The sequence below is a fragment of the Harpia harpyja genome, chromosome 9, assembly GCF_026419915.1.
Source record: "Harpia harpyja isolate bHarHar1 chromosome 9, bHarHar1 primary haplotype, whole genome shotgun sequence".
Lineage (NCBI taxonomy): Eukaryota > Metazoa > Chordata > Aves > Accipitriformes > Accipitridae > Harpia > Harpia harpyja.
Genome location: NC_068948.1, coordinates 26771975 through 26988030, shown reverse-complemented (window position 1 = coordinate 26988030; position 216056 = coordinate 26771975). Strand labels below are relative to the sequence as shown.

The 216056-nt window shown below is 55.4% G+C and overlaps 10 protein-coding genes and 1 long non-coding RNA gene across 37 annotated transcripts; 6 read left to right on the top strand and 5 right to left on the bottom strand.

Moving 5' to 3' along the window:
* The first annotated feature begins 25328 nt into the window (after window positions 1-25328).
* On the top strand, window positions 25329-41781 carry MEX3A (mex-3 RNA binding family member A). Its single transcript, XM_052797891.1, has 2 exons — window positions 25329-26132; window positions 37771-41781. Exons 1-2 carry the CDS (start codon window positions 25661-25663, stop codon window positions 38874-38876), a joined length of 1578 nt encoding a protein of 525 aa, XP_052653851.1. The 5' UTR covers window positions 25329-25660; the 3' UTR covers window positions 38877-41781.
* Window positions 41782-52448: 10667 nt separating this feature from the next.
* Window positions 52449-58147, bottom strand: LOC128145786 (ras-related protein Rab-11A-like). Its single transcript, XM_052796476.1, has 5 exons — window positions 58003-58147; window positions 53969-54164; window positions 53700-53893; window positions 53534-53614; window positions 52449-53301 (listed from the first exon to the last, which is right to left on the bottom strand). Exons 1-5 carry the CDS (start codon window positions 58040-58042, stop codon window positions 53162-53164), a joined length of 651 nt encoding a protein of 216 aa, XP_052652436.1. The 5' UTR covers window positions 58043-58147; the 3' UTR covers window positions 52449-53161.
* Window positions 58148-58771: 624 nt separating this feature from the next.
* On the bottom strand, window positions 58772-62998 carry RAB25 (RAB25, member RAS oncogene family). Of its 3 annotated transcripts, XR_008236727.1 has the most exons (6): window positions 62304-62970; window positions 61010-61205; window positions 60683-60876; window positions 60446-60526; window positions 59380-59623; window positions 58772-59339 (listed from the first exon to the last, which is right to left on the bottom strand). XR_008236727.1 is itself a non-coding variant. In XM_052797578.1 (5 exons), exons 1-5 carry the CDS (start codon window positions 62341-62343, stop codon window positions 59493-59495), a joined length of 642 nt encoding a protein of 213 aa, XP_052653538.1. In that variant the 5' UTR covers window positions 62344-62969; the 3' UTR covers window positions 58772-59492. The 3 variants fall into 3 exon arrangements, 2 of the variants coding, with proteins under 2 accessions (XP_052653538.1, XP_052653536.1); XM_052797578.1 differs by having other exon boundaries at window positions 58772-59623; window positions 62304-62969; XM_052797576.1 differs by lacking the exons at window positions 58772-59339; window positions 59380-59623 and having other exon boundaries at window positions 59631-60526; window positions 62304-62998.
* Window positions 62999-63112: 114 nt separating this feature from the next.
* LAMTOR2 (late endosomal/lysosomal adaptor, MAPK and MTOR activator 2) lies at window positions 63113-65315 on the bottom strand. Its single transcript, XM_052797579.1, has 4 exons — window positions 65107-65315; window positions 63878-64040; window positions 63655-63744; window positions 63113-63363 (listed from the first exon to the last, which is right to left on the bottom strand). The coding sequence occupies exons 1-4, from the start codon at window positions 65298-65300 to the stop codon at window positions 63307-63309; spliced, it is 504 nt and encodes a 167-aa protein (XP_052653539.1). The 5' UTR covers window positions 65301-65315; the 3' UTR covers window positions 63113-63306.
* A 732-nt stretch (window positions 65316-66047) lies between these two features.
* On the top strand, window positions 66048-78437 carry UBQLN4 (ubiquilin 4). Of its 4 annotated transcripts, XM_052796854.1 has the most exons (12): window positions 66138-66246; window positions 68112-68162; window positions 68286-68437; window positions 70969-71174; window positions 71513-71775; window positions 73034-73192; window positions 73924-74149; window positions 74539-74678; window positions 75127-75210; window positions 75840-75955; window positions 76589-76766; window positions 77222-78437. In XM_052796854.1, exons 2-12 carry the CDS (start codon window positions 68148-68150, stop codon window positions 77372-77374), a joined length of 1692 nt encoding a protein of 563 aa, XP_052652814.1. In that variant the 5' UTR covers window positions 66138-66246; window positions 68112-68147; the 3' UTR covers window positions 77375-78437. The 4 variants fall into 4 exon arrangements, with proteins under 4 accessions (XP_052652813.1, XP_052652812.1, XP_052652815.1 ...); XM_052796852.1 differs by lacking the exon at window positions 68112-68162 and having other exon boundaries at window positions 66049-66246; XM_052796853.1 differs by lacking the exons at window positions 68112-68162; window positions 75127-75210 and having other exon boundaries at window positions 66048-66246.
* Window positions 78438-84833: 6396 nt separating this feature from the next.
* Window positions 84834-87257, top strand: GPATCH4 (G-patch domain containing 4). The gene is made up of 7 exons (XM_052797521.1): window positions 84834-84954; window positions 85247-85320; window positions 85410-85502; window positions 85731-85838; window positions 86014-86111; window positions 86226-86276; window positions 86405-87257. The coding sequence occupies exons 1-7, from the start codon at window positions 84879-84881 to the stop codon at window positions 86883-86885; spliced, it is 981 nt and encodes a 326-aa protein (XP_052653481.1). The 5' UTR covers window positions 84834-84878; the 3' UTR covers window positions 86886-87257.
* On the bottom strand, window positions 87216-89264 carry NAXE (NAD(P)HX epimerase). Its single transcript, XM_052797526.1, has 6 exons — window positions 89047-89264; window positions 88536-88644; window positions 88341-88451; window positions 88080-88193; window positions 87847-87994; window positions 87216-87764 (listed from the first exon to the last, which is right to left on the bottom strand). Exons 1-6 carry the CDS (start codon window positions 89217-89219, stop codon window positions 87562-87564), a joined length of 858 nt encoding a protein of 285 aa, XP_052653486.1. The 5' UTR covers window positions 89220-89264; the 3' UTR covers window positions 87216-87561.
* A 163-nt stretch (window positions 89265-89427) lies between these two features.
* On the bottom strand, window positions 89428-92643 carry TTC24 (tetratricopeptide repeat domain 24). 4 transcript variants are annotated; one of them, XM_052797524.1, is made up of 8 exons: window positions 92034-92643; window positions 91742-91954; window positions 91533-91661; window positions 90698-91432; window positions 90442-90574; window positions 90104-90162; window positions 89985-90027; window positions 89428-89665 (listed from the first exon to the last, which is right to left on the bottom strand). In XM_052797524.1, exons 1-4 carry the CDS (start codon window positions 92128-92130, stop codon window positions 90939-90941), a joined length of 933 nt encoding a protein of 310 aa, XP_052653484.1. In that variant the 5' UTR covers window positions 92131-92643; the 3' UTR covers window positions 89428-89665; window positions 89985-90027; window positions 90104-90162; window positions 90442-90574; window positions 90698-90938. The 4 variants fall into 4 exon arrangements, with proteins under 4 accessions (XP_052653484.1, XP_052653483.1, XP_052653485.1 ...); XM_052797523.1 differs by having other exon boundaries at window positions 90104-90574; XM_052797525.1 differs by having other exon boundaries at window positions 89985-90574; window positions 90698-91199; window positions 91311-91432.
* A 9666-nt stretch (window positions 92644-102309) lies between these two features.
* IQGAP3 (IQ motif containing GTPase activating protein 3) lies at window positions 102310-117733 on the top strand. Its single transcript, XM_052797790.1, has 38 exons — window positions 102310-102346; window positions 102932-103019; window positions 103435-103591; window positions 103886-103963; window positions 104195-104271; window positions 104453-104520; window positions 104791-104904; window positions 105284-105462; window positions 105785-105872; window positions 106162-106325; window positions 106538-106625; window positions 106777-106940; window positions 107101-107261; window positions 107475-107599; window positions 107785-107948; window positions 108122-108212; window positions 108326-108493; window positions 108612-108754; window positions 108829-108999; window positions 109315-109398; window positions 109621-109692; window positions 110258-110327; window positions 110709-110917; window positions 111161-111313; window positions 111429-111592; window positions 111732-111956; window positions 112042-112182; window positions 112698-112782; window positions 113057-113289; window positions 113380-113512; window positions 113841-113943; window positions 114102-114246; window positions 114408-114495; window positions 114748-114960; window positions 115092-115258; window positions 115418-115519; window positions 115818-115926; window positions 116236-117733. Exons 1-38 carry the CDS (start codon window positions 102322-102324, stop codon window positions 116347-116349), a joined length of 4923 nt encoding a protein of 1640 aa, XP_052653750.1. The 5' UTR covers window positions 102310-102321; the 3' UTR covers window positions 116350-117733.
* Window positions 117734-133698: 15965 nt separating this feature from the next.
* Window positions 133699-135969, top strand: LOC128146082 (uncharacterized). Its single transcript, XR_008236675.1, has 2 exons — window positions 133699-133864; window positions 135740-135969. It is a non-coding gene; the product is annotated as an uncharacterized LOC128146082 (long non-coding RNA).
* A 2781-nt stretch (window positions 135970-138750) lies between these two features.
* On the top strand, window positions 138751-214876 carry MEF2D (myocyte enhancer factor 2D). Of its 19 annotated transcripts, none has more exons than XM_052795482.1 (15): window positions 138752-138872; window positions 164800-164869; window positions 167858-168019; window positions 168273-168466; window positions 171843-171977; window positions 182531-182817; window positions 188377-188580; window positions 195547-195684; window positions 199523-199733; window positions 202496-202552; window positions 206175-206365; window positions 206772-206792; window positions 210154-210283; window positions 212751-212976; window positions 214481-214876. In XM_052795482.1, the coding sequence occupies exons 6-15, from the start codon at window positions 182764-182766 to the stop codon at window positions 214809-214811; spliced, it is 1563 nt and encodes a 520-aa protein (XP_052651442.1). In that variant the 5' UTR covers window positions 138752-138872; window positions 164800-164869; window positions 167858-168019; window positions 168273-168466; window positions 171843-171977; window positions 182531-182763; the 3' UTR covers window positions 214812-214876. The 19 variants fall into 19 exon arrangements, with proteins under 19 accessions (XP_052651455.1, XP_052651453.1, XP_052651442.1 ...); XM_052795498.1 differs by lacking the exons at window positions 138752-138872; window positions 206772-206792 and adding exons at window positions 163836-164301; window positions 195839-195973 and having other exon boundaries at window positions 210157-210283; XM_052795484.1 differs by lacking the exon at window positions 138752-138872 and adding an exon at window positions 163841-164301.
* Window positions 214877-216056: the final 1180 nt, after the last annotated feature.

Below are 216056 nucleotides of genomic sequence, written 5' to 3'. Positions count from 1 at the left end.
TTTCCCATTCTCCCACCTCCCAATGCCAGCCATTTCCAGTCCCACCAGCGCTCAGCCATTCTTCCAGTATCCCCAGTTCCCAGCATGGGTGATTCCCAGTCCTCCCAGCTGCTGGCTAGCTTGGAGCAGGGTGCTGGGTGCCCTGTCTCTCTCAAAGCACTGCCGAGACTTTGCAGCTCGTGACTTCCAGATATGCTACATGCTTCCTGGCACTCCCCAGTGCTACCATGGGGGGCGTTGTCCCCTCCTTGGATCTCGTCCCCCCGTGCTTTGCACTACAAAGCCAATCCCTCTTGCATAGAAGAGGGAGAACTGGGAACGGCAAGGGGAATGCAGAAGCAACCCCTCTGCACCCCAGAAATGAAGGGCTGAGCCAGGACCTCAGTGCGTGGTGGTCATGGGGGCTCCAGCTTCCTCCTTTGTGAGCTCCTGCTTGCAAAATTGGGCTCTGCAGCGAGGAAAGCTGGAAAGGGAGCTGCACCCCGCAGCTAGGGACGCTGTCGAGAGCCTGAGCAGCGGTGCCCACCCCAAAGCATGACCCACCCCAGCCATCCCCTGCGGATGGAGGGGTCCAGGGCTGGCGAGATGCAATGCCAAAGACAAGGCGAAAGTGTCGCTTCCCGAGCCGAAGCCGCAGCCAGCCCAGCTTGTCCTGCCCATGCTGCAATCAAGCTGGATTCTCTTCCCACCTAATTGAAGTGCAGCAAAGCGCCAGGCAGGGAATGACTCACACAGCAACCAGAGCAACACACGCAAACACATGCGCACACAGACACACACACACACGTGCATGTGCATGCGCGCTTTATGAATGATTAATCCCCACTCCTCTCCCAGCACAGATGAGTCACTGCTGCCAGCAAACACTAGTGGGGTGGGGAGAGGGACCGCAGCAAAAACCCAGGGTCCAACTTTCAAAAAGCAACAGCCTGATGCCCAAAGCCATCCCAGCACCGCGGCAGAGCTGGGGAGGCAGCTGGGGCAGCCGGGGCACAGCCCTCCTGGCACTGCAATGGGGAGAGGTTTGGGGGATATTTGGGGCACTCAGCTCCCCCGGCTTTGCTGCACCCCCTTCCCCATCCCTGCTCGCTGGGGGTCCCTCTCTGCACCCACAGGCACCCTTGGGTGCTGCATGCAGGGGGTGACTGTGCCACCACCCACCCAGTGCTGGTCTCCCTGCCAGCCCCGGAGGTGTCTACTCTTTTACCCCTCCTTTATTCAGTCCTTCTCCTCTGCATTTGCAGCTGAATTCCCCCTTTCCCACAGGGGCAACACTGCAGCTCTGGGGACCCCCATGCATGTCACATCCCCAAGGAAGGTGAGGGCGTGCAGGACACTGGGGCCTGGCAATGCAGGCAGGGGACACGGACAGGGATGGTGACAGTGGCCCTGGCACCACGGTGGGCCAGACTGGGGACTCACGGCCCCCCGGAACACCCGTGCTGCGCAGCCTCGCTGCCAAAGGCGGGGTCTGGCTGACGGCTCTGGCGCGGTGGCTGCCAAGCCGCGGGGCACTGTGGGAGGCAAACAGCCTCCTTCCACTCCGCAGCTTTGTTTTGTTTTAAAAAGTAATCCCAGGGCGGGCAGGAAAGCACTTTGTGTCCTTTGCTTTCGGGTGCTCCCCAAGCAGGTGCTGTTCGCCGGGGTCCTGAGCTTCCTCTGGGACAAGGACAGCAGGGTTAAAGCTTCCTTGCCTTAAAGCGGGAAACCGTGGCCAGGGCAAAGGCAGGAAGGGACCAGCTTGGGCAATAGCTAAAAATCACAGCTAAGGGTCATCGGCACAGCCTGTCTCTGCTCTGGCAGCCCCCCGGCACGTCCTGGCTCCTTGCGCTCCTCACAGAGCTCCTGCATTGCATGGGACTCTGGCACTTGGTCCTGTGCTTCGCTGCCCTGGGGGGCTGAGTTGGAGGGCTTCCCCTGGGCTGGGGGCAGCAGGACAACACAGGGGGGGCCTGGAGGGAGTCTGCTGGCTGGGGAGCCTGCAGGGCTCTTGCAATCCTCCTTGGCGACGTTGGCAGCCCAGAGTAAAGAGGCACCGGGGAGGGTCAGACTCTGGCTCCTGTGCACTAGTTGCTCCATGCAAAGCCCCTCTGGGATGGGATGGTGATGCCCTCCACGCTGCACCCATGCAAACCCCTTTCTCCTGGGTGCAGACAGCCCTGTGCTGCTGCGTCTTCCCCACCAGTCCCAAGCAAGGTTGCAGGGGTGATGCCGTCAGCCCTGCCTTGGACCAGGGCAGGAGGATCCTGACCCGGCATGCCTACGGTGAGACAGAGGAGCCTATTGGTGGCACAGCCGTGAACTGGTCACTGGGTCTGGCTGGCTCACAACTGTCAAAGAGGCGCTTGTCATTTGTGCAAGGCAGGAGGGGTTTAATTTAAACCAGATGAGCTGGGCTGCATCACAGGCGAGCCGCGAAGACAGGCTCTGCTCCGTACCTCCCTTCCCCACCACGGTCAGCCCCGCCGCGGCACGGCGCAGGCTGGGGTACGGCACAATGCTTCAGCCCACAAACGTGAATTCCTGCGGTTTCCCCGAGTGCTCAGGGAGCTGGAGCGGCGTGCACGACACCGCAGCAGAGCAAGGGGGACGGGTGAAGGGCGATGGATAGACAGGGAGGCTGCGTGGCTCGAGGAGAGGCTCTCAGCATGGGCTGTATCTTCCTTGGCATGACTCAGAAGGCAGAAAGCAATCACATCCCTGGAATTTCAAACCCCTTTCAGCCTCCAAAGCAGTTTGGCCTGCAAAGAAGCCCGGAAACATTGGGTGCCTGCAAATGCCACAATGCAAACTTACATGTGCACATGTAAGCAGCGATGAAGCACGGCTGCTCTGGGGGTCGGAGGTGGTGAAAGGAGCTGCAGCTCCGGGGACCCCCACACCATGCGGCTGCTCCAACACAGAGGGATGCAGGAAGGGGACTGTGCCATCGGGCCAGACAGTGCCCCAGGTGGGAGCCCTGTGGACTGCTTTTCAGATGGCTTTTCAGCTCTTTTTGGCTCTTTCCTGGGGACCCTGGGGTTCACTTCCCAGGCCGTGCACTGCTTTTGTCGGCACAGAGCAACGCAGGACTGAGCCACCCTGATCCCCCAGACGCCTTCCAAGTGCTCTCCCCAACTGACATGCTCCCCTCACTGCTGGCCCCAGCACTGGACCATTTCTCCAGCTATTTCCTTTCCAAAGCAGACACACCTCATCTCCAAGTGGGGATTTTCCCTTTCCAGCCCTCTTTTCTGGCCAACAAGACACAGCACTGTTAACCCTACATCCCCAACCACTCTATTACCAGGAGAAGATCCCAGCCTGCAAGTTTTTTCCCATCTGATCCCAGACAGCTGAAAATTGCTGGGTTGGGTATACGCAGCAGTTCTGTTCCCTTATAGCCCTGGCAGTAAGTGACATGCCCAAGGATGAAGAGAGACACGGTGGTAGAGGCAGGGATGGGACCTGGATCTCCCCATCCAGCATCTCAACCCATCACATCATGCCATGCACAGTGCTGACTTGCAAGGCCCTGACTGCAGTGGGCTTCCAGTTCCCCCCACCAACAATCTGTGCACATAAGGGGGTTGGTGTGTGTGTATAGAGGAGTTTTAATTAGCTAATAATCTTTAATAGGGTTTAATTGCCTTGTTATAAAAGGTAATTACAGCAATACATCAATTAGAGCTGTAAAATTAATAGATTTACCAGTTTTATTTATTGAGAGCTGAAACTTTCAGTGAGCAGCAGCCAGGGCAGCGCTGATGGGTGTGCTCTGATATGCCAACAGCAGGAATGAGAGCAGCCGCGGAGCCACTTTGGCACAAATTCTGTTCAAGCCCCTCTGCCCAAGACAGCCTGGGAACCACAAGCACCTGCAAACCACCCTGTGAACAGCAGCCAAGGTGTTAAAGCAGAGCAGGTGGACAGACAGACATGCCAAATACAAGGATGGGGCTCCACGGGTGCAGAATCAGGCTCACGGGGTCCCTGCTGTGTCCCTCTGGGATGCTGGAACAAGTCACCTCTCCTCTGCTTGAGCTCCTAAGATGGGAACAGCTCTGTTTGCTTGTGCTGGGGCAGATGTCTGCCCTGTAGCAATGACCGAGGGGATGCCTGTCCCCCCCTACAAGTCCCATGCTACACTGTCGGGAGCAAAAGCACCCCTAAAATGAAGCCTCTGAATCCCCCTTTAGCAAGACGGCAGGGACCCAAGGGTGCAGGAACCCATAGGTGCAGCACCAGGGACAGGAGCACACTCAAAGTGCTGGGGCAGAGGGGAGCGTGCCCTGGGGTTTGCAGCACGCTCTGCGCTCCCCCAAAGTCTCGCCAAACCCAGGAGCACTGGTGCTGCAGCCGGGCTGCCAAGCGGCAAGATGTGGCCATTCCAGGCAGCCCAATGGAAAGTGCATCTCATGGCTTACCCACGACAGGAGGGTTTTAAAGGAAAAGCTGTTTTGGTGTTGCGTTGCTTTGTGGCCCCGTTATCCAGCCGCATGTTAAGTACGTTGGGGATCAGGGATGGATGGGATGCTGAGCCCTCCTGCCCCTTTCCCAACTTTGCTGAGGGTTGTTCTTACAGAGCAGGATCAGCCTATTTTCCATAAAGTCAGTAGACCATGCATACATCCACCCAAAATATCCCATTTCACTGAAAGGAGCAAGTTTCTGAGTGTGAAATCCTGAGCAAGCCAGTTTTCTGCTCCCCACAACCCCCTGGTGCCTGCTGGGTTGGGGTCATGCTCACATTTTAATGACCATTTTTTCCCCAAACAGTGAGCTTGCTGCACGCAGGAAAAGCAAACACAATGGGCTGGCACCAGCCCAGGCCAGCGTGGGGTAGAGGATGGAGGCACGCACACACGAACCAGCTTGGGATGTGCCCAGTTAAATGCCACCTCAGGAATGACACCCATACCCACAGCTGACTGGTGGGAGTCTGGCTTACCGCCATCAAGCTGGAGTGGAGAGGCTTGAAGGAGTTAAAAATCCCTTTGTGCTTTGCTCAGACACCTGGGGTAAATTAGGGGAACCTCACCACTGCTGGAAATTAATCTCTGCTTCCCACACAGGCGGCAGCAGAATCATCTCTGCTGCGGTGGGGAGCTAGGGGATCTCCCGCAGCAGGTGCTCTCTGTAGACGTGTGGTGCCTCAAGGCAGGGCAGACTGGGGGGACCAGAGGCTTTGCAAATAAAAAAACCCAGCGCTGCTAGTGGTGATTCCTGGCCACTCCCACTATTTGTGCTATAAAAAGGTCTAAAGCAGCCATGTCCCTTACGATGGGTTGGACTCGATGATCTTAAAGGTCTTTTCCAACCTAAACGATTCTATGATTCTATACTCCCAGGCAGGGATGGGCTGGTTGCAACCAGGCTGTGGTGTCAATGCATGGAGTTGGGGGCTTCCTCCTGACCACCCCCAGCCACAACTCGAGCTTTGGTTTGGCTGATGATAGTCCTGTGGTGTTGCCTCTTGCCCAACCATGGGCAGCCTGTGGCATGGCTAGGGATGCATGGGCAGGGATGTGGTTTGCAGGGCTGTGGAGGTTTTCCTCCTGTGCAGTCTGCACCAGCTCACCCTGGCATGCAAAATGCCAGAGCCTCCGAGTCCTGGCAGGTCCAGCAGCCAACACCGCGGGCAGGATGCAGATCTGCCTGCCCTCATCCCAGGCCAGAGAAATCCCCGGCTGTGTCAATGGGGTGGCAGCTCACCAGCTTCCTCACAGGGCAGTGGAGGTGCCGAAGGGGATGTTTGTGCAGGATGGAGCTGGAGTAGATCCAGGACATTCGCAGTGCTCAGCTTTCCCTGGCTGCCATGCTGAAGGCCCACAGGAAAGGTGGATAAAAGCCATTCTTGCCTCCAGGGGCTCACCACAGCCCTGCTGAGCTTCCCCAGCATCCTCCATGACTCCAGCCCAGCTCCAAACCTGGCCTCAGGGCAAATGTCCCCAGGCTGGTGGTGCTCCCAGAACCTTTCCTTTATCCCTGGGGAAGCCCCAGGGTGGACGGCTGTGGGTGCAAGAAATTGCAGCCACGGGCTGTTACCACTCCTACCGTAAAACAGCCACGTGCTCAAAGGTCTCTATCGCTTGGGGCTTTTAGGATCTCCCACAAGACAAATATCTCCAGGGATGTTTTTGGGATGAACTAATCCTGCTTCTGAGGTGAGCTCTCCTACTTTTACATTTTGCCCATGTACACAACATCCAGCCCAGCACGTTTGCTCCTGGTCTGTGGGCACCTACAGGGATTGAAAAACACCTTTTATTGGAGGTTGTGCAGGGCCAGGCTGCCTGCAGGCATCACTCACTCACTCCTGCAGCCCTGGGGAAGGGATGGGGTCAGGGATGGGGACAGGGACAAGGTACATGAGCTGGGATGGTGCCAGGACAAACACCTGGAGCCCCATACCCGCTATGCAGATATTCACATCCCTTTTTGCTGCCTTTAAAAGGGAGAACCAGAGAGAGGCCAGGGATGGCCCGTGAGCATCAATGCACACTGGCCTCGGCATGTCCCTCCTGCCAGCCTCAGCGCAGATGGGATAGAGCGGATGCAGCCCATGTTTCCAAAGAGCATCCCCACCTCCCCGGCAGTCCCCATGCAGCTCCATTTCCTTGGGCAGGTGCCACTGTCTCACAGCCAGGGATGGCTCTTTCTGTCATTTCTTGGCAGCTCCCTGGAGAAGGGGTCATGTCTCCAGCTGCCAGCATCTGTGACCACACGGGAGCAGAACGGATGACCCATCTCACACACTGGCAGAAGGAAATTTAGCCCCAGCACATCCAGCTACCAGCAGCTCGAGGTCTTCTTATGCCAGAAATGTTTCATAAACTCACTAGTCAGCCAAAACCACCATCTCATCCCTTTCTTGAGTCCGTTTGTCCTTTTGACCGCCCTGGATCCTACAGCAATGAACTCCTCAGTTTTGTTGCATGCTGCGAAAAACGTCCCAGACATTTTCTCATACAAAATACCGTGTTTGCTTCTTTCAGCTCTGAATCACAGGGTACGGAAATCTCAATTCTTCCCTTCTTTCCTCCTAAATCCGCAACCCTTGCCGCTGCGCAGGCAGTTTAAAGTGTGACCAAGCAACGCTGAAAAGCTCAGAGATCAAGATCCAAAGGGAAAAACACAGCATTTATGGCGATTTATCTCCGGATCCCTGACTCACACTCCCCATGCACTTGGCATTTTGAGCATCCCCTAGGTTCCTCCTGCAGCGAAGAGCTGCTCAGGGCAGCAGAATTCTTAATGCTGGGGCTGTACCCTCCTGGGGAGGGAACCCACCTTCCCGCAGCACTGCTGGGCACCGGGAGGGGACATGAGCCGTGCCCAGGGCCTGGGCAGTGGGAGCTGCTCTGATGACAGCCAAGCACCTTCCCTCTTCTGCACCCCTCTGTATTTCCTGGAGATGTACCATCGCTCCCCATAACCCGTCAACGGGGGAAGCTGTGCTGGCCAAACACTGTGAGCCCAGATGGGTGCGTCAGCAGCTGCCGTTCATTCATTTCCCTTTACAGAGCTTTCTGCAACAGGGGTGTTTTCCTGCTATTTACTACCACCTCTCCCTCCCAGCCCTGCTCAGCTTTTCTGCTGTGGCGGGAGAGGAGAGGGATGTGGGCTGGCTGGCTTTACCACCCTTGAATGCTGCAAAAAGAAAAATAAAAAAAATTTGCACTCAAAATAGTGCAAAACAGAAGTGCTGTGGTAGTCCCCAAATTAAAGGAGAAAAAGAAACAGGCTCAGTTGCAGAAATGAGAGCAGGACGTTGCATGAAGCCACGGTCAGAGCATGGCGCAGACTGCCCGAGCGAGGGGGATGCAGGATTTACTACCTGCTTGCTCCAGCCCAGACCCTGCAGAGTTAGAGCAACCCTGAGGCTGTTCTCACCTACGTTATGGGTGAAAAAAAGTCTTTCCCCAAAGCAGGGCAAACAAATCTGCCCCATGGGGGGAAGCTCTGCCTATCGGCTCCAGTGAAGGGACTGAAGCCCCCAAAATGTCAGCGGGGAGTGCCCAGGCTATGATTTGCAAGGGGAGCCGTGGGCCAGCAATGCAGGGTAAGGTTGGAGCACCCACAACGGCAGAGGTTTGCTGGCGCTGCGAATCTGAGCTGATCCTGCAGCATGTCTGGGTACGTGGGCAGAGGAGCAATGGGAGTTTTTTTAATGGGGTTTGGACGTAAAAGGCAGCGGAGGCTGGAAATGAATAGATTAACATCAAAGGGAAAATGTGATGTAAAAGTGCCTCGTCTCGGTTTTGTCCCAGGCAGGAGAGGCCAAGCAGTCGAATGGGCCTTTCTGTCCTCACTATTAATTATGGGTTGCGGTGTGACGGAGCCCAGCGGCCGAGCTCAGCAACGGGCTGTTTGTTTGCCTGTTGCCAAGTGCCCTGTGGCTGTGGGTTGGGATTTGCAAGCCCTGTGGTTCAGCCACTGTTTCGAACTCACAGAGGGAGTTTGGGATGGGGGAAGCCAGGGAGATCCCTACCTTTGATCTCATGGTGGAGCTGAAACCAAATGGTTGGGTTAGACCAGGCAGGATGGAGCCTGTGATACCGGGAAAGGGGTCTGTGCTGGCTGTGCCGGCACTGGTGGAGACCCCAATTGCTGCAGAGAGCCATGAGGATGGGGGGTGTGGGGTGCAATGGCAGCTGTCAGTGCACCGAGTGTCAGCCACCCCAGCTCGCCCAGGAGGAGGGCAGGGTGCTGGTTACACACACAAGCCCGAAGAACCACTGCACAAGAGGGGCTGGAGGACAGACCCCACCGGGAATGACTCACAGACAGTCAGGAAACACCCTTGGCTCTGACAACAAAGACAGAGAGCACCCAACTGTCCTCCCGTTCCTGTGGCGGAGGTGAGTTTCCCCTTCCAGTTGCCTCCGCTTCTACCATTGCACTTCTGTGTGCAAAGCCTGCCCCCCCCCCCCCCCGGCCTTTCAGATCTGCCATGCCTGGTCTGCAGTGCTCAGTCCCCCCCATAAAAGATCCCCTCCACCCTCCAGTGAGCCATGGAGTCCTCAAAGCTCATCTATCCATGATGCACAGGTCCGTGCCTCAGTTTCTCCATTTGCCAGACTGGGGTAAGCACCTCCTTCCAGCCTTTTCCCATCTTAGCTCTTCACCTGGGAGTTTCTCTGGATAGAGATGGTCTCTTTAAGCATACAGAATCATAGAAACACAGAATAGTTTGGGTTGGAAGGGACTTTAAAGGTCACCTAGTCTGACACCCCCCCTGCCATGAGCGGGGACATCTCCCACTCGATCAGGTTGCTCAGAGCCCCGTCCAACCCGACCTCGAATGTCTCCAGTGATGGGGCATTGACCACCTCTCTGGGTACCCTGGGCCAGTGCCTCACCACTCGCAGCGTAAAACATTTCTTCCTGACATCTGGTTTGGATCTCCCCTCTTTTAGTTTAAAACCATTACCCCTTGTCCTATCGCTACAGGCCCTACTAAAAAGTCTGTCCCCATCTTTCTTATAAGTATCGAAAGGCCGCAGTGAGGTGTCCCTAGAGCCTTCTCTTCTCCATGCTGAACAATCCCAACTCTCTCAGCCTTTCCTCATAGCAGAGGTGTTCCAGCCCTCGGATCATTTTCCTGTCCCGCCTCTGGACCTGCTCCGACAGGTCCGTGCCTTTCCTGTGCTGAGGACCCCAGAGCTGGACACACAACTGCAGGTGGGGTCTCACCAGAGCGGAGCAGAGGGGCAGAATCCCCTCCCTCAACCTGCTGGCCACGCTGCTTTTGGTGCAGCGCAGGGTACGGTTGTCTTGCTGGGCTGCGAGCACACATTGCCGGCTCACATCCAGCTTTTCATCCACCAGCATCCCCAAGTTCTCTGCAGGGCTGCTCTCAATCCCTTCATCCCCCAGCCTGTATTGAAACCGGGGGTTGCCCTGACCCATGTGCAGGACCTTGCTCTGGGCCTTGTTGAGTCTCATGAGGTTCATATGGGCCCACTTCTCGAGCTTGTCCAGGTCCCTCTGGATGACATCCCGTCCCTCAGGCATGTCAACTCCCTGACTCAGCTTGGTGTCATCTGCAAATTTGCTGAGGGTGCACTCGATTCCACTGTCTGTGTCATTGATGAAGATACCTGAGGGCCACCACTCGTCACTGATCTCCATCTGGACACTGAGCTGTTGACCACTACTCTCCAGATGCGACCATCCAGCCAATTCCTTATCCACTGAATAGTCCATCCATCACATCCACAGCTCTCCAATTTATAGAGAAGGATATTGTGGGGGACCGTGTCAAAGGCCTTACAGAATTCCAGATAGATGCCATCTGTAGCTCCTCCCTTGTCCACTGATGTAGTCACTCCGTCATAGAAGGCCACTGGGTTGGTCAGGCAGGACTTGCCCTTGGTGAAGCCATGCTGGCTGTCTTGAACCACCTCCCTGTCCTCCATGTGCCTTGGCATAGCTTCTAGGAGGATCTGTTCCATGATCTGCCCAGACACAGAGGTGAGGCTGACAGGTCGGTAGTTCCCAGGGTCCTCCTTTCTACGCTTTTTAAAAATGGGTGCAATGTTTCCCTTTTTCCTGTCACCTTCACCTGACTGCCATGACTTTTCAAATATCATGGAGAGTGGCTTGGCAACTGCATCAGCTAATTCCCTCAGGAGTCTGGGATGCATCTCGTCTGGTCCCATAGACTTATGGATGTTCAGGTTCCTCAGGTGGTCACAAACCTGATCTTCTCTTACAGTGGGAGGAACTTTGCTCCCCCAGTCCCTATCTTGTGGTCCATCCACTCGAGAGATGTGGGAAGAGAGGCTGTCATTGAGGACTGAGGCAAAAAAGTTGTTGAGTACCTCAGCCTCCTCCTCCTCTGTTGTTACCAGTTTGCCAGTCGTGTTCATTGGGGTGGGGGGGGTCTACACCTTCTTTGACCTTCCTTTTCTGGCTGACATACCTGTAGAAGCCCTTCTTATTATTCTTTTTATTATTATTCCAGCCGTGCCTTGGCTTTCCTGACCCCATCCCTACACAACTGGGCAGCGTCCCTATACTCTTCCCAGGATACCTGTCCCTGCCTGTGCATTTCCTTCTTGCCCTCTAGTTTGACCAGCAGGTCTCTACTCAGCCATGCCGGTCTCTTGCCTTCCTCTCCTGATTTCTTACACGTGGGGATCGAGAGCTCTTGCACTCTACAGAAAGTGTCCTTAAAGACCTGCCAGCTCTGTTTTGCTCCCTGGTCCCTGAGGGCAGTTTCCCAGGGGGTCCTATTGACTAACTCCTCAAACAGCTGGAATTTTGCTTTCCTAAAATTCAGGCTCCTAACTCTTCACCTGTCCCATATCCCTCAGGACTGTGAACTCCACCAGTGCATGATCACTACAGCCCAGGCTGCCTCCAATCTTGACGTCTCTGATTAGCTTATTTGTACTGGTGACCAACAGGTCCAGTAACACATCCCCTCTGGTAGGGCATATATACGTGGTCACCTGCAAGGCCAAGCCCCGCTCTCATCCAAGGATGCTGGAAACTACCGTAATACAAATAAAGCCATATATTATTAATGATTATACAGCATCATCCTCACCACCGGCTCTGCACAGTCCTCAGCTCTGTCAAGCAAGTGCCAACACCCAGGGTCTAACCAGTCGCATGATTTTGCAGACACATGGCCGGGTCCATCCCAGTTCCCTTCTCCTTGGCAGCGAGAGGCCAGCACAGCCAGTCATCCCCGTGGTGCTCTGCATTGGCAAAGACACGGCACAAAACCGTCTCTTACCGCACAGACCCCACAATCCCCAGCCTCTCTGCACCCGCCTGCCCGCACCTCGCGGATGTGGCAGCCAAGGGGAGCTGCCAGCTCTCTGGGAAGCGATGGCAGGGTCACACACACCACAGGCGACGCTGGATCTGTCCCCCAGGAGAGGTTGCGTTTAGCAGCGGGGTGCTCTACCAACCGGACAAGGTCCAAGGCTCAGCTAAGCTCACCCTGGTTTTCCAGGCAGGGAACAGGAACGAACGGCAGCACCATCTCGTGTCTGACATGTGCAGTACAGAAGAGGCAAGTCCAGTCCTGAGACAACACTGTCCATGGCAGCTCCTCTCCCCATCTCCCAGGGACCCCGAGGCGGGTGGGCTCTGGGGGCTGCCAGCATCGCAGCCATCCTCACCCAGTGGCTTCTGGAGGAGGCTGGGACTTATGACAGAGATGTCACTCGTCTCTGAGAAGTCCCCAGCCTGGAGACCCAGGGTGGTGTGGGGATCATCCAGCTGCTGAGAGCTCCTCCAGAGCTTTCAGCAGTCTGGGGGTGCTCACCCATGGGGATGCCACCCCCTCGCTGCCCCATGCCACCCTGCTCCGCAGATCCCTCCTCTCACTGCAAAGCACATGGCACTGAAAGCACAGGCATGGATTCATTTTTATAGGCACAGTGCCAGGGCTGAGAAACTGCTTCTCATTAGAATGGCAGAGCCTGGTAATAAACGGTGCTGAGCTCCCATAACGGGCTGGCGTCCTACCAAGGGATGCAAAGGGGACGGGGAGAGGAGACATCCCTCACCGGGGTCTGCACTGCCTGCAGTGCTTGTCTGTGTGCACCCAATGCTGCTCTGGGTTGCGGGGAGCACCCTCTTGTTTCCACTTGATGCTGGTGTGGGGAGAGACAACCATGTCCTGACCCCGGCGGTGGCATGGCAGCATGGCAGCACAGCACTCGCATCCCTCTCCCTAAGCAGCAACCACCCTACTCTGACCCGTTTCTCCCTCCAGGCCATTTGCCAACAGCACGCTGCAGAGGGAGGAGAGAGGGCAAAAAGGCTCCTGGACAGCAGATAGTCCCTGTGAGCCAGCCAGGAGACAGGACATGCTGCCAACAAGGCTGCAGGGTGAAAGCAGGAATCAGAAACCAGCTACGGAGCAAGCTGGTGGTGTCACAGAGCAAGCTAACATGGTGTCACCAAGGACTGGGTGGGACGGAGATGGAGATGAATACAGTGCCCCGTGCAGGTGAAAACTCATAGCGTTGGACCAGAAAGACAGCACGGGCCATTGGAGACTCGTGATGCAAGTGACAGCTCCTGCATCCCAGCCTCTCTGCACGGAGCATGCCGGATGCAGAGCCGGGCTCCCTGCTTCTGGGATGGACGCATGGTCCTTCCTGCCTCCCACTGCCCTTCCAGCCCAGCTGCATGGCCCCAGCATCCTCCCCCGAGCACAAAACACTCATCTGCTCTTGCCGGCACATCGCTGGCGCCGGGATCTCATTGCTCCCAAGGCAGAGAGCCAAGAGATCTGGACGGGAATAGTTAGCAGGCTGACAGCCGGGCTGAGCTGCAGGTGTTGGGCTGACAGCAGCACCTCCCCGCTGCTCAGGGAGGTGGTGGGGGCAGCGCCAAGGCTTCTCCAGTTTCCAGAAACAGGATCCCCAGGGAAGCTGGCTGGCCCAGGCACCAACTGGCAGACGTGGCAAACACCGTGGTGGGGATGGCCCGACAGCGGGGTGCTGCTCTGCTGCACCGTGACCCTGCCTGCCACAGGAGTGTTGCCCGGTAAAAGACTTTTTGGTGCTGCCTGCAGCCAGCCTGGTCCCCAGCCCTGCACCTCAATGCTGCCCTGAGCATCTACTCCGCTGACACCAACCTTGCAGCTCCTCTAAGCAAGTTGAGGGGTCAGGCATGGCCCAAGGAGCCCACTGTATCTCCTGACACTGGGATCTAGGATGGGGCCCCAAGTGTCCTGTAAGGGCAGTAGGGGGGGCTCAGCCAGCTGGGTGGCTCTTTGCCGAAGTGCTGAATTGTGCCATAGGCAAGAAAGACACCTCCCTACAATCACCCACCAGGCAGGGAAGCCAAGCCTGGCCACCCACCCTCTCCAAGGCAAAGCCAGGGTGGATTTGAGGCAGGAGCAGGGTAAAACCTGGCATCAGGGTGCTACTCCCTTACCTGACCCCCTGCCTCCTCCTTTGCCATGTTGCAGGGATGGGGTGACACTGCCCTGAGCCACCTCTTTGCCTCCAAGATGCTGAATCCAAGGAGTGGGAGGCTTCAGCCGTCATGGGATGCGGTGGGGGTCTCTTGGGCTTTGCAAAAGCAGGGCCGAGGGCTGCCCCTTGCTCCTCTCACTGGCTACCCCATAAAGAGGTCTGACCCAAGGCAGCGCTGAGCCCTACCCGAGGTGAGACATCACAGCCATGGGCTGTGGGAACCTCAGGCATTGCCTCCCGCTCCCCTTCACCTTCTCCCTCCTGGCCACGTCCACGTCAGAAACCCACAGCCATTGTGCGTTTGGCGCAGCCCTGTGTCCTGTGGGTGGCCAGGACCCCAGGAGCTCCCAAGGAGCAGGAGGACGTTCCCACAGGCAAGGCAATCCCAGCATTTCAGGGAGCATCTGAGCTATCTGCAACTCAAGCTTGGATTTACACCGGGTGGCTCTTTGCTGCTTGCAGAGGATCCAGCCCCTTGGCAGGCTCTGAAATGATCCTGAGCCCCCCTGCTTTGTTATTAAATCAAATCCATCTGGCCTTGACCACGGACGTTTGTTATTCGAGATCCCTCTCAGAGCAGAGCTGGGATTAGCTGCTGGGCATGGGGGGATTCTCCCTCCCTCTCTCCCACCCGCTCCCAGCCCCTCCTGCCTCTCTCTTTTGTGTTTCTCCACTTCTCGGAGGAGCAGGGGGAGGCGCGGGCTCTTAAGGCAGCTTTTGTGCAGCGTGGAGCTGCACGGGTGTCCCCGTGGGACCATTATGCCACCACGCTCCCGGCGGGTCCCGTCTAGACATAATTGCCTGCACCTGACTTACCCATGCACGGGGCAGCCGGAGCCCCCCAAACCCCAGGGATGCCATGGGCCGGCAAGGGAGTGGGTGACACGGTGCTTTGTCCCAGCCACCTGCCGTTCCCATTTCTGACCCCAAGCAGCCAGAACCGAAGTGCTGCTGGGAGCTGCTTTCCCCAGAGGACAGGTAGGGCTGAGCAGGGTTATTCCCCACCCCAGCCTGGGGGAACCCACTGTCCCAGGAGAGTGGAAGCAGGTGCTGGGGTAAATTGGAGCGATGCAGGACATGTTGCCGCTGAACAAGTGCTTTTAAGCATTACAGCAAGTGCTTTTAAGCGTTGCTGCTTGCCTGGGCCGTCACTGCTGGTTTCCCTTAAAGCTGCAGCTTTCAGACCACTGTTTAGGAGTCACCGAGCAATTGCCTTTGGCTGTAAGCTCCATGAAGATGACCGATTTCCACCACTCCGACAACACAGAAAGTGGTGGGGAAATGCAACTCCTGATGACCTGCCAGCACGATGCGGAGGCCAGGGACCCAGTCGGCATGGGGAAGCACGTGTGCTCCCGGTGCCACCCTTGGGGCCAGCAGACGCCCATCTGCCGTAGCCACCTCCACCCGGCAGGGACGAGGCGACAGCATGTCTCGCTCCAGCCCCGCAGGGACCCCTCAAGGTTGGGCAGACAGGAGCCATGATCCCCACAGGCTCCCCAGCACCAGGCCCTGCATTCAGGCTGCCAGCAAAGGTGCCAATTAGTGCACCGGCTCATTTCGGAGCTATCACTGGGCATGGGTTTTCGCTGCGGGGTCTGGGCATGCCCCATCCCTACCGCTCCCAGCTGAGCCTCACCTTGGCCACTTGCATCTCCTCTGCTGCAAACTCATCTCCAGAAGACACAGCTTACAGCCCCGATGCGGTTATCTCCACCATCACCAGTGTACATGGTCCCCAGCAAACTACAGGTTGAGCCCATTCCTTGCCTGCTCACACCTCCAGCCCCTCGGCCCCCCAGAAGCTGTGGTGCAACGCACATCCTTGCTGGGATGGTCTCACTTCACAGGAGATGAATGATAGCAGCAAAGCGTTGAGCGAAGGCCAGCTGGGTACAGTGTAAGCAGGACCGGACAAGTCAGAGACTAACCTTAAACATGGATTTGGTGTTTAAACCTCATCTGCAAAGCTGGGAGGAAGCAGCATGCCTGGGTTCCCTTCCCAGCCTCAGCAAACGTGTAATGCCTTGAATACAACCTCGAAGAGCCTGCACTATCCCCCATGTTCCCCTTTCACCACAGGCTTACCTGTACCAGAGCCCATCCATCACCTGGGACCACGGAGGTGGCATCCAAGGAGCTGCTGCACGGATGGTCCTCCACCCCCAGCAACCCTTGCAGCAGACACAGCAGCTCAGAGCCTCCTCCACATGCTGGCGGCAGCTTCCTGTCTCACCGCAGACCTCTTCAGGACCAGCCTGGGGATTCGGCATCCCGCAGCCGGGTAATGCCAGATCTGCTGGATTTTTGCCTGACTTCCAAGTCCTGGTCCTCCTGCAGCTGACTGGAACATATAAAAGGAGACAAGGCACTTTCTCAGGGAGCCCTGGAGTCTGGGGCATTCAGCAATGCAATAATTAACAGTGGGTGCCTTCATTCCTGGGTCACACACACATCTATGAAAGTTACAACACCAAGTCTGCTCTCTTAGAGGATCCTCAACGTTTAGGCGCAAAGTCTGCATCCAGCAGGAACTTTTTAACGGCACAAGGGACCTTTCAGTGACAGAGACGGTGCTGTCACCTTCTCCGGATGGCCCTGCTGGTACCAGTCCCCACGGGGAGCTCAGCACAGCTACGATGGAGTTGCAGCTCTCTCCCAGGCCACCCTGCCCTGCAATGGGCTGTCAGCCCATTTTGGAGGAGGCTGGGAACGTGTCCACTTGACAAGCCTGAAAAGCAGCACACATCTCCCCGTTGCTATGGGAACACTTCTTTTAAAGCAAATGAATAATAATAATTAACACGATCTATTAAATAATAGTAATAAAGGCATTAGTAATGACTTGTAATTGGTAAAGCACTCTTAATAATACATGCTCACTCAGCAACCTGCTTCCAGCGCAGGAACTGGGGCTGGGGGCAGGATCTCCCACCCAAAGGGGAGTCCCGGGTTAGGGCGAGTGCCCTCTGCGTTCAGCGCTGTAAAGGCAGGAGCTTAGCGGGATTCAGTGAGGGATCAGACATTTATCTGGATAATGAGGATGTCTAGACTGATAAGAAGAAGGGTTAAATTGGCCCAGGGCCTGATTCTGCTTCATCGTGCGGTTCTCACAGCTTGGCACACTCCAGCGCTGTCGGGAGTAACTTGTGGGCAAACCCAAGATGGGTTGAGGCTGGACACAGCCCTTGTTCTTCCCATTTTTTAAACCTCGCGATCAGAGGTATTGTCAGGATCCTTAACCCCTGGAAGGCAGAGGCGAGGAGAACTCTAAGAAACCTTTAACGTGCTCAAATTAGCTTTTCAGAGCTCTTATTTTTCTGCCTTAGCTATGCCCTCACTGTGTCCCCGCTCTCCACAGAGAAAACCCCACAGACTGGGGCACAGCCACCCTCCAACACTATCCTACGACCTGTCCCTGTGCAAGGAAGGCAAAGCCTGTGGCAAGGGAGACGGTTTTGGACCGCACCATTGGATTGGAACCACGAAGGACTGAGCTGGACAAAGCGACCCTGGGTTTCACAGCAACTGGGCAGAAGGATGGCTCTTGCTAACTCGTGAGCCTTAAACAGCAATGACCAGAGAGGAGAAGGAATAGATGAAAAAGAGCATCTTCTCCCTCAGCCTCCCCTTTTCCTTCACCTGCTCCATCTGCTCCTAGTCCCAAGGCAAAGCCAAATTTTGAGGACTCGCAGCTCCCTGCAGCTCTCTCAGCCAGGCCAGCTGGGTTACTCGCTCTGCCCCGCACACGCCGGCCCTTCATGTCCCACTCCTGAACTTCCATCACCAAGAGCAGCATCCAGAGCGAAGAGGTACAAGGCTGAGCCTGGAGGCACTTTGCAGCAGTGAAGAATCAGTTGCACGTGCAGCAGTTACTGCTGGAGCTGGACGTGGAGCAGGAATCCCACGTGGATCCTCTATCTGGTGGAGCGGATGCTGCAGCCTGGCCTTACAGGGCTCTCTCCTCTACAGAGACATCACTTTGCACAAAACTCGAGGGATTTAATACCTCTGAGGCTTCTACCCCTCTGCCAAACTTGGGTGAGGCTGGTCAACAGGTTCAGACCAACATGCAAGCCCTGGGATCAGGTGTGACTTTGCCTCCCTTAGGAAGCCATGGTAAAATGCCCTCTCTTCAAGCTGTGAGATGCTTCCAAAAGGATTTGGAATTGCAGAGAGCAAATAAATGCGAAGACCTAACAGTGTCACCTGCTTGTTTGTTCCAAGAGTCCCTTTGCGGACTGCAGCCAGCTGACAAGGTCTTCTTTGCACAGCAGTAGCGAGGATCAGCTTGCTCAAAATTGCTCAGCATTCCGCAGGAGTCTGCTTAGACAGGCAGATCCAGGAGGCAAACGCTCTGGGAAAACCTGGCCCTGATTTGGGTGCCTGCATGAGAGCTGAGCTTTTTGGAAAAGCAGATCCCCACTGTCCCCTCTGGAGGGGCATCATCCATCCCTGGCCTTGCACAAGCAACTTCAAATCATCTAAAAAAGCTGCAAGATGTGCTCTTTGGGCTTTTCCCCAAACAGGCCTGATATCCAGGCCGATGTGCCATGCAGGATGCCGGAGCAGCAGTAAGAGCAATGAGGTGTGTTGCAGTGATCGCTACACACCTGCATGGCTTAGCCTCCACGCCACCCCGAAGCACCACGCTGCAACTTCCACTACGAGACTAAAATTAGTAGCAACAGGAAGAGCTCCGGAGTACGATGGAATGATTAAAGCATCCCTGGAAAGGAGGCATCATGTGCAACGTAATGACTTTCCTCATTTCTGGCACAACATGCAACAACCGTTGTGGAATATGATGGGGAAGGGTAAGGAAAGGAGAAAGAGAGAGGTGAACCTACACAAAATTGGAGTGAGAGTGCTTGTCTAGAGGAGAAAAACCAGGACCTTGGCTCTGCTGGACTGTGCCACGGACACACTGTATGACTTTGGTCAAATTGCTTATAAAGACACAAAAAACTTAAGGATCATGCATGCTATCACCGCCTGAGATTTATAAACTGCTTTGGTTACAAGTAAACACCTAGATTAAAGGGGGAAAAAATTCTCTTTTACATCTGTTCAACTTTGTGTGTTGAAAGTACTTCGTGAATAATCAGTGTCACCGTTTTCCAGCACAGTCAGTGGGGATGAGGCATTGATCTTTCACTCCGTGCAAGGATATCCAAATCCACACTTTTGAACATTTTGTTGGCCTTGTTTGGCCAAAAATATGACTCCAGCCAGCCCCATCACCCACATCCATGTTCCTGAAAGGCAATGGGATTTCATTAGACCTCACCCCTAGCTATAAACCTTCCCTGTTTTCATTTAAAATAACCCATAATTGGAAAAAGCATTAAACCGGTGGGCACACCAAGCCTCCAAGAAGGAAGATGTTACTGTGCTGAGAGAGCTTGCTTATAGTGCAGGAAAATAGATCTGCCCCTCTGGTTGCACCCTAACACAAGTTGGTTCGACTCCACAACTCAGATCTTCGTCTCAAAACTGGAAATACGGCACATCCCCCTCTCCCAGGTGGACCCATAAAGACAGTGCTCATTTGTTAGGGTAATAGGAGACAGGTAAGTCCCTTGGATGGGGCTGCCATATTTCCGTACAAGATTTCCTGGACAGAAATACGTGCACATGCGCTGCACAGCTTGACAACAAACGTGCAGTGAATCCAACACATCCTGGACGTGTTGGATTTGCTGGGCACACGCGGACCATCTGGCCAGCACATGGGCCTCGGGCTTGACATGTCCAGGAAGCATCTGACTTACTGCAGAGGCACCAGGCAGCTGATAGGAGCACATGTGGGAAATCTGCCCCACTGGCATCGCAGCAGAGAACGGTGCGATGCCCAAAGAGCTGATCTGCACGTGTGCTAGCACAGCTATGCCAGGATTTCTAGGCTGATGTAGATTCAGAAATACCAAACAAGTGGCCAAAACCCTAACATCCCTCCGGACAAAATTTAGAAGAGGACATGTCCAAGGAAACATACGGTAATCCTGACATTCTATAAATTGAAATCAGGAATTATATGCTTGCAGAAGATGGGATTCCAATGGGAGGAAAAAGTGTTCCTTGGAAAACAAACTACATGCATAAGCAGCAGGAATAAGGGGAGAGTGTGACTCTGAAACTGAAACCCCCTTTCGATCCCAGAGCTAAAATCATCCAGATTTCAAGTTGAAGGAATTTCTTCAACAACCTTAGGGCAGTTTTTCCAAAAAAATGCATGACCAAAGTCCAAAACCTCCACACTTAAAATCACGATCAAGTCTGCAAATCGCTCAGCACCAGCAGCCCCACTGCCAGATTGTCCCTGTAGCTTAGCACTCCATCTGCAGCCAATATGCTCAGCTCTTAACAAAATTGAGGGGTTTTAAAATCTGGTCTCCTGGGCCTGATCCCATGGACCTGGACTCACCAAAACCAATGGACTTCAAGGAGCTTTGGATCAAAGCTTTGCAGTAATTTACTTATCTCATAGAAGAGCTTAATTAACAAATGTTTGCAAAGCACTTTAGGATCCCTGCATGGAGAGCAAGATACCTCTTGCTATCGGTCCTGTCTGCAAAGCAAAGAGGTTTAAAATCAATGCACAGCAAATGAATTGTAAGGACAGGTGCAGCCACAGATGGGGCTGCAGTAACGTACCCTTGGGTGGATCGGCTGCCACGGAGGGCAGATTAATTTCTGAACCTCGTGCTGCAGGAAATGGCCAACACATGGGGCTGCCGGAGGAGACTGTGGGCTCAAAGCTCCACGTACCCACAGGGTGTAAGGGATCCCTTTCAGCTTTCGAGTGGTTGGGATACTCCTGCTTCGCATGCAGCTGAGCAGTTATTGAAATGAGCTGCCCAGGGATGGGGAGATGATGTCTCGGAGCTCTCGTGGCGCTGTTACACCAGCTCCAGTCTCATGTGAAATGAAAAGGAAGAAAAGCCTAAAAAAGGCATCCTGGTCACAAGCAGCATTTTTGCCTCCCTGCTGCCTATACCACCCTGGGCTTTTCACAGCAGCCTGTGGGAATGGGGATGCTCACCCAGCATTAAAGCTTTTCTAGCAGCTGCTGTCTTTCAAATACCTCTTTCTCCCAGACTGGGCTACTTTCAGGGGGAAGAGGGATGCAGCACTGGGAAGTGCCAAACTTTGCTTTGCATTGATGACACAAATTAACCTAGAAAGTTTCTTTCTTGTGTTTGCTCTTGATGATTAATGTAAGTTACTGTTTTGCCTAAGGACAGTCTGCTGGCACCACCTCAGTCAATGTCAGCTTTATTCTTGCCTTCAACAGGGCTTTCTATTACAAGCCGTGGTGCCCGGACTCCCCTCCCTGATGGCTCTGGCATCGACAGCAGTTGCAGTTTATAGTTTCTCCCTTTTCTTTGATCATTCTGCAACCTATTGCCTAGGAAAGGGGTGAGGAGCATGTGACGCTGCTATACGATTCCAACCTCTCTGCTTGGCGGAGTCTTCTGTCATCCCTGGTTTTAATTAATACTTTTTTTACCCTGACAGTAATTCAGGGATGTGGATTTTAAAACATTTGGAAATACCAACTTTCTAACTAGAAACACTGTGTTTCTGCCAAAACCTTGTTAGGGACATTTGCAGAGTGGATGTAGCTGTGCACAGTCTACACCCGCAGCAAACTATTCAACTCACAATCCAACACTACCTGGAACCAAAAAATAACCTTTTAGTCCCACGTCCAGGGAGCTGCAAACATTCAAGCCTCCGACAGTCCCGTGATATGAGCCCCAGTGATCTATTCTAGCTCATCAAGTCAATTCAAGCCACCTGGCAGTGCTAACTTTAACCTGAATTACTATTGAAATACAGCTTCCCCAGAGGGCAACAATGCCAGACGGTAGGTAAGATCATTCCTAAGCAGTTGCTATCACCCTGAGGAGGATCAAAGTCTTGGTTGGAGCCCAGCTATGCCCCCAAAATATTGTACAAACTGAGAAGCATTGCTATCAGGGACCCATCAGGATTAGTCATTGCCCGTGTTGCCAATTCTTGCAATTTTTCTATGAGCATTCATGTTTGCCTGAAATTCCCAGCTCCGTGAGTCATGTGAATATGTGCGAGTAGGAATTTTAATTTTTTAAAGTAAGTTTCTAGACCTTGTGGTTGTGCAGAAAAGTGAGATGATGTAACTCGAGTGAAATCTGAAAGCCCTAGGAGAAGGCAAATGAAAAGAAACCCCATATTCATTATTTTTGTGGAGTCACACAAACTCTTTAGTTAGTTTTATGATTTCTGGGCTTGGCTTGCACTGTCTGAAAGCTTGGAGCTGGAGCTCAGCAGGTCTGTCTTCTTTTTTTTTCCTTTCACTTTATGATTTCGAGGGGCACTTTCTTCTACTGAAAGCTCCAGGACAGAACTTAAAATGGAGGTCGGAAGCAAAACTGTGTCCCTAAAATCACATGATACCTACAGACCAGGCATCTTTATTGGCTTCATGAATGAGATCAAACTTTGACAAATGAAAACATTGCTCTATAATTTACAGGACAAAATACAACGGTTCCCAACAATACCAAAACATACTGCATGCACATGTGTTTATGCGCATGGATGCAGGCATGAATACACACCCACATTATGAACACACCTGTATATACACATATGTGCACACAAAACACTTCATATAAAAATACATTTGCCGTTTATGCACATATTTCAAGTAAACGCTCACCACCTGCATGCTCACTTTATGTGTTTGCAGTTTGCACGCACGCGCCTGTAACACACATACTCACACAGATACACACAATCTTTTTACACTGGTTTAAACGTGTGAGTGAGCCATATTCAGCAGGTGTGTGCAAGAGTAACAGGCAGCGTGTATGTGAACATCCAAATGTATTAAATGCACACATTTTTGTCTGTATAACCTCCATGTGGCACACGGGACTGAGCGTGTCCATATTAAACAAACGCTCCATGTGATGCGTGTGTATGTGCATATAGAGCCACTATCCATCATATCATAATACAAACAGACGCCACCTCTTAGACGAAGGAAAACGCCCCAGACTGCCAGACTTTCACAAGTCCCATCACCCTGCAAAGACTAAAAAAAAACCACCAGTAATTCAAGACACCGTTCTACAATCATGACCAAAATGCGCCACATGAAATACAACAGCGTGAGGTGGGTTATTCTGTTCTTAGCTATACTTTTTTCTTTTTTTTTTTTTTCATTTTGAACACTCGCAACACAAACACCAAAACCTCTAACCCCACAGCAGCTCAGCTCCAGGTCCTGCAGCAAAGGGAACCTGCCACCACCAGCCCTGCCAGCCGGTGTCCCAGCACCTCCCAGACTTTGCGCTACAGATCAGGAAACCTGGCTGCCAAAACAAAACGAAAGCAAAATTCCCATTCCCAAAGTGCCTGGGCAAACTTGCAGGGAAAGCTATAGCAACACCTTACCGTCTGAGTCAGTGGATGAGACATTTCCTTGTGCTGGGTGCCCCATCTGCTTAGTTCATCTGCAAGCTGAGATCTTCTGCTTGTAGACCCAGAAAGGGGGGGGGGAGAAACCTTGCTGCAAGGATCTGAGAGACAGAGAGAGGAAATCATACAAAATACAGTGGGGGGTAGAAAATTCCTGCCTCGGTGACAAGGCATCAGTGCCTCCATCCCCCCGCTCCGTCCCCAGCCAGAGCCGCAGACGTCGCCTCTGCCAGAGCTGCAGTGCAATGTGGCTCGATGGGAGCCTCGCATCTTTCTGCATTGTCTCTCTCCAGTGTAAGCTCATGCAATCTCATTTCATGGGAAAGACATCTGGTTTGATTCAAAGGGAAGAAAGGGGAAGAGAGGAGAAACGCACACTCACACACACACAGCCCAGCCTTGCTGGCGGGGAGCTGGAAAGCTATTTTCAATGCTTCCCTCTGCACTAAATCGCTCCTCATTTCAATGAGAAAAGCTAGCCGAGGGAGCAGGGCTGTCCCATGGCTCTCCCCCAGCCTCCCCCAGTTTGCAGAGGGGGCTTTGCTGGGGCAGGAAGCCAAGGACGGGGAGGCCGAGCCCCAGCAGCCCCGCCAAGCCTCGCTGCTCCTGTGCCTGGAGCCACCAAAAGGCGTTGGGGTGCCCGGGGGTTCCCCCTTCTCCTCTCTTTCCGTGATTCCTGGTGCTGCTGGATGCACGGTTTCTACCCTCAAATGCTTGTGATTTTGGTTGGGGGTCTTCCCATCCCAAGACCGAAACTCCCACGTTTTGGGGGGACCCAGCACCTCTTGGAAGGCCGTGTCCCCCTTCGCATGAGGATGAAGCCCGTGAGCTACCTGTTTGTGGGAGGTGGGCTCATCCCTTCAGGACCTGCCCTGTCACACCAGCCCCCTTCTCCCCACCGTTCACCCTGCCAGCTCTGGTGCTGCTGCCAGCCTATGGCCCAAGCAGTTCCACCTTGAGGTGTCCCTGCCCAGCCACTGCTTCTCCCGAGGGTCCCCGCTATCCCAGTGGCTCTCTAGGCTCCCAACCCTTGACCTGTCCACAGCACCCCTCAGGGGTGTGCAGCGGCAGGTCCCTACACAGACCCTCCTTGATGGGGTGCGCATTGACAGGTGCCCATGCAACCCCCCCTGCACCCGTGACCGCTCCATGCTCAGGTGCACATGGTGGGTCTCCACGTGGACCCCCTCCACCCATGGCTCCTCTGTGCCGGAGTGGATGCTGTTGGGTCCCCATGCACTCCTCCCCCACTTGTGGCTCCCCCATGCCCGGGGCATGCACAGTGAGTATCTCCACAGCCCCCTCCACCCTTGGCAAGGCAGGTCCCAATGTAGCCTCCTCCACCTGTGGAACAGCGTGTCCCCACACAGCCCCCTTCCCCCATGACACGGTGGGTCACCCCGCAGACCCCTTTCCCCATGACATGGTGGGTCCCCCCACAGCCCCCTCCACCCATGACACGGCGGGCCCCCCCCAGCCCCCTCCACCCTCGGCAAGGCAGGTCCCCACACAACTCCCTCCACCCATGACACAGTGGGTCCCCACACAGCCCCCTCCACCCGTGGCACGGCGTGTCCGCACACAGCCCTCTTCCCCCATGACACAGTGGGTCCCCACACAGCCCCCTCCACCCTCGGCAAGGCAGGTCCCCCCACGTAGCCCCCTCCCCCCATGACACGGTGGGTCCCCCCGCAGCCCCCTCCCCCCATTGTATGGTGGGTCCCCCCCACAGCCCCCTCCCCCCACGACACGGCGGGTCCCCCCCGCAGCCCCCTCCACCCGCCGTCCCCCCGCCGCCCGCCGCCGGCGCGCCGGAGGGGGTGTGCGCGGCGGCCGGGGACTACATCCCCCAGCAGGCCGCGGGCCGGGGCAGCCTCCCGCTGCGCCCAGCCGCCTTCAAACAAAAGAGTTTTCCCCCCGCGGGGCTCCGCGCCCCGCCGGCCCTCCGCACACCCCGCCGGCGGCTGGGAGCCGGGGGCGGAGGCGGCGGCGGGGGGACCCCGGCGGGCTGGAAGTGCCTGGGCGAGGGAGCTCGGGTTACAGAGAGAAAGGGGCTTGGCCAGGCAGAGGGGAGGTGGGCGGAGGGTCCTTTTCTCTGTCTGTTTCTCTCCCTCTGCCTTTTTTTTTTTCCCTTCTCCCTCCCGAGCTCTTTGTGTCCCCCCCCCACCCCCCCCACTCCCCTCCTCTCGCTCTCACACCCCCCCCCTCCCCAACCAACCACCACCACCCAACCCCCTCTCAAGTCTTTGTTAGCCATGCCTAGCCTGGTAGTACCAGGGATAATGGAAAGGAACGGGGGTTTCGGCGATTTAGGCTGTTTCGGTGGGAGCGGCAAAGACAGAGCGCTGCTGGAGGATGACCGGGCGCTGCAGCTCGCCCTGGACCAGCTCTGCCTGCTGGGGCTAGGCGAGCCTTCCTCCTCCTCCTCCTCCTCCGCCGTGGTGCTGGTGGAGGACAGCAACAACAACAACAATAACCCGCCGCCGCCGCCGCCGCAGCAGCAGCCCCCGCCGCCGCCGCCGCCGCCGCAGCAGCAGCCGCCGCCACCGCCGCCGCCGCCGCCGCCGGCCCCGAAGGGCTCGTCGGCGCCCAGCGCCGGGGCGGCGGAGCCCAAGTTGTGCGCCTTGTACAAGGAGGCCGAGCTGCGGCTCAAGAGCAGCTCCAACACCACCGAGTGCGTCCCGGTGCCCAGCTCCGAGCACGTGGCCGAGATCGTGGGCCGGCAAGGTGAGCGCCGGGGCGCGGGTAACCGCCCGGCCGCCGCTCCCGGTGTCCCCTGTCCCCCTCCCCTCCTCTTCCCCCGCCCGGTCGGGCCCCTTCCTCGGGAAACTTCCCCCGCCGCCCGCGGCATCCCCGCGGCCGGCAGGATTGGGGACCGCCCCGCCGGGGGGCCCCGCCAACTTCCCCCGCGGCTCGCCTCTCGCCGCTCCCTCCTTCCCATTGTTCGGGGCCGGGGCCGGGGCCGGGCGGGCACCCGCGCCCCGGCCGGCTCAGCCCCGCCGGGGACAAAGCGGCGGGGGCAGCCCGCCTTCCCCCCACCTCCTCCTCTCCAGGCGGAGTGGGACTCCCGGGGCTGCGGACGGGTCGCTGCTCTTGTGGCGGGGGGGGCTCTTTTGGGAGGGTGGGAAGTGTATAGGAATGCCTGCGTGGGCTGTCTGCACCGGAGCCCCGAGCCCGTCGCTCCTCCGGTTCTGCGAAAGAGCCGTTCCTGAACCGCGCTCTCCGCCCTCCTCCTTTTTAAAAATAAATAAATAAATAAATACATAATAGAAAAAAAAATAAAGCGGGGGGGGGGAAAGAAGGGAGTCGGGGCTAGTGGTCCGGCTGAGCCCGGCCCCAGCTCCCCGCACCCCGGCCGGGCTCGGCGCGGTGGGGGGAAAAATCCCCTTTGTTGGGTTCGGCGGAGCGAGGGGGGTGTGGTTGTGCCGGGGCTCGCCGGGGCCGGGCAGGCGAGCTACAGGCCTAGTACGGGTCCAAAGAACCGATTAATGGAAGTTGAACTCCTTCTGCAACCATGTGACTGGCAGGGACCCCGGAACGGGCACCCGGCCGTCCCGCGTGGGCCCCACGCACGCCTCTGCCGCCCGGTTCCGCCGCTGACCACGCTCCGCGACAGTGATGCTTTTGTTCTCCTTACGGCTCTGTTCGGAGCGAGGTGGAATGGAGGAGGGCTTTAAAAAAAAAAAAAATTATATATATATATACACCACACCCACTCTTAAGTCACCCCTCGCCCACCCCCACCGCTCCGGGCTCCCGAGTGTGCGTGTGGGGGCGAGGTGCGCTGCGGGGAGGGCAGCTCCGCCGAGCCGCCCGTTGGCATTGCGGGAGCCGGCGCAGGGTTAAAACATGGGGCTGGCGAGAGAGAAGTTTTGTGTCGCTTACAAAGGAAGAAAAAAAAAAAAATAGTGTGGCTAAGTGGGATTTTTTTTTTTTTTTTCTTTCTCTAAGCAAGTAACTTGACGCTCTGGAAGTGTGATGGGCAGAGACTGCGGCTCCAAATCCAGATGCTTCCTCTTGGGTTGGGAATTGAAATTGCCCGAGCAGGGGGTTTGCAGTTTTACATGGGGGGGGTGGCTCTTCGGGGCCAGTGCTCCCAGAAGGCAATGTACAGAGGCCGAGGTGGGCAAGGGGAAGCCACAGGGAGAGGGATACAAATGGCTAATGGCTGTGCATCGTTACGCTGGAGCATGTTGTGGGAACAATGGGGCCTCTGGTGGCTTCAGCTCTCTCCCACCAGTGAAGCCAGAGGCCGGTCCCCATGCTGGGATGGAGAGTAGGCAGGAGTGTGGGGGGGGAAATGCTGTCCTCCCCTGAAAGTCAGGGTGTCTGCAGTGGAGGGAACGGCTCTTGCTCCAGCTTCTTCTCTGCCACGCTGGGATCGTGGCCCCCGTGCCGGGGAGCTGGGGAGACAGGGGCTGAAGAGGGGGGTGAAGGTATGGCTGAGAAGAGCCTGCCTGGGCCTGATCCTCCCCATGACACTTTTCCACTGCTGTGAGCCGAGCATAGCCAGAAACAGCGGGGCTTTGCACCAACTCTGCGCTGGTGGGTGCAAGGCGGTGGAGAATCAGGCCCCCTTTGTTTAATAAAGTTAGAAAAGAGAGAGGATTCAGCAGGCAGAATCGAGGGGAAACGTTAGACGACGCAGGAGGTGCCCAGGCTATTTTCCTCCTGGATCTCACTGCTGCCCCAAACTCTGGAGAAGGGGGTGTGTTTCGATGTGTTCAGTACGCAGTGGCATGTCCATTGTGGCCAGAGTGATGGAGAGGAACGTAGAGACCTGGATTTTTTCCACCATTTTTAGTGTGTGTGTGAGGGCTTTCCCACATCTGGGAAAAAATGTCAGTGGACCAGAGCCCCAGCAAGGCGGACTCGGCAGCGCTCCATCAGTTAGTGGGTCAGACAGTGTAAGCTGTGCCCCTTTATAGAGGTGGGTGGACCAGATCCTGTGCTGGTAGAAACCAAGATTGCTTCAGCAGAGTCCCTGCAGCCACAGCTCTTTACTCCAGCAGAGATTGTGGCCCACACTTATTTTTAAAGGCCTATAGGAATGTCTCCTGGGTCTTGTTTTTGTGTGGAAGGCCAGATTACGGGGGTCTGCCCTCAGATGGAGCTGGGTGCAGGGTACCCTGGGGGGCCGAATCCTGCGCTCTCATGGATGCCTGACTAGGAGTCCTGGGGGGAACCCAGAATCTGCAGATTGTCACCCCCTTGGTAATACTACTCACGGGGCTGATGGTTTTCTAAGAAAATTAGTGTTTTATGGGTACTGTGAGCAGGGTGATGAACATCCTGGAAAAGAGAGGGGAAAAAAAAAAGTAATAGTGAAATAAAAATTATTTCAGGGCTTTAATTGGTAACAGGGTTGAGCTTTTTCTTTAACTTCATATTTTCTGATCTGACAAACTACACTGTTCCTTCATATTTTTTTAAAATAATACCTACCATCTTTGAAAGTGTACCTTACTGACACATCTATGTAAGAGGCCTGGATCTGGGCACAGAGGCCCTTCTACATGCATCTGGCAATGGGATTTCCACCTGCCATAAGACTGCCCTTCACTTTGCCAGAAGAATGTAAAGGCACTTGAGTACAAATAAGGCTCAAGCCCCATATATTTTTATTGGAATGCTTGTAAGTGTGATTTGCGAAGAGGTTTAATTGTGGCAGAGGGGGTGGTGCCACTTTGAACGAGAGATGCTGCAGGACCTAAACCTGTGCTTGGCAGCTCCCTGCTTTCCGCAGGAACTGTTAACATGCCCTCGCAGAGCCAATCGCGTGCTGGAAACCTCGCTCGAGTTTGCAGTGGTGCCGGTTTGTGCGCTGAATTCGAGCAGCACTTCTTCAGCGGCGTGACCGCTAGCCGGGTCGGATGGGGGACTCACTGGGACAAGATCGGGGAGTGCTGAAAGGGTGACTTTGCGGGAATTGGCTGGACAGATGCTGAGAGCTGCTCCTCCACCGTGATGCCCCAGGGTCTGCGATGGAGAGCTGGGTGGCTGGTGGGATGTGCGGGACTGCTTTGCAAATTGAAGGAGAGGAAACCGGAAAAGGAAGGATGAGGGGATGAAGTCATACCAATCCCTCTGACTGACGTTTATGACCTCTTCCACTCTGCCCCTGGCCATGGTTGGCAATGACTTCCCTTCCCTGGCTGGAAGTAGAGCCATGACCTCCACGCATGACCTCCTGTTGCTGCTAGGGTGAGGAGCAGGGATGTTTCTGCCTGTGTCGCAGCTGCTGCGGATCGTCCCCCCCTATCCTGGGTGCATGGCAAGCGTGTGAACTCCAGTCGTGCTGTGCTTGGGTGGCTAAACCTCCTGGCATGTGCTCCATTCTGGAGCTGGTCTGGGCCGGCGTGGTGCATTGGGGTGCTTAGTGGCTCTTGTATTTTGCCTGCCAGCTCCTGGTGTGGGCATCTTCCCTACAACACCCTTTCTAGGACTGCATGTGTTCTCAGAGATATGCAAATAAATTTGCTAGGATGTAAAGACAAAGCACTGAAGTGGTTTGCAGGTGATTTTTGAGGAAATGGTGGGGCTCCAAGGGAGCTGCAAAGGAGAAGGTTCTTGCAACCCAAGGGTGTGGGTTGAAATGGGAGAGATGCTGGGAAGACTGGAGAGTATCTAAAGGTGTCGCGCTTTGGCCATTCAGACTGTGAACGTAGAAAGGGGCAGAAATCCTCAGCCACCGAGATGTCCAGGTTCTTCCCTAGAAGTCACCCGAGGCAGGTGTAGATCAAACTGATGAAGATGTGTATCTGACTTTTCTGCCAGTGTTAAATCTGCTCCCACTGACAATCTGGGCTGCTGTCAGTGGAGCTAGGGAAGAAGCTGCTGGACTCTTAAGCGGGGCACATTTAAAGCTAGATCGGTAGTTAGGGAGACATGGTTATGGTTCTTTGTGTGCCTGGTGTGTGCGGGCACAGGGAGAAGGTAGTCGGTTAGTTTGGCTTCCTGCTGCGCAGAGCACAACAGTGCAAGCTGCCCGCTCCCAGCAGGTACCTTCCCTGTAAGAGTATTTTTGCTCTCATCTTCAATAGTAGCATCCATTGTCACCTGTACCCAGAGACACCCTTTGATGAAGCATCTCCCAGCCTGCTCTAACTAGCCTGTTGTCAACAGGAATGAGATATGTGAGAGAGGAGCTTAACATAAATTGCTCTTTCTTGGCAAGGTGAAGTCAAATAACAAGAGGCCCCACTAACCCCAGCTGATTGGGCCCTTTGTGTAGGTCCAAACATGCTCTAACGCTTTCAGCATTTAAAAATAGTCCAAGGAAGCCTTTTTCATTGAGGAGGTCTGATGATTGCAGCTCCCCCACCCACCATGTGGAGGTGGATGTACAGCATCCAAGTGAGAAGCAGCGAGGGGGTCAGATCCTGTTGTCTGCTTGCTTCGCGTAAATCTTGGAGCTAAAGCCACCCGGTCTGGTGCGGCCTGAAAAACCAACCTCCTTACGCTGCTCTAGCAGCTTGAGATGGGCCTTAAAGGGAGAGAGGAATTGCAGTCAGTGTCGGATTGTTATAAAGTGTTAATGAGAATCCATCTGAATTTACACCAGGGAAAAGTGCAGAACGGGATTGACTTTGTGCGGTTTGAACTAGAGGTGGGAGGAGAAAATGGGTCTGGGAGAGAGACAAAGGGAATTTTCTAGGGAGACACGCACGCTCCGCTCATCGGATCCGGCTGCTGGATGTCGCGCTGACCGAGTGAACCGCGCTGCAGCGCAGCCGGCCGGAATCTAGGGCAGTGGGAAAGCGTGCTGGCGTTGGGTGGGGGCCCCCGCCCCTGTTCTTGCCTTTGTCTGGCAGCCCCCTCCTCCTGCGTCCCCCCGTTGCCAGCTCGCCTTGCCCCGCTTTCCCCCTGCACACCGTCCGGCTCCGAGCGTGTGCCGCGAGGCCGCGGCAGGATTGTGCCATGCAGGGGGCCGTGGTCACACCCACCCCGATGTGATGCATTGCTGGCGGAGAGCGGCTGCTTGGGGCCAGGGGCTTCCAGCCCCAGTTTCCAACTTTCCTCCACTGCACAACAAGGCGGCGATTGTCTGTGGCATCTGGGTTGTTGCTTTTGGGTCGCATTGCTTTTTCTTTTTTTGTTTTTTTTTTTGCCACCCCCCCCCCCCCCCTTTAATAAACAACTTTCATCGCTACGTGAAAAAGCTTAAAATTGCTGCACTGAAATGAGGTGGTTGCTTATTTTTGTGGCATGGTGGTGTGTTGGGTTTTTTTTTCCCCTTCTTGTAAACACAACTTGCATCATCAGTACAATAAAACCTCAATGCAAAGAGATTTAGTTGTTTGTTTGTGGTCCTTTTGTGTGCATTTGTGTTTTTTAACACCACTTTCATCAGATTTTCAATGCAGCAAAATCTTACCCCACAGATATTCAGGAGGGTTTATTTGTGATGTTCTTTGTGTGCTTGTCTTTTAACATGGCTTTCATCTTAAATGGGAAAAGAATGCCCCACCTTACCAGAGATATTTGAGGGTTGTTTATTTTATGGTCCTCTTTAATTTTATTACTATAACAGAAAAAAGACTAAGTCCTAATTTGCCCTTAGGCTCTCTTATACCACACCGGCAATGTCAAAATGTCCAAAGTGGGGTATTTACAGGTGTAATTTATACCAGTGCAGTGTAAAGGTGCCTTAGTATAAATGAGAAGAGGGCTAAAAATCTTTTGTCTGTAGAAATAATTTTGTATCTGATGAAAACAAGAAATATAAGGACCTGGGGTGATTTGTGTGGTGTGGTTTTTTTGTTTTTTTGTTTTTTAATCACAAAAAAACAACCAAATAAAAAAACCCCACCTCAGGGCTGGATCCTTAACTGTTTGCTGTAAGCTGGTACAGCACCTCTGATACTTTCAGGTGAAGCCCACACTTCTGGGCATAAATTGGCACATGCTGGAGGCGTGCCAGTTTGTGTCAGCTAAGACTCTCCAGACTGCATCAGTAGCAGTACATACCTGTGGAGAATCTGGCCTTCTAGCAGCAGTAAGGAGAAGGTTGTCTCAGCAGTGGGTTTAACTCTGAATTTACACCAAAGTAAAATATCCAATGGAACTACTCCATAGGCATGGCTGCATTTTCCATTGCACTGTCCTTCTGCTGGCATTTACACAGTGCATGGTGCAGCAGGCACATGCAGTGCACATCCATCCCGGGCACTGCTCTGGCCTTTTCCTGCAGCCAGAGCAGTGCCCGAGAGCCTCAGTGCAAACCACAGTGAGGTCCCGTGGAAGCACGCTGGGTTTATGCCACTCTGAGAAAAGATTTGGGATGGGTTCGTGCAAAGTAAACGGCAGTCAGATCAGAGGCATCCTACACCCTTGTTGCCCTCGTGAGCAACTGCCTTAGCTGGACAGGTGGACCAAGCTCTTGAAGCCTTCTCTGTTAGTTTTGATGGAATTGTTTACTCCTAATGCAGGGGTAATCAGAAGAGAATGTGGCTGTGCATCCACATCTTCTCCTGATTCTCCCCCCACCCGTCCCCAGTTTGGCAATGTCTAGACTCGATTTATTTATTTGTTTTTAGCCAGAGCTAGCTGCTCTGCGGATTAATTCCAGTTAGATAACTGGTCTGGGTGCCAGAGGCTCGACAGTCTTCAAGGGTTTGTTCCTGTATGTTAACATTTGTGGCTTACTAGGGTAATTTGCAAACACATTTACTTTGAGTCAATTGGCAATCAGTTAACTGAAGTTAAAAAGGAAAAGGGGTGGGGGGAGGAAATAATCACGCAAGCCTCCTTTGCAAAATGCTTTGGGATCTGTGTTATTGACAAAAAACAGAATAATAGAAGCTAGGTAGTGGAAACACAACAAGTAAGGGCTTAATTCTCTCTCTAATATAAAAATCTAACTGGCAGGAGTCTGCCAGGGATCAATTAGCTGATGTCTGCACACTGCCTTAAAGAGTAGAACACTACAGCAAAGTTATATATTATTATAGTTTCTAGAGGTTCTTTTCTCCTCTTAGTTTTACATTTTAACACCACCTACTAAGCAGTTCTCTCCCCTTTTAATAATCCACTGAGTAAAGTGGTTTGTTGCATGTTGTTTTCAAATTTCAGTTACACATGAATAAAGCCTTTCATTAAAAAAAAAAAACCATACAGGACAAATTTCACTTGAAAAAAGCACATAGGACCGTGCTACTCATCCAGCCAGGGTATAAAAGGCCACATCCTGATCTGGCTGTGCTCGTGTCAGAAATGGAGCGATGTCAAAGAAGGCTCAGCCCCTATTTAGTTGTGGGAAGCAAGGTCAGGGTTGGGGTTGAGATGGACTGAGGGCCTTGGCACTGAGTGGGTAAGTCAGATTTAAGTCCGGCCTGATTTTAGCTGATGTAAATCAGTGCAGCTCTCTTGGAAGTTGGTGGAGTTATCTGGATTTATGCTGCTGATGGCTTGGCCTGTTGTCTGCACCAATTTAGAGCTGCTAGAGATCTGGGCCACTGAACCTGCTGGGCTGCTGGTCTTGATGGAGTTGATCTAATTTCCTGTGGGGTTATTTTCTCCAGTTTTTAAGCACAGGATCCCCCATCTGTCTGTCTCTGCAAAGCTGGCTTTCCTGTCTGCAGGCCTGCACGGAGACCCTCCCTCCTCCTCCCCCTGCTTCTCACACCATTGACTGCACCATGCGTCCTTTTGTCCATTTCTAGATCCTCCCTCCCCCTCTTACCATGCCCTCTCCTTGCCTGTCTCCCTTTTGCCGTTTTGGGGTGTCTCTCCTTTGCCTCCACACCCCTAATTCTCCTCCTGCCTCAGAGGGATCATAACGTGCCTCTCCCTCAACTTCCATCACCTTTCCTCCATCTCTAACTCCCTCCCACCCTCTCCAGCTCATGTAACTCGCTTACGTTTGCCCTCATTCATGTGTATTCCTTGCCACCGTTTCCTTCCATCTGTCCCCAGCATGGAGCCCCTGTCCTTTGTCACTGCTCTGCTTGCCTGACCCTCCGTGTCACCTCCTTGATTGTTTCCTGTTGTGCTGGGCTCAGATCCCTCTCCCCCCACACGCAGTCATTGTCCTGTAGCTTAGAAAAACGCCAAACCTAAGCCCAGCCCTGACAAATGCCCACCTGAGGTCCTTTTGCAAACGAGAGCAAGCCTTGCACTCCTGGGAAGCAGTACGTGGGTCACTGAGGAATTCAGCAAATGCTACTTTGGTCTGGGGTGATGCATGGGAGTCATTTTGAGCGCGGATGCTTGCCGCTAACACCCCCTTTCTTTCCATGCAACGCTCCGGTGATATCCCTGGGGAAATGGTGGCATCTCGGTTAATCTTCCTAAGATGGAATCTCCATCTTTGGAGCGAGCGGCATAGGAGCGGGGCAGGGAAATGTCTGCCAGAGATGGGTCAGAGAGAGCCGACCCTGCCCTGGGACTGCGGGAGGGCATAGGTGACCTCTTATGGTTTTATCCTGCCCTCCACGGGCTCCTTGGGATGAACCTTTATTCTGTGATTTTGTCTGCATGGTTTTATTCTACAGTTGTGTCATGCCTGGTGCCGTAAAGTCTTGCTCTTTGGGTTTCCTAAATACCAATAACACAACACTGTAGATGGCCATCGGTCCACATCAACTGTTTAGAAACTGTACTAAACAAAGCATTGCAAATATACTTCAGGGCGCACACTCAGTGGGGAGTAACATGTGAGCTACGTTGGACTTGGCAGGGGGTGGATTTGGTTTGGATTTTGGGGATTTGCCCAGCTCCTTCTCTGGGTCAGATCTAGCATTTCCATTCCCCAGGAATGTGAAATTAGTGGCTTAGGAATGGGTTTAATGCAGCAGCATTGCAATGCCAAGTATTAAAAGAAGTTTTGCAGTAACGGAGAGCAAGAGACAGCCATTCTTCCCATTCCACAAATGGGGGACTGAGGCTCAAAAGAGCTGAAGTAGCTCTGAGGAGTTAAAAGTCGCATTGGGAGTTGACAGTGAAGTCAGGATTTACCGACACGTGTCCTACACCAATGCCAAGACCCTCTGACAGGCGGTGGGGTTTCGAAGCTGTGCTGGGAGGTTTCGTGTTCGCGCAGTCTCCTGCAGTTTGACGAGGCTGCACCCCAGTGCCCATGCGATGTTGCGAGATGCGAGTGTGACCTGTCAGGCTGAGCGTGCTTTGTGCAGCTGAAACTATTGGTTGTACCATGTGTGGTGCCTGCCACCGCTGCGAGTGCGGGGAATTATTCTTGTCAGCTGTAGTGGCACGAGGCTCTGTTTTTATCACTAAAGGTGCGGGGTTCGATTCTTGCTAATGATACGTGGTGGCGGGATCGTTACGTTCCTGTAAATACCCCGATGTCACAAGTCTGTGTCTCATGAGATGAGCTGCAGATAAGTGGCAGCACTAAGTGAGTGGCAGCCCTGAACTCCCAGCTGGGAGAGATGTTGTTATTTATTAGGATCTGTATAAATAATAATGTTCCAGCCAAAGAGCTGAGAAATCTTAATTTCTTGGTAGCAGAAGCATCGTGTGCAGGTCATCTTGTATTAAAGTACGATGTCAGTGTAGTATGTTGAGGAAAACTTGCTGGTGTCAGATGGTCAGAGGAGAGGACAAGAGATGGGCTCCTTTTGGGGAGAGAAGATGGGGTGGGGGTGGGGAGGAGGTGAGGGATCTCACAGAGGTTTCAATGCCATATCCTGATCCTCTTGTTCCATGAGCCCTGAGTCGGACACCTAAATCCTTGGGAAACCAGGGCAAAATGCTTGCCTTACTCCATCTGCACTTGTAGAAATGCGGTGCCCTGGAGAATTGCATTTTTAAATTTTTCTTAGAGACCCGAGCTTAGAGCAAACCTCCCTGCAGAGGAAGCCCCAGTCTGCATGGGAACTTGGTGCCAGGCTTTGAAAATGCCTTCGGGCACAGAGTAAGGCTTTTGGAGAGAGGGGTCGGAGGGATGGCAGCAGGGAGGGTTTCCAGAAGTAGTTTAGAAAACTGTGCCACATCTGTAAAAATACTTGGTTGCTTGATGGCATCCTAGTGTCATCTAGGAACCTGGAGTCACACAGCTGGCTCTAAACCCCTCTAAAAAACGATTTGGAAGCCAAAACACACTGAAAAGTCTCTTGCCTTTTTTGGAGAAGCAGAAGGATGTTTTCTGAGCTCTAAGGAGCAAGGGGAATAGGCTTGGTGGGCTCCAGGAAGGTGGATACTGATATACAAAAGCACTGACATGGCAAGTGACCTCAGGAAAGGGTCTGAGTGCCTGGACCACTGTGCTGGGGAGGCCTGCAGCCATCAGTGTTTGATACAGCAGATGGAGAGTCAAGGGCAAAACACAGCCCTTGGCTGGATGGCCTCCCCTCCCCGGGCAGCCAGCGCCGTGCCTTCACTGCAGCTTCTGGTGAGCGCCAGGAGCAAGGGTCTGCGCACAGCCTGTGGTGGGGCTCTACGTGGACATGGGAAGGCAGCCCTGCCCCGTTTCTTGCTGTTTTGACCCTAAAGCAAATACTGGCATCCTGCTACCCCCTGGCCTTCTAGCAGTGCTGACGATTGGGGTCCCACTGTATCTGAGGTGGGGACCCCAAATTGCTGCATCTCTGCTACCCACCCCCCCCCCCAAACTTGGCCTCCCAAAAGTGACCCAGGTCACACCAGATTCACCCCAAAAGCTCCACAGTAGGACAAATGTCCCCGTGGAGGGCTCTGCAATCTTGAGTTATGGCAGACGGCTCTGCCCTCGTGCTCCCTGTGAGCTGGCATGGAGTGGCCAAGGGGCTCCACATCAGCCATGCCTGGCCATGGACTCAGCATCCCCCTGCTTTCTCCTGTCATCTCCAGCCTCTCCCGCAGCCCTGTGTGTCAGCCAAATCTTTCCTGTCCTGAGAGCCACTCTGACGAGAGGGGAGCCAGGGTGGCCATCTTCTCTGAGGGGCAACATGGCGGGGCCTGGGCCTCAGCAGGAGCAGGCTTCCTCACAGGGACCACCGGCCCTTGAGGAGGGCTTGAATCCCCCCCCTCCCCAACTCCCTCGTGCCTGGGGGTGTGTGAAAGGGAGATCTCTGAGGGGTGATTGCTGAGGAGTGGCTGATTTCTGAGGGGAGGTGGCTGTGGGGGATTGTGTGCTGGGGGGGCAGCACACAAAATGGCGACACCCACCTGAGGATGAGGGAGCTGGGAGCTCCTGAGGGATGAGCTCTCTGGGGATGGTGCAGGGAAGCCTTCCTCTGGCATTTCTCCTGTCAGGGTTAGTGAGTAAAGGGCCTTTCCCTCATTTTAGGTCCCCAGGCAGTGGCTGCTGTGGGTACAGGGCCTGCTGAAAACATGGCAGCTCAGCCTGGTTTCCTGAGGAGAGGGGAGGGTGGTGGGACAGCCTCTCTAACCTTCCTGCCTTCTTTTCTCTCTCTTCCCCAAGGCTGCAAGATCAAAGCCCTGCGGGCAAAGACCAACACCTACATCAAGACTCCAGTGCGGGGTGAGGAGCCAGTCTTCATGGTGACGGGACGGCGGGAGGACGTGGCCATGGCCCGGCGGGAGATCATCTCTGCCGCCGAGCACTTCTCCATGATCAGGGCCTCCCGCAACAAGGCTGGCACCACTTTTGGCAGTGCTCCCACTTTGCCGGGGCAAGTCACCATCCGGGTGCGTGTGCCCTACCGTGTGGTGGGCTTGGTGGTGGGCCCCAAAGGAGCCACCATCAAGCGGATCCAGCAGCAGACCAACACCTACATTATCACACCCAGCCGGGACCGGGACCCCGTCTTTGAAATCACCGGTGCACCGGGCAATGTTGAGCGTGCCCGGGAGGAGATTGAGACCCACATTGCAGTGAGGACGGGCAAGATCCTGGAGTACAACAATGAGAACGACTTCCTCTCCAGCAGCCCCGACTCCGGCATGGAGAACCGCTACTCGGAGGCCTGGCGGGTCCATACGCCGGCGCCGGGCTGCAAGCCCCTCTCCACCTTCCGGCAGAACAGCCTGGGGTGCATCGGCGACTGCTCCGTTGACCCCGTCTACGAGACCCCCCGGCTGAATGACCAAAACGACTTCAATTATGGTTACCTCTTCCCCAACTATGGCGTGAACAAGCAAGATCTGTATTATGGGGTGCCGGAGTCAGGTGCCCCAATGTGGGCTGGGCAGGAGAACACCAACCCCGTCTCAGTGCTCTTCTCGAAGCAGCAGCGGTCCAGCAGTACTGGCGCCATCCACCCAAATTCACATCGCTCCCCGTCCTCCTCTATCCAAGAGCCCAATCTCTCTGGTCTCCCCAGGCGGTCGCAGGGGGAACCGCTCCAAGGGTTTTCCAAGCTGGGGACGACTACTGCTGCCCGGACGTCTGTCTCCAGCAGCCGCGAGTGCATGGTGTGTTTCGAAAGCGAAGTTACGGCAGCTCTGGTGCCGTGCGGCCACAACCTCTTCTGCATGGAGTGTGCTGTGAGGATCTGTGAGAGGACTGATCCAGAGTGCCCGGTTTGCCACGCTGCAGCCACTCAGGCCATTAGAATATTTTCCTAAAGAGACAGAGCAGGGCATTGGGGTGGGGGGTGGGGGTAGGAAGGGAGCGTGGGGGGGTCCAGGAAAGAAAAATGATGATGATAATAATAATAATGATAATAATAATAATAATAATAATAATAATGACATCTGAAGAACAAACAAGTGAATGAAAGAATAAATTAATTTAAAGAAGAAGAAGAAGAAAAAAAAGAAATTATTTTACAAGCAATGTATGTTATTTTTTAAAAAAAAAAAGTGAATAATAAAATTAAAATGAATAGCAAAGCCAGAAATTTTGAAGGGCGAACGATGCTCCAGCCTGCAATGTCTTTTTTAAAACAAGTACTCTGAACGCACACTCGGATCTCGCAAGCAAAGCGGTTTAGTTCAGTTTTTTTTGGTGGTGAGATTGGGACTTCTCTGCATTGACCAAGCCAGGCCATCTTGATCAGACGGGGAAGGGAGCAGGGACGTGGGGAGGGCCCTGCCAGCCTTTCTTCTCCAGCTACTTTCAATCTTCATCTTGGTCTGAAGCCCCTACTCTCCTCCCCCCCAGGGATGTCAGCCCAACTGGGAGCTCAGAAAGAAACAAATAGAAAGAAAGGAAAACGGATGACGGGGATTTAGAAAAACAAAAAAGAAACCATCAACCTCTGGGAACCTGTTAGAACGAGGGCACAACTGTATTACCTCAAAGATTTAAACAAAAAAAAAACCACAGCAGCTAAAGAACTTTTATTGTTTTCCTTTTTTTCTAAAAAAAAACCAAACAAAAAACACAAAAAAAAGAAAATCAAAAAAGAAGAGGAAGAAATAAAAATGACGCCAGTGAAACTGAAGAAGGTTTGGAAGAACCTGTTGGAATCACACTGGGCGATTAGCATTTATTTTATTATTCTGAGCCACCGTGGAGTCTGGAACTTTGTTCTTTTTTCCTTATCCGAGCAGGGATTTGTTCATCAGACGAATCAGGAGTCACTAACAGGGTATTTCAAAAGCAGTCCTGAGTTCCCATCCATGGGGGGAGTGTATTGACTTCCGCGTTTCCGTAGTTCACTCTTCATCCTTTTTTCCAAGTGATGCCAGCTGCAGCTACACACAACACGCATGCGCACGCACACACACATGCACACACATAACATTGTGCTTTTCTTTTCTTAAAAAATATATATATCGCACCAAAACCTAAGAAAGACGATCATGCAATACAGGCAATGAGCCCATATGAAACCAACATGCATCCCAACAGAAAGCAAAAAAACCCCAAGTTTATATATATAATTTTGTTGTTGTTGTTTTTAAACTGGACCAAAACTTTTGTTACCCAAAACCGAGTGGGGGGAAAAAAAGAAGAAAAAGTTATTTCTTTATGGACCAAAACCTCTTCAGCTGTCCTTTACCTGGATCTTCCTGAGGTTGGCCACTTTTATATATTATATTTTTTTCAGAATGAAACAAAACAAAAAAAAATTGCCTTGTTGAACATCCTTTAATCATTTCAAGACTCCTGGTTTTGTTAAATCAGATACTTTTTAAACCATTGGGAAGTGGGAGAGGATGGGCTTTGAATCTGGCTTCTGTGCCAATGCACACAAGATGCAAGCCAGCATCTTAACATCATCAGGTTTGTTCAACCAGTTTCTGGATGCCAAAATGCTGTGATGGTAAAGATGTGTGTTGGATTAACCTATGAAGTACCAGTATACCTATCTATAAATATATGTGTGTATATATATATAGGCACTTAACTCATCAAGCACCTATATATATATATATGTGTATATAAAAGCATATATATATAATTTTTCTCCCACCACCACCGCTTCCCCATTTCCTACCCCTAGACTTCTGCTCACAGATCCTGGACCCTGATTTAGAACTGAACCAACAAGTTTCACAACTTGGCAGAGACAGTTCTACAGAAAAAAAAAAAAAAAAAAGCCTGAGATTTTTTTTTCCCTTCAGTTACAGGAGACTTTATTTTCATCGTAATAGTGTTCCTGGGAACATCCCCTCTTCTGCTCAGTTTGCCGCCGCTTGCTCCCGGTTGCTGCCTCCACTCCGGTATAGTCTGCTCAAGCCATCCTCGGTCACCAGAGGAAAGGCTGAGCTTGCCACTCTCGGGGCAGGCCGTTCCGGTGCTCTGTGTCGATAAAGATCCACTTTCGATCTTCAGATATCGGGTGGAGGGGCATAAAATGATATGCCTCCACCATTTTGCATCAACGGTAAAATATTACATAGGGGCAAGAGGTAGATGGAGGGGTGGATGACATTCCTAGGCTCCGTAGTGGATGCTGATGTTTTGGAAAAAGTAAAAAAAAAAAAAAAAAAGCTGTGCTAAAGGGACACTGTCAGGTCGAATTTGTACTCGCCTCCTCCCCAAAGCTTTAAGAAATCTCCAGCTGCTTGGTTCTCCCGGCCCTGTGGTGCGCACAGCCATTTGCACCAGGACCGGGTTGGGATGTGAGCGCTTCCCAGGGGAAAGCGCCGTGTTTTGGACCCGCCGGTGTGGGTGCCGTGTGGGAGCCATGGGGCAACGGAGGGCTGGGGGTGCTGGCCAGCCCTGCTCCGGCCAAACTCCCAAAGGCTCCACGGCCTGGTGCTGTCCCAGGGCACAGACGTGAAAGTCATCCTCCCATGGAAGCGTGGCCTCGGCAAAGGCTTCATTGCCCTGGCCAGCTCTGGCCACGTCCTTTCTAAAAGTGGCGCAGTTCTCGTTCAAAATCTGGCTTCGGTTTGGTCCCAGTAAAAGAAGGGGAAGGGAGAGGGGCAACATTTCTGTTCTCCGGGCAGTAACCTCTCCCCTCCCTATGTGCACCACCTCCTCCGTCATGTCCCGTCCCCCCACCCCAGGGTTGTATTTTAACCGTTCATTGTGCAAAATTCTCCCGCTGATGTCGAGAGAGTGGTTGGGGCAAGAGCTGGGTTGCAGGGGTGGGTGGGGGTGGGGGGTGGGGGGATCCAACCACCCTTCGAAGGGGCATTTGGAAATGTTTGTGTTGGTAATGGAGGGGATTTAGCTGGAAACTGCAACGGCAAATGCTTCCCTGGCCAAGTCCCCCGGGGCTGATATGTTATTTGAGTGACTAGTCGTTCTTGGCTGAGTGAAGTCTGTTCGTGGTAATGTGAGCAAGTTTTTGATCAATGTCTTTATTTGATGCCAGGTTGTGAAGAGGTGGGTGGGAGCGGGGAGGGGGGAAGGAGACACCCGTGTCGGGGACCTGGGGTGGGGGGGACCTATTCTAGCACTGACCCTAGGGAGTGGGGAGGGGGGAAGAGGAGGGGGGCTCTTGTCTGCTCCTTTTATCTCCTCCCTTACCTTTACGAGCGAAAACGATGTAAAAGCCTCCTGCATGCTGAAAAATGTTAGAGAAAAAAAAAAAACCTTTCTTTTTAAAAAAAAAAAAGGAAAAAAAAAAAAAAGGAATAATGACCCAAACAAACGTCCATGCTTGCTGATCGGAACCAGAGGGGGGCTGTCCGTCTGTCCAGGCAGCGGCATGTCTGCCCCTCTCTGCAGACGAGGTTCCTACTCAAGTCTCCAAGTTGGCCTTTAATAAAATCTTCAGTTCCAATAACCTTTATATATATATATATATACATATATATATACATATACATATATATTAAAAGAAAGCTTGATGTAGCAGTTCTAGCTTAAAATGAATAGAAGTATTTCGGCCCCTGTTTTATTTTGATTTCTCCTTTTCCCCTGCTTTCCCCCATACCCCCACCAACTCCATATTTTGATGTAGCAACTTTGGAAGAAAGAAAAACAGGCGCTGTAAAACGCACCGAGAGCTACCTCTGGCCCGAGAGGCGGCTGCAGGGGGGGCTCGGGCAGTGTGGGAGAGCTGCGGCCCCCACCGCTCCCCGACCTGTTGGGGATACCCAGAGAGGGGCAGTCCCAGGCCCTGCCTGTTAGCATCCTAGGGGAGCCTGGTTGCGGGGCTTAAACAACAAATTTGCGTAACTTTTTTTTTTTTCTCTCTTTTTAAATATATGTATATATATAAAAACCTTAAAAAAAAAATAAAAACAAAAAACAAGAAAAATGCCCATGACCTTAACTATTTGCTCTGACTTGTATCTTCCTTGATAGGTGACTAAAAATGGCTTGTTGGTCTAATTCACCAGCAATAACGTTAACTAAAGACAGACCCCTCCTCCCTGCACCCTGCCCTTCTCTGCAGCAAGGTCCGAGCAGGGTTCCCTGCACATGGGTGTCCTTTCCCCCTTCCCTCCTGCCCTGCAGGGATGCCTTCGGTGACCTACCTTGCAATAGGAGCAGCAGTGTAAACCAGCTGGGCTAAATCTTGCTAGCTTCAACCGCCCTAAACATCCCTCCCAAGACTCTGTGGGATAACCCATTTGGGGTGCTAAATTGATACGGGGCACCCTACTTACGCCCGGGGAGGAGGGAGGCACGTGGTGCTGGGACCCGGCACACAAAGCTGGGTCTCGCTGAGCTGCCCGGCTCTCCCTCCCAGTGGTTTAGGAGCAGCAAAAACCCTTGCAGGGAGCCTGGTCCTCAAGACCCCCATCCTGCAAATCACATGGGGGCTTAACTTTACAGCTAGCGAGCAGCCCACCAAAATTGGGCTGGCTCCTGGCAGTGGTAAAGCAAAGCACGTGCATCCGTGTTTGCAGGATGGGACCTTGCGGGTGGCCCAATACAAATGAACGCTGCTGGCTTCCCCTCCATGCTGCTGGCCAGGCAGGGGAGCAGGTTGTTGCCGAGTTTTTCCATCTGCCGGTGGGGATGGTGGAGCCAGGGTGGGGACTCGGCTGAGGACCCGACTGTGACTTGCCATGCCCAGATGAATGCTGGTGGCAGTCTCCCCTGGGCACTCACCCTGCTGCAGGGCTGAGCTGTGTCAGGGTGCTTTTGTGAGGCAGGCGACCTGGCCTCTGAGGGCGCGAGTGGTGGGATGGAGGGCAGGTCCCCAAAAACCTGGGGGGCTCAGAGCATAGCTGCGTTGGAAGGTTTCGAGCTGTTAGCAGGAGGCTTCCAGGTGCAGGCAGGATCAGACCTGTTGGAGGATGGAGTGGACCTAGCAAATGGGACTGACTTGGCGCCAGACGCCCCAGTTCAGCATGCTGCTGGGATTTACACGTGCTTTGCCGAACTGCAGCCGACTTTGGCACTTGCTGAAACCAAGGGGCCGGGGCTCTGGTGCTTTGCTGAATTTGGGACTCATCCTGCAACCTTTCCTTGTGGACGTGACCTCCCGGGCAGAGCCGAGGTGGTGTCAGGGCTGTGGGAGCTGGGGGTCCTCGGTCCTGGCACAGCAGGGAAATGTGACCAGGGAGTGGACGGGTGGCAGCAGGGTGCTCAGCAGAGGAGTTTCGGGGTGGTGCCTGCACTACTCTGCTGTGTTCCCCCAAAACCTGCTGCGTCTTCGGCTGGTGTTTGCAAGCCGCTGCAGTGGGGACAGGGACTCCTGGAAAAGGGACGATGCGGGGGAGAGGGTGACAAAACATAACAAAGGGAAACGGAGGGATAAAGTAATATCATGCTGTGATGTCATCCTCATCGACATAAATTATATAGAGAATAGTATGTATTATAATACATAACAAAAGAAAAAAAAGAACCAAAATTGGATTTATATTTAATGAGGAGATACTATAAAAATATCTTGTCCTAGCTCCCATTTGCAAAAGTATTTTTCAGCTGGAGGGATATCTATTATTTTTTTCTCTTTTCTTTCTTTCTTAAAAAAAATAATCTCCATACATACAAAGGCTCAGACTGTTAATATTGTGAACCTCTTAAATCAAAATGCTCCAACCTTTTTATTTGGTATTTGAAGGGTTTATTTTGATGCATTTACTGGTGTTTTTTAAAGAGAGAGAGAGGAGGGAAAAAAAGACTAAGATTTTAAAATTAGAACATTTCTTTATAATTTAATATTCTATTTTAATAAATGCATTTATTACATGTAAATGTAGCAAGGAACTGGGCTAATAAAAATACTTTTTATTAGGTAATTTATTATAAGAAAAAAGGATATTTTATTTTATGATAAAGTGATCCTTAAAAGTTTAGAAGGTTTAGAATATATGTAGGTTAAAAAATACATTTGTATCCAGAGTATTGCTTAAAAAGTGTTTTTAATATATGTTTCCTTTTTTGTGTGTGCGTGTGTGTATGTAAAAGGTGATAGTTATGGTGCAGATAGCCCTTTCCAGAAATAAGAAATTAACACAGTTGGATGTATTTAAAAAAAAAGAAAAGAAAAAAGGTAATTAAAAACCAGAGAGGTAGAAGAGAAAAACCACTATGAATCAAAGCCCGCGCGGTTGTTTCGAAGCCTCTGTCCTGTGGTTGCTCTGTCTAGCGAATCCCTTTGCAAGGGGTCGAGGTCTGAGCATGCCAAAACATCTTTGTGGGATCAGGCCCTGGCTGCAGAAACCCTCCAGGCTGGGGCTCGGGGGGTCTTTCGGCAGCATTGCCCAGCGCCGGCTCCTAGCAAGCCCTGGCCCCGCTGCAGCAAAGCACTTCAGTGAGTCCCTCACACCCATGGGCTCCCCAGGGGTCTGGCTCCCACCCGCCACCCAGGGCAGGTGCTGGGTGATGAAGGTTTGCTCTCGTAGTTTCTCTGGGGAGGGCAGGGGCTTGGGAGGAGGCTGGGCACTCTCAGAAAGCAAAGCTTGCTGTACTCACCTCTTCAGCCCTTCTCCTGCTTGTCTTCCTACCAGCACTACAATGAGCCCTATCCTGTTCCAGGGAGCCGGTGGAGAGTTTTGCCATTGATTCGGTTCGCAGCAGGGTTTCAGAGCGCCCTGCATAAAACTGCTTCTTGTCGGAGGCAAGAGCATTTATGGTCCTTCCCACGGCATTGATGGGAGGGACTGACAGCCAGTGCCAGCTTGGGCCTCCCCGGGATAGGATGTGCTCGCAGGGCTGCTCTGCAGACAAGGGTGGTGGTTGCTGTCTGTTGCCTCCCTTTAGGCTTTGGCTCCATTTCTTTCTGCAGCTGAGCGGGACAGAAAGTATAATACAAGGACAGGAGTATTTTGTCCCAGCATTCAGGCCAGGCCTGATCTTGCAAACATCTACTGTCGTCCTTTTGGACCTAAGGGCTTGTGCAGGACCGGTCCCCTACTGCAGCTGCTTTGGGCTTGTACTTGGTGCTCTGAGCAGCCAGGGGATGAGACAGCTTGTGCAGAGCTCCCGGCCAGCTTCGACCCATCCTAGATAGGTAAATGTTACCCCTTCTACTCCCCCCAAGACAGCACAGACACGTCCCATGCAAGACAACTAATGTAAGGACAGCCCGGAGCGAGTGGAGCTGGTGAGGCTCTGAGCTTGCAAAGCACATGCTTTAATCCAGGAAAGCACTTAAGCATGTGCTTAGTTTCAGCTACATCCCTGAGTGTTTTGCAGGATCTTGGCCCAAGGAGCTGCTTTGCAGAGGGGCTGAGCAGCCTCAACCTCCCCGTGGGCTGGGGAGCACGGGGTGTCCCGTACCTCTGCCACAAAGCCAGCCCTTGTCCTGCTCCCCTTCCCAAAGCAGCAGGAAGATGGTGGATGCTTCTGCTCTGTTGCCTTTCAAAGAAGCATTTTAAAATAAGATTTTTTTGTTTGTTTGTTTGTTTTTAACCAAAAAGGAGAAGAAAAAAAAAGTTTGAGTTGATGGGTATTAAAAAAAAGTTAATAATAATAAACATTCAAATTTATTTCATATAATCCTAGAGTAAAGATTAAAATAAAATTAACTAGTTCAAATAGTAGATGCTATCCATATTGTTTAATCTATAGTAGATCCAAGTGATCCCAGACAGAGCAGAATGTAAAATAAACTTGTAAACAAGATCAGCTATCATTTTTAACTTCCCCAGAAATTCCATCTTTTTTTGGTACTATTTTTCTGAAGCAAACAAATAAACGAACGAAAGCCTAACAAAATAACAGACCACCGACTGGTACCTTCTGTCAATCAAAGTCCTGAAGTTATTTTTATAGAGGGGGAAAAAAAAAAGGGATCTAATAATATGTATTTTTTTAAAAAGGTACATTTGGGTTTTTATGTTGCTTTTTTAAATACAAATATAAACATTTGGCTAGTCACTGAACAGAATAAGAAAGTTTTAGGCCATTATTTTTGCCTTATTCTGACCTCCAGCCTTGGGCTTGGAGCATGAAATTTCAGAAAAAGAAATGTTAAAAGTTGCTGTTACTTTTCTTTTGCTGTTCTTGTTTTTTGAACTTCTCCAAGCATCACAGGTGTTGGAAGGTCCTTGTGATGGGCGAGTGGGACTGTTCCTGGGTGGGAAGGCAAAGGAGAGGAAAATTGGATGAACTCCCCTCTGTAACGTGACAGACAGAGCTCGAAGGCAGCAAGGTGCTGGTGCGAAGGTGTGGGGCTCCTCTGGTGTGGCCACTGCGGGGCTGTGAATTAGGCTTTCTGCCCTTGGAGCTGGGCAGTAGATATAGGACTTTAGGGTTGGTTTGTGTCCCCCCCGCTTTTTTTTTTTCTTTTTTTGGTTATATCTTGACCCAGTGAGGAAGCATTGCACCAGGGAGATGATGTGCGCCTTGGGATGAGCTCGCTTGTTTAGCAACTAGCATCTTTCAGGATGCCAGTTTTGGCTCATTGGGTGTTTTTTTCTGTGCCGGATGCTCCTGTAAGGGAGCTATTGCTTAGTCTCAAATCTTTGGGTTTGAGTGCTGGAGCTGCGAGTGAGATGTTTGCAAAAGGCTTTGCTGGCCTGGGAGGTCCTTCCTGCGGCTGTGCCGGGCCACAGCATCCCTGCACCCGCAGCTTTGCTTCCCGACAGCCAGCCCCATGCCGTCCTGCTCTCGGGAGGGTGACATTTGTGGTGAGCGCCTGGTTTTTGGCTGCAAAAGCGAGGGAGGAGGCTGGAGGCTGTTCTCGGCTGGTGCCACATGTTGAGCTCTGCGGCCAGACACCTGAGTCCTTGCAGTGCCGAGAGCGGGAGTGAACGGCTCCCCGAGCTAGCGGACCAGCGTTCAGGTGCAACGGCTGGACGGCGGGTCTGTTCACACAGAGGGGAGCTTTTCTGCTGATGGCAGATCTGCTTTGGGCAGTTTGGGGCAGGGGCCCAAACCACACACCCGGCCAGCTGGTTAAACCCTGGTCCTTATGTTTCAGAGCCAGGCCAGCACTTTTCTCTGGAGCGTTGGTGACTGCTTTTCACTGCACCAAATCACCGTTTACATGGCATAACTAAAAAATAAATGACCTAGTGTCAACGCCATTACTATTAGAGAAGCAGAGCGTTGCAAAGAAAACATTCTTGGAAGGTGGTTACCTCTGGGTTTAGCTTTTGCTCCTATCCTCTGTGTCATGGCTCAGCCGTAGCAAACCCAGGGATGTCCTGCAGTTCAGGAGCATCCACAAGGATCCCAAAGCCTTTGAGAAATGCAGCGGCTGCCCCTTGCTCCCTTGCCCACAGATGGCGTGCCTGCTTCTGGGGTGGGACGAGGCAGCCGCTTACCAGCATTCATTCAGCAAAGCCATGCAATAGGTTAGGACAGGAAGCGAAGACAGTTCTCATTCGGTTTCTGCGTATAGCACTGTGAATCAGAGATCACTCCACGGGACCCTCCCCGGCAAGCCGGGGAGGTTTCAGAAAGCAGGGCACGATGTCTCCCGCGCTTTCGGAGGGGTTCGTGCTTGGTGGAATCAAGCGCCTGGTCCTTCCCTGCAGGGGTGACGAGGCGGCCTGTTTGCTCTTTCATTTTTGTTTTACCTCATTTTTTGGTTTTGATACTTGAAGAAGAGTCAGTGATTGACATTGTACAGTGATGCCCTGGACTGGAGAGTGGATGCACTTTATAGTAACTTGTATACTGATAGTGGGGTCCCATCCTGCCTCTGCTGAGCCCGCAGCAAGGTTTCCTTGGTGTCAGCACCGGCAGGAGCAGAGCCAGGATGGGCTGGTTCTTCCAAAAACCTTTCTAGGATGTTAGGGAGCAATCTCTGTATTTTATTGTGGTTTTTCACATACTGTAGAAACTTGGTAGTCACGTTCTGCTGTCAGTTGACCTGGTGGAAAATTCAGCTGTAACTACGTTGGGCTGACTTCAGTTTTGCCTGTGCTGTGATGGCTGGAGACAGTGGAGGTCAGGCAGCTCCTACCTTTACTCCCGTGTAACTCACCCGTTTCAATGGGGTTACTCTACTGGAATCTGAAGTTGCTTCAGCCCTGGCAGGCTGCAGTGTTACCGCTGGATCCACTCCAGCATCACTTTGGGGCTGCTAATGGAGCAAATTGAAAGTCACCCCCAGTAAAGTGACACTGATGTAAAATCTGGAGTTGTTCCACTGGTGTCTGTGCAGGGATAAAAAAATGAAGTCACCCTCCGATGGTGGCACCAGTTTACCAGGCAGCTGATGGCAGAATGTGTTTTCTGGTCTTGCGATGATGCTTTTCAGACAACTTACAGAGAAACGGAGCCATGAGACAGAGCAGCACTTCGTGGCCACGGAGATCTTCTCTCGGCTCCAAGGAGCTGGGAAGGAGAGACAGGGTTGCAGGCTGCTTTGCTCATCTGTGAAACAATCAGCACTTTTTTTTTTCCTTTTTCTTTATGAATTCTGTTCAAGATAATCGTAAAAAAAGGTGAAAAAAAAATCAGGGGCCAGATCCTGTTTTGCAATTGAGGATTTGCTCTTGGGTTAAAAGCAGTGTTAAGCAAACATGAAAGGCAGTGGGCATGAGTGCTGACGAATCCCAAACTAGCAGGTCTGTTCGAGCCAAGCTGCAGAGCTTGTTCATGCTGCCGTGCTGCAGAGTTGACTCTGATCCCAGCCCCAGGCGAGCCAGGGAAATCCCCAGGGATGCCCAGAGCAGCCCCCGGGCATCCGGCTGCATGGTCGGGAGCCTTTGGGGCTGCAGAAGATTTCTTCCAGCTCTGCCCCAGTATCAAAGAGATCCAGGCTCCAGCTTGCTGCCGTTGGGACTCTGGCAAAGCAGCTCCAGTGGGATTTCCCATGTAAGATGTGAGCTAAAACAAAACCCAAGCCACCAGGGACCATCAGCAGCCAATCTTGGCAATACCCATGCAGTGGCAGTGGCTTCCAGGGGAGCGCAGCCCTCTGCCAGCCCTTCATGGCTTTTGCTTGACCAGTACCATGTTAGCTTTCTCTCATCCTTGCTCAAAAACACTGTACAAGTTTGTGTGTATCCGCTTTCCCACGGATCTGGGTGCTATCACATGGTCCTACTCCACGGTACTACCAACCTTGCGCTGAGCCAGCCAGCCACAGAGTTGCCCGGTGTTAGCCTGGCTGTCCTGACTGTGTGGCCCTTCCATTTAAAGTCCATTCCCTGTTATGTTGTGATTGCTTTTTTTTTTTTTTCCTCTTTTCTTTTAATGTCATAGGAAACCTGTAGTCGGGATTGTTACTATTGGAAACCGATCACATGTTCCATCCAGGTATTTTCATCTCTCTGGCGTTACGCAAAAATAAAGGCCTGAGAGAGATATAACCGAACATAGAAGTAGAGTTAGGCTCGTTGTCTGAGTTTTGAGGCATATAGTATAAGGGGAGAAGGAAAAAAATTAAAATAAAATAAAAAATTAAAATAATGATGTTGCACAACTTGTAGAAAACAAAGAAGGGAAAGGGTTAATGTATTAAATGTGCTAAATTACATTAAGAACTTAATTTTATTAAAGTATTATTACTTAAGAAACTTGGCGTCTGCTCTTGGTTTCTGTCTGTTCACGCTTTAGGAGGGGGTCCAGGAGTGGTGGTTGGGAACAGGGCCCCTGGCTGGGCTGAGCTCCAGGAGCCGTTTGGGCTGTAATCTCCTTCTACCACCCCTCATGGGTCTCCCACTGAGTTTCACACCGTTAGCAACACTTCTAAGGGTTAATTAGAGCAAAGGAGTTTCATTTGCAAGACTATTGGTTCCCCTGCACCAGCTGCTGTTCCCACTCCTGGTGGCAGCAAGGTCCCATGTCCATGAGCCTTGTGTGCAAACCCGTGCCTTGTTTCACCCTTCCCACTACTTCATTCCAGCAAAAATATAAAAGCGGGAAAACCTGGAACAAAACTGAGCTGCTGAGCCTGAAAAGTGTCTCTATGAGCCTAAATGAGCTCATCATCCCACGTGTCTGTGCCAGCACCTGGCTGGATGGCACGTCTGACGGCAATGAGCCCCAAGGGACACTTGGCTCAACCCCTGTCCCTTTGCGGAGCCAGGGGCAGCATCCTTCCCCTGTGCACCCACCTTTCCCGGCGGCGGGGCTGACATCACCTCTTGGCACCATGTTTCCGTGTGGGCAGATGGTGGTGCGGGAGGTGCTGGTGCTTGGCAGCTCTCCGGCTGGTCTGCGTATAGCCATACCTCTCCCAGCTGGTGTGGACACAGGGCAGAGTCCGGCTGGGTGCGATAATAACTGTCACTCACCTGGGGACAGCCTCCAACACAGTCAGACACAAATAGGATGTGGCCAAGGATGGGTCTGGCCAGCTCATGGATGAGGCTGCCTCTGGCACAGAGCAGTGCCATGGTGCTGGGACAAGCTGCACCAACATGTCTCGAGCCAAGGTTAAGCTGCTGCCAGGGCTGGGGTGGCTGCGCTGTCAGATGGAAAAAAAGGGGCAGCCTCAACCCAAATGGGGCTGGCACCCATGCAGCGCAGCCATTTCTGTGCCTGGTTCATGCACCCCGGCGCTCCCCCTGTGCCATGGCAGTAGGATCTAACTTGCCCCTCTGAGCCCAAATTTCAAGCTCTCCTCTCCAGCAAGACACCCCCTTGCCCAGGCTATGGTCACACCTTCCTCCCTGCCCTTCCTCCTCCTCGCCTCTCACATCCTTCATCGCTTGGGGATGCTGCCCAGCTGCTCCGTGCCCAAGCGGGCAGAGGCATGGGGCCGGAGCTGGCACAGTTCCTGGCCTCAAGGAAGGACCCTGGCAGAGAGAGAAAGTGCCTCCAGCAGCAACTTTATTTGGGGATTTTGGCCAAATTCCTGTTTCATCGATAAATTGTGCCCCAAGTCAAGACCCTGGCACAGATCCTGCCGGCACAGCCAAGTGAGATGGGGTGACCGGGGGCAGCCATGGAGAGACAGAGACCCCCCCCCAAAAAAACCCCACAGTGTGGTGGGGGACATGCTCCCAGCACTGGGGTTAACGGGGACAGGCTTTCCCAGGAAGGCCACCGCAGCGCCTGCACGCCTCTTGATTGACACCTGCCAATCACCCCTTGACAGTGGCACTGGGCTCAGCCCGGTCTGTCCCAGCACCTCGGGCGATGCCCACGCTGGGATGTACCCGCTGTCCCCAAGCAGGGGAACGGGCCACCGTCACCTCCTGGGTGCAGCAGACGCTCCATCTAGTGGCAGCCGTGTTCCCAAGGCCAGGCCACGCTGTCACCAGCCCCCAGCCACGAGTGGCAAAAGACTTGAGGGGGAGCAGGTTGGAGTCACGCGGGAAGCTCTTCGCAGCCCAGAGACAAGGGAACCCATGTCCTGGCACCGGCCACCACACAGGGAGGTGTGCGGAGGGACAAGGTGCCCACCTTCAGCACCCCATCCCTGCCCTCGCCCCCACTCCCCGCCCCAGGACCCCCTTGTCCCCTCCTCAGGGTTCCCCCTAAGGACATGCCCCCCCAGGTCCCTGCTCCAGTGCCCCTGGGCTGGGGCAGGAGGGGAAGAGTGCAGCTCTTCCCTTTGCTAGGGCTGTGCAGCAGGCACGCCTCAAGGGGCTCACAGCATGAAAAACAGGGTCCTTCCACACACGAGTAGAGGGTCACCCCCCCAGCTCACACTGGGGTGTCCCACAGCTGCCCCAGCAGCACCCAGAGGCACACCCAGCCCTTGGTGTTGAAGGGGCAGGGCTGGGTACAACTGGCTGCGTTCCTGCTCACTTCACCAGGCAAGAGAAGGGTGCACCCAGTGTCCTCCTCCACACCCTCCCCGAAGGGCTGCACCCAGGGGTGCCACAGAAATGTAGCGCAGAACAAGGGACTCATGATGTTTGGGCTTGTTCAGTGCCACCCTGAGTCACCCGGTGGCTGTGCCTTCAGGGCTAGAGGAAGCAGGGACACAAGGGGATGGCATGTCTCAAACCATGGGGAGAGATCCTCATGCTTCCCCCCCCCCATTTGTGTAGGTCCTGCAGAAAAACACAGGGAGAGCAGCACACAGGCAGCGTGATGGTGCACACAAGAGCAGCCACGCAGAAGCAGCCAACAGCCCGCCTTGTTCTGGGGGGCTGCAGCAAGCAGAGGTAGAGGGCAAGAAACATGATGCCACCGTGTGCTGGATGGTGGGGGGGGGGGCGCATGTCAGGGTGGGGGCACCCCAGGAGGCTCAGATGTTCTGGCAGCAGGGCGCCTGCCTGCCCTCCTGCTGCGTGGGCAGCACCCGGATGGGCTCGATGGTCGTGGTGGGGCCAAACTCTGACTCTGGCTGCCCAGTGATCTGCCTCTGTGACACGATGCGGTAGATCTCTGCCAGCAGAGAAAGAAGAGAAGGAAAAAAAATCTTTAAGTATATTATTTCAGTGGGGGACCGGTCCCCTCCCAAAACACACAGCTCAAGGGGTGCAATGCCCACATCTCCCCATCCAGGGGAGCAGGATCCCACCCCAGAACGTACAGTCAGGGTCTCCAGCGGGTCCTGGGAGGACACAATGTCCGAAACCATCTCCATCTGTCCCCCACTTTCCCGGTTGCCCCTTACCCGAGAGGATGTTGTGGAAAGCTGTCTCCACGTTGGTAGAGTCCAGAGCAGACGTCTCAAGGAAGGACAGCCCATTCTTCTCTGCAAGGACAGGGTGAGCTCAGGCGGGTGCCATGAGCTACAGCCACCCTGGGATGGGACAGGACAGGGCAGGATGGGGAGATACCTGCGAAGCTCCTGGCCTCGTCGGTGGGCACGGCCCGCAGGTGCCGCAGGTCACTCTTGTTGCCCACCAGCATGATGACAATGTTGGCATCAGCGTGATCCTGCAGCTCCTTCAGCCAGCGCTCGGCGTTCTCATATGTCAGGTACTTGGCGATGTCGTAGACGAGCAGAGCTCCTACTGCCCCCCGGTAGTACCTGGGGGACAGTGAGGGGACAGGGTCACAGCAGGGCCCTGGGTGAGGGACATGGGTGGGGAGCAAGGAAACTCACGCCGAGGTGATGGCCCGGTACCGCTCCTGCCCGGCCGTGTCCCAGATCTGAGCCTTCACGGTCTTGTTGTCCACCTGGATGCTCCTCGTAGCAAACTCCACCCCAATGGTGCTCTTGCTCTCCAGGTTGAACTCATTGCGGGTGAAGCGCGAGAGCAGGTTGCTCTTCCCCACCCCGGAGTCCCCGATGAGCACAACTAGGGGGGCACAAGCAGTGTCAGTCCCCCTGGACACCTAACAAAGGCATTTGTATCCTGCAGTGCCAATCATCCCAGCAAACCCCACAGCCCAGCCTGGCAGGGATGGGGGATCTCCCCATCTGCCCCCCGCCCAGACCCCACATCCATTTCATCCAGGGAGAAGCTGCTGGATGAGCGAGCTGCAACTGGGAAGCTGCACTCAGGGAGCAAGACCAGCAGCCTCCGCTCATCCCAGCAGCACCACAGCTACCTATAAATGCCCCTCAAGAAAATTCCTGCCATTGCCTCGAAGTTGCCAGGGGTTTCCTTCCCAGCACCGGGGACGGGAAGGCCCCATACGCACGCATGTACACAAAATGGGCAGAAAACCAGAGCCAGGCCAGAGAGGCCAAGCAGAACTGGGTCTCCTATTTCCAGCCCAAGCTCCAACCCTGAGGGCACACAGGAGGACTTAAAAGACATGGTCTGAAGGGAAGCATCCTCCTCCACTGCTACTGGTCCAGCCCATGAGCCGGGAAGTCCCTGGGTGTGGGTTAGTTAAGTGCATTTTCTGCCTGTCCCAGATCTGGCTGGTTCCTGTAAAACCTGGTGCAACAGGCTCTGGGGAGGCTTTATCATACGGCTTCCCTATCAAGTTTGTTGAGTTTATGACTCAACAGGTTTTGATTTTTTTTTTTTTAATACCCCCACTGCTGATTCTGTTCATTCTCCAGGTGCACTCAAATGCAGCCCACTTCACTTCGCCCACCCTTGTGGGACCAAGCTTGGGGGGACACTTTTCCCCACCAGGATCAGACAACAGCAGGGCTGAGATCACAACCATCCAGTGACCACACTGGGGAGAATGCTGGACCAGCAACACCAGCAAGGGACCACCGGGTATGCCACACCGCTGCACTTGTCACCAGGGCTGAAAAGCACACTGCAGATTTGCCTGGGTTTTGCAGCAAGACACATCTACACTCTTTCAAGGCTCAGCAGCCGCCATCCTCCCAGGATGTTGCTCCATGTTCTGGATAACCTCTTCCCCATCAGCTCCAGCTCATTGGGACTTGGGTCCCTTGCATGGGCTGGGATGCAAAGCCTCCAACAAGGTAGCCATCCCCTTGCCAAAACCCTCGTTGCAGGGCAGCCAGCAAATAGCATTGCTCCATGAAACCCGACAGCGTGTGGAGCAGCTCCCTGTGATCACCGAGGGCAGCTGGAAGGCACCGGAGCCTCACTGGCAATCACCGTGTCAAGGCGTCCAGCAACAGAGGGAAGGGTGGCTCCTCTGTGCAGCAAAGCTGCTGCACGCTGCATGGAAGCCTGGGAGGACCATAACAATCTGGGCTACCCTGGACAAACCGGTAGAAAAATGCAGGCCAGCGATGAGCCAGGTTCGTTAACGCTTACTGAGCCTCACCACTTTGATCTGGGCTTGGTGTTTAATCAACGGGAAGTTGCTACTTCCCCCAGCTCAACCGCCGTGTCCCCTATTCCAGCAGTGCCGTGCTCCTGCTGCCTCTGGCCCCAAGCACATCCATGGCCTGGGGACAGGAGGGCAGCGCAGCCGATGCCTGCAAGAGCCCTGGCTGCCAGGAGAGAGCACTAAGTACAGCCAGGGGAAACTGAGGCACAGGCGTGCCGTTCTGCATCACCCCTGCAGCCAGCAAAAAAAGTATTGGTATGCGAAAGCCTTAGTAAACGAGACTGGGGGAGGGAGGAAGGAGCAGAGCCAGCCCATGCCGGGCACACACTGACCTTGCACAGCCCCCCATGGCCATGGCATGTTCCTCGCACTCCTGCAGGCTTTGCACCATGCCAGGGATGCAGGGAGTGGGTTTGATGGGGCAGGGATCCAGCAGCCTCTGGGGCACCTCGATGCAGAGGGGATACGTGCTCAGCCCCATCCCCCTAGCTTGAAGGGCAAGAGGGACTCGAGCAGCATCGTCCATCCACCCCACGCACAGATGCATTTGACACACTCACTCCTTGCTGCCTCTGAACAGGCAGCATGAGCTGTTCAAAGCAGAGAGCACACATCCTGTGAGCACCAGTGAAACATCCTTGACACATCACGTCCCACCCCAGAGGTGGGGATGGAAACAGCCTGGAGCTCTGCACAGGGGCCCTGAGGAAAGGTCCAAGGGGCAGCCATGCCCAGGGCCATTTCTCATCTATCCCAAGCCCCTCCAGCAGCATTGAGGGCCTTCCCATGAGCACAGCTGGAATTTGTGTCATGCTTTGCAACAGGAGAAGGCAGCTGATGCTCCCATCTCGGTGGGAAATCAGGATAACACTGCTTTGAGCGGTGACCATCTCCCATTTCTCAGGGGGAGAAGCTGGTCTCAGCAGAGCCATGTAACCCCAGAGAGCACTGGCCCAGCTCTGTGCCCCTAAACATTGCGTCTCCCTTGGAATTTGCTCCTACTTCAGGAGGGATGAGCAGACCTTGCATTCAAAACTAAGTTCTCTTATTTTTTAAGGACTCCAGAGATCACCATAAAACTGAGGAGGGGAATGCAGATCCCAGTGCTGAGCTGCTCTCAGCCCTGGCTCCTTTAGGATCACAGGGAAGGGACGGGCACCACAGGAGGACAACACGCTGGGGTCATCTCAGAACCGCGCTGCTGGTGCAACACCGGGCAAGAAGGAAAGGCCGTACCAGCTGGAGGAGCTTCTGCCCAAGCGCCTCGCTCTGAGGCATGAGCCAGCTCTGGCTGCATCAGAGTTTCCCCCTCGCCGGGTCCCAGAATAACTCCAGAGAGGAGGATTTTCCTGGGCAGGGGCCAGGGGAGGTGTGCGAGGAGCCAAGGGCTACTGTCATGTTGGTGGCTGGAATTACTCGGGGCCTTTCGAGCAGGGCTGCGTGGGGAGGCTGACTCATGGCCGGCCGCCGGGTGATCTCACTGCCTGGCTTTTATTGCTGGGGAGGTTGCGACGTTGCCAAGCTGTTGTCCCCTCACTTCCCCCAGCACCGGTTCCAGCCACGGCAAGGCGGCCGGTGCAAGGGGAGAGCTGCTAAGGGCAGGGAAACCTGGCGTGCAGAGAGGATGGCAGCTCAGATGAGGATGCTCCATGGGGGTGCTGGGCTCCTACAGCCAGGAAAACCAACACTGCACCTCCAAGGGCCCAGCCCCATCCCACCTTGCACACCAAGGGGTCACACGGTGACCAGCACCAGGAAGGACAACCCCAGAGCCCTGGACCCTTTCCCTTAACTGCAGCCGGGCGAGCGGCACAGCTTTTCCTCTTGGGATTGCTCGCTCAGCCCCCAGAACTGCTGCTCCCACCCCAGCCATGCAGAGGAGAGCACCCAAACCTGCTCAGAGGGGCTCAGGGGCCGGCATGGCACCCACAGGGCCACACAGACCACCTATCCCCACCGCCTCTGTCTCCTCGGCCTGCCCCCAGGGACCAGCACCCTGCCTGCCACGGGCACGGCCACCCCTCCCCTGGATGCTGCACCCAGGTGAGGGCTCTAGACTCCTCCCACAGCAGTAACGAGCTGCTTAGCACTAGAGCCACAAACAGCCACCTGCACCCAGCAGCCACAGACCAGCTCTATGCAAACCCTCGGACCACGGCCGCGTTTCCACCCTGAGGCCCCAGCATCACTGATACCCACCACCCCTCTGCCCAGCACAGGGGAGCACCCCAACAAGCCCTCCCCCCGCCCCCCCAGGTCCCCAGCACTGGGAGCTGTGTTATATCCCAGTATAAGCCAAAGCCCCAGCTTCCAGCTCCGTCCCGAGGGTGCTGCATGGAGATAGCACCGCCTGCAGCAGGCTGAGACTGAGCACAGCTCATTGCAGGCATGGCCAGAGCAGCACAGGCAGGGCAGGAGACCCACCTTTGAAGAGGTAGTCGTACTCATCGTCCTTGCCCCGCATCTCGCCCAGCACCACAGCCCCACTCCCACTGGGCCAACTGGGATTTCCGGGCCTTACCCAGCCCTGGCAGGGACTGTCCCCTGCGCACCCATTGGTGGCCACAGCCCTTCCTCCTCCGTACCCATTGGCGGTCGGGGCTGTCCGTCACCGCCCAGGTGTGCTCACCCGGGCCAGGTAAGGGGGGGGGGCAGGTATGAGGCTCCTCCCATGGGCGAGGGCTCTGCTCTCCTCCCCACGGGCTCTGGGGTGCATTGGGGTGCATTGCATCGGGGTGTCCTCACGCAAAGCGCTGCATGGCAGCAGGGAAAGGCCACCACCGCATGCATGTGTGCTACTGACAGGGACAGGCATGGCCATGCTCTCCGCGCAGAACCACAGACACAAAATGGGAGCTGGGCCGACATGTCTTCTTGCACGGTGCAAAGGGAAAGCAAGTGTCCAGAACTAGAGGAAGATATGGAGAATCCAGCAGCAATTCTCCCATTTCCGAGGGGTTTGGGGTAACTGGCAGAGGCCAAGTCATGGTTTGGACTGATAAACTGCCAGTCATTCCCTATAAGCCATCGAGGGTGTGGGGATGTGGACAGGGAAAGGCTGTGTGGAGAGGGGGTGCAGGGGGATCATGGCGTCGGGCTGGGCTGCTTGGGTGGCCACGACCTCTGGCATGTCGTGGAGGTGGGGACCAGGGTATGGGACTACAAACACGCAGGAATTCCAACTCAGCAAACCTGCATTTTGCAAGTCCTTTAATGATTGCGTCACTGTTGCGCTGGACACGGAGCTGCTCCCGGGCTTTTGGCACTGGGCTCTGCACTGAGCCCCATCCCGCTGTGCAGACAGGAGGGACCTTCGCTAGGTCCTGCCATCACGCTCGTCCCGTGTCTGGGATGGGGACAGAGGTGTGCCAAGGGCTGAGCGCTGCCACTTTGCTCTTTAGGGCTTGGGATGACTCCAGAGCAGTCCCCGGTGGGGATGGAGACCTGTAGGGACAGCCATGTCCCCAGTATGTGGCACAGGGTGGCCCCACGGGAGCAACCCCAGGACCAGACGCAATCGTAGAGGCTCCCGTCGCTGGCACGATCCTGGCCAGAACCTCCTGGCTCCTTCCGCAGAGGTGCTTTGGGGGTATCTCAGTCCTCTGCACCACGGGTCCAGAGGGGCTGGGAGGTCCGTGCATGATGGTGGTGATGCTAATTGGGGCCCAGCAAAAATGAAGCAGACAGAGAAGAGCTCCCGGCACTGGTGCTTCTCACTGTTTATGGCAGAATTTGGCCACTGTCCAGGCTGCTGGTCCCCACTGCACCAGGACAGGGGTGCCACAGCAGGCTGGGTGACACCAGCCTGTGCCAGTGGCCAGACGAGTCTGCGCAGAGGCAGACCCAGCGCTATGCCGCTGGCATGTCCTGGGGCTGTGGGGGTCCCCAGGGCCTTCCCGGGGTGCCCGGCCAGCTCAGAGGGCCACACAGCACGGGCGCTTCTCCGTCTGCGCCGGGGCTGTGCTCGCCAGGGTCTCACTGGCAAGCGACACCGTGTTGCTTTGGCTGTTCCTCTGCTTCTGCTTCTGCACTTTGTGGAAGATCTCTGCAAAACAAGAGGTGCGGGGGGGGGGGCCGTCTGTGTGTCAGCCAAGGGCCCCCCTGGGGAAGCAGGGACAGCTTCGAGCCTGCAGCCCCTGTTGCTCGCCCTCTGGCCCACTGCTTGGCACGTCGGTGACTCTCCTTCCCCTTTATGCAGCAGAGAGGACAAGTTGAGGGGTGACAAGGGAGCAGCTCCCCCAAATTGCATCCCTGCAGTGCCTGGGGAACACCCTGCGCTTAGGCAATTTCCTCTTGCCCAACCTGGGATTAGTGCTTCACCCTGTGCCAGGGCTGGCAGCTCGCCGGGCCAGGCTGGCTCGGCACTATACAGCACGGCATGGCACAGCATGGCACAGCATGGCATGGCACGGCACAGCATGGCACACCTGGCTGTGCTCCTGCCCTGATGCTGCGGGCTGCCATTCCTGGAGAGGTGCTCCTGGCTGAGCATCACCCCTCTCCATCCCCATCCCCCCAGATCCCCATGGCTGGTTCAGCAGGGTTCTGGAGACATTGAGTCAGGAGCCCAGGACAACAGGAAAGGGGACCAGGGATTACAGGGGGAGAAGTCCCCAGGGCTTTGGGGATGCCCAGGGGCCATGAGAACAAAGCCATGGGGTGCGGAGAGTGAAACGCCCAGCACGAAAGGCTGGAAACCAAACCAGCCAGAAAGACGACACCGAAACCAGCCCCAAAGAGCTCACGTGGAGCAGGGCAGAGGAGAGACGCACTGTACATCCTCTGCCCAGCCCTGCGTCCCCAGTAAGGGACTCCTCGATGCTCCAGTCCCCGGGACCCTGCTGCACCACCGCACCCATGCAAGTACCCTTCAGGATGGTCTCGAATGCCTGCTCAACATTGGTGGAGTCCAGCGCCGAGGTCTCAACAAACAGCAGCCCATTGTTGTCTGCAATGAGAGGACTGATATGATGCAGACCCCGGCAAGGGCACGGCTCCATTTCCAAGGCCCTTTAGAGATGTCTGGGTGCCCGCATCAGTGCAGGTCCCTGCTATCAGGGAGGTTCCCAATCCCCCAGGCCTGTGGCAGGGTGCCAGCCCGTACCTGCAAACATTTTCGCCTCCTCCATGGGCACCTCCCGAGCCTGCGTGAGGTCGGTCTTGTTCCCCACCAGCATGACGATGATGCTGGCCTCAGCATGGTCGTACAGCTCCTTCAGCCAGCGGTCCACCACATTGTATGTCTGGTGCTTGGTGATGTCAAAGACGACCAGGGCACCCACTGCCCCCCGGTAATACCTACGGGAGAATCCCACCATTACCCCAGGCTCTGGACATCCCCCACAGCATCCTCACCTGTGGGGTTCAACTACAAGGGCATCACTGCCCAGGTACCAGGGGGGAACCCTGATTTTGGGCATCCCATCCTTACGCAGAGGTGATGGCACGGTACCGCTCCAGCCCAGCCGTGTCCCAGATCTGAGCCTTCACCACGGCGTCTCCCACCAGGATGGTGCGGGTGGAGAACTCCACGCCGATGGTGGTGCGGCTGTCATGGTTGAACTCATTGCGGGTGAAGCGGGAGAGCAGGTTGGTTTTGCCCACCCCGGACTCCCCGATCAGGACGACTGTGGAAGGAAGGGAGAAAGCCCATCGCAGCTGTCGACGAGGGGAGAGGGCTGCTCCAAGACACTTCACGGTAATTCAAATAACACTTTCTGACCTGACCCAGACCAGCCAGCAGCTTGTTGCCTGGTAGTGTGGCAGCCGGCCCACCCCAGCTGCTGGCACAGGGTGCACAGGCATCCCTCACTGCCTGATGGCCCCAGACCTGGGCACAGAGGCTGGGCAGGCACGTAGGTATAAGCCCCGGCGCAGTCACTCCTTCAGCAAACGGGGGTCCTGTCCCTGCGTCATGAGCTCTTACCCCTCGAGCGTGGCTGAGCCACCTCGGCTGAGCCCAGCCATGCTCCCCGTCTGCTGGCGAGGCCTCAGCAATGTTCAGGGGGGTCATGACCACCAGGCTCTGGGCAGCGGGAGCAGGGCAAGGACACTGGCAAGCCCTGTGTCACCCTGCATGCGGTGGGCACCCAGGACTGGCGGCACACCAGAGCCTATCCATCTCTGCTTGCCCAAGGTGCGGTGCACTGAGGTCCAATGAGGTCCGGCTGGTAGCGCCCGGCAGAGACCCAGGACGCCGGGACCCCGTGCCTGTGGAACCCAAGCTGGGGGGCCATGAGGCTGTGCCCCTGCTTCTTCAGCTCACGTTTGACCCCTGTGTCCTCTGCATGTGCCACCACCCAGGTCACCGCAGCAGAAGGACTTTTAAATGTCTACTGGTCTCAGGGCTTAATGGGCTCGCACAGCATTTACATCTCGCACGCTCAGCCCCAGCCATCTCAGTCCCCACCACGTGCCAGCAATTTGCCCAGTGTCCCACACTGCAGCCTTGGGGTGGGCATGGGTCTTCCCGTGCCTCTGCGGACCCCAGCATCATTCACCAGCCCTGACCTCGCTGCCATCAGGTGGGGCCAGTGCCTGCTCCCCAATCCCCTGACCCTCTGCAGCTCCTGGCGCACATCAAAGCTGCACGGATGGTCAGCAACATCCCAGTTTGGGACACAGCAGCCCCTGGGGGGAAGGCACTTCAACTCCCTCCCTGTAGCCCCTGGCCTCCTGCTCCATCCCTTTTGCGGAGGGGGGTTTGCATCAAGCCCAGAACTCACCCTTGAAGACGAAGTTATAATCCTCCTCGGTGTTGCCCATGTCGTCCCGGCTGCCACCCGCCCTCGCCAGGGCTGCCGCTGCTTGGTTTCCTCCTTCCCGCTGCAAAGCCTCGAGCAGACAGTGTAGGGCGGGCCGGGCTCCGAAAGGCGCAGAGGGAGGAGATGGAGGGGACAAAGTTTCCTCTCTGGCAGGGAGTGAGCACGGAGTGAGCGGGGTCCGGGGAAGCGAGTAGGGTTCGGAGGAGAGCCGCCAAGGCTGGCCAGGTTGGTGGTGCAGAACGGGCTGGTTGACTCAAGGGGTGGGACTGGGTGTCGCAGCGCAGGTTGGGCAGGTAATGTCACCCCTGGGACCCGTCACGGGGTGGCCGGAGGAGGAGCCGGGGCCCGATCCTGGCTGCTGAGACCAGGGCAGGCTGCAGCACAGGGCAGGCTGAGACAGCAGGCAGGGGTAGCGTGGTGGGCAACCAGGCCAGAAGCAGAGCCCCCAGCTCAGCCCGGTTCCAACCAGCTGCGAACGTGTTTCCTCGCCTCTGCTGCCATCGTGTGAAAGCCGGGGAAACTGGGGAAGGGAAGGAGCCCCGGCCACCCTGCCCCCGGTACCCCAATGCAGCCAGGCAGGGGTGCAGGGGGGCTCTGCTCTGTTGTACCCACTGCCCCTTGACACAAGCCCCTGCTCTGTTTTTCCCCAGGGCAACAGCCCATCGCAGAGCTAAGGGCAGCCCCAAAACACTGTCCCAGGCACACCCAGCCCGGCCAGGCGTGCGTTACCCCCCCAGCTCCTCCTTTTATTTGTAAGAGACACAAAAGGACACAAGCATCAGACACACTTTTATTCCCCTCCCCTGCTTTTTTGCTCCCCCCACCTCATTTTTCAAGGCCACACCAAAGCAGGACCAAGCTCCGGGATGTCCATGGGGCCACTCACCCCCCACCCACGCCGGTGACAGGGTCGAAGCAAATGGCCTTTGCACGCTGGCACCTCCGAGTCCCTCCGCTTCCATGTTCAGGATGCAGCCACCTGCGTGAGCGGCTCCTCCAGGTACTGGACCAGCGCCTGCGCCTGCCAGCAGAAAGCGGCGTGAGTGGTGCCAAGGTGGATTTTGCAACCTGCACGCACACCGCCCGCGTGCTTATTTTAATTTATATTTCATTTTAGAGCCTTAAAAAGGTGTGGTGCAACCCCTGGGCTGGCAAAAGGGACAGAGGAGTCTCTGCAAGGAGGAAATAGGCGTCCCAGGCACGGCAGCTTCCTCCACCACCCCCATCCTCATGCTCCTCAACAGCTCTTTCCCACCCCACAGCGGGGATGCAGCCCTGCGACCCCCCCCGACCCCCTCCCCACCAGCATTACCTTGGCTTTCAGCATCCCAAATCCGACCGTCTCCTTCGCGTACATGCAGAGCAGCAGGTTTGCTACCCGCGTGATGGCCACTCGCCCCTCCTGCCCAGGGAGAAACAGCACCCGTTGCACCCCCAGCTTGGCAGAGACCACCAGCAGGGTCCTGGGAAACCCCCAGAGCCGTGGTGGTGCCTGGGTCCCCAGGGAGGGGAGGGCAGCCCCCAGCCCCACATACCATGCAGTCCATGAGGATGAATTTGAGGTTGTCCTCATTGAATGCCTGGTGCCCATTCTTGTCGTAGGCCACCCAGATGTTGCTGGCGATGGCCGCGGTGACCCTGGCATCAGTGTCCCCGTAGCCCGAGTAGGCAAGCAAGGACCCTTCGTTGTTCAGGAGCCTGGAAACGAGATGGGGGGATGAATTGGTGTCTCTGAACCCAGTGGGACACCAGACCCCATCGCAGTGCCAGGGGGCAGAGCAAAACCCTCCCAGCCCAGTCCTCCGCCCAGCACTGCTCCCAGGACACCCCAGGTTTGCAGGGGATTTTGGCAGTGGGTGGTGAGCTTCAAAGCCTTGAAGCTCTGGGGTGGCCCCAGTCCCAAGCAGGGCAGTGTGGGTCTGCAGTGGCTGTGTCTGTCCAGCAGCAGGACCTGCTTGCTGCAGACCAGGCACAAGCCTGCCAGGCAAGCACCATGCACCGTGTGTGGCCCTGACACTGTCCATGTCCCTGGCACTGTGCACCATGCACGGGCCCAGCACCATACACGGCCCCGGCACTGTGTACTCTGCACAGTGCATGGTCCTGGCACCATCCATGTCCCTGGCACTATGCACTGTGCACGGGCCCAGCACCGTGCACAGCCCCAGCACTGTGTACTGTGCACAGTACATGGTCCTGTCACTGTCCATGTCCCTGGCACTGTGTACTGTGCACGGGCCCAGCACCATACACAGCCCCAGCATTGTGCATTGTGCACAGCCCCAGCACTGTGCATAGCCCTGCACCATGCATCATGGACCATGCACGGGCCCAGCACCATACACGGCCCCAGCACCATGCACCATGTACTGTGCACAGTGCATGGTCCTGGCACTGTACATGTCCCTGGCACTGTGCACAGTGCACAGGCCCAGCACTGTACATGTCCCTGGCACCGTGCACAGCCCCAGCACTGTGCATAGCTCAGCACTGTGCATATCCCAGCACCATGCACCATGGACCGTGCACAGCCCCAGCACCATGCATTGTGCACTGTGCACGGCCCCAGCACCATGCATGCCCCTTGCAGGGCCCCTCACCCCCCCCCCCCCGTGGGGGGCATTTCCAGGGCAGGGGGAAGAAAGCATATCCTCGCAGAAGTATTACCCTGCGTGGAGCGGAAGCATGCCAGCTGGCCCTGCGGTCCCCAGCGCACAGGCCGGGGGAAGCCGCCCCTCACCCCCGGCCCTCAACCCCTACTCACAGGGTGCTCTGAACCCCGCCGGTGTTGGCCTGGCTCAGCACCTGCGTCAGGGCTTTGGGGCGCAGCATGGCCGCGGTCACCCCGCTCTTCGCCCTGCGATGGCGGGGAAGGATGGAGCAGGCCTTCTCCGTCAGCGGGGCCATGCTCAACCCAGAGCATGCTGGGACATGTAGTCCCTGTCCCAAGGACGCCATGCATCCTGCTGCAGGTGGCCTGTTCCTCAGGGACACCCAAGGGTGCTGCCCTAGCACCCAGCTCGGGGTGCAGTGGGGTCCGGCTGCCCGAGACGTGCAAGGTGAAGGAAATCCCGGCCAGGGGGGAGTGCTGGGATCGGCCGGACACCCCCAAACTCTACTCCTCGGCTGGCCAAGCGCTGCCCTTGGCACCCAGCTCCCAAGTCTGGATCAGTCCTGGCAAAAAGGCCACGGCATGGCAGCAGGAGGCTCGTTCCCCACAACGAGCCCAGGGGGCGGGGGGGGGGGTGTCCAGCCCTCACTGGGGGACAAAATTGGGCCTGTTAGAGCGGCTTTAGCAAAGGGAGGGAGTGCACACGGTGGACCTGGGTAAGGGGGTGGGTGCAGGATGGATCCATCTAACCAAGGGGATCCAGGCTGCAGCCAGCTAATAAGAGCGGTGCAACAGGGATCCAGCTAATTGGGGGGGGGAAGGGGGGAAGGGGGGGAATCTGGCTAACGAGGGGGATGCAGGCCTAACCCGGCTACCGAGGGGCTCTTGTAAGGTGCCCGAGGACGCTGGTGCTGCAGGCAGCGGGACAGGCAGCGCTGCGGGCAGCTGCCCCCGCCTTGCCCCTCTCTCGCCGCCGCCCCCTCCCTGCCCCTTTAAGCCACCCCCCCGGCGGCCCTGCTAGCTCCCCGCCGGGCCGCTAGGGGGAGGTAGCGGCTGCGCTGGGGGCCGGGGCGCCGCTCTCGCGCGGCGGCGTGCGCCGCCTTTCTCTGGTGGCGGCCCGGGCTGGCGGGGCGGGCGGTGAAGATGGCGGAGCCGAGCGGCGGCGGGCCCGGCCCCGGCGGGGAGGGCGAGGCGGGGCTGGGAGGTCCCGGCGGGGCTCTCATCCGCGTCACGGTGAAGACCCCCAAGGACAAGGAGGAGATCGTCATCGCGGACGGCGCCTCCGTGCGCGAGGTGGGGGCGGGGGCGGGCCTGGGGGTTGTGGAGGGGAGAGGGGGGCCTGGCTTGGGGGTGAGGGACTGAGGGGACCTGGGGGGTGGGGGGGGCTGGTTGGGGGGGCGTGACGGGCTGGGGAGCTGAGTGTGGGGGCTTTTTGGGGTTGGACCTGGCTTTGGGGAAGGGGGAGGAGTTTCGAGGGGGAGTGAGGGAGTCGGGGGCCCTGAGAAGTGGGGGAACATGGCTTTGGGTTGGAGGTGGGTGATAGAGGGAATTGGAGGGCTTTTGGAGATCTGGCTCGGGGGGGGGGACCTGGGGGGCACACCTGGCCTTTGGGGCCTTGCATGAGCCAGGCTTTGAGAGAGCTGGGAGACCTCGGTGAGGGTGGGGGCTTGGGGGGGACCTTTGAGTGGGGACCTGACACTAGGGATGGGGACAGTCCCGGGGGAGGGGAGGTGGTCCTGGGGGTAATGCGTGGGAGGGTTCATGGGTGTCGAAAGCAGGGTGGTGTTGGGGGGTGTGTGAGGGGCTTGGAGAGTGGCTTTGTGGGGAGTGGTCATGGTGAATGGAGCTTTGGGGTGGATGGTAGCTGTGGGGAGAGGGGTGTGAAGGATCGGGGTGGGGGTCTGGGGGCTTGGCCTGTGGGCTGGGCTGCACGGGGAGTGGAAGGGAAGGTGTTCCTTGAGCGGTTGGTATGGGAAGGGTGCTGCGATGGGGAGAAGCGTCTTTAGGGGCAGAGCCAGTTGAGTGTGTGTGGGGCTGCCTGTGGGGATACAGCTGGGTGTTGTGGGGTGGGTCTGGACGCTGGGAGGCAGATCCCTCGGGGCTGGGCAAGTCTTTGGGGCAAAGGTTGGGTGGAGCGGAGGAAAGGAAACATCAGCCCATGTGTGGGCTGGGGGGGCGTCTGCTCTTGTGAGGGAGCTTCACAGGGCATGGTGGTATGGGGCGAGCAGGAGGGGGCTGGAATTTGCGATGACTGGCTCAAGCACCATTGAAGTGGCTGTGCCTGCTGGGACAAAGTGTCATCGGCATGGCTCTTGGCTTGTTGCATGCTTTGATCTGGGGTGTAGGGCGCAAGGTTGTGGTGTGAAGGACCTGGCGGAGGTCTCTGGGGAGCAGAGTTGTGGGCTAGGCAGGTGCTGTAGGACGTATGGCCCTCCTGCTCCTTGCTGGTCGGCTCCTGAGAGCCTGTTGGTATAAGCAGGATGTTAAGTGACAGCTTTGTGCAGAGGAGGGCCTAAAGCTTTGCGGCCAGGATGACCTGGGGCTCAGGGCTGTGCTCTCCCAGACGTTGTTTTTGAGGGTTCTGTTGCGAAAGCTATGAGCTCCTCTGGGACAGGTGTGTGCTTCTCTTTCCCTCCTGGCCTTTCCCTCTGAATTTCCTGTAGTTTGTGGCTTCCAAATGCCAGTCTTTTTTTTCCTCGCAAATCAACTTGGGAATGCCCCAGCTGGGCTAGCAATGACAATCTTATTGACAGGTGTTAATCCCACCCCATCACACAGTAAAGAAGAGGTGTCCATGTTATGTGGTGTGGCGTGCTCATAGGGAATTCAGTTGCAGAAATAGGAATTGGAGAAGACCTAGTTTATTTCCATTGGCTGATAAAGGATTGTTCCCTTTTCCATAGAGCTCTGTCCTGTATTAAATCAGAGTTGGGCTTTCCTTAGGAAAAAAATCAAATGAGCAGAGGCAAAAACAGTTCAGTCATTCAGAGGATAAATGGTGTATTTGGATTAGACCTAAGAGACACACTTGATCTTGCTTTGGAAGCCTTCAGCTCTTCTTGAGGTAATTGCTCTATTCTTTCTGAAATTTACTCCACATTTTGTAAGTGTAGAGCTTGTCTTTGTTGTTTTGTTGTTTTTTTTTCTTAACGCCTCAGACATCCTCAGCAACTGGTGACTGAATTGGTACCTGCATGGGCTCCTTTTGGGTGAGGTACTAAAGGACTGTCAGTTCCTTATGCTGTTTGCATAGTGGATATGATACCTGGAGTATTAGCTTTAAATTTCTGGTCTTGGTCCTTTGCCTGAAAAATGCTTTGTTTGTTTTTCAGTTCAAAGAAGAGATTTCCAGGCGGTTTAAAGCCAAACAGGATCAGCTGGTTCTGATCTTTGCTGGGAAGATCCTGAAGGATGGAGACACGTTGAATCAACATGGGATCAAAGATGGGCTGACTGTACACTTGGTCATTAAGACTCCACAGAAGTAAGAAACTGCGTCGTCTTGGGGGGCTGATGGTAAATGGATGATACGAATAAATGATGGTGGAGCATTTCTGCCCTATTGGTGACTGAAGTGGAGTTCTTGTGCGAGGCCTGAGTACTGGCTTTGGGGCATGTGCGAGTCTGGCAGCGGTGATCTGGCAGGAGAACTCTCCCAGGCTTGCTCTCTGCAACGGCTTTGCCATGCAGCTGTGGGGTTTATCACTTGGCCTGTCTTTTCCCTAGGTTACACAGCTGTGTAAGTTTGTGGCAAGTACCTGAGGGGGTTGACTCGTCTTTAACACATCTTGTGTATGTGGCTTTGAGTATTTTGAGCCTTTATAATTTAGTCATCTTGAAAGAACCCACTGAAACTTGATATTAGTTCTAACAAAGATAAGTTGCTGTTAACAGAAATTACTTTCCCAATGAATTCGTGTTGAATTTGCAACTAATGCCCAGTTTTTCTTTTGCTTCCTATCACGTACTCTGCTCTAAGGCTGTGCTCACACTCTCTTAGGTGCCATGGGAGGGGAGGCATGCCGCATGTGCAGAGCACTATCTGTGGGGCACAACAGTGTTTCTGTGTGGTACCTATATGCATGTCTGCATGGGCAGGTGCAGACAGGTGGGTGCTCTGCCTCGGTGGGAACGCGCAGAGGCTCAGACCGTATGACCACGTGCATGCAGCGGTGTGGTTGTTAGCTCAAGTACAGTACTGTGGGCACACCCAGCTCCCACTTTGGACATGGCTCACTTGTGTCCGTCTGCACCGTGTAGCTTGGCCTGAGAAAGGGACTTGGGATTGACCACAAGGTCCTGCAGGGTTAGGCTTTTCCCAGTGCTATCCAGCGGAGTGTTGAGCACAGAAGGTTCTTGGGGACAGTTGCTGTATTTAAGGTGTGGCCACATCTTGTTGATCTCGAAATGCCCTTCGCAACCATTTCTTGGGCTCCTTGCTGCAGTCTGATTGGGCTCCTGATGAGCTAACAGGGCTGTGTCTCTTTGTGCAGTTCTGCTGTCCCCTGAGAGACCTGCCTTACTGGCTTAGTCAAGATTAGTGCTTCCCCCCCGCCCCCTCTTTTTTACAAAGACAAGCATGTGTATTGTCAGCTTCTGCAGGAGGCCTCTGTCTGGATTCTGCATCTCCAGGTAGCCTGACAGTCTGATGCTGTTTACCACTGTCTCCACAGCAAACTGCAGTATTTGTGAACCATTTCAAAGAGTAAACAAGAGAGCTGTCCTGGGTTGCTCCTTTTTTTCCCCGCTAATAGTCACAGATAAGTGCTTACTGAAGACATTACAGCCTCTTCCGGTGCTGAGAGAAACCAAGTGACCTTTCTCCAGCTTCCTTCTTCCTTTTTTGTTCAGCTTCCTATTTGCTTTGTTTCCCCTCTCTCTGCCTCCCTCTCAGTGGCCGTTGGTTTTCAGCAGCAGTCAGGTGAGTCTGGAAAGTGGACAGGGACCTTCAGGTTTCATTTTTAAAGTCCTGGAATAAGAGTGAAAAAAGAAAGGGAGTTAGAGAAAGGAATCATTCTTGGTTTGGAATAAAAAAAAAAAAGAAGAAATCATTGTTCTTATTTACTTGTCAGTGGCATAATAGCATTATTTGAGGTGAGTAAAGTGAATTTTGTGGTCTGATTTAATGTGAAAGCTCTTCAGCACTAGTCTAGAACTCACTGCCATGACTACAGATGCTTCAGAGAATCTTTCAATGTTCTCCTTCAAATTTCTATTAAAAATCCTGAGAAGGAACTGTGATTACAAGGTACTAGCTTGGGTTGGTTTACTCAGTAAAGCTGATGTCCAGCATCTGCTACACTGTGCCTTATGGCACAGTACCTGCATGTGTGTATTAAAAGAAGTTCTAGTCAATTTGTGTTGGACGGAGAAGCTTTGCATGCAAGGTACAGCGAGTGGCAGAGATGTGAATTCATAGCCAAGCTGGCCAGAAATGTTCTGTAACTTCATGGGGCAGATGCTAGCTGCCTTGTGCCTCAGTTTCCCTATCTGTAGAGTAATGCTGATACTTATTTTTGCTGCCAGGAGCACTGATAGGAATATTCAGTGCATGGGAGGAGTTGCAGAAAAGCAGATTCTTGTCTACCCTATGCACTAGCCCTGCTGTAACCTCCTGTGGTTTCTGTGGGAGCAGCAGGAGGATTTTCCTGTTTGAAGCAAACTCATTGCTCAAGGATATAGCTGAGGTAAATAGTTCAGTGTGATTCAAGGAAGAGCTAGATACAACTCAGGGTAAGACCAGTCAAGCCACTTCATATGGGCCAGGATAAAATGTCAGGGGCTGTTATGCATCAGGATGGGAGGCAGATTCCAGCAGATGGAAGGCATCTGGGAGCACAGCTGTGCATCGGTGCAGGCGGGACTGGAAGCAGCCAGGACTGGCTGCTGTGGGGACAACAGGCACGAAAGGATGCTCGGTCAGTGTGAGATGCACCGTCCTGTGTCCCCCACAGAGGACTCTGCTCACTGTTCCTGAATCTCAGGAGTTTAATGCCTTCTTTTGTTTCTTTGCAGGGTCCAAGATTCAACATCTGCTGCTTCTGCCCCCAATGCTGCTTCTGCCCCCACTGCAACCCCTTCTTCTCCTGCTGCCCCATCTCAGCCTTCCACGTCCAGCAGTGCCGTTTCTGACACAGGGAACGGCAGCAGACGGAGCAGTGGGTCAGGGACCATGGGAGGTCCTGGAGATGGAGGCCCTAATAGTGCTACATCCATCCTGTGTAAGTGATGGCTGTGAGAAGGTGTGACACGAAAGAAGAATTTCCTAGGATTAGACCGAGGAGTTGGGGTTCTTGACCCCTGTAGTTGTCTCTGCTTGCTGGAGGCTTTGCATGAGTTGCTTTCACTGGCATACCTTGGTTTCCCTGTTCAGGATAATGCCAAAGCCCTTAGTGAAGCATGTGCAGGGAGTGTCCTCCCTTGGAGCTGGCTGCCGTAGAAATGTAGGATGCCCCTAGATTAGTGTGGGTGCAGTTCAGCTGATGTGCTTGTCCTCTTTTTGCAGCTGTCGACAGTTACTGACTCACATGTCTCTCCCTGTGTGTTGTTCCCTCTCCAGCTGGCTTTGGTGGCATCACTGGGCTGGGCAGTCTTGGGATGGGCTCTGCCAACTTCATGGAGCTCCAGCAGCAGATGCAGCGGCAGCTGATGTCCAACCCAGAGATGCTTTCTCAGATCATGGAGAATCCCTTGGTGCAGAACATGATGTCTAACCCTGACCTCATGAGACAGATGATCATGGCCAATCCCCAGATGCAGCAGCTCATGGAGCGAAATCCAGAGATAAGCCACATGCTGAATAACCCAGAGCTTATGAGGCAGGTGAGTCAGCATGCCAGGGCCTGTTTAAGCATGTTCAGGAGCATCTTTGTGGACCAGCTTCAGTGTCTGCTCTCCAAAGGGAGTGTGTGAATGCCAGATCAGTGATTTTTAGAGATCTTTTCCTTCCTGCTGTAAGCTCCCCACAAACAGATGGTGGTCTTCAGTTATGTGAATACTGCTTACTCAACCCACATACTTGCAACTCGTATCTCCCTTTCAGGGCTATTGAATTCATCATGTGTTGGGCAAAAAAGGATGCTGGGATCATCGTAGCATGCTTCATAGAAGGATATTGTATTCTGATTCAGGGATGGGAGTAAAAGCAGTCACGGACAAGTGAAGCTACTGCAAAAGCTTTTTGTTTCTCTCCATTTCTCTTGATAGATTAAGTATAGACTACAGAGCTGTACAGTCAATATTTTACTGCCTGTATCGGCGGAGAGCACTAGTCATAGGCTGAGATCCTAGAGGTCTCAATTTTCTGTACAATTCCAGAACAGAGAGGACCCATGCCCTAGAGGCCTGGCTATCTGGAAGACCGAAGGTTCATCGGAAGGGAAGCATAGGGATGAGTGAGAGCCTTGAGCGTTAAATAGCCCTTGACAGGACTCTGCTGTTCCCCCAGGAAAACTTGTCAGAAGGTCTTTCTGGGTTCTTGCTGAATGAGCCTGGTTTCCATCTGCTTCTCGGTTATCTTTCTTTCAACTGTGTCGGCCACACATGAAATTCCAGAGCTGCAGGACTACATTGTGAATGATCCATACTAAAGCAGCATTTCAAATGAGATCTGAATGTTCCTTGTGCAGGGGAGAGCCATTGGAAGTCTGGAGAGGGTGAACTTCTTGGTTTTCTTGAAATGGGAAGGATCCAATCTCTTCTACCTTCTCAGTTTTTGAATGCAGTCCATCTACTTTGAGTGGGAACATATGGGTGTTAAATGTTTGGATGTCCTGATACTGCTTAGAAACAAAACAATCTCATCCAGCTGAATTGAGGTTGAGAAGGAAGAGAGCTGAGCAAGGATGGGAGGAGCCAGTATCCCTGGGCTCTCTTTGCTTGGATAAATGATCTCTCTGCTCTCTGGCTGTGAAACGGGTTTAATTATACTCTTTCTGCTGGGAGCTGGGATTTAACTCTTTCAGCACCTGGCTGGTAGATGAGTAGAATACCACTGGGCTGCTAACCGCTCTCTTGATCCACTCTGGTCTTCCATGGTGCATATGGGCCTGAGCTTTCCATGTTTTCCCCCTTCTCCCAGACAATGGAATTGGCTCGTAACCCTGCCATGATGCAGGAGATGATGCGGAACCAGGACCGTGCTTTGAGTAACCTCGAGAGCATTCCAGGAGGATACAACGCCCTGCGCCGGATGTACACGGACATCCAGGAGCCCATGTTTAGTGCAGCCAGGGAGCAGGTATTGGCTGCATTCCTGTAAGTGCGGTGTAGTGTGCTGAGCATGGGAAAGGGGTCTTTCCCTGACCCCCGAGCTAACGGGGCAGCCTTCCCAAAGCGTGGCTGCCCACGCCTCCCACTCCAGATGATGAATGCAGCCACTAGCAGGAGAACATTGTGCAGTGCCTGTCATCTGCTTTTATTACACAGTTTGGTGTATCTGAGCAGAGACCTGCCCTCGCTCCTTTGGTCTCCAAGCAGGCTGGATGCCAGCCATCACTGATGTGAAGGCCCCATAGCTTCGTTAGCACAGCCCTCTGCTCTCAGCCCAGCTTACTGTATTAGCTCAAGCCTGACGCCTTTGGATTGGAGCTGGCTGAGATCCAGCTGGCTTGAAGCACAGGAGGAGTGAGCACAGGTCTGTCTCCAAAAGGCTGTGCAGACATACTCCAGTCTAGCATTACCTACTGGTATGTCCGGGTGCTGATTTTACACAGCTGTTTTGAAGCCCTGCATTTGGGAGCCAAATCTAGGGCTGTGGCCACTTCTTGAGCGTGGTCTCTTTGTGAGCGAGAGACCAGTGTGTTGTGGATTACAGATTCCTCAGGAGGCAAATTATGGCATGCGTTTAGCAAATTCTGGACCTGGATGACTATGATCGGCTGTTCCCTAGCTTGTACGGTGGTGGGGTTAGTCCGACATTCTCTGCTGGGGCTAACTGATTACAGCTATTTCTTTTTTCTTCTTCCCTAGTTTGGCAACAATCCTTTCTCTTCCTTGACGGGAAGTTCTGATAGCTCAAGCTCTCAGCCTTTGCGGACGGAGAACAGAGAGCCGTTACCGAACCCCTGGAGTCCCACACCCCCTGCTTCCCAGAGCCAGGCGCCCAGCAGTGAAGGGAGCACTGGCTCGGCAACCCCCCAAAGCACACCGACTGTATCCAACCCCTTTGGGCTGAATGCTGCTGGCATAGGGGCTGGTACGTAAGCGGGAGAGGAACCAGAGGGTGCTACTGACTAAACAGGTCACCCAGGCTTCCTTGGAGGGTGGCTCCCTCTGGCATTTGAGTGCCTGTCCGTGGCTGCTCTCCAGATGAGTGATTCTAGCCCAGTTGCAAGCACAAATGGATTACCTGTGGTGTGCCTGTCGGAGGGTTACTTTGGGAACTCTGATGTCCCTGCAGCCCTCGAGAGTGTGGGAGAGTGGCAAGGAAAGCACTACCATGGCTGTCCACAGTGATATGCACTGTTGGCCAGGGGATGAAGCAAAAGCATTGCTGTTATATGTCATGTTGTATTTCAGGCATTGCAGCAGTGCTTAGGCTTCTAAGGGGTTTTCCTTTGTCTTCTATTCCCTTTCCCCTTGCAGGCATGTTTAACAGCCCAGAGATGCAAGGGCTCCTGCAGCAGATTTCTGAAAACCCTCAGCTGATGCAGAACATGATATCCGCCCCTTATATGCGGAGCATGATGCAAACTCTTGCCCAGAACCCAGACTTTGCAGCACAGGTAAAAGTGTTGCAGTTTTCTTCTATTGTCAGACAGGCTGTGAGCACGATGCTTGTGAGAACCAGTCTGCTTCTATAGCTGGAGTGGTTCCTCTTGCAGAAACTGGAGAGCTGAGTGAATATAGACAGTTTTGTTGTATTTCTCAATAGTTCAAAGGCAGTCACAGTACTGAACCCTGTGTCTTAGGAGCCCCTAACAAAAAAGGTGGCTTTCCAAGTGACATGTGAATGGCCCTTCTCTTTGCCCATGGTCAAGTGGCCCCAGTTCAACACTGCTGCCAGGAATTCAGCTGTCCTGTTTCGGTCCCCATTAGCAGGGGAACATGTTGAAAGCCCAGGGAGGGAGTCAGGAGTGTGACTGACTTGTTCTTCATGGCTTAGTTACGTAGGGTTTAACAGCCAGTGGCAGCAACCCTCTGACCCTACCTACGTGTGCTGTCTCTTGCTAGATCATGGTAAATGTCCCCCTCTTTGCTGGGAATCCACAGCTTCAAGAACAGCTCCGCCTTCAGCTCCCTGTCTTCCTGCAGCAGGTAAAGGCCCCTGTCTGGCCCTGTGCTGCTCTCAGCCCTGGGCTCCAGAGCTTTTCCATCCTCTGTAGGAAAGGGAGTATCTCGGCTGCTTAGTCAAGTGGACTAGGAAGCATGTGGGCTTGGGTGGTTTGGGCTGTGAAAGAAAGGGGTTTGCACAGGGAAGAGAGAAAGGAAGAGCTTGTTTAGGCAAGGCAATCTAAATTAAGTAATCTAAATTACCTAAAGGTGGACTTCAGATTAGACTAGTTAAGCTACATGAAACTCGTGTGTGGACTGTCTCTCACTGTAATGAGTTTACAAAAATTAAAACAGTTAATTGTGCTAGAGCAGCTGATTCACTCAGGTAAATCAAATAAAATCACTTTAATTCCAAAGGCTTGTGCCCCCAGTTCTAATCTAATTCACCTAGTTCATTTAGGAAATTTGATCTAAACCCTATGAGTATCTCTGCAGATGAGCCCTGCAGTCTGGAGACTTGAAGGAGGAACCAGACTCACAGGTTCACTCTGGCTGCAGGGCGAGAGGCGCAGCTCTATGCTGATTGTTGTTCAAATTGAAAGCTGGTGTGTCTCTGGCTGCAGAAGCTCTCACTGTTTGGTACCGTTGTGTCTTTTTGCCTTTGTTCCCAGATGCAGAACCCAGACTCCCTCTCCATTCTCACCAACCCCCGCGCCATGCAGGCGCTCCTCCAGATCCAGCAGGGACTCCAGACACTGCAAACGGAGGCCCCAGGACTAGTGCCAAGGTAATATGCGCTTTAGAGTGGGTTTCTGCAGGCAGAGCTGACATGCTTGATACCAGCATGCAGACTAGCTGTTGATTCTTCGAGGAGATCTGCTTAGGGCACTCTGTCATGCGTGCGTGCCTGCAGGCCTCTGTGAACTCCAGCTAAGTAGCACTTTCTGCTTGTTTATACTTCACGCGGGAAGTCTTTGACCCTTTCTTTTTGGACAAAAAGGTTTGGAAACCACTTGGTCCCTCCTCCATCTTTTGTTTGCTGTATTCAGTATTGGCTGAACTCAAGAATTTTATCTCTTGAACTTGAACAGTATAAGATGCACAGCCACAAGGTTGGGTGGGTACCTTGGGACAGACTGGTCTGCTGGCAGCCCTCAGGTCTTCTGTTCTGTGGCAGCGTGGGTCACATTCAGTCTCTGCAGTTCCTTTCAGGCGTGCACCTCTCTTAGGATTGCTTACTCCCAGTACCATGTGTGACCAGGATACAAATGCAGCCGGTTTAATTTACAAAGCTGTCCTGTAGTATGGGCGTCAGCAAGGGCCAGCCTGGCAGAGCCTGCTGGTTACTGTGCTGCCCAGCTCTCAGGGGACACCCAGAAGTGCCAGCTTGCCTCTGAGTGCGCCCTGCCTTCCTCTGCAGCCTCGGCTCCTTCGGCATGCCTCGAATGCCCCCGTCCTCCACAGGAGGAAGCACAATCCCGGAGAACCCTGTTCCCTCCGCTTCGACGCCGGCCAGTGCCTCTCCAGCTGGGGGTGGTAACCCCCAACAGCAGCTCATGCAGCAGATGATCCAGCTGCTGGCCGGAGGAAGCTCTCAAGTATGTAATGCCCAGCTGCATGCTGATACACTTCTGGGGAGGGGCATCTCCAGGGTGAGCTAGAGGCTGTCCCAATCCCACTCACTCTAGGGATGTGGTCCCTGAGAGGATTCTCTTGGCTGTGGTGCTTTATGCTAAGTTTGGTGTCTGAGGCTGGCTAGTTCTTTGGGGTGTAGTAACCCTTTGCACAGGTTTGAAGCTAAGAGTGCCAGGGATCCTCCTCCCAGCGCTGCTGTCACCGTAGGTGCAGAACTTGGACTAACTGTGTGCACAGTGTGGCTGCTGTGCCAAAGCCCATGGGGAGATGGGTAACAACAGTAAACAAGCCTGGAATATTTTCAGCATGCCTAAAGCTGAGCTCAGGGTCCCGGCTCAGCCATCGTTGCTGGCCCTGCCCATATTGGATGTTGATCTCTGCTGTCTGACTCTAAGGTCTTTGTCCTTTCCTTCTGTAGGCGCAGAGTCCTGAAGTGCGATTCCAACAGCAGCTGGAGCAGCTGAACGCCATGGGCTTCATTAATCGTGAGGCCAACCTCCAGGCGCTTATAGCCACTGGTGGAGACATCAACGCAGCTATTGAGAGACTGCTGGGCTCCCAGCCTTCCTAAACTCTTGTCATGCTGCCCCACAGATGTCAGCACATGCATCCATACACATGCACAGGGGGATCTTACAGGAAAGCCCACCATCATTTTCATATCTGACAGCTGTCCATGTATTTAAAACAAAAAGATACAGCTTAACCCCTGACCTTCCTACTAAGTTAAGATTTCATGTTGAAATGCTCTTTAACTGGCTTGTATGTGGATTCCAGTTCTCATCGTGGCCACAGAGACTTCAGATGTGTATTTTTTCCTAAATATGCCCTCTGTCTCAGACACTCTTCTCTCTCTCTCTCTAGATGGTAGAGGCGATACTTCTAGTTACTTACCTGAAAGATTGTGTTTTGAGTAGCTTGATTTTAACTGTACATGATTCCCTCCCCTAGTCTTCCTTTCAGGCAAATATTTAAAACTTGAGCCAAGTTTGGTTTTGGTTATTTCTCCCAGCATCTTATTGGGAATGGATCAAAAGAAAAATTGAAATGACCTGGAAATTTCTGGTGTTATTCGTCTTAATGTTTCACTGGATGAACTGAGCCTGTGTCCCTTGCACACAGGTGCGTCTGATCTCCTGGTAGAGGGTTAATGTGCATGAAAACTACATTTGAAGTATGGCCTCTTTACACTTTTGGGATGGTGTAAAGGAGCGTAGATGCCTTCAGGGATCAGGCTTGCTGTTCTTGAACTTGAGTTGAAAGTGCTGTGCAGAAGACTGTGTTCGAAAGGTGTGTTTCTGCCCAAGCGATTTAGTTCTTGCGCAGCAGTGTCAGGGGTTTGTTGACTTGTGCTTCGTAGGCTCACTTCTGAAAGTGTAAAAACAAAAAAGAAAATTGAAAAATAAGTTAACGATCTTTTCGCTTCACTGGAAAATGTTGAAGTTCATGTTCTTCCCAGTTTAGATCCATCCTCCATTCCCCCCCTCCCCCCAGTTTTGGTGTGTTTGAATGTTAAGACTCTCCAAGAAATGCCCCGAGGACCAGCAGGGTGATATTTTCCCAAGAGCCTCCATGGCTGTGTAATTTGCATACCATTTTTATCAAAGAAAAATAAATGCGCACAACCATCTGTCTCCCTGCACTCCATGTATCTTCCTTGATTGCCACATTGAAGCTGGTTGAGTTCCCCTAGTTACTTGTGATTAATCTGTCTTGTCCCCCACACTTACCTCTTGCAGATCGTGTGGGGTGTCGTGCAACCTCCCCACCTGGCCGGGCTTCCTTCCCTCTTGTGGCAGGAAACCTTTTTGACACTTAGGAAATGCTGCTGAGGGCTTGCCCAAAATCTGGCCCTAAACATGCCTGGTTGGAAGCTTCCTTTGAATTAGGGACTTTCAAGTATGTGTAGGACAAGTAGTTCTGCTGTATTTGGATGACCTGATCCACAGAAGCCAGCGGATTTTTCTGCACAGTGCTTGCTGTTAGCTGGGTGTTAGTGGGTTTGGGGTTTTTTTTAAAGTTTCTTTTGGTAGGAGAAGATTGGGCAGTGAGGGGGAATGGGAGGAATCCCAGTGCTGCCTTCTTGTATACCTGTAAAACCTGCTGCACCCAGCTTGCTTCTGAGTTGGAGATGGGATCTATCAATACTGTGTGTTGTTGGAGAGCGTAGGTGGAACAGTGGTTGCGTGAGAAAACATGGGAGTGCATGCAGGCTGGAAATGCGCCTGCCTTTGTGTATATGCATCATGAGACTGGGGTCGTTTAGATGAGGATTCAGAAAGCCTAGCCTAATCTCTTCCCTTGGAGTTTGTGCACATACGTGTGGATTTCTTTTTGCAACCTCTCCAACGTAAAAAGAATTTGTGGAGAGTTGTGTAAGGATGAGTACTGAAGTTCCTGGTTGCACTGGCAGGGTCAGAGCTCTTTCCTAATGTTGCTCATCGGCCCCTTTGCAGGTAAAAATGGGCTTATAAAAAGGCCTGTATGGTCCTTCGTGATCTCTTAGATTGGGCAGATGACCTTTGCCTGCGCTAAGGTCTGTTTATCTCTGCAAAGGCTCTGTCCCCATGCAAGCCAGCTCTTGCAAAGAATGTGCTTGTGGGAGCTGCAGACAGAGGATGGGGTAACCAGGTAAGTGAGAGGGAGCGGAGAAGGCAGCTGGAAGGAGAGGTGGTGCTGCTGGGTTGTGGGGAGCAGACACCTATCCCTGTCTTTGCAACAAAGTTGTGGTCTGCATTTGAACCTCTTTCAAAAGCAAAACTAGTCCCAAACTTGTTTCTGGCAAGCCACGGTCCTTCCATCTCCTTCCTCAGTGTTAGCAAAATGTGCCAATGTGGTGTAAATTACACCAATGTGAGGAGTCTGCGTGCTTGTGAGGGGAGCTGGTGTGCTGCTTTGCTGGCAGGACAGAAACTTGTGACCTGTCCCTCTGCTCCTGATGTAGGAGAGACTTGGAGGGGTCCAGTGAATCCAAAGCAATGAGCCTGCTGAGAGGGGAGGGCTCCTGCGAGGCTGTGGCTGCCATTGCTGTCTTGGCTTGAGCTGGCGAGGTGGAGAAGGGTTGGTGATGCTTCAGCGTTGCTGAGATGAGGCTGGAGCTGAGCCACACAGAGGCTGGCTGCTCAGTGCCTGTGAGCAAAGCTGCCTGGAAATACCTGCGTGGTGGAGGGATCCTGCTGGCAGCCTAGGCAGACTGCTGTGAATATTGAGGAGAATTAATGTGCTGCTTGTAGAAGTTCTTGCTAGGATGTTTTTCCTCAGCTAGGGTCCTGCGTTTCCAGAGAGGGCTCTGGACCTGGCAAGTGCGTGGATGCCATTCTCCAATGTGTCCCATAGAAGGAGGATAATTGTTGTTTGTCTGGGGGAGAAGAGAGAGGGAAATGCTGAGTCTTTACAGGCCCTTCAGTCTTCAGTGTCTCTCTGCTCGTTTAAGCAGGAAAACGTATTTCTCCTGGCTCTCCACGTCGCAGTATCTGCTCTTATGTTAGTCTGAGATCATTCCTCACCTGCTGCCAGCCCACCAGCCAAGGTGCTAAAATAAAGATAACGGGGCAGCCTGCTATCTCGGCTTGCAGCCTCTGTTTGCATCTGATGTTCATCTACCAGCTCTCCAGCTTCCCCCGGGCAATTTGGCAAAGCTGCCACCCTCCATGCTCTTCTCCTTGCTGCTCTGGAGGGGCTTTGCCATACTTCTATGGAGCAGCTGAGTGGATTTGTGGCTCTGCCTTTAGTGCTAAAGCAGTGCAGAGGGGAGCAGCCGCTTCCCCCGCGGGGAAGGGGATAAGCTCAGGGAAATGCTTTGCGCTGGTGCAGCTTTTACCAACACCTCAGCCCTTACAGGAGTTATTTCCCCCAAGGTTGGGCTGAGCACTGTCTCTTGAATGGGCTTTGCAAGCTCTTCCCTGTAGCTGCTACAACTGATGCTCTGGTCCTCCTTATTCCTCGGGGAGCAGAAAAGCATCTTGATCTGCCCATGCCCATGCGCTGGGACGAACTGCTGAGTTCGGAGCTCTGCCCTGCACCTGCCTGGGGAGTCTGGCCTCTGCTCTGTGCAGGGTAGTGGGAGCAGCAGCATTCCCCCCTTCTCAAAATGGGGGAGAAAAGCTGGGAGGGAAGGGCCTGTGGCTTCCCCAGCATCGCTGGCAGGAGGAAGGGGCCGCAGGGTGGGACACGGCGGGGCTGTGGTCAAATAAGCCTGGAGGTGTGATGGATGCGGCCGCTCCAGCCTTGCGTATCTGCAGAGGGATTTGGGTCTTGCCTTTGGCTGGCCCAGGCTTGGGTGGAAAAGGCGGCTTTGAAGACTGGTGAGAAGGGAGCTTTTTAGTGCAACATTAATCCAGAGAGCTTTCCCTAATCCTCAGTAATGTGCTGTTCAAAAGCCCTCTTGCAAAGGAACAATTGCACTTTCTTGCTGTTGTATCTCTCCTTCCCTGAGGAATTGCCCAAAGGTGTTCCTTGCTGACTGTTTCCTCTCATTTTTCTCTGATAAATAGAATTAATTCCTTTAAAACGTAATGGAAGGAGCAATTTCCTCAGCAGGTAGTGGTGAATCTGGCTGATTGATTTGGAGAGATCTCTGCTGTCAAGGACTTATTTTTCACTTTATTCCTCCCTGCTCCCTGGAGGAGAACCACAGCCTTTTTCCCCAATAACTGAATGTAACACTTTCAACTTTGAAATCAAACCTCTTAAATGTGGAGGAAGAAAATATTGCAGGAAACAAACATCTAAATTTCTTTCAGAAACTATTTTTTTTTTTATTACTAAGGTCCCTGGCCATGACAGGGGCTGTTTCCTGCAGCCGCAGCCCCGATTGTGGGGCTGGAAGTTCAAACTGACTCTGTTAGTAACATCTGACTGTGCTCCAAGAGGGGGGCAGCAGGGAAATCTCCCAGGGTTAGGAGGTCATGCAGTGGGTAGCTTGGAAAAAATGTATAGATATGTGTGTGTGTATGTATATATACATACACACACATACATGTATGTATATTGAACTGCTGCAGCATCTTTCCTCAGCCCCAGGAGCTGTAAGGAAGAGCTAATGATGCTGAATGATGCTCCTTGGCCTCTCTGCTCAATTCTGCAGCGTTTCAGGGCAGAAAACCATGATTTAGAGAGTGGTTGGGACATTGCCAGCTTGCTCAGCTGCCTGCCAGCAGGATGTGACCGTGTCACATTCAGGTCCATATTCACGTTGCTCTGACTTGGTTTATTTTTAATTTTTCCAGCAAGTTGATACCTTCTTCCTTGCAGCTGCCTGCCCGGTCCTGGCCACGTTTCACTGGAGTTTGCACATGGGTCCAACATTCCCAGCTTGCAGGGTCGGCTGTGCTGAAGCCAGCAGTGCCCACTGGTGTGGAGCCTGTGCCCACGGCAGGGCGGAGACTGGGATTTGTTGTTTGCTCCACTTGACATTGGAAACAACAAAATCACAAGTCTTCCAGCCTGCCTCAGGGCTGAAGGATGTGTGGGCAGTGAAGGGTCGTCTGGAGAGCCTTGCCGGAGCTGCCCTGGGATGAGAGAAAAGGAGAGGGTTGGTATTTGGGCACCTGCCCTTCCCTCTGGGTCTGCGTGTGCCTCTGTATGGCCCCATGTAGGGTTAGGTTGGGTCTGGCTGATGCACCGATGTTTGCACCCATGGGTGCATGAGGGGCTGTGTCACCCAGGAAACCCAGTGGGTTTCTAATGTGCACTGGGAGAGGGTCCAGGGTGCCAGAGGGGCTTCGCAGCCCTTGGCCACTGCTGGCAGTGGTGACACAGAACAGCAGTTGTGCCCAATGTCTGTCCCCTGCCCAGTGTCAGCGATGGGTCTGAGCCCCAGCTTGGCCCCGATCTCCTGTTTGGGAGCCTGGACTGTCAGTGGACTGCTCCAGCTCTGTCTCTGCCAGGGATGGAGGAGAAGCCTCCCACGTTCCCCATGCCGCTCCGGGAAGAGCGTCTGCTTATGGCAGCTTTTGCGGTGCTGGAATGTTCAGTCCTGCCCTGCTTGTGTTTTCTTGGGTGTCCTGGTGGGAATATCCCCATCCTTGCTGTCTCGGTTGCTCTGCCCTGTGAGACACAGCTGGGGTGCGGCCGTGAGACTGCTCCTCCATGAAGGTTATTGCTGCTTTTTTTAATTCTAGCAGACAGCAGATAGCAGTGAAATATGGAGCAGTCAAGGCTGTTGCCCCGCGGACTTCGGGCTGCTGTGGTCCCCCAGCTCGGCGTGACCTTGGAGATAAGCCCCCAGCACTCTTATCAAGGGGAGTGGGAAGGAAAGGCAGCAGGAGCTGGGATGCTTGGTGGGAAAACAAAGTGCAAGGGGGTACAGGAGCGATGCTCACGGGGCTGGAGCAGGGGATGGGGGATGTCCTTTGACCCTGTTGGCCACCCGGCAAAATGCTGCTGCTGTGTGCGACGGTTGCAGCAGTGCAAAGTACAGAGTTGGTGCCTTTGTTGTATGTGATCACACCCCATTGCACAGCATGCACGCCGCATGCACCCTGTTGCACAGCGCACACCCCACGTGCACCCCATTGTACATCTTGCACGCCACACAGCCCATGCACACCCTACCATGCACCCCATTGCACAGCGCACACCCTGTATGCCCCACGCACGTCCCATAGACCCCATTGCACACCGCACACCCTGTGCACACCCTGTCATACACCTCATCGCACCCCTGCTCACCTGGGGGCTGGTTGCCCATCCTCCCCACCGACTCTCCCAGCTGGCGTCAGCGGAGCAGTGATGTGCAGGAGTTCATGGCAGCTCTGGGCTGCTCCTGTCTAGCCAGAGCACAGCGTGAGGAGCCGCGCAGGGAGGCCGAGGCATTTGCACGGGGCCACTCCCACACACACACCACCTCTCCGCCGGACCACATCCTTCTCCCACTTTTGGAAGGACAGCTTGGTGGGAGCAAAGGGAGATCCAGGGAATGTGACACAGGTGCACGTCTCCATCCCTGCGGCGTCACCTGGGCCAGACCCCTACCCTGGACAGTAGGGCAAGGGGTGCCAAAGTGGGGTGTCCCCAGCTCTGCAGGCGCACCCAAGCTCAGGGTGCCGGCAGCAGCCAGCATCTGGGAGTCTTCCAGTGAGACTGGCCTGGCAATAGGCTGGCCTTGGTGACAGCTTTGAGTGGCAGCTGGAGAAGGGACGGAGCTGGGAGGGACAAGGACGCAGCGTGGTGGCTTGGCCTGGCCCAGCTGCATGATGTACGGGGTGGGGAGGGCAGAGGGGCCATGGCACCGGCTCAGGATCTGGCCCTTGCCCTGGAGAAAAGCAAGCAGCCCCCGGCTGCAGGGCCAAGTGCTGTGCTGTGGGTTCCGCTGGGCTTTCTGGCCAGGCACACACGCACGTGTGCACACGCACTCTCTGAGGCTGCAGAGCCCCCTCTGCCCCTGGCCCACGCGCAGCAGCACCAGCACATGTGCAAAGCAGGTGGCGAGCAGCAGGCATGCATGCTGTGCAACTGCACGGGGAGTGGCGTGTGTGTGTGTGTGTGTTCCCAGCTGCTGGGGGGGGGTATGTGCAATGCTCAGCCGGTGGGGATGGGTGGGTGCATGTATGTGCACACATCTGTGTGCATGCACGTGTATGTGTGCATGCGTGCATGCATGTGAGCATGTGCACGTTTGTGTGTGCATGTGTGTACGTGTGTCCATGCGTGCATGTATGTGTGCATGCGTGTACATGCGTGTGCATGCATGTAGGTGCGTGTGCATGCATGCACGCCTGTGTGCATGTGCACGTGTGTGTGTGCATGCGTGTGCATGCATGCCAGCATACGTGTGTGCCCCTGTGCCCGCACACGCGTGTCCGTGCCGCTGTCCGCCCTCCCCCCTCCGTCCGGGACGGGTCCCCCTGTCCGTGCGCGCGCGCCCCCGCCACGCGCCACCACGCGCTGGGCGCGTTTCCGGCCACGCCGCGCGCGCATGCGCACAGCCTCCCCTTCCCGGCGGGCCCCGCCGCCGTCCGAGTGCGCCTGCGCGTACCCTGGGCCGTGACCTCCGCCCCGCCTGGTCGCCTGCGCAGTCGGCGCTTCCTGTCGGGCAGCGGTGGCGACTGCCGGGACCCCGGCGACCCGCCGCCATGAGCGGCCCGGAGCTGCCGGGGCGTGGGATGCGGTTTGCGGAGAGCCAGCTACGGCGGCACGGCTGGCGGCGAGGTGGGGGCCGGCTTGGAGTCCCCCCAGTCCGCGGTCCCACCATCCCTTTTTCCTCCCCCAGTGTCCCCGGCGGTCCCCAGGCCCCGTCCCCCGTCCCCCCGGTCCCTGGCTCTCCGCGGTCTCACGGCCCGTCCTCCGGTCGTCCCGGAGGAGCAGGGCTCGGCCTCGCCGCTTCCCCCACCACCCCTCCCACTCGGGGTCTCGCAGCAGCCCCAGCCCCCGGTGGCCTGCCCCGGCCTCGGGGGGCTCGGGGAGAGCCACTGCGGCGAGTGACGGGTGTCCTTGTCCCCAGGGCAGGGGCTGGGGAAGCGGGAGGACGGCATCGCCGAGGCCATCCGGGTGAAGGTGAAATGCGGCACAGCGGGGGTGAGTGCAGCCCCCCTGCCCGGCGGGGGCTCGGACCCAGCAGCCACCGCCGGTCGCAGCCATTTCGGTGGCTCCTCTGCACCCCACAGGTGGGACACGACGCAGCGGAGCCCTTCTCCTTCCACTGGTGGGATCATGTCTTCAACAGGGCGGCTGCCAACATCGCTGTGGAGGCTGGGCAGGTAGGAGGGCTGGGGGGCGGTGGGGGGCACCCCAGTCAGGCTGGGATGGGGTTGAAGGCAGGGGAGGGCTTTGGGGTCCCCTTTCCACGGCTGCTGTATGTTCCTGCAGCCCCTAACCGCGCAGCACCTTGCATGGGGACTGTGGTGGCAGAGAGGTGCTGCTGGAGGGGGCGAAGCCCCTCAGACAAAATGCTCCTGAGCCCTTTGTATCTCTTTCTCTCCCTCCAGGATGGCATCTCCATGAAGACGCTTTCCGAGCAGGGAGTCAGAATCAGCAATAAGAAGCCCTGCAAGGCCAGCAGCGCTGGCAGCATGCTGTATGGCCGCTTTGTGAAGGTAACTGGCCCTGGGGATGTGGCTTGGCGAGCAGCTGGCGTCTCTTTGAAGGCTGTTTTGAACTCTGCAACCCCCCTCGCAGCGCAGCCTCCCCAGCCCATCACTGCTGTGGCCCCCAGGGCCCCCTTTTCCTTGTCCCCCTTTCTCGCAGCCCCTCTGCCTCTCCTCTCTGCAGTCAGCCACACTCACAGCATGCAGGGAGGAGTCCACGAAGCTGCCCTCCGGCTCAGAGAGCAGCGAGGAGGAGAAGCTTGACCTCTCTTCGGCCAGGAGGTGAGCCTGGGGCAGCGGCGCATGCTCCGTCCCCAAGATGCAGCAGTGGGGAGGGACAAGGGCTGCGAGGGGGAGCTGATGCTGGGGGTGACGTGTCCTGTCTGTGTCCTGCAGGCTGACGGATGAGGAGCTGATGCGAGCGTGTGGGGGCCGCACAGCACACAAGTACGTGGTTGGTGCGGGCTGCATGGTTGGGCTCCCCACTCCTGGCAGGGGCTTTCGAGCAGGCTGGGCTGGGGGCCACATTCCCTGCCAGGGAGGTGCCAGACCCCAGCTGCCCACGATCGTTGCAGGGGTGCCCGTCATGGCCTGACCATGAGCGCCAAGCTGGCACGCCTGGAGGAGCAGGAGCAAGCCTTCCTGACCACATACCGACACAAGGAGTGGCAGCATGAGCCACCAGACAGCAGCCACCCAGCAGAGAGCCAGGAAAAAAAGAAGAAAAAAAGGAAACAGTCCAGGGACGGAGCCGATCCCGAAGTGCTGCAGGGCCAGGAGCCAAGCAGAGAAGAGGAGGTGGCAGGACAGGAAGGGAAGGTTGTGAAGAGGAAGAAGAAGAAGAAGAAGGACCAGGAGCCAAGCAGAGAAGAGGAGGTGGCAGGAAAGGAAGGGAAGGCTACAAAGAGGAAGAAGAAGAAGAAGAAGGAGGAGGAGGAGGAGGAGAAAGAAGAGCCAGTTGAGACAGAGGTACCTCTAGAAGACACAGATGGGCCAGACCAGGCTGGGCACGGCCCCAGGAAGAGGAGGAAGAAGAGGAAGAAGGAGCCCGAGTGAGCAAGGGCCAAGGCTGCCATGCTGCACAGCTGCCGGTACCACCTGGCTGTGAGGGTCCCAATCCTGCCTGCTGGCACTGGTGGGTGCTCAAGGGTGCTCCGGGCTCTTCCCAGGTGGAGCCCAGTGCCGTGGCCCAGCTGTGTGTTTGCTGCCTGGGGATGCTGGGCTGGGACTAGTTGGTCTGAAGCTGGATCAAGCTTTATTTCACTCCCTGAGCCTTCCTCCCATCAGAGGTGACCCCAGTTCCCACCAGGCCCTGGGGCAGGCACCCATTTGCCGTGGGTCTGTTGCAGAGGGACACGAGGGGACAGACCACACAGAGTATTGAAATATTTTTTTCAAGAGCATGAATAAATCTTTATTGCAATGAAACTATCCTGAAGTGCAAGATATGTAGCAGACCCCGGGATCCTGGATCGCATCTACACCTAGAACCACTCAGATTAGGTAGCAACCCCAAACAGAGCCTGCCTGGCAGCTGCTCCATCGGTCCCAAGCTCCTGGGGGCTTTGGTCTGCAGTGAACGTCGATCCCGCTGGCAGAGCTGGGCAGGACTGCAGCCCAGTGAGGTGCTGAGCATCCTCCTAGTGGAGAGCTGTGGCTTTGACAGAATTGGGCCCTGATCTGCTGTGCCGAAGCCTAGCCTGGCACTCCAAGCCCCTGCTGAGCCCCAGCCCTAGGTCAGCTGCAGGACACAGTCTGTCTCGGGGTACGGTGGCAGGTTTAAAGTGTATTTCTCCTGGAGCGCGGCAGGCACAAACCTGCCCCCGAGGAAGTGGTAGCGGCCGGCAAAATGCATTGCTGCCTTCTTGGGCGCCGTGAGGGAGATGAGCATGTCGGGCTGGAGACCGTCCACCTTCCCCTTCTCCACATCCCAGCCTGCAACAAGCCCCGAGGCCAGGCTGGAGCCAGGAAGACCCCCGCCAGGCACCTTCCTCCACTAGGTCCGGCTCTTACTCACCTGAGGGAATGTCGATGCTGGCGATGGGCACTGTGACGTGCTCAAGGGTGCTGAGGATGCTGCCGAAGGGCTCCCGCACTGCTCCCTTGAAGCTGAACCCGAAAATTGCATCCACCACCAGGCCATAGAGCTCATCGATGAGCGCAGCCTGTGGCAAGGGAGGCAGTGGCTGAAAAACAGCCCCGGGCACGGCTCCGAGGGCAGCTGCTCCGTAGCCAGGGACTGCTTCTCACCTCGGCCGGGAACTCGGGGAGGAAGGGGATGTCCATCTTCTGGCACTGGGTGGTTAAACCTTCAAACAGGGGCTTGTTGGGGCGTTTGGGGTAATACACGGTTGGCTGGTAGCCCTGGAAGAGCAGGAGGGACCTGAATGGTGCTCTGGCACCAGGAGCAGCCAGAGAAGCAAGAACCCCAAAGCTTGTGGGTGCAGGGGTGTGCGGGGATGGGCATCCTCCCCAGGGAGGAGCATGTAGCTGCCTGCACAAGGGACTCACAAACATTTTCAGGTGTCGGGCGCAGACCAAGCCGTCGCCACCGTTGTTCCCCGGCCCACACACCACCAGCACGGCAGGCTGGCTGGTGGTGAACGAGCTGGGTGGGTAGGCCTGGTGTGGGACAGGAAGTGTAGGGTTATGCTGGGAAAGCGGGACACCCCCCCCAGGACCACCGCCTGCCTCTTGTATGCCCACCTTGGCGATGGCGGTGGCACAGCTCAGCCCTGCCAGCTCCATCAGCTGATCCACGCTGAACTTGTACTCGGTGAAGAGCTCCTGGTCGATGGCCTGGGCCTCCTCCTGCCTGGGGAGGGAGGATGGCACCCCTGGGGGCATTAAAACCCGGCCAGACCCCGGCTCTGGGGGGCGGGGGGGGGCTCAGGGCCAGCCAGGAGGGGCAGCTATGATCCCCTTGACTTTGCATAGTGCCAGCAAGCGGGTGGGAGGGGGGGATAGGGACAGTGTCTAGCTCCCCGTGCTGAGCCCTCCCGTGCACGTCTGCACCTCCCTGTACCCTTCCCGACCCCTCTGCCCCACTCCCGTACCCCTCTCCCCCGTTAACGCCCCCGCAGCCTCCGAAACCCCAAACATCCCCCGCACCCTCTACCACCCTCCGGACGCCCCTGCAATTTTCGCCGCCCCCCCGCCCTTCCTCCCCCCCCCCCCCCCCCCCGGGGTCCCCGTACGTCCCCTCCGCAGCCATTACCCGAGGAAGCGGAGCCCCCGCGGGCCGGACCCCGCGTTAGGCCCGTGCATGGCGCGGTGGGGACGGCACCGCTCTCGGTCCCGGTCCCAGCCCCGGTTCGGGCAGCGTCCCCCCGCCCGAACCCCTGCCGCTACCAGCAGCCCCAGTCCCAGCAGCGCCCGCGGTCCCGGCATGCGGCAGGCCCGGCCCGGGACGGAGCGGCTCAGCTCGGTACGGAGCAGGAGCGGAAGCAGGGGCGGCCCCGGGGCGGAGCGCCCATCCCCGCGGCGCGGGGCGGTGCCGGGTTCGGAGCCCCCGGTCCTCGAGAGCCGCCCCCTTCCTCCCCACCCCCCCTACGCGGCACCCCCGGCCCCAGCACGGGAAGGAGGGCGGCAAAGGACCGGATTCAAAACCGTGTTGGCTCCAGGAAGGGGCTCCCACCGGCAGCTCGGCTCTGCCCCGGTGGGGGTGGGGGGGGACGCGCGGTCCAGGCCGGGGTCCTGCTCCTCGGGCCGCCCCCCCCCCCAACGTGGGAAGCGGTCATCTTCCCGGTGTCCTCCACCGTCACATGAGGCTGCAGATGAGGGACAGCATCCTGCTCCCTGTGCGGGACCGGCAGCTGGCGGTGGCGATGGCGGGGCTGCGGGGTGGTGAGGGCACCGAGGTGTTACGGGGTGTGGGGGTGTCCAGTGGGATGCAGAATTGGGGGGGGATTTCATACAGGCGTGCTTGAATCCACCCTCAGATCTGCTGCCCATCTGTAAGGCTGGGGTTTGGGGCTGGCTCCAAGGTGCCAAAATCCCAAGCCCCAGTGATTTTGGGCTTGGGGACTCGTGAGGAGCTGGGGTGTCCCAGCCCCTGCCAGGGGGTCTCCGTCCCTGATCCCTCCCCTTAGGGGACACCCCGGAGCCCAGACCTCCCGTCTGCTCCCTCACCCGCTCCTCCAGTGCATCACCTACCACTCCGGGGACCTCAGCTGGAGGGTTCGGTGGTCACGATGCCCTGTGAAAACACAGCGTGAGAACCACAGCCCTCGGCTCGCTGGGGAAGTGAAGCTCCAGTTGTGTTTGGTACTCACTTGGCCAGAGGCTGCCGTGGTGCAGCAGGGCTGGGCACGGGTGGGTGATGGTCATGTTACTGGGAGCAAAGCGGAGACGGCTCATGGGGAGGTGATGGAGAGCATCTGTGTGACAAACTCTCCCCTACCACATCATTACCGAACCCTCCCCAAATTCCAGCTTCAGTTACCCCAAAGGCACTCCCCAGAATTACACATCTTTTAAAATCTGTGGATTTTCACCTTTAATCACGAGAAGTCCCTGGGGTGATGCCACTCGCTGCATTATGTTTGCTGCTACTGCAAGGGTATTTGGGTGCAAGGAGCTGTATCGGTGTGCCTCCCCCTCGCCCACCCACCTGTTAGCATGGGGCTGACTGTGACACCCTGGAGCCGTGCTGGGACCATCCTCGTCCTTCGCAGAGATGTCCAGGTGTCCGTGTGGGTTGCGGAGCTCTGGTGCAGGGCCATCAGTCAGGGTCACTCCTCTGCCTCCAGGGAGGAAAGGCAGATAGGCAGGAGTCCCGTACTAGCCCGTGCCTAAGCCTTGGCTCTGGCAGAAATAGGCTGTATGGCTCAAGCAAGTTGCCTGGGTTTTTGTTTGCACTCTCTTACCTGAACAGCCAGGACGCGCTCCCAGCACAGGCACATACAGCTCGTCCCCAGGCTGGGCTTTCCCCCCGCAGGACCTGAGGTTGGAGAAAGGAAGATTTATCTCATGGGTGATGCTGGGAACTCATCCACAGAGGAAGGAGGGACGTGATGGCAGCTTTCCTACTCACGCCTTGCTCCCCTGGAGCCATGTCCCACTGGCGTGGGGCAGCGTGGAGCAAAACCACAGCTGGCCAGGTTTCTGCTAGGATGGAGGGACGGCCTGGGGTTTACAGGTGCGTGTCCCTCTGCCCACCAGACCCTGGTGCCTCTCTCCACCAACACCCATCTGGGGTGTCAGTCCCCAGCACCCTGATCTGCCCCATGCCCCCGGGGTGATGCTTACTGGGGCTGGGGTGGGCACCCAGCCACCCCCACAGGAGAGGCAGCCATGGAAGCAGAGCTGGTGCTGGATGGCATTGGTGAGCTTGTGCACAATCCGCTCGTGGGCAGCTCTGGGGGTGTCCTGCAGAGGAGATAGCCCATGTGGGTTCAGCCAAGTGGGTCTGTCCCTAGGGCAGTCACCCTGTGATGCACGGGAGGGTCCAGCCTCGGGGCTTTCCCTGGCGTGCCTTACCTGGCAGTGGGAAAGCAAAGTCAGGGCCTCCTTGTAGTGCCTGATGGCTTTCTGGGGGTCTCCCAGGTGGACGCAGGCTACTCCCAGTCCCTCACATGCTTGCCACTGCCCCTGCACATCTCCTGGGAGGTGAAGGGCAGCATCAGTGCTGGCCCAGCACATCGCAGCCAAGGTCCCAGGGAGGGAGCATCACAGGGACGATTTGCCTGTGCCTCCCCTTACCCGAGTCCCGGAAGGCTTGCAAGGCGTGCAGGTAGTTCTCTGTGGCAGCCTTGTGGTTCCCGAGCCGGCTGCAGGCGTACGCCAGGTTACCAAAGCACTGCCCCTGTGCCCTCCGGTTCCCTAAAGCACCTGGAATTGGAAACATGGGGCTCCATCCTGAGCCGGCACATCAGGCAAAGCCGAAAGCAAGAGATACTGGTGCGACCTACTGTGCAGTGCTGCCACTCGCCGGTGCCAGCCCAGCGCTGTGCCAAAGCTGCGCAGGGTGTTGTGGGCAGCACCCAGGTTCTGCAGCAGCGCAGCTTCCCTGCACCGGTCCAGCTCGCCACTGCAGAGGACAAGGGCCCACTCGAAGCTCTCGGCAGCCAGGGAGAAGATGCGGAGTTGGGAGTAGCCAAGGCCGATGTCATTGTAGAGTTTCCCTGTGGGACAGAGAGGAAAAGCTGGGTGCGGGCACTACTCTCCAGGGGACCGAGAAGAGAGGATGCGGCACGGCATTACCTCGCAGGGCTGGGTCGGGGATGCTCTCGCAGAGCGAGCGGCACTGGGTGAGGACGCCCACAATCTCCGTCGCCCTGAACTGTCGGCTCTGCAGCATGGAGCCGCTTGCCCTGCTCAGATCCACCGCAGCAGCCTCGGGGCTTGCAGCCACCGCATATGTCCGTGCGGCGTCCAGAAAGCAACGCACAGCTCAGGCCGGCTCCCGCATCCCCAGGTAGCAGCAACCCATCTGTATGCGGGTCCTGCTCAGCTGCCAGCCTGCGCCACGCAGTCATGGCTGATGGCTTTGTCAAAATACTCCAGAGCCTTCGGAAAGTCCCAGAGCCCTTCATGAGCCTCCCCAATATTGAAATAAAGGTGCCCCAAGTGCTCCCTGCTTTCCCCCTCTGAGGGCTGGGACTGAAGGAGGAACTCAAGGCCCCTTTTGGGCTTCCTGGTCTCCACATAGGCAGCCCCCAGGTTGAAGGCACAAGCCCTGCAGAGCCGGGGGCTTGCCGTACCCCTGGAGAGGAGAAGCGCCTTCCTGAAGCACCCCACCGCTTCCTGTGCGTCACCCAGTGCCAGTGCCCGGCGCCCGGCTCACATGAGCCCCTCGATCTTGGCCGCCTGCCCCGTCGCCTCGTGTTATAGACGCTCGTGACAAATTGGAGGAGCCAATTTGTATTAAATAACAAGACTGAATTTATTAGCAAGTGATAAGAGAGCAAAACAGCGCTGGGTCGCCGGGGAGACAGTGTTCCGCCAAAGGCTCGCGCCGAAAATGGGGAAGAGTCCCTTTATTTATACAGTTTCTAGTTCCTGTCTGCGTGGCGGCTGGTATCTTCTGCATTGTGTGTGCGCTTGCGCCATCAGTTGCTAGGTGGTCGTAATCTGCCTTCTGGTGGTCGCTGGGGATGAAGGCCGAAGTCCTCCTCAGCTGTCCTTTAGGTGACGATGCTCTGTAAAACGTCTTTTTACATCCGTTAATCATCAGTATGCAATTGTTTACTTAACCGGATACTGTGGTTTTAGATAAGTGAAGAATGTCTCTACCTCCACATGCGATTTCATGAACAAAGTTAACCAGTTCATTACAATCACCCCTTTTCTATTTTATCCTGATTTTGTTCATTAAATCGATCCAATGCTTCTTTTGCCCGCCTGAGGATAGGAGTAATTCCTCCATCCCCGATTTGTTCATATTGCTTCCGTAGCAGATTCCACAATGGGCTGACGCTGACTTCGGGTGCAAGAGTCGAGGGTTTGATTTTTACTGATACGCCCGGGATGCTATTTTCATTGACGTTGATGTTAGGAGAGATTGTAACAGTATGTACAATACTGTTACGGTTACCTTCCTCTGCTATGACTAGGTTTGGTCCAACGCCGGAAGGGTCGTTGGGCACCTGTTCCTTTTTAATTACAATTACTCCCCCTGTATCAGCACCTGGTTCCCAAAACCTGATTCCCCAAGTTCTCCCGATAGTCCATCCCATATCCTCAGGTTCCGAGATATTAAGATAAATATACCAACATGTGCCTCCCCGAACAGTACCCTGAGGCCCATAGGTGGGTTTTTTACATCCTGGCGGTCCCCATCCCACAGTTAAAAATTTGTCTTTTCCTCCCCCTGGTGCCCATTCTAATGCTATTGTTTCACAGCCCCAATACGCACAGTAGTATTCAGCTGGGTGGTTGCAATACTCTTTTCCTGGATTGCTAGCTGGACACATATAAAAGGCTTTACGCTCAACTGTAAGCTTGCGAGTATTCTCATCGATGGGGGCCCATCCATGGTATGACCTTACTAAGGAACTTAAGTGGGCCGTGAAAGAGGGAGCGCCCGAGGTAATTTTGCTTTGTATGACAACTGAATGTTCTAGTTGTATTAGTAACCATTTAAACGGTTGATGGCTGACATTGCCAGATACCGTGGGTCCGACAAGTAAATACCACAGTAACATCATCCAAACACGGATTGCTGGTGGGGTCCCCCAAGGAACACCAATAGGCGTTGGTGTCAATTCCCCATTATCTCTTTGCCAGGGCATACCCGGCCGAGCTCCTAGAGTCCATTTTTTTCCTTGAGGTGTCTGTTTCCCACTATCACTCGCCGATGATCTCACAGTGTACTCACACTCCCTTTTCCGGACGCCTCTGCCTACTTCGCCTACTCCAGTGCCTGGAGCAGCGAGGTTTCTCATCTTCTCGGCAGCAGTCGTATTCCTCAAGGGCGTGTTTTCCACTTACAAAGCCCTTACGGGATTTAGCTCCTCCCCGGGAACTGTGCAGGATATGTTATATTGCCTGGGAAATGACAAGACACTCGCAGGATTCAGGGTTATAGGAGCTTCGGGTTGGTTAGGGATTTTCCGTAGCTACCCCCCCCCTTATAAGGCAGACATATTTAGTCCCCTTCTCCTTTGGGTACACTGTTTACAGCCGTCCCTAAATGGGTGGCTGTTCCTACAGTGTGTCCACCAGCATTCCTTACACAAATTTTATTTGAGAACAGAAGTCGTTCTAGTGACACGTCTAGCTTGCTTCCACGCAAATCTGATAGCACATTGCTTTATAGTTTCATGCCAATCGTTCTCATATACTTCCCAGGTTTCAGGTACTAATAACTCTCACCCACAAATTAGTCTACTAATTTCCACTCTATTCAATTGGTCTTCACGGGGGAATTGGTACTCTCGACACTTCATACAATAATAATGTCTCCTTCTAGAACTACAATACCATTTCTTACCGCACTTTATACAGTTACAAAACACCCAACTTCAATGGTTGTGGTTACAATACTTTAAACACGGAGTCCCGCTAAAATATTCCGATGATCTAAGAATTTCAGTCTCCACTTCACAACAAAAAGGTAAGTACTGAGGAGTTTCTGCTAATTTATATATACCAGCCCCGCCGGTTTGATGAGGTGTCCGTTCCGTACACCAGGGAGCAAAGTTTACCACTTGTAAATTATCTCCAGGTGATACCTGGAACCATTGGTGTAAACTAGGTTTTACTGTTCTTCCAAAAGGATTCATTCATTCATGTAGTTTCTTTTTCTTTCTTATCACTAGCTTTAAGTCTCCTGAAGTCTTTGCTACTTCCCACTGATCTCTGGGTAGAGGTCCTTTAATTCGCGAGGCGTGTGTCCATCCTCGTTCTGCAGTCCGGACAGCGGTCTCTGTGGTCAGTAAAACAAGAAAGGGCCCCTCCCACCTAGGAGTGAGAGAGGATTCTTTCCAGGCTTTGATTAATACCATATCCCCTGGCTTTACCGAATGTACGGATACATCTAGGGGTGGCCTCTGTACCACCATTCCCTTCTTTCGCAATTCCTCCCTTCTCTTCATCAGCTGAACAATATAAGGGTTGGTACTATCCTCATCCAAGGTGGCATAATCAATTGGGCATTCCATATCGTAGGGCATACCATATAACATTTCAAATGGGGAAATTCCTGTACCCGTCCGGGGCCGAGTCCGGATATTTAAAAAAGCAATTGGCAAACATTTTACCCATGGCATTTTGGTTTCTATCATTAGCTTAGTTAATTGCTTTTTTATTTCTCCATTCATTCGTTCTACTTTTCCAGAGCTTTGGGGATGCCAAGGGGTGTGAAACTCCCATTTAATTCCAAAGGGGGCTAGAGCTTCTTTTACTACTTTGGAAACAAAATGTGGGCCTCTATCTGAATCAATAGTTTCAATATTTCCATATCGTGGTATGATATGCTCTAACAGTACTTTCACCACTGTATTGGCAGTTGCCCTAGCAGTAGGGAACGCCTCGACATAGTGAGTGAGGTGGTCTACCAATACAAGTAAGTGTTTATATCGCCCTACTTTAGGGAGATCAGTAAAGTCAATCTGTATTTTGGCGAATGGTCGGTGTGCCAACTCCCGTCCCCCTTGTACTTTTTCTCTAAGGTGCTGCTTATTGATCCTCTGACACGTTAGGCACCCCTGTACGATTCCCTTGGCTACATTATAAACCCCAATGCACATGTACTTTATTGCGAATTGATCAACTAGCGCTTGGACGCCCCAATGAGTCTTTGAGTGCATACCTCTCATTATTTTCCATGTTAGTGCTTTTGATAACACCTGTCTCCCATCAGGTAGTTCCCAATTACCCTCTTTTTCCACTACTCCCATTTTCTTCAATTTATCCATTTCTGGTTTACTAAACTGTGGGCTTAGGATTCTTGCCGGCGTTTCACCTGCCGGCGGGGTGATGGTCACAGCAAATAGTGCTGCCGCCTTGGCTTCTTGGTCAGCAAGATTATTCCCTTGAATTTCAGGGGTCGTTCCTCTTTGGTGTCCCTTAACATGTACCACAGCTATTCACTTGGGCCCTCTTATTGCTTGTAGAATTCTGACAATCAGTTCCTCGTGAACCAAACCCTTTCCTTGAGAATTAATAAGTCCCCGTTCCTCCCAAATTTTTCCGAAAGTGTGTACCACTCCATATGCATATTTTGAATCAGTGTACACGGTTCCTTCTTTGTCCTTTAAAAGTTCCAGTGCTCTAAGTACTGCGTATAACTCACATGCCTGCGCCGACCAACTAGGACTGAGGGGTCCGGATTCCTTTACTTCTAGGCTCCCCCTGTTCACAATTGCATATCCTGACTTCCTTTTTCCTGCTATTACTCGAGATGACCCATCAGCAAATAACTTTTCTCCCTCCCCCAATTCTACCTCGTCTAGATCTGGCCTAATTTTCGTTTGTTCTTCAATGGTTTGGAGGCAATTATGTGTTAGCTCCTCTTCAGGACCCCCATACAAAAACTGCGCCGGGTTCTGCAAGCTTGTTGTTCCGATCTCCAATTTAGGGGAATGGATTAGGATCCCCTCATATTTTAAAAGCCTGGCATCGGTGATCCATTTTTCAGCCTTTTGTTGGAGAACTCCTCGAATATTATGGGGGGAGAACACCCTTAATTCACTTCCAAATGTTACCTTATTCGCTTCTTCCACGATCAGGGCTACAGCAACTACTGCCTGTAAACAGGTGGGCCACCCTCTACTGACGGGGTCTAATAATTTGGAAATATACCCTACCGGTTTCTTTTTCCCTGCCCACTCCTGGGTCAAAACCCCATATGCTGTCCCCTCCTCAGTGGCCACAAATAAATAAAAGGGTCTCTTCACATCAGGCAAACTCAAGACAGGGACGTTAACTAGATCAGCTTTGAGACTCTCTAATCTCTCCTCATCCTCTTGGGTCCATTTAAGCAACCCATCCATAGTTAACTTTTGATACAAAAATCGCACTTTCGCACTAAAGTTCTCGATCCACTGCCTACAATACCCAAATAGCCCCAACAATTGTCTAATCTGTCGTTTATTCCTCGGGGCTTTCAGTGATAAAATTCCATTTACTCGTTCGGGGTCTAATTTCTTAGTCCCCTTGCTTATCCAGTGTCCTAAATATTTCACCTCCTCTTCCACAAACTGTAGTTTCGACCATGATACCTTGAGGCCTTGAAGGCTCAAGAAATTTAACAACCGTATACTTTCTTTTCTGACTGCCTCCTGATTTTCTCCTGTCAACAATAAGTCATCCACATACTGTACTAACACGACCCCATCTTGCAGCCGGTATTCCCGTAGAATCCGTTCTAGGGCTTGTCCAAATAAGTTTGGGGATTCCGTAAACCCTTGGGGGAGTACAGTCCACCTTAACTGCTGTCTCCTATGAGTGTCTGGGTCTTCCCACTCAAAGGCAAAATAATCTCTACATTCCTCCTTTAGAGGGCATGACCAGAATGCATCCTTAAGATCTATTACACTATACCATTGCTTCTCGGGCCCCAATTGACTCAACAGGGTGTGTGGGTTTGCCACTACCGGGAACCGGCTGACAGTCCGTTTATTGATTTCCCTTAAGTCATGCACCAACCGATAGCTACCATCAGATTTTTTTACTGGTAAAATCGGGGTATTGTAAGGGGACATGCAGGGTTTGAGTAATCCCTTTCCCAATAGTCTCTCGATCTCAGGTTTTAGTCCCTTTCTCCCCTCATTAGATAGGGGATATTGTTTAATTCTCACTGGAATCTCGGGGTTCTTAATAACCACTTCAAACGGTTCAATATCCAGTTTCCCAACTGTTTCGGGAGTATACCACACTTCGGGGTTAATTTGCTTCTCGTCCACCTCTGTAAGGGGACAAAGCCTGATTTTTAACTCTTCCTTTTCCACGTCCACCCGAATCCCCATTTCTACGATTAAATCCCTACCTAATAGGTTATATTCCGCTTCAGGTACTAACAACAGCGTCCCAATTCCGTACCTGCAACTTGATTCCACCGCCACATCTTTTATAACGGGGACCTTAAAAGGTTCCCCTTTTGCTCCAATTACATTAACTTTATCTCCAGAGATCTTACATCCCGGAGGTAATGATTGCACAGTAGACCTTTCGGCTCCGGTATCTACAAGAAAGGTCACCTCCTGACGCTGAGGACCCACTTTTAAGGTTATCAAGGGCTCTTTCTTACCAGGGGTCCTCAGCACATAGAGCCCCTGACCCCGCTAATCCTCCCAGAACGCTTTCTCATCCTGAATCCTTTTTCTACATTCTCTCTTCATGTGTCCTTTTTTCCCGCAACAGAAACATCCTACGGCTTTATCTCCTCTCCTCTCGATTCTTTCCTTATCTCCCCCACCAGACCTACCAGGTCTCCTTATCACACCTTTCTGTCCTTCTCTTACCGCTGCAACCAGTAGCCTAGTCTGCCGCTTTTCAGTTTCCTCTTCTCGCCTCACATACACCTTCTGAGCCTCTCTAAGTAATTCATCCAACCCCCGCTCCTGCCAGTCCTCAATTTTTTCTAACTTTTTCCTAATGTCTCCCCAAGATTTTGCCACAAACTGAGTTTTCAGCAACGCCTGTCCCACAGGGGTAGCAGGGTCCACCCCAGAGTACAACTGGAAACTTTTTCTTAGCCTTTCAAGCCATTCTGTCGGGGTTTCATCTTTCTTCTGTTGTTCACTAAAGGCTTTATTAATATTCTGACCTCGGGGAACAGATTCTCGTATCCCCTGAATTATAATTGTTCTCAGATCCGACATATTATTCCTATGAGCCAGATCCTGGTTATTCCAGTCTGGCCGATTTAAAGGCCATTTTTGATCCGCAGCCAGGCCAGCTTGATGTTGCTGATCCCACACTCTCATTCCAGCCCCTCTAATCATGTCCCTCTCTTCCATGGTAAATAGTATGCCCAGGATAGACTGTAATTCATCCCACGTGTACAAATTTGGTCCCAAGAATTGATCCAGCCTCTCGGCTACCCCCAGGGGATCATCTAACAAACTCCCCATTTCCTTCTTAAATTCCCTTACATCCCCCGTATTAAGGGGAACTGCCACATACCCTGTTCCCGGTCCCCCCCGTCCATCCCCACCAGGCACTAACATTTCCCGAAGAGGAAACAATCTCTCCTCTCCTCACCTTATTCTATTACGTGCAGACCTTCTGGGAGGGGGTGCCGGGGTCGGGGAATCAGGTTCCGAATCTGACCCCTCCTGGGCCTGGGCTATTTCCTGGCCTTGGGGTGGGTCCTGAGGTGGAGGGGCCTGAGGGGCATAGGGAGGGGGCCAAAGGGGGTCCTCATCATCTTTTCGAGGTTTTTCCGGTCCTTTTTCCCTTAAGGCAAAGAGGAATGACGGTTCCCAGGATTGGGGGATCCATAAGGCAGCATATTCGCTCTCCTCTGGGCCGGCTGGTGGTCTCCTATTGTTTACCCATATATTTAATTGTTGACACACCCAATCCTCAGAGGACCCGAACACGGGCCAGAGTACATGAGGATTGCTGAGGGGTTTCCCACCCCAAATCTCAATACAATAATTAATCATCTTTTCCTTAGACTTATCCTTTCTCCTTGGGGAACTGTTCCAATATCTTATCATCAGGCCTAGGGGACTATCTGGGGGTATATCTGGTAGCTTATCTTACTTCCCCGTCCCCATGGGTCCAGAGGGCTTGCTTTTCCTCTGCCCCATCTTCCGAGGTGCCTTTATCCACACACACACTCACTCCCCCCGGTCGTGACTCGCTCCCTCGCGGGCTACGAGAACTGCACTATCGGAGGGTCCGCACTCGCATGATCTCAGAGAGACGTCTCACATAGTCGCACCTCAGGATAACCACCCCAACCAAATGGCTCACAATTTATATACTCACCCTCTCCTGAGGTCTTTGTTTGGTCTTCGTGCACAAAATTTAAGGGGTCCTGCAGGTTCTTTTGCTCGGTTATCATAATTTAAAGGGGTTCGTGGGTCCAGGGTGTGGTGGCGGCACCTCCTCAAGACGGGGCTATCCGGGGATAGGGCGCCTCCCCGCTTGCGGGGGTCCGCACCAAAGAACTCTGGATCTGAGTCACGGCACCAAGTTTGTTATAGACGCTCGTGACAAATTGGAGGAGCCAATTTGTATTAAATAACAAGATTGAATTTATTAGCAAGCGATAAGAGAGCAAAACAGCGCTGGGTGGCCGGGGAGACAGTGTTCCGCCAAAGGCTCGCGCCGAAAATGGGGAAGAGTCCCTTTATTTATACAGTTTCTAGTTCCTGTCTGCGTGGCGGCTGGTATCTTCTGCATTGTGTGTGCGCTTGCGCCATCAGTTGCTAGGTGGTCGTAATCTGCCTTCTGGTGGTCGCTGGGGATGAAGGCCGAAGTCCTCCTCAGCTGTCCTTTAGGTGACCTAAGTCTCACTCATGCTCTGTAAAACGTCTTTTTACATCCGTTAATCATCAGTATGCAATTGTTTACTTAACCGGATACTGTGGTTTTAGATAAGCGAAGAATGTCTCTACCCCCACATGCGATTTCATGAACAAAGTTAACCAGTTCATTACACCTTGTCCCCTCCCTCCTGAGCATCTTCCCTGGCCTCGGGCTTCTCCTTCACTTTCTTCTGGCTCTTCTTCCGGATGGCGGGGCTGCGGGGGCCGCGGGCTGGGCTCCTGGGTTAGCAGCCTCCTCCGAAGCCATGGGCAGGGTGAGTGACCTGCCTGCAAGAGAGAGAAAGACACAGCAGGCAGCCTGAGCCGGCAAGGTCCTGGGATTTCTTGAAACGAGCAGCGTTATTTTATATAATTAAATAAAAAAAATTAGAAAGGCCTTGTAGCCTGTTTGCAGCTAAAGTTTCAGGGAGGAAAAAGGCCTTTTCATGGAGGACCCCAGCGCAGTTTCTGCACTTGGTGCCTGCCTCCTGCAAACCTTTGTGGCTGCCAGAGAGGAAGGGGGTGGTCACTGAGGGAGGAGGGGGACACACACACCGCAGCACAGGGTGGGCATTCCTAGGGTGTCTTTTTGAGAGGCAGAATAACCGGTTGCACACACTTACTGTTTGCTCTTTAGGTGCAAAGGGTGCTGAGATCGTGGAGGGGAGGGACAGGGCATCACCACTGCTTGCAGCCGCGTCGCTGCTGCAAACCACTGCTCACCACGGCTCTCCGGACTGGGAAGGAGGGTGCCCCAAGGGCCTCCGAGTCCCGCTGGGCCTCGGCTGCCTGGAAAGCCACCCGGAGCAGGTTGCAGCCTCCCTGGGGTGATGGATGCCGGTGCCTGGGGCCTGGTGCTGGAACAGCTTCTGAGCACCAAGAAAACATCAGGGTCGTGGGTGGCACACACAAACTGGGACAAAGCCAGCTCTCCTCCAGGGAGGGCACATTCCTGCAAAGGCCCGGCTGGCTCCAGTTTCATCTCCGTCACCGGCACGGTGTACAGTGCCATGGTAACTTGGTTCAGCCAGAGCGAACCATGTGATGGGTGGCACAACCGGCCCCTCACTGTCCCGGCGAGCTTGTGGCAGGCACCATGGACTTGTTTAATGGGGGGGGCACGTTCGTGGTTTGGGAGCAGATTGATGTATGGGCACGGCGCAGCGAGGGTGAAGGGCACCCCGGGGCCGGCCGGTACATCCCGGGGTTCCCCCAACAGCCCCCGCCTGGCCCAGCCCGGGTGCGCAGACGCCGGTGGGGCCCGGGTGCGCTGGCAGCCGGATGCCCCTGGTGTGTGCAGGTCCCCTCTGCCACTCCGGGCTGCGTCCCCCGTGGGTGGGTTGATCTCTGGGTGTGCCTGCACCCCAGGATGACCCCTGCACCCGTGGGCTCCCCCCGCACCCCGGATCGCGCTGATCTCCGTGTGCTCGCTCGTCCCGGCCCCACCCGCCCCCAGCCCCCGGTGCCGTTACCGGACTACATCTCCCGGCGGCCCTTGCGCGGCCTCACGTGAGCGGCGGGAGATTCAAATCGCGGGTGGAACCGCCACGGCCGCAGCCATAGCCATGGAGGGAGTGGGGTTGGTGCGGCGTGAGTGACCGGGCCTTGGGGGGGGGGGGGCAGCCGCCAGCAATGGGGGGGTGCAGGGGCAGGAAGGGCTGTGGTGTGCAGGGCGGTGAGGGGGTGCGGGGGGCTGTGGGGGTAGGGGGGTGTGGGGGGGACAGGCAGGTCTGGGGGTGCAGGGGGATGGGGGACAGTGGTGGGGCCCCAGGCACCTGGGGACCAGCTGGACGGGACATGTTTTGAGGAATACGTCTGGTGGGGTGCTGCTGGGTGCCACCCAGCAGTCGTGGGTGCCTCCAGCCCCAGCGGCATGAAAGGACCCCAGACCTGCAGCTGTGACCCCCCAGGTGTGGGCTCTGGGTGCCGGCTATGGCCGTTACTTTGGGGGAAAAAGGGAAATTGGAAACTTTCCTCCAATTGCCAGAAGGGCCTGGCCGGTGTCACCATCACCGCCACGTCTCTGTGCGGTGCCACCCACGCGAGGGCCGTGGGAGGCACAGGCAGGCTGCTGTGCCAAAAACCTGCCTTAATTTGGGTGGTGATGGGTGCTTAAAAAAGTGTCCCCTCCCCCCAAATAGCGGGGTTTGACGGGGTGTCCCTGTTGCTGCCCAGATGAGCGCCTCACCGCAGATGAGATGGATGAGCAGAGGAGACAGAACGTCGCCTACCAGTATCTGTGTCACTTGGAGGAAGCCAAGCGGTGGGGCTGGACTTGGGGAGCCCCTCTGCCTCGAGCTCAAATTTTGGGGGGGAAAAGGAGTGCAAGGGGGGGGGAAGGGGATAAGACCTAGGGGATCTGAGTGGGGGGAGGCTGCAAAATCCTGCTTGTTCCTGGTGCTTTCTGGCCCTTCAAAAGTGGTTTTGGGGTTGATTGGTTGGTTGGGGGCGGGGGGGCACTCAGCCATGCTGTTGCACCCAAACTGAGAAACACCTGTCTGCTAAACCCTGCAGCAAAGGGGTGGGGGCTGACCTCTCCCTGCCAGGGAGGGATTTATGGGGATGGGGAGGGGGTGGGTGTGTGTGTGTGTCTCCTTTAGGTGCCCCTTTTCCTGTCTGGAAGGGGTCTGGGTGAGAGTACTGGGGGTCTGCGACGTGCCCTGTCTCTACCCTGCCAGCTGGATGGAGGCCTGCCTGACTGAGGAGCTGCCCCCTCTCATGGAGCTGGAGGAGAGCCTGCGCAATGGGGTCGTCCTTGCCAAGCTGGGCCACTGCTTTGCCCCCACTGTTGTCCCTCTGAAGAAGATCTATGACTGTGAGCAGACACAGTACAAGGTAAGACTGCGGCACCGGGGGTTGCATTCCTGAAGGTGTAGCCCAAAACTTGTAGGAACCTTTCCATCGCTGGTGAATGCAAAGTGAAGGAGGGTCATACTGATTGCAGTTGTTAAGGGACAATTTAATAGAGTACGGCTGCAAATGGGATCTGAGCTGCGCTGCCCTGGGGGTGCCACAGGATTTGCCTCTCTTTTTAACTTCATGCCCTGGCTGGGTGGGTTTGGGGGAGAGCGGGACCCCAGGGATTGGAGAAGGTGGGGTTCAGCCTGACCCCAGCTTTCTCTCTTCCAGGCAGCCGGGCTTCACTTTCGGCACACGGATAACATCAACTACTGGCGTGATGCCATGAGCCACGTGGGGCTTCCCTTGGTAACATCCTCCCTCCGCTCTCCCCGGGCCAAGGGATGCACTGGCCTTTGCCCTTGTAGCAGCACTGGGGCTGCACGCCACCAGCTCGGCTCACTGGGGGACTGCTGGTGTTGCAGGGGGGGGGCTTCGTCTCTGTCCCATCCCCCCCCCCCCCCCCCCCCCTTGGACACCATCCTCCCCGTGGACCATCTTGATGCCATTTCCACCTGAGCTCTCTTATCTTGTCGGCAGATCTTCCACCCGGAGACCACCGACATCTATGACAAGAAGAACATGCCCCGGGTGGTCTACTGCATCCATGCGCTCAGGTGGGTGTCCCTGGCCTGGCCCCAGGGGTCAAAACTGTTGTCATGGTTCATGTTCATGCTCATGAGCCCTTCGGTGGCGCCACCCCCAGGGCTGGGGTGACAGCCTCAGGTGTTGCAGAAGCGTCAGGAGGGAGAAGCAAGTGACAGCACGGTCATGGTATGTGTCTGCCTTGTCTTTCAGCTTGTACCTCTTCAAGCTAGGGCTGGCTCCTCAGATCCAGGACTTGTATGGGAAATTGGACTTCACAGGTATGGCGCTGTGTGGGGGAACCTGGGCTGGGGGCTGGCAAGGGAGGTTTGCCAACAATGCTCTCAGATCCCTGCAGTTGGAGGGATGTGGGGAATGAAGACCTTGGGTGAGCTTTTCCAAAGCTGCCTCAGTGATCCTTACCCCAGTGCGGGTGTTTTCTGCACCCCTCTGGTTTGGCAGGGGAGCGGGAGGCTCTGCTGGCTGCCCATGCTCCAGTGCTGGACCACGGTGCTGGCGCTGAGCAGTGATGCCTCTGTGCTCTGCTCTAGAGGAGGAGATCAACAACATGAAGCGGGAGCTGGAGAAGTACGGCCTGCAGCTGCCTGCCTTCAGCAAGATCGGGGGCATTTTGGCCAATGAGCTCTCGGTGGATGAAGCAGCAGGTGATGGGTGCCCGTGTGGGGAGAGGTGCTGTGCATCAGCTTGTAGCAGGATCTTGGCTCAGCCCCTGAACATCAAATCTAGGGCCAGCAAACTGAGAGATGCTCTGAGAGATGCTCTCCTTCAGACCCATGCATGGCTGCAAGGGTTGGCACAGCCCCTTCCCAGCCAGCAGCACCAGGGGTTTTGCGTTAGCTGGGCTTGCTGTAGAGATATGGAGACTTTCCGGGCACTGGAGACTGCAGCTTCCTCTTTGAGAAGCTGGGGTTCCCACCATCGTGCATGGCACAGCTTGTCCCACTGCATGCAGGGATATAGGGGATGGTCCGTCGCAGCCCTCCGTGCTCTATCTCACCTACATCTTTCCCGCTTCACTTCTAGTCCATGCTGCGGTGCTGGCAATCAACGAAGCAGTGGATCGAGGGCTGGTGGCACAGACGATGATGGCCCTCCGCAACCCCAGCGCGATGCTTCTCGACCTGCGTGAGGTGCTGGCTGGTGCCTACCAGGAGGTGCTCCACCGGGCAAAGCTGGAGAAGGGCAGCAATGCCAGGAACAGGGTGAGGAGGGCATGGGGGGTCCTGGGAAGGCTGGGAGAGGAGCAGCCAGCCCCTTCGCTGATGTGGTGGTGGGTGCTTCCAGTTGGAGGGGTCCCTCTTGGTTGGAGAATGTCCCCAAGCTTGGCGGGTAAAACACAGCCTGGGAGCCCTTGTGCTGATCAGAAGATGGAGGGAAAGTGGTGGAGAAATGATTCTACTTTGGGGGCTGGTTGACCCAGGGCTTGGGATTGGGAAAGGAGCCCAGGCATCTGCAGGGGACCCCCGCTGTGTGCTGTTGGGGTGCTCTTGGGCAGAAAGCTCAGGGTGGGGGGTCCCTCTCCAGTACCTGCAGGTCATCCCCGAGGGTGAAGACATCTATGACCGGTGTCTGACCCAGGCTGAAATCCAAGGGAACATCAACAAAGTGAATGGTGAGCAAAGCTGTGGCTTCCCTCCTGAGGGGTCTCCAGAGCTTATCGGTGTGACCATGGTACCCCAGGCAGCAGGGGAGACCCTGCCTGGAGTGGTGGGCATAGCAGAAAGGAGTTGTCTGCTCAGGCCAGCTTCAGACTGGGCAGGGAGCAGGGCTGGGTGTGCATTTCCAAGGACAAATTAAAATTATTGGTATGCAGGCTTCAACTGTAGCTCCCTTTGCTCCCTGGAGTTGTGGGATGATTTACCTGCTCACCTTCTCTGGGTGTGAACTGGCCTCTCTCCTAGTGCATGGAGCTCTGGAGGAGGTGGACGATGCCCTGGAGAGACAGGACGCGTCGGGGCTGTACCGTGCACTGCAGGACCCCATCCTGACCCTGCGCTGCCTCCAGCGGGACAACCTTGACCACTACTTGGAGCGGCTCAGCGTGGACCGGCAGCAGAAGGCGCTGGTAAAGGCTGGCAGGAGGCAGCAGGCACGGGGTACCCATGCTGGGGTGGCACCCCAGGACTGCAATGGTCCCCAGGAGGAGGGGGCTTCCCCCCTGGGCAGGGGTTTGCTCTGTGGATCAGCAGCTTTCGCAAGGGGTCTGAGCGTGGCTGCTCTGTCAGCACAAGCAGGTTCTGGTGTGACACCAGAAGCCCCTCTTTCTGCCCGCTGCAGGAGCTGGGCTACATGGACCTGCTGGAGCAGGAGGAGTTGGAGGCAGGAATCCTCATGGTGAACAAGAAGGGCGAGGAGGAGCAAGCCAGTGAGTGGCTGGGGTCAACATGTTGCTTGCAGCAGGTTTTGCTTGCCTGGTGCATCCCCTGCCGGCAGCCTGGCCAAGTGCCCCAGGGGAGATGGGGCATGGTCGCCTCCTGCAACCCACCCGTGCCAGTTCACCCTGGTCTTTCCCTCAGTGCTGCGGGCTGTCAGCCGGATCAACGCGGCCATCCATCGAGGGATGCCAGCCAAAACGTTGGAAGTGCTGATGGACCCTGCAGCACGGCTGCCTCATGTGTACCCGCTCGCTGCCCCCCTGTACCAGTGCCAGCTGGCCCTGCTGCAGCACCAGCACCCAAGGGTGAGAGATCTCCTGGGGATGGGCTCTGGGTCCAGTCGGCAGTGGGGGGGGAATCTGTGCCTCTGCTATGATGGAGGGGAGCCTCCCCTGTGCCTGTGGGTGTTTCTGGGGCTGGAGGATGGGGGTATAGGGAGTCAGTGTCTCTGCCTGCCCTGTGCAGGGTGAGCTGGTGCAGGAGGAGCTGTTCGTGGCTGTGGAGATGCTTTCGGCCGTGGCACTGGTTAACCGAGCCTTGGATGCTGGGGACCCCGACGGGCTCTGGAGCAGCCTGGTCAGCTCTGCCCTGGGCCTCTCGGGTGTCGAGGATGCAAATGCGCAGCGGTAAGGAGACAGTCTCTGCGTTTGGGGTTGGTGGTGTGGAGCAATCTCTTGGGAGGGGATGGTCAGGGGGCCTGGGCTTTGCGTGGGCTTGTTTCACCAGCCTCCCTGCCCTGTGCCTTACCTTTTCCCCTTTGAAAAGCAAGGCAGCTGGTTCTGGCAGGTGCTGTTACTGCTTAAAATGCACTGAGCTGTTGCCCTGTGTCTCTCCTGCAGGTATTTTGAGGACTTACTGCAGCTGAAAGGCCAATCTAGGGAAGCAGGAGCAGAGTTCCTGAGCTGGAATGACATTCAGGACAGCGTGAATGACACCAATTCATCAGTGCGAGATGAAAACGACCGTGAGTCCTGCCCACGTGGGGTTTGGTCAAGCAGGGGATTCTGCAAACTTCCTGGGAGGGAGGTTGCACTGGGAGCTGAGCCCTAATGAGACACTAGAGAACCTCATGCTACCCTGGGCTGTGGCTCCGCTGGGTGCCCAGAGCACTGGGGGAGCTGAACCGTGTGTCCCTTCCCTCCCATGCAGGAGTTCTCGCTGTCCGGCTGATCAATGAGGCACTGGTGCAGGCGGACCCTGAGAAGACGCTGGCGGCTTTGCTGCTGCTGGCAGCCGCCCTGCCTGACATCGCCCTCCCAACTGCTCAGCACTACCATGATGTCCTGGCCCGGGCACGAAGGCTGAAAGCCCAGGTAGGGTGGCATGTCCCCCTTGGCAGCGTGGCATCCCGCCTGGCAGTGCAGCAGCTTGCAAAGCAGAAGGTGCTTGAGGGGTGATGCAGCGCAAGACCAGTGTGGCTGAAGCTCTCAGGGGGCTTCTCAGCTCACTAGACCCCATCTCTGCCCTGTCTCCCCCTGCCTGGCAGGCCACAGAGGACGACGGAGCTGTGCTTTGGTGGGAAGAGATCCAGGAAGGGGTCTGCAAGGCCAACCAGGACACGGTGGCAGCCAGGAGGAGTGAGTGCTCTCCCCAGAGTGGGTGCTGGGTGCTGGCCCTGCCAGCCAGGGGGCTGCTGCGGAGGCAGTGGGGGGCGAGAAGGGGCTCATGTGAGCCCCTTCTGCTCCCGCAGTGGCTCTGGGCACCGCTGCCATCAACCAGGCCATCAAGGAGGGGAAGGCAGCGCAGACCCTGCGGGTGCTGCGCAACCCTGATGTGGCACTGTGTGGTGTGGTGAGTGCCTGCGCTGTGGCGTACCAGGAGCAGCTCGCGGCTCTGATGGCCACCAAGAGACAAGCAGGTAAAAGCTTGAGGGCTGCAAAGACTTCCCCCCACAGGAGCCTGGAGTGCACCCCTGCCCAAACCATTTGAGGGGGGAGCAGCACCCCCCAGCAGCACCTCTCTGTCTTGGGCTGCAGGGAGCGTGAAGCCATGCTGGATCCAACACAGGCTGACAGACGGTGCTGAGTACTACCTGAACCTGCAGACCTTTGAGGGCAGCTGGCAGCACCCACATGACGGTGGCCTCAACACCACGCACCTGAGCCGGGAGGAGATCCAGGTACAGGGAGGATGGGGCTTGGTGGGTGCTGGTGGCATCGCTGGGGCTGACACTGGTGCATCATGTCCTCACAGTTGGTTGTCACCCAAGTGACCATTGCACATGACCGGGAGTGCCTGTGGGCGTCCAATGTTGCCTTCGTGGTGCAGCTGCAGGCTCGGCTGCGGGGCTTCCTTGTCCGCCGGGAGTTTGCGGCACAGCGGCACATCCTGCAGGAGCAGTGGCCGGCTGCCATCAGGATCCAGGTGACGTAGCCAGAATCCATCTCATCTCTGTGTAGGGGGTATGCAAACCATGGGTGGCTGCTTGCAGCATTTTCCAGCAAGTCCAGGGAGGACTGATGCTTGCTGCTCTGTATGTTTAATAGCCAGGACTCACCCAAGGTACTGCAGAGGATGGTACAGGGCTTGTTTTCTCACAGCAGTTGCTTTGGGTGCTGGTTTCCTCTCTTTTCCCATGCTGTGTTACCCTCTTTTCTTGTGTGCTCTTTGAAAAACCAACTGGACATTGCAGTGACCTTGCACAGATCTCAGTAGCTGGTTGTCTTTTCTCATGCCCAGGCTTGTTGGAGAGGGTACAAGCAGCGCAGAGCTTACCTGGAGAGACTGCGCTACCTGCAAGACAACGCAGATGCTGCAATAAAGGTTTGGAAGACTTTTCCTTCACCCTTTGCTCCCAGTACGGAGGCAGCTGGGGGGGAAATAAGGCAGCTGGACCAGGACACAGCTGGGCAGCATGTGAGGGGATGGGGGGAGCTTGGGCTGGGGGAGAATGTCTTGCAAAACTCCCCATGGTTTTCCCCCTTTCCCATTTGCTTTGCCCAAGCGAGTCCTTCCACTATCCAATTGCTTGAACATCTCTCCTAGATCCAGGCAGGCGTGAGAATGTGGCAGGCTCGGAGAAAGTACCAGGAGAGGCTGCGCTACTTCAGGCAGAATGTGAGTGATGGGATGAGGAGTAAGGCAGCTCCTGGGAGCATGTCACTATCTGTGGGGATGGAGGGGGATGATTCTGAGCATGCAGTTGGATCTCTGCCCCTGACTGCTCGTGGCGCAGCTGGAGGGAGAAACTGGTGCATCCTTGCAGGGGGACAGATGGGAAGGAAAAGGTGCCTGGTGGGTCTGGAAGCCAAGCTATCAGGCTCTGTAAAGTGTGAGGACAGAAAAAACTCCAGTTCCATCAAAAACCAACAAGGACTTCAAGATGCCCATTAGAGGGGAAGGAAATTTGGGAGAAAGGGGTGTGTCAGCTGTGGGAAGTGAAGCTGAGCCTCTGGAGTTGCTGCAGCATGTGAAATACAGCAAGCAAAAGGGAAGTGACTGCTAAGGAGAGTGAAATCCTGAAATCCCTCGCTGGGTTGTGGAGATCTGCCTCATCCTGGTCATTGGCAGATTCCCAGCGGTGGGAGCAGGCAGCTGGGTGCCTGTCCAGCTCTCCTCCACTCCCTGCATGTTTCAGGCATGCTGTGGGAAACATCCCCCACCCCCTTGTCTGTCTTGGCAGATTAAAGCTGTAATTAAAATCCAGGCTTTTGTGCGAGCTAACAAGGCCCGTGGGGATTATAGAATGCTGGGTAAGTGCCTGCTCGTCTCTGTTCTGAAGTGGTTATAATTAATTGGGAAGGGGACTCTACCTCCTCCCTCGTTGGCCCTGCATGGTGGGGAGGCAGTGGCAGGCTGGCCACCAGTGTCCATGTGGCAGAGGCTTGGTGGCCCCTTGGTATCAGCTAGAGCAGCCCTGGGGCTGCTTTTGCTGCCCCTCTGCTCCCAAAGGCTTCCCGGGCAGGTGTTGCAGAGTATGGCACCATCTTGTCCTGGGTCCTGGTGTTGCAAGAAGGTGCTTTTTTTGGGAGGAGGATAGGGTGTCTTGGTGAGATGCTGGGGGTCTGAGGGTCTGGGGGCGGCTGCTCAGTCTTCCCCATGAGTGTTCATGGCAGCGCCATGCCTTGCTGCAGTCCATGCCAAGAGCCCACCGCTGAGCATCGTCCGGCGCTTCATCCACTTGCTGGAGCAGAGCCAGCAAGACTTCTGGGAGGAGTCGGAGGTGCTGCGGCTGCAGGAGGAGGTGGTGAAGAGGATCCGTGCCAGCCGGCAGTTGGAGAGTGACCTGGACCTCATGGACATCAAGATCGGGCTGCTGGTCAAGAACAGGATCACGCTGCAGGTGGGGAGTGTGGCAGTGGGGGAAGGACCTTGGCCACCTTATGTGGCTTTGCTGCAGTGCTTGTGATGTGCAGCCAGCACGGAGCTGGTCCTCCCCTCCTTGGCATCACAGCTTGTATTTCTCTCCGCTTCGCTTTTAAAGCGGTTGAAGGGGTTGGGGAGCATTGAGGTGCCTCTGGCTCCCTTTCCCCAGAGCTTGCTGGCAGTCACCAACACTTCTCTCTCCTTGCCCGCACGGCTCCAGGAGGTGGTCTCCCACTGCAAGAAGCTGACCAAGAAGAACAAGGAGCAGCTTTCGGAGATGATGTCCATAGACAAGCAGAAGGGGCTCAAGTCGCTCAGCAAGGAGAAGCGGCAGAAGCTGGAGGCATACCAGCATCTCTTCTACCTGCTGCAGGTGGGGCTGGTGGGGGCCTGCTGTGTCCACTGCAGCTGGGGGAGCAGTGCAGGGACCCTGGCCCCCCGTCACCCCATGACACTTGGAGTTAGCTTGGTGTTCCTCTTCCCTGCAGACCCAGCCTGTGTACTTGGCCAGGCTGATCTTCCAGATGCCACAGAACAAGTCCACCAAATTTGTGGAGTCGGTGATCTTTACACTTTACAACTATGCATCCAACCCACGGGAGGCTTACCTGCTGCTCCAGCTCTTCAAAGCAGCACTGCAGGAGGAGATCAGGTGGGTGGCCTTGTTTGGGACAGGTTTGGGAAAATGCTGAACCAGGGGCAGTTATCTCCTCTGGCTGTTGCCTCCTGCGTTGGAGAACAAACACATTGGTCCATCCCCTTCGTCCCATCTGTCCTGTCTCTCTCCCCAGGTCCAAGGTGGACCACATCCATGACATCCTGACGGGGAACGCCACAGTGATCCGGATGGTGGTCGGCTTCTACCGCAACACGCGTGGGCAGAATGCCCTGCGGCAGATCCTGGGTGGCCCAGTACAGGAAGTTCTACAGGACAAGACCCTCAGCATCCGCACCAACCCCGTGGACATCTACAAGGCATGGATCAACCAGACTGAGTCGCAGAGTGGGCAGAAAAGGTCAGGCCCTGGGCAAGGAGGCTTAGCCCGACCACAGGGTGATGGGCGTTGGGAGGGTGATGGGGACATCGTCTTCTGTTCACAGCAAGCTCCCATATGAGGTCAGCCCTGAGCAGGCTCTCAGCCACCCCGAGGTCCAAAGGCGGCTGGATATTTCTATCTGCAACCTCCTTGCGATGACAGACAAGTTCATCTCTGCTATCACCTCTTCTGTAGACAAGATCCCGTATGTATCTCGATGGTTTGTATGCATGTCCCTGCAGTGCTGTTGGCTTGAAGGTAGCTTCAGCAAGGCCTTAGAAAGGGAGATTGGGTGATGGGGGGCTTCTCAGCTCCTTAGCTGCTGCAGGACTGAGTTACTGCACTGTCAACAAGGGGAAATCCAAATACCAGTGGGTGCTGCTGCTTCTGCTCCTCCAGCAACACCCTAGTGGGCTGGCTCTTCTTGCTACTCCATTTCTGAGCACTTTACTACTGGTGTTGAGGTGTCTGCAAGTAAGAAGCTGAGCTTTGTGGTAATCTTGGAGGATGAAGGCTTTCTCCAGGGATGTCTGGGCAGGCAGCAGGGTAGGAGAGGGAGCTGAAGGATGCTGCAGCTGCCAGCCCCTCCTATGCGCACATCCATTGCCCCAAGGCTGGGGGCTTGCCACTTCTTCAGTGATGGGTACTAGGGATGGGGCAGGGTGGCCAAGCCTGGTGCTGCCCTGCATGCTCACAGACCTCTCTCTGCACTCTCCTCAGCTATGGAATGCGCTACGTGGCCAAAATCCTGAGGACATCCTTGGCTGAGAAATTCCCCAAGGCCTCGGTGGAGGAGATTGACAAGGTACCCCCGGGCTTGGGGGTCTGCATGGCTTGATGGGGTTTAACTGTGTGTGCATGTGAAGGACCAGTATCCCTCTACAGAAGGTCAAGTCCTCTTGAGTTAAAAATACCTTGAAGTCAACATTTTCCTTGAGTCACTAAGTCAACATTTCCTTGAGCCTTTGGGAGGGTCCCACCGAGCAGGGCAGGGACAAAACAGCCTTCCCTGCTGAGCTACCGCCTCCTTGGGTACCAGCCCATGTGCTCCCCAACACCCAGCTTGTCTTGTGCCCTAGATCGTGGGGAACCTGCTCTACTACCGCTTCATGAACCCGGCAGTGGTGGCCCCTGATGGCTTTGATATCGTGGACATCTCAGCCGGGATGACCCTGCATCCCGACCACCGTCGCAGCCTGGGCTCCATCGCCAAAGTGCTGCAGCATGCGGCTGCCCACAAGGCCTTTGATGGGGAGAATGCTCATCTCTGCAGGGTGAACCAGTACCTGGAGGACACCCACAACAAGTTCAGGTTGGCACCAGGATGGCATTGGGAGTGGGAGGGGGCTCCAAGCCAGTGGCAGGTTTTTTGGGGGCTGACTGAAGAGGTCCTTCTCTGCAGAAGGTTCATATCTGCTGCTTGCTGCGTCCCAGAGCCAGAAGAGAGGTTTAATGTGGATGAGTACTCAGATATGGTGGCAGTGGCCAAACCAGTCATCTACATCACAGTGGGGGAGCTCATCAACACGCACAAGGTAAGGGCATAAAACTCATCTGCAGACAGGCAGGCTCCGTTTCTTCTGCTCCCACCTCTTGGGCTTTCTGCTGCATTTCATCACAATCCTGTATCCCATCACCAGCACAGCTCCTCCTGGCTTTTTTTTTTTTTTTTTTTTTCACTTTTTAAGCAAACAAATAATCCAGATTTTCTGCTGGTTCTCTGCTGCTTGTCCTTCCCTGAAATTCATAACTTTGCAGTCCTCTCTCATGTGCAGAGGGCATTGCATCGTTCCTGACCGCCTTTCTCTCCCCGTTTCTTTGCATGCCCCTTTGCTACTGACTCTCCTCCCTTGCACCATCCAGCTCCTGCTGGAGCACCAGGACACCATTGCGCCGCACCATGGAGACCCCCTGCATGAGCTTCTGGAAGATCTTGATGAGCTTCCTACGGTCCAGTCCCTTGTCGGTAGGTAGAGCTCTGGGGCCTACCACCCACCCTGGCAAGAGGAGGATGGAGATGGGGATGCTTTTCTTGCATGAAGCTCTAGCTGGATTGCTTTGGGCATGGGGAATTCAGCCCTCCTGAGCCCACCATGGCTACGTGGGCTCTCTGTGCCCTCACAGGGGAGAGTGTTCCCAGCCCAGTGGACAGCAGTGCCGAGCAGGTGCTCTCCCAGCTCAGCAAAATGGAGATCTCCCTCACCCTCACTGGTAAGCTGGTGCCAGTGGCCAGCAGCGAGGAGAGTGACATGAGGAGCTTGCTGCTGAGGTGAGGATGGGCTCTGCAGACTTCAGGGGAGCTTTCTGGGGGTTGGGATGCTCAAGGAGGCTGGGCAAGAAACCCTTGGGAGGCAACTAAATAATGTGCTGCTCTGGGGGAGGAGGGTGATAGTCCAGAGCAGACACCTGACCTCTCCCTCTGGTCTCTAGCACCAAGCAGATGCTGGTGGATGTGATCCAGTCCCAGGCAGGAGATTCCCTCCCGGAGATCCTGTGGACTCTGGCCTCGGAGCATGAGGTGGGATGTGCGAGGCTGCTGCTGGGGATGAGCTAAAAAACTTCTTGGGGAAATGGCAAACAAGCCCTCAGCAAAAAGTTCTTCTCAAAGGCTTGGCTCTAGCAGTGGCTGGGCTCTGTTTTTCAGAGAAAGCATGTGCTTTGGGCCCGGAGAGAGACATATCAAAGTGTGTGTCTGAGGGGGGGTTGATTGCTCCATCTCCTCATGTTCCATTCCAACCACATGCCAGGCTCACCACCTTCTCCTCCCCAGGAAGCCTCCCATGACCATCTCATGCACAGGCGAGCGCTGTGGGATGCCCAGACCCCTGCTAAGCTGAAACGCAACCACTCCCTGGCTGCCAACAGCCAGCTGTCCATGGAAGAGAAGAAGCGCAAGATCATCTGCAACCTGCAGCGCTTGGAGAACTTGGGGCTTGTGGACTCTGCCCATCAGTACCAGGAGCTCATCAACGAGCTGGCCAAGGTGTGCTGGGGGTTGGGGGAGACTGAGTTGGGAGGTCACCTCTCTAAACCCACCTGAGATCCCGCTGTGGTGCTTCAATAAAGCTCAGAACAAGTTATATCGGCTTTCTCGTACGGCTTTGTTTTCACCAGGATATCCGCAACCAGAGGCGTTACCGGCAGCACCGCAAAGGGGAGCTCCTGAAGCTGAGACAGACCCTACAGGGCCTCAATGCCAAGACCTTGTTTTATGAGGAGCAAATTGATTATTACAACCAGTACATCAAGACCTGCCTTGACAACCTGGCAGCCAGCAACAAGTATGTTTCCTTACAAAAAAACAATAATTTAAAAAAAAAACAACTTTTTTTTTTTCTTTAATTGCTATTTGGATGTTTTGAGTCCTGGAGATGTTGGAGGTCCAAGGGGTCGCATGTGGCTGGAGACAAGCTCTGAGCGTGTGGTCCCTTCTTTTCAAGAATCAGTGGGAAGAACAAGAAGCTGCAGTCACTGCGCTACACGGCGGCCCGGCTGTTCGAGAAGGGCGTGCTGCTGGAGATTGAGGACTTGCCGCTCAGCCAGTACGTAGCCCTTGGTCTGTGGGATGAGCTATTGCAGCACAAAGCTTGGGCAGGTAGAGGAAAATAGCCTGGGAGGAGGGTGCATGTGGGCCCACCATCATCCCCCCAAGGATGGGGTGAGTTGTTTCAGGTATTACCAGGAGAACATGGGAGAGTTGGGATTTGGAGGGGGCGGGTTTTGGGCTGTGGGTCTGGCCTTGTGTGTACCGAGGGGGTTGCGGTGAGTGGGTGACCTGCTCCTTGGTCGCATTTAAAGCTGTGAAGCCCCTTTTGGTAGTGAGCAACTCTTTCCCCTCAGGTTCAGGAATGTGATTTTTGACATCATCCCCTGTGAGGAATCGGGCAGGTTCCAGGTGAAAGCCAAATTCATGGGGATTGACATGGAGCGGTTCCAGCTGCACTACCAGGTGGGGAACTCATCCTGGGGCTACCAGTGCCCTAGTGAAGCCAGGGCAGCCTGGGGGTGCAGGGGGTAGATGGTGTCCCCACACCTGGCTGGTTTTGGGGGGGGGACTCAGAGCCCATGGGGAGCCCTGCCCCAAGCTGGGGACAGCCTCGCCGTGCATTTCCCTGCTGCATGTCCTGATGCAAACCCAGCTCTGTCCTGGCTCCCCTCTCCCCTGGGGGATGTTGCAGGTGGGTGCCAAGGGTGGGACAGTCCCCTTCTCTGGCTGGACACATGGGGCTGGCAGTGGTGACAGTCACCTCTCCTGTAGGACCTGCTGCAGCTGCAATACGAGGGTGTAGCTGTCATGAAGATGTTTGATAAAGCCAAGGTCAATGTCAACCTGCTCATTTTCCTCCTCAACAAGAAGTTCTTCAAGAAGTAACGGGAAGGGGGTGGGGTGGGGAAGGCTGCGGGGGGGGTGATGCAAACCTGCCAAAGAGAAACTTTGGGGTTGGTGGTCCTGGGGCAGCATGTCTCTGTGGCGGGGAAAGCTGCTGCTTGCAATGAAGCTTTCCTACCTGGATGCAGTGTGCCTGAGCATCTGTAGCCAACGGTGTCTGGCTGGGGAGAGCATAGGGCTCAGAGCTCAGCCCCAGCCCTAGGCAACCTGAAATCAGTGTTGCCTGGAGGCCAGCTGGGAGCCCTCTGCTCCTGCAGCTTGTGCTGGCGTGAGCTGGTACCCAGCCCTCACAGCAGGAAGGATGCAGCTGCTGCAGCTTTTGCTGCGCGCGTAGCTTTTAAAATCTAGTGTTTGTGGGTATTTTGGCTGTTTAGTTCCTGTGTTGCTAACAGCTGGCTGCTCAAGGACGCTATGGATTTCTGGACACTACACATGTTTTTAGTGATGAAATAAAGGTATTTTAATATGGTTTTTTTTTTCTTCCTCCCACTAAAGATGGGGAAATGTCAGAATAAGACTTTATATGGGGGTAGGGAGAGAGGGAGAATATAGAGGCAATAACTACTTGTGAAGACACCCATGGGCTGCTCTCTAGTAAGTCAAGGTGCAATAGGAGAATTTTGTTTTTTAAAAATAAATTTCACTGCCTGTTTTCCAGCCAGGCTGGGGGCAGAAATAGAAGAGGTGGCGTAGAGTCACTGCTGTCCTGGGGATGCCTTGGGGGACAGGAGCAGGGCCCTCCCCTCTCCTCTGGACCACACTGATGCCTGGCAGGTGGTGTGGAGCAACCCCAAGCCATTGCCTCAGCCAGGCTGGTGGCTGCTCTGTCCCATGTTGATTTTGCTCTGATGTTTAATTAGTTTTAAAATGTGGCATAATGACCGAGTTTGTCCATGGCTGCTTTTAAAGCACTTTCTCCTTCATGTAAGCTCCAGCCCATTCCACCTGATAGGAAAGGAGCTGGTAGTGGTCCCAAGCCTCCTCCCAGCCCTGTCTCCTTCAGGCACAGGAGCAGCAGGTCTCAAACCTGCTCTGCAAAGGACCTTTTTTGGGGGGATCTGAATGGGAGTCTCCATTGCTGCTTCGGTAACTGCCTTAGCACCTTGAGGCAGCTCAATGGTACCCTGCTAGTTTGGCATCTAGGGTGTGTGTCTGTCTTGTCTTTGGAAAGTGATGTTTGTTTGTGAGGTTTTTATGTATTTTTTTTCTTTCCCTTCTGTCATATAAAAGCTGCAAGCATTTACCCCTCCACTGTGTATGTGCTGCATCCCAGCTGTGCTGCCTTTGCTCATTTATTCTAAATAAATATGTGTAAGAAAATACAGAATTGCTCTGGATGATTGTTTTTCCTTAAACCAGTTCTGTGGTCCTTGCCTATCTCTCCTCTCACTTGCTGGGTGCTTTCAGGCTTGTGCCATTTCCTACAGCACCCTGTCCCCGAAGCAGGGGCCATCATTGCCACGTTAGCCAGGAACTGGCTCCCTTGAAGCAGCACTGAGTCAGACACTGAGGCATCAACTCAGCTCTTGCACAGGGAATTTAGGCCACTTTCAGACACACTTAATTCTTAAATAAATATTATGATTACATCTCATAAACACTGATTATATCTCTGAAGGGATGAATTGGGATCAAACTGCAGCACTCTTCCAGTTTTAAAATAGGACTGGGCTGCAGTTAACCTGTTGGGTGCTGCACCATCAGCAGGGACATGATCCCTGGGAGTTGCTGCTGCATGTTACCCATTACTACTTTTTTTTTTTTTTCTTTCTCACCTTCAGAGGAAGAAGCCGCTGGGCATCCCTGGCTGTGGCTTGGTGTGGTTTGTTTGCCACCAGCTACCTCCTACAGCAGCCATTGGCTTTGCAGGAACAGCATTTGACACCCTGAAACCATTTCTTTGTGATGTTTTGGGGATGGAGGGGGAGCCTGATCTACAAGGCTCTGCATAATGATAATAATCCCCAGCTCTTCGTTTGATGCAAGGCATGTGCTTGTCTCAGCCCACGCTGGAGGGGACTCGGTGTTGCTGTGGAAAAGGTGATTTTTGCCTCCTGGAAAGCTGTGCGGTGGCCAGCCGCAACTCAGAAATTGGGTGCTGGCTCTTGCCTCTTGCCCCCACATTTTGAAGAGGAGGTTGGAGGGGAAAATTCAGCCCTGGAAATACCAAAGGCGGCCTGTCAGCTGGCTTGGGCTGGGAGATTTCCCAAGGCAGCTCCACTAGATGTCATTGCAAGCTGGGGGAAAGCGTCATGGCCGTGGCCAGTGGGAGCCCAGGCACCAGCCATGGGTGCTGTGCAATGCTGCACGCTGTGGGTGCTCCAAGCACCCTGTAGCATCGCAGGTACCAGCAGCCTCTCCTGCCACGCGGTCCTGGATGTGACCGTGCTGCAAACAGCTGTGGTGTAGCACCAGCCGGAGGGATGGATCAGTCACACCGATCCCAGGGTGTGCAGTCCAAATCTGGGACATCGTTAGTGAGACCGAGGCACGTGGGTGAAGGGGACTTGTCCTCATACGCATGGCCCTTGGCCTCTCCTCTGCCCTGTGGGCTTTCCCCGGGGCACTGGGCTTGCTGGGGCCTGCATGGTGCTTGCCTAGGCTGGGACAGCCAACACTGAAAGGGGACAGGGAGGAAAGTCAGGTCCTGCCCCAACCTGTTGCTAAAACCATCCTGAAAGGTGTTATTTGGGGATTGGGAGAAAGGGAGAGATTTGGGCTCCCCCTGAGGCTCATATTTCACCTAGTACAGCTCCAGCAGGTCCCATGCAGTGCCTTGCACCCTTATACCATCCAGCACCTTGCACCCATGCACCATCCAGCATGTGGGGCCATGTGCCCTCCCTGCATGGCTACATGCATTGTGCTTGCAGCGAGTCCTCTCGCTGACCTCCCAGGTCTGCACCCTCGCACCCGGCTGCGATCTGGCATCCCCAGCTCCATACAGTTGGGGCTGTGCCATGCTGCACCGGAGGGTGCTGGCGAAGGCACCATGTCCCCAGCTGCCATGCAGCCCCTCAGCATTACCGGCCTCGCTTCCTCCAGCCCTCTTCCCTCTCCCTTGTTACTTATTGCCATAATTGCCTCCAGGAGCATAAATGAGCTGCCAGATGGGTGGGCTTTAAAAAAAAAAAAAGGAGGAAAAAAGGGCATGAGAGAGAGTTAACAGAAGTATGCATAGAAGTATATGCATGTGTATATAAGTTTGTGCGAGATGGAGAGAAAAATGGCGCAGGCTATGCGTTAAGTATTTCACGTCTAATCGGGCTGTCTCTCAGGGCATCGGATATAACCCCTGCAGTCCATGGCACTTGGCATTTGCAGGAGTTAAGGAGATTGCAGGCAGTTGCCAAGTGTAATCAGTGGGGATAGGTGCCACCGGACCCCACCCCTGGGGCTTCTGCCCTGCTCTGGGGTGGGAAAGGGGCTGCGATTTCCCAGATTTTGGGAGGGAGAGGTGAGATAGGATGGAGGAGCGCAGGAAGGTTCATGACTGGGAGCTCACTGTCCTGGGAGCATCCCCTATCTATTCCAATATGCTCGCAGGAATCCACAAATGCAAAAAGGATGAAAAGTTATTAAATTGGGCTCAGAAAGCTGCCACTGATGGTCCTGATCCTGCCAACTCAGGGGCTGCCTGGCCCGGTGGAGCGGGTGCTGGGGCTGCTTGGTGCTGGGCAGGCTGGCTCGAAGGCAGCGCTCCCGGAGGGCTGCTCTCCTTCAGCATCACGTGCTGCAGCGATGCTAATCCCGTTTTGAAAGCCCGCGCCCCACGCTGCACCCGCTAATCCCCCTTGCTAACGCGGCTCAGGCTGCGGTGCTGCCTCAGCGAGCCCCAGGGTGTCCATGCACCCGGGGCCCCTCCGTGGGTGCACCCGGTCGTGTTCACATCCTCTGCCTGCTCCTGCTTCAGCCTTGAGGATGCTCATGTGCTCCCTGCCCTGTGCTAAAGGGTGCTGAGTCCTGGACTCTCCCCTGCAAAACACACAGTCAGATAGAAGCTGATGTAAAGTCGGCAGGGCTGGGCCACACTGGGTGCATCCTAGCCCCAAGGTCAGGACATCCCAACAGCCCAGGAAAGCACAGCGGCTGCCCAGGAGGAGGGATTCACCTTACTTGGCCAACCTGGCTTCAGCACAGCCTCGATTACTTGGCACGCAAAGACCTCGCCTGCAGCACCAAGGTAGGTGAGCGGCTCGAGCCTGCCCGTGTCAGATTTGGGGTTCAGCACAGGTTTGCCGGGCTCCTCCCCAGAAGCAGCCGTCTTCCCGGCAGTGCTGGGGGCTTTGCAAAGCAGCTCCTGCTGGGATGGTGCAGGCTTCGGGCGCTTAAGGATAATATTGTTGTTCCCTTCCGATGGTAGCAGCTTCCTCGTGGGAGAGGGGAAAAAGCACAAACCGAACTGGGGAGAAAATAAGAGGGAATGTTTGCCGACTGTCTGCTGTGTGTTGTTGCTGTTTGTTGTGTTTCTGCGGTTGCTTTGGCAACCCGGGAAGACATGCCAGGCTGTAGCATCGCTGGTACCAGCGCTCTGTGGCGAGGAGCCAGGGCTCGCTCGACAGGGCAAAGCTGCCAGCCCGGTAGCAGTCCCAGGTGGGGATGGGGGGGCTTTGGGGCAGGGGGATTTATGGGGTGATGTTTGTGCCCAGTTTAGCTGCTTCCCTCCTGGGTGAGCCTGGGATGGGTGCTTGCTTTGTACCCCTAGCCCATGGCATCCTCTGAGAGGGACCTGGACCTGAGCTGAGCAGAGAAATGTGGCTTAAAGGTCTGATGGGTCATCCTCGCTCACAGGGGGAAAGCAGCCAGCCCTGGGCTGCCCAGGGAGTATCTGGGCTCATTGCCTTCCTTCTTGTCCAGAAGAAAGAGAGCAACCCAGCAGTATCATGGAGGGGTGGCTGCTGCTGTGCAGCACCGTGCAGAGCTCACAGGAGGGGTTGCAAGGGCGTCAGGTAATGCTGTGGGTGGGTGCACACATATCCATCCAGGACAGGAGTCATTCCTCTTATACTGGTGCACCGAACCGTGGCCTAATGCAGGCAGAGTTAAATTGCTTCCTATCTCCTAGAGCTTCATCTCCTGCTTTGCAGGCTGGGCAGCATAGGGTGGAGGCGGCGAGGGATGGAGCTGGGCTCCCAAGGGTCAGGTTGGGGCTGGGGTGACCAGGGCAGAAGAGCATGACCGAGGAGGGGAGAGGGGCCAAGAGCGGGCTTGGGGAGGATGGCGATGCTCCCAGAGTCCCTCGCTCCCTCCTGCAGCCCCTGGAGCTGTGTGAGAGCTGACATCTATCAGAGCAGGAGCTGTGTGTGCCCCACGGCATCCCCAGGGCAGAGCAATCAGGGGGTGGGTGAAGACTTTGCCCCTGGGGGCCAGGAACCTCTCTGTGCAGCCAAAGCAGCACCAGAGATGTGTGTTAACTCTTTGGGGGCTGCAGCAGCAGAACTGAGCTCCTCAGGAATGTGGCCATAGTCCTTCCGGAGCCAGCAGACCCCAGTGCTTTGGTAGTTATCCCTGCAAGCCAATGGTTTGGGGGCTCTCTTGCTTTCCATCCCACTTTGCACAAGAAGTGTTGGCGTGGAAAGGTTGCAGCCTGTCGCTGCTTAGAAGTGCCAATTTAATTAAATTTAATTTAATTGCTGCATCTCCAAATGGCGCTTGTTTTAACTGAAAGGAGAGGACTGATGAGGAATCCTGCCCTGAACTGGAAGCTGACTCATTCTCCTCCCAGTCCTGGGGTCAGCACTGGATTGCAAATAAACACACCAAATTCCCACTGCTTGGTTCTGGGAACATGCTCCCGGCCCCGTGCGGAGGGCAGAGACCTGGGAAGGGGCTGGGTATCTGCCTGCCTCCTGCTGCGTCCTCCCACCCTAGGAGCAGGGGGGGCTTTGGTGGCACCTGGAGCCATCTCGGGGGAGTGGTGGGGGGAATGAAAACCCCAGGGTCTGAGGTGGGATGGGAGGAAACACCACTTTGCTCTGATGAGGGTCTGAAAAATCCCAAAGTGCGGAGATTTACTGCCTCTTCCAAATGGAGAGAGCAAGGATCAGGCCCCAGCTCTCTTGCATCCTTGCTGTAGCTACCACATGAGACCCCCATTCCCTTTTCCTTTGCTTCCAGCCCTGCGTAGCCCCATCCCCTCCTTGGTGTACGGTTTCCATCACAGCATCTCTGGGTGCAGCTTCAGCCCAAGTCTCGGGAGCAAGGCAAACTGAAGCAATAAGAGTTTGGAGCTGGGACTTGAAGCCGCATCCAACTCCCAGGATGGCGGGGGGGGGGGGGTGCAGCGCTTTCCGCCCCAAAAAACTTCACTGCGTGGGGCTGAGCAGAAACAGGAGCTGGTCGTGAGTCACCCCATGCGGCTCCCACCGAGGGTGAGGCAGAAGTGACCTTGTGCCGCTGAGCCAGCGTGGGCTGGGGACCGCGGCCTCGCCAGCCATGGGAAGGGGAAGCTTTTGCTCAGCACAGATGCTCCAGAGGAAAGAATGAGCTCCGGGGTTGAAACCACCGTCCGGAGGGGACTGGAGCAACAGGCATGAGGTCAGGGAAGGTCTGGGGTCTGCCCCGCCTCTGAGGCGAGAGCACGAGTATTTGCTGGAGCAGGGAGGCAGGATTTGGGCACTGCTGGCCCCTTCGCCCGACCTGCTGGGCTGTGTGCTCTGGGGCTTGGCGAGCAGCACGCTGCAAGCCAGCCCGGGAGAGGACTCATTCTTCTGTGAAACTCCACAGGAAAAAAAAAAATCTTCCCCTCTACTCCTGCCACCTTGTCCTCAGCCTTGGGATCCTTCCAGGCTGGCGCTCGTGAATGTTCCCCACCCCCCCACCCCCCGCCGTCAACTTCTTTTGCTTGAATCAGCGGACGTGACTCACCAGGATGGAAGAAAGGGCTCGGGCGAGCTGTGCTGCAGCCCGTGAAGGCGACATCGGGTCCCTTTTGGTACGAGGGCCGATGCAGCCGAACATCACGGAAGCGGAGCGGCGTTGCAAGGGGAGGCAAACTCTGGGCTGCCGTTCACCTCTGTCCCATCACTGTCCCCTCCCCGTGCCCAGCCCAGTGGGTGCAGCAGACTGGGAACTGGTTGAGCCGGCGCACCCTGTCCCGGCAGAGAGGGGAGATTCCTCTGGTGGGGGGTGACCCTTGGGGGGGCTGCAAGACACGCCTGTGCCTTCATCACTGGGGTGGTCATCGCACCCCGAGGGATCCGGGTGCTGGGGATGTGCGTCGCCTTTCCCAGGGGACCGTCGGAGGGGAGGAGGAGGCAAAAACCCAACTGTGGCAAGTTTGTGCTTTGCTGCGGGGGGAGAAGATGGAGAAAATCACTCGGCGGTGGGTTTACTCCTCCCAACGCTGAGTTAGAGGAGCAGCCAAGCAAGGGTGCCAAATCTTGGCTGGATTAGTTAAAGAGATCAAGCAGCCGAGGGATTAGGGAATCAAGACAGCCAAGCCACCTGTGGGGGGCGGGGGGGAACCTATGGAGGAGGATATGCTGGAGCTCCAGGGAGAGGTGTGCAAGGCCTGGGCTTTGGAGCGATTAGATAAGTGAATCAGGGCCTCAGAGCGATTAGAGAAAGAAATCAGGTTTTACACCAATTAGGTAAAGTCCCCGAGTGATTAGATACAGTGGTGGCTGCAAAGAAAGGTCTCCCAGTGGTCCTTGGTACAGATAGAGCTGAGAATTGATTAAAGGACCATCAGAGACTGAGAGCAATTTGATAAGAAAACAAAACAGTGGATGAATTAGCCTGGGAAAGAGGACGAGGGTGGGTGATAACAAGAATAGGGGAGCAGAGCTGGTAAAACCAACCACTACAGCTCCTACCATGGGGCTGGTGGAGCAGCTGGGGTTGGGATGGGATGGGAGGAAAACAGTCCCAATTGGATCCTCCAAGGGCTGTGGGGACCTGAGGCAATGGGCTGAGTTTAATGGACTATTTCAGTTTGACATTAGCATGGGTAAATTCACAGCCTGGCCTAAAGATGAGTTTATTCGTGGCTGTGGCTAATGTTAGCCCTGTGCAACTCATCGTGGGATGCAGCAAAGCATCTCCAAGCTGCTGCTCCTCTGAGCAAGGAGGTCTTGCTCCTCCAACCAAGAGAAGCAGCAAGTTCTTAATTTCAGAGAATTTATTTTTTTAAAAGCAGGTTTTGCTCTGGGCTCACACCGTCGCACACCTGGAGCAAGTTTATTCACTGGAAACACAGTTGTACCAGGGTAACTCAGACCCAAGTCCCGTCCCAGATGCTCTGGGAGCTTTCAGACACGGGTGCCAGACGAGCAAGCAATTAAGTAACTCAACAGAGCCTTGAAATAATTAGACCAAGGAACACAGCTCTGGCAGATGAGTTTAGTGAAGAAATGGGAGTGTTGGAGAAATGGAGATGAGAAGGGTGATCAGGTCTCAGCACAATTATCTAGAGAAAGTCTGCCCCAGACTGATTAGAGGAAGGGAAAAGAGCTTTCCGGGCAATTAGGTGAGGGAAATCAACTCTGGGCAGGAAGAAAATAGACTATAGAAGAGATTGGGGTGGGAGATAGCAAGTTATCTCTACTCCTGAGTTAGACAAGGGAGCTCAATAAGGGCTTTCCAACATGGAGGCAGCAATGAGGATTAGGGGGGATTAGGCAGTGGAGGTGGGTGTGCAGCGGGTGCCCAGCCCTGGGAGGGAGAGACCAGGTGCTGGGCAAGAGCGAGTGGGGAGGGAGGTGGCAGGTCGTCCCTGGGATTGAACAGGACAAACCGAGCCCCGCACCTGGGGAATGGGAGGAACGAAATCCTGGGATTAGGGCTAACACAATAAAATGGGGGTCCCAGCCCCGGCAAGGCAGCAGGGAGCGATGGGGATGGCCATAGGTCGGAGTGGGGAAGGGAGTTGCACGCTATTTCCAACCTGTCACGCGGCAAGATGCTTCCTTAATCTGTAAAATGGGATTAGTCCCTTGTGCCCAGAGAAGTTAAGAGCTGGCAGGTCCTTTCTGCATGAGTGACTTCGACTTTAGGGCAGGGGAACCAGCGGGAAGGGAGAGCATGGGGTGAACAGCCCCCGGGATGTGCCCCGTGGCACCTGGCGGTCCCCGGCCAAGCTGATGGGAGAATGCAGATAGTCATGCAAGACGGGGTATCTGCAGCAGCAAGCTTTACCCTGGGTTTTGGGGTGCTGATCCACCATGAGAGAGGTAACAACAGTTGGCTGCAGCCCAAGGTTGCATCACAGGTCAGCAGCAGCTGCAGCTAGAAATTGCCGAATCCTTTGGAAATGGATGCATTTGCTATTTAATTAGCCTTGACTGCTGCTGGAGCAGATTTTGCTGGTCTTTTCCTCTCTGAAGCTGGCCCTGGCTTGAATTTGCAGGGCTTCAGGAGGCCAGGCTCCTTGCGCTTTTCTTTCATTCTGTGCCTTTTTTTTTTTTTTTTTAAATTCTTGCACATAAAGAAGGAAAGCGGAGGGAGGGAGCACAGCGTCACCCAAGGCACATGATGCTGACTCTGGTGCTGCTGGAAGGGGAAGCTGCGGTTTGGGTGCTGGGTCATAATTTGGCCTCTGGCAATGACCCTCTTGGAAAGGTAAGCGTTGTCTTGCCAAGCTTGGTCAGGGGACTCGCGCAGCCCCCTCAGGAGAGGTGGCAGTGCTGGTGGTGGGACGGCTGGAGTGCGAGCGAGGGATGTCACGAGCAACGACCCAGGGTGATGCTCAGCCCTTGGGTGCTGCTTGCAGCCAATCCTCGCAGTGATGGGGCTCAGCCCCAGCGCTCAATTCATGCCAGGCTGCAGGGAAATGGGCTTCCGTGCCTTTCCCCACCACAAACCATCCAACCTCAAAGGCGACATGCTGGAAAACAAGCTCCAAGTTAACCTAAGCACTCTTGCAAGTCAAGGAGATTTTTTAAATTTTAAAATGTATTTTATTTTTTATTTTACTTTTAATTTATTTTATTTTATATTTTATTTTATTTCATATTTTATATTTTATTTTATTTTGGTTTGTTTTATTTTATTTTTAATTTTATTTTTAATTTTTAATTTACTTTTTTTCTCCTGATTTGCACTTGTGAGGTTTTGCCACAGCTCCCGGCAGCTGATTGTGAGCGACGGAGAGCAGAGCTGGGGCCAGCCGGGGAAGGTCTCCTGGACACTCGTCCCTCCTGGGCATCGCAGTCCTGCTTTGAACAGCAGGAGGGAAGCCCTGACATATCTCCTTCACCCTTTGGCCTCTCTACTGAGCTTGCTGGGATGAGCCTGGTTTCTGTGGGGTGACAGCATTATCTGGGACACAAGTAGAGCCAGGCTCTGCTCTGGTCCCTGTTTCTTTGCTGGCGGTGGATATCCTCAGGAGATAGCAAGGCAAATCGTCCCCCTGGGACTCCACGTGCTTCACCTCCCATCAGCAGGATGGAAACAGGGCTTTATGCTACGCTACAACCCGGCAAAGCCCCAGGAGAGGCGTGTGGGTCCGTCCCTTGGGGGGTCTGAGGGTGCAGCCTCCTCCCAATTACGAGATGCTGCTTTTGTTCAAACCCTAATGTGGATTTCAGTGTTTTCATGATTTTTTAAATTTTTTTTCCCCCTTTCCAGTTCTGATGAAAAAAGTATTTGGGGAAAAAAGAAATATTTAGACATTTCCCTGACAGGCAAGGGAAGAGCTGGAAGGGTTCTGAAAGATCTTCCGTGGTACGGCATTGTGCACGTGCGCACTTATGAAACCTCAGCACAAAGAGTCGGGCTCAGGGATGCATGCATCCTCAGCAGCCGTGCTCCAAGCTGCGTCACGAGCCCCAAAGGGTGGAATGTCAGTGCTCACCCGTGATGGGTCATTCGTCCTTCCACGGGCCCAGAACAACGTTGCCTTCAAAAGCAAGATGAGAAAATGGGTTTGAGCTGGTTTGGGGGAGGTTTTTGGAATATATATATAACACATCCCCCCCGCAAATCTCATGTATATAAAACAAATATAATCTATAAAAATATATTTCTCATATATATATAAAAAATACATATTTAGCATTACATTATGGATCTGTCAGTGCTGGAAAGGGAGTTGGTGTTTGTGGTTCATAATCAGCCACCCGTTTTCACATCACTGGGGTGCCTGGGCGCAAACAGAAGTTGGGCCACACATACCTTGAAAGGGCCAAGGAAAAAGCCCATCCACAGCCCTGTGACGCTGCAGGGACCTCGGGAGTGTCAGCGAGGGCTGCCGGGGACAGACCTACCCTCCTCCATGCCGATAGCACTGGGATGAGCCCAGACCTCCCTTCCCAGAAGGCAGAGAAATCCCCAGCCCTGAAACTTGCCTTCCCCACCCCATTTTTTCTCCAGCTCACACCCTATGGTTTTGGTCTTGGGGAGACGTCAGCTGCAGAGAAGGGCTGGCCGCGTTACCCCGAGCGAAGGGTGGCCACTGCACCCTGCACTGGGGAGGGGACAGTTCCCATCCTGCACCCCGCACCCTTCATCCCAGCCTCTTAGGCTTCACCCCATCGCTTTGCCTAATTCCACGGGGGCAGAGAGCCCCCCTCCGCACCCCGGCAGGGCTTTGCCTTCCCTGGGGCTGGCTGGCTGGACCCTGACCCACTGCCATCCCTGCGGGCTTGGCACCCACTGGGTCCCCCACTGCGTGAGCTCCCCGGACGTGGATGTGCAGCGCCACGCGTGTGGGGCTGCCAGACTGCACCCTGGGGAGTGAGAGGGGCTGGGGGGCCTTTTGCTTGGACTTGGAAGGAGAAGTTCAAAGCCCACTTGCCTGGAGACGTCGCAAAGGCATTTTCCTGCTCTGAATTTCAGTGAGTTTTCTTGCAGAGGTGTTCAGTTGCCCCCCCTCCCTCCCTCCCCATCCTTTTCTAGCGCATTGCTGGGGTGGGGGACATAAATGCATTTAAAGAGTTTTGTGGCTGCAAAAATCTCTGCTGCTCTGGGTTACACGCAGCCTCTGAACGACCATGGTGGGGAGATGCCGGGGCAGGGCAGCTGCGGCAGTGGGACGAGGCATCCTGGTCCCCGGCCCCAGCCCCTGGCTGGTGGGAAGAGTGAGGCAGGGCGAGCTGTTCCCAAACCACCCTGTTGTCCTCGTGTCCCTTCGGGAGGGGACCCACAGGTGCGGTTTTTGCCCCACGGCCATGTCTGTTCTGCCTCGGCCACCCTTGGTCTGCATGGCCCCCCGCTGCGGGGTGGGGGGGCCAGAAGCCCGGACAGACCCATGGGAGATGGGAAAGGGGAGGTGATGTGACCGTGAGATGGGGTCTGCAAGTTGGCTGTCTTCCCCATTAGCAGGGCTGGGCTGGCACAGAGCACGCACATCCTTGGGCCGTGTAGGCACGGAGGGTGTCAAGGCAGTTTTGCCCCCCTCTCTGGGTCAGGGCGGCAGCGACAGGGAAATGCCATCCCACCCGTCGGTGCTGGGTTTGGGGTCGGAGAGCAGTGCGGGGGGGGGGGCAACGGGCTGGTGGGAGCCCCGGGACTTGCTGCCCCTTCCCGCAGCCCCCACTTGCATCCTGGCTCCATCATTAGCCTGACCCCTGATTACACTCCGCAGGCTCTGCATCGCTGCTGTTGCCTCGGCAACATGTCGTTGCCACAGCAACCGTGACAACCTTATGTTCATTAATTTAAAAAGGTTCACAGTGTAACAAATGAAATAGTTATAAGCTTGTCAGGGTGTTAAGGAGCAGGGGCTGACAACTTGCCCCCCGCCCCTGCCCCGTGTGTGCCTGCCGGAGCAGCCCAGCCCAGATCCAGCCCGATATGCCCATCCCAGGCCCTCCAGCCCAGCTTCATCACACCATCCTTAATTGCAGCAATTAGTTTGGGCCAGTTTTTGGAACATCCTGGCAGCGTGGCATCACTCGGTGACCTCCCTGGGGAGCAGCAGACCTGGTGCACGACCAGGGGCTCGGATGCAGGCTGGGGGGGGGTTCCGCGGTAGAGGGGGGTTTGGACCAAAGATGCGTCCTGTGTTGGAACATCCACCCTGTGGCACGGCTGATGTCTCGTACAGAGTTGGGGTTACCCTGCTGTCCTTCCCTGGAGTGAGTATGGGGTCTCTGATAGACGACAATTATTTTCATGCAACCTGTAGCACCTTAGTATCTGCACTATTAAAATTAATATCTTTACCTTTGTACCCAACATGGTTGAGAGGGGGAGAGGATGAACAGACAAAATATATGATTATATATCTCTTGTTTCCTTAGGAAACATGGACAGATCATAGATACCCTGAACAGCCTATATCCTCAGCTGGTGGCAGTTAATCCTGGCTGGCTGAGCCAAGCAGCTGGGGTAAATCAATGTTTTCCTTGAAGTCCCTGAGCCAGGTTGCTGGCAGGTACAAATAGGTGTTGCAAAACTGAAGATAATAAAGCCATGGCAGTTCATGCCAGTTGAGTATCTGGCTCTTACTTCATTATGTATTATTTTGCTGAAATCTCAGCAGAATTCAAGTTGACCATAACCCTTTAATCTCAAATAAAGGCCATCCTCTGTTTGGATTTTTGTAAGTGGAAACATGAAAGGAACCAGTTTAAAAAAAAAAAAAAATCTCCTGCCATTGCGATTCCACCCGGCGAGCTGAGAATAAGGTCATTTTTCAGCAAGCAAAGCAGCCGTTTTAGTTAAAAATAAAAATGGTGAATTCTGGGCCACATCCTTTCCTGGCGGAAGCCAGTGCTGGGATTGCACCAGTTTTTGCTAGCTGAGACCCAGTGTTTCCTGGCTCCGATGGCTTGTGCACGTGGTCCCTTGTGCTGGCAAAGTGTCATTCTGGGGACCAGCTTTGTCCCTTGTTTCAGCCCCTGAGCTGCTTTCCTCATGTGCAAGAGGTGGTTGTTGCTGTGGTTATGGCAGGGGGGTTGCTCACCCACCAGTTTCAAAGACCAACCCCGCTCTCCCCATCCCCACGGCCATCCCTGCAGGCAAACGAAGCACAGGCAGGAGCTGGTGTCGGAGGATTCATGCGGCAAAGGGGGATGGCAGCTGCTACGGTCCCACTCTCTGCCCGGTGCCTCAGGGCTGAGTGGTCTCTGCAGGCAGCAGCAAGAAGAGAAATCTGGTGAGCACCCGCGGGTGCTCATCTCCTTGCCTTCAAGAGATCCTTCAAAATCTTTCTCAATAATTAAACAAGCAAGGCCTAAAAATAGCACCAAGATCTACTATATGTGGCAGGATAATTTAAGGGGAGAGCAGGGAACAAAATGTCCTCTGTGTCCCAATATTCCTCCCAACAACTTGGTGGGCACCAGCCGGGCGCGGGGAGACTGCTGGCTTTTGGGAGCAAGGGTCTGGTGGTGGGTGGCCATGATGCCCTCCAAAGCAGCTGGGCTTGGGGAAGTTTTGTTCCCTGGAAGAAGCTCTTTGGCAGCTTTTTATGTCGTGGTGGGTTTTGGAAGGGCACGGCAGCCTCAGCTGGGGGTCCCAGGCTGCAGCGAAGAAGGGATGCATTTGGGCGCCCCATTGTAGCTTGGAGGCTTCTCCTCCACTCCGGGCACCAGCAGCAGGCACCCCAGATCTACCCCAAAATAAGCCAGTGGCACGGTCGACCACCCAGCCTGTGGTTCAGATGCTGCCGTGTATGGCAGCCCAGGAATAGCATCCCCAGATGCGGCAGCTTGAGCCTTAAATACCCACTCTCTGAAGCCCTCACTTATCTTCAAAGCTCTCCAGCATGAAAGCAGGTCTGCGGTGGAGCAGATAAGCCCATTGCCTGAAAGGTAAAGGCACTGCTCGAGCCTCTGCTCAAGGGAGAGGACTGTAAGGGGAGACGCTGGGCTGGGGGGGGCTCGGCCCCTTGGGGTGCAGGGGCTCAGGAGCATGCCCGTGCCATACTGTCCCTTTGAGGGGGGGCTCATGCTTCTCTGTCCCATGGGGAGAAGCAAAATGGGACTCGGTGTCAGCGGTCCCAGAGCACAGCAACGTAAAACAGGGCTGCAAACCGCCACTCAGAGTGTAATTAATTATTCCGGCTGTGAGATGGCAGGGTTAGCCAGGATGCTGTGCCAGGCACGCTGCAAGCTTGCAGCAAGCTCTTCTTGCAGTGTAGAGGAGCCCATGGGGAAAGGGAGCAGGGCTGGACCCTGTGGGAGCGCTGGGATGCCTGGAAAGAGGAGAAAAGGAAGGGATTAGGAATGAGCAGCAGCCCCAGGGGCAAAGTGAGGGAGGCAGCCAGTGCTGCTGCCTCTCCGTCCCCGTTTGGGACATCCCAGGACCTGTCTACTCCCCAGATGGGGTTCCCAGCCTGGCCTCCAAAAACTCCCTCGCAGTGAAAGGCAAAGAGCTCAGCCACGGGTTGCATAACTGGGAAAAAAGGCGTCCTCCGGAGCCGAGTGGCTGTCAGCCAACGTTTGGCATTAAAGTGGAGCAGAGGATACCGGGAGGGGAGCGTGGATTAGATGGGGAGGAGACAGGATCAAGTGAGCAGCAGCAAGGGCAGCCTGGCCGCTGCCTTGCAGGGGGGTCACACTCCCAAGGGCCACGGCCAGGAGGGCTCCAGCCTTTTTTTGTGGTGCAAAGCACGGCAGCATGCAGCTGAATCCGTGGTGCAGGGCCCTGGGCACCTCTCATCTGCATCGAGGCTCGGCAGTGCTGCGATGATGGCTCGAACCCACGGCTGGGAGGCTGCTTTGACTCATGGGTGATAACGACCTCACCCAGGAGAGGTTTTTTGTTTTTGTGTGCGCTGGGCTCAGTTTGTGCAGGTTTGACTGGCTGGGTGATGGGGAAGGTGCTGGGCCCTTTCATTAGGGCCAGGCATTTGTGCAGCAGTTACAGATAGTGTCTCAAGGAGGGATGCAGGAGGGGAATGGAGATTGTCAGGTACAGCAAAGAGGTCCCAGCTGCAGAAACCCAGATCTTTGCTTTCTCCAGGCTGCAGAGCAGGGAGCTGCTCTGGATCTCACACTCTGATTCAGCAAGACATTAAGGTTTGTAACTTTTGGGAGTTCCTTGAAATTGGGCTGCTCCCAATCAGCAGCTACTCCTACACACAAAAGATATGCACTTGCTTGGGGAGCCTGCTGAAGCTCTACCCCGCCGGCGGCTTGCAGCCGCCACATGCACCATAAAAAGGAAAGCGCAGCTGCAGTTTTCTGCTTTGGAAGGAAAAGGAGAGATCTAGTTAATTTGAAATTGCAAGATGCTCTGCAGTGTTTTTCTTCCAACATAGACATTTTCACAGCCTCAGTTAGGTGATAAGCAGCGTGCTGGGCTTAACCCTCAGGGATGCTAAAAGATGCCTCCCTTGCTGGTAAAACCCCCAGCAGTGGGAGCTGGGGGATGCTCTGCTGTGCCCGCTCGGCCCCAGGTACTGCTGCTGTCCTAGTTGGAAACCTCCAATGCAGACCAGCAAAGTTGTCACCAGCTTGGGCTGAGCTAAGCCCCAGCTGGGTTTGCTGCCTGCAGAAGTTTTTGGACATTTCCCATCAGGGTTTGGCCCCGGTGGTTACCCCAAGGAGTGTAAGCTGTGGTGTGCAGATCCCACACCACACCATACTGCAGAGGGGTGAAGGCAGCAGCATGCTGGGGTTGCTGGCAAACAGTCCTGACCAGCGGCCAAGCCCAGGGCTCAGCCGATGCTTTGGAATGGCAGCGGGGTCTTACCCGTGCCCCCCCCCCACACCTCTGCCCAGTTTATCAATGCCAGTGGCCCAGCAATGCCCAGGCTGGTCCAAGCCTCCAGCCAGCCCTGGTAGTCCGGCTCAATGCGGGGGGGCGGTGTCACCCTCCCTTTGCCTCGCTGTCCAAGCGGGGTGTCGGAGAGGATGAGAACGAGCTGTCCCCGCAGCGGGTCCCGTGCTGGCCTCGGGGACACTCATGCAGGGCTGCCACTGCCTGGCCCCCGTGAAGGGGTGGCCCTGACTCAGTTCCTCTCTTGGCCGCAGATGGCCTGTGGGACTTTGGGCAGGACGCAGAGGGTGGCTGCCTTCTGGAAGTTGCTTTTTTTTCAAATTTCTCCTCCCTCTTCTCGTGGTGGCTCCTGTTTGAGGGCTCGCCGCGATGGTTCCCACTCACCCATCTGTCTGCCTTTGAAAGCAAAGCATTTCACAGGTCTGGCTGTGAGTGTGGCAGCGCAGGCGCTGCCGGCGGCACTGAGCAGGGGCTGGGGATGCTCGAGGGGAGGAGGTTCAGGGCTGTGAGTTTGTGCCCTGGGAAAGTGCCTGGGGAGCTGATGGGCAGCGCATTTGCACTCAGCTTTGCACCAAAATCAGGATCAGAGCCAGGAATCTCTGTCCCCCAAGAGCCAGTGCTGGTGGCACGCTGCCCAGGCTTGCCGGCCTTGGGTCGAGGATCAGGGCGAATCCCGTTTTAAGGCAAAAGGTTATGGGCGGGAAGGAAGCGATCATAAAGCAAACACCACAGCGTTCTCCAACCACACATGACTTTGGCACAATAAATAGAAGGGAAAGGACAAAAATAGCCCCCAGGGTTGCAGTGTGGACAGAGAGAGGAAGCAGGGCTGTTTCAGGGCCGGGGGGTTTGCTCTCCCGACCCACCCCGAAGCCCTGAGTCACGGGTAAATTGATGTCCTGCGGCGCTGCAGCTGTAAGGCAATAGCCAGGAGCAGAAATGATGAGCAGGCTTCAGGGAAGGCACCTGAGCCCTTGCAAAACTCACTGCACCCCATGCGTGAGCCCTTGCAAAACTTGCTGCACCCCACACCTTTGCAGAGGTCTGGCACCTTCCCTGCATACAAACCCTGTTCCCAGCCCTTAGGACCCAGCTGAGCTGCACCTTAATTTGGGCATAGGCAAAGCCCAGATATAAAGGCACAAGGACTGGCAGCCGGGAAAAAACACCAGGAGTCTGGCTCTGGCTTTTGGAGCTGGGTCTGTGAGCTTGCACATCTAACGCAAGCTGCCTTCCCTGGCCGCCAGCGCTTCTGGTCCCCATTTGGGGTGGGTTTGGAGAGTGGCAGGGAGGGAGGATTGTAGGCATGGACCTGGAAGCAAAATGTTTTCACGCTCCCATGCAAGCCTTGCTATGGGAAAGAAAAAGCCTCATCTCACCCCCTCTGCTTCACGCTGGGGTGACACCGGGAAACACCTTCCTGGCTGCACCAGGACCTCGGTGCCATTTGGGTGGGTGGGGTACAGTGGGGTCTGGGGGGGCAGCACCCCCCCCAGGGCTCCCACACACCCCTCCCCACATGTCCCCACTGCTGGGGTGCACAGCTGGAGCCCTCGCAGGGCCCTGCCACTTTAAACCTGTCTCTCCCACGTGCTGTCTGGTTGTGCTGGAGACGGTGACGCAGGCAGGACGTCAATGGCTGCTGTGGGAGAATTTAGACTTGGAGAGGAAGGGGGGGCAGGGAGGAAGGGACCGTTTGCAGGGAGCAAGGGGGCCATGAGGCCGGTGAAGGTGCATGGCCAGGGCAGGAGGGACATGACCCCCCCCCCCCGGCCTTGCAGGGTCCCCTGGGAACATCGCTGCCGGCTTCGCTCCATGCAACGATCCCCCCACCAGCAAACGCTGGAGCCTCCACCAGCTGCCAGGGCAAATAATCCGCCTCCGGCGTGCCCATGCCGGGGTGGGTGACGTGGGGGGGGCTGGGGTGGGCCATGTGAAGGCGACGCTTCCTCGCCACCCGCATGGCACCACCCCCTCCCCACATCATCATGGCACGTGTGCCACCCTCGTCCTCTCCGCGGGTTGGGTGTGCAGCGAGTGTGCCAGCCTCTGCGCCGCGCCGTGCCCTGGGCATGCGTCACCCTGCAGCCAGGAGGGTCGCGGGAGCCACAGGGAGAGGGGCTGGCAGGGACCCTGGAAGGGGTCACCGGGGCTGTCCCTTGGCTCAGGGATTGACCCCATGAATGCATCTCACTGCACAGCTCCGGCTCCTCTTCCCGGTTGGTGTTTGGTCCCCTGTCCCCAAAGGTGGGCTGTGCCACCGCCGAGGGCACTGTCACCCACCCCCAGGGGTCAGGGTCCAGGTGAGGTGGGGCTGGCAGGAGACCCACATCCCCCTCCCTCGCTTTAAGCTCTGCAGCATCCCAAGGGTGGCGGCATTGCCGGGGGACAAGCTGGTGGTGGTACTTCCACGCCAGAGAGTGATGAGATGAACCGCAGAGTTTGATTCCTTGCTGCATCTGACTCCGATCTTTTTAAGAGCCAAATTGGTCTCCAAAACCAGGGTGGGAGCTCTGCTCCCACTCAGCTCAGAGGGAGGAATGGTAGCGGAGAGAGACCAAAATTTGCGGCAAGGAGGGTAGAGATGCTGCTCCACAGCACAGGACACTGCTCTTGGCCTCCTGACTTTGAAACCAGCCAAACCAGCCTCAACTGCCTCCTCTCCCATCCTCCCTGCACTTGGTGCAGGAAAGGACAAATATTTTTCCCACTTTAGGTTTTTGGCTGTCTTTTTTTTTTTTTTTTTTTTTTTTTGTAATAGCCTGAGGGTGTAGGTGGCTGCATATCTTGGAAGACCCAGGAGTCCTGCCTCCTACCTGCTGGCATAGGGCAAGGGAAAGCAATTTCCACCGTCAAGAGGCTGCGTACCAGCTGTACAAAGCCATCAGCCTGGTGTGGGAAGGGAGTTACTCAGCATTTGGTTCCCAAGAGAAAAAAAAAAAAAAATACAGCTCTAACTGACTTTCCAAAATACTTTGAGGTTCATAGTAATGTTCTCGTTTTCGTCTCATAAATATCCTGGGTTGGATCCTTCCCGCATTTCCACCCTGTAGCTCACGGAGAGACACCGGAGCTTGGCTGCTGCACATTATTATGACTATTTTTATTTTTTATTTCTTTGGATGCATGATCTCAGTTGATTGGAAAACAAACGCCAGAGAATCCTTGAGGAGAGACTGCAAACAGCTCTTGGTGAGATGACTAATCCCATCTCTATCTAAACCAACAGAGTGCTAAAAATAGCCCTATTTCTAACAATAAATATAATAAAATATCTAACTGACAACAAACAGCCCCAAAAAGCCAAACACACTGAAAAGTCCACTAGAAATACATATCGTGATGGGGGAAGGAGCCAGCAGGAAACTGTGTCACTGAGTCAGAGGGGTGATGATGGCAGAGGTACCTGTGCCACCTGTGATGCTCGAGTCGGATCTGGCCTCTCTGTCGAGTGTGTCTTACCTCTTGCCCTAACAGAGATATTTGTGCTTTTGCTTAGTTTGTCCCAGATTTATGTGGGCAAAGGTGCATGGGCTGTGCTCCAGAATGGGGTGCATGCACCACCCCAGAGTGGCTGGCTGCGGCCATGCCACCATCCCGGCCCCAAGGACCCTCTGTCCCCTCGTAAGCCCCAGAGCGGGACCCCCTTCCCCAGTTCCAGGCTGCAGGTCTGCTCGCCCTGCCGGCTTTCCCTGCAGCGTTTGCTCCCTGCTTGCGAGCCGAGCTGCGCGCTCACCACACACCTCGGATAATTCGCCGCCTACTTTCCACGCATTGGGAACCTCCTCCCACACCCAGCGTGTTGCAAAACGTCCCCTTCGGCTGAGTCACCGGCATTGGGGAACCTCTTCCTGCCCTCCCAGCCCGGGACAAGGCTCAAGGAAGAGCCGGCTGTGATGAACAGCCCCAACAGGAGCACAGCCCAGCCCCAGCCTCCCAAATCACCCTGGACCTTTGGGGACGTAACTGGGTTTTTTGGGTTTGTGCAGCACCTTGTGCCGTGGGGGAGCCAGGAGGCTGGCGCGGGGGGACTGTGTGCCACTGCGAGATGGTTGATGGTTAATGGTTATGGGCACAGTCTTGGTAAAAAGGCAATGGCTGGCTTTGCTCCCCCGTCCTCAGCAACTCCCCTGTGGCTGTTTTTGTGCTCCAGGGATGTTGGGAGTGCCTGTATTCTCAGTGCTCCAACTGGATGTGACCCAACGGGGCTGGGACATCCTTGTCACTGGTCCCCAGCCCCTTCCTGCTGGGACAGTGGCCTCGTGTGTGACACAGTCATCACTCAGCATCCCTGCCTTCTGGGGCATGAGACTCCCGCCGGACTCGTGCTGGCTCCATGCCACCAGTATGGGAAGGTGGGCTGCACGTCCGCCGGTCAGGTGGGACCCATGAAACATCTCCCATGGAGGCTCCAACCCCTGGCACGAGCTTGCTTCCACTGGGCGCAGTCCCACGCCAGCTTGATTTTTATTTTTACTGCTTTCTGTGGCACGTGGGAGCCTGCCCAGGCCCGCCATGCCACGTGCGTCCCCGGGAAAGGAAAGCCTGTGCCCCATGCCGAGCCCGCGCCGAGTCCCAGCCGTGCCATACAGCACTTCTCTGGCCAGTGCTCAGCGGCGGGAGAGCTCATCCGGTAGAAGAACCAGCACCTGCCACGCCCCTCGGTGCAGACCCAGGGGTGCAGGCAGGAGGTCTGCATCCTTCCAGCCACCGGCCCCATCTGTATCCCCAGCCCCGAGGCTGCTGGTACCCACTGCCGGTGCTGCCCTGATGCTGTGGCTGCACAGCACCACACAAGGCGGCGAGACGGGCATGGCACCAGGTCCCCAATCCCCTAAAAATCAGAATCCACAGCCCCAAACAGTCCTGGCGCGGAGTGAGCGCTGCAGTGGGAGTCATTGTTCAACAGGTTGGACTTCTTGAGGGTAACCACAGAGCAATTTATCCAGGTTGAAGCTACTGGAGGAGCTGGAGGAGAGGGAACGTAATGCCCCGGCTTGGAGCAGGGCCTGGGCGTTGCAGCCCTGCAGCCAAGGAGTGCAGGAAGCCCTTTGCCATGGCTGGTCGGTGCCGGTGGCGTGTGCTCGGCCGCCTGTTCCTGGCACCGAGGACTTGGTGCTGCGGGGAATGGTTGGGGCAGGGCCGGCTTCATGCCGATGTCCTGCAGGATGCAGGAGGCGAGAGCAGCCCCATGGGGCGGCCTGTATGGGGGCAAGCCGGGCTGCGTTGTACCCATGAGGGGTCTGTGCCGGCGCCGGACGCTGAACTGGGACCTTTTGCTGCCTCCGAGCACCGGATCCAGTACCTCTACTGCAGAACCGGCCATTTCACCGGGGTGAGGGGTGACTAACGTGCCCCAGTGTGGCTTCTGGGGACACGCGCCAAAGCTCAGCCCAGGGTTCAGGGCCGGGACACCGACACTCGCACCCCACCGACCCCACTTCCCTGAGCCTCGTGTGTCCCCCGCCCGGGAGCTGGGGGCAAACCCCACCTTCCCCCCCACCATCACCCGCGGGGGGGTGGGCTGCTGACGGAGCGGGGGGCCCCAATCTCCCCATCCTGCTGCCGCAGGGAAGCACCGACACGAGTGGGGCCAGACCCTGAGGGAGGGAGCGAGGGGGGTCGCGGCTCCCCCCTTCCTCCGGCGCCGGCTGGCCCCATCTCTCCCCCCCCGGCCCCGGCTCCCCCCTTCCCCCTTCCCCCGGCCCCCGGCTCTGCCCCCGGACCCGCTCCGCTTCCTCCCCGCCGCCGCGGCCATTGGCTGCCCGCGCCGCCGCCCGCGCCCTGCGCCGCGCCGCGTCCTGACGCTGGGCTGGGCCGGCCCCGGCGATGGTCGCTCCCCGCCGGCTCCGCCGCAGCCCCGGGAGGCGGCTGGGCTCCGCGCCCCGCTAGAGGTGGGTCCCCGTCCTTCTCTCGGGCTTTTATTCTTTTTTTTTAAACGTTGGGGTTTTGGGTTTTTTTAAAAATTTTTTTTTAACGTCTTTGCGATTCTGGCGTTACTTCCTCCGCCCTTGGCCGCGCCGCCCGCCTTTGGGAGGGCGAGGAGCTCCGTCTGTGTGTGTTTTTGGGGGGGGCCCTCTGGTAACCCCCCCGCCCTCCTTCGCTGCTGCGCGGTGCCGCCCCGAGGCGGCGGGGATGGGCGGCGGAGCGCGGCCGGAGCGCGCAGCCGGCGGGGGCGGAGAGCACATCCTTCCCCCCCCGCCACCCCCCCACCCCCCCCGCCGCCGCCGCCGCTGCTGCTTCAAAACAAACCGTCACCAAAATGGTGCAGAGGTGAAGGAGGGAGAGGGAGGAAGGGGAAGAAGTGTCACCTCGGCCTGGGTGCTGCGGGGGGGACAGGTGAGAGGGGTGCGGTGGAGAGGGGGACGCGGGTGGGATGTGGGCACAGGGTGCGATGTAAGGGGATGGGTCCCTCTGCTCGTTGGGTGCTGCTGATGGGATGGGGGCAGGCACTGGGGGGGGGGGGTGTGCTTAGCCCCACTGTGGGGTTGCAGCCCCGTGGGACCCCTGTGGTGACAGTCCCCTCCGCAACGCCGCAGCCACCCCAGAGCAGGACCTGGAGCGGCCTTGCAGGAGCGAGGGAGAAGTGGGGCCCAGAAGCTTTCAGGGGGTGCCCTCCCCGATGGGGCATGGGGTGATGATAAGGGTGCTGGGGGGGGGGGGAGGAACTGGCGGTGGAGGGGGCCACCAGCGGGGCTCAGGGTGCTGATGAGGGGGCTGTGGTTTGATTGGCAAGAGCAGCTTTTTGGAGAGCCGGTGGTAAATCGAGTCCTGGAGCTTCAATGACTTGGCCGGGTGCCGGCACCGGAGCTGACAGCTGTGATTGTTTGTTCCTCTGGGGCCGGTGGCAGTGGGGGCACAGCACCACGGCTGCCATTTGACAGCGACCGGAACCTGGAGCCGTGGTGGGGGGCAAAGCCCCTGGTACCATCGCTGCAGCCTCCCAGGGACGTTGAGCATTTCCTTGCCTTGGCGGTACAAGGCGGTGAGGGGCTGCACGATGCCGGGCGAGGGATGCGGTGGACAGGGCGTCCCGGCATCTGGGTGCTGTTTAGCATCTGTAATGCCTGTTTGCCAGCGGCTTATCTCCTTCCTAACAGCTTGCCCCCTTGACTTTGTTGTTGGCTTTTATTTTTTAATTTATTTTCATTTTCTGCTCCCCACCCCCCACGCACAAGAGCAGCACGCACCCAGTGAGACACACGCGTGTGCACACACACATGGCTCTTCCCTCCACACCCCAGGATCCCCGTGACACCCCATGGCTCTGCATGGCCATAACCTGGGGTGTTGTGTCCCCCCCTACCGCTGCCCTCCCCAGCTGTCAGGAGCTGCCACGCGTTTTTGGCCGGTGACCTCTCCCCACCCGCCTGCCCCCCCCCCAACCTGCAGGCAGGGGTCTGGGCAGGGAGGCAGATGCTGGTAAGTGGAGCACAGCTGGTGCGAATTCCCCCAGTGCCTCTGTTTGCCCGCCCCCACCAGGGAAGTCCTGATCCTGCCCCTCCAAAACCTTTTCTCCTACAGTACGTGGCCCCATGTGGATTTTCAGGCTGGTGTTGCTCCGCCAAGGTGGGTGCTTTTAAACCACTGTCCCAGGACAGCTACCCCGAAACCTCGCTGCTGAAGGGGACGGGGCTGTGCCAGACTCGGTGTGACAGGGATGCTGCGGCAGCTGCATCCCCTCATCCAGATGAGGGGCTGCGGATTTTGGGTGTAGGTAAGGTTTATTCTGGGTATTTTCTTGCCTTGCCTGGGCCAATGCGGTGCTGGTGGCCATGGTCTGGGGAGCGCTGGGGCTGTTCACGTCCCTTGGGAGCTCAAAGTGAGCTGCTTGCCCTCCCTTGGGATTGCTGCCTGTGGGCTCTTGAAGGTCACAGACCTCTGGACGGGCCTCATGGCTTCTCCTTTCCTCTTCCCCCCCCCTTGCCCTTCAGCCCCTGCAGTTGTTGTGGCTTTGCCAGGCTGAGGCATCTGCACTTGTGCTCGGCTGGGAGCAGGTGGCTGATGCGGTGGGGGCCGCTGCTCGGGTTTTGCCGGTGCTGCCAGCACGGTGGAAAAGCACTGTTGCCTCCACCATGGCAGGGATTTGATGTGCTGGTGTTGAAGGGGCATTAGCTCCTGTGTCTGGTGGCTTGGCTCTTCCACTCCTGCCCCAGCTCCCCTGCTCCCTGGCACAAACTGGCACGGGGGCTCCTCGTGCTGGGCGGTCTCATCCCTGCGCATGCTCGGTCCTGCTGGGGGGCTCCAGGAACCTTGGGAGGTGCCGGATTTGTCAGTGGGTGACCTTGGGCATGTCCCTTTGCTTCCCCATGCTTCAGAGTTGCTCTTGGGAGGGGAGGTGGTGTTTAATGTGTTTAATCCCCCCCTCCTCCTCGCTGGTGTGGGGCTCTTGGCTCCGCTTGGGAAGTGCAACCATGGAGCTGGAAAGGGCTGTTGCTATTTTATCCTGTCCCTGAGCAGGCAGGGTGGAGGCACGGACGGTGCCGGAGTCGCCTGGGGTGGATTTTTCCCAGGCTGCCAAGTGAAACAAGTGGGGTCTGATTCTCATTTAATGCTGCAGCCCTTTACTGCACTCTGGCAACGTAAAGGAGCCTAAATATGGTCATAAACCACATCCACTTCGAGGTCCCTCTGTGCTGCCAGGGCAGCCTAACGGCGGCTTTGTGTGAAGGAGAACAAAGCCGAAAGGGTCGGACGAAAAGTATGGGAGCAGGACCCAGCTGCCACGGTGCTGGTGCGTGCGGGGAGCCGCTGCTGGCAGCTGCCTGGCAGGGAGGTGTCGACGCTGGTGCAGGCCCCGGCTCGCAGAGGAAGGATGAAAGCAAGGGTGGGTGGGGGATGTCGCCCAGCTCATCCCGAAGGGCCAGGAGGGCTTTGACCGGAAAGGGAGGGCTCGGTTATGGGGTCCGCCACTGTGACCCTGGGCAAGTCATTTAAACCTAAAAAAGCATCAGCGGTGAGGGGCAGAAATTGCTTTACCCTCTTTTTGCCAAGCCGGAGCACTTTTCGGGGTCAGGTTGGCATCGGCCGGAGCGTGCCGGGAGGGACCCGCCACGGGATGCTGCATGGCGTGTCCCCCCCGCCGTGATGGATCGCAGGGCCGTGGCCGTTTTGTGGTGGCTTGTTTGGGAACAGAGGGGAAAGAGGGAGAGGGATGTGTGTCGTTGGCATCGCCCCCACTTTGCTGGACTGCTGCCGCCCTGCCGGGTGCCCCTGGCAGCCCAGTGCTGGCGGAGATGCCGTGCAAAGCCGCGGCAGTGCGAGCCGGCCCTGGCCAGGCAGTGCCCGAGGCTTGGGAAGTGAGCAAACAGCATCCCGTTAAATCCCGTTAATACCCGGGAGCGCACACAGGGGTGGCCTGAGCGGGGCCATGGTGAACTGATGGGGGCTGCCGTGTAGATGCCGTGCCGGACTTCCCCATCTGCAGCCAGAGCTAAAAATATCCTCTCTGCCTCGCCCCGTAGCCGTCCCATCTGTTTGGAGGGTGAGCTCCTCGGGCCAGGGACTCTTTCTTATTTTTATAGCTATTTTGGCAGTTCCTAGAGGCTGAGCTGTTTGGAGTTCAGAGGTGACTCTATTGCAAATGACAGTCCTGCCCCCAGGAAGGTACGGCTCTGCCGCTGAGCCAGACGCGGTGAGCGAAAAGCAAGTGAGTCAGAGCAGGGGCAGGGAGGAGGAGGATGAGGAGGAGGAGGGCTGGGGAGGGAGGGGAGGCGCGGAAACTCGCGGCCGTGCCGGGTGCTGGGTGCCGCGGGGTGGGAGCCGGGTGCCCCCCGCTGCGCTCACCCTCTCTGTGACGGTGGGACTATGGGATGCATCAGCCCTTCGCCTCCCCGAGACGGTATTTATTGCTTTACCATCCAATGCGCCTCTCAGGGTTTTGGTTTTCTTTTTATTTTTCCTTTCCTTTTTTCCTCTAATTAGAGAAGCTTTCAATAAAAAGCTGAAATTTGTTAATCATTTTGTTTGATCAGAGCTTAGGCAGTGCCGGAAGACCTCTAGGTTTTTCCCTCTGCCTTGTTTGAGCAGCAGTTTGCTTTTCCTTTCAAGATGGATCTAGCCGTCTGCCTGCCAGCAGCTCTACCTCCACAGATCTGTCGCTTTTCATCTCGCACTCCAGTTTGGTTTGCTTGTGGTTTTTCTTTTAATTTTTCCTTTTCCTTCACTCCTGGTGTTTCCCTGCTGTAGCTCCCCACGGCTTGAAAAACGGACAAGAGCTTGCATCCTTTAAAAAATTAAAAAAAAAAAAAAAAAGGTGCCCTTGTGGAGCGAGGACTTGTTAAATATGTGGGAAATCAATTCGGAGTGATTTATTTTGGGGAGGGGTGGGCTGTACGTTTGCTTTCTCTTAAATGTTGGCTAAAAAGATGGGGGGAGTGGGGCCTCTGAGCTGCACGGGGAGGGTTTTTTGGGGAAGCTCGGCCCGTTTTGGTTCGTGCCATGGCTGGGGGGATGCAGCAGCTGCTCCCCAATTCCTTGGCCGCTCTCTCCTGAGCTATAGGTGAGCCTCTTCCCCTATATAAAAGTGGGGTGGTAGGTATGGATGAGACGAGGTGCATGTGATGGTGTTGGGGCTCCTCGCTGCCAGGGTCCGAGGGGTCTGGTTGCGGTGAGATGCCCCGGCTGCAGTTGAGCACTGGGATGCCGGAGCAGCTGCTGGGGCCCATTTTCAATGTTGGGTGCTGCCCCGGTACCCAATGGGGCTTTTAACAGCTTTGTGCCGCTCCAGTCCCCGAATCAGTGGGAGCGGTGCCGGGGTGGGTGCCTTGGTGCGTGCGGTGAGGACGAGCTGGTAGGGCAGGGTGATGTCCACGCCGGGATGTGTCAGGCTCCGGCCACCACCCAGGAGCCACTGTGGTGTCCCATCCTGAAGCAGCCAGACCGGACTGCGCCGGGGCCGCACGTTTCACTCCGTGCCGAGCAGGACACGTATTATTTCACAAAGTGCAATTAGCCGTTGGTTTTCCTGGAGCTGGTGCATGGCCGTGCCCGGTGGCTGTGCGTGGAGTGGCTCAGCAGCACCCGTGTCCCCGACCCTCCTTGCTTTAATTGAACAGCGCTAATTGAAATCCAGAAGGCGGGAGCTGAGTCCTTGCCGTCCATGCTGACATTGCCCCGATGCCTGGGTCCTGCCGGCTCGAACATCTCAAGGTCAAAGCCGTGCCACGGTGTCTTCGGGCTGCTGCCGGGCATGAGCAGGTGCGGGGTTGAAGCGCTCCCACCTCCTGCCTTGAGTCAGTGTTGGTTTGGGGTTGGAAAGGTGGTAATTAAATGACCTATTTCTGGGCAGGGAGGAAGAGGAGGAGGAATCGTTTCTCTTTCCAGAACTTCAGACAGCTTCCAGCAAGTGTCCGGCGGAAACCCAAAACTGCTTGGAGGAGGAGGTGCCTCCAATTGCCCCCCAGCCGGGATGCTCGGGGCGCAGGTGGGGGACTGGGTGCTGTGGGGAAGGGTGACCTCCTGCTGCAGCACTGCTGCCGCATCGGCCTTTTTTTAGAAGGAGGCAGGACAAAGCCATGGCTCCAGATTTTTTTTTTTTTCAATTTTTCTTTTTTTTTCTTTTTCCCCAGCCCCCCCAAAAATATATGGTAAAGAGTTTTGCCCACAGGGCTGGGTCCCTGACGCAAATGCGCTCTGGGGCTGCAAAGGTGTCACCTCTTGCAGGCTCATCTGGGAAGGCAGCAAAGGGATTCCTCCTCCTCCTGCAATAGGGGGGGGATTGTTTGCATCGCCTGCAAGGCCCGATCCTGCACCCTGCGGCAGGGTGCTGGGGGCTGTTGGCAGGGTGTTACCTGCCCAGAAGGATGCAGGGTAGAAGGTGTTATTGATGGATATAAGCAGTGGTTATAAATAGCCCTGCTTAAAAGTTTTCATCTTCCTTTTTAAATGAAAGTGCCTTTTGGAACAATGTGACTTTTCTCCATCCTTTTGGAAAGCATCTTTTTTTTTTTTCTTATTTTGAAGATGAAACTTTTTTTTTTTAATAAAAAGGAGAATTTTTCCTTTCCAATTATTGGAAGACTTCAGGGAAAAATTGCTAGGCGCCGCAGAAACAAATACCCAGGAACACATCCCATGTCGTGCAGGTGGGGAAAATATGTGGGGTCAGATTTGTTTGGTTTGGTTTTCCTCAAATAAGAAATTGAGAATGGAAAATGTTCATGGCATCAGTGAGAGTTTTCTATCAAAGCAGTCAAAATTTTGGGGGCTAAAAAAACAGGGTTTGCTTAAAACCTGCTGCATCAAGCTTAAAAAAAAAAAAAGTTAAATAAATAAATTGGATGAAGGACTTCTGTTTAGTAAAAAACTGGCAACGTTTCTGGGTTTCTGTCTGGAATTTTTCGGTTGTAAAACCTGAAATCCTCCCCCACCCCAAGCAGTAACCTTGAGACACAGTGCCGTAGCAGGAGTTTCCACTGACAGGGAAGAAAAAAAATAAAAAAAAAACTAAAACGTGGATGAGTTATTTTGACTGGCCAGACTTTTTTTTTTTTTTTTTTTTTTTATTCACGAGTGCAGTCACTGAGATGGTCCTGTCCTGCAGCCCCAGGCTGCGGTGGTCTGTGCTGAGAGCATCTTCTCCTAGGAGCAGGAGGTAAAACAGGGTGATCGGGAGCTGCGGCAGGGAATGGCGTGGGTGCTGCTGGTCCGTGGTGGCATCCATGGGAGAGGACCTTCTGCAGAGCTCGGGGCTGCAAAGAAATGAGTGTTTTTTTTACCAATTTTGAGGCGATACAGAGGCAGAGAGGGGCCGTGTGTTTGCATAACCATAGGTGGGGTCTGAGCTGTCGTGCGTTGTCTAAATATCATGATAAATCTCCCCGTGGAGCTGGTACCTGCAGCCTTCCCTCCAGCGTGCGAGCGAGCTTTCAGCTTTGGGAGGAACAACCCATCTTGTCCGAGCGCAAGCGGCTGGGGACCGTGGCTGTCCCTGAGGTGCGGTGTCCTGCGGCACCCAGAGCATCCCTGGGCTCCATGTCACCTTGTCCAGGAGGGGACCCTGATGCCGCTCGGCTGGACGAGGGGGTGGCAGGTTGTAGTGGCTGAAAAATCTGCAGCTTGTTAAAAACCCCTGTGTTGCCGGAGCCAGCCAGCACCCTCTCCCTGCCAGGCAACACAGGGGGAATTTTGCCCTTTAAAATTCTGCCGAAGGGAGCTTTGATTGTGGCTCTGCCGTCGGGTGCAGAGCCCAGCACACGGCGCTCAGACCATTTGAGAACTTGCTGGAAAAACCTTGGGGGAAGGCAAAGTGTTTGCGTGCGGCACTGAGCATCTCCTCCGGTGCTCACACCACTGGGGAGGTCGTGGCGGAGGCAAGGAGGTGCCTCCAGACGCAGTTATCCCGGGGGATAAACCATGTTCTCCCTGGAGACTTGTGTCTGCCCTTAAGAAAACCCTGCGATAGCAGCAAATTTATTTCAATAACTGGGAACCGGGGTGGAAGAGTTGGGTGAAGGCAGGGCTTGCTTGGCCATGAGCTTGGGGCAGTTTTCAGCCTGGTATTCTGGTGAGGAACGGTGCTTGGGATCGCGCAGATGTGTGTGTGCCGGGCTCTCCTTCGAGTGCATGGACCAGCATGGGGGCTCCCGGGAAGGGCTCAGGGCTGTGGGGTTGGGGTACAGGTCTCCAGCCTCTTGGGTGATGCTTTCCCAGAGAGCTCAACACGCCGCTAGACATCTCGCTTTCCATGGCTTGTGAGGACTTGACGCCCCATCTCCTGGGTTTTAAGCACGGGGATCAATCACCGATCCATCCCCAACCTTCCCTGACTCGGCACGGCCGTCCTTCCCACACGTCGGCACCGAGCCGCCAGGAAAACTAGCACCTCTCAACTTGCTTGTTCAAAAATATCCCCGGCCCCGCGCGGATGCCGTTGCCAAGATGGGGAGCGGAGCCGGTGCTGCCTCTTTGCAGAAATCTGTTGCCTTGCTCAGCAGTGGGGAGGCTGGGAGCTGTGTAGCGCCGAGCCCCATTGCTTTCTAAAATAGAAGCAGAACAAATGGTTGGAGCAGGATGCTGGTGGTGAAGGCAGCCAAGCCTCTTCCCGCGGCAGCTGGTGGCTGGTATGCCGCTTCTTGCTCCCTCCATCAATCCTCTCCCCAGAGCTGGCGTTTTATTGCAGGGGGAGAGGCGAGCATCTGTCTTTTGGGTCGGCATTTGGGCACACTGGTGCTTTTTGGGGTTCGGTGTGATCCCCCTTGTGTTTTGGTACGGTTGAGTTTTAATCGAGCTGTGGGGGTGGCGGGGCAAAAGGGATTTCGGTAGCAGTGAGGTGCCACGGCAGTGTGCACCCATGCGAGATAAGGAGGAGACGGGGAGTTGGGTGATGCCGGTTCACGAAGGGACTTTGTCCCAAAACAATGACGTAGGTGCCCCATTGAGCCTCGGGCACGGCGCGGCAGCGGGTGGCAACCTGGCATGTCGGATGGGTGAGCGCGGAGTCGCCGTATCTTCCACCCACTCCTGCAGGAGGGTGAGGGTCCTGGCGGGGTGAGGTCCTGGGTGCTCCCGACATCCCCAGGTGTTGTGGGAGCTGCCTTCAGGCCAACCTCTCCCTCCTCCGAAGGAGCGCGGTTGGGGAAAAGGCTCACTGTGCACGGCTGAGCCGCGGCACCTCGCTGCGCCCTGCCCTGGGTCAGGTTCCTTGCCGTCCCACTCTCCTGCAGACGCTGCTCCCGAGGAGGGGACAAAGTCGCGTGTCCTCGCTCCTGCCGGCCACTGGCACCCGGGAGAGGAAACGGTGAGACGGGCTCTGGTTGCAAATCAAGAGAGTTTGGAAAAAACCTGTTAATTGCCCTTCGATCTTTGAGGTTTAAGGCCAGACGGGAGCGTGTGCTTTAGCGAGCAGAATTTCACGCCTGCCTTTGAGCCGGGGGGGGGCTGCTCCAGCTGGACGAGATGCAAGTGGGAAGGTTGGGAAGAGGCTTCCCGTAAGGGAAGATGTTCTTGCCTTGTCCTTTCCAGTGGAGAGGACCAGCCACCGCGAGCTCAGCATCCGCTTGGGTGACCTTCAGTGCTTTCTGCTTGGTGAGGGAGGAACGCTGCTTTGCATGCCTTCTCCCCACGATGCTACACATGTACGAGCAAACGGGGTCTTTTTGTTATGCAAATGCAGCTTTGTTTTTAGCTTCTCAAAGATAAATACCTTTGAGGCTAAATATGGAGCTCAGGGCACTGCTAAAAGCAACCTTGATGGCTCAAGGGCTGACAGGTTGGATGCTAAAGCTGGCGCTTTGGGGTTTGGCTCCCCTTTGGGGACTGAAACAAAATGCTCTGAATTTTTTTTTTTCCCCCTGAGGTTATACAAGCTTTTTTTTGCACCGAGGAGCCTTGTGAGCCCCGGCGTGGGGTCCCGTGGCTGGTGTGCAGCACCCACTGCCCCGCACCTGGATTTCCCATTTTTGCAATGATGCGCTGTCATTTTTTTTAATTTTTTTTTTTCCCAAGCATTTATGGGCTTGGGAGACCCTTTTGTCCCAGCATCACGCAGCCCTCCGAGGATCCCCACTTTAAGCTGCCTTTCTGTGTTGTGTCCAGGCGCTGTGTCTCTGGCACAGGACCAACGGTGATTTCCACGCACCCTCCCAATGCTGGCCACCCAGGTTTTGCTGCTGGGGTCTTTCTCACACCTTGCAGAGAGAGAAGCCGAGGGGTGCAGGTTGCATGGCTGGAGCAGCGCTGGATGCCGTGCCAGGTGCTGTGCACCGGACCGGAGCACCCATTTCTCACCTCCCCGCTTGCAGCCGCGTGCTGGAAGGGCACGTGGGCGAGCGTGGCATGGGGCAAGGCGTCCCCCGGGGCTTTCTGGCTTCCTTTGGGACCCCGTGAACCCGCTGGCAGCCCATCTCCCTCGTGGTGGGGGTCACAGGCCATTGGGCTGCATTTAGGCAGAGGTGTTTGTGTACAGTCTTATTTTTATTTGTGCGTCTTTCGGAAATTTTTCGTCGCGATGGGTGCTGGTTGCGTGCTTGGCAATGGGGCGGGAAGGGGCATGGGGCGGGGGGGTGGAAATGTGGCTAAAACTGGTTTATTTTCTGCTCGTGCAATTTTCCTGTTCCTCTGCTGCAGCAGAGCTTGAGGCTCCTGGGATCTGGGGGGGCTGATGCCCTCGGGGCTCCGGCTTGGGTCCTGGTTCATCCCTCCTGTGGGGTCGCAGGTCACCTTCCAGCTTGAAAACTCACTGACACCAGCACAAGGGCTCTTAGGGGCCGAACTGTGACAGCGTGACGCTAAGAGCACCCGGAGGTATCTTATGGCCTTGCAAAAAACACGGAGGAGTGGTGGGTTTTTCTCCCATTGGGAGCTGGGCAGGAGCTCAGAGAGTTTTGCATCCCGTCAGTGATGGGATGCCACCGGACTCTGATGTGGGCAGAGCAAGGTGGAAAGGAAAGGTGGTGGAAAAATAAAGGTGAAAAAGGGCTGGGCAGCTCTTTTGGAGCTGCTTCATTGCAAAGTTGGTTGGTTTTGCCACTGGTCAGGTGCTGAGCTGTTGTGGGCAGAGCTAAGGCCGCCCCAAAATAGGGTGTTCCTGCTCGGGGCTGCCTCGGGTAATGCAAGGGCTGCCTGGGAGTTTCGGACTTGTCGCTTTGTCCTGGCAGAGTGGCAGTTTGCATCCTCCAAAACCCTGCAGGGTCTGGAGCATCCGTGCCCAGGGAAGCTGCTGCCCAAATGATGCCCAAAAGCAGGTACCCTGGCTCCGGAGGCAGGAGCTGACCCCCATCCCCTGCATCTCTTCTGCTGCAGGTCAGCTCTGCTCCTCCAGCGTCAGCTAATGAAGCCAAGGTGCCGCCTTGGTTGCTTCTTTCTTTTTTTAATTCTTTTTCCCTAAATACATTACCAGCGCAGCTCGTCCATATTTCAACCACCTTCTCCCTCCTGTTCTCGCGCTGAAGTCTATAATGCTGAAATTATAGCATCACCCTCATCACCATGGCAACACGCAGGGATGTATTTTAAAAAAAAAAAAAAGGACCAGAAGCCCTCCAAGGATTATGACTTCAGTGAGGGATCAGGCTGGAGGGGAATCTGGGTCACGGCTGGAGCAGGCTTTTCTTCCAGCCTGTCTTCGGTAATTCCCCTTACTGCGATCGGGGGAACACATCAGGGCAGGGTAGAGCTGCCATTAGCACCCATGGGTGCTCCCTGGGGTGGGTCCATCTGCCCCGGGAGGTGCTGGGGTCCCTGTATAGGCGATTGCTCGGCACCTGCGCGCACCCCAGGAAAGAGCATCCTCTGCGAGCTCGGTATTCCCACCAGGCTTTTTAATCAAAAGTCTTTTCTATTACAAAGTGCACAGTGCCTGCAGGAATGTCAGAGCCACACTCCCCCCCCCCCCCCCCCAGTTTGTACATTGCAAGTTTTCTCTCTCATCCCCCAAAATAAATAGGACTCTTTTTTTTTTTTCTAATTTTTTTTTCTCCTCTTCTTCTTCTTTTTTTTTTTTTTTTCCCCTCCCTTTTTCCACACCCCCAGAGCCGCTGTTGCTGGTGGCAGGGAGCCCAGACTCCATAGGAACTCAGAAATGCTGCAGATCCAAGCCCCGGCTGCCCTCTTGGTTTCACAATCCTTTAGAGGGGGGAGAGAGAAGGAATAAAATGGGAGGAGATTTTTTAAAATTTTTCTTTATTAGAGATTTATAGACTTTCCCACCAGTAGGGACAAGGAGCCGGAGCTGAGCGGCCAATTTTCTACAGTAAGTTTCCAACACTGCTCCTCTCCGGCCTCTGCGAAACCCTCTGCGGCCTCGCCTACGGTGGGTTGGGTTGGTTTAATTTTTGGAAAACCATTGGCAATGCTGGCGGGAGGGCGGCGGGGCGAGGGCAGCCGGCACGGGGGGTGACGGTGCTGCTTGGTGTGCCAACACCTCCCATGGCAGCGACGGTGGGTTAGGTGATGCTAACAGCCAGGAAAAATCAGCTCAGGTGGTTTTTCTTGAGCTGTTAAAGCCTTTTTTTCTACCTGTTTATTGGTTGCATGCCAACCCTTTGGCTTGGGCTTCCCGGTGATGCTGCAACCGTCACTCGCGTCTGTGGACCCTCCGGCTTGCCGGGCTCGGTGCTGCCGGGGCACCTTCGCTGACATCTTCATCCCCCTCTGCCATTCGGTCTCTTGGGGTTTGTGGTCCATTTATTTTTAGGTAATTGCAGCGTGTGGGCTCTGAAGTTGCTGGTTGGTAAGACGCAGCCGGACAAGGGAGGTTTTTGTTCGTGAGTGTATTTTAAGCAGCTGGTTTTTTACAGGCAAGAGCCACTGGCGAGCTCCTCGTGCCGGTGTGGAGGGATCCGGCCGACGCCGTGGCTGACTCCCATTCCCGCAGATGCCGCCTCACCTGCACCTGGTGCTGTGCATGGGGCAGGGTGCAAAGGTTCTGCTCCCTGGCCCAGCTCCGCACCCTCATGCAGGATCCAGCCCTTTGCCAGCGCTCCTGCTGGGGGGAAAAAATCCGCCCTCCTAGAGCTGTGCCTGGATGAGATCTGAGTCCTGGCAGTTCTGGTCCAAACGTCCAGTGATTAATGGGATTAAATTGGTGCCCCTAGTGAGGTCTTTTTATTTTGCATCTGGTTTTCTCAAGACTTTTTAAGCAGGGGGGGGCCGGGGCCACATCATGCTGAGATCTGATTAGATAGGGGAGAGCTGCCTGTGAACAAAATTCCTACCGGATAATTATTTATACCTCCATGTGCGTCACTAGTAAACATCTGGATCCGCTCCAAACATCTTCATTTGATTTGTTTTGTAGTTTCTTGACAGGGATGTTTGTCAGATCCCCTCCCCACCTCCCTTTCGTCACGTGGCTTTGGACGACTCGGCTGAAATTAGGGGTCAGCTTTGAACGGTTGCCCCGCTGCCTGTGGGACGAGCCCGTCCCTGCCTGCTCAGCGCCAGCCTTGCTTGCCCGTTCACCCCCAGGCATTACCGGTCTTGGGGCCGGTTTAGCAAATTCCCAGCTCCTGGATTCTTGCGATGGGGTGAGAGTCACATTGCCCTTTCTTGGGAGGAGAAAGTTTCTGGTGTTTGTGGTTGCAGGAAAAATACGAGTGGCCAAAAAAACCCAAAAAGCAATCCCAGATGTGCTGCTTTCTATTTTAAAACATCATTGTTTGATTTCGGGGTGAACCAGACTCCCGACCTTTTGGAGCACATGGAGCTGGCAGTCACGCCGAGCTCTTCGAGACCAGGGCTGACTTCTTGCTCTGTTTGTGTAGAGCCAAGAAATTAATATTAATAACTTTCCCTGAATGAGAGTTGAGTACCTGCTTCCCCGGGGCTCCTTGGAAGGCTCCGGCTTGGGCGGATAACATCAACAGTCATTATGAACGGGACCGAGAGTATCACTCCCCGCACCGCACGCAGCTGGGATGCAGATGGGAAGGGACTGGTGTGGGAGGGGAGAGATGAAGGAAGCCTCTGGCTCGCTTTTAAAGTGCCTCAGGCAGGGCTTTCAGGCGCCACGAGCAATTTTTTTTTGTGTGTTCCTCCATCCTTTTGGAGCCCCAGCCCCTTCTTTGCACAACTGCAACGGAAAAACCATCCCGAGTCACCAGAGCCGGTGACGGGTGCCGGCTCCTTCCACGTTGGCAGGGGCTGAAATCCGGGTCTCACCTCTGCCGGGCTCTCAAAACAAAAAAAAAAAAAAAAAGTTTTAGTGCTGCACCCTGCCTTAATCTCTTTAAACTGTATTTCACTAATCCTTCATTAGGATCTCATTGTGAGCTTGTTATCCCGTTAGGGCTTAGAGCTGCGCGTGGTGGCATCGCCTGCAGAGCCAGGGCAGGAAGGAATTGTGTCGTCCCCGCCGGCGCCACGTGCTCCGCCAGGATGTGCCGTCAGTGCTGGGTGCCCGGGTGAGATGGGCTGTGCTCTGTGGGGATGGGTGCCTGCTGCTCTGTCCTGCTCCCACCGGTTTTGGCTGCTCAGAGAGGAGTGGGTGACAGCAGAGGTGGGTGCTGGGTGCCTGCGGTCCTGGTGTCTTTGGTGTGGACCACAGGGACGTCATTTCCCCTTCATTGCTGGACGTGCCCATCTGGGGTGTCAGTGTTGGGGAGGTGTAATGTGAAATAGAGCTGGTTTTTGTCTGCGCTGGGGCTAGGTCTTCCTTAGGAGCATTTCTGAATGTCCCCACTGCAACAGACCCCGGTGCCAAGGGTGAGGTTTTAGCCGGGTTATCTGTCGAGCTCGTGGGAGGTGACCCTGAACCAGGAGGAGGGCAAGCTCGGCGCACGCTTAACCCCCTTCCCGCTGCCGAAGGAGCCTTAAAAAGGGCATCGGTTGGACCCGACGTGCCACAGGCGGATTCCTTCCCTTAGCGAGCGGTCGCTTTCCCGCTGGGAGGCTGGAGCTGGTGCCTTGCTGCTCCGTGCTGCCGGCTCCTCCAGCCTGTCCTGGCTCAGCCACGCTCCCTTTTGCAGCACCCAGCTTTTGCATCCTTCCCTCATATGCAGGGACCTTCTCGGGGCGACTGGGTGATGGCAACAGCTCTGCAGCACCCAGGGGGTCAGGAGACATGCAAGTCCCATTTTTGGAAGCTGCTTTGGAGGAGGAGAGCGGCCTTGCACGAGTCTAAAGCCGGAGAGGTGGAAAGTCTTTCTCTCTGGATAATTGAGCAGGGCTGAGCACGCTTGCTTTGCAGGCTGCGATCTGCAAGATATCAGGAGATGGTCTGCAGAATGATTGCAAAAAGCAAAACAAAAACCGCACACCCACACATTCCCACATGCGCAGGCAAACGAGGAAGCGAGCATACAGGGGGATAAGCGAGCAGCCGGAGTTGAGACTCAATTTTATTTGGTGGAAAATGAAAACCATTGCAGCAAGCGAGAGGGTTCCTGGCTTTTTTTTCCCTCCTCAAAAAAAAATTAGGTGGGATTTTTATCTTCCCTGTTTTTTGCTTTGTGTAGAAATGTGGCTCTAAAGAGGAGCTTGGTGGCTAAAAAATTGCTGCCTGTTTTAGTGCTTTTCTGTCCAATCTCCTCCTTGCTGGAAGGTCTCGCAGACACGTATGTTAACATGTCCTCGTCCACTTGTACATGCCAGATACAGCGGGGTCGGCAGAGGGGAGGTGACTCCTCTGACATTGCCCAGCAAACAAAATTGAACCAGGCTCTAAAATTGCATGTGGCTTGCTCAAGAGCGTTTGCTGGTGTTTAAAGTTTAATACACATTTATTTGCCTTCAGCCATCTCTGCAGGTCGTGGTTTTTCACAGCTGCCAGGGCATGAGGGCACGGTGAGGGGCTTGTGGCATCACTTGGCTATAGTAGATGTGGTCTCTGCAGGGAACCCTAAACACTCAGATTCCCAACGTAGGACTGAGCGACTTTGGTTCTAGCTCCATTTATTTCTGCAGCCAGTGTGGGGCTCGTGCTGATGCTCAGCCTGTGCTGGAGCAGTGGCAGGTCCTGCTCCCCCCGTGGGGCTTCCCTTCTGCACCAGAGCACGTAGGAATCAGGGAGCGTCATGAGCTGTGATTTGCGCTGGCTTTTATCCTTCCAGAAAAGGGGAATCGTGATGTCCAGGAGCTCTGGGTCCCGGGGCTTCGCTCTCCTTGCCTTGGGTTTTGCAGCCCTTTGGGGTGCTCCCACTGTGGGGCTCAGCTGGGGTCGTGCTGTCCCACTCCCTGCTGCTGGGAAGGTAGAGCTTTTCCAAATGCCTCTTTCCCCTCTTCCTGTGCCTATAATTAGCCCTGGCTCCCTGCCACCATATACTGTATGATCCTGGAAAGAGGTCATGGCTTTGCTGAAATTCTTGGGAACAGAGCTGCCTTTGCAGCTGGGAAAGCGTCGCAATTTCCAAGCAGATAAGAAATAGGGCAAATGCAACTCTTTTCCCCTGCTGTAATTTATGGGCTCTGGGCATGGCATCTCATGGCTTCCTCTCCGCTCCGGCTCTCCTCTTGCCTGGGGGAATGGATGAGTCCGTCTGGATCGCCAAAGAGGGTCAAACCAGCTTCTGCCTCCGGTGTGCTGCCAATCGCTGTCCCAGCAGCGGGGGGCGAGGAGAGCCCCTTCTTCTCCTGGGCTACTGGGTCTTGTTTTCCCCTTCTGCTGCATCCTGCCCAAGGTCTTGCCCCAGGCTGGAGAATGAAAAAACCAGACCCGTTCCTGGGTGTTTGTGGTCCTTTCCACTTCTAAAACTTCCCATTTTTATGAATTTCCTGGTTACAGGGCTCCCTTTGCAGCAGGAAAAGCATGATCTCGATGATCTTAAAGGTCTTTTCTAACCTAAATGATTGATTCTATGGTCTCCAGCCAGGTGAGGAATAGGACCCCGCTTTTCTCCCAAGAAAGGGCAAACGGGAGCAGAGGGGTCTGTTGGGGCTGGGGAGGGTTTTCCTGCCTCTGAACCCTCCTGTGCAAACTGGTGAAAAACTCAAAGTGAAAAGAGTATTTTTAAAATAGAAAACTCCCTTCTTCATAAAAGAGAGACAGAAATACAGCAAAATCCCCTGTTAAAAAGTTTCCCAAAGCTCTGCTGTTGTTTCTCTACCCCTGTACACTAATTCTGAGCAAAAATCAGATAAATACGACCAAAAAGGACAGGAACGGAGAGCAAGGGCTCAAGTTGCCATCCCGGCTGGGACTCCGCACATGCTGTATACCCCCGGCAGCATCGTGCCGACGAGCCGACTTTCCCTTTCCAATGGAGAGATTAGCTAAAAAAAATACGAGATTAAAAAGCAAAACACTTTCCATTTGTTTTAATTGGCTCCTAGGCCAGAGAGCTTCTTCTCTTCCCTCCCTTTTAAGTCTGTGATTTTCACTTTAAATTACAGGACTGTGGGGCTGAGGTTTTAAGGGGAAAAAGCACTGAGGATGCTGAGGTCCACGATGCTGCTGCCAGGTTCCCTTTGCAGTACCAAGAGCTTTTCCAGCGATAGCAAGCCTTGATAAATCCCTTTTTTTGCATTTGCTGATGGCGGCATCTTCATACTGGGGATTGCATTTGGAATTCAGGATTTTTCTGAGGGTCTTTGGGGTGGACCCATCAGAGGGAGGTGCCGGGAGGTGATGCTTGCACCAGCCATGGAGGTTTCATTGCGCTGCGAGGGACCGAGTCATTCGGGGAGTGGCAGGGCAGTTTCCTACGGATTTGTGCCACTTGGTTGACTGGTTAACCAAATTACACAGAGATCTTCTTTTTTTCTCTGTAGGTGCCTATAAAATCCCCCTTCTGCTTTCCCCTCGCAGCAGTGTACGTGGGGGGCGGTGTAGGAGTTGCTGACGATGGCACCGAATGTGCAAGTGTTTCTCCGCACCTCGCCGGAGAGAAATACTTTAATCTTTTTTTAAAAAAAAAAAAACCAAAAAAACCCAGATCTGAAGTTTGGAGAGTAGGCGCCCTCCCGACGGAGATTCGCCAAGGATGCAAGGGTTTTTGGGCTTGAACCTGTAGATTTGGGTAACCCCAAGGCTGATTTTATTCTCCGGCTCAGGGTCTTCCCTTTGCTGGGTTTTTGGAGGCTGCCGGGTGGCAGAGGCTTGCTCCATTGGGATGCTCCTCCCGCTTTTCCAGATGCAGCCCTGGCTTTGCAACTGGTGCGGAGTCACGCTTGGCCGCTGGATCAGCGCTTTGCCTTTTGGCCCAAAGAGTTTGCACGAGGGGTTGGGGTTTGCACGAGGAGTTGGGGTTTGCATGAGGGCTCGGGGACAAATCCCCTTTTTGATTTTGGGGACAAGCAACCCTGGCTCCTGCTGAGGTTGTGGCTGTGCTGGCTGGTTTTCCAGCCCCTCGCAGGGGTTTTATCTGGAAGTGATGGTGGGTGCTGGTGTCGGTGGCTGTCACCGGCAGGCTGGGTGCTGGGGGAGTGAGGTGAGGAGGGGTTGCTGAAAGGTGCTGGGTGCCTGGAAGGCGGCAGCAGCCCTGGCCGTGGCTGGCTTAGCTCAGGAGACACAGGAGGGTCTGTAGCACAACCCAGAATTAAATGCAAGTCTTCCAGGCATTCTGTGTTTGACCACAAAGCCATCTCCCCTCTGCACAAGGAGGGCCTTTTTCTTTCTTGTTTGCAAGTTGCTCTTATAAGCAGGTTTAAAAAAAGCTCTTGGCTTCCAGCGAGGGTCACGGAGCTGGGCTGGGATTTTCCGGCATGGTGGCAGTCCCCATTCCCCAGGGTGGGGGACAGCAGTGAGGGGCATGTGGAGGTTTGCCTGGTCCCCCCTTCCTAGTGAGTGCCCACCTCCTCCATCTGCATTTGCAATCCTGTTTGCACGGGATTTTGGGGGCTGGCTGGCAGCCCCTCTCCCCTTCCCCAGCCCACCCCAGGAAAGCCCTGTGCCACCCCAACGTGTCACTTAATCGCAGCTGGGAGGTGACTTAGGATCTGCCACTGTTTGTCAGAGCAGGGAGATGGATCGGCTAGAGGTTTTGGACTTGGGCAAAGGTGTGTGTTTGGTTTCCATGGGGAGAGGATGGGCTGAGCCGCCACTGACAGCCCGAGCTGCCCTGGGAGGCTGCGGCAATGCAAAACGTCCCCAGGGCCGGCGGTTGCTGACTCAGGCGACAGCAGAGCAGGAGGTGAGGGGCCTGGGCTTTGCTCTTAATTACTATGATTTTCTCCCATCCTCCCTCCCGCCCAGCTCCAGCGCACGCTGGCATGCAGCCCCAGCTCGCCACACCTCACCCGCTGGCCCTGGAGTTTGGACCTGCCTCGCAGAACCCGGGCTGAGGCTGTGCCGGCCAGCTGGCCTCGACGCCAGTGGGCACGAGGGCACCCAGACCTGCCGGGTTCCTGGGCTTGGGGAGGGGGCAAGTGCTGTATCAACCTGGGCGAACTCCCTGGGGGACCTGCCAAGGGGGGGTCCTTCCCAAATAGGGGGGCGATGGGAGCTGACACCCGCTCAGCGGGACCCCGTGTGCTTCACCTGTGCCGGGCACATGCATGGCAACTCCTGGCGCCATCCATGAGCTTTTTGCACGGGTCCACGTCTTTGCTGTAAACATGCGAGCTCTGCCTGACACGGCGCCCCGGTGGTGGCCAGGCTGGCACAGATGCATGCCCAAGTGTGCCAATGCATGCACAGATGTGTGGCCCGGCGTGCTGGGATGGGGTTGCAGATGGAGTCCCTTCCAACATCACCCGCCTGGTCCTTGCACCCGCCACCCCTGCCATGGCACACCCCCGGAGCTGCTGCCTTCCGGAGACATTGGCAGGCACCAATATGTTTTGAAGAACCAGCCTCAGTGTTGATTTTTCCCCCGGCTCCGCTCTTGTCATCCACGTGCAGTTGCGTCGGTCAGTGGCCATGGAGCGTCAGTGATAAATTGCCAGTCTACATTGGGTGTGTGTGCCGGTGGGATTTGGATCCCCCTCGTGCCTCGCGTGGGGTTTTACGTGGATGTGAAGCTGCTGCAAAGCAGTGGCAGAGGGTCTGTCCCCACTGTGCCATAGAAAGGAGAGCGTGGCTTGAAAGACGAGTCAGAATCGGATCTGTGATGTTTGGGGAGAGCCAGCAGCGGACAGAAGGGGTTGGTGGGGGATTCAGGAGGGCTTAAGGGGAGTCAGGGGGCAAAATGGCTGATGGTACCTCCTCTGCTTTACCTCTGCCTTGGAAGTGCTGGCAGGAGTTGGAATTGCAAATCTGGAGTAGCTGTCACTGCTGCTGTAAAGCCTCCTGCAGCCCTGGAGCAGCACTGGGCCCTTTCATGTGATGCCCCGGAGGGACTGGGGGCCGTGAGCAGGGTGGGGGCACCCACAGCCCCCCCCCCCCATCACCTCTGGGCCTGCTCACCCGCCAAGTGCCCAGCACAGCACCTGCAGAGCTGCTGCTGTCTCTATCTGGGAAGGTGCAGATGCCTGCGGCCAGGTTAGCTGGTGCCATCGGGCCCCAGTGCCAGTGCCAGCAGGTGGCAATGTGGCCTGAAGCATTGCCTCTGTCACCGGGGCGAGGGCAAGAGCTGGGTGCTTGGGGTATGGGACACCCACATCTTGGCATCCCTGGGCTCTCATGGGAGACCCTGTGATGTCCTCAGGTGTTTTGGGGTTGTTCTGGACTCAGGGTCCTCCTGGTGCTGGCGGGTGAGCAGGAGGGGACAAGGAGGGAGGTGAGGGGCTTGCTCAGGGGAAGGTAATTGGGATTTGGGCAGGGGAATATTTGTGTTTCCAGCTCTGCTGTTTGCTTCCCTTCCCCGTGCCTCAGTTTCCCTGCTCTGGGAAGAGCAGGCACTGCTGCGAGGCAGTAGGACCACCCTGTGCAGGCAGTCGTGGTCCTGCTGATCCACACTCAGCTGATGTGCCGGGACGTCCTGCGGCAGTGTCAGCCCCTGGACGGGCTCTCGGAGTGGGGACGTGCAAACCAGAGCCTGCCGAGAGGTGTAGGCACCCGCATGCCAAGAGGTATTTCTGCTCCCACCAGATGTGCTGGGTGCAAGGAGACGGGTGGCCCAGCTGTGCAGAGAGGGCAGAAGCAGGGTGGGTGCTGTGAGCCAGAGGAGACCCCTGCGTCCATCCCTCATGCCATGCTTCCCCCGGACCCCCCCCACCATCGTCATCGGCGTGGCATGGTGTGTGGCTTTGCTCCGAAACCCATGCTGGTCCCCAGCTGTCCTGCATCTCCTGGCCACCCCCGCCCGCCTGCGTCCATACAGCTGGAGGTTTCGGTTCTGCATCTCCACTGCCCAAGGGGGAACTCAGCCAGCGAGAGCGAAACTCGGTGGCTGCAACGGTCGCACACGCACACCGCCCCCCCCGGTACCCACTCCATGTCCCCCAAGTACTGGCAGGGCCGGCGGCCGCTGTTGCAACACCCGCAGCGGCGGCTGTGCCACGCACTTGGTTGCCATGACCTTTCCTGGAGCACGGCTCAGTGGGGATGGAGAGCGGCCGTCTGGCACCCATCTCAGGGCTGGATTTGGGCAGGGGGCCTGTGCTGGGACCCTTTGTGGGGGCAAAGCCTCCGCAAGGTGACCTGGAGGAGCGGAGAAGTGAACCCCCCCACCGCAATTCCCACCCTGCCTCGAGCTGGGGGCACCTTCAACCCATCCCTGTGCAGGTGTTGGAGGAGCACCGGTGGTGGTTGCACCTTCTGCACGGCGTGGACACGTCCTAGGCACGGTTGGCTTGTGCCATCGCTCTTGTGCCATCGCTCATCCCTGCACAGCCGAGCATCTTGTGCCACTGGAGGTGGATTTCTCCTTTCCGGCTTCCACCCGCTTTCCTTCCGTCTCCCTTTCTGCAGCCCGTTGCTGTGCTGGCGGTGTGACTCGGGTGCAGGATCCGGCACGATGGGCAGTTGGGAGCTGCGGTTTCTTACTGCATTTAACCACCAGCCTGTCCTGCCCGGCACTCCTGCCTGGAGTGGGATCTCTCCTAGTTTGTCCCTTCCCACCTCTTGGTGGCAAGCCAGAGGAAACCCAAATGTAAAAGACTCATCAGGCCTAATTAAGCCCTGGGGATATTCTCAGTGGCTGGTGCAAACTGGAGGCCAGGCCATGGCTGAGATGCTTTAGTTTCATGGGCTGGAGAAATGGAGAAAGTCCTTTTTTTTTGGCTAATGCTGGTGCTGATCCTTGCTGTTGCCAGGACCTCCCCGAGACTGGCCACAGCACAGCCCCAGCAGCTGGGGTCTGGGGTCACCCCGGTTTGGGTTGGGGGCCCACAAGTGCCTGGCAGAGGAGTGGCGAGCCGGGTCGGGAGCCTGGTGGGGGGAAGTTCAGGTTTGGTATCCAAATGTTTGTGGCCCTGAGCCCGTTGCTAGAGGAAACATGAAAAAAGGGGAAGGAGAGATTGTGGTCTTCCCCTCCGCAATCTGCACCTCCCTCTTGGCCTCTTCGGCTCTGCTTTGGCCCGGAGGAGCCTCAGCGCGGACAATTTCTCCCCGTCCATCTCCCTTTCTCCCCTCAGACTTTCCCCCTGTGTGCCCGTGGAAGTGGCCCTGTGGGATAATGCTGGGGATGCCAGCACCCCGAGCCGAGCCAGCCGTGGCGAGGCTTTCCTTCGCCAAGGTAGAAAGGCAAGCTCACGCTGGTGGCTTAATTGACTGATGATTGATCTAATAACAGGGCTGGGAGCTCATCTGAGTGATTTAGCATCTTCCAGCTTTCTGCGCATGGTGAGGATGGGTTTTGCCTGAGACCCTTCCTCCGCTGGCTCAAGGGGATTATTTATTTGGGGGTATTACATGTATATATGATGTAGTCGGGGGTATGTATATATATGGGGGTGTATGAATTTGGGGGGATATATATATGAGGGTATATATACTTGGGGGTGTATATCTATATATGGGGGGGGAGAGAGAGAGAGAGAGAGAGAGAGATGCAAAGACTGGCTGTGGCACAGGGGCTGCCAAGCGTCACCTGAGCAGATATCCAGGGTAGTCCCCAGGAGCCATCCCTGCACATCCTCCGGGATCCTTCCAGGCAGGTTGGAGCAGCTCCACAGCCACCCGCTGCCTTTGCATGGCAGGTTGCACCAGCCTGACTACATCAATTAAAAAATGGGGGGTCCCAGGAGGTCCTCCCCACATCAGGGAGGTTTTCCTGCTGCTCTCGGGGCAGATTCCACCCTGAGGCATTTTGGTTTGTCACTGGGCAAAACCAAAGCTTTGGTTTTCAAACAGGAACAATTTTATCATCTGCTCAGCATTTTTGTCTGAAAGCTGGACGAAAAGATTGCCTTCTCTTTCCCCCTTTTCCTCCCCTTCTTTTTTTCCATTAGAAAGGGGAATTCACTTGCCTTTGCTGCCTCCATCACTCCCCTACATGATTTATTTTTTCTTTTTCCCCCAGCTTGTAAAATAACAGAGCATTTTGAAAAGATGATACTTCCACCCTTTCCTGGGCAGCATTTCTCTCTTTAAAACAAAAAGGCTTCAAACACAGGTGGTGCTGTGGGGATCAGACCTGGGGACTGAGCAGGGTCCCTTGGGGCTGCCGGCGGCACGGTCCAGCCCCAACCTTTCACCCGGTCCTGGTCTCACCGTGCCGCGGTGGGTCGGATAGTGACCTTTCGAAATACCCCAGAATCCAGAGTTCCCGGGAGCCGTGCCAGGACGCTCGCTTGCTGGCAACACTGGCGGGTGGGGGCTTTGCTTCTTTGCACCATATTGAAATGCTGCAAAATGGGGACTGGGGGTTCTCTGGGGTTTACTGGTGCTGGATGTACCACCGGGTCTGAAGGGCAGCGGCTTCGGCAGCTTGGCCGGGGCATGAAGCAACGTGGGACCCGTGGGGCTGGAGAGGATCGGGCCCTTGAGCTCATGTTTGTGTGCACTGTGGTCTCTGGACCGTCTCCCTGTGTTCATCCCCATCTCGGGGGCTGATCCAGAGCCGGGCGACGCTGAGGTGCGGCCCTGGGCTGGGGTGTGTCCAGGCCCTTGCAGGGAAGTGTGTGGGCTCCGTCAGAGCCGCCTGGCAGGCTAAATACCCTGAGACCGATCCTGGCTCACCCAGGGTTTCCTACCTCGCCACGGTGAGGGGGGAGCCAGTCTGCTGGAGTGGGTTGGAAAAGACATTGCCATTAGTCGTCATGATCTGGGGACCACAACATGGCTGAGGGCTGTATGGATTTGGATGTTGTCTGACGGTCGTCATAGCAGGCCAGTTGGCTCTCGTGGCCGGGGATGTAGGCTTACTGCGAATAATCAGCCACGGGTATTTTTGCTGTTGGGGCTAGAGTCTGTGTAAGTGGCACCTGGCATGGCTGTACGGGCTGTCCCGTGACGGCCACGTGTGGACCAGCACCATGGACACACGGCTCTGGGTTCAGGTGGGCTGCGAGTGGGGACCCTGCAGCCTGTGGGGATGCTCCTGGCTTGTCTACCGGCATCCCCCACCAAGGGGGGACAACTCCATGTACAGACATCGGAGGTCTTGCTTGGCTGCATGTTCCCCCTTGCATCCCAATGGGATGGTAGAGCTGGCTCCGAGCTCCCCAGGGCTGGCGGGGGTTCGGCTGCCTGGAGCGGAGCCAGCCCCGGGCGCAGACCTGAGCCACGTGTTCGCACATCCTCCACCCAGCCCAGCCCGTGGTCCCTGGTCCCCACGCTGAGGCTCTGCCACAGCCCTGCAAGGCGCTGCAATGCTGAGACCAGCAAGAGCTGCTCGTACACCGAGCGGGGGGAGTTTCAGGAGCACGTCGAGAGACCCTTTGCATTAAACACCGGGGATGGCATCCACGGCATGGGTCCAATCTCCTGCAGCCCCTTGGTGCGAGGGTGGTCCTGCTCACATTAATGTCTCCACCCCTTGGAGCCAGCACAGACCCAGGTCCCTGCTGGTAACACCTGGGTTTGCACTAATGACAGTCTGGTGGGTCCCTGTGCGGGGGAGTTTGCAGAGAAGCAGCCCCTGATCCCTGAGTTGGCAGCTGAGATAAGGCAGAAAGTGGAAGCGCAGGTAGCGCAGTCCCTCGTCCTGGCTGGGAGTGTGGCACTTGCAAGGTGACACTTCTTCTGTGGGTGTCTTTGTCCCCACGTGGTCGATCATTCTGTAGGATGCTCTTTTTTATTAAGGGAAATAAAGGGGTGGTCCTGGGGGGGCGGTCAACAGGTCGGTCTGGGCATTAATGGGTGCAAGTGGGGCAGTAGCTGAAGCCCCCCATCCTTGTTCCTGCTGCTCTCCCATCGTGGAGGTGATGGAGCCAGCCTCATCTGTCTGTCCCGATGCTGGGAAATCCTGTGGCTGGTCCATCCACAGGACCCCAGTCCACATGGTGTGAGGTTTGGTGCTTTTGGCAGGCTGGAAAGCCACGTGTACCCGGCTGTTTTGGGGTGTCCCCTCCACGTGGCTCCTTGGGGGCAAGAGGTAGGTGCAGCCCAGGCCGGAGCCAGCGTTTCTCGCTCTGGCTTTGTTCAGGCTGAATTTTGTAATGTCAGGAAATGAGCTGGCCGTGGGAGGGGAGGCAGCCGGGGAGAGGAAGGCTGGTTTTGTGGTTGAAGCAGAGGATGAGGACGCTGGAAAGCCGAGCACAATTCCTCGCTCTGTTTCAGGCGCTGGGGGTGAGGTTGTAGCTCAGCTTTGGGAGCAGGAGCTCGCGACGCGTTCGGAGAGCCGGGTGCTGGCCTTTATGCCTCAGTTTCCCTTTTGTTCAGTGGGAGAAAGCGCCGTTCCTCTCGCTTGTGGGAGTGTGCCGTGGGGGACGGGCTCTGCACAGGGGGAGGCACCGTCCCACACTGGATGGTTACGGCCACTGGTAGATGAATGACCAGCACAAGGCTGGCTGAAACTGCTGCGCTTTACCCTGTGGATCGCCTCCCATCTTTGAGTGGCAAGTGAGATGAATTTAGCAGCTGTGTTTCTTTCTGGGCCACGATGTTTTGTTCTCGTTGAGGACCGCTTTGGGCCAAGCGCACGGGCTGCGCTCCCTGGGAGAAAGCATCCGAGCACACAGGTCGGTTCTTTTCCCTGCGGGGCATGCACGTGAGTCTTCACAGAGATCGCAAAGTTCACTTAAAACCTTGAACGACTTGCTGCCAGGCTGGCTCTCGTCCTTCATTAATGATAATTTTTGGTTTATGGTTTGTTTCATTCCCAAGCTCTTTTTAGTTTCTTTTCCCCCTGGTCTCTTGCTCCTTTTTTCCACCCTTTCTTTTGCAGTCCCACAGGTTCCTGTACCCTATCCCCACCTCTGGGCACCAGGATGCTCTCATAGCATCGGGGCTCCTGTTTCCTTGCAGGAGCCCGGCAAGGTCCTAGCAGCCATGCTTGGGGTCAGGGCAGCGCGGGAGGGGACCCCTCTGGCTCCTGTCCGCTCAGCCAGGGCTGCTGTCACTGAGACAGCCCTTCACTGTCCCCTCTTGACCGACCATGCTCCAACGCCAGATGTGTGGGGAGCCCGGTCCTTGCCTCTGTCCCCTCAGACTGATGGCTGCTTGCTTTTTCTTTGCAGTTTGATTGAGGAGCGGCGGCCGCAGCTCATCCTCTGGCAGGCGCAGAAGATGCAGGAGTCTGCGTAGCAGGTAGGGGAGGAAATCCCAACCTTCGGGCTCTCGCTGCCTTTCCCCTCGAGTTCGCTTGCCAGGGGCCGTGCATCTCCCCTGCTCCGGGCTGGGGGCGAGGAGGGGACCCCCATGGAGATCATCCCGGCTGGATGCAGCTCAGGGGTTCAGACTCCCAAATTGGTGCAGGATCTGACCTTACCGCTCTGCTCCAGTGGCAGGAGGAGCAGTGGGTCCTGGTGCTGGCAGGGAGGCAGGGAACACCCTGCCCGGCTGAGCATCCCTCTCTTGCTGTGGGCACAAGGGGGTCGTGATGAGTGGGACTGGGCACCAGAGTTCCCACCCTTGCAACAAGAAAGCTGGCGTGGGGCAGGGAGGTAGCAACCGCTCGAGGTCCTGCAGCCCGGTGGGCAGCCCCGCACCCAATGGCGGGTGCCTCTGCGGTTCTCCAGCGCCCATCTTCCCCTTTGCTTCACTGCCTGGTGCGGCTCTGCCAGATCCCAGCTGCGGTCACGGCACTGATTTGGGGCTCTCTGGTTGGGGTTTTCTTGGCAAAACGAGGGTGTCAGCACAAAGGAGGGTTTCCTGCCCTGGTTTCTCCCTGAGCGGACGAGACTTGTGGCCAAACCCGGTATTGTTTTGTCCCTTGTGTTCCTGAGAAATAAGGTGCTGTTGGGAGAGGGCTCCATGTCCAGGTTTTCTCCCTTCTCGACCTTCTTTGCCTGTTTATTGCTGTTACAGTAAATGTTTGCATCTCCCTTGTCTGCAATGAGGTTGTGGTAGAGACAATGCCACGGACCCATTTTATGAGGGCTCTATGGTTTTGTGTAATGTATCTTCTGTACCTGATATTGAAATCAATAAAAGGAAAGATTTAAAAAATAATCTGACCCCAGCTCCTGAAAGGAGGGGACTCTGTCGTTGCTGCTTAGTGAGCAGTTTTGCTGGGTTGAGATTGCTTTTTAGTGCCGGAGAGGGGGCAGGTAATTTATTTGGAGGCTTGGTGCTAGGAGATGGGGGTAGCATTCACCGTTTCTTCTCCAAGGTCAGGACCAAGGGCTTCGTCTTGCCATTGGTTGTGCTGATGGAAACCAAGAGCAGCTCCACAGGCTTGCGTCAGGGTGAAAGCGGTGGAAGGGCCCTGCTGTATCTTGGTGATGCTTGGTTTGGGCCAGCGATGGGCTGTGGTGTGCCAGAGGAGAGCAGGGCCGGGAAGGCTTGGTCGGGTCTGTCCTGCTGCAGTTTGGCTGAGCGTGGTGCTGCGGCAGAGTGCTGGGTGCTGGTATGGGGCAGGCTCTGGTCTGCTTGCGTTGGGCATAAATAAAGACTAGCCAAGGGGCACATTTTTTAGTGCAGTGAATAATTAAATGGAGCATAGGGGTGATAGGGCTGTCTGCTGCGGGGTGTGCTGGAGCTCAGGGGTGGGAGTGGAGGGCAGGACCCTCCATGGCTCCCAAACATCGCGGTCCCAGTCCTGTCCCCCTGGTCCGGATGCCGCTGGGCGGTGGCAGGATCTCTGCAATTAACATGCGTTCTCCCCCAAATTGCTGCTTGCTGCTGGAGACGGGATGCTCAGCTCCACTGACTCCATACTGACCAGTTACAACAGCTCCTTATTTTTTAGGCTCACACAAATTCTAGTTTTCCGGGTCAGCAGTGTCCTCCCACAAAGCCCCATGCTGCTGCTGGTGCTGGCACAGAGTTTTGAGCAGGGGAGAAGCAGCTTAGTGATTTCTGTAGCTGCATAATTGCTTGCTCCAAGGAGCGGTGCATTAAGTTGTGTGACTCGGGGAGGAGGATTTTGAAAAGCATCTCCGGGGACTGCTTTGAAACTTGTCCCCTTCACTCTGCGAGTGACAGGAGCTGAGCAATTAGAAAAGCAATATCGACCCTGCCTCGGAAGCGTGTGACAACCAGCACTGGGCGATTTAATCCCGATGAAGCCACGTCCTTGCGTCCTATGATGTGCAGCATCGCTGCCCACGATCAATAGGCATTTTGTCTTCCTGAGGCCAGCCCCATTTGAGGCGCACCAGGAAAACCTCTCTCTGCCCAGACGCATCTGCTGCAGAAAACTCTTCTAGGGCCTGTGACCTTAATTGAATCGACTCTTTCATGTCCTGAAGATGGTCGTATCATCTCACTGCAGCCATGCTCGGTAAATCACGTGTCCGTTACCGCATGCACAAGTTGCAGGGTCTGTGCCAGCCTGCTTTTCTCTCGATGAGATTTTGCAGCCCAGAGCTGATTTTCAGCTGCTCGGGAAGAGCCCTTGGGTCACCGGGTCTGCTCCTCTGCTGTCTAAGGCCTTGCATCATGTTTTCTTGGACATTTAATGCTAATGGAGACCTGAGTTTGCAGCTCCTGGGCTCCCACCATGCTTTAGAGGTGAGCGTGCCGCCTTGCCTGGCACCAAGCCGTTTGCAGGATCCTCCCTATTTCCAGGGAGAGCTCATAAAAACCGGCTGGTGGGCTCACCAAAAATCCCACTTCTTGCCCCTTGCTGTGTTCGGCAGAGGTGGGATCCTGGGTTTGGTAAAGCGATGGTTTCCTGCCGCCCTATGCAGCTGCTGAAACGCGATCGTGGTGTTGGAGGTCACCTTTTAACTCCCCGCGGAGCCGGGTGGCCTTTCGTGGTCACAGCTCTGCCCTGTGCTTTGGTTTCCTGAGCTCATCCGCTATTTTGCCACCGAGGGAGGGGGACGGGGTGGGGGGCGGGAAATGTCTTCAAAACCCTTTTCCCTTAGAGGGGAAAAACCAACTTGGTCAGAAATGTCGTCTAACTGTGCCAACCCGGCAGCAGGGCTCGTCCTTGCCGGGGGGTCCTGCTGCGTCCGTCCCCATCCCGCCGTGTCCCCGGTTTTGGGGCGATGGAGGAAGCAAGCCCGGGGGTTGCTTTCGGCAGCTGTTCGCGAGTGAACGGCTCTGGCTTGCTCCCTTTCCCCCCCACCCCCTTCTCCCCATGCTTAACCACCTCCTCCTGCCTTCACATCTGCCTCTGCCCTTTAGACGCTGCGGTGTGCCCCGGCACTCCCCAAACAAGGTTTTGGGGGAATCGGGGGCCGGCCGACTGCCTTGGCAGCGGTGGGGACGGCGGTTCCATCCCGCGTGCTTCCTCCCGTCCGCCAGCGCGCAGCAGACGTGGAGAAGGACGCAGCCACCCTGTCTCCTGTAAGTACCTCTCACTCTTTCCACTGGAGAGTTAAAATTAGCAACTTCTTTTTTTAAAACAGGCGTCGCTTTAAACCTTGCCAGCCCAAGTGGGTTTCCTTTTATTCCCCCCCCGGCTCCTTTTCTCTTGATTTTTTTTTTATTTTTATTTTGTTGTTATTGTTGAATGTATGCATGCACTTTTCTCCTTTTTTTAAATTTTTTTTTCCTCTCTTTTCGTTCCTTCCTTTTTTAAACACGGGTGACGCTGCAGTGTCAGTGCGGAGTTTGGAGCCAAATAAACAGCCCGGCACACCCCCACCCCGATCGCCTTACAGAGCCTGGTGCCGGAGCCCAGCGCCGAATTTAGAGCCCTTATCTATTGTCAGCCTCTGCGGTCGCTGCTGCTCTGCCGGGGGGGGTTGTTTGCCCCAGATCCCCTTTTTGCTCCTGACACAGATCTTCAATGTGAGTGTGCCTCTAATTATTTTTTTTTTCCCTCTCCTTTGTGTTCGTGGTAAAGCACAGAAGTGCCCGTAAATCAGGACCCGTTGCTTTTTGTCCAGGGCTGCGTGGACAGGGAGGGAGAAGGGGGGGTCTGGGTGGCGGGTGAGTTCCCATGTTGGGAGGATCAGTTGCATGGAGAGAGGGGGAAACTGAGGCACGGAGGGAGGACGTGTCTCACCAACGGGGAGTGGGTGAGCCGGGATTTCCTTCTCTTAAAATAAAAACAAATATAGATGAGCAAAGAAAAACACAGCAGGCGTGGGCTCAGATGCAGGATTGGTGCCTATCCTGGGTGATAAAATCCAGCCCTTTGGGGAAGCTCGCACCCGTGGTCCCCTGCGGCAGGGACGATGCTGGGGACTGATGCGGGTGGAGGGTGCCACAGACGGAGCTCTGCTATGCTGGGACGGAGCTGGGGGTTGGAGGTGGCCGTCCCAGCCCGGATCTGCGAAAGCAAACAGGAAGGCTAGTGGGGAGCAGCCCACTGTATTTACTTAGACTTTAGGGAGGTTATTTATTGTGGTTGTTCTGAGGTCTGTACTGGGGTTTTTTAACATCTTCCTGCTCGGTGCTGTTTCCTTTCGGCCAGAGCTGGGTGCCCAGCACGGTGGGAGCTTGCGGCTCATGTAGGGAGGTGAGCTGGGTACCACGCACCTCTCCACCCAAGCACTGGGTGAGGCAGGAGCATTGCGCTGGGGATCTCCCTCCTGTTCCTTCTCCTCCCTTAACTATTTCATAAATGTTTGGTTTTCTCTAGAGACCAGCCCGGCCGGTCCTGCGCAAGGGATGGATGTGGTGGGGCTGGGACCGGCGCTGGGCTTGGCTCAACCTAGAAAAAACCTTTTCCATCTTGATTTTTTTTCAGGGTTTTTTTGTGCTGTTACTGCTTTGGGGCTGGGACTGCCCAGATCCTGCCTGGGGTTAATAATGCTGATAATCTTAATATCCAGTTCTGTGAAAATTAAGATGCAAAACCCATAGGAAGGAGGACGGCATCCTTCAGAATTGCTTTTAGTGTTTCCCTCCCAAGACATGCTCTTGTGTGCTGCCCTGGCTCTGATGCTCATGGACGGCTTGAACACAACCGGGGCTGGAGGATAAACTTTGCTCTTTGGGTTAAATCCAACCCTTTAACCATCGCTGGGGTTGGGTGAGGCAGGTTCTCCCCTCTGCTTGACTTGGGGAACCTGTCACGGAGGGGTTGGCCCCATTTGGGGACAGGGTTTGGGTCCGTGGGTCTCGTCCCCACTGCAGGTTCCCAGGTTTCTGCTTTCAAAACCAAACGGCTGCCCATGGCACTACCCTGGGCAGCGGTAGGAGCAATGATGGTTGCAAAACCCTTTCCTCCTTCTCTTCCTCCTACATCTCTTTTGGGCAAACAATCGATTTGGGCAGCTATTTATTTATATTTATTTATTTTTACGTCCCCACCCTTCAGCCAAAAATTTTGACTGAAATATTTTCGTTTCTACCCACAAACTCATGCCTTTTGAAAACCACGCTTTCTCTCTCGCCCCCTTTGCAAGTCTGCAGAAAAAAACCTGCCTTTTTTGGGTCTTTTTTTGCAATATTTTCCCTTTTCCAAGAGGAATCATGACTGGTGTTTATCCGTGACACTCCTGCACTCATGACGGCTTCCAAGCTCTTGCCTGTCCTCGGGGTCTGTCTCCTCTGTGCCATAGGAGCATCCCAGCATCTTCCCTGTCATCCCTCCGAAAACCTGGGCTGGGACCCGCCACCAAGCCCTTGGCTTCCACCGCAGCTGCATGCTGGTGGTGCTCCAGCGCAGGAGCTTGGAAGGTGCCAGGCCTGGGAAGTAGTGGCACCTCTGGGAAGTGCCAAATTTTGGCATTTCCCACAGTGGCTGGGCATCCCCATCGCTCTCCTGAGCATCACCTCTGCGGTTTGCTGGGATGCCCGAGGTGGGCATGGGGCCAGCATCTGCACCCCTAAAACCTAGGGCTGGCCAAAATCACCGCCCCTCCAGCACGTGGCTTTTGGCGCAGTCGCAGAGAAGGGCTCGGCAGGTCAGGGACCCCGGCAGGGGATTCCCCACCCCCCTGCCTAAATCCTCCCTACTAAAACACAGGCTTTGGGTGGGCTGGAAAAAAAACCTTTCAAAACAGAATAATTTTCCCGGCTATTCCTGGAGGATGCATCCTGGGATGAAGTCTGGATGAGTCCGCCTTGCCCTGCTAGTGGGAACCATCAGCCAGCGGGTCTGGCCGGAGCTGCCAGCGATGGCCATCAGTGCAGGCAGACCACGCCACACGCCAAGCTTGGCTTGATTTTGGTGGTCTGGCCGGTGCCGGGGAGTGAGGAGGACAGGATTTGTGCGCCTGTGTCTAGAATGTGTGTCTTGTGAGTGAGTGGTAACAGCTGAGAGCCAGCTGTCTCACTCGATTTCAGCTGCCTGACGAGCCAGGGCCAGATCCTCACCCGCCCGCCTTGCTGGCTCACAGCTTGGGAATGTGGGGTGAGGATCCGGCCCTGTCCCTCGTCAGCCTTTTGCCTACAGATGCATGTGTGTGCACGATGAGCCGGGGGAGTGGGGCCATACCTCGTCCCGGCAGGTGGCAAAGCCTTTGTGGCATGGCAGGCATCCCCCAGTCCCAGCAGCCGTGAGTCGGGCCAGGGATGAGGGACCTTGAGCCGGTTTGTCCCCTGCCCCGGCTTTGGCTGCAGCAGCTCTGGGTGCTCTGCGGTCCCCAGGGTGCTCCAGTGGTGCCGTGTGCCTGGATTCCGGATCGGGGGTCTGCAGAGCACTGGTGCCAGCGGCAGATGTGATGGCTGATGCAACGTTATTCGGGTGCTGGGTTGGAACCGCCATGTTTTCAAGGCAGTGGCAGGGAAAGAGGAAGTTAAACCCATTTTTGCTGTGTGGCATCTTGTCCCGGTTCCTCCTGTTCACTTAGAGCGAGTTTGGTTTGGGTTCAGTGGTGGCTGGACCCTGGTCCGTGCCTCTTGGTGGGCTTCAGTGGCTCCTTCTCCTCTCATGAGGCTTGGGCAGTAGGTCTTGGGGCCAAGGGATGGCTCTTTCTGCTCGGTTCCTTGTGCCCAGAGCCTTGATCTCTGCTTGCAAATCATGGTGGTGTTACAGTCTCAAATAATTAACGCTGTTCATGCACCTTTGTTTGCTTTACTCAAAAAAATAATGGTGTCCAGTGGTAAGCTTCCAGCTGTTAGATGGCAACATGCTCCAAGCGTGAGTGTGTGGCTGCAGACCAAAGTAGGTTTTTGGGGTGGAAGTGGTGGGGATGTGTACAGATGGATGGGCAGGTCCACCTCTGAGAAAAGCAGATGGCCAGGATGCCGATTTTTGTGGTTTTGTTTCCAGGTTGGAAGTGCCAGGGGCTGGTTGGAGCTGCGATGGTTGAGTCTGAGCATTGGGATGGAGGCAGGAACCTGGTCTTGCCTGTTCCTGGTGGTGTTGGCCAGATCTTTCCCATCCATCTCTCCAAGGGACTCTCCGGTGAGCTCTTCTCTGGCATCATCCTCCCAGTATTCAGCATTGCTGTATCAGTGGCAAATTAAGCTCATTTGCTTCTTATCCTTCTTCTTGTGGTCAAGTGGAGCTGGTAACCACCATCCCCTTCCCAATGATGGGAAGCTCCTAGCTTCACCAGCTTCACCAGCTCCTCTGCACCCCAGACGCATGCTGGACCCTCCAGCCCCTGGGGAGCCTGGTGCTCCCCACCTGGGACATGTAAACCCTGACTGAGAGTGTGGGATGGGACAATGCAGGAGCGACGTCTGCTTCTACGTTGCCTTCATGTCTTTGGACCTGATGGATGTCACGGCTGCTTTGGACATGGATGCAGTTAGCAGTCAGTAGATGCAAATAAAATCAGCAGCCCCGTGACTTTTGGCATTGCTGCTATTACTCACCAGTGCTTGGGGGTGGGGGAAAAAAAAAGAAGTGGTTTTGGGAGGCTGGTTTGAAAGATCTTGGGGGTCCTTGGGGAAGGGCTGAGCCTTTGGGAACGGTGCTGCTGGGGTCATGTGCTGGGAGGGAGGATTGTGCTCGAGAGCTGAGCTCCAGGATGGCACTGGAGATCTCCGGCCTCTTGGCAGCCACGGCTCCCAGGCAGAGCCCGTGCTGTGCTTCGGGTGCCAGACGGTCTGCAAAGCTGCTCTTGGGTGTCCATTCCTGGCTGGGGACAGGGTGCGGGGTCCCCAGCTGTGTTGGGGCATGGAGATTTGTGCCACGCTGCCCTTGGGTGAAGGCAAGGTGACCGCAGGATGCCCTGGGCTTGCTGCAGAGGATGCATCCCCAATCCCATCCTGTTGACACGGGAGGGAAGAGGAGTATTTCCCCCAGGACAGTTTTATACTCCGTTGTGTCCCGTGGGGCTGCCGTGGGTTTCCATCGCTCTTGTGGATGGCCCAGAGCAGCAGTCGGGTCTCATGGAGTTTCCCCTGGGTAAAACCCACGGTGGGGAGAAGAGTTGTCCCCTCTGTTACTGGGGGAAATCCTGTCCCCTTACATGGAGAGCCCCTAAATTCCCTGCAAGGAGGGTTTGACCCTCCTCATGCTGCTGAGCTGCCCCAGGGGACACTGTTCCCCTGTCCCAGGGGTGGGATCCTGCCCCCTGTGCAGGAACTGAAGGCAGCAGTTGTCCCCTTTGGCATGTTGTGCTTTGGGACTTGCAAGTCATCAACATCCTTCCGATGCCCGTAGCGAGGGTGTTGGCAGCAGGGACCTTGCTGGGCTGCACTGGAGGATGGGCGCACCCTCGGGATAGGGGGTGCCCAAGGAAATGGGGTGTGATGTTGGGGTCCGGGTGCTGGTGATGCAAGGAGTCTCGGCTGCCCCCACGCCAGGTTTGCATCTTTGCCGTGCAGTTTCCCATTTGAGAGAAAAAAAAAACCCCCAAAGTGAAACATTGCTGCTGTTGGCCACCGAGGCTTTTTCTGGGCTTGAACCCCCCCAACCCTTGGGTGGGGGGAGTCAGCTTGGTGGGGAGCAGGACTGGGTGGCCCCCAAAACTGTAGCCATGTCCTCCCTCTCTGTCCCCCCCTTTTCCTCCTTGTGACCTCAGCACTGGTGAAGGTCCACACCATGGGTCTGGCTTGGGGTCAAGGTTTGAGCTGCTTCTGCTCCCCACCAGCACGGGCACAGCTTTGACAGCCTTCTGATTTACCAGTGCAGGATCCGACCCCGAATTCAGCTCGCTCTCCTTCTCGCTCTCCTTCTCGCTCTTTTTTTTTTAATGAGTCAACCTCTCATCTGTCATATTAAACCTCCTCATTACCAGGTATCTAAATTTTGCTCTGACAATAGTGACAGGGGAAGCTGCAATATCATTGCCACGGTGTGGGGCTACAGGGAGCTGGCAGGTGGTTATTTCATGCCCTGCAGGGAGCCGTGGGGGTGGGCGACGGAGCCGGATAATGGGCTCTCGCTTCCCTTCATTTAGAAAACCCTACTTAGTGCAGAGGGGAAAATTACCCCCGGTCTCCAGCTCTGGAGCTGGTGATGGATAGAGGACAGGAGGGAAGGGGAACGGCTTTGCATGATCCTGGGGATGGAGGGTGGATGGGGATGGAGGTGATGCAGGGCTACCCCGTGCAAGCGATCAGTCCCAGCTGGGAAAGGGGATGCTGTGCCCATAGCGGGATGCTAGGGCTTGCAGGGTCCCCAGCCTTGGTGTGCATGCCCAGGGAAGCCACTGAGCCGCCCAGGAGACCGCAGCCAGGCTCAGGGTGACGAGTGACCCTCGCTGTGAGGATGCTACTGCCAAGGTCACTGCTCAAGGTCATGGGACTTTTCTGGCAGCTGCATCAGATTTGCATGTCACCATTCCCAGAAGTGCTTTAAAGGTCACTTTAGCAAGGGGCTTGCCGACCCCTCCGGTTTAATGCCGTGCCATGTGGCGGCTCATCCCTGCCAGTCCCTCTCCACAGTGTCTCCCTCCGGGAGAGAGGACCGGCTGCCACCCTGGGAAACCACATTGCCTGAGGAGCTGCTGGTCCCACAAGCTTTTCCTCCTGGAGTCCTTGTCCTTGCCTTGACACGGGGTGATGGTTGGCATGATGGTTCCATGGTTGGCATTTGGCCAGTGCTGAGCGGGGCCACAGGCTTGCCGGTGACCTTGCCCGGGGCTCCTGCCCAGCCTCCCTTCTCCTGCCAGCTGCCCCGTGTCCCCTCCAGCCTCTGCTGGCTCTGGCAGCATGGGGAAGGTCACTGGTTGTGCCCACTGTCACCCAGCCTCTGCAGCACCCATCCCCAGCCTGGGACACGCTCCTGGGGTGCCGGATGTGATGGCATCCCTGGCTAGCTGTGGCGTGGGATGAAACGTGGGATTTCGGGGTGCAGGGGACCAGGGTGCCTGGTCTGGGTCCTGCTGCGGTGCCTCCAGTCCTTGTGCCAATGTTGGGGCTCTCACCCTTGTTTGGTGGGTGTTGTCTGGGTCCACACTGGTGCAAATGGATGCACGAGCTGCAGGGGAAGAGAAAATCAAGCCCCGTTTAATAATGTCTCCAAATCCTTTCTTTCACCCCCACCTTGCACAGGCAAATGCCAGTTCTCCAGCATCATTTAAGGGCTGTGCTTTTTTTTTTCCCCCAGACTCTGCCGGTCTTGGCACGGCGCGTGGTTTTGTTACAGCTCAGCAGAGCTGGCTGTGCGGTTGGCATCTGCTTTTCTCCGGAGAGCGCCTGAATCTGGGTCAGGAATATATGTGTCTTTTTCAAATTCCTCGGGGACCTGATTGAATCCAGCCTTGCTTCTGCTCTCCTGAGCCTTCTGAGGTTTGTACCTGCAGCCAGCGGGACGGATCCTGCACAGGCAGGAGGACCCGAGATGCTGGTTTTGCTGCTGATCCTGGGGAAATCAGGGCCTTCCCATGCGCGTCAGGTGCACGGGAGGGATTGCAGCTCAACGCTGGATTCGCACCTGCTAGGTGAGCAGGATTCAGCCCCAGGGAGGGCTTGGCCTAGCAGGGCACTGCAGCTGTGTTTCTGAGCGGGAGGTTTGCTCCGGAGCTGTGTTTCGGCCGCCTTCCCTCTCCCCTCCCCCTGCCTGCATCTGGAGGCTCGACACAGGAACCCAGATAGCATCATCCTGAAACCAGAACAGAAGCTTTGGAGGAGACTTTAGCATGTTTGTGTGGTTTTGATCTCGGTTTGTAGATAAAGAGGTGCTAAACAATGCTAAGCTGGTGAGTTGGAGTCCTTCACGAGCACATGCAGTGGGGCTGGGGAAGTGCAGGCACCTGCCCTCGCTGCCCGCCGTGATGCCAAGGATGTTCCCACGTGGGTGCATCTCCCCTGTGCTACATCCCTCCGGGGTGCCGGGGCTGCTCCTGCTGGCATTGCCCCTCATCCCCCAGCAAAGCTGGCTTGGTCCATCAACGGTCGTTCGCTGGTGGGGCAATGGCAAGCACCATGCTGGTGCCTTTGCAGGATAGGAAAAGCAATGTCAACACGAATACAGGCGCTGGATTTTAGGCAAGAGGGCTTTTCCCCCTCTGCAGAGGAGAAGGAAGCCAGTTCTGCAGATCCTGAAACCACCAAGAGGGAAACTAAAAGTCCTTGGTGTCAGCATGGAGGATATGTTAAAAAAACAACAATGAAGTCACAAAAGGCAGGCCCGGCCATCAGCGAGAAAGGAAACAGGAAGGCAAGAACTGCAGTTAAACAGTCAGGTTCAAGAGGTGACTTGAGCTAAATCCATATCCTTAAGGGATGGAAGTCCAGCCCTGTCCACAGGTGGGGAAGCGGCTCTGTTGGTTTGTGCCGGTGCGAGACCTGAGAGCCTCAGGCCAAGGCTTGGAGACCTCGGCTGCGGTTTGCTGTTTTATTTGCAATTGCTTTTAAGGCTTTTTTCTGCAGCAGGTGGAGAATCTGAGCTTTGCACAGGTGCTGCCAGGCTGCTCCTCGTGGCAGTGCAGCCACCTCACACCTTGACTCCACCGCTTTTCTTGGTAAAAGCTGCAAGGTTGCAGCAGGGAGTGTTGCAGCAGGGCATGGGGCTGCTCTCGCCACCTCCAGAGCATCATCGCTCCCTCCCTCCCTCCCCTCAGCCCGTTTCCCCCGCGCCCCTACCCCAACACGGGGTGGCGAAGGGCTTGGCACACTGTTGGCATGGCGGGTGTAAACCACTTCCCATGGCAGGCTGAGCTTGCAGGCTGGTTTGCAGCACAGCAGCATTTCCCTGGCATGGGCTCTCTCCTGCCCTGGGCAGAGAGACAGGACAAATCCTGCACCTCGTAACCCACGTGCCCACTGGTTGCGTGCTGAAGCTCTCTTGCAATGGCCTTCCTTGCCCGGAGATGCTCCAAGATGGGGAAAGGTGTCCACACAGCATGTTATTGCAGTCATTTCTGTATGTGGATAAACCCTAAGCCCCCCAAAATGTTGGTCCCGCTGGGCTGGGTTTGGTGAATTTGGTCCTGTCGGGTGCCCTGTTCCCCAGGGGAGGATGCCCAGCAAGGAAGACCCCTCATCCCACTGCGTTTGGACCTGTTACTCTCAGCCGGCCCCCTGGCTTGATGGAGCCAAGTAAGGGTAAATCCATCTTGGGGAGAATTCCTGCAAATCCTGGGTAAAGGGTGGGTTTGTCCTGCAGAGAGAGTGTTCGGTGCCTGGGCAGAGTGGGCTGCTGGGTTGGGCTGTGCTTCTCCGTGGCTGTCACCTCCTTTTCTCCCTTCCATTTGGGACTTTCTGTGCTGTTATCAGACATCCTCCCATTCATCTCCTCTTTAAGAAGAGCCACCTTGGTCCTTTCAGCATCTTTACAGAAGGGCGTTTTTCTTCTTTTCCCTTTTCCTTCTTTTTTTTCCCCAGCCTCCAACTGTCCTTTGAAGCTGCTTTTGCAGGTTTCTCCGCAGCCAAGGACGTCCCCATGGCGCTGGCCCCAGTTTGGGAGATGGAGATGGGGAAAATGCCCCTTGAACCAGTGCTGTGATGAACCCATCCAGATTTTGCCATCACTCGTAATGCTGGCCTTACCATGTATTTCTGCACAAGGATGAGTGGATTGGGAAGTGCGGTGCTGCACGTGAGCACAGGGGCAGCACGCTGGGAAAAGCAAGGCCGTGCAGAGCTCGAAAGGAAAATACATTTTTGGAAAGGATGCGTTTATTTGCCTTTATTTATCTTCCTAAGGCTTTTGAATTCATCGTTTTGATCTTTCCTTTGCAGCTGTGCAGCCAACGTTTGGTTTATTTAAGCTGACATTGTGCTGAGAGCACAAGGCTTTACAAGGTGGGGTTTTAAGGAAGGACAGCTTAATATCATCGCTTTCGAGAGGAGCGGCTGTGTCATGGCTGACTTTAGTAAGGAGGCAACTAAAAAGGGATGCAATAAAAGTATATTAAAAATAGAAAGTGGGTATGAGACTCTAAGTGCCCCTACTCACGCAGAGAGAAATATGGGGCTATTTAGTAGAAATGGAAAAGTGACAAATTATGGAGTGGTGCAAAGAACCCTGCTGCTCGTGCAATGCCAAGGTGAAACCGTTTAGAAATAGGTAAAATAGATCGGAAATGTGTACAGTTGGTAAAAAATCCAGAAATAAAGACTTGGAAGAGATACTGGCTCTCCTGCCTCCCCAGCTTTTGAAGCTGTGGATTCAGCACCCCCAAATTCCTTGTTTTGTAAAAACATCTCCCAGCTGAGATTCCTCTTTGCTTTTTCTTTCTTCCCCCATTTGCAAAATGCTAACTCTGCTCCCTCACCCGTCTCTCCAATTTAAAGCAATTTACTTGGAGCCGGGTATGAATTACTCAGCACAGAGTTAACCAGCACCTGCTTGTAGTTAATTGGCATGTGTGTTAATTGCTGTGATAGTCATACTTGTGCGAGCGCGCAAGGGGGTGTAGGGCAGGAGGAAGGGATGCGGGTGCTAATGGGCTGCCTCTGTCCCAGCGCTTCTCGCTGCTTCCCCGGTGCGATGCCGAATTTCCCCTTTCCTGATCCTCGCCAAGGTTTCTGGGTGCTGAAGAGGGACGGGATGATTTTTTGCCAGCGCTGTTCGCTCGGTGCAATGCCTGTGATATGCTTTACAGCAGGTTTGTGGGTCCCCTTCAATACCCTCGGACCCCTGCACCGTGGCGGTTCCTTCTTGCCGGGGTGTAGCAGCTGAGATGCTCGGTGGTTGCATGGAGATGGTCACCATGGAGACGGGTACCACTGGGGATGGCAGCATCATCGGAGGGGGGGGAGGCTGTGGGTGCCTGGGCTGGCCCCGAGCCCGGCCCTGCTCCCGCCTGGTCGCACCCCATGATGTTTGAGCCATCCCAAGCCTGATTTAGGATGGTGTTGGGTCACATTTTGGGCAAGGTAGTCTGTCTTACAGGGTTGCAGAGATTCTCTAGCGGCTCGTAAGGGCTGGGCTTAACCCGTCTGCTGGTGTTCGTGCGACTCGCTGGGGTGTCGTGGCTTGGGGATGTTGGTGCCTCATCCCAAATGGGATGGAAAGGTCCTGTGGGCTCAGATGCTGCGTGGGGTGGGTGCCTCCTTGTCCTGTGTGCACCATGGGATGGTGTGAGCCTTGGTTCCTTGGAAAACCAGGGGAAGGAGAAAGAAGCTGCTGCCTCAGAAGGAAGAAAAGATGATTTAATGACTGGGGATATTGTATTGAATAAAAAGACCCAAGACCCCAAATGTTAAAAGTTATTTAGGAGTTTGACTCCTTTTAAAAGTCCTGTGCTCTGGGTGCTTGGCTATATATACATTTAGGTGCTTAAATTCCACCCAATCACAGAGGAGGGTCACAGGTGATCCCAATGCTTTGGGGTGGGCAATTAGGGATCCAGAGCAATTTGCTGGTGAAGGAAAGGGAGTTGCTGAGGTGCTTGGCTCAGCGCGTGGTGCAGAGTGGGTGCTTCTGGGTTGGGTCTGAGCAACCAGGGGCAGTGCCGGCGCGGTGGGCGGGAGGGAGGGAGTCTCTCCAGGTTTCTTGTGCTTTGCAGATGCCGATCAGAAACTTGAGCCTGTGGTCGGACTTTCTGAAACAGCCACCTGGGCAGGAAACATGAAAATACCTGGGTTTAAAAATATGTTGGACCCCCCCCCCCCCCAGCCTAAAAACAAATAAACCCACCCCAAAACCCCAACTCCAACACCAGGAACATGAAGAGAAAAGGGAAGAGTTTTAAATCGCCTCTGTTGGATGAGTTTGGAGGGCAGCAAACAGTGCCATGCTTTTCTCCATCCATCCTTTTCATCCCATCCAAGGACTGCACTTGCCATGGGGTGTTTTCCTTCCCGTGCAGGGGAGAGGGATCAGGACCATCATATGGCCAGCTCATTTTGGCCCCACCATGACAAGCAAAAAAAGCAATAAGTGGCCTTTTTCCTTTGGGAGACTTTATCCAGCGGCATGAGCAAACCCCGAGGCTGGCACGATGGTCCCCATCTGGCCGGGGTGCTGAGGACCTAGGAGTTGGGATTCAAGAGTGGCAGGAGGAATGCGGTCTGGTGGTTGAAAAAGGTGATTTGTGTCAAAGCACCTGGGTTTTATTTGTGGTACAGGGAGGGGAATGTGGTTTGAATGCTGCTGCTCGCATGCAAGAAGCACTGGCTTGTGCAAAGCACAGGACAGGGATGAGCAGCACCAGGCTTTTCTCCTTGTCCTTACAAACATCTCATCTCTTTTTCGAATGCCGCGGAGCTTTTGGCTGCGATAGCATCCTGTGAAGAAGTCCCATAACTGAATTGTGTTAAAATATGTTTCCTTTCACTTGGTTTAAATTTACTGCCCGTTGTTCTCCAGTGTTTATTGTTGCTTCTGGAGAGTTCCTCTCTGGTTTGGACAGTAAATCTGCTGTCTTTTCAGAGGGTTTCTCTGTCCAAGAGCTGCAGCACAAGGAAAGAATTAACATCTTGCCCTGGGTCCGGATGCGGAGCTGTTGCTACTTCATGCTGCTGCTGGTGGTTTTGAAGATGGTGAAGGTGAATATTTTTCAGCCAGTTTAAAGAAATGGCAACTCCAAAGGGAAAAGCTGCAAAGCAAACCCGGTGGAAAGTTCCTCCTCTGCCAAATTTTCTCTGCGCGTGCAAAATCCTCGTCTCGGCCCCCAGCCCTGGGGCTGTGGGCTCTCTCCTGCATGGGCTCACAGTGGTGGAAATGCCAAGCAGACACCCTGGGTGGATGAAACAAAAATCCTCATTTTTCTTTTGGCTCTTCCCATATCACTGACCTTTGAGGGAATCTCTTGTGGCAGCCCGGCGCCTGCATCCCCTGCTCACCAGTGCTTGGGGACCAGTGATGCTCAGGGACCGGCGGTGCTCTGGGACCAGTAATGCTCTGGGAGTGGCCTTTTTGGGGCTGCCCACAGAGGGATGGGGAGCAGCGGCCAAAGGGCATTCCCCCGGCACCAGCTCAGCATCCCCCCTGGCGCCGGTGCTGCTCGCAGCTGGATGGTCCCTCCCATTTGCTGCTGGGAGGAGAAACACGCACCAATTTTGAGAAATAATGATTCAAGCGGCGAATGCCATCCCTGTATGGTTTGTCCTTGCAAAGAGTCTTCCTGATGGGATTTATGAGGAAAAAAAGGGATTTTTGCAGCCCTTCATCTCTCTGGTCTTCCTGGGCTCCCCATTGCTCATCTTCCCTGGAGGACAAATTGTGGATGTCAGGGTGGGAAAAGTCTCCTCCTTCTCTCAGCTGCTCGAACCAGCACTGTAACCACAGAACACGATGCACGATGAATAATTTTACCCCCCCAAAAAAGCAGAGAAAAAGATTAAGTGACTCGCATGACTCAGTGAACCCCAAAAAACAAGTGTGGGTGTGAGACTGTCAGGGCTTGTTTGTTGTCGGAGCATGGTCTGATGAGGAGGCGAAGGATGGCACCAACATCCCTGGGGGGCTTCAGAGGGGTCCAGCGGGGCTCCATGCTCTGGGCTGGGAGAGGAGCAGGAAGAGCTCGGTCGGGGCTGGCTACAGATGCTGCGGGTGAATTTGGAATGATGGGAGGGGAGAAAAAGCTTGGGTTTTTTTTCTATGCTTTTTGTAACAAGACCGAGGGCTGGGGGCTGCCAAGTCGAGGCAGATAGGAAGCTATTTTGGGACCAGCTTTTCCCTCCGCCTAGGTCTTGGCATGGGGCACCCTCGCCTTAAATGCAATGTTATCGCTGCTCTTATCCGGCCACTTGGAGAGAGGACCAGAAGAAAAACATACCTGCGGAAAAATGAACTGGCTGGGTTTCCCCCTTCATCCCCCTCGCTGCAGTGCAGTGCATGCTGAAAAACTGGGGTGAAATGGGGCTGGGGGGGGTGGTGTGGGTAGGTACATCTGGATACAGCCTCCAGCATCAGGGCATGCAGGTGCCTGGGGGATGCTGAGCCTCTGCACCCTTATCCGGTGCGGGGTCACAGAGCGGGGCTGAGAAAGGAGCTATGTGGGTCCCCTGGGACCTGCAGCACTCGCCCCTTTGGAGAGAGACGTGTTGAGCGAACGATACCCCTGAGTCAATCCACCCCCCCCAGATCGATGGAAGCAACCAGCATCCAGCTGTTGTTGAGCCCAGTTGAACCCCGGGCTGTCTCGGCTTCCTTCAGAGTCCTTCTTCCCCTCACCCATAAGAATTAGGTTTCTGTGCCTGATTATAGGTTTTTTTTAAATAATCACATAAAGACATTTTAAAATTCCAAATTGAAGATTAATGCAGAAATTGGAGACAGATTTAAATTGCCCAAGCTAATCACCAGCCACTCGACTGCTTATGACTTTATTAAGCAAAAAAAAAAAGTATGGAGTGTCACGGAGGAATAATGATTCACAGGCTTGTTGCTGCTGTCTCCTCCTCGACGAGCACCGCTGTGCCTGGCCCACACGTGTCCTGCAGCATGGGTGTTTTTGGGCTCCATCCTTGGGGCTTTTCGAGACCAGGTTGGATAAATCCCTCTGCAACCCTTCTGGCCTCAGACCCGAGCTGGAGGATAGAGCAGAGACCTCCCCTGGGCTGGGGGGAAGGAGCCATGCCAGCAGTGGGGAGGATGCTGGGAGGGTGCTGGATCCTGGATGGGGTTTGGGGACAGACGGTCTCACTCCTGTCTCTCTCCTTGCACAGGTTTCTGAGCAGCTGCTGACGGCTCAGCCCCGCTGGATCCAGCCGCACAGGAGGATACCATGAACTGAGCAAGGAGCGACGCAAAACTTATTTTTTTTTTTGGCTTTTTTTGTTTGTTTTTCATCCAAAAAAAAGCCCCCCACGCTCTTTAATGAAAGCATTTTAAAACGGGGTCACTTTTCCCCTCCCCTGAACTGAAGTCGTCCCGGGTGTGGTGAGGATTTCCGGAGAAGATGGGGAGAAAAAAGATCCAGATCCAGCGGATCACAGACGAGCGCAATCGGCAGGTTGGTGCTTTCCCTTCGGCTCTTCGCTCCCTCCTCACCCGCTCTCCTCCCGTTGGGTATTTTAAGGGTTCTGCTTCAAAATTACCCTTTTCCATCCCATTTTGGGCCAACCAGTGCTTTTCTCTCCCAACCCATAAAATAAGCAGATGGGCGAAACTCGGCACTGGGGCCGGATTCAGGCGGATACCCAGAACCAGGCAAACGGCCCTGTTTTGCTGTGGCGGGGAGCTGCAGCCCCCACCCAGGCGTTGCTCCTTGTCTTGGAGCTCCTTGCACTGTTTCCATCTAAGCGCTTTTCCAGAAGAAAGTATCTTCTCCAGTTAGTTCCCTTTTTTTTTTCGGTCTTGCAGAAAATATATTTCAGTTGACATTTTCCGTGAGGTTTTTCCAATAAAAAGCAGCCACAACAAGTATCCACTTTTCTGAATGCAAACAACCCAAATTATTCTTTTTTTTTTTTTTTTTTGCAATTGAAAACTTATATGGGTCCACATTTTTTTTCCTTGTGCTCCATTGAGGCCAAGCCCTAGACATGCACGCATGTGCATGTGTGTAGAGATACATGCATGTATCTCAAAGGAAAGAAAAAACCCAACAGATTTTTCCCTAATTTACGTGTTCCTTGAGTCAGACCGGCTGAGCAGCAGTGCTTTGCTGGACCAGGTTTGCTCCGTGATGACTCCATCAATGTTTTTCCCTGTAACCACAAGACTTTCAGGTGGGTCCCTTTGCTCCGTGGCTTCCTGCAGTCCTTGACTTTGGCTCGGCAGATCCTGAACCCTCTGCCTTTAGTCCAGCCACCGCTGCAGATGCCCCAGTGTGGCCTGCCACACTTCTTTTCTACTGCTTTTATTCCAGAAAAAAAGAAAAAAAAGTATGTGTATATGTTCCTAATGCTTAAAAAGTGGCAAATAACAGAATTGGATGAGCTGGTTTATTGCTCCACAGCAAAACAATAGAAAATTGCAGGTTTTCTTCATTACAGCTTTATTTGGTGGCTGGGGGATGGGATGGGCATAAAATGTTTTTTGATAATGTCCCAGTTGCTCATGGCACTGTTTATTTCCATAATTAGCAGTAAATGGGGCGTTAGGGGTTATTAAAGAAGCTGGAGTGTATTTTATGGGGCAGCACTGCTGAACGTTGCATAGGGGAGAGAGGGATTTGCAGCTATTGGAGCCCCATTAGAAGTTCAAATGAACGGAAAATATTTGGTAATGCTGGAGGTTGATGGCACAGCCTAGGCCTGTTGTATAAGCCTTCAGGAAAGGAAAGAGGCGTTTCTCTGCCAAAGGCAGAAGCCAAGGCGGTGGGAGGCAGTTTTGGGGGCTGTTGAGCTGCTCCTTGGTGCAGGGCTTGGCCGAGGGGGGTTGGAGATGCAGACCCTTGCCAAGGTCTCACCAACTGAGTGAACCGTGTGGGATTTAGCAGTGGGCGTTGCTCAGCATGACTGGTCCCGTGGTTTTGGCACGTCTCAGATGTCAGGTGTTGTCCCCAAAGCCCAGTTCCCGGGTCTGGGGGATGTCGGTTTTCCCTTGATGGCAGCTATGTCCCCGGCCAGGCGGGTTCTTCCGAAACCCAGCACGGGAGCATCGCTCCCCACATGAGTGCGGCACGTATTGCTTTGCTTTTCCAAAAACCCAGCCCCGTTTAAGTCGGATGTCAGCGAAGCAGCAGCTGTTTAATTGGTCATCATCGCAGGATTTGCAATCAATTATTTTCGCTGCTCCCTTTCTTTGGGAAACAAGGACACGCCAAGAAGAGAGGACATTTCGTGACGAACGGCTGCTCCAGGCAGTGGGTTGCTGATCTGCTCCATCCACTGCAGTGGGAGCTGCATGGGGCTGGGGCATCTATCACCTCTGTAAAGGGGGTGATAACCCTCTTGCTTTGCACCGGATGTGCACAGTGCCTGGACCCAGTCTCTGGGCTCAGAAATGTCCCATCTTGCTTCATCTCATTCCCCTTCCCTTCCTCTCCTGCTGTTGTTGCACATCAGAGATGAGAAGTGTCCATGCCCGTGTGGCCACCATGGCTGTGGGCTGTCAGCTAAGCTGGTTTAAACCCAGAGTCTGGGAGCATCCTCAGCCCAACCCTGTCTCCACGGCAGCGCCCCCACCGAGGTTTGGTGTGGGGAGCACAGCTCAGCTCTCCCATGCTGCACCCCAGGAGCTGAGCAGCCCAGCTCTGCTGAATTATGCACGGGGTTTCATGCCGTGGTGCTGCTGCTGGCAATGTAGGTCTTGCAGCTCCAGCTATGGCAGGCGAGCATGCACCGGCCTCAGCGTGCGCCGGAGCCCGGATGGCTCCCGTGGTACCTGCGTGTGTTGGGAGAGAGAGGGATGGGGAACGGGAATAGCGCGTGGATGCGCTGGAGAAGGAGGGATTCACCAAGGAAGCGGAGGCAGAGCTGCTCTCGACGCCTGCGTTGCCGCTCGCTCTGCCAGTGGTGCTCATCAGTAATGGTGGTTTGGGGCCACGGAGGCATTGTGAACCTCGGGAAGAGTGAAGGTTGAACGGCGGCTCTCCAAAGCCTTTGCTGTGAGGTGAAGCCCTTCCCATGCATCTCGCATCCAACCTCCAGCATCAGTGAGTCTGACCCTGCTCACGCCCCGGGTCTTGCCTCCCATGGGTGCACGGACCACGAGCCTGCGCGGAGGAGACCAGAATTACAGCAGAAGCCAAAACCAGGGGAGGAGAGCAAGTAAGAGTCACTAATGTCATTAGAGGAATTACTGGAGAGGATTTGCCATAACAGATCAGACCATGAGTCCTTCAGGGCCAGCCTGCTGACTCTGGCAACGGCCAATGCTCTGCATCAGGGGAAAGGCAAAAATCCCTTGCTACTGTGGGGCAGTAATTCCTTCCTGACCCCTTTGGTGATCGGCTTATGCCCTGAAGCATGAGACTTGATTACCCTCTTAGACTTATAAGGTTAATTCTTCTACATGAGGCTCGTGCATGGCGGTAGGGGAAGGTTTGGGGTTTCTGTCCTGGGTCATGGGGAGATGCTTTTGTGCGGCGGGGCTGGCTAAATGGCAAATCTTTGCTTTTCTCTGCAAGAAGCAGAGGTGCCAAGACAGAGGGATGCTCCTCCGCCCTGTCCCTGTCTGCAGAGGGAATATCCCTTCGTCTGTAGAGACATGATTTGGTGCTTTGGGTTCTGCTTGGCTCTACTCAGATTGTTGGTTGATTGTGGGTAGGTAACCCCATGCTCTCCTTCGTTGCTCAAGGGCAATACTCAAACAACACTTGTTTCTAGTCTTCATGGCCAAGAGCTGCCCCTTTGCTCGCACGCCTTGGCCTCACCCCGTTGCCTCCGATCTTGGTGGCCAAGCGGGCATGTGGCGCCCGGCAAGGCGTTTTTGGCAAGGTGTCCCCGGCACCGGTGGCTGCAGAAACAACCGGCCTCGGCTGTTCCCTCTGTCTTGGCGGAGACACTGTGTGTTTTCCTCTTGAAGGCTCCTTGGGCTGCTTCGAGCGTGAGTCAGAGCGGCAGGGCTGTCTCGGCGGGGAGACAGCAAGGCACGCCATGCCGGGCTGCAGTCGCTGCCGGAGCTGTGACAGAGCAGCCAGTCTCTAGAGGGAACGTGAGACCAGAAATGCTGCTGGCACAGCCCCAGGTTGCAGGAGCAAAACCGCAGCTGGGTCCTACCTGAAGTCATATGGTGCAGCAATGGCTGTGGTGTGGTGCTGCCGGCTCAGTCTTGGTCCTGGGAGCAACCAGGGCCGGTGCCCACCAGCAGCGATTTTGGGTGGCCGAGAAGTCAGGGATGCCACCAGGGAGGGGGAATTGCCAATGACACCAGTGCTGGCCCTCAAGTAATTTAATTTGCGTCACTGTGTGCCGGAGCTGGGGCGGACGCTGGCAATGTGAGCGCTGGTGCTCCCAGCCTGACCGCGGCGTGAGCGGGCGCACGTGGCGGGGAGCAGCGGTGCAGGGTGCCAGCCCTGCACTTCCCAGGGGATGAGGCGATTAAAGCTGAATCTTGTTACTGCTTAATCATCTCTGGGAGATGGTGGGGAGGAGTGGGCACCTCCCCACACCATGCGTGCCCAGGGCTGCTCTGCACTCCCACTGCCCGGAGGGATGCGGCTCCATCTCAAGGGGTGCTCGGAGCTGGGTGCAGGAACCTGGTGGGTACCTGTTGGGTGCTGCCGGTGGCATCACAGTGGCAGTGCTCGTCACTGCCAGTGTGGATGGGGAAGCTCCAGGTTAAGCTCTTTGGACCATGACTGTAACGCTGCTAACTTGAGTTTAGCAAAGGCAACCGCCTCATTCACTCTCCTCCCTCAACACTGCAAATTAAAGCTGTTCAGCTGCAAAATCGATGCCGTGGCGGAGGCCCTAAGTGGGGTCGAGCCCTCCCGTGGCAAGGGAGCAGCTCTCAGCACCCAAGGGCATCTCGGCTCATCTCCAGCACTTCCCTGGGCTGCTGCTTCGCCCCCGAGAGCAATGCTTAAAGCAAAGCAGCGACTTCTCTGCCTTTTATTTTCCTTTTCTTTTTTTATTTGCTAAGGGGGCATTGGCCAAGCATTGCGCCTTTCCCCAGCAGCATGCCGTTGGTTGCGGGGGGGGTGTGAGGGACCTTCAGTGGCCGTCAGCACTGCAGCCGGCATGGAGAGCCCCAAACCAGCTCCCTCCCCACCAGCTGGGTCCTGTTAAGAGCATTGTGGCGAGAGCTGAGCGTGGGCTGGGAAATGCAGCCCAATGTCTGCCTGGCGTCTGGAGCAGGTTTTGGAGCCCGCGCCCAACTCCATCCCCATTCCCCAGCCAGCTCACAAGGTTCAGTGCTGCAAAAGATGCCTCGTTAGCTGATAGCTCTAATGACAGCTCGTTTCAAGGCAGGGCAGGTTTGGAGGACAGGAGATGCAGTCACCAGCATGGTGACCCTGGATGGGCAGGTGGTGCGAAAAAATGCCCCAACAACAAGGTTATGAGGACGGCAAGAGGGAGGCAGCAGCTGGTGGGGCACCTGGTGCCAGGGGCTCGGGGAGCCTTTGGAGAAGCGCAGCCTCCCAAGAGAAGTGGGTGCTGGGAAGCAGGAGAGCGGGTCAGGGATGGGGTGGGGTGGGTGAGTGGTGTGGAGCAGCACCCTGACCTGCTTTGGGGCAGCCGAGACCCCTGGCTCCCAGGGTCGGGTGCTCGCAGCGCTACTGCAGCGAGCGAGGATGAGATCTCTGCTGCTTGAATATTCAACTTTAAAAAAACCCAACAACCCACAGCCCCTGGACAGATGGTAGCTCTGCTGGGGATTTTGCTGAAATTTATTTTCCCTTGATTTGGCAATATGCGATTTCCAACGCCGATGATCATCTTTGTGTTTGTGAAGTGTCTGCCTTTGGAGGATCCCAAAATAGGCGGCAATAGAAACTGCTTTGAAGAGGGAAGTTGGAGAGGAGAGCTTGGGGGGGTTGTCCAGTTGGGGAAACTGAGGACAGAAGATTCCCTCTGCCCTCCCCTTCCTTTTGGTCTTCTCCCAGTGGTCATCCCAGTTTTCTCTGGGAGGTGTCAGGTCCATGGGCATGGCTTCTGACCACGGCTCTCCTTGCTTTTAGGTGACCTTCACCAAGCGCAAATTTGGCTTGATGAAGAAAGCCTACGAGCTGAGCGTCCTCTGCGACTGCGAGATCGCCCTGATCATCTTCAACCACTCGAACAAGCTGTTCCAGTATGCCAGCACCGACATGGACAAGGTGCTGCTCAAGTACACCGAGTACAATGAGCCCCACGAGAGCCGGACCAACGCGGACATCATCGAGGTGAGGTTGCCCGTCCTCTCCCCGGCTTTGCCGGTGTGGTGGAGCCAGGGACAGATCTGGCACTGCAGCCAGATGCAGGAGGTCGGTGCAGGGTGGGGATGGGAGCGAGCAGATCTCCAACACCCGGTGCTGGCCTGATTTTGCATCCTTTTGGTCCAGCCTACAAAGATACTCAGTTCTGGGTGGTAGAGTTTGAAGCTGTCTTGAGTTATGTGTTGATCTACTGCCATAAAATTGAGGTGCAGGTTTGCTTCGTGGGACTTTCCCGTGATCCAGCCAAACCATGGGATGGTTTTGGAGGCATCTCCCGGGGCTGCTGCACTGGGGTGCCTCGGTGCAGCTTGGTGGCATTGCCCCTGTCCATTGTTTCAGACATGCATGGTGGGGTTGTAGGAGGGCACCAGCAGCTGAATCACAGAGTAATTCAGGTTGGGAGGAACCTTTGGGTGCCTCTGGTCCAACCCCTGCTCAAAGCACGGCCAGTCTCACGGGTAGGTGAGGTTGCTCAAGGCTTGTCTGGCGTTTTTGGCTCTCCAAGGATGGCGAGCCCAGTCTGACCAACCCCAGCACTTCCAAGGGCACCATGTCCAAAGCTCGCTGATGCCAAGGCTGCACTCCTCCTCCAGCCTGCCAGCATTGCAGGAGATGCTTGGCCACCATTTGCTGTTGGTGACCCCATGCTGGCCCTCCCCAATGGCTTTTTCCTCATCCCTGGTGCTGTCAGAGCATTGGCAGGCTTGAGCACAGGGCGTTTGGCTTGTAGGAGGGTGCCAACGGCATCTTGGCCGTCAGTCGCATCCTCTTCCTCGGCAGCACCCACGAAGATGGGAGCTGCTGGGTTGTTGCTTTTCAGCGTGTGGGCAGCTGCCTTTATGCCTGGGCAAAGGCAGGCAAATGAAAGGCTTGGCTAGGTAATTATTGACATTGCAGGCAGGCATAAATTAATGCCCATGGAGTGGCATGGTCCCGTGGAGGGCCCTGGGTGGATCGGAGGCAGCCGCTTGGCTTGGACCTCACACGGCACGAGGCTTTGCCACTTCAAAGCGCTGCGGGAGGAATTGGCTTCTCCTGCCACTCAGGCTGTGCCACTTCTGCCTTTGAATCCCTTTGGTGCATCTTGGGTGGTGCGCTCGGGCTTTGATTTCATGGAGAAGGAAAAAAACCCAACCTACGTCCTAAATCTTCCTGCTTTCCGCCCCCCTTCTGTGAAACGTGTCTTTTTGAGAGGTTTGGACTTGAGGTTTTCACCTCTCTGTTCACCCAGTTCCCACCGATGTGCCGCTGCAGCAGAAGTGGGTTGAGCCATGGTCAAGCATCTGGCAGCACCTGCCTGCCCTCGCTGGGGTTTGGAGACTGTTCTGCCAGGGCATGGTTGCGTACAGGCCTTAGAAATGGTTCAAAAATGTCCTTTTTGACCCGTTTGAGCCAGGTAGTGACCGTCCACCGTGAAAATGCTGGGGGTTTGCAGGCAGGGTTGCCCACCGTGCTAGTCAGCGCAGCCTCACCTAGCCTCTCTAGGATGCTCAGACTGTGGCGCTTGCAGCGTCGAACAGATTTGTCTTGGCCTAAAAATACTGTAAACATTTCGGGCAGCGTTCTCTGTTCCCTTATGGTCCAAGATGCAAACACTCCCAAGCCGACAAGTTACACGCAGTCCTTGGCACCCAAAGAAATACTGTGTTTGCACCACATGAAAAGCTGGATCTGCATCCAAAGCCAAAGAGAGGAACATCAGGAGTGGAAGGATATTGGTGGATGGCAAGAAAAAGAGCCCAGACATGCCAGGCTCGGCACGTCTTGCCGGCAGAGCTGTCTCAGAGCGAAACCCACTGGGGCGCAGGCAGTTTTTGAGGTTGGTTGAGCATCCCTCCCCATCCTCGTCTCATCTTGGAGCAGAGTTAGGGCTGCTCTAAGATTTTTACCGTTTTCTTTCCTAAATTACCCCTGCCCCAGGAGACCGTTCCTGCTCCTGGTGCTGATTTCTCTCCCCCCTAGCCATCTCCCCTCCCCCAGGTCAGGTCCCACCAGCCTGGCTTTCTCCCCACCATGCACAGACCCAATTTACCTCATGTTTCTTGGTGGCTCCCAGTTGAACTTGACTCCTCCAAGAGTATCTTTGCATCCTCAAAACTTCCCCAGCATCAAGCATTTATAGAGCCGTGAAGGCACAGGCTGTGAATTTGCCACCAAATATGATTTTAAGTGGATTTTAAGGGGCCGCTGCATGCATCTGCCTTCCCTGTAATGCCTGTGGCCCCTTTCTACCAGAGGGATGCAACCATGAATGGCTCTGGCAGCATCTCAGAAAGGATGAGGAGCAACCAGGACCTGGGTGAATCGAGGTGGAAGCCTCTTGATTTCATTTTCCTGGTGGAGGGGGAGCAAGCGGTGGCTTGGCCGAGCCAGGGTCTCCTCTGCCTGCCAGGCTGGGGGGCTCCTGGGGCCAAAGGCCGCTGGTACCACCAACGCCGGGCGGTACAAGTTGGTCTGTTCAAATTATGTTTTAAAACAGCAGTAAACATGAGATCCCCCCCCTTTTTTTTAGGTGCTGGGGAGGTGCAGTCTGTGGGGGGTACCCCATCACATGCTGCACAGGGATGCCCTTGAGGGATTTATCCCCCCAGGATATTTAGCGAGAGGCAGAGCTGCTCTGGGATGAGTGTACCCGGCCCCAGTTCGAGAGGGGTTCAACACCGTGGCTGCCTTTTTGGGGACCATCCCCTGTGGGGCCACCTCTGTGTTTCAGCCGTGCCAGGGATCGGCAGCAGCCGTTGGGGAGTGGGATTCAACCACGCAACCCCTGCGGCTCTCTCCATGCCCAGCAAAGTCCTGGTCATTGCAAGCTTTTAAGTCTGAGAAAATCTCTCTTAATGCAGAGAGGGGGGTTTCCTTAATCAGGCGGGGGACAGCTGAGGCCCCCAGACAGGCACGCTGGGTGCCACGTGCGCGCCCGGGCCGGGATCACGCTGGCTTTGCTCCTCGCTGTCGCTTCTCGTTTCCTCGCAGCCCAGCTGACGTGCCAGTTTCTGATAAGGGACTTGGACGAGAGCAGAGCTAGCCAGGCACAGGGATGCTCCAGAGCCAGTTAAAGTCACACAGCAATTTCTTTCCTTTCTTTGGCTGAATGTCCCAGGGAGGGGGGGTGGGCTGATTTTTTTCCCTAATTCTTCTTCCTGGGGTTGTTGTTCCCCAGGGTGCATAAAATCAGGCATTTTGCAGGATACTGGGGAGGTGGCGAAGTGCACAGGCAGCTGCTGGTGCCGCATCTTCATCTTCATCCTCACCCTCATCCTCGTCCTTACCCTTATCCCAACTTCCCCAAAGCCTGGGGTGGTTTTGTCTCCCTCCTCTTAGGGAAGTTGATCACATCCTGGTTGAGCATCGTTTCCTCTCACATGTTCTGCGTTTTCTGCTGCTCTCTCACCCTCTTTGGGTTGGAAATCTGGTCCCGTATGAGCTAGGATCACAGGAATGGGAATATTGCCTGGAAGAGCGGGACCTGCAGCGGGTCCTGCCACGGGGGGACTCCCAATAGAGTGGGAGCAGCAGGGAGTTGGGCTGATGATAAGTGGGGGGTGGTGGGGTTTTTTTTGCTATGTGAAGTTCTCACCCTGGTTTTCTCCTTTGAAAATTTTCCGCTGTGAAGGAATTGATTATAAGTCTATTTTATATGAAAAATAGTCGTGTGCCACTGGATGCAACCCAGTGACAAAACAGTTTCACGCCTCCTTGTGTCTTCTGTTTTTCTCCTGGAAAAGGGAATGAGGAGGAACGAGAAGGAAAGCTCTTTTCTAAAAGACCTTGCAGAGTTCCTGAAAACAGAAACCTTTGGGTTTGATTCTTGCTCCAGCAGGATTGTTTTCCTAGAAAACACCAGCCGACACTCGTATGGCTGGAAATGGCATTTTGTTGTCGCAAACCTCTTTCTGAGCAGCAGATTGCTGCGAGCTGCACTGCTTTGGCTCATGTCCCGCTGCGACTCAGGGCCTGCTCACCCACTGCCGCCGGTGCTTCCCATCCCACCGTGCTCCAGATCATCCCCATCCTCTGCTGTGCCAGCTCTGGAGCCCGTCCCTGTCCCCTTCTTCCCCTCCCTGCCGGCAGCGCCGGCAGCTCCAGCAGCCCCGCGCTGCAGTGAGGGCTATAATCCAATCTCACACTGCAAGCAGCTGCCTGCAATGCCTGGGAAGGGCTTTCCTCCTGCTGCACAATCGGCTTGATGCTTCCTGGGGCTGCTGGTGGGTTTTCTGCGGTGGCACTGCAGCTGCCCCTCACAGCTTGGGATGCTGCGAACCGAACTCGGCAGGGAGGTGTGGGTCTCAAAGCCAATTAAGTTACAACTAATTTTGTGAAGCTAGTGGCCGGGGAGAGGGAAGAGACTAAGGCAACAGCCGCTGTCTTAAGTTGAAGCAATATTCGACACCAAATATATTAGACTTACAGAGGAGAAAGACCTTGGGAAATGCAGAGAGGGGCGATGCTGTGAGCTGCTTGGAGGAGGTTTGCTGGGTCTGCATGAACAGGGCTGCGTTCCCTCCGTTGCTCCGCTTTCCTCAACAGAGTTGGTTGAGGGAACAACCCCCAGGACGATTTCACGCGGGCTTAGAAATGGCAAAATGCCACGGCCGGTGGTGTCTGCCCATTGCTCTTCCCTGCACTTTCTTTGGGTGGTAAATATGAGGCAGAGGCAGGGGAACTGGAAGCTGCTTAAAACCTCCTGGGCCACTTCATTGCTGCAGATTTTAGAAAGGAGAAGGATGTTGTTGCTCGGCTGAAACCTCTTGAAAATTCAGTTGTGAGGTTCCCTTCTTCGAGGCTCCCAAGGGACGGAGATTGCTCATCTGACCCCACAACTCCTGAACCCACCAGCAGCCTTTGGCAGAGGAGAATTGCTTCCAGGGATGCAAGAGATTACCTTCACGTTTCCCGACCAGGGCAGAGGTGAGAGATCCAGTTACTATCCCTGCAAAGAGAACTGCTGCGAGGTGGGCACAGCCCCCTGTTAGACACCGGAGAGTCTCCCCAGCCGGCACCCTTTGCACATGCCTGAAGGAAACCCGGCTTCATCCCTTCCACTGCTCATGGAACAACTTTTTCCATTTTGCCTCTGAAAGAGAAAGAGAAGGAGGAAAAAACTCTTTTTTTTTTAAGGAAGGGCTCAACTTTCTGTCTTTTTGGCTGCATCAGCGAAACAAAAAGTTTTGGGAAAAATATCCGCAAAAAGCAGTCCCCCCCTGTCACCCCCCAAAAAAGGCAAAGCCATTCCTTCCCCACCAGCAGCACCCATTCCTTTTTTTGGCCCATTCTAAAAAAAAACCAAGGACACGTACAAAAATAGAAAAATAATAGGGAAAAATCCTCGGCAACCTGCACAAAAAGCCCTGGGAACCTCCCATTTGTGCCAATGACTGGGATTCCCACTACCCTTCTCCATAAAGAGACAATAAATAACACAAATTAGAGGTACCAGGAATTATTGCTAGGTAATTAGGTATTAATTATCAGGTAACAGGAATTATTGGTAACACCAATGCTGCCATGATCAAGAGTGAGCCAGACCCTTCGCTGGTGGAGCTGGATGTGGATGAGGATGTTTCCCTTCTGCAGATTAAATCTAAGTAACGAGTGTTAAAATTACGACCACAAAGGAGTGATTTTAATTGACAATAGTGTGAAAAACTTCAGCTGGATGGAAAACAGGCTGGGAGATGGGTTTGGTGCCTGTTGCTTGACTGTTGCCACCCGGCGCAAGCATCCACCAAGCAAGACCATCGGGAAGAGGCAGAGCTGTGCGGCGTGGAGTGCTGTACCGATGCCAAGCAGAACCTGCGTGTGGCATTTCCAGCCATTCTGGAGACATCGATGGTTTTTATCTGCTCCAGCAAAAATTCCCCTACAAGCTCTGTGTTTCCCAGAGCTTGCAGGTAGATGAAGAGCCACTCCAGGATACGTTTTGGCCTCAAAATAGAGATGTTTATTACTGTTTAGGAAGACAGAGGAGAATTGTCAAGGCTCTTCCCCCCCCCCCCCCCCCGAATTTGGCACGAAAAGAGATCAAGACTTCCAGGAAATTCTGTAGCTTTGACTTCTAAAAAAAATAAATTGGCAAGTGATGGTTCCATAATAACGCCTAATTGCTTTTGGTATTTTGAAAATAGAATGATTAAATGTGCATGTGTAACGCAATCTGCAAATTGGCTACCAAGCATGAAAGAGGAACTTTTGGGGTTTTCACCATACCCTGCGCATAGCCTGACCGTGTGATTACTGGGCTCCTGTTAACGAAGGAGGAGATGTCACATCGTTAACTCTCTGCAGCAGCATCCAGGAACTTTGCTGCTGGTCTTGGCGCGGGGTTTGCTGCCCTGGCGTTGTCACCATCACCCCGCTGTGTCACCCCCCAACAGGGCTTGCCATCTCTGGCACCTGCGGGCTATCGCCGTGCCACGCACCCTCTCAGGTGATGCTTTTGCTGGGGTACCTTTGCATTTGGTAAATGCCACCCACCTGGTTTTGCCAGGGGCAAAAGCCGCCTTTTGCGTATTATTTTGGTTTCTTATTTTCCTATCTGTAAGAAGGTTTTCCCTATTTTTAGCAGGAGAGCAGATATCATTAAGGTTTATTTCCCCTCCTTGTTGTTGTAGTAATTGTAGGTGACGAATGCGTCTGAGCTGGTATGGGGCCAAATTCAGCTCCGGCGTAAACAGATCCTTTGAAAGCAAAGAAGTTTCTCTCCATCCATCCCCACGTTGTAATTCCTAAATTAGAGACAACCCGGCATCAAAACCTGAAGGCTGGATCCTGACTCTTTAATGCCATCGAGGTCAATGAAGGTGTTTGTGTGAGGGCAAGTCCTCGTCTTTATGGTCCGGGGGATGTTCTGGGGGGGACCTGCCCGTCTCAGGCAGCTGCCCGTGTTCCCCATCCCCACTCCCAGATCTCAAACTGTCCCGGTTGTGTTTTCAGACATTAAGAAAGAAAGGTTTTAACGGCTGTGACAGCCCGGAGCCCGACGGCGATGACTCGATAGACCAGAGCCCCTTGATGGAGGATAAATACCGTAAAGGCAGCGAGGATCTGGATATCCTGTTCAAGCGATATGGTGTAAGTACCTGCCCCTTGGCTGGAAAACCTTCATTATATGTTCTTTTTTGTTTTGTTTTTCTTCTGTTCGATTTCCCTCCAACCTCGTCCCCTGATCCCTCCCCGACACCCCCTCCGTGTCCGTCCCCCTCCCCCCCCCCCCCCAACGTAACAGGCGCTGAACAAGAAGCACAGGGAGTGCGAGAGCCCGGAAGGGGATGAAGTGTTTGCGTTGACCCCGCAGACGGAAGAGAAATATAAAAAGATTGATGAGGAGTTTGATAAAATGATGCAGAGTTACCGGCTCGCAGTGAGTAGCTGGTGGTCTGCAGCCCGCCCCTTGCCCCCTCCCCGGATGCCTCCAGGTGACCGGGGTGGGGTGTGGATTTTGCATGGCTTTGCTTCGGAGCCGTGCTGTGCCTTGGGAGCCGATGCACGCAGCCCCCCCAGCCCCGAATGCAACCCCGGGGCTGATGGGTGAGATGCACGAGGGGCCTTGAGCGTCCCTCCTGTTTCTCACCCAGAGAAGCAGGAACAACCCTTGGGAAAACTGTTCCCGTTAGCTCCAGCATTCCTGAGCCGCCTTGGCTCCGTTCGGGCAGCGCAGGAGAATATTGCTGTTCTCCCCTCCTTTGCTGCAAATACTGGATTAGGGCCTCTTTTTCACCTTTTTTTTCCCCAAAAAAGGATTTTTGCCTGGGTTAAGACCCCAGCGTTCATGCGAGCTGGCGACGGGTGCTGTGCCCCTCACGTCCCTGCAAGACACGGTTCGGTTTGGGCTATTCCACATTAATTCCCCTCAAATCCACCGAGCCCTCGGGGCATCTGGTGGCCGTGGCAGAAATCCAGGGAGGTTTTAGCCTGTGATCCCGGAGCCGTCACCAGGGTGGCATCAGGACAGTGCTGAAAGGGATTTGTGTCAGGAGATGGGAGGAGGAGGGGAGCACGTTTCAAATTAGTCGTTAGTTCAAGGGAGCAGAGACTATTGATGCAGGCAAAGGCTTCTTCAGAGGGATTAGCCCCAAGTCGCTGCAGCCATAATTAATGCTGCCAGGAGCAGAAAGGAGGCTCATTTTCAAGGGCTGGATGCAACACTGCAAAAATTATACCACCTCCCCACCCCCCCAAAAATAATCTGCCCTTCTGTGCTTGGCAAGCTCCCACAAGTTAAAATTCTGGCTTTTCTTGAGAATTAGGTCTTGTGAAATCCATGGCTCTTTATTTTGCTGACTCAGCAGGTGAGCGCTGCGTTGCTCCGGGAGCCTCCCAAAGAGCCCAAAATCTGCATCTCCATCCCCTGCATCTCAGCGGGGGGTGGCTGCCCCGAGCCCTGAGAGATCTGGGGAGGTGAAGCAAAACGGGGTGCAGGCAGTGATGGTTGCTCGCAGCTCTGCTGTGACAGCAAGCCCAGCCCTCCAGAGTGGGTTTAGTGCAGGATTAGCTCCTGCAAAACTTGGCTCTGTTCATCTTCCCAGAGGTTTCTCTAACAGGGGACAGGTTTCCACCCCATCAGGGCTCGCGTGGGGTGGGGGTACAGCCCTGGCTGGATGTGTACCCCCCCCCGCCCCAGTACCTCGCACAAGTCCTGCCACTGGTGCAAAATAGGTCAAAAAGCCCGCAGAGCTTGCTCCTTGGTGCAAAACAACCTCGGAAAGCAGGGACTGCTTAGTATCTGTATTTTTCTGCTGCAAAGGGAGAGCTCCAAGCAGGCTCCCATCGCCGGAGGCAGCATCCAGACATGCCATAAAGGAGCAGTCTGTGCCCTAAAGTCATTTTGGCTGGTGGCATTCAGGTGCTGGGCGCTTCGTAGTCAGGGCGTAGCATCTGGCTCCCCCACTAAACCTCCCTCTGCAGCAAGGGACTGAGTGATGCAGGTGGAGCGTGTGCGGTTGAAGAAGATGCTTTTCCTTTTTAACCAGCTGGGTTGGTTTTGCGTGTGACAAGAACTAACCAGACTCGGTGGCCGGGGAAGCTTAACAAAAGCCTTGTTCGCTAAAGAGAGGCCTCGCCGTGGCTTCTGCATTTGGTGTTTGTAATCGCTTTTAATGAAAACAGAAATCATTGAGGTTTGGCTGATGTGTGCATCTTCTCCCTCAGATTTTGGACTGATGTGCAAGCCGCCTTCTCTAGTTGTGTCCTCCCTGGGGCGGGGGGGGGACCTGGGACCACTTAACCGGTGGCCTGGGTATGCATCTCGCTGCACGCTGGGGCAGCGTCAGCCTGATGCTTGTTTGAAGGTGCAATGGGATAGATAACGGCTTAAAAGCAAAACTCTACTCTCCAGTTGGTGTATCAACCACCCGGCTTTATCATGGCATTGCTTAAGATGCAATGCACAGGGGTCAGCTTTTCCTTTCCCTTCCCGGGAACATGCACGCGCGCAGATGCGTTTGCAGTGATTTATTACACGATGCTGCTTTGGTGTTCATGCAGCGCCCAAGAAACCTTCCTCCTCCTCATTTTGCGGGAGTGCAGAGTAAGCTCCTGGGGCCGAGCAGAGGGAGGGCTCTGCGTTACAGCTCTCCCCGGCAGTCTGTAAAGGTCTGGGAAATGCCGAGCCCAGTCCATTTGAACGGTGGGCTGGCAGCCCTCAGAGCAATGCCACAGCGCAGGCTCAGAGCCGCCATCCTCTGAGCTTGGCTGCAGCCACGGGATGTCTCTGAAGGACGGGATGCCCTTGAGAGGCTGATGGGGAGGGTTTCCAGCAGCGAGGTGTGGGTGAGCACCACTCCCTCCTCCCATCCTCCCCTCTACCCTCAAACAAAATCACCCATCTAGGAGCAGATTTCTGGAGGGGAGGGGGCCACAGGGCAGCAGCCCCCACCCAGCTGCAATGGGGGGGATGCTCGGCTCCCCTTGCCCTCGCCGGTGCAGCCTGCGGGGTCCCAGCTCCGGCCCCGCCATGGTCTCATCCAGTGCTGGGCTGCTCTGCCTCTCCAGCCCTGAACAAATTAAAGTGGGACTTTAGCAAAGCCCCCGCTAAAGCCTCTAAGCAGGTGCCTGCTCCTGTTAACGAAGAGCAAATCAGTGACATAAGACAGACGGCTAGGATAATCACGGCGAGTCTGGCTCCAGCGGGGACGCTGGTAGGTGAAGCTGGTCCTCGACCTGGGGCCAAGGATAGGGCTTTAGCGATGCTCCTGTTTCCCTGGGGTCAGCTCCTCCTCCTTCCCAGCAGCTCCCGGAGTTGCCAGGATGGATCCCAGTGTCACCTGGGGACTGTGTGGACCAAAACGAACCTTTCCCAGATGCTCAGCTGCTGGCAGCAGTGTCAGCCCAAACCTGTGATCCACTGCCGGCTCTTTGGGAGGGCTCTTCCCATCCCACTGGATGAGGAACAGCCTCGTAAAACCTCTGCGGACTGCTTGGCCTCTGCAGCAGGATGAAGGGCAGTGCTGAGCTCGGCCGCTCTCGCTGCTGGCGGGGGTGGACCACCATGCTGCTGCCTGCCTTCACGCTTTGGGGTGTTTCCAGCCACCTCTCTGCGGGCTGCTGTGAAAGCACTGGGGGTAAATAAATACAGCCTGAAAATGAGACCAAAGCAACTGGTTGCAAAGCTTTGATGTGTGCGAGTAGACAGCCGATGGCTCTTGCTGGTATTCACTGGGGGGGTCTGGGCTCTGGTGCATCCCTCCGAGATGCTGGCATTGGCAGGGTGCAAGCACAGCAGTACAGGTCAGCAGTGAAATGGGGACTTGGGGGGACCTGGACTGTCCCCCCTTTTTCAGCAGTGGGGTGTTGCTGCTGCTCTGATGCAGGATGAGGCCCATTCTTGCTCAGAGCCTACAAAGTGAGGAACTTCACCCCTGCTCCTCACCTGGCAGTGCCTGCTCCCCTTTACCCCCTGCTCTCTGTTCAGTCCGCAGTGCCTGCTCCGAACTTCGCCATGCCCGTGACGGTGCCGGTGACCAACCAAAACACGCTACAGTTCAGCAACCCGGGCAGTTCGCTAGTGACCCAGTCCCTGGTGACCTCCTCTCTGACGGACCCCCGGCTCCTCTCGCCGCAGCAACCGGCGCTGCAGAGAAACACCGTGTCCCCGGGGCTGCCACAGAGGCCAGCCAGCGCAGGTGAGCGATGCCATGTCCCTTCGCATCCCCGCCTCCTCATCCTCCCTGCGAGAGGCTTGCTGGGCATGCAGCGCCGAGCACGGGACATCCCAGGAAGCAGGGGACACCCCCACTGCCCCCCTCCCCTGCCTGGGGGCAGGACGTGTCCCTGCATCCGTGGGTGGCAGGAGCAGCCTGGAACAGTTGTTGCCCATGGGTGCTTGCTCCTGCCCTCCTGCCAGAGGTCGATGCCCCCAGTCTGTGCCTTGGCCCCAAACTGGGGGTGACCCCCCCGCCTTACCAAGGTCTTTTTGAGAGCCGGATCCCTGCAGGGATCTGTTTCGAGGTTGGGCAGCGCAAGGAGATGAGTCACCCGGTGCCGTTCCCAGGCTTGGGGGTGGCTGCCGGCATCCCGCTCACCGGTGGCACTCCGGTGACATGGGACTGCTGCCTAAAAAGGGCTTTTCTGAGTCGGGCTCTGCTGGTTGCAGTTGGTCGCTGAGCGATTACTCATGTGAATCTGCTGACAGATTGGAGGGAGCAGTCGTTTCCAGCGGGGACCGGTGGTGGGTGGTGGAGGGCAGGTTGGGGGAAAGCTGCTCGACACCCGTGTCCCCTGCAGTGGTGGGGGGATGACGATGACGACGTGTGACCACAGCCCAGCTCTCCCGCAGTGTGATCATAAATAATAATAGTGTGCAGAAAGCCCCTGCCTGCTATTTTGGTTGTCGCAGATGGTCTGTAAAAATCGCACGGGCTGCAAATGGCACAGCCGGTGACTGTGACCATCCGGACATCTGGGCGGTGGGCACTCGGCTGCGGCCCCTGGGGCTGTGAGAGCTCAGGGAGGGCTTTACAAAGGGGCTGGAGGGGTACAAGAAGGGCTGGGAGGTGCCTCCAGAAGCAGGTTGGGTGGCTTGGTCAAAGCGAGCAGAAAGAGGTGCCTGGGTTGGGATGCAATAGGAACTGTGGTTCAAAGCCGGCTTGTTTGCTTACTGCTCTCTCTGCGCGGTCTCAGGGGTGGCTTGAAGTGCTCAGATACCAGGATGAGGCTCCCAGACCCAAGGAAGAGGGGTCTTTCTTCTCTAGGACTGGTCCCAAAGAGCAACATCTCACTCCAGGCTGGGTGGCAGAGCCCTCCTCGGGCACGGACAGCCGGAGCGTCGGCTGCAGGGATCTCCCCTGCCCTCTCACAGGCCCCTCTGCCGAAAAAAAAAAGAGGCTTTGTTGTAATGCAGAATCTGCTGGAGGCTCGCTGTTTCCATCTTGCTCGCTTGCCGTTCGTTTGAAGGGGGATAATTTCGTGGTTGCGAGCGCAGAGGTGTTCCAAGTCCGGCCATCTGCGTCTCATTCACTCGCTGCCTGGGACACGGAAGAAATCCTGTTTATAGGAGCCAGGCCCTTGCATGTTAGAAGAGGGGTTTTTTTTTTCCTTGAATCTTTTTTTTAGCAATGCGCTCGAGCTGAGAGCAGAGCGCTGTGGTGTTGTTTCCAAAGCAAATGCGCAGCAGAGCGCTGGGTTGGGATCTCGGCGCCAGCCAATGCCATCTGCTCAGGGACGGCGTGGGAGAAGGGTGGCCGAAGGGGTTTATGGGGCTGGGAACGAGGTCAGCATCACTTGCCCGAGGGGGTGAGCCCACTTTGGCAGCATGGCACTGGAATCTGGGGTGCAAGTGGGGTCCCGAAGTATGGCACAGCCCCCAAATCCTGATGGAGTCCCTCCTCCAGGACATCAGAGGCATGGGGACATCTGGCTTTGCATCCCCATCTCTTGAAGGGAGGATGCTACGGTGCCGCAGCTGCCGTGTTTTGGGGGTCACCTTGCCCTTTTTCAAGCCGTAAAATATTTTTGGGACCACCACCATCCCTGGTCGTGCTCCCACATGGGGAGCAAACGCACTTCCCTGCACGGCAGCAGCTCAGCCCTCCAGCACTCCTCCTGCTTTCAGGGGCTCGCTGCAAGCCCAGACCTGAGAGCCAGGGGCTGGAAAAAAGTTTTTTCTGTCTCAGGTTTCCCCATCTGGGGTGAGAAGGGTTGGGCAGTGGTTAGAGGTGGGGTTTGGGATCGGAGGCTCCTCGTTCCCCTGCTCAGGGCTCCGGGATGACTGCGGTTGCAGCTCCGGAGCCTCCGTGCCGGCTGTTGGCCGAAATCACCGCCCATGGTGTGGCCAGGCAGCCCTAGGCTGTGAATAGGTGGCTTTCAGAAATAACTCAATAACGAGGCAGAAAAAATAAAATCTTCTTGCAGGCCAGGCAAAACGTTCAGTTTATTGGGGATAAAAAGGCCTCTGGTATGGTTTTTCCCGGCACGGCGGGGAGCGGCAGTGCTTTCCAAGCGTTGGGACCATGGGAGGCCGAATTGTAGCAGCGTCCTGGCAGCGCGCAGGGATGGTTTCCATTCGGTGCGAACATTACAGGGGAGATAGTGTTTCAATTCTTGCTGCTGGGGCTCTCTTCCCCCGCAGCACCGGCCCCGTGTCCCCCAAAGCGAGGCTTGGAATAAAATAGCCGCAGTGTTTTCCAAGCCACCTCCTTTGGAGCGGGCTCCTGTGCCGCCTGGCTCCTTCCCAAAGGAAACGGATCTGCCTGGATAATGTTTCCCAACCTGATCACCAGGAATGCTGCTCATTTTGCCCAGGACTTTCTCCCTGGGAAGGCAACACAGCTCATTTTCCTCTGCCTTCCTCCCTCGTGCTCCCCCTCCTCCTCCCCCCCAAAAAAAGGAGAGATGCTCACCCTGTTTCCAAGCAGACGGTGACCCCATGTTTCCAATTGCTTTGCAGGGGCGATGCTTGGGGGAGATCTGAACAACACGAACGGAGCCTGCCCAAGCCCCGTGGGTAAGTGAGGAGCTGTTGCCTTTCGGCAAGTGGTGTGGGCGCTGGGACCTGTGCCCTTGGCTCTGTTTGCCGCTCCTTGCCTTGGTTTTCCCACACGTAACGTAGGATTTTGCTTTGCCATTCAGCGCCATGGGTTGATGGAGAAGCCCTAGGGAAGATTTTGCTGTTGTTTGGCATGAGGAGCTCCATGCCAGCGCCTTTGCTGGGGGCTGCTGGTTTCAATGGAGACCCCAGAAACCGAGGTGGGGGTAGGTGCGTGCGTGTCCTGGGGGCCAGCATCTCCCCTGGGTCTTTGGGAGAGCTGCAAACCAAGGGGCTGATTGAGATAGCCACCGAGGACCGTGATTTGGGCAGCTCTGGGTTTAGCTCCCCACACTGCAACCAGTTCCTCCCCTGACCTCAGGTGAGTCAACACCTGATCTTCATTGTGCTTGGGGGCTATAAAGGAACTTTACTGCAAGGGAAAAGGCTCATTAAGGTCCCTTTACACTGTGAGAGCCTCAGTGCTAACAAGGCTCAGACCTTGTGGCTTAGCTTCCCCAGCTATAAAATGCGCTAATAATACCTCCTTCCCCATGGTCTGCCTCCGCTGTCTGCAGGGTGAGGTCTTTGGAGTTGGCGCTTGCGTAGGTACAACCCAAAAGCCAATGACAGCCCCTGGGTCCTGCTGGGAAGCAGCTGCCACTACCGGCACCGCTGCTGCGGGCTGGGGCAGGGTGGGCTGCGGTCCAGGGCTTAGCAGGGTGGATGCCGTCCATCCCCGGGTGAGGCGGAGCGAGGAAGGCAGCCTTGCACCAGGAGCCTGGCTTGTCACCCCCTCAGAGGCTTTTTTGTGGTGGTGCTCCAGCCGACAGCACAGAGGAAGAGTGTGAAATTCAGCGTGGCCCCAATTAAGACCAAATTGGAACGTGGGTTCCACCGGTTGCGTGGACGGGGCTGGTCCAGACGTGGTTCTGCAGCACCGCGGCCCCCCCCCGTCCCTGTCCCCCTGCACCGCGTCTGTTCCAGGAATAACAGTTTTCCCTGTGCCGGGCAGCAGCCATGCCAGCACTGGGGGAATTTCTCCCTGGCTGCACCTCCAGAGCAAACCCTGCCAGGGCAGCTTGTGGGGCTGGCATCTCGCCGGGGCCTTTGCAGCACCCGACACGGAGCTTTGCTGCTGCTTCGAAGGCAGAGGGGAAGGGGCTGTTGTGCCATGGCCCCCAGCCACCTTTGCGGCCCCTTCCCCCCCCCCCCAAGACCGCCCCCACGTCAGCTGTTGGGAGCAGCCGTGGTGGCTCGGAGCTTGGCAGGGCCCGTGAATGTCAGCATTGACGTCACCAGAGCATTCCCTGCGTTCCTGCCGCCGCTCCAGGAAACAGGCGCGAGGAGCAGGGGCAGCCCGGCCATGGCCAGCCCTGGACCCCCACCGTCCCTGGGGCTCCCCATGCCGGCTGTGGGAGGGGAACATGGCTGTGGCTCTGGCACTGTGCTTGCGGTTTTTGGGTACCTGGGACATCCCTTCCTCCTCCTCCTCCTCCTCGTCCTCCTCCCTTGCAATCTCTGCAGCACCGAGCAATCACCTGCTGCCTCTGAGTCATCAGCCGCCGGGTGCTTCTGGCCGGATCCTGCAGCAATGCGGGCTGCATCCCCATGTCCTGCCTGCACGCCATGGCGTGCACCATCCTCAGTCCTTCTGGGGGTGGGAAGCACCTTGCCCATCCTGCCTGCCCTGTTGTGGGGGGGATGCTCTGCCCTGGCTAACCCTGGCTTTGCTGCCAGGCTCAAATTTACACCAGGGGGGTGCAAAGGCAGCCCGGAGTCCTCTGCTTTTGAACCCATTTTTGGGGGTCGGTGTTATCCAGAAATCCTAGGGGGAGTGCAGCCCTTCTCTCTCCAGCTCGTGGGGGTGGCTGGATCCAGGCTGGGCGGGTCTCCTCCGATGGCAGCACCCAAGGTCCCCTGCCAGGGAAGCCCCTTTGGGGGTGAGTGGCAGTGCTGGGACCCAAACCTGGTCCCCGCCAGCGCTGGGGCCACCCCGATCCACACCTCAACTGACGCGCATGATAATGTGGCATACCTCAAAGTGGCAGTTGCCACGAGAGCCGCGTGTGCATCCACATTGGTGCCACCTTGGGAAGGAGAATATCCAGGGGTTTAACATTTCTTTTGGCTTTGCTTCCATCGGCTTTTGCACGGCCACTGGCACTGCAGGTAGCAAAGGTAGCCCAGGGAATTTTATGCACCTTGCAGGCGAAATGCATGTAGTTCACAGTGCGTGGAGGTACCCGGTACCTGATAGTACCAGGTGCATGCTTTAGACGCGGTTGCTCATGGTGATTCGGGACTGGGAGGACACCTCGCTGGCAACAGGAAAGCCTGTCCCCTCCCTGGGGCAGGGACATGGATACAGGATTTGCAGTACAGGGCTGCCAGTCTGCAGCAGCCTGGGCATCCCTGATGGGCAGCTCCCAGGCAGCTGGTGGGGCAGGATCTCTCATCCCCAACGGCATCGGTGGGATCAGACCCGTGGCTCCCGGGGTGCGTGGCCGTCCCCCGTGCCTGGTTTACATCGTAACATCACCGATGTGTCCGGCCCCGGGACAGCTCTGGGAGAGGCAGCGGCTGGTGCTCAGCCCCCGATGAGCACGCGCCACGGCTGCGGCGTCACTGCCACCAGCCGCCTGCTGAAATGCAGATGTAGCGCAATGGTAGATGTGATTAATAATGCAATCAGCGACCTATTTTTCCCGGTCTAACGTGCAATGAATATGAGGGCTGAATCCTGGTGATTGCTAAACGCCTTTCTATCTTTGGGGCCTATTCATAAAAAAAAAAAACCCACCCTCATCAGAACAGTAATCTGATCCAATTTATTCCTTTCCTGATGTTCATCAAATCTTTTCCTTTTTAAATTTTTTTTCTTCCTTTCCTTTCTTCTTTTTTTTCCCCCTCTTTGCACGTAAAATGGGGGCACAAAAATGTCCTTAAGTGGGGCAGCAGGAGGAGGAGAAGGAGGGAACCTCAGATCTTCAAAGGGGCAGTGGGATCAGTGAACCGAGTCCTCGCTCTGCCACAGCCCCTTTTCGCTGCTCCGGTACCATAAAGAGACCTTAAAAGTGAATGTAACAGTAATTATGCCCCCCTTGCTAGGGCCCCAGTACCCTGCCAGAGCAGCATAAAGAGGCCTTGCTGCAAATCAGGCCTGTAATATTTATTGGTTGTTATTGCAGTAGTGATTGTGGGTTCCTGCAGGTTGTAGAGCTGCTCCGGGTGCTGGGAGCTCAGGCTCTGCTGCCTGCCCTGCCTCTGCCCCTGCCTGGCCCGGGGCAGGTTTGCCTGGTCTTGGTGGGGAGGATGCACCCGCTGCAGGCATCCGAGCGGCTGCCAGCGCTACCCGGTTTGCTCGGGGCTGCACCGCACTGCCGGCAGGTGGGCAGGTACCTGCTCAGGGGCAGCGGATGAACGTGCCTGGTGTGCAGGAGGGTTTTGGGGAGCCTGGGGGGATGCGGTGCTGCTCTCCCAGGGAGGAGCACCCATGGAGCCCCGCTGTGGCACCGCTCGCCGTGCATGCATTTACCACCGCCGTGCATTCACCGCTGTGCATTCACCTTCTTCCTTTCTGTCACCCATTTTCCCACAGGAAATGGCTACGTGAGTGCCAGAGCCTCTCCGGGTCTCCTTCCCGTGTCCAACGGCAGCAGCTTGGGCAAGATCATCCCAGCCAAGTCCCCGCCACCGCCCTCCCACAGCACGCAGCTCGCCACCAACAGCCGCAAGCCGGATTTACGTGTGATCACCTCGCAGAGCGGGAAGGGGCTAATGCACCATTTGGTGAGTGCCTGACAGAGGTCTGCGAGGAGACCGGGGTGGGAACGCATCCCCTGCCAGCAGACAGGTTGCAGGGTGGACTTTGTGCTGGAGCAGATGCAGTGTGGGCACCTATTCCGTGCCATAGCCGTGGGAGCTGGCTGGGGCCGTGCTGGCGGGGAGACCTGAGGAGGAAGGCTTGGATTCCTGTTTGCACCATGCCGGATGCAAACATCATGGTGCAAAGCTCTGTGCCCTGCAAACAGCACAGTGCAAAAGCCCTGCATCGGGCACAAGTTTAACCCGTGTGCACCATACGTGCCCCGTGGTAGGTGAGGGCACAGTGCCGGCGAGCATGGCGGCGCGGCAGTTGGCGGGGCTGTCGAGTTAATGGTGCCTCTCGGTTTTCTCTCTGTTCTCCTGCGGGCAGACGGAGGACCACTTGGCTCTGGTGAGTTCCCTGCTGAGCGCGCATCGCGGTGGGGTGGGATGTGGGCCGCTTGTCCCGTTGGTCCCCACACCCTGCCCTGGCTTGGCGAAGGCGTGGGGCGCGCTTAGGGGGTTGTCACCGGCCCCTTTGTCCTCCGTTGGGAACGCAGCGGGATGCGGGCGCCAGCACAAATGTCACATCCAGTCCTGCCACAGAAAATCAATCCTGAGAAAAACACACTTTTAGGAAAATCAGGTTCCTTATGGAAAAGAAGGAGCTGACATGAGCTGTAAAGTGCCTGTTTCTCCACCAAGGCCAAAAAAACTGTGCTGGTTTCCCAGGGGAGGTCAGCCTGGGTCCCTTTTGGGGCCGGTGCTGCACGGAGCCAGCCTGGACACTGCAATCGCCCGGGGACCTGCCCCGTGGGCTTGCTGGAGCCACCACAGTTTACAGCACAGGAAGAGCTGGCCCACTGCCACCACATGAGAGATAGGGAGTAAATCGGGCTCTTCCCATATTAAGGATATTATTTAAAGCCTGTGTAAATCCACTGGCTGGCTAGTGCACTCCCTAAACCTCCTTTGTGCACAGGGGCAGTTTTCCATGTTATTTTTATGGCTTTTCTCCCCTCCTCTGTCCGCCAGCAAAGTGAACGCCACCTTGTTTGTGGCAATGATTCATCCTGTTCTGTTGCTATTCTGGTGCAGGGCAGATGGGCGACAGGTCAGCGCAGCGAGGAAAGGGCAAGAGCTGCTGTAGGATGCAGCTAACACAGCCAGGGAAAAGCTCTCCAAAAACACAGGAGTAAGCCAATACCTCTCGCAGCCTGCAAGGAGACTCTCTTGGCCTGGGAAAAGATTGGCCAGGGCTTTGGCAGACTTGAATTCTGCCCCTCTCCATGCCCCAAAACCCTTCTTGCTTAATGGCCCCCTCCCAGCAGCTCTGTGCCTCAGTTTCCCCATCTGCAGAGTGAAAACAGTCACCACCCACCTCCCCATCTGCTCATCACCGTTCCCGCTGCCAGAGGGCATTGCCTGTCTCCGAGCTGGTGGAGCAGCTTGCTTTAGGCAAAAATCAGCCGGGTTGGCATTAACAGTTTTAATTGTTAGTCTGAGCTAACCCGGCTGATTTTTGCCTGAAGTGAAGTACAGTCCTCGCCCAAGCCGAGCTGGCAGCTGGGAGGTGGAGGGTGATGAAATCTGGGAGCGGGGGGGACAGGGACCTCAGCACAGCTGGATCGGGAAGGGGAAAGCAGAGCCGTCTCGGCTGCTCTGCGGATTCATCCCGCCTGGTGCAGATGCCCCCCTGCCCCCTTGCTCTGCTAACCTTCTCCCCAGATTTGCTCCCTCCATATTGCTCAACCTACACACCAGATCTTCTCTCTAAAAGGCAACTCCCACCTCTTACACACAGGCAGCCAGATGAATCAGCTGCCCCTCCACTGAGACCTGCCCCGCTGCCCTTAACCCTTTGCCTGTGGGCTCAGCCCCTGCCCACCCTTAGGGTTAGCTCCCGGCAGCTTTAGGCTCCGAACGCTGTCTGCTCTCTTAGTGGGTTCAGAAAGGTGTCCCCCCATTTCTCTAGACTTCCCTGATCCAAAGGGTAGAGCAGGATCCATTCACCAAGCCTACGGCGAGAAGCGAGCTCACCTGGGAGCATGCCTGCATGGTTTTGTCACGAGCCTGAATGGCAGTTTGCAACCAGGAGCATTTTGCAAGGTGCACGGCGGTGTGAGTGGCACGGGGCGGGGCGGGGGCAGCTTGCACACTTCAGCACCTCCTACCTGCATGAATCGGGATGAAAATTTGGGTGATTCCTGCAGTGCAGCCGGGTCTGACATCCCCAGCCCTCTCCTCGTGGTGTAACAGGGGTGGCTGCTGCCCCATTCCCAGAGCGTCCCACCGCCCCAGCCCTCCGGCACGGCCGGACTCGTTCCCATGCCGGCGCTTTCCCGGGAAAGCCGTAGAGCCCTGGTGCAAGGCTGCCAGGGGACAGAGGAGATGGGGCTGTGGGTCGCATCCTGCTGGGCTGGCTCAGGGTCTGGTGCAGGCAAGAGGGGGACGGGGCTGAATCCTGCCCACCGTGAAGGCATTTCTCTGCCGCATCCTTAACCAGCGAGCAGTGGGCACGGCCGAGGGCCGTTGCCAGCGGGATGCATGCCAGGAAAACCTGCTCCTACAGCCCCAAGGCTTTAGCAATTAGAGCCCTGGTAATCGCCTTCCCTGAGTGGTGGGGAGGGACCTGCAGGCTGGGCAGCATGTGGGCGCAGGGCGCTGCAAATCCAGTACACTGGGGTACTGTCACCCTCATGAGGTGGCAAGGGCAGGGGGTTTTAGCCTCCAGCCTTATCCCAGGGGAGGTCTGCATGGCCGTGAACCATGGCAGGGTCCCATGCCCAGCCCTAAAATGTCCTGGGAGCCCTCAGCACCTCACAGCAAGCCAGGAGGAAGGCTCCCTGGGGATGCAGCCAGCCTCGTGCCAGGCGTGATTTAAGCTGGGCACTGCCCCAGTCTTCACAGGGTGACGTGTGCTGGGGTGCTTCAGATTAGAGTCAAGCCTCCTGAGTCTGATTTAAATCAGATCAGCAGAGACAGCCTAGATTATCTGCCTTGTAAACAGGGCTGAATCTGACCCGTAGATCTGCCCACGTAACTGCCTGGAAAACCATGGAGGGAGGCTGGCATGCACCGGTCCAAGGGCAGAATTTTCCATAGTGGACCTGCTAATGCCTGAGTCACCCAAACCTCCTGAGGGCACCGAGCCGGCAGGTTGCTGAGCACTGGACTTTAAGTTTAAGGATGCCGGAGTGCTTTTAAAATCCTGAGAGCAATGCTCAGCATCCTCAGCTTGCCTTAGAGGCAGGAGGCTCATTTTTGGACATCAGTGCTGCAGGGAGGAGGATGTGTCAGCTCTGTGCTGCGTTAGCCAGTCCTGCTTTGGTTTGGTACCTTTATCTCACTCCCTGAGTAGCACAGCAAACCTCATATGCATCCTCTGGAAAATAGTGACTCTTCTTTTTTACATCAGAAGGAATACAGACTGAGGCATCCCACTGTTCGTCCCCCTCCATGCAGGCAGGGATGTTGCTGGTCCTTGCGAGTGAAGCCCAGCCCTGGGCAGAAAGGTGACCCAAGGCCAATGCCAAGTGACCTGCAGATGAATGTCACAAGGGTCCTAAACGTCTGTAACTGGTGTGGCTTGCACTTTGCTTTGTTGCAATGAGCAATGGCCAGAGTCTCCGTGATCAGCCTTGGCTGCTTCAAAGGCTGGTGCATGCCCAGGGGGGCAGCTGCAGACCGAGGTTTTGGGGGGCCATAACCCACGAGGACAACAGAGTAAAATGCGTTTGGGTTGTAACTCCCTCTCCCGTTTGCTTCCCCAGCAGAATACGCAGCGGTTAGGTGTCTCCCAAGCAACTCACTCTTTAACCACACCGGTTGTTTCTGTGGCTACTCCGAGTTTGCTGACGCAGGGGCTGCCTTTCTCTGCCATGCCCACAGCGTACAACACAGGTAAGAGCGCACAGCCCGGATAAGAGCCTTCCGATGGATAATTTTATATGAGAGGGAAATGTGCTGCTGCAAGCACATGCCTGGCTCTGCCCGAGCAGCTGCATCATCGCTCGTGGAACTCGCTGCCGCAAGACGTGGTCAAGTCCAAGTAGTTTCACAGGATTAAAATCAAGGGGAAACTCATTAGATAAATAATGAGAAGTCACTGTCATATCCAGGGAGGGCTGTGAGGGCATGATTCTGTCACGCTATAGCCCATTGCGCTGTGCTGGCAGAGCGAAGGTGCTTTTAAGTGGATGCTAATTACAGCTACGCCCATCTCCAGGCTTTTGAGAGCTCTGGGTGATGTTGTAATAGGGGCTTAATGAAAATGAGCGTCAGGCCCCCAAAAGTTTGGGAAGAATGCAAACCAGCCTGCTCGTAGGCACATCAGATTCGGGCTGGTGGGGGTCGAGCTGGCCTGAGGCGACGGTTACGGCGCACTTGCTTGACCGAAGGGGTTGTTCATCTGCGACCTGTCGAACCTCCATGAAGACTTTAAGAACTTGCTGGTTTCCTGCGTAACTCACTTTGGCATTTGCTCAGAGAAAAGTTTGCAAAAATGTAAAAAGCTGCTTGTCTGGAAGAGCCCAGAATAGGCGTGTAGGGAACTCCCTCTCCTAATTAGTAGGTGTAGCCCAGAAGATGCCTGTTTGTGCGTGACGAGTAGGCTCCTCTCCCTGCATGGAAATCGTTGGCCGTGTGGTCCACCAGCCAGCCTATGTACAGCCAAAGTCCCCAAAATAGGTTTTAATTGAGCCCTGTGCTGCTACCACTGAGGGCAGAGGGGGGGGGGAGCTGAATTTCAGCTTTCTGTATTTATTTTTCTCTTGCAGATGACCACAAGCAGAGAAGCGTTCCCACTCGGGTGCCTTCGGTGTCTGTGGCTGGGATGTTTGCTAGAGATATTGCAGGGGTTATCCTGTAGATCGCTGTAGGGTGCAGATGCCCTGAGCAAACTCCAAACCTGGGCTGTTGCCACTTGTTCTTTGCAAGGCTAAGCTATTAATTGGGTGGGAATTGTCTCCACTTCGGGCCGGTGAGGTTGTGTTGAGCTTCCCACTGGCCAGGGTTGCGTGTCCTTTCCCGTGCTTGCTCTGCAGCCTGATTAAGTCAAACCCGACCGTTCACAGCTTTGAGATACGGGATGGCTCCGGTTCAAGCTCTTGGTGTTAGCTGCGGAGGCGGCTGTCGTAACCAGTGGGTGTCAGGAGCTCCTAAACCAGAACGGCTGGTGGTGGTGGCGGGGTCGGGGGGAGGCGTGTAAAGAACCACGCAAGACAAAAAAACCCCAGTCCTGGGACTTTCTGTAGGGTGTGCCTCCAATCAGCCCGGTGGCTTTGGCAGCGGTTCAGCGCTTTTGCAGCCACTTCTTTGTGTTGTGCTGCTGCAGGCGGGTTTGGCCCCGCTGGGGTGGGGTGGGCTGGGCTGAAACCACAAGACACCCATAACGCTGGCGAGAAAGGGGGGAGGGGAGCTTGGGATAAACGCTTGGGGACCGTGGGTTCTCTGTATCAGATGCAGACGTGCTTGACCAAGGGTTTGACCATCTCCAGGAAGAGCAGTCGCCCCCCACCCCTTTGCTCCATGCTGCGTCGCCGCAGGTTTTCCCACCTTTTGTAACACACACACCCCCCCCCCCGGAGTTGGGATACTCGGCTGGGGTTTGGGATGCTCCCGGAGTCGTGCGTGGGAAGAGCATCCCCCTCCCCTTCCCATGCAAGGAGGCGGGGGGGGGCACCGGGGGGGACGGCGGCGGGCGGAGAGCGCCCCCTGGTGGCGCGCGGGGACGGGCCGTGCACCGGGGGGGGGTGAGGGGGGGTCAGCACCTCCCGGGGCTTGGCGTTTGAAAGCCGTCCGTCCTCCGGCGGAGGGGGGTCTGGGGGAGTGGGGAGTTTCACGCACCACGGTCCGTCCTGGGTGGGCTTGGCACTGCGGGGCTGTGTTTGCTGTTGCTGTGATTTTGGGGGGACGATGGTAAGTGTGTGTGTGGGGGGTCCTGTTAGCAGCTCATGCCTTGAAGGTAGAAGATGACCAGATGTCAGGAAGACATTTTTTACGCTGCAGGTGGTGAGGCACTGGCCCAGGGTGCCCAGAGAGATGGTTGATGCCCCATCACTGGAGACATTCGAGGTCGGGCTGGACGGGGCTCTGAGCAACCCGATCGAGTGGGAGGTGGCCCTGCTCATGGCGGGGGGGGTCGGACTAGGTGACCTTTAAAGGTCCCTTCCAACCCAAACCGGTCTATGACTCCCAAGAGATGTGTCCCTCTGAGCGGCATCCCTGTGCAGCTCACGGCAATAGCGGATAATCTCAACGTTGTGGCTGGTTTGTGTCTCTTGAGCGGGTCTCCATCTCCTTGCAGCGCTCAGGGCTCAGTTGGAGTTGGTTTGACATGGAAATGACTGAAGGGCTCTTTCCTTTCCAGATTATCAACTGACAAGCGCCGAGTTGTCTTCGCTGCCAGCATTCAGCTCACCTGGTGGGCTGTCACTTGGCAACATCTCCGCTTGGCAGCAGCAACAGCAGCAGCAGCAGCAACAGCAGCAGCAGCAGCAGCAACAACAGCAGCAGCAGCAACAGCAGCAGCAACAGCAGCAGCAACAGCAGCAGCAACAGCAGCACCTGGTTCCTGTATCACTAGGAAATTTAATGTAAGTGAAATGGATACCAGGGGCCAATCGGTTGATGTTGTCAAAGGAAAGAGGGAATCAGGGAATTCCTCCAAAGTGCCAAACCTGCAGAATCCGAGCTGTTACTCCTCCGTTGGGTTATTGTCAGCCTCCCACTGCAGAGCCCCGGCAATGACACTGTGCTTCTAGGAGGCAGGAGCAAACATGCCCACAGCTGCAGGAAGAGCCAGACCAGCCAGCTTGTGAAGTTTGGGAATCCTGTCCCTACCACTGTCATAGGAGTGAGCCTGGAGTCCCCAGATGAGATCAGGGCAGCGGTGTGCTAGGTGATGGATGCTCTCTGAGAGCTGCTTCTTGCTGTCTATCCACAGCAGGATTGGTCTCTTCAACTCAGGGCTGGGAAGCTGAGATCCAGCAAGAGCCAGAGTTAAATGGGGTGGTCGTTACAGAATAAGATGTCTGGAAATAGCGGTCCCGCTAGTGTAGAAAGAGGGTAGCTTTCAATACTGAAAATGAATTGCTTTACTCCAGGGAAAAAAATACATGCACTTGCATATTGGAGCAGGTTTTCTGAAGTGGATCCACTTTTGGTCTGGAATAAAGCATCCACACACAGACCTTTTTCAGAGTATCTTAGTCAAAATAAAGATTTAAGCCACTTGCCTACGATCACACTAAGACTGTGGGACAAAAAGAGGCAAGAATTGAAGAGGAGGATTCAGTGACTTTGCCCCAAAGCCAGCTTAGGAGTAAGACTCTGACATCCCCAGCGTGAAATGCCAGGTAGATGTATGGAGGCACCAGGCTTTTGCACGGGGAGTTCAGTGCATTTCTCCACTGCCTGGAGCACGTTTTCCAGGCAGGGCAGGCAGCAGCTTCCCCAGCAGCTGCCCAGACCTCCTGCACCAGCGGGGCTGCAGGACGTGTGGCAAGCCTGGATGGAGTTTCGGGTTGTAGTGAAGAGGCTGTAGAGGTTCCCGGCTTGGAGGAAAACCACCCGTCAGACCCCTCCGCCAGATTTGTGCAGCCCACGGGGGATGCTGGGGTAGAGCGGGACAGGGGTGTCTCAGCCTGTCCCCCTCCTCCGCGCGTTTGAGTGGCTGCTGTGGGGCCGGCAGGTGGGATCGGTGCTGAGTCATGGGGTGCTGGTGGAGGAGAGATGCTGCCCGCAGGGGTTGTGCAGGGTCTCATCCTGGTGCAGCAGTGATGCATCATGGTGAGTGTGCAGATTAGGAATTCTGGAGTCGTAGTAATTCATAATTCTAATTATGAATCCAGATTCATAATCTAATTCAGATTCATAATCTAATCCAGATTCATAATTCTGGATTCATTCAGCCATGGGGTCTGTGGGTTATGCATTCTGTGGATTGGAGGGTAAAAGGCCACTGAAAAGATGAATGATGAGAGACTTCCCGTTATCTCCTCCTCCACCTGTTTCTTCCCCTTCCTCCCCTCCTGCTCTCCTCCTCCTCCTCCTCCTCCTCCTCTCCCAACCTCATCCTCCTGCCTTCCGGCCACCCAGACAAGGGAGTCACTTGTCCCACACCACCACTTTGACTGTCAACACCAACCCCAACATCAGCATCAAGTCGGAACCCGTCTCGCCCAACCGGGAAAGAAACACTGCTACCCCGCTCAGCACCTTCCCCCACCCGCCCCGGCACGAGCCCACGGGCCGCTCACCCGTCGACAGCCTCAGCAGCAACACCAGCTCCTACGAAGGCAGCAGTGAGCGGGACGACCCTGCCCGCCCCGATTTCAGCTCATCCCTGGGCCTCCTGCGACCCACCAGCGAGCCCGAGGGGGAAAGCCCCTCTGTAAAGCGTATGCGGTTGGATACCTGGGTCACATAACGGGTCCCCGCCGTCCCTGGGAGTGTCGCCGGCTCGCAGCGGGGCCGTGGGGAGGGGACGGGAGGGTTGGGGGGGTGGGGGGTGCAGGGGCGAAATGGGCTACTGGGATGGGGTGGGGGGAAATTATCATAAACTGCCTGAGAAATAGCTTTAGGATTTGTAGGCATTCATTCTAGCGCAGCAGGCGATGCACGCAGTACATAAGGCGCTCTTCGGCCGGGGGCTGCAGGCTTGGGAATAGCCAGGCATGTGGGGAAGGGGGGGGGGGGGTGGAAGTTAAATACCTGCGTCCTCATCAAAAAAAGCAGTCCCTGGCGATGCTCATCCCCACGAGCCGGTGCAGACAGGCGAACCAGGCGGCAGTCGGTGCCTGCTGACCAGTGAGACCCCAGGGATGTTGGTATGTCCCCCCCTCCCTGGGAGGTCGGACCGTATCCCTAGAGAAGAGCGCCTGCAGCAGGACAGGATCTGAGGGGAGACAGGGCACAGAGCATCCCCGAAACGCGCCTTTGAGCAGTGCCTGGGCTCTCCCAGGTCCACGCGCAGGGAGGGACAGTTCAGACACGATCCAGCTCTCAGAAAGGTTGAAGGGCTTTGGCACGTGCCGGTTTTCCTAAAAAAGGGTTTTCCTAAACCTATTTTCCTAAACCTGTTGGGAAGGCAGGCTGGCATCAGCCGGGGGCGGCACAGAGAGCCCAGCTTCAATATTAAATGTGATGCAGATGCATCCGCAGCCTGCTTGTGCTGCCTGGGTCCCATAAAGGTGTGGCATGTTGGGGAAATAAGAGGCAGATTTTTAAGGCTTAATCCTGTTTGCATGAAAAATAGGTGCAGACAGGATCCTTTTGGGCAGATAAGGGAACTCCCACTATTTCTGGCCACAGTCATTTTAAAACTGCAGTTAACCTGCAGAGGGGAAAATCTTGCCTCTGCCTGGGCGCAGCGTGTTTGAAGAGGAAGGATGCGTTATTGCTGCTTTTAAAGAAAATTGCAGATTTTACCAAACAAAATTTGTAAATGCATTTTAAAAATGCATTCCTATTCCCCATGGGCCAAAGCTTTAGATTAGAAAAATAGGAATAAATTATTTTTATTGAAGGATGCAACTGAAATAATTATCCTTTGGGATTTTGCCTGAAGGTTTCTAGACCTCAAAAGGTGAGGGTGAGCTGTGCGGAAAATCTGCTGAAGTCTTGATGGAGTGATTTAGTGGAAGGAAAAAGGAGGAAAACCCAAGGAATTTCC

Bases quoted from the DNA above. Each gene is read 5' to 3' on its own strand.
- MEX3A (XM_052797891.1), top strand. From the start codon at position 25,661: ATGCCTAGCCTGGTAGTACCAGGGATAATGGAAAGGAACGGGGGTTTC. The intron at 26,133-37,770 runs GTGAGCGCCGGG...CTCTTCCCCAAG, and splicing joins CGAGATCGTGGGCCGGCAAG to GCTGCAAGATCAAAGCCCTG.
- LOC128145786 (XM_052796476.1), bottom strand. From the start codon at position 58,042: ATGCGGGGCAAGGACGATGAGTACGACTACCTCTTCAAAG. The intron at 54,165-58,002 runs GTGGGTCTCCTG...GTGCCCCCCTAG, and splicing joins GTACGACTACCTCTTCAAAG to TTGTGCTCATCGGGGACTCC. The intron at 53,615-53,699 runs GTATCTCCCCAT...CTGTCCTTGCAG, and splicing joins CGAGGCCAGGAGCTTCGCAG to AGAAGAATGGGCTGTCCTTC.
- RAB25 (XM_052797576.1), bottom strand. From the start codon at position 62,343: ATGGGCAACACCGAGGAGGATTATAACTTCGTCTTCAAGG. The intron at 61,206-62,303 runs GTGAGTTCTGGG...TTCCTTCCACAG, and splicing joins TTATAACTTCGTCTTCAAGG to TCGTCCTGATCGGGGAGTCC. The intron at 60,527-60,682 runs GTACGGGCTGGC...CTCTCATTGCAG, and splicing joins GGAGGCGAAAATGTTTGCAG to ACAACAATGGGCTGCTGTTT.
- LAMTOR2 (XM_052797579.1), bottom strand. From the start codon at position 65,300: ATGGCGTCCTTGGGACAGGGACTACATGTCCCAGCATGCTCTGGGTTG. The intron at 63,745-63,877 runs GTATGTGGGGCT...CTCCCTGGGCAG, and splicing joins TCATCCTCATGGACTGCATG to GAGGGGCGAGTGGCCATCAC. The intron at 63,364-63,654 runs GTAATGCTGGTG...TTCTGCTGGCAG, and splicing joins TTGGGATGCTGAAAGCCAAG to GCGCAGGCGCTGGTCCAGTA.
- UBQLN4 (XM_052796852.1), top strand. From the start codon at position 66,097: ATGGCGGAGCCGAGCGGCGGCGGGCCCGGCCCCGGCGGGGAGGGCGAG. The intron at 66,247-68,285 runs GTGGGGGCGGGG...TTTGTTTTTCAG, and splicing joins ACGGCGCCTCCGTGCGCGAG to TTCAAAGAAGAGATTTCCAG. The intron at 68,438-70,968 runs GTAAGAAACTGC...GTTTCTTTGCAG, and splicing joins GTCATTAAGACTCCACAGAA to GGTCCAAGATTCAACATCTG.
- GPATCH4 (XM_052797521.1), top strand. From the start codon at position 84,879: ATGAGCGGCCCGGAGCTGCCGGGGCGTGGGATGCGGTTTGCGGAGAGC. The intron at 86,112-86,225 runs GTGAGCCTGGGG...TGTGTCCTGCAG, and splicing joins GACCTCTCTTCGGCCAGGAG to GCTGACGGATGAGGAGCTGA. The intron at 86,277-86,404 runs GTACGTGGTTGG...CGATCGTTGCAG, and splicing joins GGGGGCCGCACAGCACACAA to GGGTGCCCGTCATGGCCTGA.
- NAXE (XM_052797526.1), bottom strand. From the start codon at position 89,219: ATGCCGGGACCGCGGGCGCTGCTGGGACTGGGGCTGCTGGTAGCGGCA. The intron at 87,995-88,079 runs GTGAGAAGCAGT...CCCTTGCCACAG, and splicing joins TCCCCGAGTTCCCGGCCGAG to GCTGCGCTCATCGATGAGCT. The intron at 87,765-87,846 runs GTGAGTAAGAGC...GGCTTGTTGCAG, and splicing joins CAGCATCGACATTCCCTCAG to GCTGGGATGTGGAGAAGGGG.
- TTC24 (XM_052797522.1), bottom strand. From the start codon at position 92,130: ATGCTGCAGAGCCGACAGTTCAGGGCGACGGAGATTGTGGGCGTCCTC. The intron at 91,955-92,033 runs GTAATGCCGTGC...TCTGTCCCACAG, and splicing joins CCCCGACCCAGCCCTGCGAG to GGAAACTCTACAATGACATC. The intron at 91,662-91,741 runs GTAGGTCGCACC...TTCCAATTCCAG, and splicing joins GCGAGTGGCAGCACTGCACA to GTGCTTTAGGGAACCGGAGG.
- IQGAP3 (XM_052797790.1), top strand. From the start codon at position 102,322: ATGGAGGGAGTGGGGTTGGTGCGGC. The intron at 104,905-105,283 runs GTGATGGGTGCC...CTTCACTTCTAG, and splicing joins CTCGGTGGATGAAGCAGCAG to TCCATGCTGCGGTGCTGGCA. The intron at 109,000-109,314 runs GTGACGTAGCCA...TCTCATGCCCAG, and splicing joins CGGCTGCCATCAGGATCCAG to GCTTGTTGGAGAGGGTACAA.
- MEF2D (XM_052795498.1), top strand. From the start codon at position 182,764: ATGGGGAGAAAAAAGATCCAGATCCAGCGGATCACAGACGAGCGCAAT. The intron at 206,366-210,156 runs GTGAGTGCCTGA...CTTCCCCAGCAG, and splicing joins AGGGGCTAATGCACCATTTG to AATACGCAGCGGTTAGGTGT. The intron at 212,977-214,480 runs GTAAGTGAAATG...CCGGCCACCCAG, and splicing joins GTATCACTAGGAAATTTAAT to ACAAGGGAGTCACTTGTCCC.